The sequence below is a fragment of the Lepidochelys kempii genome, chromosome 6 (assembly GCF_965140265.1).
Source record: "Lepidochelys kempii isolate rLepKem1 chromosome 6, rLepKem1.hap2, whole genome shotgun sequence".
NCBI lineage: Eukaryota > Metazoa > Chordata > Testudines > Cheloniidae > Lepidochelys > Lepidochelys kempii.
In genome coordinates, this window is record NC_133261.1 from 20,229,830 (window position 1) to 20,456,541 (window position 226,712).

Below are 226,712 nucleotides of genomic sequence, written 5' to 3' on the forward strand. Positions count from 1 at the left end.
TGTCTAAATAGGACAAATGCAGGGTGGGACAAAGGAAGGATGATCATCCCCAGCTGAGAGACGGGGGAACCAAGGCATAAAGAAATCAAGGGCCAGGCTTACAAAAGTGCTTTGCACGCAGGGAACTGAGCCCTGCGTACGCACCCAGAGACAGTATTTGAGACAGGGATTGAACCCAGATCTGCTGAGTTCTGGCCCAGTGCCATCTGCTCTCCTTGCTGGGCTGCCCTGTGCATCCAGGCTCAGGAGTTTGACTGTATTCTCCCTAGCATCTTGGCCCCACCACGCACTGGGTGTCTGTGTTAGAGCACCGCGGCTTCGGCACAGGTGCAATCAGCGCTCAGCTGGGGACACAGACAGTCAGCGGGCTGGCGTGTGCAGGGATTGCAGGCCCAGGCAGTGGATGTGGGTGTTGTGCTCTTCTTCTCTCAGGGAGGATGAGGGGGGCTGCCCCCTCACTCAGCTTCATCCTGGCCCAGTGCGGGCACTTTGATAATGTGCCCAAGTGATGGCGCTTCCTGTTAACTTTTATTGTCTCCCCCCCCACCCTTGTTCACGCCACATCTGCAGAATGCCTGCAGCTCAAACACTGGCCACACCCCACACGGCCATCCAACACTTGCTAAACTCCACTTTAAGTCACTGGCCAGCTACTGCTGCCTGGCCACCCTGTGCACCACCCACCACAGCCCCCAGCCACAGCCCCCCTGCCCTGCCCACCACACATCCCAGCTGGCCCCCAGGCACTGCCCACGTACACCGCCCCAATGGCCGTCAGACATGGTCCCCACGCACAGCCTCCTTTGCTGACTCCATTATCAGACTGTGCCATTACGCTTGCGGCTACCGTTCCATGAGAACATTCTCTGTGGGTCCTTGCCCCAGTTAATGCAACATGGCCTCCTGGCTGCTCCCAGTCGCAGTTCCCCACCCTTGGTCCCCCAGTCCCACCTGCCTCAAACTAACTCTGGGGAAAGACCTTGGCTAGGATCAAGAGAGTCCTGCCCCGAATCCTGCCCTGCTGCTAGGGTGACCAGACAGCAAATGTGAAAAATTGGGACGGGGGTGGGGGGGTAATAGGAGCCTATATAAGAAAAAGACCCCAAAATCAGGACTGTCCCTATAAAATTGGGACATCTGGTCACCCTGCCTGCTGCGGCCCCTCTGAATGCCCTAAGCTCAGCCCATCTGGGGGCTGTGTACCCCTCCAGGGAGCCTAAGATGTAATGGGAAAGAACCCACTTTCCCCCATGAGACCCCCCAGCACATGCAGGACCAGATCCTGCTCCCAGGTACCCCCTGGCCATGAGGGAGGAGAAGTTGGCCCAGAGCACACAGCCTGTATTACTGCTGTTGCCCACAATCAAACCCAATTTTCCCCTGCCCTGCCCACATGCCCCACGCTGCTGTTTCCAACAGGGCCAGACCCCGATGCATGGGAACAGAATGCCCCCTGACTACCCCGGCGCCTGAGCAGCAACAGCGCCCGCCCTTGGCCCCCAATGCTGGCTGCATATCGGAGTCTCTAGCTTGCCGTGCTAATCCTTCCCGAGCCAGGAGGCTGCTGCCGTGACCAAGCCTGGGTTGGCCAGGGCAGCACGGTCGCTCTGGGTTTTATGGCGCAGCATCTCTGCGTTCAGCCTTTCCTGGTGCTGTCTCATCAGGCCACGGGCAGCAGGGCCACTCAGCTACCCATGCAGCCTGGGTGGGAGGAGGGTGCCAGCACCCCCACAAACCTCCTGGCTGCCCTGGCCCCTGAGGCATGGGGTGGCGACTCCAGTAATTGCCTGTGCTGGTTTACGCAGCTGACAAGGCGTGGCAGGGCAGGTGCTGGTTGTGCATCCCTGCAATTCCACCTTAAAGCTGAGGAAGCCAGGCCCCGCCAAAGGCCTCACCTGCTTAAGGTGGAACTGGCTGACCTGCTCTGCCTGAAAGCCGGCCTCCTCGGTGATGTCAGTGGCTCGGCAGAGGGGTGTAACCGTGTCTCAGAGTGGCAGAGTCCCATCCCAGGAAGCCAGCACTTGTGCGAGGATAGGAGTGGTGTGGGCCGGGGGCACCCAGTGCCGTCTCCTCAGAGCAGCTCAGACTGACTCCCCAGCCAGGACCGAGGCAGGATCTGGCAGCTGTCCCCTCTGCACTCCTGCTGCAGACCCTCAGCTCCCTGGCGTCTCAGCTTGGCCCTGGGCTCAGACGGACAGAGGAAGTGGAACTGGTGTTAGCAACAGTGGGACCCTTCCCTGGCAGAGCCAGGGCCCTGGGACAGACTGAGCCACGCTCCCCGCCTGGCCGGGACAGAAGCCATGCAGGAGAATAACTTCTTCCTGTCGGCTTTGCAGCCGGAGGCCGGCGTGTGCTCCCTGGCACTGCCCTCGGACCAGCAGCTGGACAGGAAGAGCAAGGAGGCGCCCGACGCGGAGCTGCTGAAGAGCGCCCGGGTGCAGGAGCAAGTCCGCATGAGGATGCTGCAGAAGAGCGGCTCGGTTCCCAGGACCAACGGACCTAGGCTTGACTACGTCGAGGTCAAAGGTAAGGGGCGGGGGGCGTGATGGGCTTCACAGGCGAGGATGTGCTGCCCTCCAAAGCTAGCTATGCCAAGGGGCCTCTCGAGGGACTGCTGGCTTTGGGGGCAGGGCTCCAGCCCCTCTCATCTGTCACCTCTGCTGGGGATGGGATTATACAGGGGGTGGGGACTGGGAGGCAGGCCTAGCTCTGCTCTGTGACAGCAGGTGAGTCACTTTGCTACCCTGTGCCTCTGTTTCCCCATCTGTACCATAGGGATAATGATTGTTCCCTGCCCTCGGGGGTGGGGGGCTGCGGGAGGTTCAGCTGGCCAACGTCTGTGACTCGCACTGAGCTCCTGAGTGGGAAGGTGCTGCTCTCCTTGCTGAGTTAATGGGAGCTCTGCCTCCGAGACAGGTGATCTGGCCTTCCCGCGCTGGCCTGGCGGCTGTTTTTTGTGCCATACATTTGCTCTCTCGCTACGGGTTTGTGCAGCAGGTTTAATGGGGGAGCCCACACTGGGTGGAGGGAGCTCGAACTTGGGGGCATCTCCCTGGGGAAATGGGGGAGGGGGGGGCAGAACCTGTCAGGGCTCCCGCCAGGGCCCTAGAGGCCAAGGAATGGGTCCATGTGGGGCAGACTGGGCAGGGCGGGGGTGAACCGTCCCCCACTGTCTGAGGGGACCAGCTCACCCTGTGGATATCACCAGCACAAGAGAAAGTCACCAAGCCGGGGGCTCCCACCTGTGGTTGGCTCCTTCCCTGAGGAATCCAGCCCGGGCTTTCCAGCACGCCCTGTTTGTGGCATGGCTGGGAGCGCCAGCGTCTCTTGTTTTGCAACAGCCGCTCCCCTGGTTGCGTGCTAGGGCTGCCCCCCCCCGCCTGCTGGGGGGGGGGGGGCTCAGGTTGCCCGCCCCCGATCCCAGCCCCGCCCCCTTTCCTGGTCTCTTTCCGCGGCGGCACGAGGAGGGGGCAAGGGCCGGGCGTGTGTTTCTCTCTCCCCTGGTCTGCCAGGGAGCGGCGTGGGGGGGGACACTTCTCAGCCAGGCCTGGGAGCCCTCCCGGCGTTCGTTTTCCAGGGCTGGGGATTTGTTGGGTTTGGGGTTAGTTTGTTTTTTTTGCAAACGTTTAAGATTTAATGGTTTTCCCCACGGAGGACATCCCCCCCCCCCCCCGGCCGGTCCATGGAAGACACAGCCCTGGCTCTGGCAGCGGATCTCCACTCCAGAGTCCCCCGAGCTTCCTATGAGCCTCTCCACCCCTCTGGAGACAAGCCCACGTGGCTGCCCGGAGCGACCCCCCCGTCCACCCCCGAGGTTCTGTAGCCCGCAAGCCAGGTGCTCCCTGGGCACGTTTGTACCGCTTGCTAGGATGTCTGGATTTGGGGCCCAGACTGTAAGCTGGGGGTGGGGAGAGGATGCTCCCCCCCCCCCCCGACCAGCTGCAAAGGAGCTATGCCAGTAGGCATGATCCAGCAGATGTCAGCAGGGATCAGGACTGTGGCAGGTTTCAAATACTGGCTTGGGGGAGACCTGTGTTTACTTGCCCTGGCATTGCACGGGTGCCCCTGAGCAAGCGGAGTCCCCGCTCACTCCGTGCGTCTAGCTCATCAGCTCCCCATGGACTGTTCCCGGGGTGCTGCTCCCATGCCCCCAGCGAAGGGTCTCACGTACTAGCCGATCTCTGACCCTGGTGCACGATCCCTAACTCCCCCCAGTCATGGTCCCTACGGCACCCGGCAGACTAGACGTAGGATGACAGATCCAAGAGGTTTCTGTCTATTATGGATGTGTGACGTTGAAGCGTTTAGTAGCTATTTCATTTAATAACACCATGTTTAGAGAGTGTGTGTTCAAGGGGCTGGAGGAAACTGGCCTCCCGTCTTTCCAGACCCTTGTGCCTTTCTCCTCTGGGGAGGATGGCTTGTTACAGCCCAGGACTGTAAGTGGGGAGGCCTGGGACAGACCCCAGCAGTCATTCACACTAGTGCAAGGTGGGTGTAAAAAGCTACCCCCTCAGAATCAGAGAGTGTCCTGCTCGCTGCCCACTGGTGCAGGCCAGTGGTGGCTCAGGTCCATTGGGTCTCATCCAGGCTCTGCCACAGATTTCCTGTGTGACCTAGGGAAGTTCCTTAGCCTCGCTGTGCATTGATTCCCCACCTGTCTAATGCGGATTGCCTCCCGGGGCGGTGGTGTTTATTATGTGTGTTGTGGTAGCCCCCAGGAGACCACCTCACGGACCAGGGCCCCATTGTAGGTGTTGCACAACCCTCTATCAGGCTGACTTGATTAATGCCTGTGACGTGCTCTGAGGCTGCTGGGTGGGGAAGGCAGTAGAGAAAGGCAAAGGGTGTATCTCCCCGAACTGCCAGGATCTGAGCGCCAGCAGCTGAGCAGTTCCCACAGGCACCTGGAGCTGCCTTTGTGGCTTCTCCTTCCTTTGATCTCTTTTTGTCCCACACCCTGTTCTGGAATTTTGTCCTAACCCATGAGCTGCTTTCCTGCATTCTCTGAAGCTGCCTGCCTCTGCTCACAGAAAGAGACTATTGCCCCGAATCTCGCTACTGTGACTAGCACCAGGCAGCAGCTATCCCCTAGGGGCTTGAGCTCCCTGACTCCAGGCTGAGACACAAAGGCCTTATTCTTAAACTTTCCCCCTGTTATCACGACCAAGGAGAGCAGGCCAGGAGATGTGTGATTCCTGCTGGCCAGTGGCACGGATTAGGCGAAAGGCGCGTTTTCAGTGCCGTGCCACCACCTTCCTGCAGCCAGAATGCTTCCCCCAGCTCCTTCCTGGCCCCGGGGCAAGCACCACAGCCTGCCTGCCCGCCCCTCCAGGTAGCTGCCCAACAGAACCATTAGGCTGCCTCCTCTCTGCCTTTGTTGACACCCAGTCTGCAGCTGGGGGTGAAACAGACCGAGGGGTGGGGTGGGCCTAGGGTGACCAGACAGCAAATGTGAAAAATCAGGACAGGGGGTGGGGGGTAATAGGAGCCTATATAAGAAAAAGACCCAAAAACCGGGACTGTCCCTATAAAATCAGGACATCTGGTCACCCTAGGTGAGGCTGATGGACCAAAGCAGTTACTGAGCAGGTATAGGGGGAAGACTGGGAACAGGTACAGAGAAGGCCCCAGGTTGTTATGTTCTGTTTGTTTAATGTGGGAGCTAGAACAAAGGAAAGAACGAGCTGAAGAGAGGCCCAGAAAAGGCAGGCCGAGCAAAGAAAGAGATGCGGAGCTCCCCCGCGCCCGGGAGCACGCAGGAGAGCTGGGTGCCTAGCGAGGGCTGGCAGCTGGTGATCAGAAGAAATCAGAGCTCGTGGCCAGGCTGCATTCAGTTCAACGAGGAAGTGTTGAGCGCGAGGAGGAAATCGCTGGCTTGGGTGGGATCCACGGCTGCGTTTAATCTGTAATGAAAGAGGGGCCAGGGTCAAGGACTCTTTTTACATTCATAACTGATGCAACAAGCAGAGGTGCCAGGGCTGTGAACTGCCAGGCCCGGAGGTGCCGGGGCTGAGGCACAAATTAAGCACAGAGCTGGGGACATTGCTGGTGTCTGTGCGGGATTGAGGGGAGGCATGGAAATGCAGCTCTCCCTCCTCTGCCTCTCCTCCGAGGTGACAGCTCTTGCTACCTGCCTGCCCGTGCCGTAGGGGGAGCTCCCAGCCACAGAAACCCCCCAGAGTGGCTGTTTTGCATACCCAACGCAGCACATAGATAGCCCTCCTGATTCTCCCTAGCCTGAAAGCCAAGTATCATGTGTCCCAGCAGGGCAGGCAGTACGGCGACCTGCAGCCAGTGAAGTTACTGGCATCACCCCCGAGATACCGACCTGTCCGATCAACGTTATCCACCTGTCTGGGCCCCAGCCCCGGCCTCCATCCTGCCATGGAATCCAGTCCCCGAGGCTGGGCTCTGGCATGGTGCTGAACATGCTACAGGCTCTGGGAGCCAGGCATCCCTGCCACGCCCCACCCTTCTCATTGCCACCCAAGACTGACAGAGCGGAGGTGGAGGGGAGCTAGTAGCCTGAGTGCATTCCAGCCCAGCCTGCCTCTCTGGCAGCAGGTCCTGGCTGTGTGTGTGTGTGGGGGGGACAATGTGTGTGGAGGGGGTAGGGGATACAGGGACCCATTCTCCTCGCAGCAGCAGCATTATGCTGCCCCAAACTCCCTCACAACCTGGGGCGGTTCTCTTGGATTCCCTGCAGCCCTAACCTGGTCACCGCTTCCCTGGCAGCCTAACCCACTCCTGGGACGGCTGAACTGGGTCCATGACATTGAAGGGCCTGATCCAAAGCACGTTGAGGGCAATTGGAAGACTCCCCTCAGGATCTCCCATGGTGGGCCAGGCCCTGATACAGAAGTGCTGCTTGGAGGGGGTGCTGGAGCTGGGACCGAGTGTGGGGAGCAGAGGGCAGGCCCCTGTGCACCCACCTCTTCTCCCTGGGTGTATTGTGTTCACTGAACTTTGTTGTACACTCAGGAGTTAACCTGCACTGCTGGCCGGGGGTGGGGGTGTGGCTGGGGCAGTCAGATGAATGACAGGGGGCTGGGTCTGCCCAGAGAAGCAGCCACCTAGACGAGGAGGGAGATGGGAAAGCTAGGAGGGGCAGGCAGGATTCCAGACAGTGAAGAGCAGTGAGTGTGAGTCACGTGTAGCACTGTCTGTCCACCCCACACGGCAGGATTTGGAGTGAGAGGGAAGCACTAGACTGCAACTCCATGCCACCTGGTAGCAATGCCTCCTGTTCCAGTCCCGGGACCCACCCGACTCTGCATGTACCCCAGTCCTGACCTGCAGCCCCTCTGCCATCCCGGCCCTGGGACCCACCCAACTCTGCATGTACCCCAGTCCTGACCTGCAGCCCCTCTGCCATCCCGGCCCTGGGACCCACCCAACTCTGCATGTACCCTAGTCCTGATCTACAGCCCCCCTCCTATTTCAATGCTGCCCGCAACACCCCAAGCACTGCCCACGCATCTCAACGCTAACCCTCTCCTGTTACTGTTCTGGGCTCTCTCCACTCTTCTCTGTTCCAAGGGGTGGCCCTTGAGCTGTGTTCAGGGGGTGGCATGTTCTCCCTATAGTGCAGGAATCTCCTTGCGTGGTGCGGATGCAGAGCCTGAGCCACACGCAGGCTTGCCAGGTGGGAGGTGTGAAGGCACCAGTCGTGTTTAATCTCTAACAGTGGAGAAAAATGACACTGGGAAACAACGCAGGGCAAAAGTGGCCGGGGATGCCCGTTACCCTGGCTGGTGGGTGGCTGCCCTGAGAACTCTGGGCTCCCTGACATGTGGTGCCTGTCAGTCATGCATGTGCTCTGACTGGGGGTACGCGCTGTGGGCGTGTTCTCATTCCCCACAGGAAGTGGTGGAAGTCCGCTAGGTTAGTAGGATGATTTCTGTATTCCGAGTGTATCCCAGCATCACGCACAGGGCTAAGGCAGGAGCAGGGCCCCGGGTGCTGGACACACATGCCGATGTGGTTGCCCCATTTCAAAAAAGATATACTGGGATTGGAAAAGGTACAGAAAAGAGCAACAAAAATGATAAGGGTATGGAAGAGCTTCCATATGAGGAGAGATTAAGAAAACGGGGACTTTTCAGCTGGAAAAAGAGAGGTTTAAGGTGGGATATGATAGAGGTCTATACAATCATGACTGGTGTGGAGAAAGTAAATAAGGAAGTGTTATTTATTCCTCATAACAAGGACTAGGGGTCCCCCAACGAAAAGAATAGGCAACAGGTTTCGAACAAACAAAAGGAAGTATTTCTTCACACAGTGCACAGTCCCTGTGGAACTCCTTGCCAGAGGATGTTGTGAAGGCCAAGGCTATAACAGGGTTAAAAAAAGAACTGGATAAGTTAATGGAGGATAGGTCTACCAATGGCTATTAGCCAGGATGGGCAGGAATGGTGTCCCTAGCCTCTGTTTGCCAGAAGCTGGGAATGAGTGACCGGGGATGCATCACTTGGTGGTTACCTGTTCTGTTCATTCCCTCTGGGGCACCTGGCACTGGCCACTGTCAGAAGGCATGATACTGGGCTAGATGGACTTTTGTTCTAATCCAGTATGGCCTCTCTTATGTTTCCAGTGCCAGGATTTCCACTCCCAGTTTCTAGGGGCAGCTGGGGCTCCATCTTCTGGCCTCAGGGTGCCTGTTTACCCACACAGAGCTGGGTCCCTGGCATTATCAGTTATTCTGTGTACTCACTGGTAAAGGAGAATGCCATCCATGCTGTCTCCATGGCAGTCCCGATGGTGCCCCACCCTCTCAGGCGCTAACTCATTCAGGCCTTTTCCCTCCTGCCCCAAACTCCAGCCACTAGCAAGTCAGCCAAGCAGGGCTAGTGCATGTCTCTCGGAGAGCCTGCCCTTAGAGTTATTTATGCCTCAGCAGAGCCTGGCTAGGGCCCAGCACGGGGCTGTGATCGTCCTCACCAGCTGCCACTCATCAGGGTCTTCTTAGCACTGGCATGGCCCTCTGGCAGAGGCTCTTAGCTTATGGGTCAGGAACTCCTGAGGGGTCACCTGGCCAGCAGAGTTGGGGGGGAGACGGTCGTGAGCCTGCTCCCATCCCTTGTCTCTGCTCTGCTCTGAGATGGAGATTGGGCTGTAGGTGCTGGAAGCCCCCTCAGACATTTGTGCCAATTTACCGCAGGACCTGGTGCAAGGACCCTTGCTGTAGCCAGTCCCAGACCAAAGTTAGGCCTCCTCTAACGAGCCAGGTCAGCCCCCTCCCGGCACTGCAGGATCACGCTGGGCAGATGTCTCTGGCATTGTCTCTCCTGGGGTTGTGTCTGTCAGTGCAGTGTGGCTGCTTCGGCTTTGTCTCCCTGTAGGCACAGGGATCTCTCCCATCCCACCTACAGTGGCCGGCCAGCAGGCCTGGGGATGGGGTTTGAGAGAGGCCAGCTACTGGGCTTCCTCCCTGATCACGCACTGGGGAGCTGGGGCAAGGGACAGGAATGTTGTTAAGTGGAACATCTCCTCACAGTCCTGCCCACGCGAGAGGAAGAGGCTGTGGAAAGCTCTGAGCTCCAATGGAGCCATCCTACCCCACAGACAATAAGCCCCACACACAAGGGTTCCCAGGAGAGGCTCATCTGAGGTGGAGTGAGCTGTTCTGCTGCCCCAGAGATCGCTGCATGTGGCAGGGCTTCTGTGGCTTGTTTGATCCTGCCAGGGATTGCAAGGGATTGGAGCGTGTGTGTTTCCATCTCCTCCTGCCAGATTCCGCCAGGTTTTACTTCATCCTGACAGACACCTTGTCAAGGTTCCTTCCCCACTCTGAACTCTAGGGTACAGATGTGGGGACCTGCATGAAAAAAACCCTAAGCTTATTTTTACCAGCTTAGGTTAAACTTTCCCCAAGGTAAAAACTATTTTACCTTTTGTCCCTGGACCTTATTGCTGCCACCACCAAACATCTAACAAAAGTAACAGGGAAAGAGCTCACTTGGAAATGTCTTTCCCCCCAAAATCCACCCAAGCCCTATACCCCCCTTCCTGGGGAAGGCTTGATAAAAATCCTCACCAATTTCCATAGGTGAACACAGACCCAAACCCTTGGATCTTAAGAACAATGAAAAAGCAATCAGGTTCTTAAAAGAAGAATTTTAATTGAAGAAAAAAAGTAAAAGAATCACCTCTGTAAGACCAGGATGGTAGATACCTTACAGGGTAATCAGATTCAAAACATAGAGAATCCTTCTAGGCAAAACCTTAAGTTACAAAAAGACACAAAAACAGGAATATCCATTCCATTCAGCACAACTTATTTTATCAGCCATTTAAACAAAACAGAATCTAACGCATATCTAACTAGATTGCTTATTAACTCTTTACAGGAGTTCTGACTTGCATTCCTGCTCTGGTCCCGGCAAAAGCAACACACAGACAGAGTGAACCCTTTGTTTTCCCCCCCTCCAGCTTTGAAAGTATCTTGTCTCCTCATTGGTCATTTTGGTTAGGTGCCAGCGAGGTTGTCTTAGCTTCTTAACCCTTTACAGGTGAAAGGGTTTTTCCTCTGGCCAGGAGGGATTTAAAGGTGTTTACCCTTCCCTTTATATTTATGACACACCTCCCAAATCACAGATCGGGTGAAACGCTGGCTGTGATCTCTTCCTGGAGCTCTAGGAGAAAACAGTGTTAATAAGACACATGCACCTCTAAATATACTACCAAGTATATAAAGACTAACAATAACATCTCAAGGACAATTTTAACCAGTATTCTTTCACGGGAGAGTGCATCAGCCACTTTGTTAGAAGCTCCTGAGATGTGTTGTATGTCGAAATCAAAATCTTGGAGAGCTAAACTCCACCGAATAAGTTTTTTGTTATTTCACTTGGCAGTATGAAGCCGCTGTAGAACAGCAGGGTTGGTTTGCAGGTGGAAACACTGTTCCCAAACATATGGGCGTAGCTTTTCCAGAGCGTAGACAATGGCGTAACATTCTTTTTCACTGACTGATCAGTTGCTTTCCCTCTCAGACAGTTTTTTGCTGAGAAACACTACAGGGTGGAATTCTTGATCCGGTCCTTCCTGCATTAAAACTGCTCCCACGCCACGCTCGGACGCATCTGTGGTTACTAGGAACGGTTTGTCAAAGTCTGGAGCCCTTAGCACAGGGTCAGACATGAGTGTCGCTTTAAGCTGGTTAAAGGCCTGCTGACACTCTTCGGTCCACTGAACAGCATTGGGCTGTTTCTTTTTGGTTAGGTCTGTCAGTGGGGCAGCGATTTGGCTGTATTGCGGTACAAATTGCCTGTAACATCCGGCCAAGCCTAAGAAGGATTGGACCTGTTTCTTTGACTTTGGGACAGGCCACTTTTGGATAGCATCCACTTTGGCCTGTAGGGGGTTGATAGTTCCTTGACCCACCTGGTGTCCAAGGTAAGTCACTCTGTTTAGGCCTATTTGACACTTCTTCGCCTTAACAGTTAGTCCTGCCTCCTTTATGCGCTCAAAGACTTTTTGTAGCTGTTCCAGGTGTTCTGCCCAGGAATCCAAAAATATGGCCACACCGTCAAGATAAGCGACTGCATATTCTCCTAATCCCACTAGGAGACCATCTACAAGTCTTTGGAAGGTGGCGGGTGCATTCCACAGCCTGAAAAGGAGTACATTAAATTCATACAGCCCGACATGTGTGGTGAAGGCTGACCTTTCCTTGGCAGATTCATCTAGCGGTACCTGCCAGTACCTCTTGGTTAAGTCCAAGGTAGAGATGAACTGGGCCCGTCCCAGTTTCTCTAATAGTTCATCTGTGCGTGACATTGGATAGTTGTCTGTGTGAGTTACAGCATTTAGCTTACGGTAGTCCATGCAAAAACGTATCTCCCCATCTGGTTTGGGAACTAGAACCACTGGAGATGCCCATGCACTGCCAGAGGGGCGGATTACACCCATCTGTAACATATCCTGGATCTCCCGTTCTATAGCAGTTTTAGCTTGAGGAGACACCTGGTAAGGTTGGGCTCTAATTGGATGAGCATTACCTGTGTCAATGGAGTGGTATGCCTGTTCAGTCAGTCCTGGGGTGGCTGAGAACGTTGGCACGTAGCTAGTGCACAGCTCCTGGATCTGCTGTCGCTGCATACGCCCCAGGGTCATGGAGAGGTTCACCTCTTCCATACCACCATCACATTTCACTTCGTAGTAGACACCTTCAGGCCACTCAGCGTCATCTCCTCCCTGGGCTGTAAACTGACAAACCTTTAATTCTTTGGAATGAAAGGGCTTTAGAGAATTAATATGGTACACCTTAGGCTTTCGGTTGGAGGTGGGGAATGCTATGAGATAATTAACAGCTCCCAGGCGCTCCTGGACCATGAATGGCCCTTCCCACGATGCTTCCATTTTATGGGCCTGGAGCACCTTTAAGACCATGACCTGGTCCCCTACTCTGAAGGAACACTCTCTGGCATGTTTATCATACCAGGCTTTTTGCTTTTTTTGAGCATCCTGTAGGTTTTCTTTAGCAAGGGCTAAAGAGGTTCGGAGGGTGTTTTGTAGGTTGGTTACAAAGTCCAGAATGTTAGTTCCTGGAGAAGGTGTAAACCCTTCTCATTGCTGCTTCACCAACTGCAATGGCCCCTTAACCTCGCGGCCATATACAAGTTCAAATGGTGAAAACCCTAAACTGGGATGTGGTACAGCTTTGTAGGCAAAGAGCAACTGCTGCAACACTAGGTCCCAATCATTGGAGTGCTCATTTACGAATTTATGTATCATGGCCCCCAAAGTCCCATTAAATTTCTCCACCAGGCCATTTGTTTGATGATGGTAAGGGGTGGCAACCAAGTGATTCACCCCATGAGCTTCCCAAAGGCTTTCCATAGTTCCTGCCAGGAAGTTAGTTCCTGCATCTGTGAGGATGTCGGAGGGCCAACCTACCCTGGCAAAAATGTCTGCTAGTGCCTGGCACACACTTTTAGCCCTGGTGTTGCTTAGAGCTACTGCTTCTGGCCATCATGTGGCAAAATCCATGAAAGTCAGTATGTACTGCTTTCCTCTGGGTGTCTTTTTCGGAAAAGGACCCAGAATATCCCCATCATTGAGGTTCCATTTCAGCAAGTAGCTGTGGAGTGGCTGGAGAGGGGCTTAGACCTGGTCTTGGGGTTTTCCCACTCTTTGGCATACCTCACAAAACTGGACATAGGTAGAAATATCCTTGCCCATTCCCTCCCAATGGAATGACCTCCCCAAATGGTCTTTGGTCCTGTTCATCCCAGCATGGCCACTAGGATGATCGTGGGCTAAGCTCAAGATACTTAGTTGGAACTACCAACTGTCTCTGAGGATGCCAGTCTTCCTGGTGTCCACCAGAAAGAGTTTCCTTGTATAAAAGTCCTCTTTCTACAACAAACCTGGATCGATTAGAAGAGCTGAGAGGCAGTGGGTTGCTCCGTGCCACCATCCAAGCTCTCTGGAGGCTTTGATCTGCTTCCTGTTCGATCTGGAACTGTTCTCTTGATGCTGGAGACATCAGTTCTCATTGGATTGTGGACTGAGGCTTGGTCCCTCTGAAAGCGATGTAGGGGATGGGGCTGTTTCCATTGACTGTGAACCGTTCTCCGCTGGTGCACTATGTTGGGTTTCAGGCTCCGGCTGAGCCTCTTGTGTAGGGTTATGGGCTGCTGCTGGTTCAGGTTCGGTGGGGCCCTCTGGTGTTGGGGTTGCAAGTACTGGGTTCAGTGCTGGCATGGGTCTGGTGCTGGTTGTTCCACCGGTTCCGGTTCTGGCTCTGTCTGGGTCTCTGGGACTGGATCCACTACTGCTGTTGCAGACATTGACCTGGGTCCGGGTCCATCACCTCTGACCGGGTCCTGGTAGAAGTTTCCAGAACAGAGCTAGGCGTGACGGCAGGTTTAGCCTGGCTGCGGGTGACCGTTCCCACCCTCTTGGCTCGCTTCACATGATTGGCCAAGTCTTCCCCCAACAGCATGGGGATGGGATAATCATCATAGACTGCAAAAGTCCACATTCCTGACCAGCCCTTGTACTGGACAGGCAACTTGGCTGTAGGCAAATTGAAAGAGTTGGACTTGAAGGGTTGAATTGTCACTTGGATCTCTGGGTCGATTAAATTTGGGTCCACAAAGGAAGCATGGATAGCCGGCACTTGTGCTCCGGTGTCCCTCCACGCGGTGACCTTTTTCCCGCCCACACTCACAGTTTCCCTCCGCTCCGAGGGTATCTGGGAGGTATCTGGCCCTGAGAACCTCTAGTGTGATTCCGGTGCAATGAACTGTAATCTGTTGGGGTTCTTGGGGCAGTTGGCCTTTACATGCCCCGGCTTGTTACATTTAAAACATCGTCCAGGTGACGGGTCACTGGGGTGAGGTGGGTTGCTGGAGAACGGTGTGGCAGGACGATAAGGTGTCTGGAGTATTCCTTGGTATGTAGTTGGGGCCTTGGCCTTTTACTTTTTCTTTAATTAAAATTCTTCTTTTAAGAACCTGATTGCTTTTTCATTAGCTGTAATGAAACCCTTTGTTTCCCCCCCACTCCAGCTTTGAAAGTATCTTGTCTCCTCATTGGTCATTTTGGTCAGGTGCCAGCGAGGTTATCCTAGCTTCTTAACCCTTTACAGGTGAAAGGGTTTTTTCCTCTGGCCAGGAGGGATTTAAAGGTGTTTACCCTTCCCTTTATATTTATGACACACTCAAAATGTGTGGGCTGATTTCCAGGGAACTGAGCATGCGGGAGAATTGTGTTTATACAAGGCAGCCTCTCGGGGCCTTACTGCTCCCAGGCTCCCTGCTGCTGAAGGGGCAAACACAGCCATGAGAATACTGGCAGGGCCCAGGCAGGGTCTTGACGGGCGGGTGGAGGAGCCCACTGAGAAGGGCCTGGGCTCCAGCCCTTTGGTGACATGGACACGGTTGGGATAGTCACTGAAGTTGGCCAGGTTGTAACTGCTCCCGTCAGCCCCTGGCTTTCCCAAGCAGTAGAACATCCACCTGGGGGAATGGAGCCAGGTGCTGTGCAGGCCCCCCCAGTGCTCTGCCAACGTACCCCAGTCCTGACCTGCAGCCCCCCCACTATCCCAGCCCTCTCCTGAGAGCTGCCGATTGTGCCAACGGCTGGGATGTTTGTCCAGTCACAAAGCGAGGATTTTGCAGTGGGGAGAGGCAGGACTGATATGAAAATCAGTGTGGAAATGGCGGTAATCTTACAGAATGGCAGTAAATTGCATGATGCCTTTGGGAACCCAGTCCCACCTTCATTGTATCCATCCGCTTGTGTTTCAGCTGTCAATGAGTAAGCACCAAAGCTTGTCCCTTAAATGATCTCTAGTCACTTTCTTGCATGGATAGTGTCTCGGGTAAGTAAGTAAGTTGAGGACTAACAATTATCCCGCTCAACCTGGAGTATGGTGAAAGAACGCTGGGTCCACCTCTCAGCGCTGGCACTGGGCATGGTTTCACTTCCCGGCCTGCATCTCCTCGGTTGCTAGAAAACACCTGAGAGCATTAAGTCAATAGAGAGACAAAGTGCTGGAGGTAATAGCTCTTATTGGACGAACCTCTGTTCGGGAGAGAGGCAAGCTTGTGAGCTACACCAAGCTCTGAGCGTCCAATAAAAGATATTACCCCACCCACCTGGTCTCTCTAATATCCTGGAACGGCTACAACTACATGGCAAACATTGTCAAGAGGGCAAGTAGCACCATGTTCACCGGAGGGGGGAGGGGAGAGAGTGTGGCTGCCAAACCAGACAGCAATCAAAGGAGAGGGAGCTTAGCTGTACGCTCCACATCGTCATCATTTCTCTCCATGGAGTGAATGAGACAGTTTGTCAACACAACACAACTCCCACTTAGCTAACCAAAGTGGCCGCATTTTGAAAGATGCTAAGCATGCAGAAATTCAGCTCTTGGCCACCCTGGACAACTTTCTGGCCCGCTGGCAAGCTAGTGGGGTGATGACATCAGAAAGGAAAGCTGATGGAGCTCTGGCTGTTCGGTGTTTGGAGAGCTGGCTTTCCTTAGGCAGTGCAGTTGTAGCCGTGTGGGGCCCAGGATATGAGCGAGACAAGGTGGGGGAGGTGATATCTTTGATTGGACCAACCACAGTTGGTGAGAGAGACCAGCTTTCAAGCCACACAGAGCTCTTTGTTTAGGCTGACTCTTCAGAGATGGTCTGGGAGAGTGCCCACGGCACATCTCCGAGACCCCCGCCATGCCCTCCGTTCAAACTGGGACGACCACACTTGACATTCCTAATATTTCACACGGTTTGGTTTTGTTTTTTTAAAAGGAGGAAAAGTATCAGTTAAGAAAAGATCCTGTCAGGCCTTTATCCCTCAGAGAGGGACACACAGCACAGACGCAGGTGCTCTTTCCTTGCAGGTCACTCTTAAATGTCCTCCTTTTGGGGTCTCCACAAATCCCACATCTCGCTTCCTCAGCTCAAGCCTCCTGGTAGCGAGAGCGAGGCTCCCCCCACCTGCGGCATCAGCCTGAGCTAACCCAGCGTTGGCTAAACTGGGAAGGCTTTCTTGGCAACCACCAGGGCTAGAATTGTGCGAGGGCCTGGTTCTCCCCGCACTGACCCCAGAGCAAACCAGGGAGATCTCCTGTGGCATCAGGGAGAAGAGAAACTGCCGCCTTCAGTTACCTTTAAATGGCAGCTTAGATGCTACAGACACCCCCAGCTGCTCTTATCTCTGCTGTTGATTTTGTAACAGGGACAAATATTGGCCATGCGTCAAACTGAAGCCAGCTGAACCCAGCTGGGTCTCAGCGCAGGTCTTCCATGGCGAACTAATCGCTCACCAGCCTCTCCGCCGCACTGCTCTCCACTCACCCACCAGACTCCTCCCTTCAGATCTCCAGGACTCATGCCAGCAGTTGTCTTCTAAAGGCCCTTTGGACCTAAGGCCGCTTCTAAATGGGCTCGGTCTTAACAAGAGCAAGTGTGGCTGGGAAAGGAGGTGGGGAGACCAGATGGGAAGGGGAGTGTTTGGTTTCCCGGTAAGCTGTTCAGCATAAACAAGGTGTCAAGGTTCCTTCCCCACTCTGAACTCTAGGGTACAGATGTGGGGACCTGCATGAAAACCTCCTAAACTTACTTTTACCTGCTTAGGTTAAAACTTCCCCAAGGTACAAACTATTTTACCCTTTTGCCCCTGGACTTCCACTGCCACCACCAAACTTTATCTGGGTTCCTGAAAAAACATAGTTTGGACACGTCGTTCCCCCCAAAATCCTCCCAAACCTTGCACCCCACTTCCTGGGGAAGGTTTGGTAAAAATCCTCTCCAATTTGCATAGGTGACCACAGACCCAAACCCTTGGATCTTAGAACAATGAAAAAGCATTCAGCTTCCTTACAAGAAGACTTTTAATAGAAGTAAAAAAGAATCACCTTTGTAAAATCAGGATGGTGAATACCTTACAGGGTAATTAGATTCAAAACATAGAGAATCCCTCTAGGCAAAACCTTAAGTTACAAAAAAGACACACAGACAGGAATATTCATTCTATTCAGCACAGCTATTTTCTCAGCCATTTAAAGAAATCATAATCTAACACATACCTAGCTAGATTACTTTCTAAGTTCTAAGACTCCATTCCTGTTCTTCCCCCGGCAAAAGCATCACACAGACAGACACAGACCCTTTGGTTTTTCTCCCTCCTCCCAGCTTTTGAAAGAATCTTGTCTCCTCATTGGTCATTTTGGTCAGGTGCCAGCGAGGTTGTCTTAGCTTCTTAACCCTTTACAGGTGAAAGGCTTTTTCCTCTGGCCAGGAGGGATTTTAAAATGGTTTGCCCTTCCCTTTATATTTATGACACAAGGCTCGCTTGGCGAGCCTTTCCCTCCCTGCACAGTCTGGGCCAGAGTCCCTCAGCTGGAAAGTCCCACTGACCTCAACGGAGCCCAGCCAACCACAGCTCCTCCAGGGTGGACATTGGTCTGGCACCATTGACCCCAGTGGGGCTACCTTGACCTACCCCAGCTTGGGACCTGGCTGGAAACTAGAAAAAACAAGAAACCAGCCCCCCCCCCCACCCCCCAGTTGTTCCAAAAGTTTTGGTTCTCACAATGTTTTGGGTAATGTGAGCGACCGTTTCCCAGCTACGTTCATTATTTCTCTTGTATTCTTTCAGCGTTTTGTTCGCCATGGTTAAAAGAAGAGCTGGTTAAAGAATGAATGGGGAGGGGGCGGTTTAGGCACATGACAGGGTTTTTCTTTTGAAAAATTCTTTCCAATTTTTTTTTTAAATTCATTTTCAAAAATAGAAACTGAGAAATGAAAATGGTCAGCAACATTTCCAATAAGAATATCGGGTGTAAAATGCGATAAAGGGCTAGTGAAATTTTTCACAAACACCATGGATGTACAGAGAAAAAAGGGCCATTTTTAGATTAACAAACTGTGCCCCTTGCGAAACTCCAGCCCCCCCCCCCCCCCGACCTGGAGTCACAGGTGAGAGCATTCGGCAGCATTATCCTGGGCCCAGCAGAGATCAGTCTGCATCACAAAGACAGCCTGGAACTCAGCACTGCCACCTCTCTGCTCTAGAGAGCCTGGGTTTGGAAGAGATGGGAGCAGAACGGGGCAAGATCCGGATGCACTGCCAGAACCGTGTGCAGGTCGAGGACTGGGATAGCGGGGGGGTGTGGGGGGCTGTAGGTCAGGACTGGGGTTTGTTGCCAGAACCGTGTGCAGGTCGAGGACTGGGATAGCGGGGGAGTGGGGGGGACTGTAGGTCAGGACTGGGGTGTGTTGGCAGAACCGTGTGCAGGTCGAGGACTGGGATAGCGGGGGGGTGGGGGGGGCTGTAGGTCAGGACTGGGGTTTGTTGCCAGAACCGTGTGCAGGTCGAGGACTGGGATAGCGGGGGGGTGGGGGGGGCTGTAGGTCAGGACTGGGGTTTGTTGCCAGAACCGTGTGCAGGTCGAGGACTGGGATAGCGGGGGGGTGGGGGGGACTGTAGGTCAGGACTGGGGTGTGTTGGCAGAACCGTGTGCAGGTCGAGGACTGGGATAGCGGGGGGGTGGGGGGACTGTAGGTCAGGACTGGGGTGTGTTGGCAGAACCGTGTGCAGGTCAAGGACTGGGATAGCGGGGGGGTGGGGGGACTGTAGGTCAGGACTGGGGTTTGTTGCCAGAACCGTGTGCAGGTCGAGGACTGGGATAGCGGGGGGGTGGGGGGGACTGTAGGTCAGGACTGGGGTTTGTTGCCAGAACCGTGTGCAGGTCGAGGACTGGGATAGCGGGGGGGACTGTAGGTCAGGACTGGGGTTTGTTGCCAGAACCGTGTGCAGGTCGAGGACTGGGATAGCGGGGGGGACTGTAGGTCAGGACTGGGGTTTGTTGCCAGAACCGTGTGCAGGTCGAGGACTGGGATAGCGGGGGGGTGGGGGGACTGTAGGTCAGGACTGGGGTGTGTTGGCAGAACCGTGTGCAGGTCGAGGACTGGGATAGCGGGGGGTGGGGGGGACTGTAGGTCAGGACTGGGGTTTGTTGCCAGAACCGTGTGCAGGTCGAGGACTGGGATAGCGGGGGGGTGGGGGGACTGTAGGTCAGGACTGGGGTGTGTTGGCAGAACCGTGTGCAGGTCGAGGACTGGGATAGCGGGGGGGTGGGGGGACTGTAGGTCAGGACTGGGGTGTGTTGCCAGAACTGTGTGCAGGTCTAGGACTGGGATAGCGGGGGGGTGGGGGGGGCTGTAGGTCAGGACTGGGTTGTGTTGGCAGAGATGTGTGGGGCCAGGGCTGGACTAGCGGGGGACTGTAGGTCAGGATGGGGTGTGTTGGCACAGCTGCATGGGGCCAGGGCTGGAAAAGCAGAGGAGTGCAGGTCGAGACTGGGGAGCATTATCAAAGCTGGGTGGGTCCAAAGGCTGGGATACAAGGGGGGGCTGAAGGTCAGGACAGGGGTGCATGGGCAGAGCTGGGTGGGACCCAGGACTGGACTACCGGGGGTGCTACAGGGCAGGACTGAGCTGGGTGGGGGCTGGGGGAGCCCAGGGCTGGCCTAGAAGAAGTTGCTGTGGGTCACGACAGAGAATTCTCCCACAGCTAATCTGCTGTCACTTGCAGAGCATCCCTCGTTCACTCAGCCACATCCCCGTGCGGCTCCTGGGTGAGCTCCTGGGCTTTCCTGGGCTGGCCGTGTGCCGTGAGGGGCTCGGTGCTGCAGCTGTGTCGAACCCGTGCTTGGGAGGTTTAAGTGCAGCAGATGACCGGCTCCCACCTTTCCCTCCACTAACACAGGCCGTTCATTCACCGGGCACTAGAGGCAGCCCACGCTGAGCCCTCGGCACAGAGATGGGACCCTGGCGGGTATTTTACGTACACCTCATACACCCTATAGCACCCCACCCCATGACGTGGGAACCTCCCTGTGGCTACCAAGCAGGGATGGGTCCCAGCCGGCTGCAGCATTCCGAAGCTCCTGAGCCAAAGCCAGACTCCACAACAGTGTGTGGGTGTTTGGCTCCAGGGGTGCGGTTCAGCCAATTGCAGACAGTCACCAAATCCAGATTACAACATCCCCCCGATCAGAGCATTGGGTATTCAGATCCAGGTGTAGGATCTCCTCTTGACGCCCCCGCCCAGGGCTGTCCCAGTCCCCATTCCTCTAGTGCTGTGCTTTGAACGCACACAGCTCATTTCTAACTTTGCTGAACGCTGTCTGTCTGTCTGTGTGTCCTGCAGGTGGCAGCTCCTCCCAGGGCCAGTACAGCAACACCCTGCAGAAGTCCTTCAGCTCCAGATCCCAGACCAATGGTTTAGACCCCAAGGGCACTGTAAGTACCAGCTCACCTGCAGTGTGTGGCTAGACAGGTCGGTTTGGCTGATGTGTCGTTATATGGCTCCCATCACTATTACATCTGGAACCCAGCCATCGGCACGCGAGATCAGGCCACCCGCTAGTTGCCTCTCTTCCTGTAGCCCTTAGGAAGCCTAGTCACTGGCAGTGGATGGCTGGGTTCCAAGCCAGGTGTGAGGAAGCTCTTGGTCCTGATAATGGTAGTGGGGGGCTCATTTCCCCCAGGCGCCAGTCAGGGAGGAGGGAGGGGAGCGAGGTTCTCTAGTGGTGGACAAACCTCCCATGGAGCAGTAAGACCACTTGGCAGTCAGAGAGCTCTGCAGGCCTCAGAGCCCAGCCCTGTGCTGCAGCGTGGTCAAACGTGCCACCTTGGTTAGTGCGTGAAATCCTGGCTCCACCAAAGTCAATGGCAAAACTTCCATTCGCTAGGGCCAGGGTTTCTCCCTTGGTCTCTCAAGGCCTCCCCGTCAAATGGTGTTTTCAAAACCAACAAACTCAGCTGGGATCTGAGAGTCACACCAGGTTGGTTCCCTTTCACTCGTCCCCTCCAGTGCTAACAGGTCTGCAGGCCCAGTGGTGACTCCCAGTATACCTGTCCAACCCACTGTCTCCATCCGAGAGCGTCAGATATCTGCAACCTTGTGAGCTTTCAGTGGCCGTCGTGGAGGCTGTACAGGCATTACTGAGGGTGGAACTGAGCCTGCAGAATTTCTCCTCTTGGTGTTGAAGGGTGAGAGGAAAAGACCCCAGCCTGATTCTCAGATCCCAGGCTCACTTTGATGAGCCAGAAGTTAGCAAGACATGCTGTGTGTTTCCTATTGAAATGAGACATTGCTGACCCATTTCTCCCCGTCTCCCCCAGCTATATCAGCCACCAGCCAAGAATGAGTACAGCACCACCAAGTCCATTGGCTGGTCCTCCCGGTCAGCTGTGGACCTCACACCTCACAAGAGGATGGCTACCATCAGCAACGGGGGCGTGCCCCAGGGCCCAGCCTACGGTATGAGCTACACTCTCTCGCAGGCCGCCAGCACCTCCGCGCGGCCCAATTCCTTCCACGAGCGGAACTACCAAGCCCGGCCGAACTTCGACACCATGTCGTTGCGGTCACTGCGCCTGGCAGATGGGCTGGGCAGCCCTGCAGGCATGGATGACCGCTACAGCATGATCTCGGAGCAGCTGAGCCCGGATGCCCTCTATAAACGCAGAAACAATGGCAACTTCACCAGAGCCTACACCTTTGAGAGGCAGATGAGTGCTGGCTCCAACACTGGGATGAAGGAGCCAGGCGACTGGATGGACAGCGTGGAGGTGCCTCAGAACCGGACCATCCGTGCGCCCGCCATGCGCACGCTTCAGCGCTTCCAGAGCAACAACCGCTCCCGCCTGAGCACTGGCTCCTTCAGCAGCCTCCCGGCCTCCCAGCCGGGCGTGGGGAGCTCCTACGCGGGCATGATGGAGCGCGGCGCCCGGGCCCCCTCTGTGCGTAGCCTGGCTGAGTCCAACCACCACCTGCAGGACCTGCGCGCCATCGACATGTACAATGGGCACAACACGCTGACGACCCAGCTCTCCTACTCCGGCGGGTGAGTGTGCAGGGGGTAACTCGGGGGCAGGGGTGGCCTGTGAAGCTCCCAGCCAACCTGGACAAGGATCAAGGAACGTGCCGAGTTTCCTGAGACGGACCAGGGGAACTGGGCTTCTGGGCCTGGCGTAGCCTCCCTTCTGTTGGTTCCCGGGTCTGCCTCCCTGGTGCATTTCCATAGTCTCCGGCATTGTGGATGGTCTGGGGCACGACCATCCCTCCGTCTAAGGGCTCAACCTGTTGCCTGATGCGGCCCCGTACGACTGGTAAATTCTGCAGCTCACCAGATCATCCGTAGCGTGCGGTGGCAAAGCAGAGGGGAGCTGGAGCAGCAGCGAAGTGGCCCAGCAGTACTGATGCTGTTGCAAAGGACTGCCCTGGGCCCTGTTGCTTCCTGGGCTAGCATTGCTCCGGATGGCAGTTCTACAGCCGGGACCCACTTGGCTCTGGGCGTGGGAGGGGTAGCTCATGTTGCTCAGGAGTGACCCCTACAGGCTGAGTTAGGAGCAGCAAGGTGGGATCTGAAAAAGCCCTGCCCTGGCCAGTCATCTTTGACCAGAGGTGGGCGACCCCGTGTCCTGGGCCTGGTGAAGGAGTGACATGGGTCGAATTGGTGGGCACCTCGGCAAAGCATGCAGGACGTGGTGGAGCCCTGCTGTGATGTGGGCAGGAGGAAGCCCTGAGGGGGCGTGGTGGCCACTCCTGACCCTCCCTTGGTTTGCAGGTTTGATGACATTGACCTGCCGTCAGCAGTGAAGTACCTGATGGCCAGTGACCCCAACCTGCAGGTGCTGGGAGCCGCCTACATCCAGCACAGGTGCTACAGCGACAGCGACGCCAAGAAGCAGGTGAGGAGCAAGGCGAGGATGGGTGCATGGGGGCAGACGCCAAAGGCATGCTGGGAAAGGGCCGCCCCAGCCTCTCAGCCCCGGCTGTCGACTCAGGTGCTGACAGAACATGCTGAGGGCAGGGATACAGCCCCAGCACTCTGCAGCGGCAGCTCCTAGCCAGGCCGTGACACTTCCACAGGGGCCCTGTTCCTTCCCCGCCCAGTGGAGGCCAGGGCAGACTCTTGGGCCTACAGGCCCCACCACCTCTCACCCGCCGCCCTGTCTCTCTTCCAGGCTCGCAGCCTCCAAGCCGTGCCCAAGCTGGTGAAGCTTTTCAACCACCCCAACCAGGAGCTGCAGCGCCATGCCACCGGCGCCATGCGCAACCTCATCTATGACAATGCCGAGAACAAGCTGGTGCTGGTGGAGGAGAATGGCATCTACGAGCTGATGAGGACGCTGCGTGCGCAGGACGACGAGCTGCGCAAGAACGTCACGGGTCAGTGCGTGGGAGGGAGCGCCGGGCTGAGCAGGGAAAGGGAAGCGGGTCTGTTGGGGTTACTGCTAAATTGCTTGTATTGCAGGAGCACCTATAGACCCCAGCTAAGATCCGGGCCCCATTGTGCCAGGTGCTGTACACACACATTGTCCATTTAGACTGTAGTCTCATTGGGACTAAGGGTGGAAGGGGAAACTGAGGCACAAGACGATGCAGTCACCTGCCCAAGATCACCCAACCGGCCAGTGGCAGAGTTGGGAATAGGACCCAGGTCTCCTGAGTCTAAATCCAGCTCCAGATCTTCTAGACTGCATCGCCTGCCCCTGTTATCCCTCTATTGCAAAATCACAGCCCCCTTCTTCCCCAGATCCCACTGCTGGCTCCCCAGAATCCTGTTCAACCCCACCTCCTTGCGTTCCCACCTTCTATGCACATGCTGCTTTTGCAGCCAGCACAGGGCCCTAGTCCTCAGTGAGGAGCAGCCGGCTGGCGAACTTACGTGCAAGCACAAAAACCATCAGAAAGCTTTGCTCAGACTAATGATAGGGAACCTCCACGTCTTAGCAAAGGCTAACAAGATCTCACTCCAGCTTTAAAAAAAAATCCCTCTTTGGGTGGAGCCAAGCCTGGAAACTTTCAGCTCATCAAGAAGTTACCAGAAAGTTGGGAGCATCTAAAACAGGGGGTTGTCCTGAGAGTCCTGACAGCCCCTTCGCCACAGTGGATGTTCCCAGGCAGTTGTACAGGTGGCAGCGCATTCTTTTGGGATCAGCCAAAAATGGCCAAAATAGCTCTTTCTTCGTCTTCCACCTCATTCTTCACCCCTTTGACTCCTGTTGTAGTTACACCAGGTCTCCATCAGGTGGCACTAGACTGGATAGATACTGGGAGAGGAAGGCGTTTGAGTTGGGCTAGTTGATGTTTTTCAAATGTTGACATTTCAATGAAAAAAAATGTTTTTGGCCAAAATTTCTGACTTTGATGAAAGACGGGAAACAGATACATTGGAACTGTTTGCCTAGTTCTACTTTAGGGTTCAGATAAGATGCCGTTAAACCCTATTGCCCAGCAGCAATGGCAGGAGAGGGAATGGCTCCTCAGCCTCTGAGGGTGCATGCACATGGCTCCTCTCCTGGCCCGACAAGCGCAATCCTGAATAGTGAGCATTAAGAGTGTCTGTTGGAGTGCAAGGGATGGCCTAGTGGTTAGAGCCCTGGCTTAGCACTCAGGAGAGCTGGGTTCAATTCCCTGCTGTGCCTTAGACTTCCTGGGTGACCCTGGGCAATTCAGATCCTTAAAGGTATTTAGATATTTCAGTGGGAGCTAGGCCCCCTAAGGACCTTTGTGACTCTAGCCCATAGTCTCTTTGCCTCAGGTCCCCACCCCCGAATTGGGGTTAATAGCACAGCCCTATATTGCAGGAGTGTTGTGAGGATAAATACATTAAATGGGTGATGGAGCCATACAAGCCCCCTTGTTAGAAAGTACCAGGCCAAGCTATGGTTGTGCCCCGCCCCGCTGGTGGCCTCAGCATGTCTTTACATGCTGATGGGGCAAAGGTTCCTTGACCGGAGTGTGCTGAGGCCCAGGGGTTACGTGGCCCAGTTCTGCCACAGGCCAGGGAGCGATGGTAGGGGGGCCACAGCTGGAGAGATGCCTCTGGCAGCGCAGGAGCCCAGTCCCCCCAGCCAGCCTTGTGCTGAACTTCACTCCTCCGGGGTTAGTATCACCGCACGGTTGGTTCTACACCATACTGTCAGGGCGCATGGGCGTGCCAGGGAGAGCAGGCACGAACCCTGCTGGCAGCCTGGGTTACTGTACAGCCAGCCAGCTCTGGATCTTATCACTGTGGGGCCAGGCGGGGCTCAGGCAAGGGAACCTGCGGTGGATTGGTAGCTCAGACTGTCCTGCCCTGCTGATGGGAGGAGAGACCAGCCAGCGATCAGGCCACCCTGGAATGGGAAGGGATGCTGTCCCTTTTATGTAACCAGGCTGGGCTACACCCCAGCGGGGAGCGTGCTGATAAGAAAGGGGAGCTGAAGCAGATATAAAGATGGGGGAGGGATACAGGCTTCTCTTGCCCAGGCTGGCTGCTGCTGCTGGAGAGAGCAGAGAGGGAGTGAGATGAATGGTGGAGGGGGAGATTGGGCCCTGGCCAGGGGCCAGATTCCACCTGGCTTTGTGTCTTGCAGGCAGCGCTGTGCAGGGAGGGGCCAAGAGCAGAGATTACATTTGCCTCTGTTACAAAGGCCCTTTCTAATCCTGCCCGCCAGGCTCTGATTGTCTCAGCCTATACCAGAGCTAATGGGAAAGCCGGGCCCAGGAGCGATGATGCGAAGGGTTTAATGCCTATTACAAGCGTAATGGAGTCTGTGAAAGTGGTTTTAGCTAAATGCAGCTGGAGCATGGAGAGAGCCATGGCCAGATAGCTCAGCCCCAGGCTGGCTTGCCCTGCACACAGGGAGTGCCTCGCAGGTAAGCGCCTCCTTGTTAGGTCCCATTGCCTCCCGGGGAGATCAGAGCTGTCCCCCCACGGCGCTGGGTCCTCAGCTGGCATAAATCATCAAAGCCCCACTACAGTGAATTCACACCAGCGAGGGAATCTCGGCCATTGTTGCTAAAACACCAGATGCAGCGTGGGCAGAAGCTCGGCAGCAGGGAGTCTCTCTGTGGCTGAGTAGCTGAGTGCCTCACAGTCAGAGTTAGTCTCACAACAACCCTCGGAGGCGTTGTCCCCATTTTCCAGATGGGGCTCAGACACACCGAGTGACTCACCCTGGGGCACAGACAGAGTCTGTGGTAGAGGCAGGACTTGAACCCCGGTCCCCTGAGGCCCAGGCTGGGCGGCTACCCCTAGTGGCACAGCAAGATGCTTTGCTCTATCCTGAGAGCTGCTGTGGCGGGGGAGGGAGAGGGAGGAGTTGGTGAGCTCTGGCATGCAGCAGGTGGCATCTGACCAAGCCTGCGGGGCTGCCCTGCTCCGACAAGTTCCTGGGAATTTCAGGAACCCCCCCCCCAAACTGTGTGTTTCTTGCAGCAACGGCCTAGTGCAGAGGCTTTGTTGGGCATCGGAGCTGCTGGAACAGGGCCCTGCACAGCTTGGACTCAAACAGTGTCTGTCTCCTCCCAACTCCCCCTGCTAGTTATGTCTGTCAGTGCCGCTCCTTGGGCTCATCAGAACTGGGGGGCAGCGGGTCCCCTTCCCTGGCTGCCTGTGTGCAGCTGGTTGATGACTAACAGCCCCAGGTAATTAGACCCTACCCCGAGAGGCTGCCCATCCACATAGAGCAGGGCCATGAATGAAGCCAGCAAAACTCGGTGGATTGTGCAGCGTGCCTGCCATTCTGGGAGTCAAGTCACTGCATCGGGGTTTCTGAGCTTCCCGTGGGATGGGAAGAGTCCTCTGAGCCCTGCCTCCTCCCCTGGCTGCAGATCAGAGGCCGCCTGCTGGATTCAGGCATAGAGGTGAGGGGGAGGCAAAGGTCACTTGCTGCTGGAGCCCCCTTGCAAGCCAAGGGTAGCAGCCCCCGCGCTATGGGACGCTCAAGTGGCAGCTGGGAAGGGGCAGCTAGCTAGCCCAGCAGGCTTGTCAGAGGAAGGGGAGCGTGAACCCCTGTACAAATGGCCCAGGAGTTTAACCCGTTTGGATGCTCTCTGGGGCTAAGTGCTGCTCTCTGCGGCCTGCAGGGATCCTGTGGAATCTCTCCTCCAGCGACACCCTAAAGGACCGGCTGGCTCGGGACACCCTGGAGCATCTCACCGACCTGATCCTGACCCCGCTCTCCGGCACGGGCAGCGCTGCCATCATCCAGCAGAACGCCTCAGAAGCGGAGATCTTCTACAACTCCACCGGCCTCCTCAGGTACCAGCTCTACCAGCCCCTGGGTATAGAGAGCATGCCCTGCACCCTGGCCGCTGAGCCACGGGGGCCGGGGGAGCTCTGGGCCGAGAGTAGTGGAGACTTTCTAGGTTCTGGTATTGGTTCTGGCCCCCAGTGTTATGAACAAGGCCTGCATGCCCCCTGGGCGGGACACTGTATCCCCAGTCCTCACGCTGCAGGGCCCGAACTGGACAGGCAGCAATGCCCAGCCCAGAGTTAGTATTCCACATGGAGGGACGTTACAGGGGGGTTCACACTGCCCTTGGCAGCATCCAGCGTTGGCCACTGATGGAGAGGGAATCCCCCCCTTAGATGGGCACTGGCTCTGGCCTGGCCGAGGAGGGGGTCCCGGCAGAGGCTGGGGGCATGGGTTGGCAGGGGAGATTCCGTCTCTCAGTGTTGGGCCCTGGGTTCCCCCTGCAGGAACCTCAGCTCCGCCAGCCAGCAGACCCGGCAGAAGATGCGCGAATGCCACGGGCTGGTGGACTCCATGATCAATTACATCAACAGTGCTCTGGAGGTGGGGAAGTCAGAGGACAAGGTGAGCCCCCCGCCCCCAGAGGGAGTCTGCAGCTGCCTGTCTGCGCTGGGGGCCCAGCCCCTCGTCTTCACCACCTAGAGCGAACAGCCTAGGTTGGGGTGTGGCTCTCCCACTGTCTCTGCTTCCTCCTGGCTTGGAGCAGCTCTTCACCGCGGTATCAACTTCCTTAGCCCCTCCCCACATGCCTGAGGTCTGCCAGGCCCTGCCCCAAAGTGCTTATCTCCCCTGCCCCCGTCAGCACAGCCCAGGCACCAGTCCTGACCTCGGCCAGCCCCCAGCCTCCCCCGTGCGGCCTGGCCAGCCCCGCTTGAGAACAATGGGGTGTTTCCACCCCCAGCCAGCCTGCAGCCTGCCATGGCTCTGCCATAGTGGAGAGCAGGCTGGGCCGGCTGAGTGCCCTGGGGCTGCTCCATGCCGAGTGGCTGGGGGGACCAGGCGTAGTCCCCACAGGCAGCCTAACCCCTAGAGCTGCAGCTGTCAGAGCCCTTTAGTGAGCAGTCGCCAGCCTCCCGGAGCCCTTTGCCAGCCGATTGGCCGTGGGCCATCCAGCTAAACTCCTGCCCCAATGGAGGGGCCGTACAGCCTATGTGCAGTGCCCCCAGCTCCCTCCCAGGCCACGGGCCCCTCCCCTGCACACCTCTTCAGGAGGAGGAGGGCAGTGGGCTGGCTCTGGCAGCGTGTAGCCTGTGTCTGAGCCACCCTCCCCTCAGAGACAGGGCCTCCTGACCCAGACGGGAGGAGCCCCAGCGGCAGGGGGCCTGGAGGGACGTGGGGGTTGGGATGCTGGGAGCGAGGCCAGGGCTGCTGGGGGGACACTCAGGACCCCTTCGTCCCCGAATGCGGAGTGTTTCCATTCGTAAAGTCCGTGCCTCTGTCCGCCTCTCAGGCACAGACTGAGCCATGCTCCAGCTCTCCACAACGGGGCACTGCGGGGACCACAGTTCCTGGTACGGCTCAGCCCCGCCGCCAAGGGTGTGAGGTTTGGGGACAGTTTCCCAAGCCCGGCAAGGTGGAGAAGGGAATGGGAAACTGATCGCCTCATGCATCTGATCATTGATCACCTTCATGAACCGTCCCAGGGCAGGGCTGTGTCCCTGTTCACTGGGAGCCCCTCAAACCAGGGCACTGAGCCGGGAGAGTGAACTGGCACCCCGATACCAGGGTGATGGGCACATTAGACATGGGCTGGCTGGCTGTGGGCTTTGTTGGTCACGTTGGCACTGTGGGAGCACTAGCCCAGCCCTGATGGGAGGCCCTGTTCCCAGCCTCCCCTTTGGCTGGGCCCAGGCTCTAGTAAGCAGTGCTGGGCGGGACGGTCCAGCCAGAGCCTCTCCCACGTGGGCTCTGAAAGGCGAGCCAGCTGGAGTGAGTGGCCCAGGCTGATCCCGCTTCTCCCGTCCCCAGAGCGTGGAGAACGCCGTGTGCGTGCTGCGGAACCTCTCCTACCGCCTGTACGATGAGATGCCCCCGTCCTCGCTGCAGCGGCTGGAGGGGCACCGGCGGGACGGCACCGCTGGGACGGGGGAGCTGGTGGGCTGCTTCAGCCCCCAGGGCAGGCGAGTGCGAGAGGTGAGAATGGGGCGGGGAACAGGAGGGGACTCGAATAGGACACGGCCAGTGAGCGATGAGCTGGGTCGCTGAAACGAGGGGCGAGCGGATCATTGGTTCAGCGACCCGGCGCCAGGCCGGAAGCCTCCAGTGGGCAGTGGATCAGGGGGTGGGTGACTGATCACCTGGTGCTCTTCCGAGTCTGTGATTGGCAGAGAGCGTGCGCACCGTCCCACCTGCGGGGACATTTAAAAATGGGTTTCCATGAATACTTGTGTGCCTGGCTTTGGAACGCTCCCCTGGTGAGCCCGCGCGGCCAGCTGAGAGACGGGGGTCATAAATCAAGGGATAGAGCCGGGTGCTCATGGGGGCAGGGGTGATAGGGAAGAGAATGGGGGTCAAAGGGATGGGGGAGACCAAGAGGCCATGGCCCCGTCGCTTTTAAAAGTGCGGCTGGAAGGGTGGTGCCCTCCCACTGGTGGCCGTGAGGGTGAGTGAAGGGGGGGAAGGGCGGAGAGGAGTGATTGGGGGTGGGGTTTTGAGGGGAAGATGGGGGGCAGGGCTTTGGGGGAATGAGCAGTGCGAGGTGGGGGCTCGGGTGGGGCAGGGCCTCGGGGGAAGGGGTGGCATGGAGGCAGGGCCATTGTTCGGGTGCTGGTGGCCCCTCCACTTTTAGGGCAGCTGCGTTGCTCCTGGGTGGTAGGGATGGGGGGCCATGGGGCTGGGGACGGAGGTGAGAGGGAAGCGGGGCTGCCCCATGTGCGCAGGGCCCCCATTGGGCTGTGTTTCTCTGTTGACGGGCTGGTCTCTCTCCTCGGCCCCCCAGCACCACATGAACACAGACATGGTGACCTTCACGGAGGTCTCCAAGGACCCCAAAGGGATGGAGTGGCTCTGGAACCCGCAGATCGTGGGCATCTACAACCGGCTGCTGCAGCGGTGCGAGCTGAACAAACACACCACGGAGGCGGCCTCGGGGGCGCTGCAGAACATCACCGCCGGAGACCGGAGGGTGAGATTGGGCCTGGGGACAGCCCAGTCCCATCCCGCCCAGGCTGCGTCCTACCCCTTGGCCATGGTGGGCCACACCTCCCCCAGCCTGGCGCAGACTGGAGCCATCACTGCCGAGAGGCCCGGCCTGAATCCGCCTCGGAGGCTGGACTCCGCGGTGGGGTAATGCAGGGAGGCTGGCCGTGCTGTAGGTCTCCAAGGCTTCTGGTCACCTCTGCCCAGCTGCTGAGGGTGAGATGACTGGCCCAGAGGGATCAGGCTGAGCTGAGCCTCTGTACCCGCCCTCCAGGAAGTGATGCCACCTGACCTGGTCTCATCCCCCCTGTGCCCACCATTACCTTGCAGCTGGCAGCATTCAAGGGCAGGCTGGGAGCAGTTTGCCTCCAGCCCTCCCTACTGCAGCAGAGTTGTCTCCAGGGCAGTGGGGGAGGGTGAAATATGGGTGTGAGGGGGCTAGGGAAGGCAGCGCCAGAGGGATGGAGTGGGCCCCCCACACTGAGAATGGGGTGGGGAGATGGGGTGGTAGATATGGGAGGGGGAGATATGTGGGCGGGGCGTGGGAGTGGCAGGGATCAGGTGGATGCATGGGGTGGTGGGGATGGGGGGGATACATGGGCTAGAGGTGGAAGGGATGGGGGTAGTGAGGGTGGGATGGGTCGGTATTGAAAGGCCCAGGGTGCAACACCCCTGTAACTCTCCCTTTCTCTATCCCCATCCCCAGTGGGCTGGCGTGCTGAGCAGGGTGGCTTTGGAGCAGGAGCGGATCCTGAACCCCGTGCTGGACCGAGTCCGCACAGCTGACCACCACCAGCTGCGCTCCCTGACGGGGCTGATCCGCAATCTGTCCCGCAATGCGCGCAACAAGGACGAGATGTGTGAGTGCTGGGGGCGGGGGCTGCAGGGAGAGCCCAGGGCTGACAGCGGCCGTCATAGAATCATAGAATCATAGAATATCAGGGTTGGAAGGGACCCCAGAAGGTCATCTAGTCCAACCCCCTGCTCAAAGCAGGACCAATTCCCAGTTAAATCATCCCAGCCAGGGCTTTGTCAAGCCTGACCTTAAAAACCTCTAAGGAAGGAGATTCTACCACCTCCCTAGGTAACGCATTCCAGTGTTTCACCACCCTCTTAGTGAAAAAGTTTTTCCTAATATCCAATCTAAACCTCCCCCACTGCAACTTGAGACCATTACTCCTCGTTCTGTCATCTGCTACCATTGAGAACAGTCTAGAGCCATCCTCTTTGGAACCCCCTTTCAGGTAGTTGAAAGCAGCTATCAAATCCCCCCTCATTCTTCTCTTCTGCAGGCTAAACAATCCCAGCTCCCTCAGCCTCTCCTCATAACTCATGTGTTCCAGTCCCCTAATCATTTTTGTTGCCCTTCGCTGGACTCTCTCCAATTTATCCACATCCTTCTTGAAGTGTGGGGCCCAAAACTGGACACAGTACTCCAGATGAGGCCTCACCAATGTCGAATAGAGGGGAACGATCACGTCCCTCGATCTGCTCGCTATGCCCCTACTTATACATCCCAAAATGCCATTGGCCTTCTTGGCAACAAGGGCACACTGCTGACTCATATCCAGCTTCTCGTCCACTGTCACCCCTAGGTCCTTTTCTGCAGAACTGCTGCCTAGCCATTCGGTCCCTAGTCTGTAGCTGTGCATTGGGTTCTTCCGTCCTAAGTGCAGGACCCTGCACTTATCCTTATTGAACCTCATCAGATTCCTTTTGGCCCAATCTTCCAATTGGTCTAGGTCCTTCTGTATCCTATCCCTCCCCTCCAGCGTATCTACCACTCCTCCCAGTTTAGTATCATCCGCAAATTTGCTGAGAGTGCAATCCACACCATCCTCCAGATCATTTATGAAGATATTGAATAAAACCGGCCCCAGGACCGACCCTTGGGGCACTCCACTTGATACCGGCTGCCAACTAGACATGGAGCCATTGATCACTACCCGTTGAGCCCGACAATTTAGCCAGCTTTCTACCCACCTTATAGTGCATTCATCCAGCCCATACTTCCTTAACTTGCTGACAAGAATACTATGGGAGACCGTGTCAAAAGCTTTGCTAAAGTCAAGAAACAATACATCCACTGCTTTCCCTTCATCCACAGAACCAGTAATCTCATCATAAAAGGCGATTAGATTAGTCAGGCATGACCTTCCCTTGGTGAATCCATGCTGGCTGTTCCTGATCACTTTCCTCTCATGCAAGTGCTTCAGGATTGATTCTTTGAGGACCTGCTCCATGATTTTTCCAGGGACTGAGGTGAGGCTGACTGGCCTGTAGTTCCCAGGATCTTCCTTCTTCCCTTTTTTAAAGATTGGCACTACATTAGCCTTTTTCCAGTCATCCGGGACTTCCCCGGTTCGCCACGAGTTTTCAAAGATAATGGCCAGTGGCTCTGCAATCACAGCCGCCAATTCCTTCAGCACTCTCGGATGCAACTCGTCCGGCCCCATGGACTTGTGCACGTCCAGCTTTTCTAAATAGTCCCTAACCGCCTCTATCTCCACAGAGGGCTGGCCATCTCTTCCGCATTTTGTGATGCCCAGCGCAGCAGTCTGGGAGCTGACCTTGTTAGTGAAAACAGAGGCAAAAAAAGCATTGAGTACATTAGCTTTTTCCACATCCTCTGTCACTAGGTTGCCTCCCTCATTCAGTAAGGGGCCCACACATTCCTTGGCTTTCTTCTTGTTGCCAACATACCTGAAGAAACCCTTCTTGTTACTCTTGACATCTCTGGCTAGCTGCAGCTCCAGGTGCGATTTGGCCCTCCTGATAACATTCCTACATGCCCGAGCAATATTTTTATACTCTTCCCTGGTCATATGTCCAACCTTCCACTTCTTGTAAGCTTCTTTTTTATGTTTAAGATCCGCTAGGATTTCACCATTAAGCCAAGTTGGTCGCCTGCCATATTTACTATTCTTTCGACTCATCGGGATGGTTTGTCCCTGTAACCTCAACAGGGATTCCTTGAAATACAGCCAGCTCTCCTGGACTCCTTTCCCCTTCAAGTTAGTCCCCCAGGGGATCCTGGCCATCCGTTCCCTGAGGGAGTCGAAATCTGCTTTCCTGAAGTCCAGGGTCCGTATCCTGCTGCTTACCTTTGTTCCCTGCGTCAGGATCCTGAACTCAACCAACTCATGGTCACTGCCTCCCAGATTCCCATCCACTTTTGCTTCCCCCACTAATTCTACCCGGTTTGTGAGCAGCAGGTCAAGAAAAGCACCCCCCCTAGTTGGCTCCTCTAGCACTTGCGCCAGGAAATTGTCCCCTACGCTTTCCAAAAACTTCCTGGATTGTCTATGCACCGCTGTATTGCTCTCCCAGCAGATATCAGGAAAATTAAAGTCACCCATGAGAATCAGGGCATGCGATCTAGTAGCTTCCGTGAGCTGCCGGAAGAAAGCCTCATCCACCTCATCCCCCTGGTCCGGTGGTCTATAGCAGACTCCCACCACTACATCACTCTTGTTGCACACACTTCTAAACTTAATCCAGAGACACTCAGGTTTTTCTGCAGTTTCGTACCGGAGCTCTGAGCAGTCATACTGCTCCCTTACATACAGTGCTACTCCCCCACCTTTTCTGCCCTGCCTGTCCTTCCTGAACAGTTTATAACCATCCATGACAGTACTCCAGTCATATGAGTTATCCCACCAAGTCTCTGTTATTCCGATCACGTCATAGTTCCTTGACATCACCAGGACCTCCAGTTCTCCCTGCTTGTTTCCAAGGCTTTGTGCATTTGTATATAAGCACTTGAGATAACCTGTTGATCGCCCCTCATTGCCAGTATGAGGCAGGAGCCCTCCCCTCACAGACATTCCTGCCTGTGCTTCCTCCCGGTATCCCGCTTTCCCACTTACCTCAGGGCTTTGGTCTCCTTCCCCCGGTGAACCTAGTTTAAAGCCCTCCTCACTAGGTTAGCCAGCCTGCTGGCAAAGATGCTCTTCCCTCGATGGCAGCAGGGGTTAGATGGGGCAGGAGCCGCCGCTAGCAACAGTCCGCTCTTCTGAGAGACCTTCCCTGCTCCTCTTACTGCCTGTGCCCGTCGTCCCTGGGGCCAGCCAGGCCTAGTTAGTGCTTTCTCACTCCCCTGGGCACCTCAACGCCTTCCGGGCCTAGAGGGGCCCAAACACCCCTAGCAGAGCTCTGCACAGACAGGCCGTCCCTACCTTGGCTGATGGCACGACCCCGCTGGGCACTGGCAGCCATTTGCCAGGCGCCCAGAGATTGCAGTAATCTACACTGCAAACGAATAAACAGCACACGGCACACTCCCCTCTAAGCCACTCGTCTACCCCGCAGACGCTCACAGCATTTCCAAGGCCCCAGGTGTTTTAACAGCCTTTCCCAAGCTGAATCCCTACCTGTTTTCTGCCCGCACATCTAAGCACCTTTTGTGCTATTAAAATACCAAAGGTGGCTCTGTAGGGCTCTCTCGGTCCTCACTCGCTTTTGCACCTCCCCTCAGTTTAGTGCCGCCTGGGAGTTGCGTGGCTGATTCCCTGCTTTAGGCCATTCAGTGAGACCCAGGCAGTCCTGGCCTTTGCTGCACCCCACTAGGCCTCTCTCCCCATTGCGCATGTTGCTATCCTGTCAGCCAGGTCTGCTACTGCATGGCCTGGGTGACGCTGTGGTGGCCCCGTCCCCAGTGCTTTGCTCCAGACCGTAGAGCCAGCCCTTGACGCCGATCCGTTTGCCTCGGCAGCGACCAAGGTGGTGAGCCACCTGATTGAGAAGCTCCCCGGGGGCCTCGGCGACAAGGAGCCCCCGACCGACGTCATCGTGAACATCATCGCTGTGCTGAACAACCTGGTGGTGGAGAGCCCCATCGCCGCCCGTGACATCGTCTACTTCGACGGCCTCCGGAAGCTCTTCTACATCAAGAAGAAAAGGGACAGGTAGGAGCTGGCGGGAGCCTGTGTGTCTTCACTGCCAGCCCAGTTAGCCAGCCGTCAGCCCTGCCCCTCCACTCCTTGGGCACAGGAGCTCAGCTCACGTCAACGTCTGAGAGCCTCTTCTGGCCTGAATTTCCAGATCAGTGTGGTGGGAGACAGGGGACTTCCTGGCCAGTCTGCAGCCCCCACCCCCGTCAGGGCTTGGGCTGGTCCGAGCCCCCGGTACACACTCCGAGAGTGGTCCCAGGACCACTGAGAGGGTCTTCTCACCAGGAATTCCTCCTGTGAATCATCCCAGGTCCTTACCCTAAGGGAGCGCACCTTGGGGAATAATTCTCTCGCCCCAATATGTTTATGGGACACTCCTAGCCACCCAGCTTCATCTTCCAAGGATTTGGCTGGCTGATATGTCAGTAACTTCTCCAGCTACACCCAGCATGGCGGTCTTGATGAGAGGCCCTCAGGCCTGAGTGCAGCAGTGACCATCTGGTCCTGGTGTACTCCATGGCTTCTCTCTTGCTCTCCCCACACCGCCAAATCCTCACCCTTTGTTCAGAGTGCCTCTCGCATAGCGCCCTCCGTCCCCACATGTGTGTTTCCTGGGCCTGTGCCAGACAGACACTAACGGGAGAGGAACAAGTAGCGTCATTGTGTCCTCTGTGTGTTTGCCCTAGCTCGGACAGCGAGAAGTCCTCCAGAGCTGCTTCCAGCCTGCTGGCCAACATGTGGCAATACACCAAGCTGCACCGGGACTACAAGATGGTACGTTCCTCCCTGAGCCAGCGCGCTCAGCACTAGCTCGGCTGAGCCTCTGGTTGGGTGGCTCCGCTCTGGGGTGGAGCCAATGCTGTCTTTCGGGTTGGCTTGCACATGGTGTGACGCTCCCTGAAGGCATTGTCTAGACTAGGACAAAAGATGTGCGTCGTTAGCATGCATTAGCAGCCGTAGGATAACCAAGAGAGCTGGTCAAAAACTTTTCATCACAACCGTTTTCCATGGGGAAATGCAGTTTTGTCAAAATCCGCACATTCCATGGGCATGTGCTGAGCTCAGTGGGAAAGCGTCAAAGGGCTTTGTTTCGATAAAGACAAAGTGTTTCACTTCGACTTTATCATTTCCATTTCATTTTGATGTATATTCGAATTTCAGTATTATCTGTATGCACTTTAGAGTACATATCATGTTTTCTATGGTTTCAGCATTGTCAAAAATGTCACCGTTTTTGAATCCAAACTTTTCAAAAGTTGTGCTCCATGGACAATGTGGACTTTTCACTCCAGTTTCGAAATTTGTTTTTGTTCCAAATGTCGGGCTTTCCTGCCGAAGGGAAATTCTGTTTTCCTACCTGCCCTAGTAACTCACTGTGCTAAGGCTCTGTGGTGGCAGGCAGGGTGCGTGCATGCTTCGTTCATGGTAGCTCAGTCAAGTTAGCTTAACCCAACTGCAAAGCCCCGTCAAGATGCAGGCTCACCCATCTGAAGCTGGCTGTGTTGGAGATCAAACTTGACCAGCTCTGTGTGCATTAAAGGCACTGAGCTCTGTCTAGACGTGTTAGCTAACATGACCCCATTGAATCCTAGTCGAGGCAAGGCCTTGTGTGGACTGGGGACCCTCCTTTCAGTCTTGTTTGAGCAGTGAGGAAGAGGCAGCCAGAGCCCAGGCACATTACAGGGAATAAGTCACACCCAGAAAGACACACATACGAATGGCCTGGGGTCCAGCAGATGGTGGAGGTGGGCGGGAAGAGGCTGGTGTTCAAGGGCCATCACTTTAAGAACTGGGAGTTCAGTCAGCCTGGAGGGGGGTGTAACAGGGTCTCCCCAAACCTGGCCGTGGTTTCCTCACTCCAGTGTAAGCTGGGAGACCAACTCACTAGCCAGTGCATCAATGAACCTCCCACCATGGTCACTACTTCATTGGCTTTTCCCGGGGCTGCATTGTGCAGACACAGTTCAGCTTCAATCACAGCCGGAAAACCCAGGCCCTGCTGCCTGCCCTGGGCCCTGCAGGGCTGCTTCTGCTGCTGCCCACCCAGCAAGGCTCCCCAGCCAACCCTTGCCCCTAGCAGAATGGCAAGGTCTCCTCCAGTAGCATTCCCATGGCTCTCCCCCTTGAGTGAGCTGCTGGTTGGCCTGTTATCTCACCGGCTGGGAGGGGCAGCTGGTTAGTGACAGGTGGGGGCTAAGCCCCATTCTCCCCCACACCCCTTAAAGGACCACCCCACCCTGGGACAGGAGTACGTTGGGAAGGCAATGGGGAGCTGTGGCCACCATTGGTCTTCAGTTCTCTGCCTCCTTCTGAGTCAGGGTGTGGCCAGAGGGAGACTGACATACACACCCAGCATCCACAAGGATTTCTTTAATCCTCGGCTTGCCGAGAGCTTTGGGGCTGGCTTAGGGAGTGACATCCCAGGTGACTGGGGGCTTCTTCTTCCATCCAAGCAGTGAGCACAGTCAGCAGATAGGACCTCAGCACAGCACTCCCTAAACTTCCTGGGCTCAGCATGAAACCTGGGGTGAATTTCCCAGGGGGTAGCCTCTTCCTTGCTTGCCCCAATTCCTGATTGAGACTCTGGAGGGGATGTTCCCCAGGACATGGCACAGGGACAGTGGAGGGAGTTCCAGGTCACCTAAGTGAGGTTCAACTGTGAGCCACAACTCCCACTGCAGCCCATGGAAACTATGGGTCCCCTCATCGCCTGCTCCATCTTGATCTGAGGTGCTAAGATGAAGCATGGTGGGCTGGGGCATGTCACCTCTTGCAGGAGACTTCTTGGTACTCAAGGTGAGGCCATCTGCTCCGTTTTATGCAAACTAGAGGTGCCCTTGGGATCCTGGGAAGATGCTGATGCAGCCCTGGGTTGGGCAGAGTTTGGGTGCCCCAGGGATTGACGCACCAGTTGGCTGAGGGGGATGCCTAGGAAATTCGGAAGCAGCCTGTTAATGGGAAATATGCAGGGTCCTTATTCTTCTCAGACTGTCCCTCACTGCCTCACCACTCCTGGTCCTGGCTTCACTACAGCGGTGTCCTCTCTCGTCTTTGATTTCCTTGGCTTTTTTAGCTCTGCTCAGAAATGAGAGGACAGTCTAATGAGCTGTTGGCGATGGCCGTTCAACCCCCACCAGGGAAAAATGGCCTTGGGGGAACCAAGGAAGGGGACAACATGTCCTATCGGTCCTCAGTCTGGTTACATCTCTACCTTGGTGTGATCCGCTTACGGGCTGCACGACCCCAGGGGGCCCAGGAAGGAGAGAGGTTTTCTGTGGCCCATATTTTTAAGTGATGAGTGATTTGGGAGGCCCAACCTGAGACCCCTTCACAGGGGCCTGACTTTCAGAGGGTGGGTCTCACTCACTTTAGAGAACACAGGCCTGCATGTGTGACTTGCCCCCTTGGGCTGCGGTGCTGGGGCTCCTCAGCAGAAATCTCTCTCCTTAGGACCGGTCTGTTTGTGTCTTGCAGAAGGGCTACCGGAAGGAGGATTTCCTAGCTCTGTAGGACGAACATCCCCGAGCGGCAGAGACGGGACTGACCAGCCCTAGCTCTCCCGATGAAAATTGTCCTCACAGCAGTACAGACTGTGGCTCTGCCCCAGGAATCCCCCCTTGCTGCAGCTCCCGTTCTCCTCCATCTAGACCAGTAGCAGCTTGGCTGGCCGGCCTCATTTTTGCATTCATTACAGCTTCTTCTTCAAGCATATTGGGAGCCTCTCCTCCCCTGGTGACATCGGCGCAGCCTTCGCTCCAGCAGCACTGCTCTGGGTATGCCCCAAGGAGCAGACAAAGGACTCCGCTTGGCAGGCCATTGGTCCTGCTTAGAGCAGGGGGTTGGACTAGATGGCCTCCTGAGGTCCCTTCCAACCCCGAGATTCTAGGATTCTAAGGCACAGGAGTCCTGCCAGCACCTGTAAGGACACGAAGGGAGCTTTGCAAGGTCTTCTTGGACCTCTGGATTACTCCTAACGCAGTATGTCTCTATGGTTATTATTCCCCGCGCACACCCACCTCCCCATGGACTTGTATTTTTTAAATTAAGGAGGATCTCAGCTCTGTCCTGGGGTCTGTGGGATTTAAAGGGGAAGGTGTTTACACAGTGGGACATTGGTGTCAGGAGCCCCTGGCTTCCTGGGGCTAGTGGGGCCATACTTGTCTAGTTGTGGTGGGTGTCTGGGGCTTGTATCATGCTCACAATGTATTAGGAAGCGGGGGGGGAGGGGGCATGGTTATGTTGTGGGCTTGTGGACCTGGGTTGAACGGAATATGGCAAAACAAACACAGGTCCAAGCTTTCAGAGCTACCCAGGAGCATTATTCACCTGACTTCTTTAGCGCTAGTTTCCCTTCACACCAGGGGCCCAACTGCAGCCAGACCCTCATCCCAGCGATGCTTCCCTCTGGTGCCTGTCAGAGGGTGAGCTGGCCGGCCCTATGCCAATCAGAGGGCAGCCCCCTCCCTAAAGCCACTTCTGGGGGCGGGAGCAGTCGTTCTCAGCGCAGCGACACTTCTTCCACTCCCTGTGCAGGTAAGCGTGTGCTCTGCTCGCAAGCGGGAATGCCTGGTATGTGCTGACCCTGACCCTGGCCTTGTCACGCCCCAGCACGTGTGCCTTTTGCAGGGCCACAGCTCTCGGAGAGACCTGGTCTCATTAACTGAGTTGCTAAAGGTCATTTGCGTGTGGTGTATTAAAATCCGACTGAAGAGACAGTGTGTGGTGGGCTGGCGGGCCAAGGCCCTCCACGCAGGCTGGGTTTTGTGCTCCGCGTTCCCTTTGCTGGATGCATCAGAGGCAGGCTGTGTTGTCGGGTGGGGTAGTGCTGCCTATTGGGGAAAGTGGTTGCTGCAGGACCAAACCAAACACTCTGGGGAAACTTCCGTGTCTGAGCGCTTGTGCCTTTTCTCCCTGATGTCATAGGGAAAGGCCCTGCCAGTGGCTAAAGGGACTTAGTCTGAGCTGCCTGGGACCGATTATCCTTGCAGCTGCATTGCGTTGCCCTAAAATGCTTGCGCTTGCATGGAAAACTGGCCACACCTGTATGGTGAAGGGCTGAACTTTCTTGCTCATTGAAGACCCTGCTGCAGGAGTGCCCCCAGCGGGTGTCCTTCCTGTATTCCAAATCGGATAATAAAATTCTGCCCAGCTTCAGCTTCGTTTGGCTTTCTAAAAGCTGGGGCATTGCTGGCATAGACCAGCTGCTGTGTCCCCGCAGAGGGGGCATGTCACTGGCTGGGGAGGTGGTTTCTGTATTAGCTGTACAGTCTGAAGCACTTTGGGATGCAAACTGAGTTACAAGATCATGATTAAACTCCTGGCTTGACCTGTGCACTACGTTTGGTACCTTACTGGAGCTTTAAACAGCCCTCCTGGCTCCCACACCTGCCCTGTGGGATGGGAATGATGCTGGTTCGGGGCCTGACTGGGAGCTGCTCACGGCTTTGGAAGCAAGCACTGATCAGAGGCACAGCGCCAAAAGGCCCTTGGGGTAGCTGTAACATGAGCAGCATTCACACCTTGAGCTGCTATGTCCTACACAGGGTTAGCCAGCAGGCCTGCCCTTGAACTGCAGGGGCTGGCTCTTTGGAGGAGTCCCTCCCGCTTCCCGTGCCTTGTCTCCCACAGTAGCCCAGGGGCTCATGGCTGCCGCAGAAGGGGTGCCTGGCATCAGACCCAGTGCTCTGGGTAGCCCCCCTGAGATGATTCAGCTGCTCCCCTCTGGCCTGGCCTCTGACACAAATCGGGAGGCACTGACTGGTCTTGTCGCTGTGTTCAGTCCTGCGGTAGCTACGGGGCCGAGCGCTGCCTTGTTCCAGCCGCATGCCCATTGTACCTGTATATGCTGTAGATAGGAAGCTCCCTGGCACCGCTGTAACGTAGAGGTGGATGGGTTTTTTCCCTCTGCCATTTTAAAATCCTTGGGGCTCAGTCCTGCCCTTGGTCACACAGGGTGCAGCTATAGCTGTGTGACAGCAGGCAGAGCTGAGCCCTTTGGGTCACTCTGGAAGCTTTATTTGCCTGAATTAAACATGTGTCCCCATCCTGATGGGTGGGCAGCTGCCCCTTGCTCCCCTGGCCTGCGGGGTGGGGAAGGATTCCCAGGGAGCATTCGGAGCTCTTCTTCAGATCCCCATTGCTACTCATGCGTCCATGTGGCTACCCAACCCTAGGCTGAGTGAGGGGGCTTGCAGTGGGGCAGGTGAAGTGTATTTCCTGACAAACACCAGGGAGAGGCATTGGCTAGAGGGAGCTGCTGGCGTGGAAGACCGGCTGAACATCCGGGCAGTATCTCCTAGCGAGGGGTCTCTCCAGGGAAGAAGGGACGGGCTGGCCACCCCGCTGCCTGAGCCATTTAAAATACAACTGGAGAAAACACTGGAGATTATAGAAGGGACCAGTCCTGCTCTGACCCCCTACTCTCTCTCCCCACCTCGACCTCGCCTGTGTTAGAGGGGGCCCAGGCTGGGATCCGCTCACTGTTGTAGCAGTTTGGTTCTCCCTTCGGAGGGCATGAGGCTCTGACCCGTGGCCATGAGACACTGGATAAGTGCTGTATCGTGCTGCCTCTCTGGGGTTTCCCTATAGAAACAAGTCAATAGATAAGCAGAGTCCAGGGGCGGGGGGAGCAGCAGAATGGATTGGGGGAGTCTGGGTAATTCTGATAAGAGAGGTAGCTTCAGCAACAGGAGCAAACTGCATCAGAGGCGACAGTTCAGTGCCTGGGACAGAAACTTGAGGCCAGCTGCTACTCCCGGTGACACCAGGGCACTGCCGCTGGGGAGTGACTCTGGTTTGACCCCAGCGTAGCAGGTAGCAGAGTCTGGCCTCCAAGCCCGTGGCTGAGGCCAAGCGGGGTTCCCGGGTGAGGCTGGCATCTCTCTCGGTGCATTTGTCTTCCTCAGCCAGGAGTGGAGTTCGTTGTGTTCCCTAAATAAAGGCCTTGACCAGTGAGTGGCTTGGAGGTCTTTCTGGGGTGTTTCCGAGAAGGAAGAGGGGGAAGGGCTGTCAGGTTAACGCTCCCTCTGCTTTCTAACCCAGCCTGCTACCCATGGGCAGGAGCCAGCAGCAAAAGACCAGCTGTAGCCTGAGTGCAGCACCTCCTAGCCACAGCCTCTGCTGTTCTCCTGACGGTCCCTTCCCTGCTAGGCATGGCTCAGATCAAATAACCCCCAGGGGAGCCCTGGCAGCCAAACCCTCCTTACTGCCCAGTTGACTAAAAAGTTTCCTGATACTAAAGTTAATTGCTTTTAAGATGGGCTTTGTAACGAGGGCAAGTACCCTGCAGCAGTGCTGGAGTCAGACCACTGGGGCTGCGAGCTGCTTGGCTTGCACAGGCTGAGCAGGGCTGGGCTGGTCACGACTTAGGGAAAGCTGGGGAGCACTGGGGCGGCAGTTGCTGACGCTCCTCCCGAGTGAATGCAGAGCCAATGCCCTAGCCTGGCACTGGGGATGCTGCTGCTGACTTTTGCTTAACACTTGGATCCTGTGATAACGAAAGGTGCCCTGGTGTTTTGCAAGAGCAGGGGTGTTAGCCCCAAGCCCAGACTGGCTTTGCATCACATTCTGTCTGCACAAAATCTCCACGGGCAATGGTGTCCCCAGCTGCTGGGCTGCTGCCTGGCGCTGCTGGGCTCCAGCCTCTCAGCTGCATTTCGGGGGCTGAGGAAGCCCTGCTGGCCCAGCAGGAAAGGCACCGCATGGACTGTGAGTCAGGACCTCTGCATAGCCACAGCTCACTCTCGCAGGCAGCCCCAGGGCCTAGCCGTGCTGGTGGCTGCTACTTGCAAATTCAACTGCGAGCCCTTGTGGAGCAGTGAATCAGCAGGAGGACGAATCTCATGCAAAGACTCCCTGAACGAGCCCCATTCACCTTCCAGCCAGGCCGACAATTAATGAGCCCATGGATAGTGCTCTGCGCGCTCCCCAGGCAGAGCACAGAAGTGGTCAGCTTTTTGCTTTGTCTTAAGTCTATGCTGTAACTTTCCCTTTGGAGGATGGAGCTGGAGTGAGCAGTTCTGAGGATCTAGAATCCTCTGGAAGCTGGGGCCAGGCCCGCCCCCCCATCTCTTGGCTGGCTTGACCCATCTCTAACCCGATTTGACAGTGGCAGCAGCCATTGTCAGAACACAGGGGGCAGTGTGGGACCATAGGACCGTAGCTAGGGTCTGCGCTCGTGAATGCTAACGTCCTAACTGAAAATGAATGGGGGGGGGCGTCTCCTGCTAGTCCCCACTGTCTGTGCTGTCTCTGTGCCCCACACTGGCCCCTTGCTCACTTCCGTGTCTCAGAACAGGTACCCAGGGAGAAGTACTGTCTGGGGCCAAGGCTGTGGTAAATACTAGTGTTCCCCTGTGGGAGGGAGCGGGGCTGTGCAGTTTGCAATCAAGGTCAGAGGCCTTTGCCAACACACCTCAGTCCTGACCTTCAGCTCCCCTGCTATTCCAGTCCTGAATCTCCACTAGGCTCTGCCCCGTTTCCTGCTACTACAAGCCCTTAGCCTAGGAGTAGCTCTCTCTGGGGCTGCATGTCACTGCCCAAAGAGGGAAGAACGTGAGATCCCAGCCCTCCTTACACAAAGAGCTCACAACTTCCATCCTCTCCTAAAACTGCTGGTGGAGGGAAAAGGCCAAGAGCAGCTTAAAACAACAGTTATTTTAATTGTATTTCAAAAAGAAGAAAGAGCAAAGCGGCTCTGTGAATCAAGGAAACCCTTTCCAAAGCCGTCCTGTTGGTCCCGAAGGAGCAGCGCTGTAAAGCCTGCCGGTGAGCGATGCCGTTACAGGGCACTTCCTGGAGAGAGCGACACGTCCCTGCTCTTGCTCCTTCACAGGAAATGGCCCCTGCTGAAGTGCTGGTGGTACAAGAATCCCTGAGTAACCAACCATGCAGCAGGGGAGGATCAGCCTCTGCTTTCAGTCCCCTGGGTTTTTCTGGTGTCTGCCCTCAAGCTGCTTTAACGCCCCTGGCTGTCTCTGTCCTTCAGTCCTGAGGCTGAGTTAGGTCCCCCCAACTCCCATCAGACCTTTGCGCTGTCTGGCCTCTTATCCACACACTAGCTCTAGCTGCTGGCTGAGGCCTCCATGTGCATTTGCTGCAACAGTGCTACGCTGTCCTATGGCTCTACATTTCTCACTACAAATCCCAGTCCCCTTTCAAGGTGACCACATCCTTAGCCCTGCTGGTGGTGTCCCCCCCAACCCAGTCACCACTCGACCGCATGCCGTGGGACAGCCAGGAACTCCGTGCTTGCCAGGTACCACATGATGCAGTATCTCGGTACCCAATGGCCACAACAAAATCCAGCCCCTCCTTGGCATCTGTTACTGCAATGCCCCCCTCATGGTTCTAGCGATCACAGAGACAGCCCTCACCATCTGCAATGCCATGGCCTACCTCAGCGCACCAGTTTTCCCTGGGCTTTTCCCTCGCCACCCCCCCCCCCCCCCAGTCTCTTTCAGCCCGTTCCAGGCTGAATTCTTCGTTCCTAACAATTTCCCTTGGTCCTGAACAGGTACAAAAACTAAGATCCCCAGCATTTAGATGGGACTGTAAGGCTTCAGTGAGTGGGTAGAAAGTCAGCCCTTTCCCCTGCCTTGACTGCCCCATAGAGAACACCCCAGAATGGGAGTGCTGAAGACCTGCCCAGGCCTCTGGGTTAAAGAAACTAGCTGAGCAGCATTTCCTGCTAAAGGGACACCAAGATGGCCAGTCCCATGGGAGCAATAATCCCACCGTCTCTGCTCTCCCTCTCAGAGGTCGTTTTCTGTCACGAGGCAGTAGAAGTCTGTCCTTGCTCCGTAGTTGCGTGAGCCGAGGTCAGAGATGTCTATTTCGCTCCTCTGGCCCTCTTCCAGCTGCACTTCTTCCATGATGCCAGCTGCTAATGCTGGTGGTCCATCAGGGCCAGTCATTCGAGGGGGTGGAGGGCCCCTTAAAATGGACCCACGGACACCTGCTGGGATGGAGAGAGAGTACAGATCGGTGGGGGATGGGGAACAGGACCCTCAGCTGCTCCTACTCTGTGGGAATCCCAGGAGTTCTGGCTTGCTTTGAGGGTGGAACGGGGATTTTGATAGAGACTACAGGGCTTTCCTACCACAGAACAGCAATTCTAGGGTCAATCCATACCAGCCAACAGCGGAAGAACAGGAAGTTAAAAAACCCAGGAACTAACTGTTCCTCCTAGTGAAGAGCTGTTGCCACGTCTTCCCGTCACAGTCTTCCCAATCTCCTTGCCAGTGCCCTGCAAAGCTAGAGAACAAGGCTGCCCCAGGATCCTAGCACACTGCTGCACTAGCCGAAGAAGGGGAGCTTTGCCATGCCTTGTGTGGGGATGCAGCACACAACCAGTAACTCCTGTTCCTGACACTTGGGTGCCTGAGGCCTGACAACTTGCTGTCAGGCGGCAAAGAGCACCTGGCAGAATAACCACAGTGCTCCTGTCTGAACTCCAGCCAGCTGTGCCAATCCATCATTTCTCCACTCTCCTCCTAACAAGACAATCACTGGGCGCAAACAAGCTGAGCTCTGCGATGCCAGCTGCTTGTAAATCTTTTATAAGCACAGGACTTACTTGAATCCTGTGACTAAAATTAAAATATATTTCCCGGCAACTCAGCATGTGTTAACAAACTCTGGACTGCCTCTCCAAGACCTTTGGGGCAGATACCGGTAAGCATACCTCCCTTCCACTACTCCAGCCAGCAGCAGCTCTTCCAGAGGCTTGGGAAGAGACAAGGCCCAGCAAGCATCACTCTCTTTTCGGCCTGGGAAGGAAGCGAATAGCCACTGGTACAACCTTTCCCTTCTCTTTAGCCTGTGCTCTCTTTGACGTGGTGACTTGGAGGGTATTAGACTGCTTCAGCTTGCACAGGGAAAGGGATGGGGCCTCCAATTCCTCTGCGCTTCTCAGAGCCCTAGTAAACTGCGGGGCTCTCCCCAAGAGGCCGAAAGGGAAGAGTAGGTGGCCCGTGTGCATGTTGGGGGTAAAGGGGAGGAGCTGGGGTTGGTGGCCGTCCAGGGTGATTTAGTTAGTCCCAGGCATGAATATCTTGTGTTAGAAACGGGTAGCCGATCAGGATTTAAGCACATCAAACCCAATCCAAAGTCAATGGCAAGGACAGCCCTGGGGGACTGGGAAGGAAACTCACAGCCACCTCTATGGGGGGCAGGTCAGAGTGCAAGGCTCCAGCAGGCAGATGCAGAGAGATGGGGAAGGAGGAACTGTTGAGATGGCTATCAATGGCCCTTTGTCATTGCTCAGTCCACTAATCCTGGCTGTAACCTCAGACGTGAGGTTGGAAATGGTGCTCTGAGGGGTGAACTTTGCTCCTACTTGAGCCCAGCTCCATGTGCGGAATACCAGCGGGAGGGGCACATACCCCAGGGAAGTCTGGCCCTATGGGTGCAGGTTCCTAGACACTAGGTGTTCATGGAATAAGTGGCTGCAGCCCAGCCAGTGTGTTGTGACATCCCCTTTATAGAATGGGGCTCAGAAACTATGGCAATGGGAGCCATATAAGAACACAGACAGATGGTTACAGTACCCAGGTCTCCCTCAGGATGTGGGTCTCCTCGGTACTCCAGGTAGCTACTGTGGAGAATCAGCATGGGGTCCTTGTCCTCCTCGAGCTGGATCTGAGGGTCCGCCATGATCCCCTGGTAGGACACCTTCCGTGGCAGAGCCAGGCACAACTCCTTCCAGAAATCTGACGACGGGGTCTGTAAGGAAGAGGGAGAACCCTGGTTGCATTCCCCTCCAAGCTCTGTTCGAGCCATATCCTTCGCCGAGTGCAAAGCCCCGCAACCCCTGACACGTCTCTGGACAAGTTTCAGCACCTACTTGCTGAGCACATTCTTGGGGCATATGAGCTGTGACACATGCAGCAGGTCTGGCTCCTGAAAAGTTTATGGAGACAGAACTCCTTTTTCAGCAGAGGGAGCTGGAAACTCAGCCAAAAAATCAGAGGAAAATGGAACTTTTTTAAAATTTGTATTCTGTCAAGCCTAGAGGCCGAAGCCGCGCCCAAGACCCCATTGTGTTAGCCCTGTCTGTGGCTGCAGGAAGGGACAGTCCTTACCCCACCAAGCATAGTCTAGACACACAAGGCAGCCAAAGGGTGGAAGGGGAAATGAGGCACAGAGGGGAAGTCCCTTCCCCAGAGAAGGTACCCAGCAGGTCAGTGGTGCAACTGAGAACAGGAAATAGAACCCAGGTCCCCTGACTAGATGTCCTCTGTTCTATCCACCAGAGCATCTTCCTCCCACAAACTTCTGCCCTTTCTGGGCATTCCCCACACTCCTGGGTCCCACAGAGAGCAGGGGAACAGTGTAATCCTGTCTCTTCACTGGGAATTGCACATTATCGGAACCAAGAAGGATTCGGTGCTACCTTATCTGCAGTGCCAGGATCAATTCTGGAGGAGTAAATGCTGTACAGAAGTGCCTGAGATCTGACCAATCCAGCTCCAAGAAGCTTCCAAACCCCTTCAGTCAGGGGCAAGTGTGGATGGGGCCTGCCGTCTTGGACACTGGCCGTCTGGCGTGTGCAATGCTTTCTTCTTGAAGCTGGAGGGGGCCTTGCATTTGTTCAGTGCTGCTTCACTCTGGCAGGGCTGCTCCAGCAGTACAGCTCCCTAGTGCCAGCAAGGGCGTGTCCCTGCACATGTCTGAAGCCCCAGCAACAGAGCTCTGGCAAAGGCTGTATTCAGAAGATGGCCTCTCGCCAAGCTGGGATCAGGAAAAACTAGCAGAACCTGGGTGGAGATCCTGGCAGAACTGCTGAGACTGTATGGAGGCTAGAAGCTGCAGGTCTAGGCTTGGGTTTCAAAAAGAAACAGCCGTGGGAAGCAGCAGGACTTCATTTTAGGCCCAAGAGAAAGCTTCTGTCCAGTTTTCCAAGCTAGCTTTCTAGTCCCAAACACGCTGCTCTGGAGAGAGTTAAAGTGCAGGTCTCCCTTGGACAGAACGGGGCTCCAGATCCTGTGTGTGTCGCTGAGTTCAAAGCCAAGGTCCTGGCTCTTGTAACTGCCAGATCCTGGGCTCTGGGATTTGACAGTGGAGTCTTTCCTTCTTCTGCATCGTCACCAGGAATAATGATTCTGCATGATGCCTTCCCTGCTTACATCTGTGCAAACCCATTAGCCTTCCGTGGCTTGCACTGGCATAGCTGAGGAGAGGAAGACGGGGGTTACACCAGCTGCACTGAGGGCAGAGTTAGGCCTGCAGGGCCACTATTGCTGGTGATGGTGCAGGGAGGGAAAGAGCCCAGTATGAGTTTGGGGTTGGCTGTTAGAATTCACATTTGACTTGTGAACTGAGCACTTCTGGTCTGAAATTAGAGACAAAATCCACCCAGAGCTCCAGGGAGCATGCATAATGGGGAAGTAGGAGAGGTAGGTGAGGACATGGTGCTACCGCTCTTTGCCCCCACACCTTCAAGCTGTGCCCCCAGTAGTGCAGAGAAAGTAGTTCCAGCATTTTCCCCAAATGTGGGGATTAGCTGTTCCTGTCCCATAAGTGGGACGCGCAAGGGCCAGGGACAAGCCAGCCCTAAAATGCTCTTGGTAGTGAAAGCCAAAGATTAAACTTGGCTTTGGATGCACATGTCAAAGCCATGTGAGAAAGGCAGTGTGTTCCCATGAACACAATGAGCCAAAGGGTTGAAATGGTTGGCTCCATCCTGAGTCATCCTGTGTCAGGTACACAGGGGAACATGGTAGTCTAATGAGAGAGCCCAAACGCTAACAGTGTACACCCAAGCTCTCTCCGAGAACTGGAGAGGAGTCTACAGCCAAGTGAGTGGCACCAGGGGAGTCCACGCTGATCTCTGAAGAGTAGCACCGCTGGGAATGTAGCTTTCGATAACATGACTGAAGAGGGAACGTTATTAATTGTAGGGAGTGGTTTAAAAATGCTCTACTGTCACTGTGGGCCTCACTCTTTACACTGTTAGACATCCAACCTCCTGCACAATTGTGTATCTAACTTCTCCATCCCATTACCACATCCGCAAAGGCAGCCTGGGTAAGTGTGGTCATTCCTGCACGCAGACAGGAGACTGGGGCTCTGTTCCAGCTCTGCCACTGATTTGATGTGTGTCTCTGGGCAAGTCATTTACAGCCTGAGTTTCAAAAGTCCTCAGCACCCAGCAGCTCTCGTTGTTCTCAATGGGAGCTAAGCGCTTCTGAAAATCCCGTAGCCTCCGTGTCTGTTTGGAGATGATGATCCTTCCCCAGCATTGTAGCATGTGGAGACATCTCTTAACCTACTGCCCATTGCCATCTCTCAGGTTATGGTGCCACCACGTGGCCATCTGGGTCACTACCTGGAGCTACAGCACTTCTACGAAACTCCATGCTTCTTTGCCTCTGAGCTTCCAGGCAAGGGAGGATTACGTGGATTACAGGATTTACTGTTCTTTGTGAAAAACCCCAGCCAGCAATTAATGTGGGTAATGTGTCAGTGGCCAGAGGGCTTCTCAAGGAGAGCTGCAGTGCAGGGAGCCCAGGGCAGCAGCCAAGAGGTTCAAAGGCCATGGCACTCTAATTCTGGTATTGCAGGACACTTCCAGCAAGGCTGCCTAAGGGCTTGTACACACTACCACTTAAGCTGGTATAACTTAGATCGCCCAGGGTATGAATAGCCACCCTGTTGAAGGACGTAAGTTACACTGGCGTGGACAATGCTATGTCGTCGGGAGAGCTTCTTCTGTCGACAGAGCTACCGCCTCTCATGGAGGTGGTTTTAGTCTACCGACAGGAGAGCTCTCGCCCATCGACGTAGAGCATCGTCTCCAGATGTGCTGCATCGGCGCAGCTGCGACGCTGCAGCGCTTCTAACGTAGACTAGCCCTGAGTAGCAATAGGCTTGGCCTGACAGTTCAGCACCTCTCCTTGCAGTAGGATACAGTCTGTGTGGGTTTGGGAGAATCTCTGGTTTCTCTGTTACCTCAGCAGGGTTGAAGTGGCGCTACCTGCCTTCAGAAAGGGAGGCTGCAGCATCTCTTAGTGGCCAGGAACTGACAACTAATTGGAGTTGGCTTGCCTTCCCAGTCATAGGGCTCGAGTAACCATAGCAGATGCCAAGAGGAGGATGTATGGGGCGGGACAGTGAAGTGTCCCAGCAGAGTTCAGCGGGGAAAATCCTGAAGACCCCACTCAGCCCATCTCGCTCTATTTTTCAAGCTCTGGAGTAGCAGAGTGGCCTTGGCACACACCATTGTGAGGTCAGTGAGCAGAGGGAATGTCTCAGGCCCTCCACCACAGAGAACCACGTTTGATTGTCAGTGCTTCTTGTAAAGTTTGAAATGCTGCTTTGTCAAGGAGAGTGGTACCCAGAGCCTTTCATCAGTACTGTGAGAAACCTCACTGACCAGAGCCGTCCGCTCCCACCCCACTCACAGCTTACCATTGAGCCGGCCCGCCAGAGCAGTAAGGTCAGAGCATTCTTGTGCTGCTTCAGCACATTAATGGCCACATGCTCTATCTCCCGATACTGGCTTTCAAAGGCGACAAAGATGGGTCTTTGGGACAGTTCCAACAGCCTCAACAGGCCGTCCCTGCAATACAAGGCAACCATTTCAGGGAGTTAGGAGTGCAATGAATCACGCCTGTTCAGCTTACCCATCTCTTCATTGCCCTGACCAACTGCAAAGCAATGGAAAGACTCCCATTGACTTCAGTGAGCGTTGGCTTGGAAGCTAACTGTTTTGGAAGCTGGAGTAAGGACAATAGAGGCAAGGTTTTTAGGGCTTGTAACCACATTATAGGTGGAGCTGGAAGAGATGCCTTTTGTTAAGATTGCCCAATACTGTCTATGATAAGATTGCATTAATTTGCTTATAAATTTGGCAAACTTTCACAGTTTGGACTGGAATTTTTCATGTCACGTGTCTAGCAAATGTTTTAGAAAGTTTGAGCTAAAAAGTTTAACCATTTCAGAGAACGAGATTAGGGAAGAATTTTTTTTTCACCTCTCTTTAAAAAAGAATATCTTACAATAGTTTCATTCAGAAGCTCTTGCTTTCGAACAAGAGACTTGAAATTTGGTGGGATTGGGAGGAGGTCACCATGGTGCCCAGGATGTGCCTTTTGCTGCTCCTAGGAAAATACACCCGAACCTGGCCTGGGAAAAATTGCAGTTTGCACATGCTCAGTAGAGACTTGTTAGAGTTTGGTTGCTAAACACTGAAGATTCTGTCTGCACTGAGCATGCTCTAGGTCACCGAGAAGGACTTACTTGCAGTTGCTCTCACAGCCACCACAGGCTGCTGTGGCACCAGACATAGGAACTGAGAGCAGGGAGACTCTCTCCTGTGCTCTCAGTGACTCCACTGCTGGGAACCCCAGCAGTGTGGAGGAGGAAGAGGAGGAATAACATGACTGGATTGCAGACGGGGGAGAAGAACAAGGGTGCAGTCTGCCATGCAGTCATTCTGACAATCTAGTGAGAACTACCTCTGTGCTACTAGGAGAGCAAAGCAGCAGCCTAGAACCCTGCTCAGTGACCAGCCAGTTACCTGAAGTTGTTGATGCACCAATCTTGCTCCAGGTATGCATACGAGAGAACCACAATGAGGCGCCGGCACCGGCTCACGTTCATAATCAGGTCTGCTGAAGGCTCTACAGGAGTAGGATAGGAATGAGATTCACAGTCACAGCCACGGCAAAGACTAAGCAGAGCCAGAATGGGCCACCAGCACTTCACTATTCCTCCTCCTCCTCTCCAGGAATGGCCTGCCTTAGCATCCGAACCCAAACTGAGGGCAACAGGGTGTCCTCACAAAGAGGTCCACAGTCTCTCAAACAGTTGAATTCATAACCCAGCCTGTCTTAGAGAGTAAAGTGCTCCTCTCCCAGACTCAGGTTACACTGCCGGATCTGAAGAAAGTGTTTCCCAGTGATTATAGCAGGGGACCAGGTGTCAGGACTCCTGGGTTCCATCCCCAACTCTCTCACGGAATTGTTATATGACGTTGGAGGGAACACTTGACCTTTCAGTGCCTCTCTTTTCCCATCTCTAAAACACTCGGCTATTGACATCACAGCATTCTGAATCAGTTTGTGTTTGTAATCTTTGACAGCAAGGTGTGTGGGAGAGCAAAGGGAAGTGGCATACCAGAGAGCAGATCTGCTATGCCGGGTGATGCTTCCTGGGTCCTAAAGGGCAGGTTCATTAACCTAATGTCCAGGCTGACTTCCCAGCAGTGGGAGTATGTCCATTTGCCTCCCATCTAACCTGTGGCCTGGCAGCGTCTGGGATGGTCCATACCTGAGTTGGGTAGAATGGTCTTATCATCCAGGAAGAGCTTGTAGCCGTGACGGTTCTCCAGCTGCGGCTTCATAATGAAGTTCACAAACTTCCTGTCGTCCGGGGAGTTTGCATAAGACACATACGCATCATACAGCTTCCCATCTGTGAAAAGTGCCCAGCAGAGCAAGGGAGAATGGGGGTGGCAAAAGACACACTTAACATTACAGCATGGCAGATACAGAGCTCAGTTTGTCAGCATAGACAGCCAGTTTCCTATAAGCTTCCCAACTGGGGAAGGCATTGCTAAGACACCTCAGGCTGGAATCTCTTTGGGGCAGGGCACCTGTGTTAACTTGCATACGAACTGCTGTGTCACTAGATGGAGCTACTTCCAGGATTTTTAACGACACTGAAAAACTCACCATATAGAAAACCCGATATCCCAGCCACATGGACCAGAAAGTTGCAGGGGTGGACTTTAAAATGTCCTTGTCCCCCTGAGAGGAGCAAGGCAGGAACTGGAGCAGGACCTGATCTTACACCCCAGTGTCCTGGTGACATCATCCAAATTCTTTCCCCAAAGAGGACTATACTTGTTATTACCACTGGTTTGTGCTAGCAGACCGCATAGTTTTTTTGGGACAAGAACTATCTCTTCGTAGATGCTTTGAAGAGCACCAAGCAGATGGTGGGTGCACTGTAATACAAGTAATACAAATCCCACAGCAACCCTGGCAATGGTCCCAAGTATCTGTCTTCATCAGTTCTCACCATCTCTATACTGATGTACTTTTTAATACGCAGAAATAGGAGATAAAATACACATGCACATACTCCTAGTATTCCCAGATTCTAAAAAGACACCATAATTAGAGAGACAAAGTAAGTGAGGTAATATCTTTTATGGACCACCTTCTGTTGGTGGAAGGTACAAGCTTGTACCTTTCACCATCAGAAGATGGTCCAATAAAAGACATCATCTCACCTACCTCTCATATCCTGGGACCAAATATGGCTATGGCAACCTTGCAAACAACCATAATTTGAGTTAATGTTGAAAGAATCCATTATATATTTTGAGCGAAAAATCCTTAAGAGTATTGCAATTTTAAAGAAATGACAACAAAAAGTCCCAAATAAAAATTTAGCCAAGACAGTGGATAATACAGAATTAAGGTCACCCAAACAATCTTAACTCTGCCCCACCACACTAACAACCAGAAACCTGGAGAACACTTTATCTGTCCATTACTCAGGGACATCTCATTAATGACTGCAAAAAAAATCATACTGAACTTTTGTGACGGACTGCAAAGATTATCTGTGTGCTGATGGCACAATGGGGAAGAGTTAAGGATGTCTAGGTGACGTATGTATTTGCCAACTTTCCAATGTTTAGGTGTTTCTGTAGAGTGGAATTCCTAGGATTTCTAACCTGCAATACCTTCTGCTACAGAATCACTTACCAGCTTCACTTTGACAATAATCCTAAAGGTCTTGTCTTCAAGATGGGTTGCACTGATTTAACTTAAGGTGTTACTTAAACCAATTTAGTTCAACTGGAGCAAAAGTTGAATGGGAACAGATTCAATCTAAACCACAACTGGACCTATAATGGGGAATGCAAGACAGGAAGACGGTAAATTTGCTATCAAAGGCCAAATCAGCCCAACTGGAGACACCTGGAGCAGGAAGCAGGCTTCCAGGGAGGGGTTTAACAGGAAGAGGCCTGGGCCCTTGGGGAGCAGACAGAGAGCCCAGATGCTAGGCTCTCACTGTGGGAGAGAAGGCTGGCTAAGGCCAGAGACTGGGGAAGACTGATGTCTAGCACATCTCCTGGAATGGAGAAGAGGTTAATTTCATATTGCTTTAGCCTTATTTTGGATTTTGAGTGCCCTGGAAGGGGTAGAACTGCAAGTCACCTAGACAGGGGGCTAAGTCTCTGCCACCCAGAAAGTGCTGGAGGCTGGGCGGAGCAGAGGAAGAACCGCTGGGAACTGAGGCTGCACTGCACAATGCTCGAAGGGGGCACTCAGGTAAGGATGTACTAGAACAGCCATTTTTAAACTGTAGTAAGTATCTACAGAAGTATTTGAACTGGTTTACATAAACTGGTGCAGACGTGTGTAGACAAGGCTTAACAGTGAAAAGTGTCTTTCATAAGAGTTAAAGAAACAGTACCAATTTTCATAAGAATACAGAAACTCTGTAAAGTGAATGCCATTGTATCTTTTTAGGAACATAGAATCACTTACACAGCATCTTAAGTTCACACGTGTATCTTTTTAAAGAAACCATAGGGGAAAAAAGACAGTTACTCACCTTCTTGTAATGTTGTTCTTTCGGATGTGGTGTTCACCTCCATTCCAATCAGGTGTGCGTGCACTGCATGCATGGTCGTCGGAAACTTTTTCCCTCAGCCGCTCCCCTCGGGTCAGCTAGGGAGCCTCCTGGAGTGGTGCCCTCATGGCATTCAATATAGGGCCCTGCCAACCCGACCCCCCTTCAGTCTCTTCTTGCCGGCTATTCCAACAGGGGGAAGGAGGGTGGTTATTAGAATGGAAGTGAACAACACATCTCGAAGAACAACAGTTACAAGGTGAGTAACCGTCTTTTCTTCTTCGAGTGTTTGTTCACGTCGATTCCAATCAGGTGACTCCCAAGCTCTCCCTGCGGGGGACGACTCAGAGTTAAGGAATCACTGATTGGAGAACCACCCTGCATCCTCTCTAGCATGCTGGGTGATGGCATAGTGGGTGGTAAACGTGTGCACCGAGGACCAGGTTGCCGCTCTGCAGATCTCCTGGATGGGCACCTGGGCCAGGAACGTGGCGGACGACGCTTGAGCTCGTGTTGAGTGGGCTGTAATAGCGCGGGCTGGGATCTTGGCGAGGTCGTAGCAGGTACGGATGCAGTCCCTGATCCAGGAAGAAATGCATTGTGAGGAGACCGGAGGTCCCTTCATCCAGTCTGCCACTGCTACAAACAGCTGGTTTGACTTCCTGAAAGGCTTTGTACACCCAGTCTAGAATGCTAGCGCTCTCCACATAGCTAGCGAGTGAAGCCTCTGCTCCTGTGCAGTAGCATGTGGCTTGAGATAGAAGACTGGTAGAAAAATGTCTTGGCCAATGTGGAATTGGGATACCACCCTGGGCAGGAAGGCCGGATGCAGCCTGAGTTGTACTTTGTCCTTATGGAAGACTGTGTAGCGGGGGTTGGAGGCCAACGCTTTTAACTCTGACACCCTCCTGGCTGATGTGATAACAACTAGGAATGCCACCTTCCACGAGAGATACAGAAGGGAGCATGTAGCCAGTGGTTTGAATGGGGCCCCATTAGCCTAGTGAGGACCAGAATGAAATCCCAAGCAGGTACCAGTGGTCGGGACTGTGGACATAGCCTTTCCATGCCTTTCAGGAAATGGCCCACCATAAGGTTGGCAAATACCAAGCGCCCCAACTCTCCCGGATGGAACACCAAGATGGCCGCAAGATGTACTCTGATGGATGATCCGGCCAAACCTTGCTGCTTCAGATGCAGTAGATACTCCAGGATGAACGGTATACATGCCCGAAGTGGAGGCAGGCGACTGCGCTCACACCAGCATGAGAACCTTTTCCACTTAGATAGGTAAGTGGCCCTTGTGAAAAGTTTCCTGCTACCAAGAAGCACCTCCCTCACCAATTCCGTGCATTGGAGCTCCATTGGGTTTAACTATGAAGCTTCTGAGCCACAAGATGGAAGGACTGGAGGTCCGGGTGAATGAGGCGACCGTGGTCTGGTGTGATCAGATTGGGGGCGGCAGTGCGATTGGGATGTTCACTGACCGGTCCAGGAGTGTGGTGTACCAATGTTGGCATGGCCACACCAGAGTCAGCAGAATTACCTCCGCCTTGTCTCTGCAGATCTTGAGCAGTACCTTGTGGACGAGTGGTATCGGCGGGAAATCATACATTAAACGGTCCCCCAAGGTAATGTGAACACATCCAAGATAAAGCCCGACTGTGCTTTTGGAAAGAGCAAAATGTTGGACACTTCCTGTTGCTCCTGGTGGCGAACAGGTCTACCTGGGGAAACCTGCACCTTTGGAAGATGGAATGTATGACATCTGGCCGGATGGACCACTCGTGGTTGCGAAACAACCTGCTGAGGTGGTCTGCAAGCTCATTCCGTACTCCAGGGAGATAGGACACCTCCAGTAGCACCTCCCTCACCGATTCTATGCATTCCGTGAATGGAGTGGGCTATACCAAAATCCCACAGCTGGACAGCCTCCCGCCCTGCTTGTTTATGTAAAACATGGCGGTGGTGTCAGTCAGCACTGCCATGCATTGACCCTGTATTCTGGTATGGAAGGTCTGGCAGGCTAGTCTGACTGCTCTGAGCTCCTTTATAATGATGTGGAGTGGGATCTTGGACTGCGACCACCTGCCCTGAGTCTGTAGGTCTCCTAGCTGGGTCTCCCAACCCGTTACTAAGGTCATGGACAGTTGAGGGGTGCTGAATGGTCTGCGAAGGAGTCCCATGCGAGGGTCCAGCCACTCTGGCACCGTTACTGGCACAGACTGGCACAGACTCACTCTGGCACCGTTACTACTGAATCCAAATTGTCTCGACCTGGGTGATAAGCTGAGGCGAGCCACACCTGGAGTGGTCTGAGCCTCAGCCTGGCATGCCTGACCACATAGGTGCATGCTGCCATGTGTCCCAGGAGACTGAGGCATGTCCTCGCGGTTGTGGTGGGGTATCACCTGAGAGTCTGAATGATGCCTGTCAGCGCCTGAAATCTGGACTCTGGTAGTATGGCTCTTGCCTGAACCGAGTCCAGCACCGCCCCAAATGAATTCTATTCATTGGGTCGGTGACAGCGTTGACTTGTCCACGTTGAGGAGGAGACCTAGTCTTTGGAAGGTCTCTCTGACTAACCAGACCTAGGACTCCACCTGCTCCCTGGAGCGCCCCCGCAGAAGCCAGTCGTCGAAGTAGGGATACATCTGTATCTATCTCTTGCAGAGAAAAGCTGCGACCACCAACATGCACTTGGTGAACACCTGAAAGGCCGTCGATAAACCGAATAGGAGCACCGTGAACTGATAGTGTATGCGGTCAACAACAAACCTCAGGAAACATCTGTGGGCCAGCCAAATGGCTATATGAAAGTACGTGTCTTTCATGTCGAGGGTGGCATACCATTCCCCCGGATCCAGGGAAGTGATAATCGTGCTCAGGGAGACCATTCGGAACTTCAACTGTACCATGAACTGGTTGAGTCCTCGTGGGTCTAAGATGGGTCTGAGACCCCCCCTTTTCCTTGGGGATTAGGAAATAGTGAGAGTAGAATCCCTTGTCCTTTAGCTCTTGAGGAACCTCCTCCACTGTCCCTATGGTGAGGAGCAATTGCACCTCCTAGCTAAGGAGTTGTTCGTGAGAAGGGTCCCTGAAGAGGGACGGGAAAGGGGGTTGGAGGGATGGGGAGGAGCAGAATTAGAGAGCATATCCCACTTCTATCATGCAAAGAACCCAGCGGTCCAATGCTGTATGGGATCACGCATGGTAGAAGTGGGATAGACAGTTCAGAAAGTGGGGGAAGGATCCGGGATAGTGGTGGGTGCGCTGTCCTCAGGTGTCCCTTCAAAACCCTTGTTTGGATCCCGATGATGGCTTGGTCAAGCCCTGCCCCTGGCCTGAGGGAGGGTTAGAAGGTGTACGCCTATTGTTCCTGCCCCTACGGTGGTATGTATCCTGCCTCGGGAGGGGCTGGTATTGCCTCTGTTGCCGCTGAGGTTGAGGCTTGAAAGGCTTTCTCTGGGTAGCAGGCATGTGCATCCCCAGAGATTTCATCGTTGCCCTCGAGTCTTTTAGGCTGTGAAGCCTTGAGTCTGTCTGGTCCGAAAACAGCCCTACACCCTCAAAGGGAAGGTCCTGCAGGGTCTGTTGAACTTCCGGGGAAAGCCCAGAAGCTTGGAGCCATGTGGTTCTCCTCATGACCACCCCAGAGGAAATGGTACATGCCATCAAGTCTGCCGAGTCAAGGGAGGCCTGTAGGGATGTCCTGGCTGCTCCCTTCCCCGCTTCAACCAGAGCTGAGAACTCCGCTTTTGACTCTGCGGGGAGCAACTCTTTGTACCTGGACATAGAGTCCCAAGAGTTAAAGTTATACCTGCTGAGGATAGCCTGCTGGTTGGCTATCCTCAGCTGTAGGCCCCCCGCAGCATATACTTTCCTGCCAAAGAGGTCCATACATTTGGCCTCCTTAGCCTTGGGTGCTGGCGCTTGTTGCCCCTGGCACACCTTCTCATTCACCACTGAGACCACCAGGGAGGAAGGGTGGGAGAAAAAAATACTCCTGTCCCTTGGAGGGAACGAAGTACTTTCTCTCCACGTCCCTCACAGCAGGCGGAATGGAGGCTGGAGTCTGCCACAGGGTATTATAATTGTTATGGATAGTTTTAATGACAGGCAATGCCACTCTGGAAGGACCCTCTGGGGCAAAAATGTCCACCATTGGGTCCTCCACCTGTAGGCCCATGTTACGGGCAATGTAGCGGAGCAGGTCCTGGTGCACCCTGTGGTCAATGGGCAGAGGACCTGAAGCTGACACTCCTGCCACTGCCTCCTCAGGCGAGGATGATGAGGAAGCAAGTGTGGGGACAGGGTCCTCATGGCCCTGTATCTGCCTGGGTTGTTCCTGGGTTGCACTGGACTTCTCCATTGGTCCGACCCGGTTGGATGTGTCCTGGGCTATGGGTGGTTCAGGAGCCGGTTCTGCCGTCTCCTCTGTAGTATGAGGGGGTGGTCTGGAGAGGGTCGCTTCTGTAACCCGAGGGGCAGGTCTATCCATCGGTGACTGGGAAGGGTGATTTCCCGGGGCCACCAACCTAGAAGCCTGGGCTTGATGGTAAGCCCAGAGGGCCCAGAAGGGCCATTGTGCGGCAGGCGCTTACCGGATCTAGGTCTACTGCGCCTTGAGTAATGTGGGTCGGCATCCGAATCCGAAGATCCCGAGGGTGACTCCACAGCAGTGCCGACAACCCCTGTGCCAATGGTCAGTGCCGTGAAGAGGAGGTTGGGGATTGGTGATGCAACGATCGCACTGAGGATTAGTGCCGGCAGTCCCATGACCGAGACCGGTGCCATGCATCTGGTGCCAGGGAAGAGCTGCTGGGCTTCTGTGCCACATGTCGGTGCTGGCCCTGCAAGGGTGTTTGAGATTGGTGCCGACCCCTCGGTGCTGATGACATAGATCGTTGCACTCCCGGTGCCATGCAATCTTGTACTGAGGCCGGTGCTGGGGAGTGTTGTGGCGATGGAGACCTGGAACAGTGCCAGTCCAGCGACGAGAAGAGCCTCATCAACACGGGCTTGTCTTTAGACAGCACCCATCTAGGTGGTACTGGAGGCTTCTGTCTAATGGCCAGGGGCTGAGGTGCTGATGAGCTCCTTAGCAGCCTCGAAAGTGTCCGAGGTGGAGGGGGGCTCCAACACCTCCACCAGGCACTGAGGTGCTGGAGAGTCACTGGGCACCAGAGTCGATAGCACGAGCTCTTGCTGCTTGGGAGCTGAGTCCTTCCTCTGGAGCAGCAAAGCCTCCCCTGATGGTCTCACTCTCTGAGGATCGCGCCCTCTGTCCGCTTTCTTATGGCGCTTGTGGGGCACTGGAGATGTGGATCGGTGCCAGGGCACCGCTCTTTGCTGCGGTGCCGGGGATCTTCAGTGCCGATGGTCTCTCGCACTGTAGTCATTCCTTGGCACCAATTCGCAGACAGACACCGGGGCGCTCCGCACCGAGCTCAGGCCTGGGCCTTGGCAGTCAGGTGCCGCTGGACGGAGTGCAGCTTCCATCAGTAACTGTTTTAAACGAAGTTATGTTCCTTTCTAGTTCTAGGCTTGAAAGCTTTACAAATCTTGCAGCACTCAGACCGATGCGCCTCCCCTAGACATTTCAGGCACGAGTCGTGGGGATCGCTATTAGGCTTGAAGCATGCCCTGAAGCCCAAGGTGAGGGTGTGGGGATAGGAATGATCCCACTCTCCAATTTCTATACTAACTACTAAAACAAGAAACTGGGTAGGACTAAGTAATAGGCTAAGGGAACACCTGCAAGAAAACGAACGCACTTCCAATGCTACCACAGACAGTAAGAAGGAACTGAAGTGGGGTCAGGTCAGCAGGGTTATATATTGAGCACCATTCCATGGGGCTCCCTAGCCGACCCAACGGGAGCTGCTAAGGGGGAAAAGTTTACAATGACTGTGCATGCAGCATGCGCACACCTGACTGGAATCAACGTGAACAAGCACTCGAAGAAGAATGTCATTCCTGAAACTCCCTGAGTGATTTGCTGCAAACTTTTTTGAAGAACTGAGCCTCCAGATGAGATGTGGTATAGGAATTTTCAAGTTGACTGGTTTGGCTGTGGTGGAGTGGATTGACAAATCATGCTTTTAAGAGGAAGCTAGCATCAACCTTAACTCGACATACGGAGTAGCCTCCGTTCACAACGTACTGAACCAAGAGGAGAGAGACTCTATTAGAGGAAGAAGGAGTCACAATCCAGACACATTAGGGATTATCTTAAAAAAAAAAAAAAAGTCTCTGCTATATGGAGCACTCTGGGCAAGCTAGGAGGAGGCAGGCTGGCCCTTGGGTGGGAGTCACCCTGTGGGCAAGTGGAGGCTGGAAGATCCCCTGGGTCCGGGGCAATTCTAGTTCACGTCTGCTTTCCAATCCCTTTCTCATGAAGCCTTTAGAGAAGCAGCAGAAGCCCAGAATGTCTGGATCATTGAGTCTTTCCCCGTCTCCCTCATACCCAAAGTGCAAATGGCACTGAAAGCCAGATTCACAAAAGTCCTAAGGGTTACCATTGATCTCCAGCTCCCCGTAACGGTTCCTGTACCAGAGCAGCATATTCAAGCGGCACTTCACATAGATCACAGCCATGAGCAGCAGCAGCCCTAGGATGAGGAGGGCTGCCAGCACTGCACTCACATGTCCAGCAGCTTCTGCAATTACAGGGAAGGGCATTTTCAGTACATTTAGCATTTGAACTAAAGGAATTTATACCTTGGTGAATGAGGAATTTGGGGTAGGTTATGGTCTGCAGAGGGAAGAACTGAACAGAGGTTACTGGCCTCAAAGCTCTTAGCTAAAACCACGTGTTGTCATATTACAATCTAGTAAAACAGTTGAAGCGTCTGCCTGTGGATGCTGCCCTGCACGTACATGGGATGGACTCTCATCTAATGGGTTTTTTACAGCTCTAGCCACCAACGTGAAGAGTGGCTCAGCTGCCTCAGCTTAAAGAAGGATCACAGTGATCGGTGATACAGGCTCCGTGATCTAAAGGGGCCCCCAAATACTGTGACAGCAGCCTAGAAACAGATGAGAGGGTTTGGGGTCCAGGATATTTGGTGCTTCCTGGCTACAGTCAGTCACAGTGTGAGAGCTGAATTCTCCTTCTTCAGAATGGGACTAATGAATCCCTTGACTATGGCATCCATGCCTGCACGCACGCACACCACAAATCTGGAGAGACTATGTTCAGTTGGGCTGAATCCAGAGATTCCCCATCATCAACTCCTTCTCACAGTTCTTTAAAACAAAGAAGTCTTGACCTAAGTGACTAGCCTCCTGGAGGCAGCCCCATCTCCAGGGCTTCAGGTTACGGTGCCATCATATGGCACCATATTCTGTCAGTATATTGAAAGAGAGCATCTTTACATAATAAAGCCCCCTTTGCTCCCCCCCTCCCCCATGCCAATAGCGTCTCATTGCTGGAGGGTTTACTTTCAAAAGAGCAACAGCTGAGAAAATTTGGCAGTAAGTTCAGGACTTGCCGCAGCAAGTCCCTGAAAGGGTTAACGCACACTGCATGTTCCTTTAAACCCAAGAGCTAATCAAAGTAGGTCCTGCCACTCAGTGTCCTGGCTGGGCAATTCCACACACACAGTGGCTGCGTTATTACTCAGTGTATGCAGCATGGCAAGCAGGACTGCTCCAGAAGGGGGGTTCCAAAGTATCCTCTTGCTCACAGCGCAGAGATCCAAGGGAGTCTTGACAAGCCCACCGTGAAAGTCTCACTGCTAAACTGACTTCATGCTCTGGTTATTTCATTACTGCCAAGACAACAGCCTCTTCACTCTACAGCCAGGCTGCCCGAGGACTAGTCAGCCTCAGCCCTGCAGCAATCCCAGGGCCGTCCTTCCCTGTTTAACAGGTATGGTGTGAGTGCGACACAACAGTGGGTTTATGGACTCTGATTAGGGCTGCAGACTTGTCGTAACAGATTTTAAATAAAAAATCATGGAGCAGGCATGGTAAATTTAGTAAAAGTCATGGGGCTTGTGACTTGGGTAAAAAATGCTGCAACAAATGAGGGGGGAGCTGGAGCATGAGCCAGCCCCACACTAACCCTACAACAGTGGCTCATGTCCTTCAGAGCTGGCCTGGCTCTGGGCTCTGTGACCCCCTCGCTCCTGTCAAGTTACAATGCCACTCAATCAGATGTGATCTGGATGCCCCCCAGCATGATGGCCCAGCTGCCCCTCCAAACCTGGGCAGTACCGTGACCCTATGTGCCAGGTTGCAATGTCCAGGATGTGGAGCAGGGCCCAGCTGCAGCAGCTACCGCTGCAGAGTGAGTTTATTAAAATCACGGACAGAAAGAGAAATCCGAGACAAACAGGAAAATCACAGTATCCAAGAGGTTCTTCCCACTGTGACAAATCTGGAGCCCTAACTATGTGTGTCTGAGGTCCACTGAGATCCCACTGTGTATCTGAGGTCAAGATCTCCCTAGATTCCATTGGAATTTATTTTTAGGGGGGTCATTTTTTTACTCTGGACAGCCTGTGAGGCACTCAGCATCTCTCACTCAGTCTGCAATATTAGAGCTAGTTACTGTGAAAGTGTTAGTCAGGATATTCAAGTTACTCCCAACTCATCTCAGAAATACCTGTAGCATTCTCTTTCCACCATAGACTGGCCAAACCTTGTTGAAAGGCCTTATCTAGTAGACACCATCACAAATGGTATAGTAACCCCTTCCTTGCACCATTATCAGCGTGCTGTAAATGCCCAAAGAGCTACCTGATCTCTGTAGTGTGAAAGTGGCTGTGGTATTCCTAACCCAGCAGGCAAACACACCGTAGTCCTCGTCGCTTGTCAGGTTCACCCCCAGAAGGCTGGACGTGAACTTCTCTGTTCCGTTATCACCGATCCTGAGGGACAAAAGAGGCTAGCATCAGTGCAGTGCTACAGCGTACACTTTCATGGAAATGGTTTCCTATTTTAACTAGGAGACTGAAGAGAACAAGAAGGAGCTTCCAGTTAGAGTTCTGCACGTAGCCTACAGGAACTCGGTTTTGTCATTCTGCTATACTGTAGGGAACAATTCAGCCTGGAAAGGGAGAAGGACTGGATAGAAGGATAGTGCTGTCCACCTCTAAGCTCTGATAGGATTCTGTGATCTTCTTGAATGTCTTTACTTTAGAGTTAGCCTTTTGTTCCTTTACACACGAAATCATTAGCCAGGGTCCAGTTCAGCAGGAATCCACCTTGCACTTAGAGACCAAAGCCAAGATTTTAAAAAATAGCATCCTAAAGTCGGCATCCTAATAGTCATCCTAAATCTATAATTAGAATCTAACTTTCAGTGGCAGGAAAGCCTTCAAAAAGGTAGGAATTGCTTTGCTGGACTTCCCATTGCCTGGCCAACAAAGGAGATGGATAAATGTGTCTGTGTGTGTGTGCACACACCCCCTCCCGGCTAACAATGACCTCCAACAAGGAAGAACTTCAGATGACTTGCCTAAGATGGGTTAAGCTGCTGGCCCTACTTTCCATTCATGCTTGGCCATCATCACACCCCTCATAGCTGCAACTCCTGCTGGCAACAGGGATAATGTACTTGGCCGCAGTGTAGAAGTGGCCCAGGGTTCAACGTGCTGCTAGCCTTGTGTCTTTAGCTCTCTCAAACCAGTATGCCCCTCTGGGAGCAGGGAACATGCTCCGGTAGAAAAGAGTTTTCGCAAGTGAAACACCACAAAGCTCAGGATAACTACTGTAAAGCAAGGAGACCTGTTGGGAGCTGTTGAAAGCTCTATGGCTTTCACAGTGGAGCAGCAAAAGGTTAGCTAGTAGATATGCCTCTGTAACTGAGGGGAAAATACACAGGGCCAGATTCTGCTCCCACTGACTCTAGTGTCCTACTCAATGGAGCTTCGCTGATCACAGTGGCTTTATTCTGGTGGCATTGACATCAGAATCTGAGCCAGAGCATGTAGCAGCCCTCGGACCCCACACTTTGTGCTGCAGAGAGTCTTGTGTTTAATTCACTGAGCCATAATATAAAATGGGCAGAAACATCAGCTGGCCTACATGTTTTGTGGGGCTTGGTTTATTTTTTTTCCACATCGTGCTTCACTGTTTATCTGTGTCTATGGAATTACAATTTTTAGAACATACCTTAGAGAAAGAGGATAAATAGAACAGTGTGCTTGTACTCCAGAGACATGAGTTCAAATCTTGTGTCAGTCACAAATTAATAGATGTTGGGTGATCTTGGCCACTTCTCAGTTGTACCCAACCTCCACCTAAAAAGCTGACATCACTGGCATATTTCCTCAAGAGGCCCAGGATGGGAAGTGTGAGTCAGGACTGAAGTGCCCTCAGATGTAGAGGGAAGGCCAGGACTGGAATAGCAAGGGTGCTGCAGATCAAGACTGATCAACTCAGGGGTGTGAAATAGCTCTGCCCCCCCTCCCACCTCAAGCAATGCAAGTTTTTGCATTGTCCACACCAGCACTTCCGCTTCTCGCCAAGGAAGAGTAATTATGCAGACAGAAGAGTGCTCTCCCGTCGGCATATTGCGTCTTCGCCAGATGTGCTGCAGCTGCGCCGATGTAGCGCTGTGGTGTAGACTTGCCCTCAGGTGCATTGTCTGAGCTGTGGACAAGACTAACGGGGTATTCTAGGTCAGGACTCAAGTGCCCTGGCAGAGCTGTGGGTGGGCCTAGAAGAACAGAGGTGCTGCAGATGAGGTCTGAGGCGCACTAGCAGAGCTGTGCGGGGAAGCCAGGGCTAGAAAGGGACGTGGCTTGGATCGGCACTTTGGCTAAGAGGATGTCTTGCTGGAGGTTTGAGCAATGGTACCCTGGGGTCCAGGACTCATCTGAAGTTGACCTTATCAATAGGAAACTGCTCAGTGGAGACTGTGTTATTGATTGTGGGTCCAGAACTCCCAGTGAACGGTGGCTCACTGGATGCATGAATGCTATTTAAGCAATGATTGAAGCAATTTGCCCTGCCTGTCAGTAGCCACCTCAGTGCCTCTTTCTATTTATAGACAGGTCAGATTCCTTACCAGTCTTTTTCCTCGCTGGTGTATTGGCTGCTCTCTTTGCCTAGCCAGTGGCCATCTTTCATCCATTGCAGGACGGGGTTGCACTGCTGCTGAAAGGGCAGCCGCACAGTACAGTTCAGTGTTATCTGGCTTCCCAAGGCAGGCTCCAAAGTCTGGTTGCTGGATGGGAAGAGGACTTCTGGAGGCACACTGCACAGATCTACACGGGAGGGGAAGGAAATGCTGAGAGAGAGAGTCTTTAAAGGGACAGCATCCATTTAAAAATAAGTCTCACATCTCTTCAGTTTACACCTAATATTAAATCCTTTCCTTTATAATAGAACAACATCTGTTTTCTCCTGTCTTCCTTTGTGCCTCTGACAGCACTCTCTAAAGTCAGTCAGTTCTGCACCCGAAATGAAGAAATTGGTCACATGGTTAGTAAAATGAGTAGCAGATCCACATTGCTGATAATACAGACATGCAAAATGCCCCAACTGCCCAGCCATACAGTCTGTTTGTAACACACTGGTGTAGGGTGTGTGGCCATGTTTTTCCCCCTCAGCACCTGGTTCCCAATGACTAGAACAGCCTCCTACTTGCTAACAAAATGCCTCCTATAGCACAAGGCGTAGGGAATTGTGTTGAAGGTTTCCCCACAGACAACTAAGGTGTCTAGGCTGTGTTGTGCACATGTGCAGTGTCTTACACCTTTTGTTAGTGAAAGTTGGTTAAAATGTGTCACTTCTGAAATGACAATGATACATACAGAGCAAGTGACTTTCACTCACATTTGCACCCATATTTGCCATTTCCTCTCCAGCTCTAAGGATTAGTGCAGACCATGGCAAAGAGCTACTTGCCCTCTAAAAGAGGCAATGTCTTGGGAGCTGAGCAGTGGGCGGGCAGCATCATGCCCTATCTCCTCATGGCTGCTGCTTTTCCTCTTCAAAGCAGCAGCCTCCTCTCTGTGCCCGACTCAACTCCCACTGCAGTCAAGAGTAATATTTCAAAGGGAATTGAGGCGTTTGACCCTTTACAGCTGGTGCAAGAGCCTTTTCCTCTGCATTTTGCACCATCTGTAATGGCTTCCCTGTACCGCTCCACCTCGTCGAATCTATGTCGCAAACCACTTTACTCCCCTGTCCCCCTCTCCTGTGTTGCTCATTCGCTATTTCATTCTGTCAAAGCACAGCTCGTGAGGCTTGCAGCCTTTGCTTCCTCCTCAGTTATGTTTCCATACTAGTGAGTAGTCAGGGGACTGTGTATACTTGCTCTTTATCACCTCCATTTAGGATTTATTTTGGTCCCTGCTGCTGCCCTAGTTTCTTTTTAAATTCAGTGAACAGATGCTCGGAAATGGGTGAGTATTTAGTGGGGGAGGTGGATTACAGTACACTATAAGTATTGTTTTAATACTTCCTGTCAAAGCAAAGCTACCTATGCAAGGGCACTTATTCCTGCAATTCCCCCCTCCTACACTCATGGAGGTTTGCTTCCTGAGCGTCAGAGGCGCAGAATAGGACGCTCTGTGTGTGTGTCTAATAAGCCAGAAGTAACATAAGCAGTCAAACGGCCTCTTCTGAAGCACAGCAATATTACTCCCTGCAACAGCCAGCAGGAGGCATCAGTGTTTCAAGCCAGGTATTTAATCTTGGCTCTGCAGCTATATATGTGGGTGACTTCCCCCAGCCCTACCTTCCATGGTCAGCCTGATGGTGCAGTTTCTGTGGCCGTTCAGGTAGAGTGTGCAGGTATAGTTCCCGGCACCGCCAGCCTGCAGACACTGGAAGGTGGCGTGCTGCGCAGGTGGCTCTGTGCGGAGGGGTGCAGCAGGTTGCAGTCTTTGCTCCACAGGAGGTTAAAGTCTGAGCTGGACCGGAGGAGCTAGAGGCTCAGCTCGTCCAGTGGACAGAACAAATGATTACCAGGCTCCTGCTGCCTCTACACATTGCGATCATAGAAGCGGTCGAGGTCCTGGCAGGACAGATCCAAGGCTGGTGGGAATGACACAGGAATAAGTTAGAAATGAAATACACTGGGTTAAAATGTAACAGCTTGCACAGTTAGTAGCATGCTCCACACACACTGTGGAGGCGGGGTGGGCAATCAATGTTCCCCACTACCAGGCGTACTGCAGAGATGACAAATGTCTGCTGGGCCGGCTGAAAGAAACTAGTTATTTGTATTATAACTAGTCTGTATTATTTGTGTTGTATTATAGTAGTACATAGAGGTCCCAAGCAAGACTGTGTTAGGTGCTATACATACAGGAAGAGACAGACCCACCGCAGAGAGCATAGATTCCTAACAGATAAGCCGGACAAAGGAAGAGTTATTATCCCCATTTTACAGATGGGAAAACTGAGCCTCAGGCACTAAGTGACTTGCCCAAGTTCATGCAGGAAGCCTGTGGCAGAACAGGGAACAGAGCCTACCTCTCCTGAGTTCCCATCCAGGGACTTAATTCCTCCCTGGAATAAGTGTGGACTGGCTGACATCAGCACTGCAGAGAGTGGAGAACAAATCTTCACCTGGCAGGTGATCAGGCAGGTGCCATGAGAAGGAATCAAGGGCATGGCTGGCAGATAAAGGCTCTGCAAGTAAAATTGCTAATGGGATGCTTCTAATCCTAGACCTACTGACTTCTCCAAGACACAGGAGGTTACACAATAGCTCTTAATGCCATTACTAACCCAGTCTCTAGCATGGCCAGGTTTATTCTATGGAAGTTTTGTCAGACCCATATCTTCTAGCTGACCTTCAAGCCCTCTGCCTTGTCTCCCTCTGTAGTAAAACCCCCACCACACTTCCAAAGCAGCACTAGCTGGGGCAGGTTTCCGAGGCAGGGCCGGGTACCTGCTGATATGTAAACATCAAAACCTGCTAGCTTTGCTTGCTGTGCAAACACTGTGGAGCCAGAATCTACCTAGAGCCTGCAGGAGAAAGTGTTGCTACTCCCCCAAAGGGGCTGAGCACACACCCAGCCTGCCTGGAGGTGGAGGGAGAGCAAACTAAAGCAGACCAGGTTTTGCGTGGTCCTGCTGCAGGGCAGGGCTGACGACCCCCTCTCCTCCTTTTACCGTACAGCCACGTGGATTTCAGCCACACAGACATTGAATTCAACGCAGGAGTGTCCCCAAAAGGAGTTTCTTTTCCCCGTGGGTTTCCTGCCCAGACCTCTCATTCCTCATTTAACCTAGGCCAAGCTCAGCTGTAGTGCTTCAGCTGTCCAAGATTCTGGGGACTGATCAATCCTAGAAATCAGATGAGGGTGAGGAACAAATCCCACTGCCCTGGAGGCAAACATGGAGTCATCCCCTGAGATGTCTTCTCCAGGGCTCTGGCCAAGCCACTTTTAATAACTCAAACAATGAGGCTTTCACCACGCCCCCTCCTAGCAGGCTGCACCGGGCTCAAATGGATCTCAGTGGAAGGACATCCTGGCTGCCCTTCAGCTGAAACTTTCCTTTGTTCAGTTCCAGCTCATCGCTATTACTTCTACACCCCCACCCTCCCAAACCACCCAAAACCGTTTCACTTCCCCCTGGGCCTTTGTACCCTTCAGATCCTAATAGACTGCCCCCTATCCAGCCAGCATGAGTTCTCACTGTAATCGAACCAAATCTCCCTAGTTCGCCATCTTCTTGCATAAATCGTTTTTTTCAGCCCTTTAAGTATTTTAATCACTACTACCCGCCATTTAATGAAACTGAGGGGAATCCCTGTGTGTGCTCAGATTACAACAGATGGGAGAACTATCAGCTCACTGCATTTGTGGGTAACAGCTGCACATTCAGGTTCTCTCTCTCCCTCTCTCTCTCATCACTGTCCAAAATGTGTGAGATGAGTGGGCTGTGCAGCTAAACATCGGCTATGGCCCTCCACATCCCATCAGTGGTGCAGGAGAAGAAGATGAGGCAGAAGCCTTCCCTTTCAGCTGATCTAAGCAAGCTCTAACTCCTCCTCATAGCTTGGGACAAGCCCCCTGCTGCCCTGAAATTTCACCAGCCAGTCCTATGTTGCTGACTTCTACGTACAGTATAATCACTGCTTGCGGGAGAGAAGAGTGTGCGGTATTAAACTCAGATGCTGCAAACCTTCCTCCCCTGCAGGTGATGCTATACACACCCAGACAGTTCATCACAGGTCTTTCCTCCTGCATCTCTTCTGCAACCAGCAGCTCAAAGGATTGGCCACCATGTGCGAAGACAAGAAGAGGGCAGGGGTGCTGGGAGCCACTGAATCACACTGTAAACCCTGTATTGCAGGGGTCCTCAAACTGGAGGCTGGGACCCCTCAGGGGGTGGTGAGGTTACTACATGGGGGGTCGCGAGCTGTCAGCCTCCACCCCAAGCCCCGCTTTGCCTCCTGCATTTATAATGGTGTTAAATATATTTGAAAGTGTTTTTAATTTATAAGGGAGGGTCGCACTCAGAGGCTTGCCATGCGAAAGGGGTCACCAGTACAAAAGTTTGAGAACACTGCTGTATATGATGGAAACCACTTCAAGCCAGCACAGAGGGAGAACTGCTAGGGATGCACACCCCTCCTTTAGCACACGAAATCTTACCCTCCTTTCCTTTTCAATAAGTTAGCAGGTGATGACGATATCCAACTGGAACGGTCATGGTTTAAAATGTGGTTACAGCACAAAGCACTGTCACTTCACCAGCTAATAATGGTGCCCAGCAGAGAATCATAATTATCCATATTATTGTCCCAACCTCATAATCTTGGATCACTAATCTTGACACAAAATGCTTCACTAGTAAACCATACGCAGGCTGTGTCTACACTTAAAATGCTATAGCTGCTGGAGCGCTTCAGTGAAGACACTCAGTACAGTGACGGGAGAGTCTCCTGTAGTTAATCCACCTCCCCAAGAGGTTGTAGTTAGATCAATGGAAGAATTAGCACTGCCCTCATCAGGGGTTAGGTCGGGTTAACTACGTTGCTCAAGGGGGTGGATTTTCCACACCCCTGGACAACATAGCTGGGTTGACTTAACATTTTAATGTCGAGCTGACTAGAGTTCCTTCTGATGGCTAGATCAGCCTTAAAGTAAAGTGGTTGACAGCTGCCCTGTTGGCGCTTCCAGCGACACAAAGGACAGCACTTTCCAGCCAGACAACTGCCTCCAGCACAGAGCTTTGACTTGCCATTTGTAATTGAAGTCGTTAATTAAACGGTGTGCAGTTTATTTATAGTAACAAGTGCTGCATACCTGGTGACCTTTCATACAGTTGAGCAAAGTAAAGTGAGTGCAGCTTTCCTTTCAAGCAAAGAGACTGGGTGGGTGGGTGTGCACATCCGCATGCTAACTTACAGCCAGGCTGTAGAGGAAAGAGGTGTGAGAGTGGACATGCAAAGGAGCAAACAACAAAGAGGGATGTGTTCCAAAAACCACTAGGACAGATCTTTAGATGGTGAAAATCAACCCAGCTCCATTAAGTCAGTGAGCTGATCCTCATGTGTGAATGAAGGGGGAAGTCACACTACACTAAAGAAAAGGAGTACTTGTGGCACCTTAGAGACTAACAAATTTATTTGAGCATAAGCCTTCGTGAGCTACAGCTCACTTCATTGGATGCATTCAGTGGAAAATACAGTGGGGAGATTTATATACACAGAGAACATGAAACAATGGGTGTTACCATACACACCGTAACGAGAGTGGTCAGGTAAGGTGAGCTATTATCAGCAGAAGAAATGCCCCCCCCTCTCCTGCTGGTAATAGCTCACCTTACCTGACCACTCTCCTTACGGTGTGTATGGTAACACCCATTGTTTCATGTTCTCTGTGTATATAAATCTCCCCACTGTATTTTCCACTGAATGCATCCGATGAAGTGAGCTGTAGCTCACGAAAGCTTATGCTCAAATAAATTGGTTAGTCTCTAAGGTGCCACAAATACTTCTCTTTTTGCGGATACAGACTAACACGGCTGCTACTCTGAAACCTGTCACTACACTAAAGGTGGGCAAGAGAGGCATTGACACTTCTTATTGGATCAACAAATTAGTCAACATATACACAGTTTCAGGCCCAAATGGTCTGCAAAGTGTGAATAGTTTCTACGAAACCAGTCTAGGCAAGGTGGGATAGTTGATCTGCACTGATATACCTGAAGAACCTTCTTAATGCAAAAGCTTGGAGATTACAGTGTAATACTGGACCAACAAATAAATGGTGTTAACATTATCAGTGATTTTCCCAGGGCTAATACCACCATAAACACATCCTGCATAACAGGAAGGGGCAGAGAGATAACCCTTATCTTAGTTTCTCTCGAATGGGCCCCACTCCTTGACACTCTTGATGCAAACTGCTTCTGAAGTTACAGCTTGGGACTGTGATGGCTCCTAGATAGTGTAGGTTTCCCAGGACTGAACTGTATCTGGGCACACAAACTTCTCAACAAAGCTGTTTGAAGTTGAACCTTTCCCTGAAGAAACATTTTCCCTTTCTTATGAGATGGGAAGTGAAAGGATCTGTTGTTTACGGAGGTGAAGGTCTGGGGGCCTCAGGCTTTCATCTGGCTGGAACAGCAGCTACAGCTCCCTCTGCAAGGCTCTCCAAAGAAGACCAGATTATGGGTCAAGATACACCCAAAACACACTTATAATAGGTGCAGCTTTATCAAGCAAAAAGTAATTTCCGAAGAAATAAGTTAACCACACTCCTCTTTCACCTGTTCATAGCAGACAGGACAGACCCACGTGCCTCTGTAACAAATCTCTTCACAAATCCATTGTGATTGGGTGAGGGGCCTTTGGGATAGCAAGACAGCAGGAAGGAAAGTACTGAAACAGGAACTTAATTGGCTGTAACTAGGAGGGGGCATGGAAGGGGCATGTGTTGGGAGCGTGCACTGCTGATGCAGGGTAAATCCAAGGTTCGGAACCCTTTTTCTAAACAGCTGCGGATGTTCAGACTCAGTCCAGTCATGTCTGGTAGAGGAGTTGATGGCTAACACTGTTTTGTTCCAGTGGGCCAGAATGAGGAAGTCTATGAAAGCTACAGCCTCTTCTGAGAGCTCAGACTCTTCCTAAAAGCCGGTCTTCGATCACTCAGACTTGGTGGAGGAGGGTCCTTCTATCCCCCCAGGCCCCATCCCTCAGAGTCACTACCAGGGCCCTCTTGCTCCTATCTCACAATGAGCATGAAATATTGCTGGCACAAAGTCCAAGCTGAAGGATGTTTAAGAGGAGGAGACCAATCCCTGCCTTGTGAATATCTCTCCTTATAACTCCTACCAACCACCACCCTGCCACGTGTGGGAACCCAGAGCTGACAGGTTAAAGAGCTGCTAGACTTGGGCAACGTACTCCAACCTTCAGCAGATGCTGCCCCCTCGTAAGCCAGTCAGAACCCTTCCCTCTGCCCCCTCCATCCCAATCAGAAATGCTCGCAGCTCAGTTTTGCTGGAGACGAATAATGTCAAGCTAGTAGCAGCCTTGGCTTTCTAGAGATGCCACTCTTGTCATACAAGAAATGGGACAGATATAACATGTGATCCTGAGCTAACAAAGGCACAAAGTGCCCCCCACAATGTTCAATGGGGAACAAGCAGGGCACTAGGCAAGAGTTTAGGACAGTCAGATCAGCTCATGTAGTAGGAACCTACAAAGAGGCAAAGTCCAAGGTGCAGATGGCGACAGCTGGATTTTTCTGGAGCGAGAACACACATGTTGGTGTTATATATTTTTATAACATAGCAATCTGCTGCTAGGCAGGCAGCAAGGCCCCTACCTCCTCAATCTGGGGAGAGAAGGTAGCCCCAAGAGAATCACTTTGCTGCTGCTGACTGGCCCACTCCCAGGGTCTCCAAAAGCTGCATAAGCCAGACGAGGGGGTATCTCAGTGAGTTCCCCAGAATTATAGCTCAGCCTCTGCTTTTCTCTCCATAGTTTCAAGGGCCAGAGTTCTTGGGAAGTCAGTGGTGGAACAGCAATTTTATTGAGCTATGCTATAGTTTTATACTCTGTTGAGATGAGTTAAATCCAGTATTGCACGTTACAATTAGGGTGGCACTGCTGAAGTTTGGAAAGATAGTGCCATTTACTACAATGAGAAAAGGAGTACTTGTGGCACCTTAGAGACTACGGTTTAACATGGCTGCTACTCTGAAACCTGTCATTTACTACAATGGTGAGCTGCCACTTCCGAGAGGCAGGAAGCAGGGAGAAAGGCAGTTGACAGGGAAGCGCAAGGAGGAGGGGTTCAGGAAGTCACACAGGAGGGGAGCCAGGGTGTCAAGAAGCAGGGAATTGATGGGAAGCCTGTAAGTCAGGGGAATAACAGAGGCCTGCAGTATCATCCAGTGGGGATCACAGACTGAGAGCCCACAAGATCAAGCAGTGGGAAACACAGAGAAAAAGGATAGAAAGGATCAAACGGCAGGGAGTGGGTAAGGACCCCAAGGTCAAACAATCGAGATTGGTGCTAGAACAGAGCTCACGGGTATAACAGCAGTAACAGAAGAACCTGTGGGTTTTCACAGGAGGGATGGAAGAGAAACCACAGGGCCAAGCAGGTTAAAGGAGAGCAGCAGGGACCAGTGGGGCTGGGGAACCAAGGGGAAGGGGGAGAGTCTGTGGATCCAGCAGTCCCTGTTTCCTTTTCTAAGGGAGCAGAGTCTGCCTTTATCACCAAGCACCATACACAGCGACCCCCAGCCCCAAGCTCCCACTTTGCTCCACGTCACCTCTATTTGATCCTCACCTGGTGGGGCTGTGGTCCTTTCCTGCTCACTCTCTGCGGCAGCCTTGGGAAGGCAGAGGGCTGACAACACAGCTGTTACAGACAGAACAGAGGCCAGTCTCCCCTCCACCTTGGCTCCCTCTCAATGCAGTACTCTACAAAGAAGATAAGCACAGGGGGAAGGATTACCTTTCGGAGCAACCCTCTTCCAGCTTAAGGCAGAGGTCTCCAGACCGAACCAGGGGCACTGCACATGCTGCACACTCCCTGATCCCAGCCACCTTGCTCACGTGACCATCCAATAGGCTGGCCCTGCCAGTTAAGTAATTTTTTTCATCGTTCAACCCATGCCCTGCATTTTGTGCTTGAAGGGCTCGTTCCACTCTCCCCCCCAATCACAAGCCTCCAGGCTTGCACTAGGGACAGCCAGTTCCCTCCCACCTGCCACTATTGCTCCTCCTACCTTTCCACCTGAACTGTATGGGGAAAAGGAAACCTACACACACTGAATAAAACAAAACCCACCCAACCTGTTGGCAGAAAAATAGATGACTAGGAATTTGCTGCGTGCAAAGCGAGGAGGCAGGTTGCACAAGAATTTTCTCCAACGGCTCTGGCACTGCGGGAATACAGCTGCTTTGTGGAGCTCAGCCAGTTATCCCAGACTCGCATGATACTCCAGCACTTGCTAACATCAAGCTGCCACCACTGGGGAAGAAGAAAAAATACCCCAAGGAGCCTGCTGCTTTCCAATGCAGACAGTAAATGGAGATAGTGAGACAAGACTAAACCTGTATACAGCACGTGATGTGATCGGTAACATTATCTCCTAAGCCCAGTGCTGCAGGTAGAGAGATGGCCATTCATATAAACTTTCTTTTTTCCTTTTCATATTCCACACACTAAACTATATATTCAGTGAGTCACTGCATCATTTGCACATACACACCGTGCCAAAACTTGTGATTAGTCTGATTCTGAGAGTGGCGCTGAGTATTTACAGCTCCACTGAAGTCATCGGGACTTACTGGTGCTTTTAGCTCTGGGTCCCAACTGTTTGTAGCTTGGCTTATAGGGCACAACAGCACAGGTTCAAATGCAGTATACCCCCACCACATCATGTATCATTAAGGCCAATTACAGAAATATTCTGGGAAAGGACTGAACTGGAACAATGTAAGATCTTTATTAGTAGATATCTTTACAGAGTGCCTGATCCAACGTAGCTGTTATTACACGAATATCTTAAATTTATATCTTTTTCCCTCAATGATTTAAAAGCATTTTACAATTTTTAAACTGACAGTTTGTATATCTATATTGAGCACTCACCCAGCAGTGAAATGCAGCCACCTCTGAGGTGAACCACAATAGCTGATAAACAGCACACAGTAGACCATAGTTATTAAAAGTGTTATTAACAGTCCATAGGGCATGTGCTATGCTGTAAGGATGGCAACTCTTGATGCTGGAAGCATGCAATCTTTCAGTCAGGGATGAGCTTAAATGATACCAGTGGCAGCATTTGCCTAAACTCTTCTCATAATCTCAGTTCTGTCCATTTGTCACATCAAAGTTAGACTTCACTCAGAGCTGATTGAGAGATCTTCAATAAAGGCCCAAATCTGCTCCCATTGAAGCCAACCGTAAAATTCACAATGACCTTAACTGGTGCAGGATTGTGCATTAAATGATCATCTGTCTTTCTTGCAAGATTTGACAAACAGTGAAATAGTTAACAATGCTGGCATATTACATAGCATCTTTAGACTTCAGAATCAACTAAGATCACACTTCTCAGAGTTATCGCTTCAGACTCTCTGCAGACTCAGGCAGACACTACTGTGCCGGTTACAAGTAGATCATATTTTAAAGGTTATCTTTGCAACCCTAAAAGCTGATGGAAATTAACGATACAAGGTGGGTGAGATAATATCTTTTATTGGACCAATTTCTGTTGGTGAAAGAGACAAGCTTTTCTGAGTTTACACTGAGCAATTCTGCAAATCTGTGTGAGCCTGAAAGCTTGTCTCTCTTTCACCAACAGAAACTGGTCCAATAAAAGATATTACCTCAGCCACCTTGTCTCTCTAATATCCTGGGACCAACACAGCTACAACAACACTGCAAACGGAGATTAAGGATGGAATTTTCAAAAATGCCCATCATTGGTCTAAATGCAGTCTTTGGTAAAACTTCAGTGGGAATAGTTGGGCCAATACTGAAAAAAAATCTCGAAAATCTCACCCTTTTAATTTAAAAAAAAACAAAACCTATTGGTTGGATTTTCAAGCACAAGACAGAAGCCACCAGTGAAATAGTTATCTTTCCCACCTGCAGCAAACAGGTTCAGCTGACCCCTGCTTTCAAGGTATCTGATAACAAATGGTAGCCTACATAGTGTCTTTGCATTCCAGTGGCCTACCAGGCTTTAGTCACAGATGTGTGTGTCTTGTATGTATGGTATTTTAGCTTCTATAACAGAAGCTTCTGCTTCATTGTACTGTGCTCCTTGGCTTGCAAAATGTGTTACTCTCTCTCCCACATCTGTATTTGCTGTTCTCAGTTATTCAACACTGTGAATTTAATAATGAGAAAATAATCTATTCCCTGGGCTCCAACTCCCTACCCATGCAGAGACAAAGCACTTATGGCTAAGCAATAAAACTGGTTATTAAGGGGATATTTTTTCCATCCCACTTGACTACAAAGTGTGTCACAGATATTACAGCTCTATTGGGAAGCAAGAAATACAGATTGGGGTTAGCTAAATCCATGAATCTTTTAATATGCAGGGTTATGGAATGACACTAATGGTGCAAAATCATTTTTCTTTTTAAAAAAAGTTGGATGACTTTGGCATTCAGAAAATGTCAGTACAGCCAGATAAGCACAGTCCTCTAGAAGCATGTCTTGGCCTCCCACTGGAGGGAATGCTAACAGACACCAGCCACTAGTGGTGTTAACTTGGTGTCATCTAGAGCTGATCTGAAGTTAACGGGATCTGTGGCATCTCTGGAAACTGGGCCCTAGGAGTTAAGTTGGGTACTTTAAAACAGAGGCACATTGAATGAGCACAAATCTGGGCGTAGGCAAAGAGTCAAGAAGGAGGTAGGTCCTGTCATAGTGGGGAGAGGCGGTCTCTCAGTTTGACCCTTTGTTATGCTCTGGAAGGCAACATGACAGGGAAGTAAGGGAAGTGGAGAGCAACTGGTAGGGGATGAACTCCACTCCTGGTTAAAAGATTTTGTCCTTGTGAATTTAGTGTTGGTGAATGCTGCCAGACTGACAGCTCAGGAGACTGATGTCTTGTTTGGCCAGGGCAGCAGCAGTGCAAGCTTCCTGCACACTGGGCCTCAACCCTCATATGTAGGGTCCACTTCTAGAGTGGGAGGGAAGTTGAGTTTCCATGGCTCAGTAGTCACTGCACTCTGCTGAGGGGGCCAATTAAGGCCAATCATGCTGGTGACTTTAATGCTGTGTACCCTTCCCCACTGCCTGGGGTCTAACCTGAGTGAAATTTCTTCTGTCCTATCTCTTATTCTGGAACACTGATATGTATGTAGACAGCCCGTGATCTCCAAAAGCAGCCCTGGGCATGCGCATGTGGCTATATCCTGCATCACTGTACAAAACGTGATGGGATTTGTTAAACAATAAGCGGGTGAGTTACACACCTGTCAAAAATAATCCAATAGAAAAGGATTAAAGATGACAGTGCAGTTCTCATGCCTTTACCAGCCTTTTCAAAGGCAACTTTGTGATTGGCTTTTTGCAGAGCTCTGAGCCTCAGGGTCAGACATGTCACACCTACTGTTCTTTTCTGTTTGCAGCCTACATTGTGTCTTCTCTCAGAACTATGGGATGGCACAGCATGGCTTCAGCTGATTGCTTCAGCAATGCTACATGCCAGCTTTTCTCTCCAAACACAAAACTGGATGTCCCTTCCCTAAGTCTCTGATCCTCGGGGGAGGGAACTTCTGAAGAAACTGTAAGTGGTTCAAATAAATTTTAAAATGAGGGGCCAGATTCTCTGGTGTAACTCTGTTGACTTCAATGGAGTTATACCAACAGAACATGTAGCCCTAGATCTAAATTTGTACACAGTGTCTTTCATCCCAATGCACTTTACAAACTGTTGGGCCCAATCCTGCAAAGAGCTGAATACTCATCTCTCAGTGAAGACAATGGGAACTGAGTGCACTCAGCATCTCATTGGAGGTGCTCAGCATCTTGCAGGATCATGCCCTACTTACATGTCCTTCCATTCACTATTGAAATGCAGCCATCACTGGGGTTAAAAACAGCAGGTTTTTAACAGCACACAGCAACCCTACCCAATAGTTAAGGGCAGGAAGTAAGGAAGATACCTTGTCCAAGTGAAACTAAGGGGGGATTCATGAAGGCAGATTGTAACTATTCTAATTTGAACTTTGTCAATACACCAGGGTAACACACCTACTCTTGCAAAAAAGTGCCCTTGGATATTTGTTAATGACCAACGATGAGGCATTTAGCTTTACATCTCATTCAAAGTCAGGACTCTCCCTCTAACCCCACACGCCATTGGCAGTGGGAGGGAGCAGTGTGTATTGCCTCACTCCCATATGAAAGCATGATCAATGAATGTATTTACTGTCAGTGTCCACTTAGTAATGCAGGTAAAGGAATGTGGTGGATTGTAAATTATTAAAACTGGAATAATGTTAAAAATCTTCCCACTATTCCTGTGACTTATTTATTTCTATGTTTGTTCTCTGCACTTCTATTACCTAGGACAATGACACTCGAGTTTGACTTTGCTTTTGTTCATATTATTTAGTTAGATAGCACCAAGAGTGTGCTAAGTACTTTGCAGAGAGCTCTGAAGACAATGGGCCCAATTTTCAGTTACTTTGTTTCTGTCCTTGGGGCAGGAACAGGGAGCAAAGGTTTTAAATCACACTTGTGCTCCTCATACTCTAGAGCAGGGGTCGGCAACAGATGGCACGTGAGCCAATTTTTAATGGCAGGCTGCTGTCTGCCGGGGATGTGCCATTAAAAATCCTGTCCAGCCCGGCCCACTGCTCTCTCCTTGCAGGGCAGGCAAGCTTCCCCCTCCCCCCAACTCTTCCCCCAGCGTGCTGGGTTCCTGCCCCTCCCTCTCTCCCTCCCTGCAGCCGATCAGCTGGCGGCTCTTGCTACAGAGGGGAAAAGCGGAGCCGAGCCGCAGCATGCTCGTGCTCTCTGCTCCGGGGACCTTGGAGAAGGGGGGTAGAATCAGGGCATATCCCCTCCAGCCCCCTGCCGTGAGACGCTCAGGGCAGGGGGCTGGGAGCACTCCCACGACCCCAGCCCACACCCTCAGCCCTCTACCCTGACTCCTGCACCCCCCCACAACCCCCAGCCCTCTGCCCTCACCCCTGTACCCCCCACACACCCTAGCCCCATGCCCTGACCCCTGCACCCCCCACAACCCCAGCCCTGACTCCGGAACCCCCCCACATACCCAGCCCCCCGCCCTGACTCCTGCACCCTCCTCACACACCCCCAGCCCCCTGACTCCTGCACCCCCCACACATACCCAGCTCCCCCACACCCCATGCACTGACTCTTGCACCCACCACATCCCCACCCCCACCCTGAGCACCAAATGGGAGCTCCTGCACACACACACACCCCCACATTCCCACCTGCACCCCTTGCACCAAATGGGAGCTGCCCAGGTAAGCGCTCCAAACCCAAACCTCCTGCCCCAACCCTGAGCCCCCTCCCTCATTCTAGCTCCTGGTCAGGCCCTGCACCCCAATCCCCAGCCTGCTCCTTCACCCCCAGCCCTGTGCTCAGTGCACTCCCACCCTCATCTCAGTGCAGAGAGAGGACGAGAATGTCTAGAACCAGGGAGAAGGTAGGTACCTACTCTATGTGGACAGGGCTGGGACCCCAGACCGGCAGCGGGGCCGGCAGCCAGGACCCTGGCTGGCAGGAGCCGGCGGATGGACCCGCAGAACGGCAGCGGGCTGAAACGCTCAGAGCACTGCCGGTCTAGGGTCCTGGCCGCCAGCCCCACTCAGCCCACTGCCGGTCTGGGGTTCTGGCTGCCAGCCCCTTGCCAGCCGGGGTCCCGGCCGCAGGCCCTGCTCAGCCTGCTGCCGGCATAGGTGAATGGAACCCCAGGCTGGCAGCAGACTGAGCGGGCTAGTGGTATAAGATCAGCATTTTAATTTAATTTTAAATGAAGCTTCTTAAACATTTTGAAACCCTTATTTACATACGACAATAGTTTAGTTATATGATATATAGACTTACAGAGAGAGACCTTCTAAAAAATGTTAAAATGTATTATTGGCACACAAAACCTTAAAGTGAATAAATGAAGACTTGGCACACCACTTTTAAAAGGTTGCCGACCCCTGCTCTAGAGCATCTGGGGATCTAAGTATGATGAAAACTACAGAGCTCAGCTTCCCATATCCCCTATATCTGTTGCATGCTGCACTCAAGCCATGTCCCCTACCTGGCCATACCCCTCCCTCCTTGACATGACCACTAGGCACGAGGCTACAAATGGCTAGCATAGAGTCCTTATGTCAGCTCTCATAGTTGTCAAGTGTTGTTCAGCTCCACTGCTTGGGGCAGGATGTATTGATCATAAGTTAGAGTCATATGCAAACTGTTTGTAAATATGCTAATTAGCTCATTACATTTCGTAAAATGTCACCTGTGGAACTGCATAAAACCTGGCAGCTACATATAGGGCTTGCCAATCGCCACAGTGTCCAAGCAGTGCATTTTGTTGGTTTTGAGTTAGCAAAAAATTGTAAAACAAGTTTTTACAAAAATCTGAGTTCACTGTGTCTCTGTAACCAATATTTCTGTTTTTTAAAAACACAAATGAATCTCTGAAGAACGAAACACGGAGAAACTCAAGAGAGTAAATCTTAGGGAATTTCAGAGGCTAAAATATCTGGTGTGGCAGGAATGGGTGGTGAGTACACACTTAGCTTTTCAAAGGCTGGATTTTTAAAGAACTGCTCTTTGCTCCTCTAAAGCTCCCTGACAAACGTTGCTTTTAGCAACACACAGCATTTAAAAATGGTGGGTGGCATCCTCATGCCTGATTGTGCACTTCGTCTGTATGCGTGGTGGATTCACTCGCAAAGCTCACCACGTTGGCTAGCCACCAGGCAAACCCATTTTCTAAGAAACCTGACCACATTAGCCTGCCCTCCTGCAATTTAGCTGCATTTCGATTCTGCAGTTTCCTCACTGACCAATCCTCCTCAAAGCATTTTCATTTCCGATCTTTCATTTTATAGAAACTTACACTGAAATTCAATTTAAAAGAAACCAGTTTCCACATAAAATGTCAGCATGAAGCATTTAATACCAAGTGCATAATAATATACTGACACTCCAGTTTCAATGGGTGATTCTTTTTCCAGAGAATTTTTTAGTACTCTGTCAGTAACTTTTCCCCTTTAATGAAGAAAAATAATGAAACTTATTAAATCTTTCAATTTTTTTCAAAGCAAAATATGAAAGGTGAACCTCAGTCCTTCCCATCTCGCTGTATAGCCTGTTCATTCTCCACTATAGAGCCACTTGCTCATCAGCTTTCTATTTAAAACACTAATGACAGGATATGAGCTCTCAGCTTCCACGATTAGAAATAAAACTAAGTTGAAAGAGTGGATGTCACTTTAGTCCTAGCTATTTCCAAGTTTGAGGGTATTCTGATCCAGGGTTTTGGCTCCACCCATTACAGAAACATATTGGATCCAGATGTGATGTTTGGATCCAGGTCCAAATTTTCCCAACACCTGGACCATTTGAAGGGTGAGTTTTGGATCAGGCTCATCTCTAATTACTATTTATACTTTTAATCACCAAACACTGCCAGGAACACCGGAGCTGCTCCAAACCATAGAACACAGATTGTGCCACCATCACCTTCTAGCATGCTATGCTCCACCTTGATCAGCTGCAGTGGAGCATAGCATGTTGGGCCCAGCATCGCAGGGTTGCCAAGCTGTAGCTCACGAAGGCTCATGCTCAAATAAATTGGTTAGTCTCTAAGGTGCCACAAGGACGCCTTTTCTTTTTGCAGATACAGATTAACACGGCTGCTACTCTGAAAACTGGTCTCCGTATATCTGGATCTATCCCAATATTAATAAGGCATCCCTGCAGAGTGATTCCTTCCCAGGTTGAGGTGCCTACAAAATGCCATCAAAGGGGTGATGATCTAGTGCAAAGCGAGGACTTCCTAGTACAAGGATCAAACAGGCAGGGCAGCATGCTGTGGTAGGGAACACTGGGGGCTGGGGAAGGAACAGCAGCAGGGAACTCCATGGGTGGGTGTGGTGCTGGAAAATGGAAGGAGCGGTGGAGAACTCCTTGGGTGGGCAGGGATCCCCATGGAGCGGGCAGGGTATGAATGGCAGAAGGCAGTGAATCTGGGGGATGGGATCAGGCAAGGAAACCAGTGGGGAGAAGCAAGCAGGGAATCCTAGCCATTATGGGGCCCAGCAGAGCCCTCAGGCTAGCTGTGGGGTGGCACTGGCGGTGAGGGACCTGGGGTGGCTGCAGGTGGTGGGGGTGGGGAAGGGGGGGCTGTGGGGAGCTGGGCTGGCTGTGGGGGGTGTTAGGGGCCTGCGGCAGGAGGCCGGGCTGGCTGGGGCTGGCCTTTAGGAGCTCAGCTGGCTACAGATGACACTGGGGCATCTGCAGGTGGCACGGGGGGGGGGGGGGGCTGTGGGGAGGTGGTCTGGCTGTGGCGGGGTGTTGGGGGTGGGGGCTGATCTGGCTATGGAGAGCATTGGGGGGCTGGGCTGGCTGTGGGTGATATTGGGGTGGCTTGGGGGTGGGGGAGCTGGGCTGGCTGTGGGTGGCCTTGGGGAGCTGGGGGGCTGCAGATGACACTGAGGTGGCTGCAGGTGGCACAGGGGGGACTGTGGGGAGCTGGGTTGGCTGTGGTGGGGTGTTGGGGGCTGATCTGGCTGGGGGTGATATTAGGGGGCTGAGCTGGTTGTGGGCGATATTGGGGTGGCTTGGGGAGCTGGGGGGCTGCAGATGACGCTGGGGTGGCTGCAGGTGGCAGGGGGGGCTGTGGGGAGCTGGGTTGGCTGTGTTGGGGGCTGATCTGGGTGGGGGTGATATTGGGGGGCTGGGCTGGCTGTGGGTGGCCTTGGGGAGCTGGGGGGCTGCAGATGACGCTGGGGTGGCTGCAGGTGGCAGGGGGGGGCTGTGGGGAGCTGGGTTGGCTGTGGTGGGGTGTTGGGGGCTGATCTGGGTGGGGGTGATATTGGGGGGCTGGGCTGGCTGTGGGTGGCCTTGGGGAGCTGGGGGGCTGCAGATGACGCTGGGGTGGCTGCAGGTGGCAGGGGGGGGCTGTGGGGAGCTGGGTTGGCTGTGGTGGGGTGTTGGGGGCTGATCTGGGTGGGGGTGATATTGGGGGGCTGGGCTGGCTGTGGGTGGCCTTGGGGAGCTGGGGGGCTGCAGATGACGCTGGGGTGGCTGCAGGTGGCAGGGGGGGGCTGTGGGGAGCTGGGTTGGCTGTGGTGGGGTGTTGGGGGCTGATCTGGGTGGGGGTGATATTGGGGGGCTGGGCTGGCTGTGGGTGGCCTTGGGGAGCTGGGGGGCTGCAGATGACGCTGGGGTGGCTGCAGGTGGCAGGGGGGGGCTGTGGGGAGCTGGGTTGGCTGTGGTGGGGTGTTGGGGGCTGATCTGGGTGGGGGTGATATTGGGGGGCTGGGCTGGCTGGGGGTGGCCTTGGGGAGCTGGGGGGCTGCAGATGACGCTGGGGTGGCTGCAGGTGGCAGGGGGGGCTGCGGGGAGCTGGGTTGGCTGTGTTGGGGGCTGATCTGGGTGGGGGTGATATTGGGGGGCTGGGCTGGCTGTGGGTGGCCTTGGGGAGCTGGGGGGCTGCAGATGACGCTGGGGTGGCTGCAGGTGGCAGGGGGGGCTGTGGGGAGCTGGGTTGGCTGTGGTGGGGTGTTGGGGGCTGATCTGGGTGGGGGTGATATTGGGGGGCTGGGCTGGCTGGGGGTGGCCTTGGGGAGCTGGGGGGCTGCAGATGACGCTGGGGTGGCTGCAGGTGGCAGGGGGGGCTGTGGGGAGCTGGGTTGGCTGTGTTGGGGGCTGATCTGGGTGGGGGTGATATTGGGGGGCTGGGCTGGCTGTGGGTGGCCTTGGGGAGCTGGGGGGCTGCAGATGACACTGAGGTGGCTGCAGGTGGCACAGGGGAGGCTGCAGGGAGCTGGGTTGGCTGTGGTGGGGTGTTGGGGGCTGATCTGGGTGGGGGTGATATTGGGGGGCTGGGCTGGCTGGGGGTGGCCTTGGGGAGCTGGGGGGCTGCAGATGACGCTGGGGTGGCTGCAGGTGGCAGGGGGGGCTGCGGGGAGCTGGGTTGGCTGTGTTGGGGGCTGATCTGGGTGGGGGTGATATTGGGGGGCTGGGCTGGCTGTGGGTGGCCTTGGGGAGCTGGGGGGCTGCAGATGACACTGAGGTGGCTGCAGGTGGCACAGGGGGGGCTGCAGGGAGCTGGGTTGGCTGTGGTGGGGTGTTGGGGGCTGATCTGGGTGGGGGTGATATTGGGGGGCTGGGCTGGCTGGGGGTGGCCTTGGGGAGCTGGGGGGCTGCAGATGACGCTGGGGTGGCTGCAGGTGGCAGGGGGGGCTGCGGGGAGCTGGGTTGGCTGTGTTGGGGGCTGATCTGGGTGGGGGTGATATTGGGGGGCTGGGCTGGCTGGGGGTGGCCTTGGGGAGCTGGGGGGCTGCAGATGACGCTGGGGTGGCTGCAGGTGGCAGGGGGGGCTGTGGGGAGCTGGGTTGGCTGTGGTGGGGTGTTGGGGGCTGATCTGGGTGGGGGTGATATTGGGGGGCTGGGCTGGCTGGGGGTGGCCTTGGGGAGCTGGGGGGCTGCAGATGACACTGAGGTGGCTGCAGGTGGCACAGGGGGGGCTGCAGGGAGCTGGGTTGGCTGTGGTGGGGTGTTGGGGGCTGATCTGGGTGGGGGTGATATTGGGGGGCTGGGCTGGCTGGGGGTGGCCTTGCGGGGCTGCAGGTGGCACTGGGGTCTGAGGGCAGCTGGGTTGACTAAGGGCCTGTTGGGGAGCTGCGCTGGCCGGGGACAGGGCCGTGTCCGGGGTGACTCCTACCTATCTCCGTCCAGGGGCCCCCACCCCGGGGGCAGCCTGTGCGGTGGGTGGGGGCGGGGAGGCTTCTTGGCACCTGCACCCAGGCACCGCCCAGTTGCCATGGGAACCCGCGCCCAGGGAGGCGGAGGGGCGGTTCCTCGCCTCCCAGCAGCCACCGCCCCGCGCGGGGCACTCTGGGGTGCTAGTCCCGCGGCAGCCGCGGGGCTGAGATTTCCAGGGGGAGAGGACTACAGCTCCCGGCATGCACCGGGCGGGGTTCAGCCGTGGCCCCGCCCAGACACCGCCCAGCCTATGGCGCAGGACGCGCTCACCTGGCGGGGCGGGGCGGCAGGTGCCTGGCTGGACTCAGCCTGCGGCGGGGGCGGGGCCCTGGCCCTGGCGGAGGGGATTAGGGAGCCTGCAGGTGGGAGGAGCCTCATCCACGGCACCCCAGGGGCTGCCTGTGACCGACGTCCCCACCTCCGCTCAGCCCTGGGACGCCCTGGCAGCAGGGCGGGTCAGGGGTCTCCGGCCTCGGTCCCAGAGGCCACGGGGATGGGCATGGTCTAAAAACCTAGCTACGTAGGACGGATGAGCCCCCGGGCTGCAGGAGCCAGGACTCGGGCCACTGAATTCAGGGGGTGCTGGAGCAGGACCCCCATTTTTTTTGCTTAAAAAGGTGCCCTTAAATAATGGTCAGCATCAGCCTTGCATTGTGTGGTGAGGAAAAACCATCAGCATTGAACTGTTTAGCGGTACCTGCCTGATTTAAATTGAGCCTCCCCGCTCCCAAGAGGCACTGATCTGCGGTGGGTGGGTGGAAATGAACATGGGAACCCAGCTGGGCTGAATTAAGGCAGGAAAGGAAGGGCCAGATGACAGGAGACACGGTTCTGAACCAGCATCCTGGGTCTGTGTAACTTTCCTTTCAGCGCTCCATGCTCCTGAGCATGATAGCAACCCATCCTGTGCGCAGAGACAATTCACTGCCAGAGTGAAAGCCTTGTCTTCCAGAATCAACCACTTTTATTGTGCGAAGTTGTCAGCACCGCAGAGAACATAAGAGGACACAAAGCAGCATGTGTCTCTGAGTTGATCCCTGCTGAATTGGATCAACTAAAATTCTAGCTGTGTTAGATGGGTTCTTTAATAGCTGCTGTATTCTCCCTGTCGCCTAATTAGGAGAGTGGAATTCAGCCAGGAGGAGGTGTTTCTATCCATAAGTGTGGAAAGGCAAAGAATGCTGTCAATTAATGTTAGATCCACCCCCTTCCCTCCCCACTCCAAATGATGGACTCCTCTAAAGAGCTTGGTGCCAGCATCTCACCCTGCATCACAATGTTCCTTAAAGGTGGGAATGAGATACTAAAGTCCTTTCCAGCAACTTAGACTAATGAAAAGAAAAAAGCTTTTAGGGACAAATTTTGCTCTCCTATGCAATTCCACTGAAAGCCCCAAGGTTGCATGATGATGATAGGGGTGATACTCATGTAAATCAGTAACTCTGTTGACTTCAGTAAAGCTACATTGATTTACAGCAGCTGAGAATCTGGCCCTGAGTAGAGTATGAACCTCAGGATCAGATACAGCCCTTGATTTGTACATGCAGCTCCCAGTAACTATAATAAAAGCACCATTGTGGACTCAGAGCAATGTATTTTGAAGCAGTGCAAGCTCAGATAAGCCAGCTGTGCACTTGTGCAATTGTTACATACTTAGGAGTTGTTTCTATTTATTACCTTGCCTTGCCATTCTCACTGCTGAGTTAACCCTGAGCACTTCATGGCTTTTAGATGGAGAAGCCAAACCAGAAGCTGTGATCCCTGAGACAGTGCAGTAAATAACTTTTTATTTTTATTGTTGGGTATGACCTGCAGCTGTACCAGGTTGGGCTGTGGGTTTGTCAGATTTTACAAGTTAAACAGGCTTAGGCTGATCTTTACATTAAAGGGATACCTCCAAGGAAAACCCAGCATGGCAAAAAGTGGTGGTGATAAAACTCTGCATATTACTCTTCTCTCTCACTCAGTACTGATTTGTAGCCAGTGTTCTGTTAGAGGTGCCATCTCTAAAGAGACAGGAGTCTGACTAATTGCATCCTCCTGTTCAGATTCTCCCTGCCATCTCAATTTGCTACTGTATTCTTCCTTACTTTCTGTGCTAAGCTTGTAGAATTACTGTGTACAGCTCACAGTGTTGCAATTCAGAGGTGGCTGCATTTCAGTGATGCGTGAAGGATTGACTGTGTGAAGGTGCTTTGGGATTAAAGTTGCTATATAAATGTGAGGTTAGTATTCATAGCCAACATAATGCATTTTATGGTATTAAGCCAATTCAGTAAAACTACTTACAATAGCTTTCACCAATGCCAGAAAGAGCATTTCAACGCTCTGGGCAAAATGTGTCAGGGATCCCTTTCAAATCCAAAAATATCACTACAGTAGGATCTAGTGTGCAAGTGTACATAAAAAAGCAGTTGCAACAGCCCTAATGTGGGCACAGTTATATTGATATAAAAGTGTTTCATACAGAGAAAACTTGTTCCCCTTCCCATATGGAAAAAGCCATACCGATATAAGCACCTTTTAGCACTGGATTGTACTGTTCTAACTATTTCAGATTTAAAAACAAACAACCCTCATTGAAATAATTATTGGTACAAAACCTGTGCGTAAATCAGGCTTACATCACAAGTGCTTTGAAAATGTTACCCTAATAAGTTTGTAAATGCCTAGCACAATGTATGTATTTTCCACCCCATACTGTATCATCTGAGCCCTTCCCAGACACTAACACACGTATTTTCACAACTCCCCTAAATAGTATGGGAAGTATTATCCCCATTTTACAGATGGGTAAACTGACACCAGGATTAAAGGCTGAGCTTTCCAAAGTTGGCTCAGAGATTTAGACACCGCACCTCCAAATGCCTGGGGCAGCTTTGAAAATCTCTACTGAAGTGACTCATCCCCAGTCATACAGGAAGTTTGTATCAAAGCTGGAAACTGACCCAGATGGCCCGCATCCCATGCCAATACCTTAATGACTAACAACTCTAACAAGTTCACGGTCCTGCCCTCAAGCCAATATTTAAAATGGCCTTCACATTTCAATTCTTTACCATCCAAACCCAGCCCAACTCTTTGCTTAATAAGCTGAAGCAACATCTTTTAAAAACAAACAAAGTTTATTGTATAAAACTGCCTTTATTAAAAAAATTACAATATCAGTGCACAATATTTCAAGCCACCATTACTGAGCATTTTAAAATATGGACAACATACCTGGCATCCAAAATAAGGGAGGCCAGGAAAATATTTTAAATGCCATATCAGTCTGGCGATGGCTGCATTAATGACCTGATTCAGCATGGCACACAAGCACATGTGTAACTTTAAGCATGTGACTAGTCCACTGAAGTCGAATGGGGGGGCCCTGGAGTGGCCACATTGGACTTCTGTGGACTAGTCACATGCTTAAAGTTACACACATGCCTGCATGCTAGGCTGAATCAGGGCTTGATTCCCCTGCCGTGATTCACAATCTAGTCACTTATATGTGAATAACGAATGTAGAACCTAGCATTAGCACAAGGCTGACAAATCAAAAATTCACAAATCAGGATCTTAGAAAAGCTAAGAGTTTTTTGCCTGCAAGATTCATTCAGTCACTGTGCTTAGGCCATATACTTTCTGGCATAGATTAAATACATACTTTTTTAGAGCTGATATTGAACAAGGAAAACAGGAATGACGACAGCAAGAATCAACGTCTGGAATGTCCTGTCTCCGAGTGCTTTGTTGCTCAGCCTTAATGTGGTAGGGCTGGTAGTGGATTTGCATTTAATTGGCTTGATTATTTAAGAAAACTAGAAAATCCTTAAACTACACATTGAAGACTTGTCTAAATACAGAATTTGCACCAATAATGGCATCCCAGCAGAAAAGTCTCATAGTAAAGACAGGTCACACGTTGCTAGAGGTCTATCTTTTGTCCCTCGTTTTCTTGTAGTGGCTTTTCAGTGCTTTGCTCATGCTGTGGCATTGAATAGGGTCCTACTGTGACCCTTTGGGGCCATCTATTTAGAGATGTCTTCATAGACTGCGTTATTCTGGTGATTTTTTTTTTTTTTGAAAGTGCTGCCTGCACCCTTGCGTCTCCCCAGATGGCAAGGCAATCAAAGATCTCCACAGGTTTCCATGCTGCTGCATAAGGCATTAGATGGCAGTAATAGCACCACTGGAAGGCTTGAGGGCTGTACTCCAGGAACAAATGGACTGTTCCTGGCCTCCTGCCAGCATTTGAACAGGGAGGGGAGATCTGGGCAACATGACCCCAGAGCAGTGGAGGGCACACAGGTAAACAGACAGGCTGGTCCTGGCAAAGTACAGTCGGATAGAAGCTGGCATACTGCCAGCCTAGTGTGAAATGAGGCGTGCGTGAATGTCAACGTTAGTCTGCACTACTTCAATATGCAAGGAACTTTCAAAGGTGATTGGAGAATAAGTATTTCTGGGCCAGTTGTCCACTTGGAAGAACTGCAGCATGTGTGGGCAGGGAAGGTCATTTGAGTGCTCACTAGCTAACGTTAATGTGATTTTAAACCCCCGCATGTGGGCAAGCCCTATATATGAATTAAACCAATTTAGCTAAACCACTGAAACTTTGTTGCAGGAGTTTAAGTCTGTCTCACTTAGGTTTAGCTTGGCCCCGTTAAAAGGCCCCAATCCTATAACAGGCTCCAAGTCGGTGGACCCCAGCTTTCCCTGGCACTTAGTGTAAAGGGATCTTCCCACACAGGATTCACTGCAGTACTGGGATCTACCTGTGCGTTTGCAGATTTAGGAGTTTTCCACTGGGCGTGTTCCAACTGAGCTTTAGCTCTGTGACTCTGACACTAACATTTTTCCAACCTAGCTGTCAGTCCTCATTGAAGGCTGACAAGGGCCCCGATCCACAAAGGTACCTAAGCATTGTAATGCCTAGCTCTCAGGCAGCCTGCCACCTCGTGGAATCATCACCCTGAGCTAGGTGCTCAGGCTCCCCATACAAGGGCATAGGGAGAGTTAGGTGCCTATGGAAGGGATCTTCTGAAGCCAGCCAGCTTAGCGGGGAGTGGCCTAAACTAGCCAGGAGTGAAGTGCCAACAAGCGCAGGGTTTAAGAGAGGGAACCACCCTACCCCATTACTGTCCAGTGGTTAGGGTACTTGCTTGGGATGTAGGAGATTTAGGGTAAGGCCCTGCTCTGCACCCTTACCCATAGGAGGAACAACTGTGATCCAGTGGCGTAGCTGTGGGGGGAGCGGGGCAGTGGCCGCTCCCGGACTGAGCACAAGTGGCGCCTTGGCAATGTCTTGGCGCCTTTTAAATTTTCCCGCAACGCTTTTACTCACCCAGCGGCGCTCTGGGTCATCGGCAGTACTCCAGGGGTGGGACCTTCAGTGCCGCCAAAGACACCCGGAATGAGTGAGGGCCCGCTCCCGGAGTGCTGCTGGGTGAGTAAAAGCGCCCCAGCGGGTGGGCCCCCCCCTTTTTTTTTTTATTAAAGATCACTCCCCCTGTTCCCTCCACCTGGCTAGGTGGCTGCTGTAATCACTTTAGTAAAAGAGAGAAGAGCAGCTTTCTGGGTGATGGAGGTGTACTGGAGCACTGAGGTTCTCCACTGGAAGGAGGAGGACTGGTGAGACATATGAAATACAAAGGGGATAGAGAAAGTAAGCAATCTACTCCACAGCCCAGCCAGTGAGCCCAGTTTAATGACAAGTGAAGGATTAAAATGAACTACTGAAGATAAAGCCAGGTTGCCTGCCGTAGATTAGCCTGACTGAATGAAATGCTAACACAGGATCTCTGAAAGGATCCAAGGGCTGGTTTACATAGGCCAGCAATTGGTGTCACTTGCTGCGCCAGAGCAAATCCCATATACAGCTAAGAAGAGCCTCACTCTGCTTCAGTGGAACTAACTGCTGTTTGAAACTGAGATGAGCTCCACCCTTGCCAAACACAGTATTTCCTTGTGTGTACTTGGAGTTTGCAGTGGCTGGTCACCGAGTAATGGAATGAGGGCAAATTCTCAATGTAGACAAGGCCTCAAAGTGCTTTAGATATTAATTATTTAAGCTGCACAGTATCCAGGTGAGGTAGATAGGTGTCTGCCCCATTACATCAACTGAGGCACCTAAGAGGTTAATTTGCACAAGGTCACACATCAATACAGTAAGAACCAGGGATCAGCAGTCAGGAATCTGGTCTCTCGAGATCAATTCCATCTAATCAAGAAATAGGTCTTAGACATAGGATAGGAAGGAGAGTCAGCTGGACAGAGACTGTCCCTCCAAACTGGGGACAATGTTGGTACAGCAGACAGGGTAACCCCACCCATCCCCATAGACTTGGGCCTTGTATGGTATTTCCTCTTAGCAATGTGGGAGGTGGGTGCAGGGGTAAAATCGTGTCTGCCCCTGATGGTGAAAAAGCATGACAAATTCAGCAAAAAAATCTAGCCCTTTTTAGGCTTCTTTGAAAAATCGGACAAAGTGTTATGTTTGGCCAACACTGCAAAGGTTTCCGCCCAGCTCTGAGACATCTTTGAAATGCAGCATTTCTTAAAGATACCCTCTTGTTCCCTGCCACAGTGAGATTCTAAAGGATCTGCTTATGCAAGTTTACCATTGCATTGTTTCCCCCACAGTTAAGAGGCAAAGTCCAAAACAACAGGAGAGAATGAACTGCAGTTGCAAGGTTTGTGGGAGGTGCCTGTATAGTGCCTCCAAAGCCCACAGCACTGTCCTGCTGGATACTGGGTCTGCAGTCTCTGCTTCTGCCCCCTACCGTGTGCGCAGTGACTTGCTACACTTCTGTAGAGCGATCCATTATGCTGGAAGATACAGAAACAATCCAGGTTGTTCCAGTGACACCAGCAGAGTTATTGAACAGAACAATCAAAATTGAGATGAGTAAGAACCAGTGAGAAAGGCTGGTCGAAAATACTCTAGCAAAGCTATTTTACTGTGGCAAGCAGGGTTTCAATTAAAAGGCTTTTTGTGGAAAGAGTCTGCTAGTCTCAGCAAATTTAGATTATATTGGAAAAAAACCCAAACTGCGGAAAGCTAACATATTTTGATTTGGATATACCATCACAGTGTCTCCTGGAACTTGTAGTTTTGTTCCCCCATGTCCACATTCTCCTCTGCGGGCTGGGTTTCCTAGCTGGGCTACATCTCCCATAATGCAACAGGATCTGGGACTCCCATGACTTACCACTTCCCTTTATTAATAGAGGGAGACTGTGGAGCTCCATGTGAAATACAGTCCAACCCGCAAAGGAGAATGGCAGCATGACGCATCTGAACTACAGTTCCCATTGGCATTACAGCAGCATTTCTTCAGTTTTCAGCAGATATATTTAAATTTTGACTTTTCACCAAAAAAGTCAAGATTTTTCCATGGAAAGTTGAGAAATTTTCATTTCTGTGGAAGTTTTCTGGAGGGGGAAGTCCCCTCCCCAAAATCCCAAATTTTCTGACCATCTTTAGTTTTGAGTCATCTAATCCAGGGGTTCTCAAGCTGTGGTCTATGGATTAGTAAAGGGCTGTGGAGCCCTCCCTCATGCTCTGCAGAATGAGGAATGTGGCTAGCCAAGCATGGGGGGATTGGGAGGGCAGGCGGATCCCTCAGAGGTGCACTCTGTCTCTTGTATGAGGCAGTTTCCAGAATGAAAAAACTGGAGAATCACTGGGCTAATCCAGCCTCCAGGGGCCAAGGATGGATTGCACCTTCTATTCCCCAGTCTAGTTTTAAGTGAAACCCAGATAGTGCTTCCACTGCTTCCTTTGGGAGGCTAACCAATGCTTGCAGGACTCTCTTCTAAGAGGTCAGATGCCACCAGCCTCCATCTCACACCTCCTCTACTGAACAGGCAGGTTAGATGTCAGGAGGTTGACCTGTGGTAGAATTGGTAGTTAAGACCCTAGGATGCCTAGGCTTTGCCCGTGGAGTAAAGAGGACACTTGGCCAACACAGACCATTTATCATCCCTTATACTGACTCCAGCCTAGGCAGAACGTAAGCTGTTGTCAAGCCCCACCAGAGACCATTCTGTTCCACCTTTCTGCTCTGCCCACTCCTATTCAGAGTAGCCCTTTGAGTGGAGCGGTGGTTGAGGGAGAGCAGCTACTATTAATGGAATCTGTGCAGAGGAGGTGCAGTGACTAACCCCAAGGTCACACAGCCAATCAGGACAAGAGGCCAGGTCTCCTGCTTTAGATCACACTGCCTTCCAGGACCCTTCACAGCTATTCCTAGAACAATACACCAACCTGAGTTCTCTCTGTAGATTTTCATATTTTTTCTTCAGGTGCTTATTCTTAACCGATTGGGGGATGTCCGGTACATACCAGGCTGCAATCAACTTGATGCACAGAGCCACGTGCTGAAATGAGCAAGCAGAGCCCACCATGCAGTCAGAACCCGTTCTCAGGGGAGACAAGCTGTGATCAGTGACCCAGCAATGATTAGCAAGGACTAATAGCTCCATGGCCATGCTCAACTGCTATATTGGCATATACCAAGTACGCGAGCCAATCCAGTGCCCAATCCAATTCCCATTGACTTCAATGGGAGTTCGATCGGAATCAAAATACATACATACACACACACACACACACACAGAGTGCTGCATCCAGGGATGATTTATGGGGTAATGCCTCCCATTAGGGCCCCGAATACAGGCTACTACGGGACCCCCCCAAAACATCAAACCCCCCCCCCCTCATTCCAGTCCTGGGAAACCTGGGCCAGAGAGGGTGGCAGATCAGGCCATGAGGACCCACAGTCCCTGGTTTCTCTTAGCTTTCTGTCTGACTCTGGCTGCACCCCACACTCCCTTTTGAAATGCCAGCTTTGCAATGGTACCACTCCCAGCACAGCTGACTTGAAGCTGCCCTAATTTGCTCCAGCCAAGGGCAGTGGCTGTTTTTCCTGCTAGGCAATGCCATGTCCAGGTGACTAAAGGGCAACTGGCAAGTGAGCAAGGGACTAACAGCAGGAGTGAGTGATTGTCAGCAGGGGCACAGGGGTAGGGGAGAGGGAAAGCGATTGTTGGACTAGATTGATAACTGGTATATTTCTGATATAAGAAATTTAAGAAAAGTGACTCCACAGCAGACCCCAGAATTTGGCCTGACCATTAGAAAGAAACATGTTTCTCAGCCACCCTGCTGAGTCTGTTGATTGAAATTGTCTGTTAGTTTTACAAGATCAGTTTTAATTGTAGAAGCACATCCAGAGACAAAGAGATTGTTCTAAAAGTAACAAGATAACAGCTGTCCTTTATGGCTGGTATAACTTTGTTTTTCTGAACTCTGGAATAAGATGTGTGAACCCCCCACTCTTGCATGCTTATCCTGTTAGTTTCCTTTTAGATATAACAAGTGGGATGAATAGACTTATTGAAGTCTTACAGACTGATTTTAGAATGGTTATGTTAAAGGATGAGTAGGTGATAGAATGCAGATGTGACAAGATATATGTTGGAGTGTGATTGTATGTATGATTTAATGAGGAACGAAAGATTAAAGGTTGAGGTGCCAGCCTTAAAATAGGACCATCTGGCTGAAAAATACAGTGGACAAGATAGCCTGATAACCCTAAGGGCATACTTGCCCCAAGAACAGGAGGGCAGAAGAACAAGAGAACATACTGTCATTCCGTCATTGCTGTGTCATCTGCGTGAGACCAGTCATTGATTACCACTTCAAACATGAGAACAGCATGACGAGGCAAATACATGAGGATGGATTCCTGTAAGAACAGACCCTGAAGACTCAGGACTTTGGGTCTGATTCTGCAAATGAACTTCTAGGAGCATCAGATGCGCATCTGATAAGGCCCTGCTCCCTCTTTGTGTCCAGGCCACCTGGCCAGTGGCTTGGCACGAGCAACTCTAAGGCTGGTAACTATGATAACATCCTTGCAGAACCTGTGTGTGTATAAATGACCGTGTGAATGAATGTGAAATTGAATGGAATGTTATAGGTATAACTGACGGCTTACTATGATTCTTTCTGTATTCACAACAAACATGACATTTTGCCTTATCCCCTTAAAATAAAAACCATCAGGATCTTATTAATTGGTATAACATTATGACAGTGTGGGTGAGTGCAGGAGAACACGGGGGAGGGTCTGAGCAAAGGGGCAGTGCCAAAATAAAGGAGCTAATTGCCTCATTGAAGAGGTCAGGCGGGGGACAAGAGAAGGAAGCCAGTGCGGAAGCAGCACCCTCAGAGTGCCCAGCCAAGCATGCTCACACTCTCCACTGCTCAATCACTCCCCAGGGAAGAATGTGTGACTCTCTTTCCCCCACCGCCTCAGTCTCCTTCCCCATGCCGACCCCAGAACCACCATCCACAGCACCCACCTCAAACAAAATAAGGAAGGCGAGCCGAGCTGCGAAAACGTGCCAGAACTGAACAGAGTAGTTGTAGTCATCGGAGTTCCTGTAATCCCGGTACCTACAGGACAACACCCATCAGCTCTGTGTACACTGCCCATCAAATCCCATCCCCCACTGGTCACAGTCCATCTGTCCGCCCCCCCCCCCCCCAACTGCGAGTCACAGGAGAGGCTTACTGGTTCATTTACTCCCTTTCCCTCTTGGCCCCAGGGCAGCCTTGTTCAGTTCAGGTATAGACGGCTGAGGCAATACGGCTTCCTCCAGCTGACCATTCCGTTGTCCACTCACAGATCCCCAGCTGGCGTAAAGCAGCATAGATCCATTGATTTCAGGGGATCCAAACTGATTTACACCAGCTACAGATCTTGTCTTTCGCTTTCCCAGTAAGTGTGGGAGCTGAAGGGAGGCATGCCAATGTTACCTTAAAACATTCAAGATATTTTTTGTAGACGATATTTGCAATATTTGTTGGGGATGGGAGGGAGGGTATTACTGTGAGGATGTGTACAGGGGGGCTGGAACAATTTGTATAGTGGGGGTGCTGAGAGCCATTGACCCAAACTGTACACTATGTATATAATGGAAACCACTTCATGCCAGGGGGTGCAGCAGCACCTCCAGCACCCCTAGTTCCAGCACCTATGGACATGTGTGACTGGATGATGATCCATGCTATTGTCCCCTTTTACCTGCATTCTGTGATCCCACTCCTCATAAAATCTGGAAGCTTTTCGGGCAGCTTCATCTGCCACTCAAAGTCCTGGACACGGAACACCGAGAGGCTGTAGTTGATGTAACCTGTCAAACAGCTGCATAGGGAGAAAACATGGCACTAGACAGTGGCTCAATAGTGCTCCAATGGGGTCGTCCAGGCAAGGATACCCAGGTGAGGATTAGAAGAGATGGGCATCTTTAGCTTGCTTCCAGGCAGTTCTTTTCAGGGTGGGAATCTAAGTCCTGATCCTGCTCTTGTTGAAATTAAATGGCAAAAGCCCCATTGACTTTGATGGTGCAGGAACAAGGCCTCAGAGCTGCTTATTAAAAATCATAAAATTACACAGTGTTTCCTAAGCATAAGAACTGTCTCTGCAAAGTGCTGAGCACCTTCAACTCCCTTGGGGGCCAAGGGCTCTTATTAACTCCCAGGACGTGCTCAGGCCCCGGCATGAATGGGCCTATAGCTCAAGAAACATTCCCCATCCCAGAGAGCAATGTAAAGGGCTGATTCTGGATGTTGCCCAGCACCCCGAGTTCCCAGTGAAGTCAAGGGAATGGAGGACACACTACCTTGTGCAGGATCCAACTCAGAGACAAGACAAGGCATGGAATGCACAGGGAGGAGAGATTGTTGGTGAAAAGGGAGAAGGGATGGATTTTTGGAGCAGTGCAATTTAAGGGGGTGGGATTTAGAATCATAGAATCTCAGGGTTGGAAGAGACCTCAGGAGGTCATCTAGTCCAACCCCCTGCTCAAAGCAGGACCAACCCCAACTAAAGCATCCCAGCCAGGGCTTTGTCAAGCCAGGCCTTAAAGACCTCTAAGGATGGAGATTCCACCACCTCCCTAGGTAACTCATTCCAGTGCTTCACCACCCTCCTAGTGAAATAGTGTTTCCTAATATCCAACCTAGACCTCCCCCACTGCAACTTGAGACCATTACTCCTTGTTCTGTCATCTGCTACCACTGAGAACAGTCTAGCTCCATCCTCTTTGGAACCCCCCTTCAGGTAGTTGAAGGCTGCTATCAAATCCCACCCCCCCACCCCCCCCTTCTCTACTGCTGACTAAATAAGCCCAGTTCCCTCAGCCTCTCCTCATAAGTCATGTGCCCCAGCCCCCTAATCATTTTCGTTGCCCTCCGCTGGACTCTCTCCAATTTGTCCACATCCTTTCTGTAGTGGGGGGAGGAGTGGAAGGAGAGAGAGAGAGGGTGCTTCTTAGAGAGGGGCTGAGAGACTGTTCCAGGCTGGGACTAATCCACTCTTTTACTGCTTGACCAAACCACACAATTAAAACAATCAATTATTGACTCCACATGTAGAGAATTAGATCACATTGTAGGAAGCGGGTAGCCCAGTGTGAAAAACACGACCAAGTGCACTCTTGCAGTGCTAACAGCCGCAGTTAACAGCTGTTTTTACACAAAATGTAAGAGCTTCCCTATGGATTTCTGTGTGGGTTACTTTAGTGTCTATTTCAAAAGTAGGCATTAATTAGTCTGAATAGCCAGAACGGCCAGCAGCCAGTGAATGGGTATCTTTTTGGTAGTCATCTGAGCACAATTAGCAGGTGTTTGCATTATTTGTGTACAAAGCAGATACCAACTTGTCAACAGATCTGCTCTGTGGAAATGGGAGTGGAAAATAACTTTGGCTGCAGTTCTTGCTCGTCCCTCTAGAGATCACTACCTCACCTGTGCCAAATCTGGCTGGTTCTTTATCCCTCTGCAGGCTTCCCAATAGCCTACTGTGCGTCTTAGAGCAAGGACTGCTGGGAAGACCATGCAGCCTCACATCCTACAGGCTCAACTCTGGGAGCAGCTGCAGTTCCCGGAACTCGTGGGGACCATCCCAAGAGCCACAAGGAGCGAGAGGGAACGTAGGGTAGCAGCAGAGCTCCCAAGGTCCTGGCTGGGCTTTGCCGCCCAGTGGTGCTGGGAGAGATGGCTTTCCCCGTGCAACAGGGACAGGCTCACTCAGACGCAGAAAGCGAGCAAGGTGGCCGCGGTTCTGGAAAGGCTGTGGCAGTTGTGGGGTGACACTTACTTGATATCAGTGCGTTTCTGCAGCTTGCAGGGGCTGTACGTGTATTTGTAGACCTGCATGGGGATGAAGTCTGAGGTGATGGCGATCACCAGGCCGTTGCCAATGACGGCCAAAATACCAATGGCCTCCAGAACCTGCAGCCAGATGCCTGAAAGAGAACAGAAGTCAGAGACACGCCCAGCTAGGCATACCCACAGCTGCGTTGGTGGCCAGGACACTGCTCTGCGAGCTTTGCCATTGCCACGAATGGGAGGAGGATTGGGCTTGACCAGGCTGATCTCTGGAGTTGTGCTCTGTGGGGCACAGCGGGGTGGCCCAGCACAGCAGCCGTGCATCAGTAAGAGCACTACAATGATGAGCCTTACCCAGTACCGTATCCACCCACTGAGGCGGGCGGACGGGCTGCGTATGAACGTGAGGAACTAGCAATGCGTCTTGGCCAAAGCAAAGCGTATCTAGATTCTACCCATGCCTCTACAATGCGCCTCAGTCCCGACTTACAGCCCCCCTGCTGTTCCAGTCCTGCCCCTTCCCCCCAGCTCTTCAAATGCACCCTCTATCTCTAACTGTCCCCTGGAACAGCAGAAACGGGAGCAGACAAATGTTCTGGCACCGTGACTTAGGGAAAGAGTCGGCTGCAGTAGTTAGTGCCATTGTTAAGTCTTGGGGTAAGATTAGCCCTTCCCCCCCCTCCCCATAGTGCCTTCTTTATTGGGCCCATGCTCTTCATGGAGAGCCCCTCCCCTTGGCCCCTGCTCACCGATGTCTTTGGCTTTCCTAGGCACTATGCGCCTGTGCAGCTGCACCATCTTGATGGCATCCAGCCGGATCTCAAAGAGGTTATTGAAGAAGGCCAGTAGCGGGGCGAGGGGGAAGGCAGCCACAAAGATGGTGGTGAAGCTGTACTGGATCACTGAGAACAGGACGAAGCACAGGTACCGTGAGGGAGCTGTGGGGACATCCAGCTAGACCACAGGTCCAAGTACTTCCTGTATGCGCGATGCCTCAGAGCCGGATGTTGGCATGGCAATGTGAGAGGATGAGTCAGACTCCCCCTCTAGCCCTCCGTGTGACCTGCTCACTTCATGGCTGTAGCCATAGAAGGGCGGGGCGGGTGGGGGAGAGAATCAGGAGCTTCACGCCCAGTTCTACTTTCTCCAACGCCATCCATGCAGGAGTGATCCCAGAGGGGTGAGACCTGTACTCTGCCCCCATTCCCCAAAGTGCAGGCTCCTTAGCTGAACAGGGATAGGAGAGGGGGGAGTAGTAGCTAGTGGTCACAGCCAGTACCCAAATGCTACCAGAAGCAAGGGCGGGACAGGGCAGGAAAGGAATTGGCCGTCCCTGAGGCACAAATCCTTCCCAGGCCGCACAGTTACCTGCCAGATCTTGCTTGGGGCAAGATATGTGTGAGTGACCCCTAGCAGGTGTGTGAGTGAATCTGCCCAGTCTGTGCCCATTTCTCCCTGGGCTCTGCAGTCTTAGCACAGGGATGGGCTACAGACTGGGTGAGCTGCAGGGCTGGTTCCCTTGCACCTTTCCCTCAGTGGTGAATGCAGAGTCACCAAGCCTGACTGCGTTCCACAAGCAGAGACCTAGGACCTGCCCCCACTCCCAGGGATGTGAATGGGCGTTTGGTATTACTGCTCTGTCACAGGGGTGGCCAGTTTCTCTCAGAGGAGCCCCAGTCCAGCTAGCTGCAAGGGTATGACACCCCCTTAGCCCCAACATCAGGAACTGGACCCCGAAGCAGGAAGCATGGTCACGCCCTGCTCCAGGGCATTCAGAACACCCTTTGTGTACTGGGTGCAAGGAAACCTGGGTTGAAGCAGCAGCTAAAACCTGCTGCCCCTGGAGAAAAACTGACCCCAAGAGAAGAGGCAATGGGAATGGGCAGGCGTGTGCCCAGAACACAGCACCGGAGAACAAAGGCATTCCCTGCTGCCCACTAGTTACACCTGTGACCCCAGAGCGCCACATACTCATTTCCAAGAACTCGTCGAACAAACTGAAGACATTGACCTCGCTGAGTTGGTAGTTCTTGAGCCACTGCTCCTTGCAGGAGTCCTGGGGTCCTTTCTCTGTGTGAACTTTGTCTTTGTTCGTTGGGTTGGCAAGCGACTTTAGGAACCTTAATTTTAGCCAGCTGCAGGGACAGTAACACAAAGGCAGAGGGGTGAGGGATATATGCTAAAGAGCCAAGTGTGGGGGCTACCAGAGCAGCTCCCTGCACTGGGCCAACGGTTACACCTCTGGAACACCAACATGGAGACTTGAGCAGTGGGTTGGTTCTGTGGTAGGGTCTCACACACACACTCTCCCCTTTCCTCTCTCTCAAACACCTTCTGCTGGTGTGATTGGGGGAATTCGTACTGATAGCAGAAGGCAGTTTCCATCTATAAGATGGCCCAATAGCTGTAGTTTACCTACGGCCTGACTGTGAATCCCGTTCCAACATCGATGAGCACGTACTCATGAGACTAATCTTACTAAAAGCAACAGGGCTATTTTGGTGTAACTGCTCCCCAAGACAAGTAAAGTTGGGGCCTAAAAATTCAGGAAGTGGCAAACATACTAAATAGCTCGGAGGGCCATTCCAAATGTCAAAGAAAATTATTTTTAAAAGAAAAATGGAGTGAATATTTAGAGTTGGGTCAAGGTGCCAGGTAGAGCTAGGCCAAGCTTTTCATGGGGAATAATTTATTTAGTGAGTTCAGCCCTTTTTCTGTCTGACTTGTCCAGGCGCAAAGCCCCATTTGATTTATTTGTTCTTTTCTCAAATCGTTTTTGTGACTAGGTCTGAGCTGAACTCTGCGTATGGACCTTCCAATCCATGGGTCTGTATTCGGAATGCACTATTCTGGCTCTGTGATTAGGCACACTGTCACACGGTATTGTTCCTGTCCCCTGACCGGATCTACTTCAGAGACTACAACTTCCTTCTCCAGAGACAGATTTCATTCTCATGAAGAGAATTTGCTGACTGAACTTATCTCAGCAACTGGCCTCACACTCGCTTTCCCCAGACACTGCCTGGGGGAATCCCAGTTAAAGTTTGTAATCAGAGCAGAGTGCTTCTGCAAGCAGAAATGTACAGTTCAGACATGTGAGCGCATCCTACTGGCCTAAGTGCCTAGGGTGTGCTGACTTACGGGGTGAGGTACTCCACCAAGTTACTCAGGGTCTGCTTGAGGGTCATTATGATGGCCATCTGGATAAAGAGATCAGTGATGCAGCCACTGGGGTGGCACTGCAAAGAGAAGAGAGTTATACTGTGCGGATCAGATGGGCTGGCTTTGGGACAAAGGGCTGGGTGCTAGATACATGGGCCAAGAAGAACCTGGAGTGATTGGAAGGGTTGTACTGGGTAGAAGGAAGCAATGATTTTAACAGAGACAGTGCCAGGGATGTGGGTGGGGAAGGGGCAGAGAGGGCATTAGAGCACTATGGACAATTTACTCACCTCCTCCAGCCTCCACTTGCCAGCTACGCGCACATAGTTCCCAGGACGGCCGTTAATCCTGACCAGGAGAGTGCAGAGTTAAATAAGCCTGACGCTAATGCTCTTAGCACCTCCCTCTGTAAGCAGGGAGCTGGGAGGGTAATGACTCCCCCTGGGACAGACACCGAGGCACCAAAGGGGAGAGAGAGAGGCAGGTACAGAGACTGAAAGAGAGAGGGGGTGGGAGATAAACACAGGCGGAGTCAAGCGCACCAGCCCAGCAAGAGAGGGACAGACAGAAACCGAGAGAAAGACGAGCCGAGAGAGGTGGAGAACTACACCCCCAGCCCAAAAAACAAGGGTGAAATCCTGGCCCCATTGAAATCAATGGCAAAATTCCCAGTGACCTCCAGGGGGCCAAGATTTCACCCACAGAATCAACATCCAGGAAGTCAGGCTACAGGAGCCCTCTCTCACTCACTCACTAGCAGCACCAGCCTTCTTTATCCCTGCCACCAGAGCAGCCAATCCCCTCCCCCTGCAACGAATGGTTAGAAGCACCAGGCAAACCTGACTGGGTTTATGGGCCTCCCTAGGGTGATTGGCCCTGGCTGTGTGTTACAGTACTAATGCAGACCTCTGCCCGGGGTGAATGGGTACAGCTCCTTCTGTGCCCAGTGACCCCAGCTGGGGACCTGGCCAGGGCTCACCTTCCCAGGAAGAAGGCGATGTAGATCAGCGAGGAGAAGTAGGTGAAGAACTGGAAGGTGAAGATTTTCACAGTGAAGATGTTCTCACGCTCCGAGAACGTCCGCGGAGTCTCTGGAAACGGGAGCGCAGGTGGGTGGGTTAGTCACAGCAGCAGGAGCCCGCCACCCCCTGCCCCCAAACTTCTTGGGCAGGCACCTTCAGCCCGTCGTGCTTTCATTCCAAAGCACTTGGGCCTTTTAGTGACCCAGACTCCCCCGGACCTGAACCTGATCCCCTGGATTTGTAGCCCAAGTTCTAGTAAACCTCAGCAATCCCAGGACTTTGACACAGCGATCCATGTACTTGTGGCTTCTGTTATGGCAATCAGCTGTGCCGGGGCTACACTCAAACTAGAGCTGGGAAGGCACCGATTTCACCAGCTCTCCAGCAGCTGCCCTGGCTTCCCGTTAACGTCGGGGTGCAATCTGACATGCTGCCTTGGCTCTCTGAAGCCCTGCTCTTGGCTCTCTGCCAGACTCACCTCTCTTTACATGAGGCTTGGTAGCAGCGGAGATCAGAATGGGGGCTGGAGCAGAGAGTCCCTCTATTTAACTATCTGATGCTAGTGGCCTCCCAACGGAAAACCCTTGACCCTGGACTTGCTCCCGGCCTGCTGTGCTCATTAGAGTTCTGGCCAGGGCTCACTTCATTTGCCTAGGGGACAGAGGTGGTGGTGGTGGCGGCAATTCCCTGCTCTTTGCTGGGCAGTACAGCAGCCGTTCTCAACCAGGGGTCCAGGACCCCCCAGAGGGCCTCCAACAGGTTTCAGGGGCCAAGCAGGGCCAGCATCTGACTCGCTGGGGCCCAGGGCAGAAAGCCAAAGCCCCACCACTTGGAGCGGAAGCCCAGGCCCCTGAGCCCCGCCACCCGGGGCTAAAGGTGAAGCCTGAGCCATGTAGCTTTGCTGGGGGCCCTGTGGCGTTGGGCCCCGGGCAATTGCCCTGCTTGCAACCCCCTAACACCGGCCCTGGCTTTTATATGCAGAAAACCAGCTATTGCGGTCCAGGTGGGCCATGGAGTTTTTATAGCATGCTGAGGGGGGGCCTCAGAAAGAAAAAGGGCGAGAACCTCGGCCGTCCAGGAGCTAGGTGGCGTTAGCATATTTCAAGATGTTCTGTACGAGCAGCTGTGAGGGCCAGAGCGAAAAAGCCCATTGACATCAATGGGGAGACTAGGCCCCTTTCAGAGCTCCACCAACAACGGTCAGGATGAATCCAGCCAGCGGCGCTGGAGGATGCTAGATGCAGGGTGAATACAGCATGCGCTTTGCCTTACCCAGGTCACAGAGAAAGAGCGCCACACGCCTGTTCACCTGCAACACAGGAGAGGGAGGGTGAAAGGGGAGAAGGGACGGGCAGGGTGTTTGATTGTGGGAGAACGAGGAGGGCTTCCACCACGCAGCGCTCCGTACCTTGGTCATGATGATGATGGTGATGTAATGCAGCACGGCCCCCGTCATCACCGCCACGGTGCTGGCCCGTTCTCGGATGAACTCGAAGTTGCTTTGGGTGAAGACGACAGTGGCCACCACCCGGTAGATGACGAGACCGTGGGCGATGCCAATGAGCACGGTGATCTGGGAGGGCAGCATGTCGTCAGAGCTCTTGCGGGGATTAGAAATGGGAGGAGCAGGGGAGGCAGGTAATGAAGGTGGATGGGGAAACTGAGCAAACTGGGTGCATGGGGGCGGAAGACTTAAATGCAGCTAGAGGATGGGTTCTGTGTGCTTAACAGCTGCAGGTCAAGATCCAGGCCCTTAGTGCCCACTCCCAGCCTGCAGGATGGAATGCCTGTGCCCGGCACAGTTTCTGGGAGGAGTGAAGTGATTAATACAGAGGACATTGACAAGCAGTGGAGGTGGAGGAACAAGTGCGTGCATGTATGGTCCGACGTTGCTGGCATTCCCATTGTGGACTCTGCCCCCCCGCCATTGTGAGTAGCATAATAGTCACCCATCCTGTTTCTGTCCCCACTGACCCCCTGCCCCAGGTGTACAGTCTGGATAGGTTTTCCCTACACCATTTCCCCTGTAGCACAGCATGTAGGAAGGGATGGGTGCTGGGACTCTCTCTGCCGCAGCACGGCAGAATGGCAGGCAGCTGGCCCGTGTCAGTGAGCTCACAGGAAACAAACTGGCCTTTTCCGTGCAACTGGCGGCCTCCCTGCCATCCCCGTGTGAGTTTAGTGCCCAAGTGACAGCCCTGCAGACTGAATGCGCCCCCCGCCCATCCAAAAACCAGGCAGAGGACATGCAGCCGCAGTTCACGTTTTCCACAGAGTGACTGCCCCGCAGATGGGCTTCACTCCTCTCTAGTAGCGGGCTAGGAACGCACGATCTGCAGGCCCACTCAATCCATGCCCGCTCCGAGACTGGGCCAGTTAATGCAGACTCATCTGTGGGGGCGGGTTTTAGGAACCAGACTGAGATCACTACATAGGCCGCCAAGCAGCCATACAACGGCGAGGACTTGAAATCTCCACCACCCTGGGCCAGAAGCCACTCGGCATCTTAGAGCTGAAAGGCTCTGCAGTCCATCCCCGGCCCCTGAAGCTATTCAGGGTCCTGTCCCCCTCAAATGCCTTTCCGTGTCATTCACGCTTATAGCTCAATGCTGTCGAAATCCCCAAGCCCGTGGAGGTGTCTGAGCCAACAGCACGTACCATAAGCAGGACTAAGAGAAGCAGGATAGTGCTGCGGATATAAGAGTGCTGGTACTCCTTGAGGGTATGCTCGGGGTTATTGATCAGCTGCAAGGCCAGCTCCTCCTGGGGATGGGGGGAAAAGAATATGCATCAGAGCCATACACTAGGGAAAAGCAAGCCAGGGGCAGTGTAGTGCCTCGCATCTGTCAATGAGATGGAAGCATGCGATGAACCGGACATGTTCTGGCAGGGCAGAAGAGGGACAGGACTTGTAGCAGATCCTAAGGTAGCTTCTTCACGTAGCCTGCATGTCAAAGCCTGACATCTCCCAGCCTGGCTAGCACAGGGTCTCCATAACTTGGCCTGGATTGGACATTCCTAGAAATGGCTGTGGGTTATATCATGCATACAGGCATGTTTCAGACTGATCTGATTGACCCCAGTCTTTATAAACAGGAGTGACAGTAGTTCCTGTGCTGCGCCCTAATGCATAGCCTGCATCTAAAACCCTTTCAGGGAAAGGACTTCAGGGGCCTGCGCTCCTTTCCTAATAAAGACAGGAAGATCTGGGGGCACCTCTCCTACAGCAGAGCCTCAATAATCCCAGTTCAGATTCCTGCAGCGTGAGGGTCCCCCTCTGCAGTACCAGCTAGGATCGCAGGGGTGAGTGTCCTCCCAGCATTGCCTTTACTAGCAGCAGTAGGAACAGAAATTTTCCATATGCCTGTACACAGCCCAGCATTCACCTGCCTACTGGCAAGGGAGACAATGGCACAGGGAGGGAGTGAAGTTTACTGTGTGCAGGTCTGGTCTCCCATCTTTAAGAAGGATACATTCAAACTGGAACAGGTGCAGAGAAGGGCTACTAGGATGATCCGAGGAATGGAAAACCCACCTTATGAGAGGACACTCAAAGAGCTTGGCTTGTTTAGTCTAACCAAAAGAAGGCTGAGGGGAGATAGGATTGCTCTCTATAAACACATCAGAGGGGTAAGTACCAGGGAGGGAGAGGAGTTATTTAAGTTAAAGTGTCAACGTGGATGTGACGTTACACTCCATATTCTTCATAGAAATATTGTTATGATGGGAATATGGCATAACTAAGATGTTTTATGCAAGATGGGTCATGTGAGAGATCATTGGAAAGGTTCTGATTTACTGAATGTGATTCTCCAATTTGTGGGCATGTATCAGCTCTGTATCTAAAGTTAGGAATATGGACTATGTAACAATTACAGCTGGGCGTGCATTTGGGAGACACCCACCAGACAACAGGCCATCAGACTTGATAGGCCATTAGGAAGAAACAACAAGACTATGAAGATACTAATCTCTCCTTCTTGTAGCTGTGACACTAGTAGGTCAGGTGGTCCTGTCACCTGACACTTAGACATCATCTTGGACTTCTAGTAATTTTCCACTAAAAGGAGAGGGGGGTGGGTCAAGTTTGGGAAACAAGAAGATTCCCGCCTTACGTAAATCTTATTTAAGGGTGGTGAGGAAGGCAAATGGGACTTTCTTCTTGGACAGGCAGACAACGGAGTAAAGACTGTGAAAGACACCTGAAGGGAAGGCAAGGGGGGAGTCCAGACTGAGATAGGGGTCCAGTCTGGAACTCTAAGCTACAGAAACTTTGCAACCTGCCTAAAACAACATTTAGGATAAGAAATTACATTTTGTAACCTGAAAAGGAGTACTAGTGGCACCTTAGAGACTAACCAATTTATTTGAATATAAGCTTTCGTGAGCTACAGCTCACTTCATCGGATGCATACTGTGGAAAGCTCACTTCATAGGATGCATACTGTGGAAAGTATCTTCTACACTTTCCACAGTATGCATCCGATGAAGTGAGCTGTAGCTCACGAAAGCTTATGCTCAAATAAATTGGTTAGTCTCTAAGGTGCCACAAGTCCTCCTTTTCTTTTTGCGAATACAGACTAACACGGTTGCTACTCTGAAACCTGTCATTCTGTAACCTGTTTCTTGAGTATATTAAATTTAGCTTGCAGATTTTGTTTTCTTTGCTCAATAATCTGCTTTGTCCTATTTGTTATCTCTTATATTCACTTAAAACCTGCCTTTTATAGTTAATAATTTTGTTTTGTTTATTATTAAACCCAGTTTGTGCAATTCCTAACTGGGGGGAAAAGAAGTTATGCATCTCTCTCTTTACATTGAGGGAGAGAGGGAATTTTTTTGAGTCTGCGCTGTGAAGCTCTTCCTGTACAGCGCAAGACAGTATTATTTTGGGTGTGCACATGAACACTGGGTGAATCCTCTCACACCGAGCTGTTTTCAGTCTGGGTCTGCAGCGGAGTGTGGCCCTACCTCTGTGTGTGCTGCAAGAGGCCGGAGAGCCTAATTCAGCAAAACAGGGAGAGGGAATCCAGGCTGGTGGAGCAGGAGGAGGGCCTCAGCGAAACCCCAGTACATCAGGTGGCATCCCAAGGGGATCTAACCTGTCACAGTGGAGGTAAACTGGCCATCAACAAGTTTAGGCTTGAAATTAGACAAAGGTTTCTAACCATCAGAGGAGTGAAGCTCAGGAGCAGCCTCCCAAGGGAAGCAGTGGGGGCAAAATACCTAACTGGCTTCAAGACTGAGCTTGATAAATTTATGGAGGGGATGGTATGATGAGATTGATTACAATGGCATGTAGTCAATCTGCGACTGCTAGCAGCAAACATCTCCAATGGCTGTTGATGGGACACTAGATGGGGAGGGCTCCGAGTTACTACAGGGAATTCTTTCCCAGGTGTCTGACTGGTGGGTCTTGCCCACATACTCAGGGTCTAACTGATCACCATATATGGGACCAGGAAAGAATTTTCCCCAAGGTCAGATTGCCAGAGACTGTAGGGGGGTTTTCACCTTCCTCTGCAGTATGGGGCATGGATCACTTGCAGGTTTAAACTAGTGTAAACGGTGGATTCTCTGTAACTTGAAGTCTTTAAACCATTATTTGAGGATGTCAGTAACCCAGCCAGAGGTTAGGGATCTATGACAGGAGTGGGTGGGTGAGGTTCTGTGGCTGCGATGTGCAGGAGATCGGACTAGATGATCATGATGGTCCTTTCTGGCCTTTAAGTCTATAAAGAGGAAGACAGTGCAAAGGAGAGACTTATTCTCACCTCATCTTCATCCCACCAGTACAGTTCCCAGTCACTGACCACCTCAGCCCTTTTCCTCTTCCACAGCTCCAGGAACACGGTGGCTGTAGGTGAAACCACAGAACAGTGTGGTCAGAGCAGCAGAAACTCCTCTGCCCCATGGAGACATTGACTTAACGAAGCAGTCACAAGAGCACATGCCTTTCCTGCAGGCCAGATAGGAGAGGCGCTGCTAAGCATCCAGGTTCTCCAACGTGGAGGGAAGCAGCCTGGAGCCCTCTGCAGAAAAGCCCTCCAAACAGGGGGTGTTTACTGCTGGGAGCCACAGGGTCAATCCAGGAGAAGGATCACAGCTGGGTCTGAATGCACTTCCAGGACATGGTGGCCAGTCTATAGTATATTTTCTAGCCAGAGTTGACAGACTCCCATCCATCTGGGTGGTTTACCCCTCACCTCTGTTCTGGGGCAAGTGTCTCGTCTCTCTGCTACACAAGCTGCTTGCAAAACATTATGGGCCAGATCCTGTGCTGTTCTTTGCAGAAGAGAGGGAAGGAATGGAGATACAGGAGTGGTTTTATACTGGAATTCTGGGCTGCTCTGGAGGCCAAGAGGGCCCCTGCATAGCTTGGAGTAGCCCCAGGGACTGCTCTGACTTAGGGCAGCTTCCACCTCTCCAGTGTCCACAACCAAGTCAGGTCTTGAGGATACCAGTTAGTGCTAGCTGTGGCAATGCTTTTGGAATGCATATGTTGGTAACCTCAGAGCTGAAATGGAACCAGATTAGATACACAGATGCTACTACGGTGGGTACAGAGAAAACCCATAGACAGATGGGCCACCAAACTCATTTCACACAGGCCCCTAACCAGACTCCCGAGCGGAATGTCCAGAACTGGATTTGAACCAGTGATCTAAAGTTAGAGTACAAAACCCATCCCCAAACGCACGTAACTTCACCAGTGCCTATCCCTTCCCCTTCACACACTGCCCAATCCCAGTCCTTCCCCTGGTAAAGTTACACCTCTCTGCCAGGCGGAGAGGATGTTGGCAGGTACTGAATAAACAGCGTGGGAACCCGGTTTGTCACCAGACCCACATCAGGCTAGAGCTGGCAGCCATTCCCACTTCAAAGCCTCGTGCTATGCACAGAGAGACAGAAACCTACCCCAGAGAGCCATGAGCACTGCAAAGAGAATCGTCCCCTCGTTGTCAAACAGGTGAGTGACCTGGAAAAGGAGAGACCGAGAAAGAAGGGATTACAAAGGGGCACAGGGGAGGAGTCTGGCAGGAGAGGACGCAGGACGCACCAGGGAGCTGCGGGGACCGTGGCAGCGGCATGGTGTCCCGTCCCACCTGGGAGAGCAGTGCTCCACGGCCCTCAGGACACCGTGGGAGGCAGAAGAGGAGAAACCAGGAGTTCTTAAGACTCAACCCAAAGCCTGTGACGCCTCCACCCCACGGGCAGGACAACGGAACTGGACATAATTCTCTGCCGTCTTACATGCAGGATCTCCCTGCGGCCACCTTCAGCAGCTGACTCGTTTCCTGTGTGTGTTGGGGGGGTGGGGGGGGGGAGACCATACTGGCCGCGTGCTGCTGGGTGTATCGTGAGGCAGCATAGGCACAGCAGCTATTGGAAACAAGGGCCCAGTGGAGAAATGGAAGGTTTCTCTGGAGAGCATTGATTTACCTTGGCATAGGTGCAAGTATCCGACAGCTGCCAGAACGGGCAGTTCTGGTCGCAGAGCGGGCACATGATGGTGGTGTTGGCTTCACAGATCTCTTTGCTGGAGCAGGAAAGAAAGTAAGGAGTACGAGGATTGCTTTGCTAGCCCATCAGCCGTGTGCTCATTCCAGCCAACACACTCAGTCAACAGCCAAGGGAGAGGCAGAGCAGGTACTCACCGCTAATGGACGGAATAAAGCTCTACATTGCAGCTACCAGATATTAGTGCCCTGGTGGTGCCAGGTGAGGTCTCCTCCTTGCCAAGCTTCCTCGCAGGTGCATATTCATACACACTCCGCTGGTCACACCCAGATGCAGGGGTGTAGCTAGCAGTCTGGACACACTTGACAATCTATTGCCCCCTGCCTGCAATACGTCCCCATTCTCCAAAGCAGACATGCCATTCCTTACAAGGGCCAGTGCACATCCCAATAAAGTCCACAGGAGTCACGTGACTGTAGAACGTGAGCCATGAAGTGGAGCTGTTGCTGGAAGTCAATGGCCCTGCAAGCCCATGCAGAGCTCCCATAGAAGTCAGAGGTAGTTCGATAGAAAGAGAACTCGTAGGATCAGGCCCCAGAATTGGATGCCATGTATAGGAGATGCGATCACCCGTATTCACACATTCATGCATACATTTGGACACGTGACATGACATGCACGCACAGTGTCCCCTCGATGCTCTTACCTGACCTGACTGGAATCAAAATGAAAGCACCCATACAGGAAGACAAGCGGGCCCAGCACAGCAGCTGGGAACAGGATGCGGGTGTACCAGCCTAGCCAGACAAAATACAGGGCCACCTTCTCCCCAAAATAACTCCTGAAAGACAAGGCAGGTGCTTAAACCACTCACCAAAGATCCCATCTAGCCCCAAATTTGCAGTGACAATATCCAATGTCAGCCAAATGCCCTTAGGCAGTGTTCTCCCCACTCGGAATCCCTTGTGAATTTCCCCCAGGACCTGAGGATGAGGGATGCTGTCCCCAAATATCTGTCAGCCCCGTCTTCTTGCTTCTCCTTAGGTCACTGCATGACCCGACCCTGCCTTGAGGATATAGGTGTTAATGATCTGGGAGAGAAGGGGTGAACAGTGAGGTGGCAAATGTCTCCTGTGAACACCACGCTGAACACTCAGGTTAGTCAGGGCCAGAGAAGAACGTGGGGAAAGTCAGAGGACGTAACCAAGCGAAGCGAATGAGCAAGCTGATGGCAGATGATTAAATACAGTATTGGCACGCTGAAGGGACTGATTTGAGCTGCTCATTTATGGGTTCTCAATAAGTCTGTAACACAGGAAAGAGATCCAGGCATCATTGTGGACAGCTCAGTGAAGAGCTGTGTGAGGTGCAGCTGTAGCCAGAGTAAACAAACCTGAGACTAACACAGAAAGGAGAATGCCTATATATAAAGCTAATGGTGCAGCTCCATCTGGAGCGCTGTGTTCGGTACTGGGCACCCCATCTCCAGAGAGAGAGAGCAGATTCACAGGGGTTCAGAGATGGTGAGGGAGAATGATTTAGGGGCATGGGGGGAAAAATAACCTCTGCTGGAGAAATGGAAAAGACTGGGATTCTTTATTTTAGAAAGGAGACGAATAAAATGGGACAATCATTATTTTGTACACTTGAATGGCCTAAAGAAGGTAGGTCAGGAATTGCTCTCACAATACAAGAATAAGGGGCTACTCAAAGTGCAATATGGTAACTTAAAACATGGTTAAAGGAAATGCTTTTTTAAACAATGCAGAGTTAGCATGAGACACACATTGCCACTGATACAACCGAGGCCAGGAGCTTAGCAGGATTCAGAAAAGGGCTGGACATTTCTATGGATGATGAGAATATCCAGAGTTACAAATTGTAAGGATTAAAAACTCCAGGGGTTTTGAAAGGGATATAGCCCCGCTTTGTTCACGGTATGAGCCAAGCTCTGTCTAGGGGAAGGGTGTGGAGGATTAAAAGGCCCATTCCCTGGGGAAGGGTTATCCCATAATTGCCTACTGCAGAATTGCTGCGTCTTCCCCCGGTGGCTGTCAGAGACAGGATACTAGACTAGACGGACCACAAGTTTGATCTAGTATAACAATCCTACGCTCCTAAACCCACAGCAGTCAAGTGGGTTCACAGTTGGACAAACTTGGTTTGCCTAGCTCCGGTTTGAACTTGGAGCTGGATGCTCAGCGTCACGTGTAGCTCACGACAGCTGATGCTCAAATAAATTGGTTAGCCTCTAAGGTGCCACAAGTCCTCCTTTCCTTTATGCGAATACAGACGAACACGGCTGCTACTCTGAAACGTGCAATGAAGTTATTCTGAATGGGTATTTTACATGGTGGCCGTGTGCTGTCCCATTGTGCATACCCTTGGCATGGGTTACCTGATAGGCTCAATTGGCTGTTCCTTCAGTATCTTTCTCCATTGGGCCCAATTCCTCTTCAGTAATATTCTCAGCTCTCCTTGCTGGAAAAAACAGCATTCAGATCAGGCACAGACAGAGATATATGCAACCTGCCAACCCCACCCCCCACACATCCCGTACACTCCTACTAAGATGTTAATTAAGGCTTTTTCCAGACACATACCACCACATCCTCACCCAAAGGAGGTGCAGGACCATGACCTATTCCTCTGCCTTCCCAGCCACTCCTCCCCTACTAACCCACTTCCTCTCCTGCATCTGCAGTCCACACACATTGTCTCCTGCGCACACGTACGCGCTCAGCACCCAGGCACCCTCCGATTCCTCACCTCATGCAGTGGGAATGCTGCCTCAAAGACCTTCGCCTTTATCAGCCTTCGGAGCGTCTCTAGCAGCAAAGCAGGAACAGGAGAGTTAGCAGCGACAGGCAGGCACAATTCCCCCGTGGCACCCAGTAGAACCCAGGCTGACCCTGCGACCCGCACCCCCCATTAAGAGAAAAGGCTGTAGGGGACACCTGAACAGAACTGGAGTTCAGAGCTCTGCTTCGGTGCTGAAAAGGAACTGGCAACAGGCAGACTCTCCCCGCTGCAGACAGACAGCCCGGAGAAAATCCCCCAACAGTCAGCGCACAGAGCGACGCTGCTGGCAACCTCAGCAGAGGCGCTGGTCCTGCTGCACCCACGAGTCTCCCGCGGTTTCTGAACAGCGCCTGTCACGCGGAGGTACGCACGAGGCTGTGCGCGAGTGGGAGTGTGCCCATGCGCAAGGCTAGGAAGGCGGAAGCTCGTGTGAGTGGCACTTGGGATCAGTGGCGGATTTAGCGTTAGTGGGGCCCTGTGCTCAGCTTCATTTTTGGGGGCCCCCCTCGGGACCCAGTCAAGAAAAAGAACATTCTCTCTAATCTCCCCCATCCCCGTTTTTTATTCTTTTTTTTCCTTTATCCTCCTCCTATATAATAAGTAATAGGAAGTACATGAAAATAAAGGGAGGTACCATGAGTGTTTTTGTAGTCTAACTTCCCCGCCCCCCCACAGACCACTTGAAAATTGCTAAGGGTCTCAGCGGACCACTTAAAGAGCTTTCCAAATATTGTTTCTATTGTTAACTAACTATTGTAAAGTCCTTTAGATAAGAGCACTTTATTAAAAGAAAACAACATTAAAAACCATTGGGGTGTGGGGTCTGGCCAGGAGTTAGGATGTGGGAGGAGGCTCAGGGTTGGGGTGTGGGGTCTGGGTGAGAGTTAGGGGGCAGGAGCGAGCTGGGGGTTGGGGTGCAGGGTCTGGCCAGGAGTTAGGGTGTGGAAGAGGGCTCAGGGCTGGGGCAGGGGGTTGGGGTGTGGAGCGCTTAAGTGGGGCAGTTTCTGTTTGGTGCGAGGGGTGCAGGAGTCAGAGTAGGGGGTGTGGGTGGGCCTGGTGTGTTGGGGGGGGCAGTGCACGGGGAGGGTGGGGGGCGGGACTCAGGGCTGGGGCAGTCCCAGTCGTGGCCGCTGGGTTACTTTACCTGGGTTGCTGCCCCGCCGCTGCTCCTGTTTGCCGCCAAAGGGATCTGTGGAGGCAGCAGCACATGAGACCCCCTGGCCTGCCGCTCCCTTCCCCTGGCCTTTTCCCAGGGGCCGCCAGCAGCGGTGCACACCAGGGACTGCACCTGCACTGCCCGGAGCAGGGCAGGCGTGGGCGGCCTCCCCACCAGGGGAGCGCGCCCGCCTCCCCCACAGCACGCCCTCAGCCGGCCCCTCACCTGCCTGCCTGCTGTGGCACACGGGGACCGCCAGCGCCAGCCGCCATGGGAGGCAGCAGGAGCCCAGCTCACCGGCTAGGAGAGTGCACCGCACACCGTGCCTCCAGCACGGCTCTTAAACGGCTCCCTCCCTGCTCTCCCCCACAGCGGTCTCCCCCTGCAGGGAGTGCTGGATGGTGTTTGGCTGCCCAGCCCTGGGACCCCCTGAAGTTGGGGGCCCCCCATTCCAGGGCATTGTGTGTTTCATTTTAAATCCGCCTTTGCTTGGGATGTGTATTTGTGACTGTGCACATGGGAACGGCAAGAGCGAGCTAGAAGGGAGGAAACGTTTCCTTACCCTCACAAGAAATTTCCGTGTTCTGCAGGATAAAGTTGACGATATGTATCCTGAAACCCCAAATAATCAGGGATTAGGAAGAATTAAACACTGAAGGGTGAGCATGGGCCAGAATAATGGCCTGGGATTGCCATGGCAATGGGAGATAAAGGCTACACCCAGGATCCAGAGATTAAGGAATGGGTTAAGAGATCTGGACAGGTAGGGGAGCAAGGAGCAGGGCAGGAAGAGGGAATGGGGATAAGGTTCAGTTGTGGGGAATTGGTGGAGACCAGGCCAGAGGGGCAAGATGTGCGAGGATAGGAGCTCAGCATCACTCTCTGATTTTACATGGTTTTCTAGTAAGGATACCAAGCATGGCAAAGCAATTCCCCATGGGGAACCAGGGAAGGGGGCCTGTGATCCAGCTAACAGGCACGTCTTACCCTAGGGTGCATGATCCACCACAGGCATTAGCGTGAAGAACCCTGCACCCTGAGGTCTTTGAGATCAAGGATACGCTCACCTGGTGGTGATGGGCACATCCTCCTGCATGTGGTGATTCTGCAACCCACCGTCTGGATTCCTCAGCAGAAATTGGTATTTTTGGAAGATTTCACTCGGGGCATGGACCCCATAGAATAGTTTCTTGTCCTCGATTTCCTGGGTGTAGGATCGGAGAGCAGGGAGATTAGAGAGACATGCCGATGAAGCAAGCCCTGGGAGGTATGAAATGGGACTGGAGCGTTGGCGAAGAGCTGCTCTGCAGACAGGGCGGCAGGAGCTCTGGAGAGCACTCAGCCACGGGGCAAACCACTGCAAAGCGGAGAACCAAGAGGCAGCAGTGCAGCCACGTCCAGAGAACGGAGCAGAAAGTCTCCTCCTCTGCAGGGCCCTGTCATTCTGCTCCATTAACTCCTCTTTCCCTCCCGCTGTTGGCTGCTCTCCTCCTACCACACTTCCCTTCCCCGGGCCGAGAAGGTTCTCCCTTCCTCACCAGCCAGCTGAGCTTGCGCTTTGCACCGTCCAGCCCCTCCTCAGCACCCTCTCTCCCCTTCTCGGAGTGCTTCCTGCCCCGTTCTCATCACCAGTAATTCCCTAGGCCTGGGCTACACGGAAAAGTTACATCAGCATTGCTACGTCTTTCAGGGGCACGAAAAAACTACCCTCCTGAGGGACGTGGTTATACCAACCTAACCCCGGTGTAGACAGCACCAGGTCAAGGGAAGACTTCTTCCATCGACCTAGCTACAGTCTCTCGGGGAGCTGGATTAACTAGTGTGACGGGAGACCCCTCCCACCGCTGTGGCGTGTGTGCACGGAAGCACTACAGTAACACAGCTGTAGCCTTTTAAGGGGCTCTCAAACTTCATTGCACAGCAACAAAAATTACTACATGACCCCAGGAGGGGGGACTGAAGTCTGAGCCTGAGGGCTTCAGCCCCAGGCAGCGGGCTTTGGCCCAGTCAGTGGGGCTTGGGCTTCAGCTTGGCCCCGGACTTTGGCTTCAGCCCTGGGCCCCAGAAACTCCACAGTTTGAGAGCCGCTGGTGTAGACAAAGGGACAAGGTATCTTGATAGGGCCAGACAAGGAAGTAATACAGCCAGGAAAGGGTTGATGTTGCCTCTGAGGAGAGGAAGAGATCTGTCGCTTGGACAAATAGATTTTAAGGCCAATAGGGCTCACTAAATCTTCTAGTCTGACCTCGCATATAAACACACCTCATCAGTAACCCTTCTCACTCCAGGAGAGAGGGGTCCATCCAGAACAGGGTCAGAGGGTCCACTGGTGAAAAAGGTTTGGGGGCGGGGGAAAGCCCAGAACTGAAGGAGGCTGGATTGATCAAGGAGGCTGGATTGCCCTCATCCCTGGGGAAGGTGGTCCCTCCAGGGCAGCATTAGAATTCACTGGAGGAAAAGCTCAGTCTTGAAGGAGCAGGGAGGCTTCAAGTGGCTGAGAAAACCAAGTACAGAATTCTTTACAACTGTTTTTGACCTTCCTTCTGCCCTCAACCGTTGCTGTTCCTGGAATGAACTAGCCCTCCTGGTATGGAGGAAGTAGAGAATGGGCTCATGCACTAAAGAGCACAAAAGCAAGGTCTTTGTATAAAGAACTAAGCCCCACGTACATTTGATGGGAATGAGCACCCGAACACCTTAGAGCAGTGGAGAAGAAACCCTGAATTGTCATTCCTAGGAGAAGACATCTAGTGGTGTGCCATGGTCTGGATGGTGAGGAACCCTGGAACTGCCTGGCTACAGGCCAGATCCTCAGCTTGTGTAAGTCAATGCAACTCCGTTGATTACAGCCGAACGGTGGCGACTTACATTAGCTGAAGCTCTGGCCTTCCGTCGATAAAGCCAGCGGTGAGCTGGAGCCGGTTGTTAAATTTAGAAGCCCTTTTAGAACCGGTTGTCCCTCACAGGACAACTGGTTCTAAAAGGGCTTCTAAATTTAACAACCGGCCAAAAGTGGCACCTTAGGCACAGACTCCGTGGGTGCTCCAGGGCTGGAGCACCCACAGGGAAAATTTGGTGGGTGCAGAGCACCCACCAGCAGCTCCCCGCCCCGCCCCAGCTCAACTCCGCTCTGCCTCCTCCCCTGAACGCGCTGCCCTGCTCTGCTTCTCCACCCCCCATTTCCCGCGAATCAGCTGTTCACGCAGGAAGCCTGGGAGGGATGAGAAGCAAGCGGCGGCTTCGCGCTCAGGCCCAGGGAGGCAGAGGTGAGCTGAAGCCGGGGGGTGCGAGGAGGGCCGCCCACGCCGCAGCAGGTAACCCGGGGGCACAGGGAAACTGCTCCCCGCCCCAGCTCACCTCCGCCTCCCTGGGCCTGAGCGCGAAGCCGCCGCCTGCTTCTCAGCCCTCCCAGGCTTCCCACGTAAACAGCTGATTTGCAGGAAACCGGGAGGAGGGGGGGGGGAGCAGGACGGCGCATTCAGGGGAGGAGGCGGAGCGGAGGTGAGCTGGGGCCACACGCGGGGCGGGGAGGGGAGCTACTGAGCACCCACCAAATTTTTCCCATGGGTGCTCCAGCCCCAGAGCACCCACGGAGTCGGTGCCTAAAGGAGCCATTTTTGATGTGATCAGTGGGGGAGTGGCTGCTCCCCTCCTAGCTACACTCCCCTGCCCCTAGGAGCCAGAGGGACCTGCCGGATGCTTCCTGGGAGTTCCCCAGGTAAGCACCGCCAGGACTCCCCACCTCGCCCCCTAGCAGGTCCCTTTGGCTCTTAGGGGCAGGATGGGCACCCACTACGGTGGCCCACAAGACCCTCCTGCCTGGTTCTGGGGGCAGTCAGGGGACAGGGGAAGGGGGTGGATGGGGCAGGAGTCCCGGGGGGCAGGGGTGGGCCACGACCCCCTCGTGGGGTGAGGAGGGAACCGGTTGTTAAGATTTTGGCAGCTCATCACTGTATAAAGCTATAAACCCAGAAGGTGACTCAGCTTCCAGGGGAAGGTGGGTCTAGGCTTCTAGGGAGAGGTGATCACACTAAAGTTGCACAACATCTGTCTGGAAATCATTTTAGGTGGTGCCTAACATCTGCACCTGCTGGTCTGAACAGGCTGATTACGTTTCGTGACACAAACAGTCAGGACCTTGGACTGTGATATCAGGATGGGCTTTCCTCTGATTTCTTAAAAAGGGGGGTTGGGGAGGAACCATGAGCAGGCCGGCCCGAGGGCAAGAGGGGAGGGGAAGCCTTTGTGTCTCTTTCATGCCGGTATTTCCCCTGAGCTCACAGAGCCAAATCCCTCTGTGTGCGCTACCTCACAGCTGCACTGTGGCACTGGGAATGGGCATATACTCTGTGAAGGTTACATGGACAGCCCAGGACCAGCTAAGCCAAGAGCAATGGGATGAAAATAAGAAAAGGGGAAAAACGTACAGTGGGCTCAACATTCACAACGAGCTCCGTCTGCAGAAACATCTCCCCAAGGGAAGCAGTGGACGCCCCAGTGCTTGGGTCTCTGACACCTAGACTGGCCACAGTACAGGAGAATACGCTGTAAGGAACAATCCTGCACTGGATGATCTCATCGATCTTGTCCAGGTTCTGTGACACAAACGCTCAGAGCACTAAGGGCTGAGTCATCCGGCTCAGCCTGTGATCCTGTGTATCCCAGGACCTGCCCTCTCCTAGTTAATCTCACCTTGATGATAAATCCTTTCTTTTCCAACTCTTCCAGGAATTGCTTCCTCTTAGCTTCCTTCTTGCTGCCAGGCTTGTGTTTGTCGCATACTAGGACGAAGTCCCACTTCATCTGGTTCTGACCAGAGAAAACAGCCCAATGAAATCAGCTAGCAGTGGCATTACAAGGGATATTCTTATAGCTTCCTCCCTGTATGCAGAGGCCGGACTCTATCTCATCAGGCCTGTCTGGAGGGCCCCTAGGATTCTTTCCCAGTAGAAAAAGGGTGACGGCTTGTGGGGAGGCTCCCATTGCTGCTGGGAGTACTGGTGATGCTCTGTCTGCAAAGTCAGAGTGGGGAGATCAGGATGGGGACTGTCTCCCAGTGGGCTGGAGAGAATGCCCTGAGGGTTTTCTTAGCACTAATTGAGCAGGGAGGGAGAAGCAGTCAGACTGTGGTGTGGATCTGCAATCTGATGGCACTTGGGGCTGTGGTGAGCTCACACCATAGCTTGAATGGAAGACCTGCTGCAGCACTGGACAGGAGGATCTTCACTCACCGGGACCAAGGGCTCCAAGTGTTCTCTCCGAGGAGTCAGCTGAATTTCATCCTGCGGTGAGAGGGAGAGAATGAAAAAGGAGGGGGCACGGAGCATTCCATGGGATGGCATCATCACACACACATACCTAGCGTCCTAACCCACACTCTGGGAATGCAGGAAATGTGCCCATAACCAAGGTTCCCGGTCAGGACCTGCATCCTCCTGCTTTAAGTAATGGGGGAAAGCTCTTAAATGAGCAGTTGAACCAGTTCCAGTTGGGAAGAGCAGGTGCCCAGGATTTCATGCCATACTATATCTTAGAGAGGTCCTCCTTTTCTGTTAAGTACAGAAACAATAATAAATCTTACCAAGGTACAGAGTCTTTCATCCCCAAGGATTTTGCAGACTACACAAAGAGTTTACCCCTAACTGCTTCTGAAAAGCAGCCACTGCAGGAGGTGGAAGAGAGAAGCTGTTTCAGATCATCCAGCACCACTACACGCTAGCTTAGGACAGAAAATGAAAGACAAAGAATGCATCCAAACTGCAGCTCCAGAGGAAATTCTAGCTGAGAAGCATTTCAGGGATATGGCAGGAAGTATAAGTGAGGTGACAGGAAGCCACATCTGAGAAACAGGCAGAGAAGTGTGATTGAACTGCAGGAAAAAAATATCAGGAGGAGAGATTGAGGAGCTGATTGCACAGAGGTGCAATCTGAACACATGGGATCCAATTAAACTACATAGGAAGAAAGCAGAGAGGGAGGGAAATGATCTATTTAAATGTTCCTGGCTTTGCTTCTGATTATTCATTAGCTGACCTGGAGAAGAGAAAGCAGGGACAAGGGATGCAGGCAGGAGTTACAGATTGTTTAAGCAGGCAGAAGTGTATTAAGGTTCACCTTTGTGCATGCATTTTCAAATGATTATTCACACTGCTTAAAGTTCACTTCTCTGAAACTGTGTCAGAAAGGTCAGCAGATCTGCTTTCTCCATGCATTTCATTCATACTGCTGGCTTTAGTTGTTACTGCATCTTCCTTCAGTTTGCCCTGCGCAGCTGACAAAGCTAAGAGAGAGGAGTGAGCTGGCTTCTCTTCCTGCTTGTGTATCCTCAAGAGAATTGCTTGCCACTTTCCACATGTGCAAGAAAACCCCTTGGAGGCCAGGGGGCTGGACAGGTGTTGCTGGGGGCAGAATCTGAAGACAATCAGGTTGTACAGGTGTGATTGAGGAGATAATTGACCCTTAAAGGCTTGGCTTTAATTGGCCTGCAGCATGTGTGGTAGTGGGGAGAGGAAGCAAGGGGGGGTGGGGAGTACTGAGCACAGGTTGGGAGATAGAGACCCCTGAATTCTAGTTCTCTGCCACTGACTGTCATCTGGCCTTGAGAAAGTCACTGCACATTTTCATCTCAGCTGCTGTGACAGTAATATTTTCCCCCATCACGGGAGTGCTCTGAGGATGAGTTAGTGGTTGCACAGAGCTTTTGAAGTGCAAAGCACTGCACAGGGGTGAAGTAGTCTACTATAATGCCATGGTGGGGAGAGTTAGCTTCAGGGCAAGGTGACCAGTGCTAGAGACCGAGTCACTCACACTGTGCTCTGTCCCGTAGACTTTACATTTGTAACCTTCCTTAAGGACTGCAAGTGTACAGCATCTCTAGGGAAAATATAACTAGCTTCAGCGATGCCTGGTCAATAGTGTGATGATGAGCACACGCTGTTCATAGGCTGCCAGTGGCTCTTGCTACTTGTGGCCTGAGATGTTTGTGAGCCTACCTAGCAGGGAAAGAGAAAACCCCGACAGATCATTATCAAACCCTTTAATAACCTTGAAAAGGCCAGCAGGGGTCCAGAGATGCAGCCCCTCCTGGGGCAACCTGGGAAAATCAGGAAAGGAACCTCTAGCTCTTTGGCAGATGTAAATCAGCAAGTTCTGTTAACTTCAACTGAACTATGCTAATTTATGCCAGCTGAGGATCAGGCCCCAGAAGTCTTCTAACAGCATGTGGGTCCCTGCACCAGTCAGTGTCTTGTAGTGCACCACGTGTGTTTTCCAGCACAGCCTCAGCATGGTCATTGTGACAGTGTTTCAAGGTGGGCAGACAGCTTAGATGTGAGGATGAAAACAGAGAGGCTAACCTTGGTTTGCCTGTGGCAACGGGAAACTTGGCTGCAATGTGTGTTTGCGTGGAGCTGCTCTTAGTACCTGGAAGGAAGAAGGAGAGCGTGTGGCCAGAGACTGGCATTTGTTGTCAGTCATGTCGGGAAGGTCCTTGTAAACCTTTATGAAAGAACCGAGTGAAGCACAATCCAAGGCTCACGTGGCTCCTTTCTGATAAGGGGACAGGGCTAACCTTGGGGAATATCTGTGATCACTTGTTCTGAAGGGGCGGGGCAAAATTCTTCTCTCAGATTTGCTGGGCTTCTGCAGGCTGAGCTCCTGACGTGCGCATCTACGGCTGGCTGCAGTATGGGGAGAGAGGAAATTCAAAGTGGGCCTCTCGGTGATATGTGCAGCCTGGGTCAAGACCCATGAAAGTTAATGGGAAGAGTCTCATTACCTCTTTGGATCAGGCCTATACAGAGAGCAGCACGCCCAGGCTGAGTGCTGCCACACAGGTCTGAGAGGAGGATTTTGCCCTCTGTATCCCAGATTTATCTAACGTCTGGTTATTTAAGCAAAGCTTATGGATCCTTTTGACGTATGGGAACTTGAAAATAGGAGTGGTGGTAAGAAGCAAGGCCAAATCCTCAGCTACTGTAAATAAGCAAAGCTTCATGGATCTGTGCAGTGTCACTTCTGGAAGTGTGCAGGAAATAGAAGAAGAGCAGATCAGCCTAGACTGGCTGCATGTTTAGTACATAATCCCTGGCCAGTTTCTCACAGGAGATGACTGGGATTGGCCTGCATTCAAGATACAGGGCTAAAGAAGTGATTGGACGCATTGTCCGGGACGTGCAGAAGGAAATCTGCAAACAAAGTCCTGAGCACAGTGGCAGTTAATGCTTTCTTCTCACGGACGAGTCCACAGCCCTGAGCAGCAAGACAGTCTTTGGTGTTTATTTTAAATTGTGAAAGTGATAAGCAGGGGTAGCCGCACTATCCAGAGATCTAGCAGAACAGGCAGATCGCCTAGCGCGACTGCCATGCGTCAGTGTCCACATGAGCATCTCCACATTCTGAAAGACACTGTGAAGTACCGACAAGGGACAGCACTAACATTATGCTTGGCAGGAAAACAGGCAGTTGCTCAGAGTCCTCTGCAGAATGATTCAGGCATACCTGGGTGTAACCATTCAAAGCCCTAATTAGGGATAGCAGGGATGAATCAGTTCAGAGGTAAACTAAATCCATCACCTTCGTGCCTTCAGAGACAAAGTGCATTCGATTTGTACTCAATCTCCTCAAAAGCAGTGTCACTTCTGGAAGTGTGCAGGAAATAGAAGAGGAGCAGATCAGCCTCGACTGGCTGCATGTTCAGTCCATAATGCCTGGCCAGTTTCTCACAGCTCTGTGGCGGAGGTGTTCTTTACTGTACACATACCACTTCTGCAGCAAACCATAGGTTGTTTGATAGGGATATGGCCAAGGGGCTCAAATGGCAAAATTGAAATCTGCGTTTCAAGGTTCAGCAGGGTTTAGATCTAGGGGTTTGGTTCCAATGTGTTTAAAGACAGGAGCCACTTGTGAAATTCAGATCTGGATTCAGAACCTCCCCCAGAAAGATCAGGACTTAGGTCTGAACCAAAATCCCATCTTGGAGGCCCTACACCAGGGGTCTCAAACACGCAGCCTGCGAAGCTATTTGCTGCAGCCCGCCAAGCTCCCAGTGTGCCCCCCCCCCCCAGGTTATTTCCTGCAGCTGCCAAGCTCCCCTCCCCTGCCGCCCACCCAGCGCACTGCATCTCCGCTCTTCTACCTACCTCTAGGCACTTCCTGCCACCAAACAGCTGTTTGGTGGCGCCTTAGCAGTTTCCAGGAGGGAGGGGGAGGAGCGGAGAGCCACATGCTCAGGGAAGGAGGCGGAGAAGGGGTGGGGATTTGGGGAAGGGGCTGGAATAGGGGCAGGGAGGGGGTGGAGTTGGGATGGGGACTTTGGGGAAGGGGTTGGAATGGGGGAGGGAGGAGGCAGGGCAGGGGCGGGGCTTGGGGCGGCGGTGTCAGTGATGCAGCCCGCAGGCTAATGTACTAGTCTTCATGTGGCCCTCCTGGTAATTTGAGTTTACCCTGCCCTACACTCTTTCCGATGGGCCTTACAGCTGCGTTTGACACTGCGGGTCTAATTCTGCTCTCACTTGCACCACTGCAATCCCATTGGCCTCCATGTGATCACACCAGTGTAATACTATTGATATGTTCCGAAATTCTTCCACATCCAGGCGTGGTGTGAGCAAACGCAACACCATTGATGTCAGTGGAGCAGCGCCTAGCCTCTGCTTCCCTCTCTTTTTTACGCTGACTTGCTCGTTTGTGACAACATCAGGTTTGTTGAGGCGATGAAAGGGCAGCCAGAAACAAGGCTTGACGGGCTGAGGGAGCCATTCGGAATGGTCCAGTGGCAGTGACGGCCGGCTCAGCAGTGGAGAGCATCAGTCGTAGGCAGCTGCTGGCCATCACTGTCCGCAGTCGTTAAACTGGGATGGCTTGTGACACATCGAGCAAATTAATGAAGCTCAGATTCAGGGGCTTCTGCTGGACTAACTACCGATCTGTATACGTGCTCTCACGATGAATATTGGCCAGCAGATTTGCCTTCTGCATTTTGTGACTCTCAGTCGGGATCCGTGTGCAAGCAACTCAAGTTGCCAGTGAATGACCTGGGATGAGCGACCTGGGATGACAGAACTATTTAAAACTGAAACCACGCTGCTCAACTGAATGTGAGGGAGGTTTCAGCAATACAAGCGTTGGTGTTCCTCCCTTTATTCCACATGAGACTTTCAGTTCCTTCCTTGTTAATGTTCTCTAACTTCCTGGTCCTCCACGCCGTGACTGGAATCTTACTTCACAACTTGCATAAGCAGCACCCAGCCGGCGTGCTAGAACCAGAAGAACTCGTCTGCCCACCATGCCCACCTGAGGCTGTGCCCTGTAACACAGCTGACGCTCTGGTGTTTGGGGACTGGACAAGAGGGCACTACCTGACTTTGACTACACGTGCGCGTACCCCAGTGTTTACTGGCTTCAAAGCCCAGACCTCCCTGCCCCCACCTCCTCCTGCCTTCCCACAGTGCTGGCAGGGAGCTCTTGGAGCTCTGAAATTGCCACTACAGCCCTCCCTTAGGCCACACAGTGAATTAGTGGCACAGCTGGGAACAGAGGTCAGGAGTAGCTGGCATCCAAACCTCAGCTTTAACCCCTAGAAAATGCAGGCAAGGGGTGAGAGGGGCTTTAAGCCCTCTTTGGGCCTCCCTGATCCTCTGGTTGCTCTGCACCAGTCTGGTGCTCCTGGTGCAAGTTATAGCAGCCTGAAGGCTGCTCCAGCTTGCACTGGTTGCCAGTGGCCATTGGAATTGCCAGGGCATGGAGGAGCCCTAGCAACGTGCCTCTTTACTCAGCCATGACTCTTGCCCCAGACAAGGGAGAAGGGTGGCATAGGAGCACTACGGTGTCTTCACACCGTCTGAAGGTGCCCTGATGCATCTGGCCTGCTGCCTCTCTAAGGCTCACCCTCTCTGGTTCCCTCCCAGCTCTTTTCTCTCTGCCTTATCTCTGCGAGACATATTCTGCTAAGATACCCCACCATGGGGACCGGCGTTTCCGCTGCATCAGTGGGTGCAGAGACAAGGGGCTGGTCGCTACAGGTGTGCCGGCCACCAGGTGTCTAGATATGCTCTGGGCAGGTTCGATGATAAAGTGGTGAAAACACCTGGGGCCTGTCTACAGTGGTGCTCTTCATTTCTGCCGCTGCTGCAGCTCTAGCAGGGACAGGACTGGTGAGCAATGTTAAGTGGAAAAAGGCTAGTGTAGCCACCCCTCTGTCTCACTTCCTTTGCTTGGGCTTCCCTTTCTGATTCCCTCTTGCCCCCACCCTCCTTCTGGCTGCCTTTCTTCCACTGGCCCTCTCCCGAGCTGCCTAAAGGCTATTTCAGTGGAACAGCCTAATCCATCCCCGCACCCCTGGTTCCTGCTAGCACCACCCTAATCAGCTGCTGTACATCTGCTTTTCTGGAGTCAGACCTGAATCGCGGCATCCCGTGGCTCAGAGAACAGTTTTACATTAACAGAACTACACCAGAGAACTTCTCCAAGTCATTTGAGGGGAGGGGTAGCGCAATGGTTTGAGCATTGGCCTGCTAAACCCAGGTTTGTGAGTTCAATCCTGGAGGGGGCCATTTCTCTGGGGCAAAAATTGGGGATTGGTCCTGCTTTTAGCAGGGGGTTGGACTAGATGACCTCCTGAGGTCCCTTCCAACCCTGGTATTCTATGATTTACACTCCTGGTTAGGGCAGACCCATGTTTCCCAGGCCTCACAAGCAGGTTAGAGTGGGAAATGCCCCAGGCATCAGTCTCCTGCTAAAGTTAGTCAGTCTAGAAATAATCAATAAATAGCAGATAAAATACTATGTGCCCTATTGCCAACCGGAATAGATGGGCTGGGAATGACCAGATATGGAGGGCTGTGGGAGGAATGTCCTAGGGGGTGGAGCTATTGTACAACTCCAACCCTAATGGTTGGTGCAGTGTACCTTGTCTCCAACACGTCCCCTCCAGGGTGGAGAGGACTCAACAATCCTCCCTTTGACAGATCTTGCCCTCCCCAAGTCTATCCAGGCCCTCCTCCATTTAACACACACTTTCTGCATGTTGCTGTATGGGGAGTGTTCATTATGGTTTCCACAGCAACAATAATTTGCTCACATTGCACATATGCGTATTCAACTGGCATTACAGATAACTCCATATCAAGCAGAGCTGGTTGAATAATGACAAAAATGTATTCACAAATCAATGAATCCCAGATTGCTGAAAACAATCCACTAATACTGTACCTGATCCTCTCTGGAACTGGCTGATTAGTAGGAAAAACTTCTTCCCAGCTCCTCCCGTCCCAGCCAAGTTGTGTTTAGCACAAGACCAGGGCAAATACAAAGATGGCTTTGGGGCTGTCCTGCACCAGCCTGGATCTCCAGCACAAGTCAGAGCAGCCTTCAAGTTGCTCCAGCTTGCCCTGGTTGGCTAAGGGGCCATTATAATTCTTTCCCTGGACACCACTTCCCACACCGGGGGACCAGAACCAGGACAAGCTACCACACCACCAAGTATACTCTTTGCACAGGGGAATCCTCAAGGAGTCAGTTAAACTAACTCTAGGGTGCTTTGTGCAGCTGGAACAGGACAAGGCAACCAGAGAGGGACCAAGGATTTGGCCCTATGTGCAGTTGAGGAGGCTGGATTAGGGTGGCTGTGGCCATCATAAAAAGAAAAGGAGGACTTGTGGCACCTTAGAGACTAACCAATTTATTTGAGCATGAGCTTTCGTGAGCTACAGCTCACTTCATCGGATGCATACTGTGGAAAGTGTAGAAGATCTTTTTATATACACACAAAGCATGAAAAAATACCTCCTCCCACCCCACTCTCCTGCTGGTACTAGCTTATCTAAAGTGATCACTCTCCTTACAATGTGTATGATAATCAAGTTGGGCCATTTCCAGCACAAATCCAGGTTTTCTCACCCCCCCCCCCCCACATGCACAAACTCACTCTCCTGCTGGTAATAGCTTATCCAAAGTGACCACTCTCCTTACATTGTGTATGATAATCAAGGTGGGCCATTTCCAGCACAAATCCAGGGTTTAACAAGAACGTCTGGGGGGGGGGTAGGAAAAAACAGGGGGAAATAGGCTACCTTGCATAATGACTAAGCCACTCCCAGTCTCTATTCAAGCCTAAGTTAATTGTATCCAATTTGCAAATGAATTCCAATTCAGCAGTTTCTCGCTGGAGTCTGGATTTGAAGTTTTTTTGTTGTAAAATAGTGACTTTCATGTCTGTAATCGCGTGACCAGAGAGATTGAAGTGTTCTCCGACTGGTTTATGAATGTTATAATTCTTGACATCTGATTTGTGTTCATTTACTCTTTTACGTAGAGACTGTCCAGTTTGACCAATGTACATGGCAGAGGGGCATTGCTGGCACATGATGGCATATATCACATTGGTGGATGTGCAGGTGAACGAGCCTCTGATAATGTGGCTGATGTTATTAGGCCCTGTGATGCTCAAATAAATTGGTTAGTCTCTAAGGTGCCACAAGTACTCCTTTTCTTTTTGTGAATACAGACTAACACGGCTGTTAATCTGAAATCTGTGGCCATCATAACTCTGAATTGGCTATGATCTGTGTAAAATGTCAACTTTAATTCTTGCCTTTAACAGAAGTTGTTGTGTCTCTTCCCTGCCCCATATTTAGGGCCCTAAGAAATTCACAGCCATGAAAAACGCATCACGGACCGTGAAATCTGGTCTCCTCCCATGAAATCTGGCCTTTTGTGTGCTTTTACCATACACTATACGGATTTCACAGCGTTTCTCAAATTGGGGGTCCTGACCCAAAAGGGAGTTGCAGGGGAGTCACAAGGTTATTTTAGGGGGGTCGCAGTATTGCCACCCTTACTTCTGCGCTGCCTTCAGAGCTGGGTGGCTGGAGAGCAGCGGCTGTTGGCCGGGCGCCCAGCTCTGAAGGCAGCTCCCCGCCAGCAGCAGCACAGAAGTAAGGGTAGCAATACTGCACCCCCCCCCACAATAATCTTGCGACACCCCCCCACACACACAAACACCCCCCCACACACACCCCACACACAAACATACACTCCTTTTTGGGTCAGGACCCCTACAATTACATAGGGTGACCAGATGTCCCGATTTTATAGGAACAGTCCCGATTTTGGGGGTATATCACCCCCCCACCCTCTGTCCTGCTTTTTTAGACTTGCTAGCTGGTCACCCTACAATTACAACACTGTGATATTTCAGATTTAAAAAGCTGAAATCATGAAATTTACGATTTTTAAAATCCTAGGACTGTGAAATTGACCAAAATAAACCCTGAATTTGGGAAGGCCCAACCCATATTGGAAGAGCAGCTAATCAGCTCCACCACATGGGAGAAGGTGAGGAAATATGTAATCCCCCTACCTCACTGTCAGCTTTCACCTGCCCAAGCCCCATCCACAGAATCTGAAATATCATTCTCCTCCAAGGCTGAACCCTCACACTTGGGCAAACAGGTATCCTCCTTTCATACCTACCACATCTACATTATCTCTAGCACATCACAGGCCCCGGGGGCTGTTCACACTATACCAATAAGGGCTATTCACATGAGTGAAGTCTCTAGGATTATTAGGTACCATTTATTTTTTTCTTTAAATTCAGGATGGTTTGCAGTTGTTTTGGTACCTGAATCCCACAATGAAAATTTGTGTCTCTGCTCTTTAAGAATCATTTGCAACAAACAGCTTATCACCACACCACCTCCACTCAACTTATTTTCCACTGCATGCATCCGATGAAGGAGGCTGTAGCCCGCGAAAGCTTATGCTCAGATAAATTTGTTAGTCTCTAAGGTGCCACAAGGACTCCTCGTTCTTTCTACTCAACCTAAAGAAATCCCAGACTCTGAGGAAACTCCAACTGAATTGACACATAATCCATTTGTATACTTCCCATTCATTCCCGTCTTCTCGGGAGACTCCAAGAGTCTTTTTGGACTAAGGAAAATGCCTGATCTTTCTTTCTTTCTTTCTTTCTTTCTTTCTTTCTTTCTTTCTTTCTTTCTTTCTTTCTTTCTTTCTTTCTTTCTTTTTCTCTTTCTGTTTACAGAAACAAAACATCTATCTTCCCCTTTTAGCTAAGTGGGCCTTTCCCCTTCACCTTAGTGTGTTTCACCAGGTTCATAAAAGCTCAAGGGAGGGGACCCTCAGCTGATGTAAATGGGTGACTCTCCACAGAAGTCAGCAGAGCCCCACGCTGAAGACCTGAGCCCAACTTTCAATAAAATGTATTTCTCTTGAAGCCAACGCTTGCTTCCCACCCCTCCTTTCCTTTTGATTCCCCCTCCCCCGCAGCAAACCGAAGGCCACATCATCTGAACATAAACGGAGCCTGGAAGCAAAACGGCTCGGCACCGGTGGGGAGCGAGATCTCCCAACGGCGGCGGGCAGAGGCCCTGGGAAACCGTGAAAGGAGCATGACACGGAGTTTCGCAGGGCGAACGGCGCCAGGAAGGGGAACTAACTCCGTGTGCGGGGTGCGTTCCCGGCGCGGCTCGCGTTGCTCGGAGCGGGCCTGAAGCTGGACTGAGAATCGGATCGGACTTTACAAAGGTGCCTGGTTTCAAAGGTCCAGGGACTTTGCGCACCAGGCGCTGGGCGGTTTCTCCGTCTTACCGACATGGTGGGGAGCCCGGAGCAGAACCAATCTCGCTCTCTGCCGGGATCGGGACCGGGACCGGGACCGGGACCGGGAGCGGGGCGGCGCGGATCCCGAGGCAGGTGGCGGAGCCCGGGCCGCGGCAGGGAGCAGCGGGCGCGGCTCGGTTCCCCGTCCTCGCTCTCAGCCGGTTCCCGGGGGCTCCGCTGCGGCGCCGGGCTCTGCCCGCTCTCGGGCGGGGAAGCAGCCTCCCGCGGCGCGGCGCGGCGAGCTCGGAGGCAGGAAGGGAGCTGTCCTCTCCCGCACCTGGCCGGGGCGTGCGGCTGGGGAGTGGCAAGGCCCCGGCCCCGCTTGCCAGCTGCCTGTGGCTGCCCGAGGGGGACGGGTGCTCACCGCCCCACCCACCACCCCCAGCGGGGGAGCCTCGTGTCTTGGGGCGGGGCTGATTCCCCTGGGTGCTGAGCTCCCCCCACCCCCCTGCCTTCAGTGGCAGCTGGCGGGGGGCCCAGCCCTTGGGAGAACCTGACTCCAGGCGTCAAGCCCTAGCCCCACTGAGGTCACCCAGCGTTTTGCCCTTGATTTCCATGGGGCCAGGATTTCACCCAGGCCTCTCAAGTTGGGCACCCACTAGGGTGACCAGGTAGCAAGTGTGAAAAAGCGGGACAGGGGGTGGGGGGTAATAGGAGCCTATATAAGAGAAAGCCCCAAATATCGGGACAGTCCCTATAAAATCGGGGACATCTGGTCACCCTAGCACCCACAGCCAGCAGCCAGGTTTGCTGAAGGTTCGCCCTGCTGTCATGAAGGGGAGCAGGCACTGGCCAGAGGGGCGCGGCCCTCCTCCCCTCCATTCCAGCCTGTCCCGTTTTGTTCCTCTCTGCCCTAAGCCTCCTAGCCCCCAGTCCTTCCTCCTTTCCTCCATCTCCCACCCTGGGCTCTTCCCGTGCTTTTTTCTGTCCCTCCCTGCCCCCCTAGGCCTTGCTGTAGCTCTTCCTCTGGATTTTCAGTGTCTGTTTCCCCTCATTCAGAGAATCAGAGAAGCGTAGGACTGGAAGGGACCTCAACAGATCATCTAGTCCAGTCCCCAGCACTCAAGGCAGGACTAGTATTACCTAGAAAGACCATCCCTGACAGGTGGTTGTCTAACTTGTTCTTAAAAACCTCCAGTGATGGAGATTGCACCACCTCCCTAGGCAATTTATTCCAGTGCTTAACCACCCTGACAGGAAGCTTTTCCTAAAGTCCAACCTAAACCTCCCTTGCTGCAAGTTAAGCCCATTGCTTCTTGTCCTGTCCTCAGAGGTTAAGAACAATTCTTCTCCCTCCTCCTTGTAACAACCTTTTCTGTACTTGAAAACTGTTAGCATGTCCCCCCTCAGCCTTCTCTTCTCCAGACTCATGTGTTTCTCTAACATGTAATAATGGTTTGGCCTTCCCTGTTCTTTCCCTCCGCCTCACCCCTTACTCTGGCCTTTCTTTCTGTACCTGCAGTAGATTCTGTATTCGTACTGGTATTTTGTTATGTATTTGAACTGCAGTGTCACCTCCGAGCCCCAGTCATGGAGCAGGGCCTCATTGTGCCAGGTGCTGCACAAACACAGAACTAAAGGAAGGTCTCTGCCCCAAAGAGCTCACAATCTATGGGTCTTCCCCATTTTCACCCATGCTCTTTGAAGGCCTGATCCAGCTCCCAATGGGAGTCTTTCCATTATCCTTAGAGGGAATTGGGTTGGACCCTCTGTCTCTTCTACTCTCCAGTCTCTCTTCCCTTCCCATCACACACTCATCCGTCCCATTCCTCTCTCCCTTTCTCACCCCATCAATTCCTCATTCAGTCTCTCTTCTAACCTGTCCCCTCACTCACTTTCCATCCTCCCCAGCCATCAGTCACCTGCCACTTCTTCCCACCCACACACCCATCATTCCCTCTTCTGGCCCCACACTCTTATCATTCTTGCTACCCTCCTCCCGGCTCCACCAAACACTCTCACTTACCCTCCCCCTCTCTGAGTTATCCTTGGAGGGACTCGGTCCTCCTGGCTTTTCCTTCCCCTCCCTTCCTTCGTTAGCAGACTTGGACAGCAGCAGGACCTATGGTCCCATGTTAAACTTGGGACTTCCCTGCAAATGGGATGCTTTGGGGACCTCCCATGAAGGTAGGTTGCAAAGACCACCTTTGGTCTTGATTCTCTCTGGGCCCCCCACTGTCCCTTTCTCCATTCCACTGCTCCAGCCAGCAGTGGAGTTACATGAGGAGGTCTGAGCTGCTCCAACAAAGCCTCAGAAAGCTTCCTCTCATTCTCCAGGAGCCACGGAGGGGAAGGAATGGTGGGCCAGGCCCTAGAGGAAAAAAGGGAAAGGGATAAGCAGTAATTGGAGGATTTGAACTGGCTTCAAATTTCCCCTGCTTAAAGGAAAACTGCAGTGATTTTTATTCCTGTCTGATGATTGCAGACAAGTTTACTGAGTCGGGAAAAGAAGGACACAATAAAGCAACATGTCAAAAATGGTTCGGACATTCCATCAGTGGGACGGGGCAGCAGGGCAAATCCCGGGGCTGCAGTCTGTTGGCATGCATCAGGCCAGAAAAATCAGAGCTGCAGCTAGGGACACTGGGAACAGCAGCAGACTTCCACAGCTCTTGTTAAGTGCGTTGGGTGGGCCCAATCCTCAGCTGGTTTAAATCGGTCTGGTCCCCATTGAACACAGTGGACTTTTGCTGATTGATGCCAATTGAGAATCTGGCTTTGTATTTTTTTTTAATGGACTTTTTGTGTAATGTGAAAAATTACAGAATTTAAAAGCTGTGGAAATCTCCTGCTGTCCCCCGTGTCTCTGACTGAAGCTCTGATCACCTTCACATGGCCAGGCTGACAATCTGGCTGCTTCCTGCCTTATTATTTCAGATTTTATTTGATATGCTATATGGGACCTTTTAAAGCAATAGTTATCAGTGACTTTAGTCACATCTGAACAGTGACACGCTGCCAATATTTTAACCAGGGGCTCCCACAAAACTTTCCCCCTCTAGCCTGTGAAAAGCAGGTATGGTTTAAGTTTAAATGGAACGCAGATCAAAACCAACCAGAAGGCTGCCGTCAAATCAAAGCTACCCCACACCTGCTGAGATGCTTCTGGCACTCCTGATTCCCTCTCCTGCCAATCCTGCCTCCTGCTCCCCTCTCTATACCAACAGCTGCCCCTACCCCCATTGATCCTTGTAACCCAACTTTATTGGTCCATTGGCCCCCTCCCAGCATAGGGCCCAGACCTGGCTTTATCCACTCCTGCTGACAAACCCCATACATTGTGGAAGGGTGGGGGTGTGAGATTTCTGAGAGGAAGGAAGGAACAAAGCACTTTCTCATCCCCATGGAAGGAGACATCACCACGAGCTGTACAGACTTAATATTAAGTGCATTTCCCTGGAAATGTTCTGCCTGCGTTCCCGAAAAAAAATATTTTGAGTGTTTAGAGTGTATGGCACCGTGTCCAAGGTGTGCCATCTGAAATACGGGGTGGTGACTGGGTGGCAGAGAGGACCTGAGAGCCTTTTAGGGGTCCGGGGAGTCAGGGGATGTCTTGCCTGGGAAAATGTCTTACTTTTGAAATAGCTTGCTGCAGTCTAGTGCATTCCAAAGGCAACACATTTCCCCTTCAGAAGTATTTTTATGAACTGCAATCCAAGGGCACACCGGTCTCTAGTGGGGTTAGTTTACCAGTATCCAGAGAGAAGGTGACCCATCAGAGGCAGGGAATCATTCCAACTCCTCCCTGCAGTTTAATAGCAGAATTTTAATAAGGGACTCCAGCGAGTCCCCTCCAGCATGGTACTGGGTCAAAGGACTGGAATGAGTGTATATTCCATTGCAAGGGAGCTGCCAGTCACTTCCTTGCTTTGCATGGACACAGCCCTCTCAATTTTGCCACCAGATACTTGGTCTACTGCACTGCATGTCCTGCCCTGGCCATTATTCAAGAATGCAAATGGTGGATGGTCATAAAACTCAACAGGTGTCAGGTTGTTTCAAGAAAAACAAAATAATAACAAACCCCATTCAAGTCCATCCATCTTACATTGGCGCCCCTCACTGTAGAATCGTTTGATGTTTTCCCCTTGTAGGTGAGCATTAATTACCAAAAGAGTGGGATGTTTACAAACCGGCTGAATGTGAGTACTAGTTAAAAGAGGGTGCACTAACAATAACTTTCCGCTCCTCAGCGTGGATCGCCAAACTCTTGACTTCTAGTTCCACTGCATATTACTCCTTTATAAGGACGGCAGTAGTCCAGTATCCAAATTCCAGCAAGAGCCAGCATTCGGACTGCACTCAACTGGTCACATTCAATATGGACCTGATCAAAAGCTCACTAAAAGAGGCTTTGGATGAGCTCCTGTGTGAATTGATATTGTATTGCCTAGGTAACGGGGAAGCCTCAGTGCAAAAGAAGCACCGTCTTTCCAAAGGGTGGAAAAATATACCAGAATCTGAGCATTTGAAGAATTACAGTGGGTCTTTTAAATAAAGTTTCTGATTAAATAAAACCAGCCTTTGCTTTTGCAGGGCTGCCAGCTCTCATGATTTTATCGTGAGTCTTGTGATATTTGGTGCATTTCTTAAAGTCCCACCTCCTGAAGTCATTTGATTACATGAAAATCGCAATTTTCAATTTTTTTAAAAAGTGAACATCTAGCCCCCATGGCTGCAGAATAAAGTTGAAAATGTGACTTGAGTGTATCTCCAGGGCTCAAAAACCCCAAAAGCAAAGAAAAAGAACCCACATTTCTTATTTTTAGAAATCTCTTGATTTTTTTAAAGCCAATCTCATGGTTTTGGGGGGCTGAGTCATGATTTTTCAATGCTTGGCATTAGCAATACTGAGTTTCTTTTACAGGGTGGTTTTTGGAAGACTTATCTCACTCTGACCACCTACTAGGTCACATAATTCTCATTCCCACCTGCACATCCACATATATAGGGGTGGAAATATTATACTGGGTATCTGTTCGACCTGATCCTTGGGTTAGAGCTCTTGTTGTTAGCACCATGTCAGAGATGCAAAACTATTCTACTGGCTCAGCCTGGCTGCCAGAGCAGGTGAACTCTATTCCTGTAGTCCCAAGCCAAAAGAGTCTGAAGCCCATCTCTGTGATGCAGAGAACAAAAGGGTGAGGACTGCTAGGATAGCCGCAGGACCAGCCAAGCCCAAGAGGAAGCTTAGCCTGAGCTGGATGTTATTTTTTATTTAAGTTAGCAAGAAAAGCAAAGACCAGGAAGGGGCATGTTTGCATGCTGTGTTTGGAGCAGGGTGGAATGGGTTAAGAAGAATGAGTAGCTTTGAAATGCACACACCAGGGATGAGACAACTCTGTTATACCTCTCACCATGTGTCAGTGTTTTCTGAGTTTTAATTTTATTTTTTACAGAGCAAGAACAAAGCTCTGCTCTGCCCAGCTACAGCACAAGGTTTCAGCCTCCTCAGTATCCTCCTATCTGGATTCCCGTATATTGTTCCATAAGCTACACAAGGGGCAGGTCTACACTCGCATTGGTGCAGCTGCACCAGACACTGTCAGGAGAGATCTCTCCCGTTGGCTTAATAACTCCACCTGAGCCAGGGGTGGTAGCTATGTCAGTGGGAGAAGCCCTCCCGCTGACTTAGTGCTGTCTACATGGGAGGTTAAGGTTGGTAAAACTCGACACCCCTGAGCGACATAGTTATAGCGCAGTAAGTGTGTAGTGCGACTACATGCATCTGAAGAAGTGGATATTCACCCACAAACGCTTATGCTTATGCTAGTCTATAAGGTGCCACAGGACTCTTTGCTGCTTTTCCCGATCCAGACTAACACGGCTACCCCTCTGATACTTAAGTGTGTAGTGTAGACGTGGGCAAAGTGATGCTCTTAAGGTCTATGTACACTACAGGTGTGATACTGGCAAACAGGGGCGTGCACAGAAATGTAACATTGACCCCTTTTGCGAGGGCATGTTCTGTGCCCTTCCCCTGTCCTGGCCCCGGGAGGAGCTCACTCTTCCTCCTGCCATGGCCCAACAGGAGCTCACTCTTCCTTCCCAGCAGCCCCGGGGTCAGGAGGCACTCGCTCTCCCACATCCCCAGCCACTGCAGCCCCAAGGCTGGAGGAGCTCTTTGCCACTGATGATTACTGGGGGGGCTTTGCCATTATTGATGGCACAGCTGCAGTGCTGTTATGTAGATGATTCCTACATTTACAGAAGGGGTTTTCTCTCAGTGTAATTAATCCCGCTCTCTGAGAGGTGGTAGCAAGCTCGACAGAAGAATTCTTCCATTGAACTAGCTGTGTCTACACCAGGGGTTAGGTCAAGCTAACTATGGTGAGCAGTGCACAAAAGTTTCACAACCCTGAGTGCTGTAGCTAGGTCGATCTAATTTTTTTTAGTGTAGACCAGGCCTAATCAATGTTGGGGATTTCTAGATGAACTCTGGCTTGTGAGACAGCCAGGACTTACAGAGCCTGACTCTACACTCAGTAAAGTCAATTTAGTTCAATAACTTTGCCAAATGCCTTTAACAGGATCAGGCCCGCAAGTCTGAAAAGAGAAGAGTTCCAGATTTCCTGCTATGCGTATAGTCAGTTAGAGTGGGAGCTTATCTTCCAAGAAGCTATCTGTGGGGATTGACGGGAGTGAAAGCTTTACTGTGTGTAGCCACAGAATAGCAGCAGGGTTATAGGATGAAGGTGTGTGTGTGTGTGTTTGCACAGTTTCGGACAGCTGATAAAGAAGGGTACAGAAGTTGCACTTGATAAGAAGGATCATGTTTCCCCTACATCAGAAGAACAAAGTCCAGGTGTGTCTGAAAAGCCTTTAAGCTGTCTTGGTGCACCATCGTTGTCAGATGGAGGTGAAGCGGGGTGATGCCGTCTCTTCCCAACTGGTCCATGTAGCTTCTGAGTTTTTGGAGCTGTTACTGGAAGCACTATCTCTCATAGCAGCGTGAGAAGATAAACATTTTTTCTTCAAGTCTGGGGGAATTTGGAGCTGAACAGGCAGGTTTCTTTCTTTTCCCCGCTACTCCTGCAGTCAACGTGACAAATTAAAATGAATGGTGCTCTTCTTTCAAGTCCAACGTGCCAGGCATAAACTGCCATCTGCATTATCCACAACACTCAGTCTGCTGGATTCCCTACTCATCACACCCACAGTCTAGTGCAGAAGATGGCGGTGGTCAGAAGACACAGTTCAGCCGGGAGATAGACCTTTGGGAGGAGAAGGATCTTTCAGTGTCTTGGTGAAGATCTGGGTTTGATCTGGCTGAGTGTTCTGGAGCCATAGTTCACACAGGCATGGAAGTGTTGGATGAACAAGGCTCTCCACCGGTGATCTCCCAGGGTTCTAAATGAAAGAAGGCTGCACTGCACACGCCTGCATCGTGGACTGAGGATGGCACTGAAATATTTAATGAGCTGCACTCAATCCACAGGAAGTTCACAGGAAAGTAATTAAAGGAACACCCCTTCCTGCATAGATGGTCTGAGAGTCAAGAGAGGAAGATTAGCCGATGGAAAAGGGGGACTGAGAGCAACTATAGCCCAAATGGTTTCCTGGTGGAAGAGCGGGCCCTTGGGTTGCCGGGATCCCTAATTACACCTCCCTGAGTCTCACAGCACACAGAGTTAATCCTGAGGGCATTCTGCACCAAACATTTACAAATGCTGCACCGACATTTTGAAAATTCTGCACACAGTCTTTTAAAACCCTGCACATTTTATTTGTCAAAAAAATGTGGAGGCTCCAGCCTGGCACTGGGGGACAGAGGCCCCTGGCTGCCCAGAGGTGGGAGATCACTGGGCAACTCCCCCTATCCAGGACACGGACTCAGCGGTGAGGCTGCACCCAACCCTGCCACAGCTCAAGGACCGGGCCTGCCCCAGAAACACCCCAGAGCCCTGCCCCTCTGCGCCAGATGCACCAGGTGTGGGCAGGCAGGCTCAGCAAGGCAGGATCCAAGTGTGGAGGGGCTTAGTGTGGGGGGAATCCAGTTGTGGGTTAAGAGGGTTCTGTGTGGGGCAATCTGGGTGCAGATGGCTCAGTGCGGGATCCGGGTGCAGGGGGGATCAGGATGCATAGGGGCTTCTGTGTGTGTGTGTGTGGTTTCTGGGTGCAACAGTAATGTGACTTTGCAGGGGGGTCCAGGTGAAAGTGGTTGGGGCTTAACAGGGGTGTCTGGGTGTGGGAGGCTCAGTGGGGGGTCCAGATGCTGGGGGAATGGGGCTCAGTGGGGTTGGGATCCAGGTGCAGCTGGTTGGGGCTTGGTAGGGGGGGATCCGGGTGTGAGTGGCTCATCGGGGTGGTCCAGGGGGAGTGGGGCTCATCGGGGATGGGGTCTGGGTGTGGGGGGAGGAGGGAATGAGGGTTGGCTGGAGGGTCTGGGTATGAGGGGGTCTGGATGCACAGGGGTTGGACGGATGTGGGAGCAGCTCACTATACAGTGATTTCTTCCTACCCACTGCAGCTGAGGAGTGATGGGTGAAGGAAGAGGGGGGATGGAGGGGGGGAATTTGCAGAGCTTCCTACAGCTGGGGGGAGAAATCTGGTGTGGGGGGTATCTGACCCAGCCCCGGATGCCATGCAGGGGAAGAAGAAGTCCTGTCCTCCCCAGCCCAGCCAGGACTAGCAGCTGAGCCTGGCGCAGGGTAGGAGCCACCAGTCGTGTCTTTCCCAGTCTTCTCTGCTGGCTGCCCTGGGCACCCGAAACGTACTGAGGGGAGAGCTGCATGACCGCTTTTGTGGCTTCCCTTTGCTTCCCTGTCAGAAAATCATTTTTCTGCGGGGAAACAAAGAAATCTGCGGGGGACATAAATTCTGTGCATGCACAGTGGCACAGAATTCCCCCATGAGTAATAAGTTAGAGACATTGTAGGGGCTACTCTAGTTCACACCAACTGGCTAAGGTCTGTCTAGCAGCTTATACCCCATGGGAACAGGTGTAGTGCAGGCATGGCCTCCTCCACCCCCTTCTGCCCGTGCGTGTGTGTGTGTGCATTGGGGCAGTTGGTATAGAAGCCAGCTACACCACTTTGTGCCAGCTGAGAGCTCTCCTACATGGGAAGAATTGTCAGCTAGCCAAACAGGGCCAGATTCTGCCACTTTCTCCTGTCTGAGTGGCACAAAGTGCGTGGAACAGGAGAAGCAACTTCACTTGATGTCAAACTACTGCTATGAGTCTAATAGTTCTTGGGCACGTTATTCTTAAAGATTGGTTGTCAAATGTGTTTCTTAGCAGTTAGCGAAAATCCTATTAGAGAAGTGTGAATGAGGAACTTAGCCACAAACTTAAACCCTGACAACAAAGTGTTAGCCCCAATATAAGGGACCGTCATACATCGCCATCTAGTGTGCTCCAGTGCAACAGGAGCTGTTCTGTTTCAGAGAAGCAGGAATCTTTCTTTTCCTTTCTTTTTTTAATGTATTCATTAAGGGCATGATTCTGCTCACTGAGGCCAATGACTATTTCTGTTGATTTTAATGGAAGTGGGAATAGGCCCTGCCTTTTGACATAAACACAGAGGGCTTAATACTCACTTTGGAGTATACTGATTTAGCTCTACCGAAGTCAATGGGGCTATACTGATTATTTACACCAGCCGAGAATCTAGACTAGCCTGTGAAGGGTGTATATTATTACACAGTGCTGGGCAGTTGGAGGATTAAACAATTCCCAGAGGAAGAAGAAAGAATCCTTGCACTGCCCCGTCCTAGCCCAAACACTATTTGCAATTACAACAATGTAAATTCAGAGTAAATGCATTTAAATCAATAGACTTACTCCAGATTTACACCACTACACAAAAGCTCTCCACACCCTTGACAAGCTGTGAAAAATACTTTGCACAAAATAAACAGACTCCAGTAATTACCCTCAGATAACAATGTAGTAACTAACCTTTAATTAATAAAGTTCCTGTTGCATTCAGCGGCACTCAGAGGGAAAAAATGATTCAGGGTGCTTTTAGGACCTCTGCTTCTTTTTTCAGAACTGTGGTGGTTCTCATACATTGTAATTTCTGTCAGTGGCACTTCTTGTGCCAAGTGAAAGCTACTTGAAACCTTATTACTCTAGGGATAACCAGGAAAAGGGCAGTATTTCATATTTTTGGGGGGGTTATGCAGTATTCAGAATTGCCATATTATGTGTAAGTGGGATTGATTTTTCTGTATCAACAATGAGCATTAATGTGTCATCCACTTACTGTGTGTGGAAGGCTATATTGTAACATTTTATTCAAAAGACACAATACATATAATTTCATGGACTTTGCTCATGAGGAAAGCAAGGAGACCTGCGGTTACACTGACCATGTTGGAGTTCATTAGGTGAATGATTTAAAACACTTCTTGGGGTCTGTGGTTTTAAAGCAGCGTCATTCAAACCGCAGCCCCAGAGCCAAATGCGGCTAGTTGTGTCACAAAGTTTCAGCACTTGTTAAACCTGCTGCAGTCCTTTCTCCTTGCTTATCATGTGCTGCCGTCGTGTGGCCATTTCATTCATTTAATGCCACAGATATACATTTCCCTTCTTTTTGCATGACTTCCATTAGTCTAATCTCTTCCGTATTATGATCCAACGACATGATACATGAAAAAAGTTTAAGGACCCCCTCCCATGTAACCATAAAGAAAGGAAGTTGTTTCAGGACTTCCCGCCCCGCAAGCATGAAGACAGAATGATGGCAACCCACCCGTCCATGCCCTGCATGAAGGTCACGACCCCTAAGGTTGAGAAACTGTACATTAGTCCCCGTATTTGTACTTGCAGAGCTTTGAGGGCCTGATCCAAAGCTCACTGAATTTGATGAGTCTTTCTATTGATTGCAGTTGACTTTGGATCAGATCCTGAGTGATAGCAACACACCAAACAATGATTAGGAAACTCCTGAGATGGTCACAATGTACAGCTACCCTGAAGGAAGTGGGGATGTATTAAAAACATTGCAGTATGCAGAACAATGACTTTGGGGCAGACAGGGCCACATTGCCCCATCTCTAGATACTTTAACTGGTGTACGCCCAAAATGGTGTCACTAAAGCCGCTGTGTTGTCCTAGTACTGATTAGGCTGTCTCATGTGCCAACTAAAACCGCTGCGCTGGTAACTGAGCAAAATACCATCACAGCGGCTTTTTGTTGTTTTTATAAACCAGAATACACATTAGCCCTCATTAATGCTTCAGAGTACAGACTCTTCCGTCTGAAATACATGCATCATTTCATCCCTCACAACAGATACGTAACTTGGACCACAGTGTATCACCACTCTCCCACATTCCCGGAATTTATTAAAGGAACAGTCTCCCAATTCCTCTTCTCCCCAGTTTTCTTTTTCTCTCTTCCCCATCTCCATGGAGAGAATGAAAATGACAATTTTGTCTTCCTGCATTTCTCTTTCGACGTGTTATCTGGCAAACACTGGCCTGCAGCTTGAGATCTTCTCTGATTTTACAAGCTAAACTTGTATTCCCCAAAGAACTAATGGCCTGTTTGACAGCACAGGGACGTTAACTCCAGTGGCCGGGCCAAATTACAATCTTGAGTAATTGTATTCAAGTCCACTAAAAAGTCCTCCTGCATTTCAATTAAATACGCTTTTCTCCTCCTCCTATCCTGAACGGCTGCCTCCACACCACTGATTTGGTGCCTCCTCCCTTTTGTCATTGCAAGTAACTGGCATCAGAATCAGTGAATCGGGAAGGGAGGAGGAACTCCCCCAGCTTTTCACATCTCCAGCCTGAATCAGTCTCGGGCCGCGGGCCCAGGGGGTACGTGCGGTGCACGCATCAGGGCTGGGACAGGACGGGCCAGAGCCACCCCGCACAGGGACTGATGGGGTGTACAGTGGAGAGGCCTAGGGGGAAGCGAGACGGCCGCCAGCCATGGAGCGGAGCACCCCTGCCGGGCCCCGCGACAGAGCGCAGCCTCCCGCTGCCCCCGGGGCTCAGATCCCGCCGGCCCGCCCCCGCCAGAGCCCCGCCCCCCACCAAACACCCAATCAGCAGAGGGCCCAGTCAGAGCCGCGTGCGCAGGCGGCCCCGCGGTGGCCTCCAACCAGGAGAGAAAACGGAGGCGCGCGGGCCCCGATTGGCGACCCAGGACGCAGGCCCCCCCCCCCGGCCCGGAGTGCGCATGCGCCGTGAGAGCAGTCGCTGCGCGGGAGGCGGGGCTGGCGCGCGACGCACGGAGCGGCGGGGGTGACCTACGTGCGCAGGGGCGCGCGGGGCTGCCCCTTGTGAGGTGGTGCGGGGCCGATGGGGCCGGCCGAGCTCCCCCGCGGCGAGCGCGGAGCCGCCTGAGCCCCGCCAGCCGGGGCGACGCCATGCGGCGCGGCGAGAGGAGGAGCCACGCCGGGGCCCTGAGCAAGGCCGCCCTGGAGGAGCAGCCCGGCGGCGGGGTGATGGAGGCGCCCCCGGGCTCCCGCGGGGACTCGCCGCCCGCGGCCCCCGGCAGCGCCGCCCCCGGGCTCCGCCGCAGCACCGAGTCCGAGGTGTACGACGACGGCACCAACACCTTCTTCTGGTGAGAGCCCGAGCGAGCCCGGCCCGGCGCCTCGCCGCCCGAGCGAGCCCGAGCGAGCCCGGCCCCTTGGCTCTCCTTAGCCAGTCCCCGTGGACTCACTGACCTTGTGCTGCCCCCCCCTCCCCCCCCGGCCAGCTCCGGCGGCTGATAGAGGCCCTGCCCCGGGAGTCCCGGATCCCCGGTGCACTCCGACCCCAGCTGCCAGCGGAGCCCCGACTCCCCCCCCTCCCTCCCAGGGAGCCTTTCACCCCAGTGCTGGCCAGCAGCTTGGGCCCTGGGTCCCGGAGCCACCTCCAGCTCTTCCCCCCGGGAGGGGCCAGGGCCCCTGCCCCCTCCTTTCTCTAGTTACTGACTAACGCCGCCTGTACATGCCCCCGCTAACACCCCGTCTTCCTTCAAGCTGTTCCGCACCTGGTTGGTCACTCTGATATAGCCATTAAACCACCTTTTCTGCCTCCATCAGCTACTTCCAGAAGGCCTGGGGGATATAGGGTTGGGGTATGTGGAGAAGGGGGGTATCTAACACAACCCCGAAGACACTCCAGTGTTTTCTAGTGAGTGACGCCCATACCCTCTCCACCTACTGCTCTTATCCTCTCCTCTTTCTGGTGAATGTTACACCCAGCTCCCGAGCCTATAGATCTAATCAGCTCTTCTCCAACACACCCTGATGAATGTCTGTGATTACACTACCACTTAGGCAAAATTTATGTCACTCAGGGATGTGTATATTCCACCCCGAGTGACATAAATTATGCTGGCGTAAGCAGTCGTGTGCACGGTGCTATGTCAGTGGGAGAATGCTGCTAGTTTGGGGCAGATTAATTATGGTGACGGGAGAGTGTCTCCCTTGTGTAGACATAGCCTTAGTCCTTGAACCTCCCAGTCACACCTACTTTTAAATATAACTTGTGTAGCTCCTGCACAGCTCTTTACTGTTGTCAAACAAACAGGCCATCAGATCTGTGATCCCTTACAGCAGTGATTTTCAACCTTTTTTCATTTGTGGATCCCTAAAAAAAATTTCAGATTGTGGCATGGACCCATTTGGAAATCTTAGACATAGTTTGTGGACCACACATTGAAAACCACTGTTCTATGGTAACAACCTTTTGTGGACCCTTTAGACATAGTCTGTGGACCCCCAGGGGTCTGCAGACCACAGATTGAAAACCAGTGCCTTACAGTAAAGGTCAAGAATTATGACACAATAGAGTGGGGTGTGGTCTCTGTAACCAGAATCTTCTTGCTGTATTTTGTTTTGCTAGTCTCCCAGTTTGATATTACATAATACTAGGGAATGAGAGAATTGCACCAAAGGGGTATAACTAAGAGTAATTGCATAAAACTGAACAAAAGGAACTTTAGGCAGAGGATCAAGACACATTTTCTGGCATTGAGAAATATTTGGCTGTTAAAGTCTTCTAAGATTTGGATGCGTAAGCCATGTTGCTTGGATCACTTAAGGATGAGCTACATACAGACTTTATTTTAGTGTGAATTAACAGATTTAGTTATTGCAGTCCAAATGTGTAGACACTCTTATTTTGAAATAAAAATGGTGACAGTTCATTTAGCTAGATCAACATTAGCCATTTTTATTCCAAAATAAGAATGGTGCAAGTCTCTATGTGGACAATTCAACTAAATTGCTTTAATTCATTTATTTGAAGTGGTGCAGATGTGTTTAGACTGGTCCTTGGGGTGGAGCAGGAGTGAATGCATTCTGTCCAGTATTTGCAGGGGGAAGAGGAAAGACAAATAAGATGACTCTCTCTAGTTTGCTAACATTTCTAATTTATATAATTTCTTTCTGTTCCCTTTAGTTTTCTTCTGGGGAGTGATAATCCCTCTTTCCATAGATAAATACCCACAGTATTCTAGTGTTGGTTCTTGGGCTTTTGCTGGGCTAATCAAGCACTCCTTGTTCCCTTGCAGTAGAACTTACCATGTAACAGTATTTGTCTAATAGTTCGTCCAAAGCATCTAGTGAGTGGCAGCTTCACTCTTCACCAAGACCTCTCTCCCACTCCTTCACCAAGTTACTCTGTAAATGAATTGCCTCACACACTGCTTTCTGGGAAAGTGGAATTTCATACTCCATCTCCTTGTGTTATTTTTTTCTTCACCATGTACACAGTTATGAGAAGAGCTGTATGTGTTTGAGTGTAAAGGGATTCCCCCTCATACAGTTTGTCTTACGTAAGATAATGCCTCTTTATTGGTCCAGAAAGGTAAAACCAATTTTACTTAGTCCACTTGATTGGTGGAACTTGCTTCATTTGGATTTACTGCATGTCAGTTCCACAAGATGTGGTAAACATGATTTTTTCACCTGAAATGTGTCAATAGACCATCTTAGTGCTAATGATTAAATTGAGCTTCATTTCCATTTTTGTTGAATTTTGTCACCTGAGACAGATTCATGCATCCCTGGAAAACTTCAGAGGGAAATATTTCAACATCTTCTTCCATTCTAGAGTTTCTTGAGAAATCTGGCTCTCTGTGTGTATAAGTTCCCATTGAGCTGCATGCCATCGTTTTCTGGAAAAGGAAATCAAATTACTAGGTGTCTTTAAAATTTTGTTTTAAAAAGAAATGCATTCATTGGCTTAATCTACAGACAGATCAGAGGACATGCTCAACTGACGCTAGAAAGGAGAGGCTAAGTAGGAGTGGGAAAACATGAACAGAGGAAGATCTGATTTGGCTTGAGCTTTGCATTAGTGAGAAGCTCCTGGCTCTGGATCTGTTGGTTTTGGCAGTAATGAAAGGGGATGTGTTGATCTTGATGGCTCCTGTGGTACATTTCTGCTAGTTTGAAGCTCAGTTAGCAAGAAATATCCAGATGCTGCGAGATCCCAGGATCGTCACTAGGAAATTATTTGGAGCCTGCTGTACCAAAAGTATATGTGACTAGGAAAGAACATTGTCTTCAGGGTGCAGGAACTATCTGGGAGAGAACACTTCGAGAACTTGCCACGTCCAGGGTCTATTACTGGATCTTGCTGAGGTCTGCAGATAGTGCCACCTTGTAAATGGAAAATGGGTAAAACTGTCACTTGCCTATTGTGTTTTTAAATGTCATTTTCTGCCAATTGTTTAAAGTTAAAAAATTCTAATAATGTTCTGTATTTCCTGGTTATATTTTGTGGAAATAGCTGCGTGTTCTGCCATTTTCATAGGTCTTTCCTCTACATGAAGTCTTTAATAGAATTTGTCATTAAAAGTCTGTATTAGTTGTTGTGATTAGAGCTGGTATCTGAATATACCAGATTAAGCAAAAATGCCATAATAAATAATGGTGTTATTTTCATAACTGCCACTCTAAGCAGAGTTAGGTTGACCAAATATGTCATTATCCCTATGGCTATCTTAGGAGAAAGTTTCTTTAATGTATTTCCCATGCATTGCTTGGTCATCACTAGAAGAACAGGTTTCAGAGTAGCAGCCGTATTAGTCTGTATTCACAAAAAGAAAAGGAGGACTTGTGGCACCTTAGAGACTAACCAATTTATTTGAGCATAAGTTTTCGAAATAAATTGGTTAGTCTCTAAGGTGCCACAAGTACTGGAAGAACAGTGAGGGCAAATGCTACAACTGCAGTGTAACTTTTCAGTGTTGTAGAATTAGCATAATAAGCAATAGTATGTTTTTTTTCTGTAGTGCCTATCATCATGGTATTTAAGCGTTGACTGCCAAAATTTCTAAAGAAAGCGTCCATAGGAGTTTCAATGAATATTGAGGGGTATGGCAATCTAGTTCTTGCCTAGCAGGATGTTGGGTTTGCCTCACTGACTGCTTAAATAAGATGATGGTCTTTAGTATTTGTAGCTGTGTGAATTACATAGGACCCAGAGCTGCTGCCCTTGAAATCCACCAGCGTCTGACCTAAGTTACTGGTGTGGCCTATCCAGTGTGAGAAATGGAAAGTATTTAACAGATTTGTAGACGCAATAAAAGGAACCCTTTCTAGAAGTAATACAACTTAATTTGCATAAGTAACTTCACTGTCATAAATGTGGTCCTTTTGAAACTTTAACGTTTAGCTTTAACTATAACACCTTTTGTAGAGCTTTAAAACAGACCCAGATATGAATGTCCTTAAATTTTGCAAATTACCATTTTTTGGCATGAGAAAATGAAACTGGTGCTCTTTGTCCTAACTGAGTTACTAAGAAAATTGCAAAATGTGAAATCTGTATTATGGGGTCATGCATATTTTTTTTCAGGAGCAGAAATATGTCAAATACATGGGGAAGAGGGATAGGGGGAGAAGAAACCTTATGGACAGCCTTACAGTTGAGCTAGGTTAACACAGTATAGCCTTCTCTTCAGCTTTTGCACTTGCCCTGAAAATACATTAAATGTTTACCTCTTGTGTTGATTGCAAACCATGTTGTTGGGTTTTAGAGCAGGGTTGGAAATATCTACCTAATTTCATAGTGTAGACATACCCAAAGCTTCCTGCTCACCCTGGGCAAGAGCGTCCATCATCTTCCACAGATTCTAAACTTTCATTGAAAGTTTCTTGCTCTCATGGTTGTGAAGAAAGCATTCCAAATGCAAATAAAGGACTTCTTTGTTGCAGGGACTGGCTTTTGTTGTGTTTGTATAATGCCTAGCACAATGGGGCTGAGTCTCATGGGGCTACCACTATACAAATAATAACTAATGCAGTGCTGTCTTTGTAAGTTTGCAGGCAGACAGCTCCAGAGCCACAGCGACAGCTCAGTTTCTACAAGTTGCAGAAGAGTGGTCCATTTTCATTTTTCTCAGTCTTCACTGGGTTGTTTCATTCTGCTGCAGCCGGGGATAACTGAGTGCATTTGCTTGGAAGTACGTAAAAACAGGGTGAGCAGCAGCTAAAAACCTCCTTGAGCAGCAGGAAAGCTGAGAGGAATAGTGTAGCAGAGACACGTCTCATTACAGTAGGCTAAGGATGTGTGCTGTGAATCCCCATTCTCATGGTAGCTGGGGGACTCTTGGGAACAAAGAATAAATCTCCCTTCTCCCTTCCAGCAGCCAGAGAGGATTGGATGCAGGGATTTCAAGTGTCTCACATCGACCCACGGTAGCTGATATTCTTAGACTTTAAGGCCAGAAGGGACCATTGGATCATCTAGTCTGACCTCTTGTGACCTGTGTTATACAGAATTTCAAACAGTTATCCCCGTATTGAGCCCAATAACTTCTTTGACTGAAGCACATCTTCCAGAAAGACGTTCTCTATTTGAAGACTCAAAATAATGGAAAATCAATTGCTTCCCTTGGTAGTTTGTTACAGTGGTTAATCACCCTCTTTTTTAAAAAAGAAAAAGTACTTTTATTTTTAATTTAAATTTGCCTGGTTATAACTTCCAGCCATTGGTTCTTGTTATGCCCTTCCCTCTCATGTTAAAAAGCCCTCAAGTATCTCATTTTCAGTTCTGGTTTATATGAAACATGGAGTCTCCACACAAGATTCAGGAACAGAATTCTGGTGGATAAGGAAGAGACTGACGGATGCAGGCTAGAACTGATATTTTGTTGTCCTAGTATAGTTTTTATAGGAATTTTTCAGGGCTGTTTTAGAGAAAGACAAGTTAGGGACTTGACAAAGAAATTAGAACTGCAGAAATTGTAGTCTGTAAATAGCTCAGGTCCTCTATTTTGATGTTTCTAATGTTGTGTCTTTTGGTTGGTGGAGCTTCTCCTGATGGTCAGCAGAATGAAATGCTTCAAGAACCAAACAGTGAGGGATTGCAGGAGAGGATTTTTTTTCTGAGAATATATGCAGTGGCCCGCCAAATGAAATGTTGACAAGCCAGTGCTTACTTGCGCATATTCCTGGTCCCAGACAAACTAGGAACTACACGTTGATGACAAGAGGATTTTGGGAGAAAGAGGTTAATGGCTTAACCAACTGGTAAAGAGGAGGAATAAAATAGGAGATTTGAGAACAGCTTTGTATGGACGTTTCTTTTTCCATACTCTATTAGTAGACGCTATACCCGTTTCAAGAAGGGAGCAGTCTTTGTGTTTGAAACTCTTAATATTGCCATGCTGTATGAGTTGATAGCTCTTAAGGTGAGCCCAGTTGAGGTCTCCTCCTCCACTCTCTTTACCTGAATCTTGTCTCTATTTCTTGTGATTGACGCTTTCTGTTCAGGGCAAATTAAATATTTTGTCAAATGTAAATTTAAAAAAAAGAAACTTTGCCTAGGGTTATTGGTGCTGCATTCAGCAAACGGACTGCTTCATGTATATGGAAGAATGCATTAGACAGTATCCAAGTGACTGGAGAGCTTCCGGTGAACCATAACAAAATATGTGAGCAAGTCGAACTGATTGTGATCTCTTCCTCACTTGCCCCTCCCCTGCTGCTGCTGCTTCCCAAAATGTCTAAACATAAGATCCTAGACAGGGTAATACAACTTCTTCAGACATGATTATGTGTTACACTATAGCTTCATTTTTAAAGGGCCTGTACCTGTCTGGAACAGTAGAAGAGAAAAGTATACTGGGCACAATAATATGCACTTGAGCAGGAGTGGGCAAACAATGGCTCGCGGGCTGGATATGGCCTGTGAACCGTTGGAAGCTGGTCCATGAGCTCCCACAGGGGAGCAGGGTCTGGGGCTTACCCCGCTCTGGCACTCCAGCTGGGCTGCAGAATCAGGTGGCGTACTACGCAGCTCCCAGAAGCCGTGGGATGGCCCTGCTTCCAGCACTCCAGATGGGGCGCAGGGTCAGGGGCCGTACCACGTGGCTCCCAGAAGCCGTGGGATGGCCCCACTCCAGCCAGGGCACAGGGTTGGGCCAGACCACATAGCTCCCGGAAGCTGCGGCATTGCCCTGCTCCGGTGCTCCAGCCAGGGCACAGAGTCAGTGGCTGCTCCACATGGCTCCCAGAAGCCACGGCATGACCCTGCTCTGGCTCCTACGTGCTCCAATGGGAGCTGCAAGAGCAATGCTTGCAGACGGAGAAGCGTGCAGAGCCTCCTGGCCCCACCTCCGCGTAGGAGCCGGAGACGGGGCATGCCGCTGCTTCCAGGAGCTGCTTGAGATAAGCGCCACTTGGAGCCTGCATTTCTGAGCCTCTCCCCATGCCCCTGCCCCAGCCCATATTTCCCCTTTCCGCCCTCTGAATCCCTCGATCCCAGCCCAGAGCACCTTCCTGCACCCCAAACCTCTCATCCCCCCCCCGAGCCTGCACCCCCCAGCTGGAGCCTGCACCCCTTCCTGCACCCCAGCCCAGAGCCCCCTCCAGCACCCTGATCTCCTCATTTCTGGCCTGCGCCTCCAACCAGAGCCCTCACCCCCTTCCGCACCCCAGCCCCAGTTTTGTGAGCGTTCATGGTTCACCATACTACTTCTATTCCCAGATGTTTCCCTCGGGCCAAAAAGTTTGCCCACCCCTGCACTTGAGTATGTGTCCTGGGGATAGTATTAAATAGCATTAAAACTGATATCTGCAATTCTTTAGTGCAAATCCTCGGGCAGGAGGGTGGAGGTGATTGGGAGGCATTAGGGGTTTTGCAGGACGCTTGGGCTGAAGAGGCTGCGGGATAGGGGAGCCATGTCTGTCCGATGGTCTGGAGTTGCAGGAACCCTGTGTCTGAAGTATTGGCACTTGAAGGGTTCTTTCAGCCCTCCTGCTTCAGATCCCTGACTTGTCGTCTGACTTGTTTGGTAAATTGCTTTAGAATCTGGAGGTCAGAAGGAAGCACTTTGGGGGTGGGGTGGAGGAAATTGGTTTCATACTGCTAGAAGACTAATCAAACTTTTGCCCACTGGCATGCTTTCTCCCTCTCCTTAGTTGAGGGTTTTGTTTGTTTTTTAAATAATTCCAGTGTTTCTTTCAGTTTATTTGTATCCCTTTTAATCTTATCTATACTACAGAATAACACTAGTTTAACTAAATTGATTTTAAATTATTTAAACTTTCGTGAACCTGTGATGCAAAAACCCTAAATAAGGTTAAACCTTGTTTAAAATGGGTCTGCATTAGGAGTTTGACTTTTAGCTAGATCAGTTTTAAAACGAATTATTGTAAATCACTGGAACTCCATAGTATAGGAAAGGTCTGAATCTGTGTTTACCTTTTCCCACCAGCAGAAAAATTAATTTAGTCTTCAAATTGCTGCTACTGGTGCTGCCATGAAAATACCACTGGACATCACTGAAGGGGGGTGGGGTGGGATGTTATGGTAAGAAAAATGGGTGTTTATGTCCTTATCAAGCATCCCCAGTGTGTACAGAAATGTAATAAGAACATTATGTACCCTTACAAATGTACTCCACGTTTGTTACTTGCCCAAGAGCAGGTACTTCTTGATTGCGCTGTTTTTTTGTAGCTGTAAAGCTCTAAATTTTGAGCTCTAGATTTCTAAGCTCTTTGGGGCAGGTACTGTATCTCTTGCAGTCTAGAAAGCGCAGCCGGGTGCTGAACGTACTTAGGCCTGTCAGACACTGCCGCAGTATTAAAGTATTGCCCCAATGTGGTTGTTCCGAGTTATTCTTCTGGGGTTTAGGTAGACGAGAAAGAAAGCAATAAAAGAGCATCAAATATGGGAGAGAAGTGGGGGGTGGCATATAAATCAGGAAGGGACACAGTTCTGTGTTGCATGTTCCTAAAAAGAGTTCAGAGTAACAGCCGTGTTAGTCTGTGTTCGCAAAAAGAAAAGGAGTACTTGTGGCACCTTAGAGACTAACCAATTTATTTGAGCATAAGCTTTCGTGAGCTACAGCTCACTTCATCGGACACATACTGTGGAAACCGTATGCGTCCGATGAAGTGAGCTGTAGCTCACGAAAGCTTATGCTCAAATAAATTGGTTAGTCTCTAAGGTGCCACAAGTACTCCTTTTCTTTTTCCTAAAAGGAGTAGAAATAGAGCAGCAGGGAAAAAGCAGTAAAGGAATGAAGTGTATAAGTTTTACTGAAATCTGTTTTACAATGGAGCAGCCATAGCTTTCCCTTATTTGCCTGCAATCAGCCTTCGCTCTAAAACCCCTGTATTTCGTCCCTTGGGAACTATGGATTGGAAAACTGGGTTAGCTTAAACCACCAGTCCTACTTTGAAGACCACGTTTATGCAAAGCCTGATGCAAATCTGTCAACTCTTTGAGTTAGCCGTTGCTGGGGATTTAAAAGCTTGACTGTGTCTCCCTCTAGCTCAAAAGTTTGCTTCCACTTTAAACTTTACGTATAGTAAAATCTCCTTGAAAGATTGTGTGCTGGCTGTACTTGAAGAAAATGGCTTGTAACTAAGCAAAGTTACTGATATTTGAATAATTTTAGGGGCGCAATCCCGCTCCCTTGGATTTCACTAGGAGTCTTGCCACTGGCTCCATTAAGAAGAGGATTAGGCCCTGTTTCTGTGAGCATGTTGCCCTCTATGGTTGGTTAAAGCAAAGAAAGTACATAAATGTCCTTGTGTCGTTGGAAGCTAACATTATAGGATTGGAGCCTAACTCTTATGCACAACCTTAACTTTAAGCTTCTGAGTAGTCTCTTTGACTTCAGTGGAACTACTCACATGCTTAAAGTTAAGCATATGTGATTGAAGAGTTGGTGCCTGAGAGTTTCCTTTACTTCCAAGAATCACAAGCTTTGTATTACTGGATCTGCAGAACAAGGGTTCAAGCCCTAATTCTTCAGGGAAAGAGACATAGTAGTGTCTCCTTTGTCAAGACTGTAACAACAGTTCCTTTATAAAGCCGGTTTTACGCTCCCTTGAAACTCTGAAAAATGACCAATAGTAAGACAACCCTAAAAACTTGAAGACCTGGGTTTTTTGGTTAATTAGAACTTGTTCTAACTTTGAATAAATGTAGCTACTATCTTTATAGAAATAAGATTTAGAAATGGCTTTTTGAAGCATTTCCTGTTTGATGCCCTCCTCCCCCAAATCAGCCCAATGAAATCTTATTACATCACAAACATTATTATTTTTTGAGTGTTCCCAGGCAATCTCACTTTTTAAAAAAAAATTCACGAACAGCACTTATATACCACAGTAGTAAGTGATCTGTAAATACAGATAGGTTAGGTACATTTTTCATTGGCTCATCAAAGTTTTCAGGGGCAGAAATATTGAACATTTAAAGGAATTGCTGCCATTTGAAAGCAAGACATGATTCAGTCACTGAAACTGTCACAAGGAAAAGCTGGCAGAGAATATTTTAAAACCTCTCATCAACTAACTTTTTCATTAAGCAAAGGCAGAGAGACTGGGATGACTGCATTACTTCTACATAATGCAGCCTTATCAACAAGTTCTTTCCATGAAAAATACACTGGGGTGATGCAATGTGGACAGACAATACTTTTTTTTTGCCTTTTTTTTTGCCAGTCTCACAGCAAAGCTATTTGTGGAATTGTTAAAATTAAAGGAGCAAATGGTGCTGGCCAAGCTAATAATCTTATGCCCTCCATTTCATTTATTTGAAAACTACACAGAACATGTTTTTAAAACAAACTTGGAAGTTGCATAAACAGATTTTTAAAAATGTATGTTTGCTATTGACAGTGCACCATCATATCATTTACAGAACTCAAGCACTTAAAAGCAAAAAAATGGGTAGTTAGCTACATAGTAAATCTTATATTGCACTTATAATCTAAAATGCACTCTGTCTGTAATCATAAAATATAAACACACTAAATGGCCTGAGTGTCATATGCACACATTAGTGACACATTGATCAGGTCCAAATGCATATACAACACCATTATTCTAAATCAGTAAAATTAAACTAGTAAAATAAATAGATGCCATTGCTGTTAAATACAGTATTTTATCAAAAAGCTTACTATCAAAAAACAGGTAACATCTTATTTTGGAGAGTGTATATTTCCTACACTTTATATTTCTCTGGGAATTATCCACATAGCTCTCTTAATTTAGAGTGAGGAAAAGTGATTAAATTGCTAATAAGCCATTCAACATCTAACTAGGCTAATGAGGCAAGTATTTTATACAACACAAGACAGTGTATGAGAGGGTGGGGAACATGAAATACAGAAAGGGTAGAAAGATGGAAAAACACTGTTAGAAAGATCTTAGTTTGTCTAAGATGTTATGGCTGCAGTATTACTTAAGGGTTTTGGTGAGCCCTGTCTTTTATCTTTTATGCTATGAATCCCTGCCTTCTGTATAGTCGTGTGTACATTCTTATAGTAACATTTTTTGGGACCTAACTTCTGTTCATAGTCTATGGTTCTGGTATATAAATCAAACTCTTGTAGCATGTATTTAGCTTCACTTTCAAATCATGTGTACGTCAATTAGATCATTTCAGTTTCCTAAGACTACAACAAGCTAGGAAAATATAGGCCTGTCTGCATACTCCCCTTTAGTACTTGTGTTGGAGTGGTTGCTCTTAGCTGTGCTGCTTTTGTCTTTGTAATCTAAAGCATACAGCACTGAGTACAAAATAAAAGATGTGACCTCTTTGGTCTGTATACAGCTCTAAAATAACTTATTTTGACTTTGTTAAATATTTCAAGGTGTATATCTGAGCGGAATCTTTTTCCGTGGTGTTCAGATATCCATCTGCTATAACTACCCAAGCTCTGTCTCGTTTGTCTTTTATCATATAACCATTACGGCTCTTTTCCACGTGTGGTGTCCCGGGACTTTTTATTCTTGAGGGATGGTGTTTTTATGCTCTGCTTTTTAGGCAAGAATCACAAAGGTGTTTGGGCACCATCCGCAATATACAAAAATCCCACTGAGTTCTTTAGAAATCTAAACTCACCCAGAGCCTAAATTTTCAAGGTAAAAGTTCCTTCAGTGCCTAAATTTTTTGCCTCTGGGTATGTGCACAGCTGCCTTGCTGTAGGCATCTAGACACCTATTTCTTGCCTAAGCCAAAGAGTGATTCACGAACCAGGGAAGGTGGGTGTTTGCCTGCCTCTTTTGCGTATGGAGTCTGATCCCATAGACACGCTTAGAGGCTGTCTACTGGATTGGGTCCCTTTCAAAATTAGATTGGAGGTAATGGTGGTGTTGCATGCTGTGGCTTGCTATGTCAACCTTAAACTTAGCCCAGTGGTTAGAGCACTCACTTGGGATGATTGGTTCCCCCCCTCAGATAGAGATAGGAAAAAAGTCTTGACCAGGCATCTCGCATCTATCAGGAGCGTGCTCTAACCAGTGAGCTCTCTGGGATAATTTGATGTAGGGCTCCCCCCCAGTCTTCCTGTGAAAGCTGTTCCACTGTGGATAATTAGTCATTGGAATAAGGGGGTTTCACGCCATCTTGAGTGGCTCACGCTTGTGAGTGCCACAGTCAGGGCAGACTGTCGAGCAGGGCAGGGACCCCAAACTGGTTTTATGCTCTAGAATTAGATTTCTCCAAACCAGTAGCAAGTGTGAATTCCTAAAGCACTGTAACTAGTCTTACCGTGGAGTCTGACAGTTCACTTGGGCATTCCGGTCTATCTTGCCACCCAGGCAAGATGGACTTAATGATAAATGGACACTTTTACACCAAAAATCGCAATAATATTCAGGTTACAGTTGCAGGTATCTATCAGCTCTGAATGTCTTTTAGGGCTAGGCAAGGTTGACACTGGGGATCTCTGCTTCTGTTTTGTAATGCAGGCCTTGTGAGAGTCTAAAAAGCAAAAAGATGAAAACATATGCCAGCTACAGTATTTTTGTTTCCATCTTCCAACTGATGGGATGAGCCCTTTTGTAGATAGTCTCATCTGGGCATAAAGGGGACAATTAACAGTCTTCGTATTGTGATGTCCAGCAATGGCCCATTTAGTTTTGATAGACCTTCTTGCTGGGCAGAAGACGATCCCTCCTCACTGGGTTTACAGTTTCAGAGCAAACATTTTTTACAAGTTACAAAGCAAAAACGTAAATATTTACCTTAAAGCAGGTGATAAAGAAATTTTAAGTGAGATAATGCATGCAGCAACTTACAAACATTTCATAAAGACTAAACAAATTGTTATAAGTCCAGTACCTATCTTAACCATACTAACAGACAGGTGAAAGACTGGTTTTCAGCAATGAATTTGTCAGTGGTCAGCTGAGGCCTAAAACCTTGGCAAGAACTGGCACCTGGTCTGTCAGCATCACAGAGGGACTGGACCCTGGGTCTCCTGCCTCCTAGATGGATGCCCTAAAAACCAGGCTACAAAGTCATTCTCTCTGGCTACCTGCCTAATATGCTGGCTTTTGTGAATTGGCGTCTCAGGGATCTGTGTCTGCCCATTCATTGCATAGGCAGCCTAGGTGCCTAACTCAGAAACAACACTTTGATTCACAAAGCCTGTGATTTATTTTTTTCTAGCCACCTAAAAGTTAGGTATTGCTATGCTCAGTATTATATCTCCTAAGTGCTTGACCCACACACCTGCTGGCACTTTGTCAACACGAACGCCCACAGTGGACAGATTTGTGAATTTCCCAGCCCCCTTTTTCTAGAAAAACCCAAACCATTGATTGTGTATTTCCAGTTTATGAACTTCTGTCACACTGATGTATTTATGTGAATCTAATTTTATTTGAAAGTTTGGTACCAAAGACATTAGGTTATAATTTCAATTTGAGAATGAAAAGTCATAAAAAGCTAAAAGGGAAGTGACGAGAACGTAAAGGTTCTTGTGCATATTAAACAAGAAACCCTGGTATCTTAAATTTCAAGGTATTGCTGTGATACCTAGATAAACAGAGCTATGGGGACAGTTCCCAGAGCACATGAAACATTCAGGAACATTGAATTTTCACCTTGATGATCTTTCCATAAAGGGATGAGTGAAATTAGAGCATCAGTGTGTTCTTGTAGATTACTTACTACATCTGTTCAAATGAGGGTATGCTTCTAGGCTGAATACATCTTATTTAGCAAGCTCTGAGAGACTAAAAATGTTTTTGAGAAGAAATTGTTTTTGTGAGGTACATGTCTTAAAGTAGATGTAGTTGATGAGGACAGCAGTCATGACTGCATTGTAACCTCCTCTTGGATTACTTTATAAAAGGAACATTTAAGAAATAAAACAAAGAATGAAATATTTATAAATGAAAACTAATATGCAGCATTAAAAACTTCAGGGAAAGAATGGAGCTTCTTCCAGCGATGCAGCATTCTTGTTTCAGTGACTAGCTGTTATTAAGAGACCATGTTTAGGATAAGTAAATTAGATCAACTCACGCAGCATCCTGTTGCATAATATCCTTTAGGAAGGGATTGTAACTAGTTTTTAAACTAGTATAGTGCTATGTGAAATAGGTGTTGAGTCATATGACTGGCCAATGAATGTTAAGTATGTGATGTCTGAATCATCTGTGGTTCCCCCTCTTCCCCCCCCCCCTTGCATTCTGAGAGAGGCTCTGGTCAAAATGTAGATACATCTGTTTAGCAGGAAGTTTTCTTTCCTAAAGCCTGTGAATAAGATTTGATATATTCAAAAATCATAAAGAATTTAGTTCTTAAACAACTGCTATGTGTTTGTGGAGTTCATCTGTGTGCTTTGTTTGGATTATGTGGAAGGACAGTTTTGAATCTTGAACATTTCTTAAGTGGCAGAAGAGGATTGCACTTGCCTATGAGGTATTATTACATGTTTTCTATGGGGATTAATAGACCTGTTTGAGTGCTGATTATGTTTTGAAACCTTGAGTTATTGTTGGGAAAAATGTTGTTCTGAGTAGAACTTACCTTATACTTCAGAAGGCAATTTAATTTGTTGCTTTAGTTTTTCAAGCTGGTGAAGGAATTTTTATAGAATTGGTTGTAGCTCTCTGAGTTGCATTAGTTGCATGTTAGGGAAATGAATGCACAGTATGGAAATGTATGACCAGCACAACTTGAGCCACAACCAAACTTGTTAAAACTGCTAGCCTTCATTAAGGATAATTCTGTACTGTTTTTGAAGTTTTATACCCAAGTTGCTTTTAAAGATCTGTTAGCAAACTAGTGCTATAGAGACTTCTGAAAAGTTAAACACTTTCATGGTATGGTTTGGTCTCAGATGATTGGACTTCCATTAAACTTTCCAAAAAATTCACTTTATGGCTGAGGCCAGAGTGAGAAGCTCAAAGTAATGACAGTAAATGAAAATATGGATTTCATAATGAAAAGTGGTCAACTTCAGACTATACTGTGGTGGTGCTGAGGTTTCATTTCTGAGGTTTAAGATCAGTAGACATAAACATTTTCTCTCTGTAGACAATACTACTAAAAAACTAGGTGTGATGTAAATGATTTCCTTCTGGTCACTCCTACTATGCCATATCAATTATACCTATAGCTAAAGTATTGAATATGGCATTTTAGTGGCAAATTTAATGCCAAAATATCCATATATGATCTTGTGGTTATCAGTAAGTACATGCATGACCTTGTGGTGTTGAGTTTGTGGTGGCAATGGATTTCATGTTAAGCAAATGGGCTCTGAGTACCAAGAAGTAAAGGGCTCTTTAAATGTGAAATATGAACTCACTTCAGATTTTACATTGCAGAAATGTAGAATTCACTCTCCGTTATTTCCAGATTGAAATTGTTTGTGGACACAGTTCTATACAGCTTGGTTTAGTGACGGGGAAAAACTCAAAATTGCTGCTCAGTAAAAATGAGGAAGCAACAGATGAGCCCTAATTAATCTATAAAACAATCTCCTAAAACAACCTCTAAATAGTATGTTCTGATGTTTCAAAGGAATTTCGATGGTTTTTAATCTTCTGTTTATAAGTCCCTTCAGTTAGTCAGTTTTTCTGTTGCTAACAAACTGTGTACTGGGAATTAGTGAAAATGACAATACACAAAGTGCTTTCAAATATACAAAGTAAACCTACTGAGAAATCAGGAAAGAATTTCAGTTTTTGTAATCTTAAGCGTTTTCTTAAGTGTAATCTTAAATCAAGGTGATTTTTCAGGTTGATGCCCTTCACTATGCAAGTGTTTCTACAAATCCTCCAGTGGAGAAGAATTATAAGGGAAAACATAAAAGTACCAGGCTTGAGAACTTTTTAAATTATAAGCTTGTGACACATGGATGTAAGTTTAGTGCCGACAATGTTCTGTGCTGCGTAGTGCACAGAAATACAATCTCTAACATGCACTGAAAATGTAAAGCACCTTAAGCGTTACCAGCACCTGTCTAGCTTTCAACAAAATATCCCAATATGCTGGTCTTTTGTAATGATTCTTCCTCCCCCTCTCCCCCCCCCCGCATTCTGATCTAGTGTTAATTGACTTTTTTCTGAACTGCAGGAGAGCTCACACCTTAACAGTCCTGTTTATCCTCACATGTGCGCTGGGATATGTAACCTTGCTTGAAGAAACTCCACAAGATACAGCCTACAATACAAAGAGGTAACTGTCCTTTGCAGAAGTGTTGCGATATGGCATTTGTCCTGTCAGTATGAAACCAGCAAAACTAAACTACAACCAATAAGCTCATCTGGTACAAAAGTCTTTGAATTTAGTCTCTAATCAGTGTAGTGTTTCTTACTGTAATGAGCTCCTATGCATATAACTAACTATAAAATCTCTTAATGCATTCAGTTTCCCATGGCAACTCATTCTGCCTCTTTGCTGATGTGTTGTGGCCTGTCTTTTACAATATATAAACAAGCTAAGTTGGCTGTGTGAACTGTAAATTAATTTATTGTATGTTTATGCAAGGCTTTGGTTGAGGTTTTAATGGAAATGTACATTTGGGCTGTGAGCAAACATGAGAACTTGTACCCAAAATGGTAACTTCCAGAAAATAAAGTTTAGAATTATTTCATACCTGAATGTGTTCCATCACTACAATTATGTTATATTCAAATTGATCAAGCCTAATCAAACATTTCCTCTATAGAAGTGGAGCAGGAAAAAAGTATGGTTTACCCAATCATGCAAAACTTCATCTATGATTTTTAATGCAGTCTTTAATTCACTTTACACTTCAAGTTTTTATTAGTTTATACAAAAAGAGTGCCTATCCAAAGGTCTAAGTGCCTCTGCCATAAATTATGAAAACAAAATTAGATTGCCCAAAGAACACCAAACTCTCCTTTCCCCATGTGTCTGATTTCGTGAATATGACGCTGATGTAAAAAATTTTTCCTGTCATAAGAAAAAATAAATTAAAGGGGCACTTTACAGTCCTTCAAATTAATGTAAGTGTCTAGCATCCATTGTCATGGCAGATGTTTCCCCTGTGCCTCTAACCAAGTTTTCTGTTCATTGTTCCATCAGTTATATGGTAGATGTATTTGGTGAACTTCACACATACATATCTGTACAAAGCTGGTGATAGTGTTTTTCATGGGTGTGAACTAAATAGTGAGAAGAGAAATGTGGCAGATCACAGCAGCCCACCCAGTGGGGAGCTGGGAAATGGAAGTGCAATCTTTCAGAACCTGTGATCGAATGGCATTTCGGTGCTGGCTATAACCAATGTAGAGAATTTCAAGAATAGAACAATGTGCCACCTAAAATAGAGGAGAAAAAACACAAGGAAGGGGAAGTTGACACATCAAAGGTGTTGGGATTAGAGGCTGAGACACACTAACATAATAACGTGACTCAGTGGAATATGTTGTTACTGAGTTTAATGCCATTATCATGATAATACAGATATGGAAGAAAATTAATCAGACTATTTTTCTGTTAAATGTTTCCATATCAAATATTTCATTCTGTTTAACTTATTGAACTGTGTTCAGTGCAGACACACTAGAAGAGTCCCATCAAGTGATGGGGAATAAATGTTAGGAGTGCAGAGGCCCTCTGTGTGGGATATTGCACCACTGGCATTGAGCTATGGAAGTGTCTATTGACAGTGCATGAGCAATCTCACACAAAGATGATTACATCTCCTTACTTTATATAAGGGAGTGACCCGTGTGTGTTCCTTCCCCATCATTAGGGAGTCCTTGTTTTCAAGACCTAAATCTTTTCCTAACTAAATTAGAATCATAGAATATCAGGGTTGGAAGGGACCCCAGAAGGTCATCTAGTCCAACCCCCTGCTCAAAGCAGGACCAATTCCCAGTTAAATAATCCCAGCCAGGGCTTTGTCAAGCCTGACCTTAAAAACCTCTAAGGAAGGAGATTAAAATTGATAAAGGGGCCTTCTTTACGAGTCTCCCTTGAACATCTATCAATCAAAACGGCCTTCATGATGATAATTATGTCTGCGGAGCGGTTGAGTGAGCTTAGTGCTTTCACTCTACTTTATACTGTGGCCCACAAGGAAAAAGTCACCACAGTTTCATCCCCGCTTCATGTCTAAGGTGTTCTCAATGTATTTCTCTCTCCATGTTCTTTGCAGACCCCACTCCCACTGAGGGAAACTTTTCTCCATATCATAGATTTAAAGACACTCTGTTTTTACCTGGAAAACACCAGGCATTTGATAAAATAAAATGTCTTGTTTGTATCATGTAGGGAGAGGTGCCAAGGTTGGATTTGGCAGTGATATGTGGTTAGAATGGACTAGATAGTAGTGTTGAGTAGCTAGAAATTAGGGCCCCAGCAATGTGGAACTGAGTTCTAATTGCAGCTCTGCCATTAGCTTGACGTGTGACCTAGAACCCATCATTACAATTTCCAGGTAGGGAAGAGGTGAAAAGTATGTTAAGGATTCATTGCTTGTTTGTAAAGTGCTATGTAAATGTGTCACATAAGTAAACGCAAAGTACTTTTTATAGTCCTACCTCCCTCAGAAGTTCCCTTGGGGAGGGGGGGAATACCCAGGCAGCCAGGTAACTCAAGAATCTGTAGGTGGTTGTTTGCTGCAAGATCTTTATTCTTTTATTATTGTGTCATCTTGACTTGGAAGTTAGTTTCTTGTGTAGTGACCTGAGGGGGGTCTCAAAGTTATGGTGCAGCCAAGTTTCAGCAGACTTTGCAGTCCCCGGTAACTTATTCAGGCACATGGGCTTGCAAAAGGCTACCAGAAATCAACTTTTCTTCAGACTCCTTTCCCCTGCTGCAACTTGGGTTTTGTTAGGTATTACTTCCGTAGCTTCATAAGTGGGTTTTCAGTCTTCTTGGTATGATATTGGTGCCTTTCCTGTGCATTCCTGTTGTTGCTAATGCTTCGTTATCTTTATCAAACACTAGCTACAGTTTAAAGAAGCAGCCTGGGAAAAAGAGTCTGTGTAATAACACCTAGAAGAATGAGATCTGCTGTTTCAAAGTACACACCCTTCATAAAAAGATGAGCCTGTTTGGCTGTGCTAAAGGAAACCCTCAAGAACATTTGGTCTCTCTGCTAGATAGTTCTGATGTGCTGAGAAAAACTTTCAAAGAGAAGCTTTTCTTGTTTTGCCGTGTATGATTGGGCTTACTTTATCTGCCCCTCCACTTTGACTTTAGGGTTGTGTGGCAGTTATGTACCTCATTCTGTATTTAGTATACACAGAGTAATTTTAACCAATACATTTCAAACATATTCTAGTGTTCCTTGTAGAAAATAAAATGTGTTTAGTCCCCATAACCCTCCAAAAAGTGGAGTGCATGGTTTTTATACCTTAGTGACTTACAATATTTTGTCTTGCCTTGGATTACAGTTCTGTCTTTATTTTAGGCTAGTTCTGCTCTTTCTGTGGCTTTACCATCTGTTCTTTAAACTCTAAAATCTGGGTCTGCTTGAGGCTGTCACTATGAGAAAATCCTACAGTAACACTTAATCTGCTTAATGAACATCAATAGTGTAATCATACAATGTGTAATGAACAGTGTCTGTAACTGCGATTATTCAGTACTTGGAAATGAAAATGTCTATTGCAGTAAAGCTCTGTTCTTTTCTGTATGTGGGGCCCACAAATGTAGAATTGCAAATGCTTTGAAATAATTTGTTTTCATACTCTTGTTGCATGTTGTTAACTTGTGGGGTGATAAACTAGTCTGGGACAAGGGGGCTGGGTAGGGCAGAATAGAAGAATGGTTGGGAGCTAGGAACAGAAACCAGAACTGCTTCACTCCCCATTGTAAACATGCTCCCAAGACTGAGTAAAGCAGATGGGTAGTTCCTTGAAAACCAGCTTTCCCTCCTTACTCCCCTAAAGGCCCCCTTTGCAGCTGACTGCAGCAGTAACTCGTATGTACAGGTGTGTGAGCACAGATAGCAGCAGAAATAATAGCTCAAAAAGGATAGTCATACAATTGAAAGCCAGAAGGGACCACCGGATTATTGTCTGGCTTCCTGTTATCTCAGCCACCAACAACTAAGAATAAGGCAGTAACTATTGCAGAGCATGATTCAAGGAGATGTGGGGTGCTGGTGGGAACCTCAGTACTGCTCCATCCATTTATATCTCAGATTACCTATTTAAACTTCCTAGCATTTGAGACTGTGTCATTCTCTCAGTATTGAATGCAGCGCTGACTGAGGTTGTGTATTTTTCTTCACAATGAATATCTTAAGGCTTTTGTCCCATTGATCCTGGACTCAGTCTCTCAACTGCATGCTAAAATCAGCTACCATTAGAGAAGGTTGTATGTAAATATGAGGTAACTACTGTTTGTAACCATTTCCACCAGTCTGAAATACTTCAGATTCTTTTGCCCCACATCTCAAATATATAAATAATTATGAACCCTATCACCCTGGTATAACTAGTCATTTTGATATCTAGTGTGTCTGTTAGATGACACAAGTTTCAGTAGCTCTTCTGGATCTATCTTTCTGTGGTAGAAACATTATTTTCACTAGTAAAACTTTTCACAAAACCTGTTTGTCATCTGAAAAGTCAGATGGCCAGGATGACCTTGCCTCTGGAGAAGCTTGTTGCCATCAATACTGGTACAGTAAGTCCCCACGTAATGTTGTAGTTATGTTCCTGAAAAATGCTACTTTAAGTGAAATGATGTTAAGCGAATCCAATTTCCCCATAAGAAATAATGTAAAGGGGGGTGTGTTAGGTTCCAGGGAAATTTTTTTTCACCAGATAAGACGTGTATGTATATAAGTTTTAAACAAACAATTTAATACTGTACATAGCAATGACAACTGTGAAGCTTGGTTGAGGTGGTGGAGTCAGAGGGTTGGATATTTCTCAGGGAATGCCTTGCTGCTAAATGCTGAACTAACACTTGGCTGAGCCCTCAAGGGTTAACTTAACATGTTGTTAATATAGCCTCACACTCTACAAGGCAGCACGAATGGAAGGAGGAGACACAGTAGGTGCATGGCAGTGGCTGCAAACATTCCCTGCGGAAATTGAATGTGATGATCCCTCGGTATCCCACTGGAGCACACCATTCCCTCCACTTTTGAAAGTGCCAGGTGCGGGGGATGGGACTGTGTGAGTGTGAGGCTATTGCATTGCCCCTTTTAAGTATGTTGACTCCACTCTAAGGACACTGCCTTTTTAAGTAGATCAGCAAGTTGAGACAACAGTTGCTGCCAGCAAGCTTCCTACCTCCTGAGTCCTGTCCTGTCCCCTGCCATGCAGGGAACTTAGGGGAGCTGATGGAGGGGGGCGGGGCTGCCGGTCCACCCTGGTTCCTAGCCCCCACCACTAGCTTCAACGGGCTGCTCTTTCTGCAAGCAGTAGGCAAAGCAGGCGGTTGCCAAATGTTATAAGGCAGCATTGCACAACTTTAAATGAGCATGTTCTCTAACTGATCAGTGAGGCAACAACAAAACAATGTTAACCAAGGTGACGTTAAGTGAGGAGTTACTGTATTTCCATACTGGGCTTACACTCCTTAAGGGTTGCCAGAAATGGATATTGGGGGAAATAAGTAATGGGAAATGGAATTGGTAATTGGAATACGAACGCTACAAGAGGGAGGGCTAGTGCAAGACATGTTTCCTCCCTATTCCCCTGCTGCAAGTTTGTGGGAAATGTGAGATTGTAAAAACAGGCAAAAAGTAAAATAAATGAGCAACCTTAATATTTCTCCTTCACTTGCATCATGAAAATATCTACCCTGGGCAAGAGCCATATCTAAATGCTCAATCTGGTGAAACAGCAGGAGTACAGCTAGAAAAGGAATTTAGGATGGTGAAGTAAGATTGACACCCTATTTAAAAGCAACAAATGGCATTCTGTCTCCCCTTTAAGACCTCCACCAAGGCTTTCAGGTATGTAGTGTGCAATTTGCAAAAAGAAAAGGAGTACTTGTGGCACCTTAGAGACTAACCAATTTATTTGAGCATAAGCTTTCGTGAGCTACAGCTCACTTCATCGGATGCATACTGTGGAAAGTGCAGAAGATCTTTTTATATACACACAAAGCATGAAAAAATACCTCCTCCCACCCCACTCTCCTGCTGGTAATAGCTTATCTAAAGTGACCACTCTCCTTACAGTGTGTATGATAATCAAGGTGGACCATTTCCAGCACAAATCCAGGGTTTAACAAGAACGTCTGAGGAGGGGGGGGCAGGGGGGGTAGGAAAAAACAAGGGGAAATAGGTTACCTTGCATAATGACTTAGCCACTCCCAGTCTCTATTCAAGCCTAAGTTAATTGTATCAAATTTTGCAAATTAATTCCAATTCCACAGTTTCTCGCTGGAGTCTGGATTTGAAGTTTTTTTGTTGTAAAATAGCGACTTTCATGTCTGTAATCGCGTGACCAGAGAGATTGAAGTGTTCTCCAACTGGTTTATGGATGTTATAATTCTTGACATCTGATTTGTGTACATTTATTTATGTACATTTATCACTTCCCAATCATTTAGCACTGAAAGGAAACTGAATGACTAGCCATTGATAATTGGGTACAGGGCTATTTACCTTAACATCACTGGCTCAAACTTAGACCAAGACAGTAGTGGCCAAGATTAGTTATTTTCTGATGACTGTTTAGAGGGCCAACATCACAAACACCATCACAGCTGGCACTCCATTAGGTAGATTCTGAAAGGGGACTGAGCCTAAATGAATATTGATTCTGAACTACTTTTAGCCCTCCAAAACAGTCAGCTTTGAGCCAGTTTGATAAGCTGTTGCAGAGAACTTGCACTTGTCTTTTGACCCAAAAGCAGACATGAATCTTCAAGGCTCTCAACCTGGCACCTCCCAACAGAGGTCCCATCCTTTTTTCTCAAGTTAAGAGAAGTAAGGAAATAATCTTTTATGTTCTCAAAAGTACGTTTGAGGCCTGTTTTTGGACAAGTGCTGTTTAAAATTTACAAACGTACCTCTATCCTGACCTGCAAATCACTTCCTAGTTTGGTTCTAAGCCCATTCAGCACCATACCGTACTGTTGCATGTGCTAATAAGTTTCTTATCTTTTATTCACAAATGAAAACTAGGATCAGTACTCTAACTTGTGAGTAAAATTTGTCTTAGTCCTCATTTATTTTAAGTTTTCAGAAAATAAAGGCTGCTAAACTAACACGGTCTACTACCTGTAGTAAATTAGACTTGTGCCTTTGATTTAAAGATGTATAAATATTAAGGAGAAAAGTTCTTAAACATCTTGTTCATACACCTGGTTTTTCTATAGCTTAGTGGAGGAATGAATCTGCAGATATTTTAGTAAGTTCTGAGTTCAGACCTGAATAGTCTTTATGCTTCAGATATAATGGGAGCTGAAACTCTAGGAGAGATTGAGAGGCAGAGCCATGAAGCTTAGGCTCAACTTGCTTACAGCCAGATTTGTTGTCATCCTTAAGGGACTCAGTGTGAAACTATAACTCCAAGAACTGTATGCTTTATTGCCTTGCAAGATAGCATTGCTGTCCATACGGGGACAACTGTATCAGTAGATGCTAGGAACCTTCAGGCTGTCGAATTCTGGGTAAGACTAGTCACTCAGGTCACACTCATTCATGTGGTGGCAGAAATAGCTGATGGAGTGAATAAGTTGCACTGTAAATGTGAACCCTAGAGGTGGATATATTTTTTATGCTTGACTATGCAGAAGGTACTTATGTGCCCCAGGAGTACGGTTGCTATCAGTCCCTTATTACAAGGGTCGGACCTTATTTTTTCATCTCTGTAAAAGATCGTGAGTTGCCGAGTGCTGCAAAAAGCAGCAAGAAATGCCACTGGTAAATGTAGGTGAGTCCTGCTGCTTATTATTTATTATTTTATTGATATTTAATAATATTGTGGGGTGGGGGTGCTAAGAAAACAGTCCCTTATATTTTTAAATACAATGTTGGGCACCCTACTCAGGAGTTCTGCTGGGACATCTTGAACTCGATCTCTGCGCTGTCTGTTCCGTGACTTAGAAAACAAATAAGAAACTTTGCAGTACCTGCAGCAGTGACTTTCAGAATCTGGACACTATTAGTGGAGGTGAACTTAGACGGCAACCTTCAGTTTATGTTGCAGTTTCCTTCTTTCAAACATGTGCAACCATCAGCATAATGGAACTCCGTCATCCGTACAGGGAAAATGCTTATGAAGGAATCTTTGTGGAGCAGATAATAATGAAGAGAGTGGCTGCTAGTAGTCATAAGCCCAACGCAGCTAAAACCCTAATTTCTAGTGCTCTTTTCAGTCAGTGTGCTATTGTGATCGGTATAATAGTTCCGTGTTTGTTTTGTTTTTGTTCTTTTTAAAAAGGGAACAAAAACAAAACAAGCAGCCAAAAGAGCTCTTTGCTATGGCTGAAATTTTATCTAGTGCATTCTCTTCACATCACTTTGTGCTGGTTAGCAACCCTGCTCCTGTGGGAGGAGCTGAGACTGGAAATAGAGGTTGGGCTATAAATCACTTGCATTTTTGGTGATTGATATTGTGTTTGTTTAAATTGTGATCAGAATACAACCAGTAAATGAATGAGCGCAGCAGGTCAGCACAGGTTTCCACCAGCTGGTAAGACATTTTGCCATCCACAACTACTGAGGGCATATAGCAATCATAACACAACAATCGGAGCACATAGTCATCCTATATGTGTACTTTGTCTGCTGGCAATTGAACACCAGTTTCTGCTGTGGAACACTTAAGGATCAGTAAAGAAAAAAAGATCTTTTAGGCTATTAAACATTTCATGGGTAAACATAGCTTTATAAACAATCACTGTTCATTAGACTTCCTGCACAGAGCTATGGTGTTATAATCTGATGTAATATCCGATAGCATGTATATCTCAAATGTTGGAAATTTTCAAGTGTTATCTTGCTAACCAAAGGACTGTGCTGAAATTTCTTATCAGTGATGAGGGACACTTTATTCATGTAAGTCCTGCAGCAGATTAATCTCACTTGACAAGTGGTACATTTTGAGTGCCTAATGAGGGAGTTGAGACAGGACAAGTATCTCTTTAGAGAAGAATTATTTGAGTTTTGCAATGTGACACATCTTGGTACAGTTCCAAAGCTTGCAGATCTAGGACAGACTTTTGGCATAGTGGAAGTTGTGTGATTTTATAGATTAGAACCTCTGAGGACTATCCATGTCCATTTTTGCTTTTCTAGAAACACATTTATTCAGACTGGAAGCTGAAAAGGTGACTAACAAATTACCACATACGTTTCTCACGATGAGGGGGGAGTTCCTGTTGGCCCTTTTTGACTCTGTTAGCCTCTTTCTCTGCTCCCCTCCCCAGTAAAAAATCCTGCTGTTATGGACGCTAGTGTGTTACCTGTGGTTCTTTCAACCTAAAACTCTTGGTAACTTTTACTCTATGTGAGGTGGTGTCAGGAAATAAATCAGGTGAGACATGGCCATCCAACCGATAGATGGCTGGCACAAACAGGATAACACAAGAGTGCTTTCACTTAAAACTAAACTTTACTTAATCTCAAGCACTTATACACACGTCCATAACAGGTTAGTAAAACACCCCCAACCCTTGATAATTACCAAAGCTGAGTGTGGCTCTTGAGTGGCAGGTTTCTGGTGGCCAAATCTTTCGTCTGCCGGTGGGGATGGCAAGCTGTATCCAGAGGGAGAGTCCAGAAGAGTCCAACTACCTCACTCGTTTTTCCCCCCTTATTTATACATTAATAATAGAATGACATATCCCTTAAAGAAAACGTGTTAAGCAAGCCGTTTCAATGGTCAAGCAAAATGTTCCTTCTGATTATTGATTAACCAGGTGTGGGTTTTTCCAGAGTGTGCAGCCTTGAGGCCCTAATAGACATTCCTGAGGGGCACATACCTTTTAGAAGAGCAGAATCAGCAACTTCAACGGAGTTCTTATCAGGAAGGACACTGGGTCATGCTGCCCTTTCTGTGGCACCCAAAACTCCCTCCCCTCCTGCCTTGGTCAAGCAGAGGCTGCTGCATGGCTAACTTACAGCCTGCTGACTTGGCTGCTTTTAGCAATACGAATAGTGGTTTCTGGCACTTTACTGGTTTGCTGCCGTCTCCCCGTACAAGTGCAGGTCCACCCATTGTAGCGACAGTGGGTATGCTAGAACAAGCAAGGTTGCAGATAGATAATCCCTAATACTTTAACTACTCTTTCTTCAAACTCTACTCACAGTGGGTGCTTAAAATGCCAGCGTCAACTAGTGCCTTGTCATGCCATCATTGCTATCACCAGAGGAGCTGCACTTATGTTGCCAGCAGGGGAGACTTTTCCTGAAAAGCGCATAATGCAGACAAGGTCGTACTGACATTAAGTCTGGGGGCATTCTGTGCCACTGCTCACGCAGAATTCATGTCACCTGCAGATTGCTTTGCCTCCCAGCAGAAAAATGATTTTCTGATAGGTAAGCAAAGTGAACCTGCGAGAGCGGTCATATGCCTCTCCTCAGCAGTGCAGGTGCTTGGTTTTGGGTGCCCAGAGTAGCCGGTGGAGAGGTAAATCCCTGCAAGGGGTGGGCTGGGGATGCCCCGACCGATGCTGGGTCAGACCCACCCTTGTCCGCCCAACCCCAGTGCATCTGGCCCCGCCCCCATACCAAGACTCCACCACTGGGCCTTGCATCCAGAACCTGAACCCTGCCAAGCCTTACACCCCACACCCCAGGGCTGGGGACGTCCCTGCCAGTGGCTCCTAACCTGTGCCAGGCTCAGCAGCCAATTCCGGCTGGGGGTGGAGAGGAGGCACAGAAGACTTCCCTTGCGTGGAGTGGCCAGGGCCAGGTCAGACCCACCCCCAGAAACCTCCCCCAGCTCTGCATCCCTCTCCTCCCCCCGATTCCTGCCTCCATTGATCCTCAGCATGGGTGGGAAGGGTCACTATACTGGGAGCTACTCCCTCTGTATGTCCAACGCCTGTGCATCTGAATGCTCCCTGCACTTGGCCCTCCCCCTGCATCTGGACCCCCCCCCACCAAGCCCCTGCACCCAGACTCCCCCATTAAGCCCCCCACACTCAAACTTCCACCCTGATGAGCCCTATCCCCTATGCACCTGGATCACCCTGATGAGGCCCCCATGCCTGAACCCAATCCCACTGAGCCCCAACCAACTGCATCCAGACCCCCCCCCACCCCACCAAGCCCCACTCCCTCAGCACCCTGAACCTGCCTGCCAAGTCGTCGTCCCCCCCGACCCCCCTGCTGAGCCTCAACCACCTTCACCTGGACCTCTCTACAGAGACCCACTGCCTCTGCACCTGAAACCCCACAACAAGTCCACGTGCATCCAGATTCTCTTCCCTCACCCCCACCTGGACCCCCGTCTGAGCCTCCTGCACCCAGATTGTCCCACACACAACCCTCTCACCCAACACCTGGATTCCCCTACACTAAACCCCTCCACACTTGGATCCTGCCTGGCTGAGCCTACCTGTCCAAGAAAATAGATACATTAGCCATGCCTCTCAAAGCCAACTATGGGACTGAGAGTGCAACAGACCCGTAAAGCCCTTTGTTCATTCCAGGACAAGCCAGAAGGACACTATGCAGACGGGTGAAAACTTGGGATATCCTTGAAGGTTTCAGGCTGCCTCATTAGGCCGAAGCATGGTGGCAACTGAAAAATAAATCTCACCACTGGGAAGAATGATGGTGGTTTTGCCACATGAGTGTTTTTGGGAAAATGCTGGTGTTGCATAACTTCCTTTTAGCTAATTAAAAACAGAAGGGAATTATCAAAAATTCAACTTACTTCATTAATTTCCAGCTGATACTACTGTTAGGTTTTTTAGAATAGATGTAAATGTGTATAACTGCAGGTTCCCTTGGAGATTGATTCAGGATAATATGACATGATGGAAACTTAAGATGGTGCCTTGGGGCTCTTAGCTCAGGGCTAAGCAAAATGATGATAAATTTAAGAAATTTGTATTGGTACATAATACAAAAAGTATAGAGCAAGCATTTTAGATGTAAATGTAGGTACTGTTAAGGATGTACATGCCAGCTTCATAATTTCAAATGCGGGGGGTGGGGGGAGGGAACAAATCAAATACACAAAGAATCTAATTACATTCTTTGAGAATAGCTACAAATTGTAATTGCTTTCTTCACCTTTTGGAAAGCTTGGTGGAACCTATCTGCTGTGTCAACAGTTTCATTTATTAGCTAATTTTACTGTGTAACCCTAATATATACTTGTTGTGTCAATGCATTTATCAACACCTTGAAGACTGTCAATTAATCCTGCTAAAACTTGGTTGTCATTATTCGTTTTTATGGTAAAACTTCCATCCTTAGCCATTTAAACACATTGCCTTTTTAAAAAAAAAAAAAAAAACAACCAACATTAAGACAAGACTTGCTAGTAGTCAATCCGAATTCTTGGGCCCCAGCTGCTCTTCTGAAGGAGCCATGATTGAAAAATATTTTATTACTGAAAAACAGCTAAATATGGCTGCCTCATGCATACTAACTTTTTAAACTATATTAGTACATTATTTATGTAGTTTTCATACAGAGTTCAATCACGTGTGGACAGGATGCTGGCCGGTAACCAAATGCCTGAATATAGAAGCAGGACCAGCCTCAAATAATTCCCCATCTCCCACAAACAAAACCAGCCTCTTTGTAGGCTTTATATTGGGAAAAGCCAGAGCCACAACTTTGACTATCCTGTTGAAGCAATGTTTTAAGGTACTTATTTTGTAGTGTGGAACTTTCAGTAATTCTTGAGCAAAATCACAAACTGGCAATTATATTAGTTGTTATAATGTATCAAAGCTGTGCTAAACGTCCAAATGCATTTTCTAAAATGTCTACTTTTCAACTTGTGCTAGAGCTTACAATTCTAGTCCTTTTACCACTGCTTCAGCCCAAATTGGAACTCTGCCTAAGCAAATATTCCATCCTTAGATCATGTGATAGCAATTGATTAATAAACCTCAGCCTACCCGAGCTACTTCTGTTTTTAAAAACTGCCTGAACTCAGTAACAAGTTGTGTGCACAGAGTATTTAAAGTGCTTTCACCAGGTCTTGATCATGCTTTCTGTGATGGCATTAAACTATTTCCTCCCATTTACTTTAAAGTAGTTAAAAATCTTTCAATACCCGTTGTATCTGTTGCTGATGTCCTCAGCACCAGGACATATTCCTAGGTAGATAGACGTAAGGTGACAAGCCAATAGATAATTACATCTAATTTTTTCTCTCAAAAAACAAGTTCTCTAATACCTTCAGATAAATACACCATCCTGCACAGATGGTAACTCTTGAGGATATTAGCATTCTAGTACAAAACGGGCAGACCTCTAGCTCTTCAGGTGGTTTTTCGTTTTAACCATTTGGGGCAACAGGTGAAGAGGGAGAAGGTGCCATTATTCCATAGTTTCAAGGAGAACAGCATTTTAAGTTAAGGCTGCTACATGAGGTGAAACTTACACAAGTTGCACTCAAACAATATTAAATGTACAAGAGTTGAAAGTTTGGGAATAAGTTAAAGTTCCACAGATACCAGTATCTTGAAGTTGTAATAGATTTGCAGGTCTTCAAATAAATTTAGTGAAAATTTCACAAACAGCCTTGCCTCAGACCCCTTGTCCATGCCCATGAGTCACTTCATGTTCAGAGATCTGAGTACTGGATCAGCATGGTGTGCCATCTGTTACAAGGATGGTAGGTGAGACAGGGAGTCTGGTGTTATAGTTGTCATTCATTCTTTTTAATTAAAAAAGCAGGCTTGTATTTAATTTACGTTGTAGAAGAAATATATTAGGAAGCCTGGATAGGCAAGAATACAAGCATTACGAAAGGTTACACTGGAGTCTCAATTTGACCATTTAGTGAATCTTCACATCTTTTTTCAAAGCACAAGCAATCTTAAATCTGGTATTTCCTAACTTTTGAAGCATTTGCAATCTAAAGAACGTCCTTCTAATACTTCCTGCATGCAGTTCCCTAGTCTTTAAAAACAAATTCTGTTCTTTACAACTGTAGCCATCTCCCATCATAAATAATCAGCAGAGTTTGAAACTGAACCTTCACGTTGGAGCACAAATGTCTACCACCTGAACTACAAGACGAACACTAGCTGGTAGCAGGAGAAAGCTGGTGTCTGGGAGGTGGGATTGGGGCACTAAGACTAGATGCCAGGTCTATGGGGTAGTCAGGGGAAGCCTGGCCTGGTTCTCTTCCCCAACCCCCAGAGTGGCTGCTGCAGCAGTTTCCTGGTGTTCCAGTGCAGTGTCTGTTGCTGATTTGGCTGCTGCATGGGCATGGTCTTGGAATATTCATGTTCAGTGATTTTCGGCTAACATATTCCTAGACAACACAAGTGAGAAGGGAAATGGTTATTTTCAACCATTTATAGCTCAGCAAAACCTGAATGGAATTTAATGGGACAAAGAAAACAATTCTCTAGCCCAGGGACTTTCTCCCTGCTGAATTTCGAAGACCTTTAAACTATGGAGGTTTTAAGAGCTTTTCAGAAAAGGTCGTGAATCTTTTATAATGAAAGGTATTATGCACTGTTAGAAAACCTAAATATACGGGTTCGTACCAGTTTCTCCTATAACAAAAACTGCAAAAGATGAAACACGCATCTCACTGGAAGTTATAACTCATCTATGGAAATTACACTAGTATAAAGAGACAAGATGTTCTAGACATTTAAGAATTTAAACAGATTCTTTTTGTCATGATTTTCTTTTTTGGAGTGGGTTGGTGAAGCAAATATATATTGAGTAGTTTGTTCTTTATTTTCAGAGGTATTGTTGCCAGTATCTTAGTTTTCTTATGTTTTGGAGTCACTCAAGCTAAAGATGGACCATTTTCAAGACCTCATCCAGGTAATTTAAATCATTTAACTTTTTCCAAGTGTCTAATAAATTGCTAACTCTGTAGAAGTAATTTTACCATTTCATAAATAGCCTCTAAGTTTATATAATTGGATGTAAATGTTAGCATTCATAACTTTTGTTTTATAGCACACTTCCTTTATATGCAATGTAAGTTCATTAACATTGTGATACAACTACATAACATACATACAACCGGTAATCTTAAACCCACAGTTTCTGCCTTATAGTGCAAGATCTCTCATTTATCCAACAGGTATTTCCAAGACTACTTCCCCTATTTATCATTTGGACACTTAAAAGGAATTTGAGATCCTTGTCAGATAGCAGCCCTAAACATTCCCTCTTTCTGTTGTCTGAAAACAGCCCCCTAACCCAGGGGAATAACAATTACTCTAAACAGTACATATTATGCATGCAATCTGCTTTTTTTAAATCAGCTAATTGTATGGGATTTACCCAGCTGTCCCTGGTCTGCATTTCATATTGCTAGCAAAAAGGCTCACATGGTCCCCAGTTTGGAGAAGCTAATCAAATCATTCCTTAAACCTCAGCTCCACCTTACCTATACAATTCCATTTTGGAATGTAACTGGACTGGACTTCTGCTCCTTAATTGACACAGATGTAAACAACTCACTTGGTTATGGAACCGCTGTTACAAGTAATCTGACAAATTACAAGAGGGCCTTTATTCTACTTTGTGTGCAAGATTTCTGCCCCATTGATTAAGTTTGTGCTGTAAGACTTCAGGGAGTCTTTATAAAACAGCAACATAAAACTTCTATGTGTTGAGTCTGGTGAACTGTAGAAGTAATCAAACTTCTTGCTGCTGATTCTTTTTCCTGGCTGTCTTTATGTTTTGGTAATGATGGTTTATAAGAATGGGGACCGTTATATAGACTTGCATATTAAACTTGAGTATAGGCCCCAAGTTCTGCGATCACTTAGAGAAAACTGTAACCGAAGCATTTCTCATTATTTCATCCTAACCTTTCATGTTGGTAATCCTGTTTTTCCAAGAAATGGTAGGCAGATTAAAAAGAAACCTTGGAGACCTAAAGTTGAAGGTTGTCTTCTGCAAAGAGACAATTGAAGAAATACAGCAGTAAACTTGAACTGTTTTAAGTTTAAAACGCCACTTTCTAGGCAGCCTACTACATGGCAATTCTTTATTTTTTTATTCTGTTTATGAAAGACCTTGTTGCCTTTAAGGACTTCAGAGATGTTCTTGGACATATGCTCCATACAGTTTTCAGCTCTAAAGCATCTAGAAATATCTTCTACCTTTTATAAACTATAGACTGTTGAAAGCGGGAGAATTTTATACGGAAGCTTGTAGTTTTGATTCTGGTGAAAGATCTATGAAACAGGGTGGTTAAGGAAGCTTCTATGTGAATTTCATCCTTTGAACAATGGTCATACTAAAATCCAGACTAATTGTTCAACAGCCCAGGGAGCACACGCTCAAAGTCAAGGCCTGAGTAGCATAATTTACACAGATTATGCTCTGCATATCACAAAGAAGCTTTTATGCTCTCAGCTAGAGCTAGTTTTACTAGAGCTGTTGAGCGTTCTTTTCTCCATGCATGTTCCTTCTCCAAGTGGTCTGTCTAAAAACATGTTATAGTATTGTAACCTGAATGTGTTAACATCTTAGTTGCATTAAATGTTTACACTCATATCTGGATTTCAAAAATAGGCTGCCTCCTGATGCGCTTAGAGGAGATAAAAAGGACCATTTTATGAATGAGTGGTTATCTTGTTCTAGGCTAGTTCCCCAGCAGAGCGTGAATTCTAGGGCCTGCTGGAGGTAACTGAGTGTTCCTTTAGGAGGAGAGCGTGTTAACCTCCAGCCTTCTCGTGGATGGGGAGGCTCTTGCCGGCATGGAGGTGCATGGTGTTGCAGTCCTCCAGGGAGCTCTTTGTAACCAGAGCGTATACACTGGGGGATGTGGAAGGGTAAGTTTATTGGTGGGGTGTAAATGAGAAAATGAGTCTTTAGTGACCCCCACTTCATGGTTCTGTTATCCCTGGAGAAGTGTCTCATAATCCCAATAGAGCTACAGCATGTTGTGCTGGTACATACTGCTTCCTTTATAGGTTTTGTTTTAAATCTTGCTAATAGATCGTTTCCCCCAAATCTGGTTATCTTGTAACCCAGTGTCTCATTGATGAAACTCTTCAGTATTCTGTTTGCAGTGGTGGTGTGGCCGTGTCTGTCCCAGGATATTAGAGAGACAAGGTGGGTGAGGTAATATATTTTATTGGAGCAAGTTCTGTTGGTGAGAGCGACAAGCTTTTGAGCTCCACAGCACTCTACTTCAGGTCTGGGAAAGGTAGATAGCTGTGACTCTTTCCTTTGTTAACCTTTCCACATCGGTCTGGTTTTCTAAACCATTTATCATTTTTGTTGCTCTCCTCTGGACACTCTCTCTCTACTTTATCCATCGGTTTCTTAAAGTTCCTAGAACGGGACACAGTACTTACTCCAGCTGAGACCTCACCAGCGCTGAGTGGAGCGGAACAGTTACCTTCCATGTCTTACATAGGACACTCCTGTTAATGCACCCCAGAATATTAGCCTCTCCTGCAACTACATCACATTGTTCACTCATGTTCAATTTATGATCTGCTATAACCCGCAAATCCTTTTCAACAGTACTACCACATAGCCCGTTATTCCCCATTTAGTAGCTGTGCATTTGATTTTTCCTTCCTAAATGTAGTACTTTGCACTTGTCTTTACTAAATTTCATCTTGTTGCTTTTTTTGTCTTGACCTTCAATTTGTCCAGGTCATTTTTAATTCTAATCCTGTCTTCCAAAGTGGGTAGCACTCCCGGTGTCATCAGTAAATTTTATAAGCATGCTCTCCCCTCCTTTATCCAAGTCATTAATGAAAATATTGAATAGTACTGGACCCAGGACAGACCCCTGCAGGATCTCACTTGATAACTAATGAGTATGGGCTTTGAGTTAGTTGTATACCAATCTTACAAAGAGCTGTCTAGCTGTAATTGGTATGATGAGGACTTGAAGCAGACACTCCATAAGGGAAACCATACTTAGTAATCACAGTCCAGACATTTCTCACTTTCTGACTTGGGCATGAGGGGTTTATGCTGGTCTTCACAGGAGATGTATATTAACTGAAGGAAAAAAGAGGTAGGAGGCTTCCTTTAATACTTCACAGATCTGTCAAATAGCTTAAAAACAGTAACCTGACTGGTTCCACTAGCATCTCCCTCCCCTAGACTCCCCATTTAGCAAAATCCAAATCTAGCTTCTGACAAAACATTGACTCCATATTGGGTCGGGTGGTATTTATAGTCTAGGTGCTTGAGGCAAAAAGCTTTTGTGCTTTGAATAAAACTTGCAATTGGTATCTTTCAATCTGAGAGTCTTCTAACTTGAAAGCATTTGAAGGCATTAATTGAAGGGAGCCAACTGTTGATGTAGCCCTCACAAAAACTATCCTGGAATTGATCTTGCTTACTAATGCACAGAAACACAAATTTGATAGACCTCTGGTACTCTATTCCTTTCCCAAGGGCTATCACGTTTGGTAATGTCAGACTAGTGACGGGACACCGACAGCTGTTGAAGGAGAACTAGCAATAATAAGCAAGAACAAAGTAACGTGCACTGCACAAGTTACATTGCATGTTAGTGTTTTTCCTTGAGGGAAGATGCTCTAATAAGGTTGTTCTCATAGTGTTGCGTGACTGAGGAAAAAGAGCAACATGAATAATTTTGGACAAATCCTGTGATCATTATTAAAATGGTAGTTTGGTAATCTGTATGCACTACTTCTGTGGCGTGCTTTCTTCTTAGCTGGTTATTCCAAGAACATATTTTCTCTCTAAATTAATAAACTTGCAAATAAAACTACCAAAGTTAATCTTCAGTCTGAGTTTGGAATTTACAAAGTAGAAGCTCTGAACTCCGTTATCCAGATCAGAGTTGCTGTTTGTCCCTGACGTGCAAAGTAGGCCATCCTGATGAGATTTATTTGGCAGTTTTGCTGAAAATGATCACAACCTCTCACATCTGAAGCTATTTTTAAGATGGTGTTAGGAGCAGTCTGTTAGAAAAGAAACTTTTTTTAGCCCTGTGATAGATTTTCTTTGCTCAATTCAGTCTTAAAAAACAGGACTAATATTTGATATTTTTTCCTTATTGATTTGCAAAGTACATGTAATCCTGTTTAAAATAATAGCGTGTGTTCTTCTAAAAATCCAATCATTGTCCAGTGAAGCACTGATGAGCAACTCTTATACAAAATGTGTGTACTTGTGTCAAAGTTCCTCCTGGTTTCCTTTTTACATAGGGTTTTTAATGTCTGATTTGTAATATTGTTTACCTGTCTTCACTAGAACTAAGGACTAACCATGCAAAAAACTAGTGGAAGTTGAGGAAATGATGTCTCAGACACACAACAGCTAATTCTTTCCACTTGACCATTTGAATGCTGATTCTCTTGTAGAGAATCCTGTTTGCCCAGAACCAGTCAGGCCAAATATCCAGGTGTAGCCCTGGACAGGTAGGCTTCTTGAGAGAGCTGGCACATTGTATAAACAGCTATCAAGAAAATCTCCCAGGAATGATTACTGATTGGAGGACATGGGTCTTATCTGATCCCAAATCAAAAGTTCTTTAAACTGCTCCCCATTATGTAAACCAGTGGACATGGTTAGATGAATTGGTCACATACTACTTGGAGTTTACCCTGAGGTGTTTATCTCCTCTAATGGATGCTTCACCATAGAGGTGGGCTGAGCCAAAACTCTGAATCATAGTTCACAGCATGGAACTTTCTAATGCTCCTAATCTAAACTCTTGACATATGGGAGAGTTCACATACAGATTGCAAGCTCCCAAGTGTTTAGGTTAGAATCATAGAATATCAGGGTTGGAAGGGACCTCAGGAGGTCATCTAGTCCAACTCCCTGCTCAAAGCAGGACCAATCCCCAATTTTTGCCCCAGATCCCTAAATGGCCCCCTCAAGGATTGAACTCACAACCCTGGGTTTAGCAGGCCAATGTTCAAACCACTGAGCTATCCCTCCACTGTCTGGCTCTGCTCATTGGAGGGAGTTGACATTCCAATCCAGGGTTTTGATTTTATTATTTGTATTGCAATGACACCTAGGAGCCCTAATCATGGACCAGGATCCCATTGTGCTAGGCACTATACAAACATGTAATAAAAACAGTTTGGGGCATCAATCTCTTTGTGCCCCATTTCTGTCTCCTAAATTTCACTTGTGTAGATGTTGAGAAAAGAGGGATGAATTACGATAGGATCCAGGTCCTGAGAGGTGGCCCGGAGACCCACAAAGGTTGGATCCATGGGAGGCAGAAGGGCCTATTGTTGGAGTGTTAAGGATTTGAAGTCAGAGGTGGGATTGGCAGAGCAGGGAGCCAGAAGTGCCAAAGATACTCTTTTATTTGTAAAAAGAAAAGGAGTACTTGTGGCACCTTAGAGACTAACAAATTTATTTGAGGATAAGCTTTCGTGAGCTACAGCTCACTTCATCGGATGCATTCAGCGGAACATACAGTGGGGAGATTTATATACATAGAGAACATGAAACAATGGGTGTTACCATACACACTGTAAGGAGAGTGAACACCCATTGTTTCATGTTCTCTATGTATATAAATCTCCCCACTGTATGTTCCGCTGAATGCATCCGATGAAGTGAGCTGTAGCTCACGAAAGCTTATCCTCAAATAAATTTGTTAGTCTCTAAGGTGCCACAAGTACTCCTTTTCTTTTTGCGAATACAGACCAACATGGCTGCTACTCTGAAACCTGTCTTTTATTTGTGTACTTTTTTGCTTGGATGGGACTCAACCTCATACTGGTTGTGGGAAGGTGACTATTGGTGGAAGGGACACCAGGGGGGTGGAACACAAAGGAACAGTTGTGACCAGGTGCCTAGAATGGACCACATTGAGAGTTCCACCCTAAGGGCAGACTTCAAGAAACAGGGCAGGCACATCCCAAAACCTGGTGGTTTATTCTATAATTATATTGATCAAACTAGTAACGAGCTTCTGTAACACCACATCGGTTAACAAGGAGCCAAATGCAGTCTCTTTAGGCATTCCAGTACTTTGTTCCCTTCCAGACAAACTGATATAATGTAGTGAGAGGTTACTGAAAACCCAATTCACTATGTCAGGTTCTACCAATCCCCAAGGATCAGACACTTACCCCTAGGTCAGTATATATTTCAGATCTTACCCAAATATCATGCTGTCAGCTAATTCTTAGTAAACTAAGAGTTTATTAAGAAAAGAATGGACTATAAATGGCTAAATCATATACTTACAAATGATTGCAAAGTCCTTAAATCAGCTTTGTAGCAGTGATGGAATAATCTGCTAGCTTGTAAAAAGTCTCTGGTCATGTCCAAAGATTGGAAGATCCTCAGCCCATTGTTCAAAATACTCCTTTTAGTTGGCAGCCCAGAGAATTGGAGGAGAAATGAGGCAAAACGGAGATAACTTGGGTTTCTTTTATATCCCCTGCCATGTGCATGGAAAGTTACTGTCCCAAACAATGCTTATAGACCTTGTGTATGGAAAGATACTGGCAAAGATGGAGTCAGGGTTCACATGTCCACATCACATACCCTTACATGTTTTGCTGAATCACAGTGGTGGCCATTGGCTCTTAGCTCTTCCTGAGGATGCCTCAGACAGCAATCTGGAGAGTTGATTCTTAATGGCCCATCAAGCTTGAATAGTCCATTCACAATGGGCTGGCAAGAGTAGTTGTAAAGTACCTTAAAGAACAAACCCATTTGAAATGCAAATACATAGCCAATATTCAGAACTTGAGATAGAGTGGTGATACATGGATTTAACTAGGATAATCATACTTGACAGATTGTAACCTTTCCATTGACACCTTACACGATATGCTTTGTATAACAGTGGTAGCAACAATGATACAAATGGACATCTTCCATCCTACAGCATCACAATATTTTATAAAAACATGTTGTCTGAGGTTAAGACCTCATTCTCAGACAGGTTAGCTAACTTCCAATAGTTTGCGTGGTCTCTATAGATCTTGTCATGTAGTTACTGTAAAACCCTTTGCTTTTTTTTCTTTTTCTTAACCTCCTTGTAATACCGTTTTGATAGTAAACTTTGAAAAATGCCATCTGCTCACCTTTAAGATAACGCAGCATTCCACACAGAGGAAGATAGGCTTCTAAAAATGAAAACAGCAATATTGCTTAGTGACCTTAAAGAATTGGGACTGCAATGGGATGCCAATTTTTGGTATCCAAAAAAAGTCTGCCAAGCTGAACTAGGCATAGGGTAAAAAGTAAAGCTGAAGAGTCAAGTAACATCAGGCAGTGGGGAAGGAGATGGGATTAGTTCAATAAGCAACAGATTTGCTTTAAGGAGTCATTATAAAGTATGGTGGGGAACTTGAGAAATCTTTCATGGGGAAAGTCATGCAAGAGATATGTAATTCAGCTTTTTTTTTTGCCTTATCTCTTCAACATGCGTGTTAAAAGCTTGCTGAATTCTGATGCATTCTTGTGGACCCCTATGAAAATATGTAGAAGAGAATTATCTTGCATATCAATGGCTCTGGGAGCTGAATAGGAATCGCACAAGTTTTGCAAGTGGATTGATTTAATGGGCTGTTTGAATGTTGCCTGAATAGACTTGCACAATTTGGGAAGCTTATTGGTGGAGCTCCTTACTTCCCTGTTGTGCATTAGTATTTCTTAGTGGGGGAGCAGAAGGGATGCTGTCAAGGTTCCTTCCCCACTCTGAACTCTAGGGTACAGATGTGGGGACCTGCATGAAAGACCTCCTAAGCTTATTCTTACCAGCTTAGGTTAAAAACTTCCCCAAGGAACAAACTTTGCCTTGTCCTTGAACCGTATGCTGCCACCACCAAGTGTTTTAAACAAAGAACAGGGAAAGAGCCCACTTGGAGACATCTTCCCCCAAAATATCCCCCCAAGCCCTACACCCCCTTTCCTGGGGAAGGCTGGATAAGAATCCTCACCAACTGGTACAGGTGAACACAGACCCAAACCCTTGGATCTTAAGAACAATGAAAAAGCAATCAGGTTCTTAAAAGAAGAATTTTAATTAAGAAAAGGTAAAAGAATCACCTCTGTAAAATCAGGATGGTAAATACCTTACAGGGTAATCAGATTCAAAACATAGAGAATCCCTCTAAGCAAAACCTTAAGTTACAAAAAGACACAAAAACAGGAATATACATTCCATCCAGCACAGCTTATTTTACCAGCCATTAAACAAAAGGAAATCTAATGCATTTCTGGCTAGATTACTTACTAATTTAACAGGAGTTGTAAGGCTGCATTCCTGATCTGTTTCCGGCAAAAGCATCACACAGACAGACAAACCCTTTGTCATCCCCCCCCTCCAGATTTGAAAGTATCTTGTCCCCTCATTGGTCATTTTGGGTCAGGTGCCAGTGATGTTATCTTAGCTTCTTAACCTTTTACAGATAAAAGGGTTTTGCCTCTGGCCAGGAAGGATTTTATAGCACTGTATACAGAAAGGTGGTTACCCTACCCTTTATATTTGACAGGTGCTCTGTGTGAAAGTGTTTTCTAATCATGCTGCTGATAAACGAATTGCCAACTGAGATTTTGCCAGAAGCCTTGCTAACCTCCTGTTTGTTTCTGTAGCTTATTGGAGGTTTTGGCTCTGTGTCAGCGTTGTGTATGAGCTCTTCCTCATCTTTATACTCTTCCAGGTAAGGAACTTAAGAATTGACTCTTAATAACAACTGGGGTCTTGCTCTGGATATGAAAGTTCTTTGCTGGTATGGAGGCAAGGTGGTAAAACTATTTAAATATACCCCTTTCCCATTTCTCCATAGCATGTACTACAAACCCTAGGCTAGTTGAAAGCCTCATCAAGATGCTGCTTCCTTTAGCCAGAGATGGTGGGGAGGGAGGCATTGTTCTCTGGTGGCTGCATCAGATGACTAGGAGACAGTACGCTTGGGGTATGTCTGTACTGCATGTTAAGTCAAGGTCTGTGGGACCTGGGCTGGCAGACTCAGTGTTTCCAAGCCCTTGCTTGAGCATGCTGCATTGTAAACCTAGGTTACAATTTGTGGACCCAGGTCTCTCAGCTGTGCTAACGCAGCCATTCTGCACTGCACAGACGTCACAACTCAGGTCTGCAGCTCGCACAGCTGCGTTCACACAGCTCAAGACCTGATTCCCAGTTGGACTTGGGCTCTGACCCCACCTCCTAGCAGGTCTGAATTGGAGCCTGGGCTTAGTGTTCAGTGTAGACATACCCTTGCTTTTATTTTTTCCACTACCACAGACTTAAGTCATGTTTAGGTCTCAGTTTACTCCTTTGTAAAATTGACAAGAAAATTAACTGCCTCACAAGGCTTAATATTTGTGAAGCACATTGTGTATCTTGGATGGAAGTTGCTAAGGAAATAGTTCTTCCATTAAAAATATCTAATATGTACATCTACTGTTGTAAGGAGCAACTGCAAATTAGGTGTGAGTGCTTTAAGTCTTAAGGAGACTAAAGGAAAGTCATTAGTAGAAAGAGGAATTCATGTATCATCAGACAATCCGCAACACATGTAATTAATTTGCTGATGACTCATAGAATCATAGGCCTGGAAGGGACCTTGAGAGGTCATCTAGTCCTGTCCCCAGCACTCATGGCAGGACTGAGTATTATCTAGACCATCCCTGACAGGTGTTTGTCTAACCTCTTAAAAATCTCCAGTGATGGAGATTCCATAACCTCCCTAGGCAATTAATTCTGGTGCTTGACCACCCTGATGGTTAGGAAACTTTTCCTAATGTCCAAACTTCCCTTGCTGCAATTTAAGCCCATTGCTTCTTGTCTTATCAGAGGATAAGGAGAACAATTTTTCTCCCGCCTCCTTATAACAGCCTTTTATGTACTTGAAAACTGTTATGTCCCCTGTTTTCTCTTCTCCAGACTAAACACACCCAATTTTTTCAGTCTTCCCTCATAAGTCACATTTTCTAGACCTTTAATAATTTTTGTTGCTCTTTTCTGTACTTTCCCCAATTTGTCCACATCTTCCCTGAAATGTGGCACCCGGAACTGGACGCAGTACTCCATTTGAGCCTAATTAGTACAGAGTAGAGCAGAATTACTTCTTGGGTCTTGCTTACAACACTCCTGCTAATACATCCCAGAATTATGTTTGCTTTTTTTTTTTTTTGCAACAGCATTACACTGTTGATTCATATTTAACTTGTGATCTACTATGACCCCCAGATCATTTTTAGCAATACTGCTTCCTAGGCAGTCATTTCCCATTTTGTATGTGTGCAACTGATTGATTGTTTCTTCCTAAGTGGAGTACTTTGCATTTGTCCTTATTGAATTTCATCCCGTTTACTTCAGACCATTTCTCCAGTTTGTTCAGATCATTTTGAGTTTTAATCTTATCCTCCAAAATACTTGCAGCCCCTCCCAGCTTGATATCATGAATATCTATTTTTTCAGTCTTATTCAATTTGCATCCCCCCCACCCCACCCCGTGATAGGTTGTTGCCCCTAGGATGCAGTCTGGGAGCCGTGGGAACCGCTGTGCCCCGCTGCACTAATAAGTGATAGCAAACAGATCAAAGCAGGTTACGTAGGAAATTTAAGCAAAAAAACGCAAACTAAACCTAAAATACTAGATAGGCTTTGAATCGGTAATGTCTCGCCCTGACTGTTGATACAGGCAGTCAAGTTTCCATACACAGGCTAGAAATTCCTTTAGCCTAGGACCAGCACTTCCCCCAGTTCAGTCTTTGTTCCTCAGGTGTTTCCAGGAGTTCTCCTGTGTGGGTAGGGAGGCCACGAGATGATGTCACTCCCTGCCTTATATAGTTTTTCCATATGGCAGGAACCCTTTGTTCCAAACTCAGTTCCCTGTCCAGTTTGTGGGAAAAATACAGGTACCAAAATGGAGTTCAGTGTCATGTGGTCTGGTCACATGCCCTTGAATATCCTGCTGAGTCATAGCAGCCATTATTTACAGGCTGGCTGAAAGGTTTACAGGAAGGCTGAGCTCTTCCATGGTCCATTGTCTTTGTTGGTGGGCCATTAGCACTGTCTAGCTTCATCACTGTTGTACCTGAAAGGCTAGCTGTGGGTGTTTTCCAGAGTAAGCAGATTTGAAATACAGATACGTAGTCTATATTCATAACTTCAGATACAAAAACGAGATATGCATATGAATAGGGTAATCATATTCAGCAAATCATAACTTTTCCATAGACACCTGACCAGACGTATCTTGTGCGAAATGCCTGATAATTATGTCATAATCCTATTATAACCATACCACTATGATGAATATGGGGTGTGGTGTCACACCTCCCACCCACAAAAACTGAACACCCCTCCCTCCCTCCCCCCCGGAAATGCACGTGATGATAGTTCAGCCCAGAGGGGAATGTTAGACTGACAAGCCATTCTATTCTGATCACTTTCTGTAACTTGCGATCTTACTCTGTTAGTCTACGGTTCTTATTTTGCAGGCTATTAGGGTATTAAATGCTGAATTAATTGCACTTCACAACTAGAGACTTTTTCTCATCTTGAAATCTTAGTAATATTTATCTCAAGTACAACTCTTTTGAAAATATAAAAACATTAATTATCAACACTGCTATGATGTAGATAAACAGCTCTATTTCACAGGCTTCCACAGTGGAGGGGAAAATCAGGCAAAGTTAAAGGATTTGATCATGGTGACAGTGAATTATTGGCAAAACTGGGCATAGAATTCAGGAGTTTTTGGCTCCCATCTTCTCTTTCCATTAGACCATGATGCCTGCTTTGCAAACAAGATCTAAATGTTTAGTGAAACTTTTGAAGTTCATTTAAAGTTTCCTCTGGGTCCATACTGCTTCAAATAGCACTCCCTCTCATTCAGCCTGATTGCCTCCCCAAAAGTCAGTGGCAGAAGCCTTAGGAGCAAGAGAGCAATCAGTAATTCTTACCTCTACTGGCTTGTCCAAACAGATTTGTACTAGTACCCACTGAACCAGTCCACTGTGTCACGCTTAATGTTTCTGCCTGTGTTTACATGACACTTGATTACTAGATCTTAACTAAATTCATTCTTTCGTGTCTCTTACAAGGTGTCTGCCCCCTTGTGTTGGGGTCTTGAGCCTTTTACATCATGGACAAATTTACCTTTCTCCTTTTGTTCCTTTTTAAGTAGTTTGTATCCCTGAGTGGTCAGTCCCCATTCATTCTTATGTCCCCACCATGCTGGTTATCTTACATTTTCCAGACAGCATTGTTGCAACGTGCTGTCAATATTTGATTACTTCAATTTGATTTCATTTGCTGAGCTATACTGCTGTAGTTCTTCTGTTTTGGATAGCAGTTTGTTTATAATTGCTTTTCCTTCCTCTGGTTGTGTCCTGCCATCTTCTAGGCCTGCTCAGCCACTAATGGCAAAAGACATGTTTACTAGCTATTGACCAATCCTTCAATTATAAACCAAATATTTATCTTGTAAATATTTGAACATACATTTTTCTTGGCCTTAGTCTGTTCTCTATAGATCAATATTACCGACTCTCCTAAAAGCCGATACAAGCTCGTTTGTGTAACACATCTTTGTGGTTAATGTGAAATTAGTGCAAGTTGACTACTTTTGTTTTGACATGTTACTGACTTTGGTTACACAGATTTGATTTTCTTTCCCCCCCCCCCCGTTACACTTTGCTGGTTTGATTCCTACTTGTCTGATCATTAGCCAGTCAGAACAAACACTACCCCATTTATCATGTTGCTGCTAGTGTAAAGCATTGGCTATGACAACGTTTGTGATTCCATTAGGAAATATTTGTTCTTCAGCAAATTAGTTACATGTGATGGGGGTTGTTTGATACATGAATTAATCTTTCTGCTGAAGACTCTCCTTTAGTTTAAGTCCTTTTGTTCATGATACTAGTCTGATCTTAATTTGAAAACAAAATTGTATTTATTTGATGAGCACTTCTAGTAAACTCTAACCACAGAATTTAGTTTGATCCTGCTCTTTCTGTAACTGAAGTAAACATTCGTGCATGACCACTCCTCTTTGTATGTTTAATCTGTGTTTTAAATCTGCTGATTTTTAGCATGCATTTAGTTGGCAGATGTATGGGCTGTAGCTAGGTTGAAATGCCGCTGGATGTTGCCTGTCCTAGGAAAACAAAACCAAAATGAACAGTCTATATGAGGACAATAGACATTGTAGTCCCTGAAGAATTAACTGGTATGGTTTGGTGGTTGTTGATTGCTCCACTGAGGTGATTGGAAAAGGAAAGAGGGTGGATTATGCCTCAACTCTTCAATTATGCGCCTTGTAGGCTTTGTTTTTGTTTTTTTTTAAATTGCTGCATAGAAGCTCTTTGGTAAATTCAGTCAAATCTGTCTCTGGTTTTCCTAGCCTAGACTGTAGGATTGTACCTTAATACAGTCTTGACTAGTCATTTGAATCAGCTTCAGCACCTAGTACTGGAGGTCATGAGAGTCAGGAATATAAATTAATAACCGTTCAACCTTCATTTAAGGAGGTTTGACTACATGTTTGAGGTATTCTGCAACATAAATGTAAAAATCATGAAAGATAGGGAATCACTAGTTAGCAACGCTTCAGATTTTCCTGCCTTTTAACTATCCACTGCTAACAGACGGATGTGTTAATTCTGCAGACTGTACACGATGGCAGACAGTTCATGAAATACATTGATCCAAATTTAGGAGTTGCCTTGCCAGAAAGAGACTATGGTGGGAACTGCCTTATTTACGATCCAGGCAATAAGACGGATCCATTTCACAACGTCTGGGTAAGAAATTGAAATGAAAAAGCTCTTGGCCAGTGAGCCTTAATGTTTGTGTGAAATGTTGCCTATTTGATCGCTCTATGTGCTGTCTTCCATATATGTTTCATTGCTGAATCCGTAATCCATTTATGCCTTTTCTTTAGTTTTAGACTCTTACCCACCGTTTTCCTTTTTCCTTTTCTCTCTTGATGTTTAGTATTAATCAGGTCAAGATATGCATCTCTTTGTCACCAAATTAACTACTTTTGGAGCAGAGGTAAATTATTTAGCTGCTTGTTCAAAGTATTGATGTAAATCCATACCCATTCCTCTGGTCCTACTAGAGTTAGCTTCTGTTTACACTTAACAGTAGCATATTTAGCTCCTTTTTACAGAAGACTAAAAGTTTAAATGCTGTTACATGCTACTGAGTGATCCATAAATTGCACACTTTTGTATCTTCACCTGAGATTCAAGAAGCCATATGAACTTTGTTCCCAGGTCCGCAAGCCAGAGGCATAAAATCTGAAACCATAGGAATTGGTGTTAGTTATGTACACTGATCTCCAAGCTGTTTTGGTGGCTGTGCAGTGGACAAGGTTGGAACCTTTAGACCCACTTCGTGCTCCTCTGCCACTTGAGCTAATGGAGTAACTGATGGTAATAGCAAGTTATACTGCAGGTGCACGAACACTAGAAGGGGATGAGAGACCCCTTTTACCCATGGATTTTATATCTGTTTGCTGACAGCAGAGAAATGGTGAGCTTGGGAAACATGGGTTTTGTTCCAGGCTCCTGAGAGGAGCATGCTCTGGTGAGCACAGACTCTTCTGCTGGTTTCCCCGCATACTGACCCCTGGCTTTTGCCTGTACCTCTACAAGCTGTCTTAGTCCCTGTTCCCCCCTCCTGTCCCTGCTTGAAGTTTCTAATTTTGCTTTAGATCACATTACCTGAGTGTTTGCAATACTTCATGGGTACAGAGAGGCATATGGAATTTGCATATATTTCAAATAGCAGCTAAGGCAGTTGAAAAGATTAAGTTCCACTTCTGTATTACCTAGATAGAAACGCAGGCCTTGAAAATTAAATATTGATCTTCTGTATAACAAATAACCTAACATCTCTGCTTGGTTTATAGGACAAACTGGATGGATTTGTTCCTGCTCACTTCCTTGGCTGGTACCTAAAAGTAAGAATCAGTCCCCTCTATGTTCAGATATTTTCATTAGTGCTCTTCTGCTTTCAAAGCTTGACTGCTTCTGTTTCAATGTTACCAGTGTTCAGAATCAATTATATTAGGCAGTCATCCATGAACTAGTTTAAATAAGTGTTTGCATAATAACTTATTTTTTTCTGACTGTAGTAAGTTGTTTAATTTCTTTTCTAAATAACATTCCACTAACAAGCTTCTGCTTCCACAGAGATGATTCATATTTAGGTCAGATGGATAAAACAAAGAATATGCAAAAGCAAAGTCCTTTGTTTTCCAAGCATCCTGAATGCTTGAGTGATCTTAACATAGACTGTGGAAAAGATAATGTGCAGTACAGGCTGTGGTGAAGTTACAGGCTAAGCACTTCACACTTTCCAGATAGCTTCTAGTTCATAACTTAAAAATACTATAAAGGGGCAATGTCTTAGTCATGCATGTACCAATCATGGAAGAAATGCCAGCTGAATTTGTCTATAGCAGAACATGGGAATTAACTGGGAATTGGTCCTGCTTTGAGCAGGGGGTTGGACTAGATGACCTTCTGGGGTCCCTTCCAACCCTGATATTCTATGATTCTATGCGCTGTATGTCAGTTACTAAACATTTAGGTCTAAATGTGACTATCCTCTGTTCAAGTGAATTTACTAACAAGTTTTACTTTACCTTGCATCCCTTGTTGATCTCTTATTCTATGTCCTCTCTTGAACAACGTAATTCAGGGAACGTTAAACTTGAATTGTAAGATAAATCACTGTTTTCATTTTACTTGCACTCCCCATTCAAAAATGCAAGGCTTGACATTAAATAGAAAAGAGCTTGCTAACCTATATAAGGCTTTGTTTTGAAGCATATGTGGGATATCAGAGGAGTACTTCTGTTAGTCTGATACTCCTGGATATAGAGAGACAATTCTCAGAATGCGAATTCTGTTGCATTCATGTAATAATATTTTCTCTATAAAAACAAATTTGACCAAAACTTAGGCAGAGTGTGATTTCCTAGAAAAATGAGGGACTGGGTGAAAAGACATAGCACAACTAGTAAAACAAGGTTTTTGTAGGAACTAAAGGAAGTTGGGGTAGGATACAGGACTTGGATCTCTCTTAAATCAAGCTATTAGATTTGCTCCAGGTGAAGAAGAGTATAGCCTGTATCAGGGTCATGTGGGAGAATGTCCTCTACAGAGAGGTTTATTTGATGATGTGCTTCCTGTCCAACTGTTTGTTTGTCCCATCTCTTAAAACAGATGAGCCAGATTCGATCACCTATGTGCGCAACAAAGCAGAGATTTGTGTACTGTATAGCAAAATAAATATGCCTCTTGTATTCCTCCGTAGTCATTAAAACATTTCCTACGCCACTTTGTTAACTTTTTATCTTTCATACTACTTGAATGCAAAAGTGAGCACATTCTGTTTTCAGTTTTGCTTGTGACTTGAATAATTAAAACAAACTCTGACCTGTTCTGCACCCTGACTCCCCATGAAAAACACGGAAAAATTAAGGGTCTTACTTGTCAGTACTTTACTTATGTGGATCTTTTATTTCATCATCGGTGTGATCCCAGGATAGATATTGGTTGCACATTATCAGCATAAACATATTTAAAAGATGTCTGCTTCTTATTGGCTTTGCCAGGTTTCAGTCAGTGTAGCTGATCACATTAAATATAGAATTAAAGCACAACTTAACTGCCTGAGATTAAATGTTAATATAGCTCTAAATGCTGTTATCTAACAAAAGGTATGTGTATATTTAGGTGATATAGTTCATAGTCTTCCATATGTAGCAGGTTTGAGGAAAGCATGTTTTAAATAGAGGGGGCAGAAATGTGACTGGCTATGATTGCCCTTACTCTTCCACCTCAGGACTGTGCCTTTTTCTCTGTAGTAAAACTGTGTCTCAGGTCTAACACTAATCTATTGCTGGGCAGGTGCTGTACTAGTAGAAAGAAAGCTGTGGGAACCCCAGCCATGTGAGAAGTTCAGTCTTAAGCTGCTGGCAGTAAAGGAGGGGCACTTCTTTCTCCTTTCCTGGCTGCTGCACGTAGGCAGCTCTCCCCCCTTTTGGCTGGATGGTGGGAGGGGGACGGATTTATATCCTCACCTTCTGACTGCTGGGAGAGTGAGATCTATGCTACACTCCTCCCGGTATCCAAATAATGATATGTTTACAACCACCCATCCGTATGAATATTCCTCTCCAGGAGCTACAGCAGTACAGTCCGTCTGTCCATGCTCATGCTCCTGATCTTGCTATTTCTAATGCTGTAAGAATGCTGCTTACAAACCTGCTGCATTTTTACCACTACACCTTGCAAGACAGTGCCAGTCATCTTCAATCCTAAAAGGAACTGTTTGGGAAGAGATCACTCAAGTGTCTGCCCAATCCCAACTACACTCTGTATTGTTGGCTCCTTTTGAGTAAATCACTGATTGGGATGGTTTTGTTTTTTTACACATGAAAAATCTATACCTGCAGTTTCCTTTTCCAGCCCCTCCTGATAGGTGAGGAGTGGGAGTGCTGTTCAGATGTGTGAAGCAGGATCAGAACAGCACCCACTGAGTTAAGTGTGTCACTGAGAGGCTTAGCCTAAAATATGTACCTGGATCTTATAGGAAATTTCCACTTAATGCTTCCTATGCAGGCTTACTTGGAGATGTGATGTGAGTTTGAGTGAACACAGCTCTATTGCTGATTTGAGGGCAGTTGGCTGCTTTGAGAATTGCATTAAGCAAGCTGGAAGAGCCTTTCTTGAGCAGCCCCAAAACACTGCTGGCTACTGCCACCTTCACCTGGTAGCAGAGGGACATAGTAATAGACTCCTGCATTTGACTTGTATTTCCTTCTGTTACTGTATCCTGCTTGTTTGCTTTTATTCTTTGCAAGGTATTCTCCAAGATAAATTTCCCTCCCTTTCTTTCTTCAGACGCTAATGATTCGGGACTGGTGGATGTGTATGATCATCAGTGTAATGTTTGAATTTCTGGAGTATAGTCTGGAACATCAGCTTCCAAACTTCAGTGAATGTTGGTGGGATCATGTATGTACTGCATTCTGTATATCTTAAATGCTGAAATCAACTTGATTATCTGATCTATCTATGGCCCAAATAGACATCTAACTGTAGTGACACTGCTATGGTACAGGATTGATGTAGCTGATGAGCATTCATGTGCTATCTATCAGATGTAAATCTGTTCAGTTGTATATGCACATGGAGGTGATTGAGTTTTAGCTCAGTGCCTACTTCCCCCTTTTTTTTAACGGATTAAAAATGTGTATTTGTTGCTTAGTACAAAACCCTTCCCTTGTTTTATGATTGCCCAACTATCAGTGGATGTATAAATACCTTTACTGACATACATCTGTTCTGTGGAATGGTAGCCCTATAGTACACAATTAGATGTCCGTCCATGTTTCTCTCTGTTCCTGCATATGTTGTACCTTCCACACTAATCTATACTCAGTGTACAGATGTTTGGATATGTCTTTCTGAAGACAGAATAAATCACAATACTTGAAGATTGAGGAACACAGAGAAAATTACAGCCTTGAATGTAGTGTGTGGTTTTTTTATCAGTTTCAAATGTGCAACTTGTGTTCAATCTGTCTTCTTTTTTTGGGGGGGGGGTGTATTTTGAATCTTTTATGAAAACCCATTTTGACTCTGTTCATCTGACAACAAACATAGGTGCTTTTTTAAAGACATTGCTACTGTACAGTAAATTAAATCTGTCTTAACTAGGTCCCTTCTATTTGTTGGGAGTTCAAATTAGAAAGTCATCCACAATGCCATTTAAATAGTTTGGTCTTGTAGTGCAGATGGGAGCATGCAATGTCTCAAGTTAGACAAAACCAAAATCTTGGAGTTTAGTGTATCTATTGTAGCCTTAGATGTCTTAGGATACTTAACACTTAGATTTTTAAGGCCAGACGGCACTACTATAATCTAGTCTGGCTACCTTCACAACATGGGCCATACAGTTTGAAGTGTGACTTCATCTTCTGCATGATGCCATCAGACTCAAGTGTTCAAAGTTTGCAACAAGCTTCCCTAGACGTGATGCTATTTATCTATAATTTTTTTTTGTATAAATTAATTTTTTATGTAATGTCAACTCTAGGAAAAAGTACTTTCTTATTGTTAAAGCTGTAACATTTTTTAATGTTCACTTTATCTTTTTAAACACATTCCTAAAGAAAACAAAGAAAATATCTATTTGATCAATAGATAGCAGTATTGGAAGCTGTCATTGTAGAACTAACGTAGTGAGCAACTTTGAGAGATGCTATCACGTTTTGAATTAAAAAAGCAGCCAATATTCCCAGCTCTGAGACTCTTCTCGGGAATTAATGCTGAACAGGAAATAGAGGGCATGGGAGAAATTCAGGTCTCCCATGAACTTTACATCCTGAACCTGGAGACAAATTATCCAGCTGGATATGTAGGGAATGACAGGCTCAAGATCAAGAAACACCTTAAATACCAGGCACAGCAAAATCCCAGTGCAACACAACCTGGTAATACTCTTTATTTGGTGTGCTTTAAGACGTTCCCACCAGAGACGGGGTGTGTGGAGCCACAACCATAATGAGCAGTGGGAGATCAGTTTACTATAATAGGACTGATATATCAAGAAGAAACTCGTCCTTCTGTTTAAAAATTCTGGTGTCCATCAAATGCATATTGGGGCAGCTAGACTTTCAGGAAGTATGAGGCAGGTGTCCAGAGAATCTTAATATAGGATGAACTAGCTATAGTTCCTTTTGCATGAAAACATGTACCTGCACATAAAAGTATATAGTATTTACATTTTCTAGCCTTCACTAGACCATTAAGCTTCAGTTTTGTAGTTCTGCTGCTTAAATACCTTTTTTTTCCTTTTCAGTGGATAATGGATGTAATCCTATGCAATGGATTTGGGATTTATTGTGGAATGAAGACTTTGGGATGGCTTTCTTTGAAAACGTATAAATGGCAAGGACTTTGGAACATTCCTACGTACAAGTATGCCACTTTAGAAAAATTTTCCGTAACCAAAAGTAGCAGAACTCAAATGAGTTTGGGGATTTTACTTCAAATATACTAAAATACTGAATCATAGGTGAAGCTTTATTTGATTAAAGGCTTTAATTTGTATGCTCAAAACAAGAATCTGTAATTTAATTTTGTAAATAATCCTGATATTGGGAATTTTGTATGACTTTGTTAAGCTAACACACTCTGGGTTTTAAAGGGACATCTTAAGGAAACCTGCTCACTTCTGTGTGAAGGGGAGCTTTTGCTCTGTTTGCCTTATTAGCATTACTGAGGCTTATGCTGGAAATATGTAAGGGCCTGTGTGATGAAACAGACTTATGTCATGAAGGAGCCAACTTGTTCTTTTGGGTTTTGTAATGGAGCAGCAGTTGCTTAATCTGATTTTCCTGAGTAGGCAGCAGGTTAAAATACTATCGGACTCCAGCTCCTATTAAGAACCAGCTTTATCTCGAGACAACAATAAAAGCTATATGGCAACTTAGCATGTCTTCAGCCTCTAAAAGGGATGTCTTGTAACTTGAGCTCTGATGCCAGCATTCTTGAAACTTACTGGTGGGTGCTGCTCTGTGCTTACCTTCTTGTTTGCAGTTGCTTGAGTTAGGCTGGCATTTAGAACTCTTTAAGCAGCGTTGGGGACAAGTTGAATCGCAGCCCCACAGATGTGAGTCTCAGAGCTTCAGCCTATATTAACAGAGAAAGAGTTTTCATCATGTCCCTGGTGTCTTAAGTGAAATTATTCTGATTATCATATCTGTAAATGAACAGCTGGAGAGAGCTGTAGTTTCAAGTATGGGGTATGGAAAAGACACGAGGTAGGGACTAGATAATTTAGGAAGTCTGACTTATTAAATGCAACAAAATAATGGACACTATATTAGCATCTTTTTTGTTTCCAGTTTTTCTGACCGTGTGTGAGGGTGCCATTTTCTCATCAGTGATCAGAGTTTGGTAGTAAAACTGGCCTTTTTGGCTATATAACCATCTGCTGTAGAAGCAAGTTTAAGTGCCTGTTATACCAAGAGTTCCAGAATTGAAATGGTGGTGGAAGATCGTGCTGCTTGTTCTGAGACTCGTATTTCATTAAAATCTGTGCACATATGATTGTGAAATTTGGGCAGTTAAAGGACATTGTGGTTCTGTAACCGAAAAGTGTATTCGGTGAAGATTGAAGACTATGCAATAACTAGTGGGTTATTTTCTGACCACTGATGCTGAGTTAAATATTAATGTGAACTTTGTTTCATGTAGTGATTGCATTTCTGAAAATACATCCTCCTGCAATGGCGTCTTCCACATTGCCATTTCTAGATTTCACAGTCAGAGTTGTGTGGAAACCAGACACGTTTATAGATTAACCTAAAATAAATACAGACAGGAACTGTAGAATGCTTCCGCTCTGTATAGAAAATATTTTGTGAGCAAGGGTGTACTCTAACCTACTTATGAGTGATCAGGTCAAGAACATTCAAAGCTTCAGTAGAGTTATACCATTATTTCTTCAACTCCTAAGTTTTAAAAATGTCCTTTGATAATAGTTATGCTGTATGCCATGCGCTGCTAGTTCTGAATTAGGTTTGTGGAGACTGCTCTTACTAGATGACACCTAGGATAGGACCTATCTACTTAGTGCAATGTCTCTGTAAAGTTAGTTTTGTAAAAATTTAATTGATATGCTGTTTAACAGGTTTTTAAATTAGAGTACGTTGACTCACTGCAGCTTTCATATAAAGGTGGGTTTAATACAGGGGAAATAGAGGGCCCCTAGCTCAGTGCAGAAAAGTTTGGTGGCTTGAACTGTTGCCTGATTTAAAAATTTTTAAAATGTGTTTGTAAAGATTGGATATTTTCTGTTCCTTAAAACTGGTGTAAGAGTGATGTGTGGTGACTTTTTTTCAGAGGTAAAATAAAGAGAATTGCTTTCCAGTTCACACCCTATAGCTGGGTCAAATTTGAGTGGAAGCCAGCATCCAGCCTGCGCAGATGGCTAGCAGTTTGTGGCATCATCTTTGTAGTAAGGAAACTTCTTTTTAAACTTAACTGATAAAATGACTTGTTTGCAGCACTCATAAATATGTTAATGGTAATTTTGTTTTTTATTTCTGCCAATCCTAGCCATACTGTGTGTGACACCCTGGAATTGGGACTGTCTATATTCCTGTCTGTAAATTGATTTTTCAAAAATACTTTTAATCTTGATTACTGAGTGATGTACTTCAATTCTAAGTAGTTTAACATGCATGCTAAGCATGATTAAATTAATAAAGTGTGCTGCCCAAAATGCAGACTTCATATGAAAATATCCCTTTTGTTCCCCACTTCCAGGGGAGTATTATCAAATTAAAACTGGAGATAGCTTCAAACCAGAACCTTAGAGCTCAGCACTTCAGGCTCTGGGCACTATGGATCTAGAGCACAGTGTTTTGGCTCAGGCCTATCTAACTAAAATATCAAAGAAAAGATAAGGTAACTAAACAATTTGATGATCATACTGGACTCTGTTTTGTCCGGCTCTGTTCTCCAGCATGACTTAAATGTATTTATATAGCTATCCCAGAATAGTCACATATCCAGAGTAAGTGGAGAAATGCAAAAACGCAGCAGACTGAAATGCTTTTGATGCTTTCTCTAGATATTGGACTGTATTATTTACATGATACTATATATATAATCTGTACATTTGATAAGCAGATTGTTCTAACAGCTGCGTAATCACTTTGTAAATTAGCAGAGGATGAATGATTGCTGTGAAAATCTGATGGCCTTTTTATTTTAAGGGTTGCCTAGCAAATTTTTCTAATCCAATTTGCTTTGTGGGGCATCTTAGATTGTTATGTATTCTAAATTTACTCTTTTATTGGAGAAGACAAATGGCAGGTTTGTGAAACTGTCCTTTTGGAGCAAGTAATGTATTACCTGTAATTAACAATTTGTGGGAGCACCTACAACATACGTTAGGCACTTTGCAAACACATAGATGATAGTCAATTTGAATAAAAATTCAGACCACCAAACTTTCTGTTATATAAAATTTGTTTTGTATGTTAGATTCATTTGCCACAATGGATTTGCTCAGATTGATACAATTTTTTATGGGAGTTGAAGTAAACGCCACTATTAATAAAACATTCTGCATATCTATAAAGAGGTCTGGCACCCAATATGAAAGTAACTTTCATGCACAATAAAAAGAGCCAACCGTTAGTTGGCTGTGCCTATTGCTAAACCTGAAGAAGCTGTCAAGTTCATGTTAGCCTGGGGCAAACTCAAGTCATAGTGATTCTCTTGACAAAAATGGTTTGCATCTGATTTGTGATGCTTCATCTAGCAGATATACCTCAGATTTAATCATTACTTGCTAATATTTTTCATTATATATAATCTTTGAAGCAAGAAACATCCTTCAACTCAGTCTACCATAATAACCATAACTGAAGTGGATCCCCCTGTAGGGGTTCTTTCTGTCACTTTAAACTTCAGTTCATCTACAAACTCGTTCTTAAGTAAATATTTAACTGCTGCTGCTCAGTGAGACCTTGTCAGTGACACTTGTGTAATTAGTGCCCAAAACAGGATCTGTTGCTTTTGTTTCCTGGTATTTTATGTGCATCTATAATCAGCTTCTTCAGTGGCCATTGGAAGAACAGCATTTATGCTTTTAGGATTCATTAGTGATAGTTCTAAAACTATATAAATCACCAGATAAACTTGGTTAAAAATAGAGTTACAGTTACTGCCACACTTCATTGGTGCTTCACCATGTGCTGTACAAGAACATTTGTTTTTTAAAAATACTGTAATCATTTCCATGCAGCCCCCCACAGAACCCTTTAATGTTCTTATGGCACGTGACAGGTCCTCATATCTTGATGGAGGGCATAGCATGAGCGGTGGCATGGAGTAGGATGTTCTGGAACAGTGGCAATAACTTTAGCTCAAGCTTTAACCAAGTCTTGTCCATGGAATGGGAGAGCAAAGGAAGCCGAGGAATATATCTGTATCCCCACTTTCCTTTGGACTCCTTTACTTCTGGCAGCCCTTTAGAGAAGGCATGGGGACTGAGACTATAAAGACCTGCTGACTGAGTCAGTGCTGCTGAGATCGGAAGGGTCCAGGTGGGGCGTTACCTCAGGGGCACGCGCACGCGTGTGTGTGTGAGAGAGAGAGAGAGAGAGAGAGAGAGAGAGAGAGAGAGCGAGAGCACGCAGGAGAAGGTGGTAAAGGAAGCACTATGCGTGATTATGATGAACTGCAGGAAGTTAGCTGAGTGAAGAGGGCAGGAAGTGCTAGTGCTTCTTGAACATGTCCTCGGTCCCTCTGCTTCTGGCAAAACCTCCACCCCTATTCCCCGCATGAGCCATATGTAAGAACTCCCAGGAAGAGGAGGCTTGTTCCCCTGCTCCCTCAGACCCTTCTTGATATTAATCTCGGGATGCTCATCTGGGCCTACAACCCCCATTAGCTTTAATAGGCTCCCAAATTCTAGAGCGATGTCCTGGTCCTGTTGAAGTCAATGGGAGTTTTGCCATAGTCCTCCATAGTGGAGCCCGGATTTCACCCGTAATCTGTATATTAAGTATAACTGTAATTGCCTGGCATTTTCAACAGTACTTCAAGATGTGACTGGAAGGTAGCTCTGCATAATGCCAAGCAGATAGGCATGTTTTCTACTTGCTCCTTGTGGGGCCCTCTCTGTACAAGTCTGAGTACAAGTCTCTATTTTAGGAATAAATATGGGGGTGGGGGTGGTCCAGGCTTTACTCACTGAACCTTTTTAAATTAATTTATTAAAATGTCCCTTTTTTTTCTCAGTTTTTACTGGCAGAGCTGAACACATTTTACTTGAAGTTTGTCCTGTGGATGCCACCCGAACACTGCTTGGTCCTGTTACGACTTGTCTTCTTTGTCAATGTTGGAGGTGTGGGCATGAGGGAGATCTACGACTTCATGGATGACCCGTAAGCCAGTCCTTTTTTTTTTTGGTGCAATGTCAAGCTTCAATTGCTTTCTTTTTAGCCTTGCTGCAGCTTCTTGGTGCAAGTACCATAGAAGTGGATCAGTCTTTTGGGGCAAAGAAGCCTTCAGCTCTGAGCACATGCTTTGTTTTCCACTGTTTACCTTGAGTGTTAAACATATCCCCTCTTGTAGGCTACATGTGCTAGATAACAGGTGTCCGTATAGACCATTTTACATACGCAGTATTAAATTTCAGTTTTTCTTGAACAAAAAGTTACCATATTCTTTGAAAATGTTCTATAAACATTTGAATTACCTGGAACACTTTTTTTGTTTGTGCGAGGCAGCACTGAACTCCACTTTCACATTTACAAGCCTGGTGCTACAGTCCTTAGACTTAGCTTCTAAGGACTGCATGGTCCAGCCCTAAACCCTTTTTCTTAAAGTTGCTTCTTTCTTGAGCTATTTTCCAACACTTTTCTGGTCCTCTGGAGCTTTTGCGGCACCATCTTGCAAATCAGAGGACCCTCTAGTGATGCATTTTAGGGCAAAGACCCCCCTCCCCCACAACAGTGCATGTACTAGTTACCTGTCAGATTGCTCCTATTTCAGCATCGTATTTGTCCTTGCTGCTTTTATTGTTTCTGCAGATTGTAAGTTCTGAGACTGCTTAGTTCTCAAGTTCAGTTTTTCTGTTAATTTACAGTGGTAATGTCACAGATTGGCTGACCACGCTTCTTAAGGTTGACCCTACCTCTGGCTGCAAGGGATGCTCATTGTCTGTCACTGACCAACACAAAAAGTGTCTGTGTTGAGAAGTTAGGGTTTCAACACTCCGAAGATCAGTTTCACTTGCAAGGCTTTGACTCACAGTACTGGAAAGAAGGGTCAACCCCGATTATTTAGTTGGATTTAAGGACATTCAGCGGTAACAGGTGGTCCCCTGCCCTCTGGTGTTGGATTTACTGGTTTGGGACATGCCTCCCATTTTGAAGGTAAGAGAAGGTCTCTACCTCTTATTGGTGAGCTCCTCTCCTTAGCAGCACACCCCATCATCTGGTCCCTGTGTTTGGGTTGAAAAAGCAACTCCTTTGCCCTCTGTTCAACCACATGGCATAACATTGAGACTTGAGAATCATCAGTCACTAGTCTCTCATTGGCAACATGCTGAATCAGCATTCTTTTAGCAAATTGAGTCACAAAAATGAGGAATTAATCTAGTGACCAGACAAACTCAACCCAAGTACCATGTCACCAACACCATCATTAGCTACCTTTTTTTGTTTCTCTTGGTAGGTAAAGTGACTGCCATCAGCACATTTGAGATTCAGTTTTTCTGATTCATCAGCAGACCTAACTTCCGTAGGTTCTTTATGGAAGGCTGTGAATCTAATGCCACTGGTATCTCATTGATATCCTCTGTCTGCTTGGTCTGATTGTAGTTCCTTCATGCTTCCCATACCCTCACACTCCTTTTTTTCACCACCTGTCTTGGTGTTTGTACCACTCCAAATCACCTTGAGTCAAGAACCCTATTGATGGACTCTTCCAATTTTGAATTGTAAGAGGAAGCTATTGGTGAAGAGCAGGTTGTTCTGGATACTTACTCCCTAGATACACTCGAAACACATCCAGTCTGTTCCATTTGAAAGCTGCTGTGGCCTCTCAACTCTTTTTAAAAAGGGATAAAACCTAGGATATTCCATTCACCACCTGTTGCCTGAATCAGAGTCAGGATGCCTTATTCCTGGGTGATAAAACTGTTGCAGAGACAGCCAAAGATTTAACCAGCTTCTGTAATCCTACAGTATTCAGTATAGGAAGCAATGAAGCTCTAAACTAAGACATTATCTTCTCTCCTGATTCAGGGTCATTTATAGTCTTTTCAACCATTTTAGATCCAGAGTGGTTAGAACTTTCTGGTCCTCCTCATAGAGCATCTAAAATTTACATTAATGGGCCGTGAGACTTACAGTTTTGGTGCTGTGAGGCTTTTGTCATTCTGATATTCCACTTGTCCCATCAAAATTGGTGTGTTCCCACAGTTAAGAGCAGAAAAGCTCTGAATCCAGGAGGATTCTTCCTGAAAGAATCCTCTGGTGCAGTGGACTTAACTACTAGGTGCATGGCATCTGGAGTTACGCTCTCTCTGTATCTTCCTGTTTCTGGTGTCAAGCCTTTTTCAGAAAGCCTGGAATAAGGCCATGGGCTTTATACTTGGGCCTTGAGCGGAAGAGTGACTTCTGTTAGGGGGCTATTCCTTCACCCACTCACTTCCCTGGTCCTTCTCGCATGAACAGACAGCAACAATACCCGAAGTCCAAAGGTGCAAACAATTCGATGTTTATTGGGGTGAACTTCCAGCAAGCATGATTCCAGTTTCCTTCCTTAGTATCCTCCTTCCCAGCTCTGACACCACAGAGCCTTACACCTGTGTCCCTGTTACCATTCCTGCCCTTAGCCAAACATGATTCCAATTTCCCCAGCCCCATTCCCTGTTCCCATTTCCCCCACCCGCATGCCCACCCCCACCCCCCTACTTCCTGATTGACTGCAGACTTTATAGTAAAACTTGAGTTCTGCTCATGTTCCTGAAATTTAACTAACCAATCCTAACATATTGTAACATGATTATGTACCCAATTACATCCCACCACCTTAATTAGTTTACACCCAGCAAAATTAATTATACAGCAGACAGGAACAATCACAGAACCAGACAGATTATACAGACAAACAATAGCAAAGTGGGAACTATAATGACAAAACAATACAGAAGTGTGTATTTCACATCCCAGCTATTGATAAGTGAGTTCTTGCCAGACTGGATGCTATCAAACTAAGTTTCCTTTTACATTTTCTAGGCACTTCCCTTTCTCTGGAGGTGATAGGCACGATCAGGATAGGATTGTATTCCTAACAGCCCAATAGCACCTTATTTCAATGTGACTAGTTTGGAATGTGAAGATGTGACCGTTCGCTTCCCAGCTTATGGCTGCCTCTGTTGCTTAGCCAAAGGCCTTAGCCTAAGAACAGGGCCTCAGACTGTCACAGTAAGAGAAGGCCCTTACACTGGCAGACAGTGATTTTGATTCTTTCTTTTATACTTCTATAACTAGCCAAGTGATAAGAATACACCTAAATTCTTAGAGTATAGGCCTTTACAGACAGATCTGAATATCTATATCCTAACAACTTCCCTTTAAAATTCTTTCCCAAACGAAGAGCACGTAACTAGCTTGTGTTTCTTCAACATTCTCAGTCTGAGTATGGCCCTTTCATCAATGGTCACCTGGTACTCTTAATTCTCCTTCCTTAGTTCTCCCACAAGCAGCGTTCCTCAAGGAATGGCTTTATAATCAAGGCACTTGAAAATAGCTAGCTTTCTGCTTTGCTGGCCTACTCTCCTCAATAGGTGTAGGTCAAAACAAGGTTTTTGAAATACTTTTGGTTTCTCTCTCTCCCCATTTGTCAATCTATATTTCCATTTTAGCTTATTTAATCCTAGTCACATCGAATAATACTTTGTACTGTGGCTCCAAAGGTCCCTTGTTCTAGAGCCAGGAGGCTTTTTTAATTTGGAGTATGTCTCTCTGACTCCATCTGCATCAGACAGCAATTTGTGCTCCATGTACCCTATTTTGTTTTCCCCAGAATACCCAGACCATTCTGTCTAACTTGAAATAGAGCGATGGTGTCAAACACGTGGCTCTCAAGGACCACATGCTTAAGAAAAATGTGTATTTGATTGAGTGGATGTGTTCCTGGGCTGTGTCATGCAGTTCTGCAATGGCGGAGGCAGTAGAAGGCACCATCTCCCCTGCTGTGTTTCACGTAGCGGCTTGGGATGCACTCAGAATGGAAGACCAGGGGAGGGCTGGGCAAAGGGAGGGAGCATGTTGGCGAGTGAACACAGAATGAAGGAGAAATAAGTAAAAGTGTGAGAGGCTATCAGAGGAAACAGCTCTCCTCTTCATGATGAATGAAGAAAAACGCTGGATTCTTCGTATGGTTTGCCTTGTCTTTTTACCAAAGAGACAGAGTGGGAAGGTGTCAACAGTAAAATTCAGTCATCTGTATTAATGCTTCGGTTAGTGAAATTTTTGTTTTGATTTTGTGTTGTAGAAAACCGACAAACTTTAATTTAGAGACAGGAGCTGCTGGTAGAAGGCTTAACGATCAGCTGTGAGAGGTGGGAGGGAAGAGGAGGGTGCCTAGAAAAATGTAGTGGCAGTGTCTGTAGCTGTCATATAAACCAGGGACTATCTTTTTGTTTCATTTGTACAGTGCCTAGCAGAGTGGGGGTCCTGGTCCTTGACTAGGGCTTCTAGGCTCTGTGGTAATACAGATAGATAGTAATCCCACAGTTGTTTTTGAAAGAATGTATACAGTAGAAAGTGAATACAGAGAATTGTTGGCTGAGCTAGGTGAAGTGTGGGCATCTGCCTTCCAAAGCATGGTACTTGGCATAGTTTGATTTGAGTCAAATGGCTTTTTATTGTTAGAGGTCTAATTTTTTAACAGGTTTTCTGAAATTTGTTCCTCATCGGCATGTAAACTGTGAGGTGGGAGGTCCCAAAACTCAGGCTGCCCCCGGAGCCCAAAGTTAAAGCCGCAGTTAAACAGCCCCTTAGCCCAAGCTACTTCAGCCTGAGTCACAGGCCAGCTGCAGGATTTTAATTGCACTGTAGACATACCCTAGCAGACTTATTGCCTTGGCTTCTCCTTGTAAGTATTCAGAGGGTTTGCTTACAATCTTGAGTTTTAGTAGGGTTTAGTTTGAGTGTCCCTGATTACTTCAAACGTACACAATGTTGCAATGCCCCTTTTGCTTTCCTGGTACTTCATAAGGACTAATTCAAGGGGAGATTAAATACTGAGAATGTTTATGCTTGTAGATAGTTATGCCGCCAAAAGCATTGTAGCTCCCTTGCCTCTTCCAGTGTCTTATTTTCTGATATTAAGCATCTTGCTTTTAAGTCCCTTCAGAGATGGTCAGATAGGACTAATTGGGTAGCTTTTGTTTGGAAGATAATAGGGCTCAAAATATAGTTAAATCACATAGTTACTTAAAGGCATTAAGTACTGTATGTAACACAGTGTGGATTGTGGCTTAGTGTTCATAGAAGATCTGGAAGTCAGAGTTCCTCTTATAACCCCACTTTCACCATCGACTGTCTATAATCTTGACTTGGTCAGGTAATTGCTTTTTGCCTGTTCACAGATCTATTGAAATGGAGATACTTGCCTACCTTACAAAGATATGGAGGATTAATTCATGTAACGTGTTCTCAGAACCTCTGAAATGGGCTGTAGGGGAGAACAAAGTATTCAGCGTTAGAGGGAAAATACTTTGGCATGCCAATCTGTAGTATGTCCGTACATCCATAGTAATGGTTAAGCATAGACATTCACGCAATTGGGTAAAGATGAAATATGTATTCCTATCCTCCCTCTTATTTTTAGAAAGGTATTTTCCATTGTACATTTGCTACTAAAATACTAATCACTTAATGTCTCTGTTTCAGGAAATTCAATAAGAAGTTGGGTCAACAGGCCTGGCTAGTTGCTGCTATCACAGTCACAGAGTTTCTGATTGTTGTGAAGTACGACCCTTACACCCTAATGCTGTCCCTTCCTTTCTACATTACCCAGTGCTGGATCCTTGGAATCATACTTGTGCTCACCTGGACAATATGGCGCTTTTTCATTCGGTAAGCAAAGGTGATAGAGCTCAGATTCCAGTGAGCACCGGTGCGCCAAGGCCAGGCTTAGCCAGCCCATGTGAACAGTAGCTTATTGTGGAACAAAAAACTTTCAAAGTGTATCTTTTAAAAACCCTATAGAATTTTGAGTTTCCAGGGGAAATGCATCTCACAAACAGCCTACTGCAGGTATACAATATAAAGTCTGTTTGGGAGACTGGATTAGGTAGTCTTCGACACACAGTATCCACAATGCTTGACTCTGTTTCGTATAATTTAAATATAAATGTAACCAGAATCCTGACAACCAATTTATAACTACTTGTTTTAAAGAACTTAACCAGAAATCTGAAAGCTAGTCGGTGACCCTCACACAGTGGTGTATACTTTTGAAGGGAAGACCAACTGTATACATCAGATGCTCAGTATGCCATGGCCACAGCTGTCACAAGTCATTAGGGATTTTGGGTGCCCAGTTTGCGACCCCTTTTAAAGAAGACCAGTTTTCAGAAAGTACTGAGTAGCCCTCCCTGAAAATCAGGCCTCATGAAGACTTTTCTCAAGTTGGGCACCAAATTCACTGGTGACTTTTGAAAATTCTGGCCTATATTTTTAGACCATCTAGCTCTGTTTCTAAAGTTTCTTTCTGACACTAATGTCTTTTAAGGCTACATACATGCCAAACTGGAATTATTTTCAACCTCATTTGAATGATCAGAGTGCAAATATTGACTGAAATCTAAGTGATAAGGCCCTCATTATCAAAATGCAAAAATGGCTCATGATTTTTATGCAGCTTCATAATAATAATTAATAATGCTGTATGGTGACCAACCACTGGAAATTTCAGCCCGAAAATAATTTGAGAAAATTTCTGAATAAACTACTGAAAGTAGGGGATTAGTTTAAAAGTACAATCTCAATCTGGATGAAAAACTCCAGTAGTTAATACGCAAGATATTTACCCTGACTGCGTGTACAAAAATGCAACAGTTGCAAAATATATTGTATGTAACATAGTGGGAATGTAGTTGTTGTAGAGATGGTGGGTGGGAGATGTAACATTTCCAAGATGACAAACATATATCTTTGACAACCACAGCAGGTGCATATACATGATCTATTGATTTTATATGCTCTTGGCCACTTGCCTAGATGGCAGGACCCCTTTCAAAAGGTTACATCGCTCTCACTAGAGTGCAGAAGGTAACCCAAGCTGAATTGCTTGTGAGCGTGATGTGCACTTCCCTGAGCATCTACCACAGGAGCAGGAATTCTCTTCTCCCGCTAAAATATCTTAATACAGAAGAGAGACTAGTTCACAAGCACTTCCGGCAGCCAAATAGGAAGTGTTACTGTGTGTGCCTGGCAAACAGTTTTCCTGCATGTTGTCTGGGGACAAATGCATGGCATGTATTTTCTCCATGAGACTAGCCCTAGTATTGTCACTTGGGAAATAAACAGCTGAAGGTGCATAAGTCCAACTGCCCTCCTGGTATAGTGCTCTATAGTCAAGGGAAATGAAGATGGTAACAAAGGTCAAAGAGTTAAACAGACCAAGAGTGAGAGGACCAAAGGTAAATGTGCGTTATAAGTAAGGCTACGTTTTAGTCACTGGTATTTTTAGTAAAAGTCATGGACAGGTCACAGGCAGTAAACAAAAATTCACAGGCCCATGACCTGTCCATCGCTTTTACTAAAAATACCACTATGACTAAAACATGGGCCTGGGGCTGAAGGCGCTCTGGGGGCACTGCAGATGCTGACCTGGGACCCTGCTGGTGCTGCGGGGGTAGGGTGGGGAGACTGATGTGGACCCCTGCTGGGGCTGGCAGGGGCTTCCTACCTGGCTCTGCATCCGTGCAGCTCCTAGGCAGTGAAGGTGCCAGGGCAGGGGCTCTGCTGCTCCTGCCACAAGTGCCAGCTGCCACAGCTCCCATTGGCCGGGAATTGCAGCCAATGGGAGCTGGGGGGCGGGGCCTGCGGACATGGGCGGCATGGAGGCTGCCACGCATGGCCCCTCTCCCTGGCACCTGCAGGGCCATGCCTGTGGGAGCCAGGAAGCCCCCCCGACCCCAAGTTAAGTGCCCCCCCAGCCCTGAGCCCCCTCCCACACACCCAAACTGCTGCTGCTGGCCCAGGGGCTGCCTGAGCTGGGCAGCCCTTGAACCAACACTGGTTGGTGCAGAAGTCATGGAGGTCACAGAAGATCATGGAATCCATGACTTCTGTGACACTCGCACCCTTAGTTGTTAGAAGTGTGCTACTTTGCTGTTATCCAGGTTGAGAGTTTTCCCTAGTTTCCTGACACATAATCTAAATATGCATGCTCAGTTTGGACACTACTCAAGTGAGACAGCACCTCTGTGTGAAGAAATAGAAGATGTGCCTTCCTTGTCTATACTCAGTCAATGAGTGTGGTCAATGGAATGAGACCAGCCTATGGATCAGGGCCTGCATGGCATCTTCCCCGCTACACTTGTGCAGAATTCAGCCTGTGTTCATTATACTTCTGGGCATGGTGGTAACTATTTGTAAGTACTAGCACTAAATGTAAATAAACTTTTTTCATCAACTGAATCTGTACCCTTCCTCACAGGATAAAGGAAGTCCTTACAAACTTAGTGCTGTAGCATTAATCAGAATGAACCAAATTATCCCTGTCATAATGACACCAGGATATATTTGTCCAATTGTTTTTATTGTAAATCTAAACGGAATGCTTGTTTAAGTCAGTACTAACAATCTTGTTTTGTTTTTAGTGACATTACCTTGCGGTGTAAGGAGATAAGACGACAACAGCAAGAGCACAAATATGAAAAGGACAAATGCTTAAGCAATGGTGATGGACATTCTCCAGTACCAGATGAACAAAATGGGAACAAACTGAGGGAAAGAAAACTTTGAACTCAAGCAACAGACTAAGGGCTAAGAGAGCAACCTATGAAAGTCAGCTTGTTTGACTTGACTCTCAACCTTCTTCTACCTAGAAACTTTCATTGTTTACCCACGTCTGAAAATCTCCTGGGAAAAGATGTCACTATGACCCCCTTCTAGTCAAAGCTGGAGAAAGACTACAATAGACAGAAGTCAGAACCTACACTACTGAAAGAAAGGATCTTTGCGTGTGTGTGTTTTTATAAATGTGTCTGTTCCTTGCAAAATCAACGATTATGGGGAGTTTTAAATTTCAATGCAAAGGGAATCCAGTGATCCTATTTCCAGTGACCCATGATATATCAGTTTTGACACTGATTGGTAGGCCATTAGGAACACCCATTTTATGGACTAAATATACATGGCACTGAACAATTTTGTATTTCTGCTGAAACTACCTTGAGCTGTGAAGTAATATATGTAATGTTGGTTTCATCCACCTATTAGCAGAAGTTCAGGGACAGAACTGCAGCAAGATAAACTTAGTGATGTGACTGGAGCGTGTGAACAAATTGCGTAACTTGCACAGCATATAATACAGCACACAATTGTTACATCCCCTATAATGCTGGGGTTTGCTGCCTTTCTCAAAGCTGATTTACATTACCAGGATGCAACCTATGACTGTTTCATAGTACATCATAGCACTGATTATTCAGAAAACCTCTCCTTTTGGTTCATTTTTATCCAGGTCATCTCTCAACATAATCGAAGTTTAGATCAGAAAGTTAACCTCCATTGCCTAATGGAGTAAAGTGTATTACAAACAGAAAACTGGAAGTTAATTCCATCAAGGTCTTAAGTTATTTGCCTTATACTTACAGCATTATTTTTCTTTGCTTGCCAAGACCGCTGCATTCTTTGCTTCGGCTTTGAAGGCAGGTCAAGTTCTGCCACCCTTCAGAGTTGTCCTATTCCTCCCAGTGCTAGGTCTCAGCTTTTAGCAACCGTAAACCAACTGGAAAATGTACATTCTGCCGGCCACTTGCACAATAAACAGACACTAAACGCTTTGCTGTCCTAGCTGATGAAAGAATAGGGTTGACCTGATCACTTGTAGCCCTATCCTGAGTAATGAGAGAGAACCTGCTGTCCAGGCTAGCTAGCATTCTTGCCAGTGACTGTCTCTCGTAACAAAATTGGAGAACTGGTGTTCATTTCTAATGTCACTGCTCCTAGAACGTAGTGGCCGCAGTAGAACATAAACTTGTCCCATATTGTCTTAGATGCAGGCCCTTGTACTGTAACAGACTGAGAACTTTAACCAACTTTAACTTTTTCTAAAAATGCAGCGGTCTTATCTGGCTATTAATCATATACACTACTTTTGAGAGAAGCTTATTTATACAGAAGAAAATAATATAAATACGAAAACAGAGTAGAAGCTCAGAATTTCCAAATCGCTTTACCCCAAACTTTCAACGGTAGCTAGAGACTCACAAGCCAAAGCTGCTGGCTGCAGCAAAGCACAACTCTTTGACCCATTTTGGGGGTATACTTGAATGGTAAGCGAAATCCGTGTCTCTCCTGTGTTGACAGTGACACAGATACTTTTAAACAACGTGCAACAGAGTAGAATTTAATTAAAAATTTTACAGTATGAGTGCACCTAAAAAGCTCGACAAATGAAGCAGAATTTCAGGGCAAAGGAGGCAGGGTCGATGGAGTATGGTGGCTTCCCTTCATGATGATGATGATCAGTAAATTGAGGGGAGGTTGATCAGTCTGAGGGGTCATATGAGGCTTCTCCCTTGATTGTGCTACTGTGAGCCATTAAACAGCTGCTGTTAAGCTTTAGGATTTATCTGCTGTAACGTGGTGATGAATGCTATGGCTGTGTAACTAGACGTTAACAAATCCTTAAATGGACAGAGGCGGAGTTGAGCAAATCATTTATTTTTAAACCTTTTTCCACCCCCAAGTATTAATTTTACACATTCACATTTATTCATACCAGTCTTATCAACTGTTGACTGACTGTTAGTAGGTAGTACTCATGTACATGTGCTAATGTGGTCCCAGCTGAGCAAGACTCAGATGTGTATCTTTTCATTCACTGTTTGTGCTAGTTCACACCATTGTCCCTTTTCTGACTTGTCTTTGGGTGCGTAAACATTCCCATTTTGGTTTCATGATTCTCGCAGGTGGAATGGGGAGAACTTGGCATTTTACTCCCCCTCCCCCCCCCGGGACTCTGATATGCAAATTTGAAGGAATTATGGAAAATGCCCACTTCCCAATTCCAAAGCTGGTGTACTAGACAAAACACTAATTTGTGTCTATCTACGTTCACTTCAACATGGAGCTTTTAAAGTTACAGGCAGGATAACTGAACAAATAAAATATTTGCTGGTGTATTCTTGGGTACAACCTGTTTGTGGTTTACTTTCACACTACCTATGGTAGGTATGGAGTTGCATGGCTAATAGGCCATCTTGTGCATTCCTATGAGCAGAAAGCACCATTAGATTGCCACTACATGTAACGGGATTTTGGACAAGTGGCCATTAGTGTAACAAATTTGTCCAGATGTTCATGGCCACATTTCCATGTGGCAGTCTCCTCCCCTTCCCTAAAAGGTAACTAACTTTGAATGAAATGGCTCTGAATTAAAAGACCTTAATCATAAAGTGAAACAACTTGGGTTATTCTAAACTTACTAAAATTATGTCATGTTCTTATTGCTTCCCTTGTGGGGATGTTTTGCATTGCTGGTGAGCTCTGGCCATTGAAGTCTTACTTGTTTTTAGGAGTCCCTTATAATGTATGCTTCCATGCACCACTGTCTAAGGGCTATGCCGTAAAAGCATGCAAGATTTCAAAGGAGCTGGTATGTGGAGAGAAGGAGAGCTGCTAGGCCCTACTGGGAAGTCCACTAAAGGTAAGTGGGACATGAAATAAGGAAGGTTGTTTGCCTCTATGGAGATATGAAGGGAAAGTATCTACCTCCTCTGCCTTGTACATCCCTGTTTTATCCCATATCTTCTCACCTTAGTCTGATGGTCCCTTGTACAACTCTATTAGCTTTCTGAGAACCTGCGTTTTTCCTGGTCTAATAATGCACTGAAATTTGTCCTGGAAATTAGATATCTAGGTTGAGCTGCTGTCTCCAGAAGGGAAAGAATGCAGTGTAAATAACAGCAAGATTGGGTGGGTGCGAAAAACATGTTCAGCCCATGTTAGTGTTGTTGAGTCACGTGCTAGCTGGGAGATGGTGGCTACCTGGTAGTACTGCCAAGACTCCTATTCACAACTAGAAAAATAGAGGTATGGGGGCTGCTTCTTCCCCCCCCCCCCCCGACCGCATCTATGTGGACTAGCTACCTGTGGGACTCTGCAAGGTTTGATGTTTCACGAATAGCCAGACAGCTTCCTCTAGAGGTACCATCTGCCAGCGTTCTCATTGCTGGCTTTTGGCTTCTCAACATGGGGCTGTTGGAACTCCACAGCTCTTAAAGAACTTTTGACACCTCCATTCTCACTGTGGTTTCCCCTCAGCAGTTCAGTGCCCAATATCTCCCTCTTTCCCAGGGTTCCAGCCACTGAATTCTGTCAGAAGGCTCATAGACACCTTCACATAGCACCTGAAGCTTTTAACGGTGAGCATGATTAACGGTGGGACTGGTGGATTCTCCATTTCTCAAATCCTTCAAATCAAGACTTGGGTTCCTTTCTGGAAGGTATGCTTTAGTCAAATTATTCACGCAATACAGGCATAACTAGGTGAAATTCCATGGCCTGTTGTACAGGAGGCCAGATTAGACCTCAATGGTCCCTTCTGGCCTTACCATCTACTCCTTGAACTTGCTCCTTATTCTCAGCAAGTTGCAGCTCCCCATTTTGCTGGTGGCCAAAGGAGAATGAGCTCAGTCTGCGTCTGACACATAATGACCACGAAGAAACCACTTCTCTTGCGCTGTCTGTCCAGCCCTCTTGCCTTGGAAGTGTGCCAGCGGGGGGGGCCCTGGTTAATAACCTTCCTGGCTGGGGTGCCACTTTTCACTCTTAACTATTAAATTCTCACCTGGCTGAGACATTAATCTAGACGCCTTATGACTGAATGGGCTCTTGTAAATAGCTGCTTGTTGGGCACCAGCTGAGAGGTTCATTGGTGTGCGCTGCCTCCCCGGCAATGCAGAGTTGAGGCCTGATCACCAGAAACCTATAAATGGAATTTTTTTTGTAACTTCTTTCTCTGGCTCCCTTCTCTGATTAAGATCTCTTATTAAACTTGAATAATAAATGTATCACTAAATACAGTGCCATTCCATCTCCTAGTGCCCCAGCCATTCTTCGGTTGGCATAGATACGCCACCAGTTTAATCTTTTCAAGCTTCTTAAACCTCCAAGGATACCGATGTAAACACAAGATAATGTGTGGTAACAACACATAGACTAGGGGTTCTCTAACTGGGGGTTGGGACCCCCTCAGGGGGTCACAACGTTATTACATGGGGGGTCGAGCTGTCAATCTCCACCCCAAACCCTGCTTTGCCTCCAACATTTATAATGGTGTTAAATATATAAAAAAAGTCTTTTTAATTTATAAAGGGGGGGCTCGCACTCAGCGATTTGCTATGTGAAAGGGGTCACCAGTAAAAAAAAAAAAAAAAAATAGTTTGAGAGCCACTGACATAGACGCTGTTTGCCCCTGAATTCCTGCTTGAGTGATGCTCTCATTTAAAATATACTCTCTGAAAAATTAATTGTAGTTTACGCACTATGCTGAAAGCTTAATTTGTAGTTTAGTGCCCAGCCAGAGGTGTGCAGGAAAACAGGTTTGTGCCCTAGGGAGTTTGCAATCTAGATAGACATGTGGAGTTAATGGGGCATGGGGAATTTAAATAACTGACACCAACATTCCTGGGTTATTAGTGAACTTAATTGGCAAGAGGTTTCATAGCGTGCCTCATCTGTCTCATTTGTACATTACGAACCTAGGGCTACCAACCCGTGTATAAAATGAGTTAAGGCTTTCCCTTCTCTTTTTGAGGCATTGTTCTTCTAGTTTAAACCTACCTGCTGCTTTGGCACTTCTATTCTGGTTAATTTCAGCCCAGCGGGAGTGCTTGTGTCTGAAACTCTTGGTTTATTCCCTAAGCCTGTCTACAGTGCGTCAAGCTGGATCCAGATGAGTGACCATCCTGGCCACGTAGTGAGGGGAGGAAAGAAATTGCCTTTCCCCACAGATCTAAAAAACATCAAACAATCCCACTCCTGTGCTGTGGGGAGGGAGTGGAGGAAAGATCTCATTGCTCCTTCCTCACAGAGGAACATGACATAACTTATTAATTATGTCATGTTCTTATTGCTTCCCTTGTGGGACGTTTCCAGAGGCCGATCAGAGTGCAGTAATGCAACACCTCGTCCATACGGACACCTGGGATTTCAACCGGGGCGCAGCAAGCTTTATGCGTCTTGTGGAGGTGGATTACCAGGAGCCGTCCAGGTGCTCTAAGTGCCTTGCCAGTGTGGATGGGTCATGAGTTAGGGCGCCCGGGGCTGCTTTAATGCGCTCTAACTCGCAAGTGTAGCCATGCCCTAAGAGTTGTCATTCCTGTGATCCGATATTGAATAACTAGGCTTGCTTTTCCCTGTGCTAGCCAAAGCATTTCCTCTGAAGTAGCAGGGCCAAGGCAGATACTTTGCTGCATGTGCCTGCTGGCTAGATCCTACATCTGCCAATTTTTCAAGTGCTCAACACCTCCAACTGGGCCAGGTCTTCAACACTGCTCAGCATTCAGCGGTTCTCATTGTATGTTGAGAATGGGCTCTGGGCTCCTATAAGTTCTAGTCCACGCCCTTTAAACAAACGCTGCCCAGAATCATAGTCTGGTTTCCTTTCTTGGTTGTTTTCCCCTGTGATCTGTGTGTCTGGGAGAGGAACAGAATTGACACCCTAGGAGTCCGGAGTTGCCTAAGTAGCCAAAGAACAGTTGCACCAAAGAAACCAACTGTGCAAAATCTGCCCCCCAGTCCCCCCCAAAAAGTGGCCCCGTCTACGTCAAGCTACAGTGGCCACCTTGTAGGGGGAAGCTAATTCTCTGTAGTGTGAGATTAACCCGGATGCTAGTAGCAGTGGATGGGGTATTTGATGTATAGACATCTGTCCACTGGGAACTGGCCTGAGGCCCCCTAGGCCACTGAGCAGCTGTCAAACGATTAGTTTAATTAACTAGTGACATCCTCTGGACGCATTGCCAATCTGCCCGGAAAGCCTCTCCTTGTAACTGTTACAGGCTGAATAGCAGAGTTGACATTTCTTTCAGGCTGGGCCCTCTGCAAGACCATAAGTGACAACTCTGCTGTGCTGTGCTGCCCAAATGTAATTAAAACCACAGGAAATCAAACATTCGCTGATGTCTGCATGGGCTGCTTGAGGTTGTCTCTCTGGGTTGAGGGGTTTTGAAGTGTGCATAATACTGAGGTTTCTTTCTAAAATGCTCTGGGCTGGCACCAAGTGTCCATTCAAATAAGGCATGCAGCCTAATCCCCATTGTCAAGTGCTTTGGGAGCTATGGGTGAAAAGCACTATGTCAGAGCTTGGGGGTAGCATTAGTAATCAGGCCGCCTTTGTCAGCACCCAAACCTCTTTCCAGATGTTGTCAGGTCTCCTGTGCTCAGCTGTTAATTTTTCCACTAAATATTTTGCTTAGTTCTGGGAGATAACCATGATGATGAAGCTTCTGGTTGATACAAGGCCTTGCCTAAACCTAGTCTGTGTTCGCAAAAAGAAAAGGAGTACTTGTGGCACCTTAGAGACTAACCAATTTATCTGAGCATAAGCTTTCATGAGCTACGAAAGCTTATGCTCAAATAAATTGGTTAGTCTTTAAGGTGCCACAAGTACTCCTTTTCTTTTTGTGAATACAGACTAACACGACTGTTACTCTGAAACTAGTCTGTGTTATAATCCCTAGCTTTTATAGTCCTCTTCAGCAGTTGATCTTAGTGATTTTCAGCATCATTATCCCCATTTTACAGGTGGGAAAACTGGGATAAAGGGAGAGAAGTGCCTTGCCTAAGGTCACCCAACAGGGAAGAGGCTAAGCCAAGAATAGAATTCTGGTTGCCTGAATTCCAGTCCAGTGCTCTATCCACTAGGAAACACTGCCTCCCTAAGCTGCTTTAAACGAGGGCAAACCCCTTTGTATCAGTTTAAATCTATTCTATTGATTTAACTTGTATCTGTGAATGTACTAACAGAAGGTAAACTTCTATAAGCCAGGTTCAAAACCCCGAGAGCAGTGTCTATACTGTGCTCTGATTTAACCAAATTCATTTAAAATAACACCTTTTGTTAAACCAGTGCAACTCTGGGTGTAGACAGGGCCTAACTAAGAAACACCTCTTCCCCATGCTCATGCAACTTTGGTCACTGTTTTTAAAGAGACAATCTTCAGTGATACCTTTTGTTCTGTCTGCACAGTACAGTTGGGTCCTGGTCTGTGAGGAGGGCTCCTAGGAATTACAATAATCCAAATAAACATCTGGGGCTCCTGGGTGTTACAAATACAGGATACTATCAGAATAGGAGCAACTGTTAGAAATGCTATTTTTAGGAGTAACTTTTCTAAGAGGCATGGAGGCTATAAAACCACCTTGAACCAGTGAGGTTATAGATCAGGGCTCTTCTTAGCCACAAGAGGGTGCTAGTGTAACAGGAGCTAAGAGGCTCTGAGTAGCACAGGAAAGGACCTTTTCAGTAAGTAAGCTGTAGCTCACGAAAGCTTATGCTTAGTCTCTAACGTGCCACTAGTACTCCTTTTCTTTTTGTAAATTAAAAAGCACTCATGTAAGAGCTGTCCATTATACAAATCAGGTTTTGAATCAGTTGTTACACAATGAGACCCATTCCACAGGTTGCACAGTCTGGCCCATGAGCTAGCCTGTAGGTCCTAGGGAGCTTCATTTATTTAGAGCATGGCCTGGGATCTGCTGAAATCCAGAGCCTAAAATCGGCCCTGAAGCCAGGCTCTGTTAGGAGAATGGAGAGGATAAATTGCTTCAAATAAATTATTAGGTGAATTTAGCCTCCTGCCTGTGCAATGTCCCTGAGCATATTGTGATTCCCTTCCATTTATTAGATACGCTTCTCTGAACTGCCCCCCCCCCCCCCCCCCTGCTCGGGCCATGGATTGGTTGCAAATCGTTTGCTGTGACTATGTGAAGCTAAGTCTGATTGGGGTGAGGAATGGGTTGTGATTGGTCACATAGTATCATTTCTGTACCCTCTCCCCTAACTGGCTGCCCAAAACTCCTATAATGGGGAGGATGGATTGACAAAGTCTCCCTGGGGCTCTCAGGGAATGAGGCGAGTTAGGGGAAAGGAGCAGAGAAATAGTGGTAGGGAATGCTAGAAATCCTTACATTTCTCTTTCTGGTCACACAGGCCTTGCCCCGCAGGCATCCTGCCCAAAACTAGACTAAAGCACACTCAGAACCCCCGTACTAGGCCTTAAACTTAAAGGCAACGCGACCCCCTTCTGCCAACAAAAATTACTACACAATCCCAGGAGGGACGGAAGCCTGAGTCCCACCTGTCTGGGTTGTGAGGGAGGGGAAGCTGAAGCCCCAGGTGGGAGGCCAGTCACATGAGCCACGCCAACCAAGGCTGAAGCACTTGGGCTTCGGCCCCGACCCTGGGCGGTGGGGCTCTGGCTTTGGCCCCAAGCCCCAGCAAGTTTAACACCAGCCCTGACGACCCCATTAAAACAGGGTCGTGACCCACTTTGGGGTCCCAACCCACAGTTTGAGAACAGCTGGCCTAGAGGCACAAACAGGGCTCCTTGAAACCCTGGCCCTGCCCCTCTCCCCCAACTTGGAGTGGTAGTGATGGGGGGGGGGGGCTACTCCTGCCCAGAGGGGTGGAGAGGGCAGCAAAGGGTCTCTTCTCTCTTTCCTCCCCCATACATTCCAGCTGCTAAAGTACCTAGTGGGGTGGGCCCGCTGCACACTTCTTCGGCCGCACACAGAGGCCTCCTCTGGAATGGTGTTGACATCTGCCCCCCTCTCCCCAAAAGTATGGCTGCCAAGTGTCATGTACTCGGCAGCCCTGTCGCACCGGCCTGCACCTCAGCAGCATCCTTCGCCATCCAGCCCAGGACAGGGTGCCACTGTGCCCTCTGACCTCTAGAGGCTACTCTGGTGCCTGCTGAGTGCATGGGGGCGGGGAGGGGAGTCTTGGCCTTGGCGGGGAGGGGAAATTGGTGGCAGAATATCTTGCAATCCTGGCCAAAAATCCTAAAAGCAGCCCAGGGTCTGGTCTCGGTGCCGCACTGACAGCTGCAGTGTTTGCTGTAGGGATGTTATGCAATTGCAGCTGGGATGCGAGGTGGGGCTCAGTGATTGTGAATGGGGAGGCAAATGTCTACCAGAGACACCCAGACGGTGTATTCCAATGTGCTTTCTGCTGTAGGCTAGCCTGAGCCCCCCACCACGCCAGGCTGGGGAATGTGATGGGGTAGCCCACAACACTTGGAAATGCCCAGACCAAATATTCGGAGGGGCAGTTTCCCCAGTGCTGTATCGGCTGTGATTTTTCCTTCCCTGCCAGGACAATGCAGCAAGCTGGCTGCACGGGCAGAAGGGTTTGGGAAAATGAGACCAACAAACAGCCAATGCTGCTAAACCTGTGTCTGCAGGAGGCCCTCAGCTCCAACCATCATGGACTGTCAATCAGCAGGGTGATGTTTACTGCTCCTGCTCCAGCGCCATGTAGCCTGTCAGATGGGGCAGCTCATATGGCCTGAGAGCTGTGTGGGAGTAATAACTTGGGCCCCCTGGGAAATCAGCATGTCCCTGTTTGACTGGCTGCTACCCCTAGCCATCTCCCTTTATTGGTGACTGTAAGTGGGAAGCCTGGTTAGTGCATAGAGCAGAATTCTGCCACCCCCGTTGCCCCATTCTCCTAACTCCCTTTGCAGACAGACCCACCAGTTCTGGACTCTCTCTCCCCTGCTCTGGATAACTCAACACAGGAACCTCAGAAACTCCCTGGCAGGAGAAGTTGGGAGAAGGCATGTAGTGAATCGTAGATCTCACTGCCAACGGGGTGGTTCTTCAGGAGGCCCAAATTTGATTGACCTGGCTATGCCATTAAGTGTCTTGCACTCCCTAGCACAGTGTGTGTGCCTGGCATGTGTGTGTCACCCAGTGAACACACAGTGGGGCAGCATTAAAGCTTCTCCAGCACTCCTTTGAGGTGACTTGCGTTTTGGGGGGGACACAGTAAAAATGTCCATTTCCGTTCCCTTTGATCTGAGGGAAATTAAATGGTTTCTGTTTGAATCTGCTCAAAATGATCTTTTGATTCTGTTGAAAAATAGGGAAACGCTGCAAGAAAAAATCAAATGAAATGCAGTGTTGTGTATCACTTGGAAACTTCTGTGGGAAACAATTCCCACACTTCAACCAGCCCCCAGTGAAACTGACAGCAGAGCGAGAGTGGCTTGTTTCAGCTGAACTTAAACCTGTCTCTAACCATAAGAGAGTAAGAATAGCCATAGTGGGTCAGAGCTATGCTGCATCCAGTCCAGTGTCCTGTCTCTGACAACGGCCAGCGCCAGAGGCCTCGGAGGGAATGAACAGAACCAGGACACCACCCCAGTTGAATCAAGCTAAGCTAAGCTGACAGTAGCCGGGTTTGTAGCCGTTTAAGAGGATCCACCCAGCCTTTTGCACTGGTTTAACTAACGCCATTTTAAATCACACCTTGAGTGAAACGGGCGCAACTCGGAGTATGGACCAGCCCTGCATTAAATGATCAGAAAAGTAAAGCTACTCCTCTGTCAGTCACAGGTGAGAGAGGGGACGATGGGAACTGGTGGGTGGCTCAGGGTGTTACCCCTCCCCACTCAGTAAGAGTGGAGGATGAGCAACATGGCTGGAGTAATAATAATAACTCATTCTTGTCTAGCACAGTTCATCAGAAGATCTCCTAGCACTTGACATTTTCCAGATGGGGAAAGAGGTACAGAGCGGTGACTTACTCAAGGTCATCTAGCATGGAATAGAACCCAGCTCTTCTGAGTCGCCGTCTAGGGCTCTGCCCACGAGGCTACACTGCCTCTCAGCTGATGAGGGAGCACTAAGGGAGAGATGGGGAGCCAAAGGGGAAAGCTGGGGGGTAGCAGTTGGTAGCAGAGCTGAGGGAATCGGAAGAAGCTACTGGGGACAAGAGGCAGGTGGGAGCTAGATGGGCCGGGGAGTCTAAGGGTGAGCAGTGAGAGCTGGCGCCGAGCTGGCTGGCTGTGGGAGGGGCTCGGAGAAGGCGCTCTCTGGCTGGAAGCAGCTGAACGCTGCACTGGCGAGAGTGTTTGCACACGTGTGAGGCACCCAAAGAGTCGTGCCCTTCAGCTTGCCAATTCCAGACCCCTTCTGCTCTGGAGGGGGTTTGAAAATGCTGCCGAAGTGAGAGCGTGCGGGCTATTTCCATGGAGCTCTTGTGCCCAAAGGAACGTTGCTCTGAAACGTCTTGATTTCTTCTGCCCTGGGAGAGGCTGCATCTTCTGCCGGCCCAAGATTAGAGCTGGTGCCAGAAGCACTGGGACGGGGGCGGCGCAGGGAGTGCTGCCTCTGGATTAGATGATCGTTTGGTTTGGTTTTCTTGGGCTGTTTTACGAGGAATCGGTAGGAGAGATGAAACTTCTCATCCTGGGCAGTTTGATTAGTCAGGAAAACAGAAGCCAAATTCCAAGAGCTGGAGGAAGCTGGGCATGGAAGGGGATTAGACACAGCTGTGATAGATTTGCTATCACAGTGTCACAGCAGGTCTGTAGTGTATGAATACTAGTAGCAGGGATACTCTGCACTACAGACAGTCATGGCATAAGCAGCAGAAGACACATACAGGAAGGAGACCTCTCTGTATTCTTTGATCTCTGCATTTACTTGCACTTTTCATGTTCCTGGGTCTCACGGGGCCAGTAGTGGCCAAAAGCCACTTTTATTATAGTGGGGCAAACCTGAACATTGTTAATTCCTGGTTTTTGGGTCCTTAACGTGGCAACCTTTAATCTTCCCATCAAGTAGCTTCTGGATGGAATTTCCTAGTTTCCTAAAAAACAGGAAACATGAATTCCATAATCCTGAAATATTGGTCCAGAGCCCCCCTGAATGCTCTGTGCCACACAGGCTGGGCTGAGAGTCCTGGAAGAGCTGCTGAGGCTACAAGCTACATTGCGAGGCTCCCATTGAGTCCAGTGGGGTTTGTATTAAACCCTAGGTCCACCCTTTCACCAAGTTACTCACCATGCATGAGCTATGATTTTCAGACCCTTGTGGCCCGGAGGGAAATGGATCAATGTTGGCTGGAACACAGAGACTCTTCTTCTCGCTGAAGGCTATTTTCCTGACTTTCTCTGTGGCCTTGGGGGAGTTCCTTAAGTTTTATGTACCTTGGTTTTTCCTCCTGCTAATCAGGGCTAGTGATGATAAAGTTCTTTGAGGGCCCTGGAGGGAAGATGACGTGTGCTGTAGCAGTGTGGTGGTGTTACAGAACTCTAAAATGTTACCAACACTTAGCACTTCTCAGCTGAAAATTTTGCCCCCTTTCAGTGGGACAATGAGAGACCAATGGTCCATCTAGTACTAGTCCTGTATCCTGTCTCCAACAGTGGCCAGTGCTAGATGTATAAAACAGCCAGAATTCATTGATGCAACATGCTAAGTCCAGTCCATTTTTTGTTGTTGTTGTTCAACCGTATTGTTCTGGCTGAGCCTGGGGGTGGTTCACCATGGTCCAATGGTGTCGTAAGGGTCAGCTGTATTCCCCCACATAGGCCTGGGGTAAGGGGTGAGAGAAGTCCTGAGACAGAGCCAGACAAATGCAGAATCAAGCAAAAAGAGCTATTCACGAATGTTCTAGGGCTGTGGTCCTCAAACTTTTTTTTCGCGGACCACTTGAAAATTGCTGAGGGTCTTGGCGAACCACTTAATGATCTTTCCAAATGTTGTTTGTACCATTAGCTAACTATTGTAAAGCGCTTTGGATAAAAGCACTATATAAAAAAACCCTTTAATAATAATGTTTTTTTGTTCTAGAAATAAAAGCACACAACTCATCTTTTAATATCAGGAGACTTACCTTTTCTAATGCAATGGATGTGCCTTCTCTCCCACCGAGCTGGGGCTGGGAAGGAGGGGGGTCTCCCCCACTGTGGCAGCCCCCGAGCTGGGGCTGGGAAGGAGGGGGATCTCTCCCCGGCAGCTGCAGCCCTGGAGCTGGGGAAAGTAGTCTCATTCTCTGGCTGCTGCAGCCCTGCATGTCCCAAATTCCCCCCACCCCCTCTTCTCACCCCACTGCCCCCTCCCACCTACTCCCTATTCCCCCCAAGGCCACCACCTGACATGTGCATCTTCTCCAGGGTCCAGGCACCTAATTAGTGGAGCCACGCCTGTGTGGTTCCACTAATTAGGTGGGTCGCCCTTCATTCTCTTGTGTGCCACCATCCAGGTGTGCACCTTAGAAGGAACTATCCGCGGACCACAGTTTGAGAAACTCTGTTCTAACGAATAAAACCTGCAGCTTCTTTTTGCTGGGACTTGCAGCCCCACTTCTGTGTAAACAAAGAGGGCCTAACACAAAGCCCACCCCCATCAATGGCAAGACTCCTCTTGGCTTCAGTGAGCTTTGGAGCAGACACCAAGGGAGATTTTGTTCCCAAGAATACTCACACCAAGCAAAACCTTAGGGACTATGGATGTGGGTATATATTTATGAGAGGGAAGTGCCCCTGGGCTAGTCTTGAAATGCTCTTTATTTTCAGTGCAGTAGATTCATCCAATGATGACAAGCCCACTGTGAATGGATTGCAAACAGAAAAGGGCGCACTTCCTATTTCATGAAGCTCATCCAAGCAGGCATCCCAAACAATCCCATGTGACTAGGCTCAGGGCACAAAGAGCCAGCACTCAGTTGGCAGATAAACCCCAGTTTTTTCCCAGCCTTTTTGAAAAATGAACAAATTAGTAAAAATAAAATACAATTTCAAAAAATCCAGCCGCGGTGAGTACCATGGGAACAGGGAAAAGGACTCAGTGCTTCAGATTCACTGCAAAGAACGTGCCCAGCTCTAACCTAGAGGAGAGAGAGGGCTGGGTGTTCCCTGTGGGAGCAGTTTGCCACTGAACAGTGATGACAACATTGATAAGGCTGCCGCATTGTGCCTCTGAGTTAGCTCCATGCCAAGTCTGAATCTTGGATGTATAGAGCTTTAAGAGCCTTTGTTCTAATCAGGGTGTTTGTTTCCCCACATACTTTATCCAGGTTAGAAATCATTTCAATGCAGGTTTAAGACCCTATGAGTAAACTTTACAGGCCTTCCTTATCAGCAAGGAAACATTTAATTGGGTGAAATAATGGGCTTTGTGTAAGCAAGGGGATGGAAGTCTTGGGAATGTACTTCTTTATATGTTTTCAGTAGCAGTGGGGCAGAGCAGCAGTTTGGACCCAGATCTCGGAGGAGGGACAGTCCAGCCACTAATTTAGGGTTTGGGAGTCCTGGATTCAAGTCCCTGGGTGACCTTCGGTGAGTCACTACACAAAATGTGGAAACTAGTTAAATAGAAATTAAAAGAAACAGTCACAAGGGTAAAATGCCTGCAAATGACATGGAAACTATTTAAAACCACCATAATAGAGGCTCAAACTATATACATATCTATCCCAAATAAAGGGGGGAAAGGACCAAAAATGCCACCATGACTAAACAGCAGATTAAAAGAGGCACTTAGAGGCAAAAAGGCATCCTTTAAAAATTGGAAGTTTCAAATCCTGCTCAGGAAAATAGAAAGGAGCATGAACTCTGGCAAGTCAAATGCAAAAGTATAAAAAAGGCCAAAAAAGAATTCGAAGAGCAGCTAGCAAAAGACACACAAGCTAACAGCAATTTTTTAAAGTACATCAGAAGCAGGAAACTTTCCACAAAATCACTGGGGTCACTGGATGATCAGGATGCTAAAGGAGCGCTCAAGGAAGACAAGGCTGTTGCAGAGAAGCTACATGAATTCTTTGTATTGGTCTTCACTGCAGAAGATGTGAGGGAGATTCCCTACTTGAGTCATTCTTTTTATGTGATAAATCTGAGGAACTGTCCCAGACTGAAGTGTCAGTAGAGGTGGTTTTGGAACAAATTGATAAATTAAACAGTAATAAGTCATCAGGACCAGACGGTATTCACCCCAGAGTTCTGAAGGAACTCAGATATGAAATTGCAGAACTACTAACTGTGGTATTCACCTGGTGGCTGAGCTTGGTGACTTTGTTCTGACCCACAACCATTTCAGATTTGGGGACAATTTATACCTTCAAGTCAGTGGGACTGCTATGGGTACCTGCATGGCCCCACAGTATGCCAACATTTTTATGGCTGACTTAGGACAACGCTTCCTCAGCTCTCATCCCCTAGCGCCCCTCCTCTACTTGCGCTACATTGATGACATCTTCATCATACAGACCCACGGGAAGGATGCCCTTGAAGAATTCCACCTGGATTTCAACAATTTCCACCCCACCATCAACCTCAGCCTGGACCAGTCCACACAAGAGATCCACTTCCTGGACACTACAGTGCAAATAAGTGATGATCACATAAATATCACCCTATCCCGGAAACCTACTGACTGCTCTACTTACCTACATGCCTCTAGCTTCCATCCAGGACACATTACACTATCCATTGTCTACAGCCAAGCCCTAAGATACAACTGAATTTGCTCCAGTCCCTCAGACAGAGACAAACACCTTCAAGATCTTTATCAAGCATTCTTAAAACTACAATACCCATCTGGGGACATGAAGAAACAGATTGACAGAGCGAGACAGGTACCCAGAAATCACCTAGTACAGGACAGGCCCAACAAGGAAAATAACAAACACCACTGGCCATCACGTACAGCCCCCAGCTAAAACCTCTCCAGCACATTATCAACAATCTACAACCTATCCTCACTCTCACAGACCTTGGGAGGCAGGCCAGTCCTCGCTTACAGACAGCCCCCCATCCTGAAGAAAATACCAGCAACTACACATCACACCACAGAAACACTAGCCCAGGAACCAATCCCTGTAGCAAACCTCGTTACCTACTCTGTCCCAATATCTACTCCAGCGACACCATCAGAGGACCCAACCACATCAGCCACACCATCAAGGGCTCATTCACCTGCATGGCTACTAATGTGATATGTGCCAGCAATGCCCCTCTGCCATGTACATTGGCCAAACTGTCCCTACATAAAAGAATAAATGGACACAAACTGGACATCAGGAATGGTAACGTACAAAAGCCAGTAGGAGCACACGTCAATCTCCCTGGACATTCTATAACAGATTTGAAAGTAGCTATACTTGAACAAAAAAACTTCAGAAACAGACTTCAAAGAGAAACAGCAGAACTAAAATTCATTTGCAAATTTAACACCATTAATTTGGGCTTGAGTAGGGATTGGGAATGGCTGGCTCATTACAGAAGCAGCTTTGCCTCTCCTGGAATTGACACCTCCGCATCTACTGTTGGGAGTGGACTACATCCACCCTGATCGAATTCGCCCTGTCAGCCCTGGTTCTCCACTTGTGAGGTAACTCCGTCTCTTTGTGTGTCATTTATATAATGCCTGCATCTGTAATTTTCACTCCATGCATCTGAAGAAGTGGGTTTTTTACCCACGAAAGCTTATGCCCAAATAAATCTGTTAGTCTTTAAGGTGCCATCAGACTCCTTGTTGTTTTTGTGGATACAGACTAACACAGTCTGATATTTAACTGTGGTATGTAACCTAAGGCTTAAATCAGCCTCTGTACCAGATGACTGGAGCGTAGCTAATATAACACTGATTTTTTAAAAAGGGCTCTAGAGACGATCCTGGCAATTACAGGCCTGTAAACCTAACTTCAGTACCAGTGGGTGAATTGGTTGAAACTAGAGTAAAGAATGGATTTATCAGACACATAGGTGAACATGATATGTTGAGGAAGAGTCAACATGGCTTTTGTAAAGTGAAATCATCCCTCCCCAGTCTATTAGAATTCTTTGAGGGGATCAACTAGCATGTGGACACTTTTGTATGTATAGTTGGTACTATGTTTTCCACTCTTCATTACTTCACACTTACCATGATGAAATTGACAAGGTCCCATACCAAAGGCTCTTAACCAAAGTAAGCAGTCATGAGATAAGAGGGAAAGTCCTCTCATGCATCAATAACTGGTTAAAAGATAGGAAACAAAGGGTAGGAATAAACGGTCAGTTTTCACAGTGCAGAGAGTAAGTAGTGGGTTTCACTAAAGATCTGTACTGGGACCAGTTCTGTTCAACATTAATAAATGAGCTGAAAAAGGGGTAATCAGTGAGGTGGCAAAATTTGAAGACAATACAAAACTACTGGAGACAGTTAAGTCCAAAGCTGACTGTGAAGAGTTACAGAAGGATCTCACTAAACTGGGTGACTTAGCAACAATATGGCAGATGAAATTTCATTTTGGTAAGTGTGAAATAATGAACACTGGAAAACATAATCCCAAGTTATACATACAAAAGGATGAGGTTTAAATTAGCTGTTGCCACTGAAGAAAGATCTCTGAGTCATTGTGGATAGTTCTCTGAAAACATCTGCTTAATGTGCAATGGCAGTCAGAAAAGCTAACAACGTTAGGAACCATTAGGAAGGGGACAGATAACACAGAAAATATCATAATGCCACTCTGTAAATCCATGCTATGCCCACACCTTGAATAGTGCGTGCAGTGCTGGTCACCCCATATCAAAATATATATATTAGCATTGGAAAGAGTACACAGAAGGGCAACCAAAGTGATTAGGGGTATAGAACAGCTTCTGTATGAGGTGAGGCTAAAAACACTGGGACTGCTCAGCTTAGAAAAGAGACGACCAAGGGGGGATATGCTCGAGGTCTATAAACTAAGGACTGGTGATTTGAAATGAATAACAAAATATTGTTACCCCTTCACCTAACACAAGAATGAGGGGGTCACCCAATGAAATGAATATGGAGCAGGTTTAAAACAAAGATAAGGAAGTACTTCTTCACACAATGCACAGTCAACCTGTGGAACTCATTGCCAGGGGATGTTGTGAAGGCCAAAAGTATAACTGGATTCAACAAAGAATTAGATACGTTCATAGAGGATAGGTCTGCAGTGACTATTAGCCAAGTTGGTCAGGGATGCAACACCTTGCTCTGGGTGTCCCTAAATCTCTGACTGACAAAGGTGACCATGGACAACAGGTAATGGATTCTGTTCTGTTCATTCCCTCGGAAGCATCTGGCACTGGCCTCAGGATATTGGGCTAGATGGAGGATTGATCTGACCCAGCTTGGCTGTTCTTAGGATTTTTATTTTGACTTTATATTCCACAGATGGTGGTAAGGGCTGGAGGGCTTTGCCTGAGTAACAATGTCCAGCCATTTGAGAGAGGCTGGAAAGTGACTGAGCCCGGACAATGGAGCTTCCCCTGGCTAGGCCAGTGGGGCTAACTCGAATCAGATCACTAGTGACTGAAAGACTTTCTGCTCGCCAGCCTGCACCACCGAGCTGCACCCTGGTGCTGGAGGGCTCCGCCCGGTTCCCAGTCAGTGTCTCCAGCTTGCAAAGACCCAGCAGCACCATTTGGTGGCTGAGCATCTCAGCTGAAAAAGGCCAAGCCTTGAGTAAGCCAAGCCCTGGAGGCTGAAGGATCTTGTCAGCCCCAGACCTGACCCCTCCAGGGTAAGGGGAGCTGTGCTGGGGTGCGCAGCCTGGGAGGGAAGCCTGCCTTGGGTCACACCTGTTCTGTGACTTAAGAGGCCTTCATCTTCCAGGGCTGCCCGTGCAGCTCTGGGTCCACAGGTGGATTTATAGGGGTGAGGGAGCCATGCCCACCTCAGCTCCAGCCCCACCCGGCTTGGCAAAAGAGGCAGCGCAGGGGCTCCAATGCCCAGCCCCGCATGGAGTCTGGGGCACACGCGTGGATGCGGCCA

The 226,712-nt window shown here is 48.6% G+C and overlaps 4 protein-coding genes across 18 annotated transcripts; 2 read left to right on the forward strand and 2 right to left on the reverse strand.

Moving 5' to 3' along the window:
* The first annotated feature begins 2,012 nt into the window (after positions 1 to 2,012).
* On the forward strand, positions 2,013 to 40,922 carry PKP3 (plakophilin 3). 2 transcript variants are annotated; one of them, XM_073347011.1, is made up of 13 exons: positions 2,013 to 2,526; positions 20,680 to 20,771; positions 21,657 to 22,381; positions 23,105 to 23,228; positions 23,505 to 23,709; positions 27,397 to 27,571; positions 28,013 to 28,130; positions 29,535 to 29,699; positions 30,505 to 30,690; positions 31,411 to 31,564; positions 35,419 to 35,611; positions 36,283 to 36,370; positions 39,071 to 40,922. In XM_073347011.1, exons 1-13 carry the CDS (start codon positions 2,301 to 2,303, stop codon positions 39,104 to 39,106), a joined length of 2,487 nt encoding a protein of 828 aa, XP_073203112.1. In that variant the 5' UTR covers positions 2,013 to 2,300; the 3' UTR covers positions 39,107 to 40,922. The 2 variants fall into 2 exon arrangements, 1 of the variants encoding a protein (XP_073203112.1); XR_012159302.1 differs by lacking the exons at positions 35,419 to 35,611; positions 36,283 to 36,370; positions 39,071 to 40,922 and having other exon boundaries at positions 30,505 to 30,920; positions 31,411 to 31,498.
* A 3,357-nt stretch (positions 40,923 to 44,279) lies between these two features.
* On the reverse strand, positions 44,280 to 86,142 carry SIGIRR (single Ig and TIR domain containing). Of its 7 annotated transcripts, XM_073347017.1 has the most exons (12): positions 86,042 to 86,142; positions 74,923 to 75,056; positions 67,893 to 68,191; positions 66,216 to 66,414; positions 63,941 to 64,071; positions 61,714 to 61,854; positions 52,871 to 53,014; positions 52,119 to 52,221; positions 51,008 to 51,158; positions 47,146 to 47,320; positions 45,332 to 45,554; positions 44,280 to 44,450 (listed from the first exon to the last, which is right to left on the reverse strand). In XM_073347017.1, the coding sequence occupies exons 3-11, from the start codon at positions 67,897 to 67,899 to the stop codon at positions 45,349 to 45,351; spliced, it is 1,257 nt and encodes a 418-aa protein (XP_073203118.1). In that variant the 5' UTR covers positions 67,900 to 68,191; positions 74,923 to 75,056; positions 86,042 to 86,142; the 3' UTR covers positions 44,280 to 44,450; positions 45,332 to 45,348. The 7 variants fall into 7 exon arrangements, with proteins under 7 accessions (XP_073203118.1, XP_073203120.1, XP_073203119.1 ...); XM_073347019.1 differs by having other exon boundaries at positions 44,280 to 45,554; positions 63,998 to 64,071; XM_073347018.1 differs by having other exon boundaries at positions 44,280 to 45,551.
* Positions 86,143 to 89,226: 3,084 nt separating this feature from the next.
* On the reverse strand, positions 89,227 to 168,853 carry ANO9 (anoctamin 9). Of its 5 annotated transcripts, XM_073347021.1 has the most exons (26): positions 168,731 to 168,853; positions 144,956 to 145,551; positions 120,088 to 120,138; positions 119,549 to 119,665; positions 115,924 to 116,060; positions 115,419 to 115,468; positions 114,845 to 114,889; positions 113,668 to 113,726; positions 113,297 to 113,379; positions 111,605 to 111,739; positions 110,881 to 110,977; positions 110,356 to 110,416; positions 109,212 to 109,294; positions 106,096 to 106,200; positions 104,846 to 105,010; positions 104,710 to 104,746; positions 103,395 to 103,506; positions 102,706 to 102,763; positions 102,395 to 102,492; positions 101,225 to 101,388; positions 100,003 to 100,155; positions 99,243 to 99,390; positions 97,167 to 97,286; positions 96,442 to 96,535; positions 94,340 to 94,452; positions 89,227 to 92,898 (listed from the first exon to the last, which is right to left on the reverse strand). In XM_073347021.1, exons 2-26 carry the CDS (start codon positions 144,956 to 144,958, stop codon positions 92,871 to 92,873), a joined length of 2,316 nt encoding a protein of 771 aa, XP_073203122.1. In that variant the 5' UTR covers positions 144,959 to 145,551; positions 168,731 to 168,853; the 3' UTR covers positions 89,227 to 92,870. The 5 variants fall into 5 exon arrangements, with proteins under 5 accessions (XP_073203122.1, XP_073203123.1, XP_073203121.1 ...); XM_073347022.1 differs by lacking the exons at positions 144,956 to 145,551; positions 168,731 to 168,853 and adding an exon at positions 130,469 to 130,835 and having other exon boundaries at positions 119,549 to 119,659; XM_073347020.1 differs by lacking the exons at positions 144,956 to 145,551; positions 168,731 to 168,853 and adding an exon at positions 130,469 to 130,835.
* On the forward strand, positions 142,521 to 210,088 carry PTDSS2 (phosphatidylserine synthase 2). 4 transcript variants are annotated; one of them, XR_012159303.1, is made up of 12 exons: positions 142,521 to 143,007; positions 159,228 to 159,329; positions 173,942 to 174,024; positions 182,737 to 182,804; positions 187,768 to 187,902; positions 189,018 to 189,068; positions 192,022 to 192,135; positions 193,985 to 194,103; positions 196,033 to 196,147; positions 198,946 to 199,091; positions 199,796 to 200,084; positions 204,618 to 204,704. XR_012159303.1 is itself a non-coding variant. In XM_073347026.1 (12 exons), exons 1-12 carry the CDS (start codon positions 142,808 to 142,810, stop codon positions 207,699 to 207,701), a joined length of 1,464 nt encoding a protein of 487 aa, XP_073203127.1. In that variant the 5' UTR covers positions 142,521 to 142,807; the 3' UTR covers positions 207,702 to 210,088. The 4 variants fall into 4 exon arrangements, 3 of the variants coding, with proteins under 3 accessions (XP_073203127.1, XP_073203129.1, XP_073203128.1); XM_073347026.1 differs by lacking the exon at positions 199,796 to 200,084 and adding an exon at positions 207,557 to 210,088 and having other exon boundaries at positions 204,618 to 204,803; XM_073347028.1 differs by lacking the exons at positions 142,521 to 143,007; positions 182,737 to 182,804; positions 199,796 to 200,084 and adding exons at positions 171,687 to 171,873; positions 207,557 to 210,088 and having other exon boundaries at positions 159,241 to 159,329; positions 204,618 to 204,803.
* The last annotated feature ends 16,624 nt before the right edge of the window (positions 210,089 to 226,712 follow it).

Bases quoted from the DNA above. Each gene is read 5' to 3' on its own strand.
- PKP3 (XM_073347011.1), top strand. From the start codon at position 2,301: ATGCAGGAGAATAACTTCTTCCTGTCGGCTTTGCAGCCGGAGGCCGGC. The intron at 27,572-28,012 runs GTACCAGCTCTA...TTCCCCCTGCAG, and splicing joins AACTCCACCGGCCTCCTCAG to GAACCTCAGCTCCGCCAGCC. The intron at 28,131-29,534 runs GTGAGCCCCCCG...TCCCGTCCCCAG, and splicing joins TGGGGAAGTCAGAGGACAAG to AGCGTGGAGAACGCCGTGTG.
- SIGIRR (XM_073347017.1), bottom strand. The intron at 61,855-63,940 runs GTAGCTCTTTGG...CTGTAATTGCAG, and splicing joins TTTCACACTACAGAGATCAG to AAGCTGCTGGACATGTGAGT. The intron at 53,015-61,713 runs GTAACCCTTAGG...CACTTTTCACAG, and splicing joins CGGGGAGCTGGAGATCAATG to ATGGGAAGCTGTATGATGCG.
- ANO9 (XM_073347020.1), bottom strand. The intron at 102,764-103,394 runs GTGAGCCCTGGC...TCTCCTGGTCAG, and splicing joins ATCGCCTTCTTCCTGGGAAG to GATTAACGGCCGTCCTGGGA. The intron at 100,156-101,224 runs GTATGTGGCGCT...TCCTGTTCTCAG, and splicing joins CGACGAGTTCTTGGAAATGA to TGATCCAGTACAGCTTCACC.
- PTDSS2 (XM_073347026.1), top strand. From the start codon at position 142,808: ATGCGGCGCGGCGAGAGGAGGAGCCACGCCGGGGCCCTGAGCAAGGCC. The intron at 189,069-192,021 runs GTAAGAATCAGT...TTCTTTCTTCAG, and splicing joins TCCTTGGCTGGTACCTAAAA to ACGCTAATGATTCGGGACTG. The intron at 204,804-207,556 runs GTAAGCAAAGGT...TTTTGTTTTTAG, and splicing joins ATATGGCGCTTTTTCATTCG to TGACATTACCTTGCGGTGTA.